At 44.1% G+C, this 243,793-nt stretch overlaps 5 protein-coding genes and 1 long non-coding RNA gene across 19 annotated transcripts in view; 4 read left to right on the forward strand and 2 right to left on the reverse strand.

Moving 5' to 3' along the window:
• Positions 1–70,414, forward strand: part of LOC138738562 (neural cell adhesion molecule 2-like) — a 1,138,397-nt gene extending 1,067,983 nt beyond the window's left edge. Inside the window, exons 14-18 of the mRNA XM_069889008.1 lie at positions 27,174–27,295; positions 38,266–38,446; positions 65,426–65,630; positions 66,334–66,450; positions 67,077–70,414. Of these exons, the coding sequence (XP_069745109.1) occupies positions 27,174–27,295; positions 38,266–38,446; positions 65,426–65,630; positions 66,334–66,450; positions 67,077–67,188 (737 nt within the window). The 3' untranslated portion in view covers positions 67,189–70,414. The remainder of the gene's footprint in view (positions 1–27,173; positions 27,296–38,265; positions 38,447–65,425; positions 65,631–66,333; positions 66,451–67,076) is intronic.
• Positions 70,415–79,563: 9,149 nt separating this feature from the next.
• On the reverse strand, positions 79,564–104,027 carry mrpl39 (mitochondrial ribosomal protein L39). 2 transcript variants are annotated; one of them, XM_069889009.1, is made up of 10 exons: positions 103,759–104,025; positions 99,522–99,728; positions 94,744–94,883; positions 92,016–92,115; positions 88,944–89,011; positions 86,424–86,536; positions 84,897–84,962; positions 82,323–82,476; positions 80,126–80,173; positions 79,564–80,023 (listed from the first exon to the last, which is right to left on the reverse strand). In XM_069889009.1, the coding sequence occupies exons 1-10, from the start codon at positions 103,799–103,801 to the stop codon at positions 79,925–79,927; spliced, it is 1,038 nt and encodes a 345-aa protein (XP_069745110.1). In that variant the 5' UTR covers positions 103,802–104,025; the 3' UTR covers positions 79,564–79,924. The 2 variants fall into 2 exon arrangements, with proteins under 2 accessions (XP_069745110.1, XP_069745111.1); XM_069889010.1 differs by lacking the exons at positions 88,944–89,011; positions 92,016–92,115 and having other exon boundaries at positions 103,759–104,027.
• On the forward strand, positions 103,748–108,638 carry LOC138738564 (uncharacterized). Of its 3 annotated transcripts, none has more exons than XR_011341600.1 (3): positions 103,748–103,812; positions 106,898–107,066; positions 108,511–108,638. It is a non-coding gene; the product is annotated as an uncharacterized lncRNA (long non-coding RNA). The 3 variants fall into 3 exon arrangements; XR_011341601.1 differs by having other exon boundaries at positions 103,772–104,026; XR_011341602.1 differs by having other exon boundaries at positions 103,772–103,904.
• Positions 108,639–120,626: 11,988 nt separating this feature from the next.
• LOC138738569 (junctional adhesion molecule B-like) lies at positions 120,627–175,223 on the forward strand. Of its 2 annotated transcripts, XM_069889027.1 has the most exons (10): positions 120,629–121,033; positions 148,744–148,809; positions 150,365–150,478; positions 150,979–151,128; positions 158,270–158,472; positions 161,739–161,841; positions 164,802–164,909; positions 168,922–168,937; positions 169,527–169,569; positions 171,247–175,223. In XM_069889027.1, the coding sequence occupies exons 1-10, from the start codon at positions 120,985–120,987 to the stop codon at positions 171,277–171,279; spliced, it is 885 nt and encodes a 294-aa protein (XP_069745128.1). In that variant the 5' UTR covers positions 120,629–120,984; the 3' UTR covers positions 171,280–175,223. The 2 variants fall into 2 exon arrangements, with proteins under 2 accessions (XP_069745129.1, XP_069745128.1); XM_069889028.1 differs by lacking the exon at positions 164,802–164,909 and having other exon boundaries at positions 120,627–121,033.
• Positions 175,224–177,696: 2,473 nt separating this feature from the next.
• atp5pf (ATP synthase peripheral stalk subunit F6) lies at positions 177,697–188,000 on the reverse strand. The gene is made up of 4 exons (XM_069889029.1): positions 187,896–188,000; positions 183,354–183,554; positions 178,092–178,216; positions 177,697–177,813 (listed from the first exon to the last, which is right to left on the reverse strand). Exons 1-4 carry the CDS (start codon positions 187,955–187,957, stop codon positions 177,785–177,787), a joined length of 417 nt encoding a protein of 138 aa, XP_069745130.1. The 5' UTR covers positions 187,958–188,000; the 3' UTR covers positions 177,697–177,784.
• Positions 188,001–188,156: 156 nt separating this feature from the next.
• On the forward strand, positions 188,157–243,538 carry gabpa (GA binding protein transcription factor subunit alpha). 10 transcript variants are annotated; one of them, XM_069889017.1, is made up of 13 exons: positions 188,157–188,243; positions 198,955–199,075; positions 199,268–199,331; positions 213,198–213,293; positions 214,275–214,422; positions 219,672–219,756; positions 222,404–222,655; positions 225,498–225,692; positions 229,421–229,477; positions 231,036–231,086; positions 234,586–234,726; positions 237,006–237,198; positions 242,932–243,538. In XM_069889017.1, the coding sequence occupies exons 4-13, from the start codon at positions 213,223–213,225 to the stop codon at positions 243,161–243,163; spliced, it is 1,425 nt and encodes a 474-aa protein (XP_069745118.1). In that variant the 5' UTR covers positions 188,157–188,243; positions 198,955–199,075; positions 199,268–199,331; positions 213,198–213,222; the 3' UTR covers positions 243,164–243,538. The 10 variants fall into 10 exon arrangements, with proteins under 10 accessions (XP_069745118.1, XP_069745119.1, XP_069745117.1 ...); XM_069889018.1 differs by having other exon boundaries at positions 188,243–188,328; positions 198,955–199,119; XM_069889016.1 differs by having other exon boundaries at positions 188,243–188,328.
• The last annotated feature ends 255 nt before the right edge of the window (positions 243,539–243,793 follow it).

Consider the following 243,793-nt stretch of genomic DNA (forward strand, 5'->3'; position numbering starts at 1 on the left):
ATTAGGGTAGTTAGGGGAGCTTCAAAAGCCTGATCAAAGACTGCTCTTTGTCAAGTCACCTTTATTTGTCATTCATACCGTAGCTGCTAATGCATGCACAGTAAAGATGAAAGTGTTTCTCCAAGACCATGGAGCAAATTTACGTAAATAAGAGTTGAATATTAAAACATAATACAATAAAAATCCATGATATACTAGTACACATATGTTCTAGGAATTGAGGAGCCTGATGGCTTTGGGGGAAAAAAACTGTAGCACAATCTGGACATGTGGGCCTGGATGCTATGGTACCTCCTTCCAGATGGCAGAAGTGAGAAAAGATTACAAGAGGAGTGTGAAAAGACCTTAACAATATTATTTGCCTTCTGCGTGCATCAAGTGTGGTAGATGTCCATCATGGTAGGAGGGATACCCCAATAATCTTCTCTGCTGACTTCACTATCCTCTGCAGAGTCTTACGGTCCGAGGTGGTACAGCTACCAAACCAAGCGGTGATACAGTTGCACAGGATGTTCTCAATACATCTTCTAGAATGTAGTGAGGATGGAGGGTGGGAGATGAACTTTCCTCAGCCTTTGCAGGAAGTAGAGGCGCTGCTGGGCTTTCTTGGCTATGGAGCTGGTGAACTTCTCCACCAAGTGCACACCAAGAAACTTGGTACTCTTGACGACCTCAACAATAGAGCCGTCAATGATCTCCCCCACCCCCAGGCCCTCCTGAAGTCGACAACCATATCTTTTGTTTTATTGACGTTCAGATGCAGGTTGATGACTGTGCACCAGTCCGTTAGCGACTGCACCTCATCTCTGTATGCTGACTCATCGTTCTTGCTGATAAATCTCACCACTGTCGTGTCATCAGTGAACTTAATGATGAGGTTTGAGCTGTGTTTAGCTGCACAGTCGTGGGTCAACAAAGTGAACAGCAGTGGACTCACCACTGGGGGGCCCCCGTGCTCAGTGTGATGGCCATGGAGATGTTATTACTCATCCGGACGGCCTGAGGTCTCCCTGACAGGAAGTCAAGAATCCAATTGCAGAGGTAAGTGTTTAGACCCAGCAGGCTCAACTTCCTTATCAGGTACTGTGGTATGATTGTGTTGAACACCGAACTGAAATCAATAAACAGCATTCGAACATATGTGTCCTTATTTTCCAAGCGGGTGAAGGCTAGATGGAGGGCCATGACGATGGCTCCGTCCATAGAGTGTTTGGATCTATATGCAAACTGCAGGGGGAGGTCCAGTGAGGGGAGCAGCAGAAGCTCGATGTGCCCCATGACAAGACTACTGAAGTACTTCATGATGGTAGACATGAGTGTGACAGGGCAGTAGTCATTGAGGCAGGACACTGACAACTTCTTCAGCACGGGACGATAGTGGTGGCTTTGAAGCACGATGGAACAGCAGCGCTACTCGGGGAGATGTTAAAGATGTCGGTGAGAACATCTGCCAGCTGAGTCACCCATCCCCTGAGAACTCTACCAGGAATGTTATCTGGACCAACTTTCTGCAGGTTGACCTTGCCTAACACTCTCTTCACATCGGCCACTGTAAGACACAGGACCTGATCAATAGGAGGAGAAGTGGTCTTCGCCGCCACATCATTTTTGCCTCAAATGCATCTCAGTGCATCTGAGATGGAGACATCACCAGCACAGGCAGATGGTGTCGTCTTGTGGTTTTTGATATCTTGGATCCCTTCCACATGCGTCGCGTCTCCTTGCCACCCTAAAAATCACTATGCATTCGCTGGGCACGTGCACGCTTTGCCTCCCTGATGACCTTAGACAGCTTGGCTGTCTTGAACCTTGAGATGATTGACTTCAGGCTTCTTTCCCTACTACCTGAAGTGAGCAGTGAAAAGAGGTTGTGCCCAGGGTGATGAGGGTCTTTAATAATGTTGGCAGCATGTTACATAGATCCATTGATCACAGTGCCTGTGATGGGCTTGGCTGCGTTTGCCATTTTCTGCTACTTTCTGCATTCCTGGGCTCTCAAGTTTCCAAACTAGTGTGAAGGGGTCAGTATTTCCATGTCTCTGTGATGTTGTCACAGCTTTGTAACTTGCTGTTGCTTTGACTAGTCTCAATTGAATGTGAATGAGCTCCTCACACACGATCAGTCTACACCGGCATCCTCCACACCCAGAGTGCAGTGAATTACACTAGCTCGCTGAGCCATGGCACCCACCTTGCATAGCCTTCCCCGCACCACTGAATATGATCCGTTCACACCGGTTTGAAGGACCAAACAAGAGCAGCAGCTGATAGAAACTGATGAGATATGACAGAGAGTTAACAAGTGACGAGGTGATTCTCGAGGATTGGAAGACTCAGGGCTGGGAGAGAAAGCGGGAGATTGACAAGGTGATGGAGCAGGGAGATGTGAGAGTGTAGAAGGTTGATGAAGGCTGACAGCAAGGAACCAGGGACTGATTCCGACAGGCAGACATCATTAATGAGAGTTGTTGTCCTGACATTATCGAACAAGCGCAGAGCCCAGTACTGATCTGCTTGTGGCTCCCAAGACCCACTTAAATAACAGTCGCAATCAACTGGCAATTAGGACGGAGGGAGCCACATATTAAATAGACCACAGCCCAGAGGAATGACTGCATGAATGCTGGGTTGACTAATTAGGGGAGTGAACAACTGAAACCCATCAACGAAACCAGGCATTGTGTTATTCATTCAGGATGAAGGCAACAGGTGGCTGTGCAACAGGGCTTAATACCTGACAGTTCAAGTTCACGCTTATTGTCATCTAACTATACATATACAACCAGATGAAACAGCATTTCTCCAAACCACGGTGCACACACGTATATACACAATACACAGCACATGTATACATGAAAATATAATTTCAAATGGTGGGAGGAAACCAGAGCCCCCAGGGAAAACCCACGCAGACATGGTGAGAATGTACAGTCTCCTTACAAATGACGTGGGATTTGAACCCCGGTCCCAATCACTGTAGCAGCATTGTACTAACTGGTGCGCGAACCATGCCATCCATTATATAAAATACATAAATATTTTGGAATGATCATTGCAGGATACTGTTCATCGATCACACAGCCTGCAGGAAGAAGCTATTTCCCAGCCTGGCAGTCCTGATTTTGATACTCCTGGACCTCCTTCCTGATTGTAGTAGGTCAAAGTCATTGTGTGCTGGATGGAAAGGGTCCTCAATAATACTTTGAGCCCTATATAAGCAACCCTGCTAATAAATCTTGTCAATAGACAAAAGGGAGACCCCCCAGTGATCTTCTCAGCCATTTTGATGATCCTCTATGTTAACTTCCGGTCCAGTGTTTCATCAGGCTCTGTTTTCTGCAAACTCATTGAGTACACTGCAAGTGTGTGGGACAGGCTGGCAGGGCCAAAACATTGTAGCATGAGTGGAGGTGACATCTTCTCAGGTGAGATGCACACCCAAGGCCCCCGCCTACCAAATGTTGTACATCCCATGGCAAAGAACCACAGGGGTGCCCTGGAGCTCAGTGTATTAGCCACTTGAATCCCTCCCCGCCTCCCCCCCCCCACACCCACCACCCTGAGATGAGGACCGAAGCTACTGAGCCAACACCTAATGGGTGGGTGATAGTGAAGTCTGGCCTTCACTTGGTAACCTCCTCGAAAAACTCCACAAGATTCGTTAAACATGACCACACAAAGCATGCTGACTGTCCTTAATCAGCCCATGGCTGTCAAAATACCTCTATATCCTATCTCTTAGAACTCCTTCCAATAGTTTACCTACTACTGACATCAGGCTCACCAGCCTACAGTTACCTGGTTTATTTTTGAAGCCTTTTTTTAACAAAAGGACAACATGAGCTACCCTCCAATCCTCTGGCATCTCACCTGTGGCTAAAGACATTTTGAATATATCAGCCAGAGCCCCTGAAATTTTTACACTAGTCTTTCTCAGGGTCTGTGGGAATATCATATCTGGCCCGGGGGATTTATCTACCTTTATTCTCTCTAAGGCAGCAAGCACTTCCACCTCCTCAATCTCTGTATGTTCCATGACACTTCTGTTTGTTTCCTTTCCTTCCTTATGCACTATGCCATTTCCAAAGGGGATTTTTTCTGTCTGATGTTGATGGAGTTTGCAGAGTTTTTGAGTAAAATTATATGCTTATGCCCATTTGGATATGGTGATGAGGACTATGGCTTTGAGAAGATCTGAAACTTCCTATGGGACGTTAGACATTGAAAGACACATCTTGAGAAATCCAAAGTCAATCTGTAAAGTATCTATAAAATGTAAACTCTATTGTCCTCAGAGAAATATGGTAGCCAAATTGCTCAGGGCTTCCAAGGGCAATGTACAGTAGATACTGGGATGGAGAGTGTTGTACCAGGACCATTGGTCTCAAAATAAGTGGTGGGCCATTCAAGGCAGAGATGACAAATTTCTTCTCGCAAAACAAAATCTCTGGCCAAGAGAGCAGAAGTTGGCCTGGACATTGAGGACATCAAGGGCTGGAGAGAAAAATGGTGCTAAAGTAAAATACCATTGCAAGCACCTAATGAATGATGAGTGGATGTATGATTCCAAATCGCCTGCTCTTGCTTCTATTTCTTATGTTCTACTGTTCTCTCGTTACCTCAATGTGACAATGACTGGATAATCTGAAAGTGCCTGTTGGTTCAGGCACAAATTTTAATGAGGAGATTGAGAGGTTTATCTCTCACTCTTCTCCAAAGTAATATTTTGGCATGCTTCATATCACCAGAGGCTTGGTTTGATATCTCAATCAAAGGAGCAGCCCCAACAGTGCAATGATCTCTCAAGGCATCACAGGGAGTGTCAGCCAAGATGTTTCAGAGTGAGACAGCCCCATGATCTTCAGTGACAGAGGTTTGGATGTGTTTGACCTCACACAACCAGATAAGAAAGTCAAATTCCCAAGATCCAAATGTTAAGAATTCAGGAGTAAGAGAAAACAAAGCAGATCCACATTGTAGCTTGCAGAGCAGCTGCTTCACAACTCCACACTAGTCTACACATTAGGTTTGATTCTGACAGGCACTGTCTGTCTTTGCACATTCTCCCTACGACTGCGGGAACTTCCTCCAGGGGTTCTGGTTTCCTTCCCACATCCCATGACTATCTCACTTGATAGGCTGATTGTCCACTGTATGTTGTCCCTAGTGTGCAGGCTCTCTCTTGGTCGCTTGAACGCACAGACGAAGTGCCTCTACACATTCGTTCAAGAAACACTTTTTGCTGATGACTGTGCGCTCATGGCGCACAAAGATAGTGAAATACAGTTAATGCCAAACAAATTCTCAGACGCTGCTCTGCTCTTTGGCCTGACCATCAACCTGAACAAGACTGAAGTACTCCATCAATCCATGCCAAACACCAACACCATAGAGCCAAAAATCACACCCAGCTGATAAATGGAAACAGCTTCAAATATTGGGGAGCATTATCTCAAGAGATGGGTCTTTGGACAAAGAAATTAATTCCAGGATTAGCAAGGCCAACCAGGTTCTGGGAGGATGTGTACCAGAGAGCTCCATCAACACAACGACCACATCTCCACAAAGCTGAAAATCTACAGAGCTGTGGTCATCCCTTCTCTTTTATATGGATGTGAGACCTGGACTCTGTACTGATGTCACATCAAACAACTGGAGAAATTCCACATGCGCGCCCTCTATTCCATTCTTGGCATCCATTGGCAAGACCGTGTCTCCAACCTGGAGGTCGTGGGTCACGCGAAGTCCACCAGCACTGAGTGCCTGATCATCAGAGCCCAGATGCGGTGGGTGGGACACGTCATCAGAATGGACGACCACCGTATGCCTCGCCAGCTGCTCTACAGTGAACTGAAGACTGGAAGGAGACCTCAAGGTCGTCCACACCAGCGCTATAAAGATGCCGTGAAGGAAACACTATGCTACTGTGACATCCTGCCAAAAAGACTAGAAGCTGTGGCCGCTGGTGGATCCCGTTGGTGAGCCCTGTGCGATGAAGCCTACACCAGTTTTGAAGATGGGCACTGCCAAAAACTGATGGAGAACTGCGAACTGCAACACAAAGCTGCATCTACAGTTTTACAAAAATGGACTTCCAGTGCCCCCATTGTGCTAGTCTCTGCACTTCAGACTGGGAATATAAAGTCACCTTCGTGTCCACAGATGCACTATACAAAAATGTGTCTTCTTTGAACCAAAGGATGATCAAATATAATATGAATATAGAATTAGCTGCCAGGGTCCAGCAGACAACTGTTATTGTTACATTGTTATCAGATCTAAAAATACCAAAATGCTGGAGGAACTCAGCTGGTCTATTCAGCATCTCTAGAAGACAAAGGTATATATTGCCGACGTTTCGGGCCTGAACCCTTTTTCGAGGGAAAATCAGAAAAGACAGAAGCAGGAATGTATCAGAAAGTCTTGGAATTCAAACAATGGGGGAATCCAGACCAACAGAAGGTGTTAAATGGATGTGATAAGGGAATAGACAGAATTTATAACGTGCGTGCGAAAGGAGACAGGGAATGGAGAGATGACGGGAGAAGCAAGGGGGTGGGGTTTTAGTAAAAGCCAATTTAATGATGAGTTTAATGAAAACTCATCGAGGGCTCAGTAGCGGAGAGGGTTAACAACTTCAAATTCCTGGGTGTCAACATCTCCAAGGATCTGTCCTGGAGCCTCCATGTTGATGTAATCATAAAGAAGGCTCGCCGGCGGCTATACTTTGTGAGGAGCTTAAAGAGAGCCAAAGACTCTCCAAACCTTCTACAGGTGTACCATGGAGAGCATTCTGGCTGGTTGCATCACTGTCTAGTATGAGGCACCAAATGTCAGGAAAAGAAAAATACTCCAGAGGGTTATTAACTCGGCCTGCAATATCATAAGCATTAGACTTCACTCCATCGAGGTCATCTACATGAGGCGGTGTCTTAAAAAAGCAGCCTCTATCCTCAAAGACTCCCTCCACCTAGGCCTTGCCTTCTTCACTCTGCTGCCATTGGGAAGGAGATACAGGAGACTAAAGACGAGCACAAGGACAGCTTCTTCCCCGCTGCCATCAGGTTCCTGAGTAATCAATGAACCAAAGACACGGCCTTACTTTTCATGCACTACTTTTTTTTATATATATATTAGTGTTGTGAGATAGTTCATAATATGAATGTCTGCACTGTGTTGCTGCACCGAAGCACCAAATTTCGTGACAATAAATTCTAATTCTGAGAAGTCGATATTAATGCCATCCGGTTAGAGATGCCCAGTTGGAATGTGAGCTGCTATTTGTCCAATTTACAGATGATCTCATTCTGGCAGTACACGAGACCATGGTAGACATGTCGGCAAGGGAAAGGGATGGAGAAATGAGGGAGATCCATGCTATTGCAGCGGACAGAGCCAAGGTGCTTTTGTCCTTTGCCCTTATTGCAAACAAAACAGGCACTTTTGTCCAGGTAAGCCGACCAAAGCCCACCTGACACCATGAGGACGCTCGTGGGTGATCAGTGTACCTGGTGTGGTTTGAAAAGGTTTGTCTGATGAGATAAAGTTGAGCCCTAATGAGCTTTGCAGAATGAGGGATATGAGCATAAAACCATTATGTCTGAGAGAGTCCGCATTTGAGGGTGGGGAATTTTTAAGGAGATGGCAAACTGCTTCTCGCTGCTACCTTCAGGAAGAAGGTGCAGAAGCCTCTTACCCTAATCAGGCCCTGCTCCAAAACCACAAAAGGACGGCTTGAACTTATGCAAAGTAACCTTTTTGTCACTGGGATAGCTGTGAAGAATTATTATCTTTGTTTCTTTTGTATTTTTTCCTCTCTTTTTCATTCATTTATGTGTACTCTTGTTGTTCGAATGTGGTACCCCTATGACTGCACCAGTAAGAATTTTGGCAGACATGTACATTGTATAAGGACAAACCACAGCTCGCAGGCCACATGCAGCTCTTTGACATGAATGTGCGAATCACCAAAGTACGTTGGCTGCGCAGTGTTGGTGGATGGGGCTTGTGGGCATGTCTGGCTGTGCTGTGGGCAGTGAAATTAGCGGTGTGTCAGTGCAGTCCAGACCAACCGCCCTCCGCAGCTCACGAGCTCTCACCTAGCCCCGGCCGTCCGAGCACCCGATGTGCCGGCCGCCACCCCATCCGAGCTCCCGATGCCTCGACCGTGGACTCTCACCTAGGCTCAGCCACCCCTCCCCCATCCAAGCGCCCAACACCCCAAACGACACAGGTGCTTACCATAGGCAAAAAAATAGTCGACCCACAAATTTTTACCCCAAAATATTGGTCCACAAAATTCCACTATTACATGAACTTTTGATTATTGAAACTAATGCAAATTAGCAGTTTAAAAACTACATACATTAACAAATATTTTAATATTCATGATTTATTTTTGTAACAAAATGTGCATGTAACAATAAAAACTTACATGTAATATATTTTTTCATGCCTTGCAACTCTCAAACATCTTGTTTATCATATGTGGCTCTTACATTAATCAAATTTTGTCACCCATGGTATATGACAAAATAAATATTATTATCATTATTTAAGAGACTTCTATATAGACACATGAATGTGTGGGGAATCGAAGGATACAGATCGTGTACAAGCAACAGAGATTTAATTTAATTTGGCATCGTGATCAGTGCAAGACATGGTGGCTGAAGGGCCAGTACCTTCCCAATGTCAAACCTCTCAATAGTCTTATTGAAATGTACGAGAGAGAGGTTTGAGAGTGGGTATGCTGAGAAGATGCTTTCTCCAGTCTGAGATGGTATCTAAAATTAAGACGGAGAAGAGGAGGAATTTCTTCTCTCAGAGGATCCTTCCAGTTCTCCCCCGTGGGGAGATTTGAAGGTGGAATCATTGAATATATCAAAGTCTGTGTGACAGAGATTTCTAGGGAATCAAAGGGATGGAGAACAGAATGGTAGGACACACGCAAGTGTGCAGATGGCGTGATTGTAGTAAAAACACAGAAATGCTGGAGGAACTCAGTCGGGCTCGCAGCGTCCAAAGGAGGTAAAAGATTTATTGCCAACGTTTCGAGCCTGAGCCCTTCCTCAAGGTATGAATGAGAAAGCAGGCAACTGAATTAAAGGCTGGGGAAAGAAAGGGGAAGAATGGGAGGGGGAGGAGTCCAGAACAACAGACTAAAGGTGTTAATTGGATATGATAGGAGGAAAGGTGAGAATTGACTTTGGCTCTGTGAATGGAGACAGAGGGAAAAGGGGGGGGAAAGAGAGAGAGAGAGAGAGAAACAGGAAAGAAGACAGGGGGAAGAAAATGGGCAGAAGGTGTTTGTGATGGAAAGCAGAGAAGTCAGTGTTAATGCCATCCGGTTGGAGGGTGGCCAGACAGAGGATGAGCTGTTGTTCCTCCAATTTATGGGTGGTCTCAGTCTGGAAATGCATATGACCATGGACGGACATGTCAGCAAGGGAATGGGATGGGGTATTGAAATGAGTGGCTCTACTCTTGGAATACTGTGTAAAATTCTGATCTCTTACACTCTTTTCTCTACCACCAGGCTATCCAAAAGTCTACAACAATTTATATTTGAAAGTCACCTTTAATTTCAAAAAAATGTAGCCAGAGCCTGAGGCCCAGATTCAATCTTGACCTTAGTGCTGTCAGTGTGGAGTTTGCATGTTCTCCCTGTCACTGCGTGCTCTTTACCAAAGACATAAGCTGACCCTGGCATGTGAGTGAAAAGTAGTATCGGGGGTGGGGGGTTGGGGAAGGGGGGAAGGGGCGAGGGAAAATATGGGCGGATAAAATATGATTTATTTGGAAGAGTTCAAGTATGTGAGCAGTACGGACCTTATTTCCAATCAGCATCGTACCCATATCGATTCACTTGGAGGGGCTGATGGACGAATTTCCATGCTGCACAATTCTTTTGACGAGGCCTTTAATGGAAATGCACTTTTAAACTCTTTTGCTAATCAATCATGCAATATTCCTGTGTTTACACTGATGTAGATCATGTTGGGACATGACATTTTGTGTCAAGTGCTGTTGAAATACCTCCTTTCCGATATGTGATGTCTTGCTGGGTTTTGCTCACTGGTGTGCTGCAGTGACACCTGTTGACAGGGGGTGAGTTTGCAGCTACTTTCACTTTAAATAAGGTGACACCTATGTCCAACTCAGACATTGTCGCCCACTGGACAACCTCTTACCTATTCGCCTGTGCTCTTCCCCTTGCCTCTTCCTCACTCCTCTTCTCGACCCCACCTTTTTAACTCGAGCGCCTGCCTACTTTTTTGCTCACACATTGACGACAGGTTCAGGCCTGAAACGTTGATCACCCTCTACTTCCTATGGACTCTGAGTGATCTGCTGACTTTGTGATTTCTACCCATGCAGTTCCCTTGTCAGAGCTCTAACTTTAAGTATTACACCCACATTGGTAACATGCTTTGTCCCTCGTCCGTTAGCCAGATGCTATCTCTAACTCCAAAAATCATTCCGTGCGATACAGTTCTAGTTACACCTGCAAATTGTTACCATTTTTCATGTACTTTACATATTTAAATTATTAAAAATTTAGACAGGAGAAGGTGCTTGATTTATTTAATTTATACGTAGAGCACGGTAACAGGCCCATTCGGCCCACATGCCCGTTCTGCCCAATGGTGGGAGGAATCGGAGCACCAGGAGGAAACCCACGCAGTCATGGAAGAACATACAAAATCCTTACAGTCAGCACCAGGTTTGAACCCCAATCACTGGCGCTGTTTCAGCATTGTGCTAATCTCTACGGTAACCGTGCCACCTTATTGCAATCGAATAAAAAATCTACCCTTACCAATTTAACTGATGCAGCCTTCCCTTTCACCTTCATCTTCAACCCTTCCTTTCCATGAGACCATCTTCACCTGGCCTCCTACAATAGGTGGCACAGCCGGCAAAACCACTGCCTCAAAGCTCATCCAACCCAGGTTCAATCCTGGAGGGACTTTGTGTGTTGCCCCTGTGACCGTGTGGGTTTCCTCCATGTGCTCCACTTTCCTCCCACATCCCAAAGAATCGGTAGGTGATTCACTTACTCTTTCTTGCCCCTGGTGTGTAAGGGGGAGGTAAAATTTGTGGGGGGGAGGAAGGGGGAAGAATGTGGGGAGAATAAAATGGGGATGATGTAACTGAGTACGATGATTGGTGTAGAAACTGTGAACTAAAGTGTGCTTTTCAAGTTCAAGTTCAAGTTCAATTTTACAACCCTGAGATTCTTTTCCCTGCAAGCCAGGCAGAATTTCTACTTAACTGTACTCAAAGAAAAAATACATATACAAAGGAGGGAAATATAAGCAAAGAAAGAAATGTAAACAAACTAAGTATACAATAAAGACAAAATTAATATTTCATAATAAATAACGTGCAATGTAAGAGTCCTTAAATGAGAGTCTGAATGAGTTTGCTGTTTCAGAGTCTGATGGTGGAGGGGTAGCAGATTCAGGTTCAGGTTTAATGTCAGAGTACATACATACATGACATCACATACAACCATGAGATTCCTTTTTCCTGCAGGTAACTGTTCCTGAACCTGGTGATACAAGTCTTTCCTGATGGCAGCAGCAAGAACGGAGCACGTCCTGGGTGTTGTGATTGGTTGATGATTACTGCTGCTCTCCGACAGCAGTGTTCCACGTACACTTTCTCAATAGTGGGGAGAGTTTTGGCTGTGATGTGATGTGATGTAGTGGGCTATGTTCAGTACAGTTTTGCACTCAGAGGTATAGTGCCCCCAAGATGCATGCTTTTCCACTAAACATCTAAAGATTTCCAGTGTCATACCAAACCCCACAAGCTCCTGAGGAAGTATAGACACCGATGTGCTTTCTTCTCAATGACATTAATGTGTTGACTCCCAAGAACTTAAATCTGCTCACCCTCTCCACCTTTCACTTCCCCAGTGATCACTGGATCCTACATCTCTGGGTTCTTCTCCTGAAGTCCACAATCAGCTCCTTGGTTTTGGTGACATTGAGTGCCAGGCTGCCAATAGTAACCCATTCAGTCAAGTTTTCAATCTCCCTCCTGTATCCTGACTCATCGCTCCTTTTTCTTACAGCCCACTACTGTGGTATCGTCAGCGAATTTGTAGATGGTGCTGTTGTCGTACCGAGCCACATAGTAGAGGAAGTCGAGGTGCTGATGTGCTTTCTTCACGATGACATTATTGTGTTGGGTCCTCCACGATTGAGACCTCCAGGAATTTTAATTTGCTCACCCTCTCCACCTCTGATCCCCTAGTGATCAGTATGCATTTTCCATGCTATATGCTTCTTTGACTCTCTTACCCTGTATATGTGTCTGGTAGAGAGTGTCTGATGTTTAAATATTGACACAACGAGAATGATAGGAAGAAGAAGTGTTATCTTCGTCATTCAGTCAGATCACTGAGTGGGTTTCAATTCAGTGCTAATTCTGGGCTTTGCCACTTTCAAAGACAGAGCTTGACACATTGACACCATTTTATTGGCATTTCCACAGTGCAGGGTTCCAGAGAGAAACTCATGCTTGTGCAGGTAGCTTCCGTTGTGACTCCCTCTCAGCTTGCAGCCTGCTTGAATAGTTCAGTGCTGACATGCTTGGCTCTGACGTAAGTACAGATAGCATAGGGGCTAGCCTAAAGCTATTACACCGCCAGCAACCCAGGTTCACATCCAGCGCTGTCTATAAGGAGTTTACATATTCTTGCTGTGATCTGTGTGGATGCTCCAGTTTCCTCCCACCATCCAAAAATGTACCGGGATCATAGGTTAATTGGTATATTTAGGTGGCCAGAAGGGCCTGTTACTGTGGTGTATGTCTAAATTAAATAAATTAAGCACCTTCACCTGTGTGTCAGGTCCCACTATTTAAGTTCAAGTTCATCATCATCCAATTGTACAAGTACAAGCTGACAAAACAATATTCTCTGGTCCTCAGTGCAAAAGCATGCGGACACTTAACCAGACATAACACATATATACAGACAACTGATACATATCCAGTACATAAATACATGTATATAAATAAATATTGTTCAATAAATAGTAGAGTCTCAGATGGTAAATGTAAGCTGTTCATTCAGCAGTATCCCGGCCAGTGGGAAGAAGCTATTCCTCCGCCTAGTGGTTCTGGCTCTAATACTCCTGTATCTCTTTCTCGATGGCTAAAAGGTGCTGTATGTTGGGTGGAAGGGATCTTCCCTGATTTTGCACGCCCTCTTCAAATAACAATCCCGAAAGACCACGTTGATGGGGTGGGGAGGGGGGAAGGAGACCTCAGTGATCCTCTCTGCCACTCTTCTAGTCCTGTAGATTGACCTCTGATCCAATTATCTACAGGAACTATACCACACTGTGATGCAGCCAGCCAGTACATTCTCCTGTAGAAGGTTGACGTGATGGTGGCCAGTAGCCTTGCCTGCCTCATTCATCTCAGGAAGTGCATTCGTTGTTGCGCCTTCCTGACAAGTGAGGAGATAGTTGTGTGTCCGTGATGGGTTAAATGGACTCCAAGCAACTTGGTGCTCTCCACTCCCTCCTCTACAGAGTTATTAATGTGGAGAGGCAAATAATCGTCCATGGTCCTCCTGAAGTCCATGATCATTTCCTTTGTTCTGTTCACATTGACAAGACTGAGCACATAGTACACTCAGCATCCCGCTGTCTAGGAACACTCTTGTAACCAACCTTTACTCTTCCTTCAATTCTCTTGAATTATTATGTTGTCTGCTGATTGTTTTATCACCTCCCATTGTGTGCAGCTATGCGTAGACAACTCTTCCTGTGATATTCATACAACAACAGTCGCTCCATGACAGCAATATGCTGTTTGTTTAGAACATCCTGAAGATATGAATGGCCATTTAAATACAAATCCTTTCACTCTGTGTTTACACAGCAAGATCCCACCAGTAAATCAATGGTGAGTGAGTCTGTACCTCATTGAGACAATTGAATCATCCCCAAGTCTCTCCTTACACTAGTGTTCTTGGAATGTTTGAATTTTATTTATTTCTCTGGAGTTTGATTTTTGTGTTTTCACATTTTCTTTTATACTGATTTCAAAGGTTTTTGATTGCAAAATGTGATGTATGTTAAATGTTGGAAAGCTTTGGAGAGGATTAAGAAGCCACTCAGCTTTAACCGAAACCAAAGTTACGTGCCCATCTCCTCTCCGGCCCCATCAGGGGCATCCCTGGCTGGTCTCTCTGGGTACGCTGCTTGAGTCCAGAGCATGTCTGAAAGATTTCCACCCAGCTCATGGGTACAGAGGACCCAGCAAGTGGGTGGTGGCTGTGGGAAGTAACAAGGCCTTGACACCATTTACTAGAAGTTCTTCCATGGTCTTGGTGGTTAGAGAAGGACATTTTTGCAAAACTACACATCATTGAAAAGTATGCAAATATATTGTACAATTATGATCAAGTTCAAATTTACAGTTGTTACCCACACTAAGGTGCAATACTAAAGCTTGTTTAATGAGTAGTCCAGCTAGATAATCCTTGCATAATAAAGTAAGTAAAACACAGTTACAGAGAGGGATCAGCTGTTACAGAACAAAGACAACAAAATTTTACTTGTTAAACAATAAAATGTGTAGCTCCTATATGAAAACCGTACCTCTTTCATCCCCCTGTATATTCTTAAGCATCTTAAAACTATGTTCTCACGTTAGCTATTTCAGCCCTGGGGGGAAAAAAACCTCTGGCCTCACATCATCTTTTACATTTCTACCAGGTCACCCCCTCATCCTCTGTGGTTCCAAAGAGAAAAGACCAACTTCATTCAACCTACCCTCATGAGGCACGCTCTCCAATCTGGGCAACGTCCTTGTAAATCTCCTCTGCATGTTCCCTATAGCATCCCATACTTCCTATAGTGAGGTGACCAAATCTGAACACAATATGTGACCTTAACTTGCTTTCCTGGGCAGGAGGGCCTTAAATTGTGGTCTTTCGCCACAGAATCTTTACAGTGGCTGTATGTGGTTGTTTGTCAGATCCCTGCACCAGGAGGCCAGCAAGTTGTGGGAAGGCACAAGTGCTTTCTTTCAATTTTTTTAAAATGTTGACAGCACGGTAACAGGCCCCTTCAAGTCTGTGCCGTCCAATTATATCCAATTGACCTACAATGCCTGGTGCATTTTGAACAGTGGGAGGAAACTGGACCCCCTAGGGAAAACCCATGCAAACATGGGGAGGACATAGAAACTCCTTCCAGACAGCGTGGGATTCGAAACCCGGTCCCGGTCGCTGGTTCTGTAACAGTATTGCGCTAACTGCTACGCTAACCGTGCTGTTTCCTTCACCAAGTTTCTGCATTCCCTCCCCTAATCAATTCTCACATTCCTCTCCTGTCCTCCTACCCATGTCCAATTATCACTTTTTGTCTGTTGGTCCGTGGTCCTCCCCTGCCCTTTCTTTCCTTCTTCCCAGCCTTTTCATTCAGATGGCTGCCTGCTTTTTTAACTTGAAGAAGGGTTCAGGCCTGAAATATCACCTATATATCTTTGCCTCCTGTGGATGCTGCAAGACCTGCTAAGTTCCTCCAGCATTCTGTGTTTTTACCAGCTGTCTTGGTACGCTTCGGATGAATCCACTGGTCAGGATGTACCTTGACATAAACCATTCTTTTCCCAACCTTGTCAGAGAACTCTTGTTCCAGAAGGAGATGGGTGGTGTTATTCTCAGTACAGCTCCTTGAGGTCAGGGTGTGGCAAGTGATTGCAGCATGCCACCGTGCAGAAAGATTTGAGAGTGTTTGTACATGATTCGCAAAAGGTCGGCTTGCAGGTGTGACAGGCAATCAAGAAGGCAAATGGAATGTTGGTCTTCATTGCCAGAGCGATTAAATTTAGGAGCAGGGATACTAGGAGGTTATGCTACAATTGTACAACGTGCTGGTGAGGCCACATCTGGAGTAATACATGCAGTCCTGATCTCCTTACTCAAGGAAGGCTTTGGAAGAGGTTTAGAAGTTCACCAGGTTGATTCCAGAGATGAGGGCATTACCCTATGAGAAGAGCTTGAGTCATCTGGGACTGTGCTCGCTGGAATTTAGAAAAATGAGAGGGGATTTTATAGAAATATATAAAATTATGAAAGGCATAAGATGGAGGTAGATAAGTTGTTTCCATTGGTGGGGGAGACTAGAACTAGGGGACGTAGCCTCAGATTCAGGGTAGTAGATTTAGGACGGAGATGAGGAGGAACTGCTTTTCCCAGAGGGTGGTGAATCTATGGAATTTGCTGTCCATTGAAGCAGTGGAGGTGACTTCAGTAAATGTATTTAAGACAAGGTTGGATAGATTTCTACATAGAAGGGGAATTAAGGGATATGGGGAAAAGGCAGGGAGATTAACCTATCATCAGATAAACCATGATCTCATTGAATGGCAGAGCAAGCTCGACGGGCCGAGAGGCCAACTCCTGTTTGTTATGTTCGTAATTTAATTTAGACATCTATCATGCTAACAGGCCCTTTTAACCCATGAGTCCATGACACTCAATTTACACCCAATTAACCTACAATCCTCAGTACGTTTCAAACAGTGGGAGGAAACCAGAGACCCTGGGGAAAACCCACGCAGACACAGGGAGAATGTACAAACTCCTTACAGACAGTGCGTGATTCGAAACCCGGTCCCAGTCACTGGCGCTGTAAAGGCACTGCACTAACCGCTACGCCAACGAGTACCACTCAGTCTACCTGTATTTAAAGAACTTGATAGGATGGACCTTCCATCTCAAAAGCTGCCAAGCAAGGTCCTGTGTTTTTGGGCAAGATCTGTCGAGCAAGGTGTCCCGTCAAATGGACTTTGACAGACCGCTTGGGGAAACTACCCAATTTTTAGCAGCCAGCACCACTTTTGCCTGCAGGTCATCAAGGATAGCCCATTGAGACTCTGCCTGATTTGTTCGCTCTGTAGCAAAAAAAAGCAGAGAGATTTCAACACTTCATGCATCATTGAGACAACAACTTATCAGAAGCTGTTTGTTTCACAATGGAGATATTGCAGAGTAATTCATTTGGAGAGGAGTGCAGGATTTATCATTCCTGCTACAAGTCTTGAGAAGGAGGACAGAGTCAATGGGAAATATAACCCTGGAGCTCAAAGCAGATGATCCTAAGGCTTTACTTTCAGAAAATTAGGGAACAAAATTGATTTATGAAACTGGGCAGAAGATTTCTGGAGTTGAAAGAAACAGTCTCCCTTCAAAGTAGATTGTCTTGAGAAAAATCATACAGAGCTTGTTCCAATCCCTAATTAAAACTCTCCAATTATGAGAGTGAGGTCGTCATGGCAACAGTTCATTGATCAATCTATTACCCAGAGGCAGTATCATGCATTTGAAGAATCATTGCTACAATCCTTACGTCCTTGGATGTGTTTGAGCTGAATTGTATTATTGTTGCATGGATCGAGATTTCAGATTTATTGCAGAGTACATCCATGACATCACATACCACCCTGAGATTCTTTTTCTGCGGGTGAGGCAGAATTACCACTTATTGACAGTGCATCTGGGTAGGAACAAAATGCAGCCAGGCGCCTGAATAAAGTGATAGTGGAGTGGCAGGAGGAGGAGCACAGGCAAGGTCATGAGTGGATATGGGTGGGATCACAGAAGAGAAAAAAAAGTTGAGGAGAAGGGGAGGCTGTAGCTCCCTGAATGGAGAGAGAAGGGAGTGGGGAGCTGGTAGAAACGAGGCAGTGGGATGGGGAAAGATAGACAGGGGAGGTGAAGTCGATATAACTGCCATATGGTTGGAGAGTGCCCAGATGGTGTTGATCTTCTAATTTGAGGGTGGCCTTAGTTTGGCAGTGTATGAAGTCATGGGCAGACATGTCAGCATGGAGTGGGGCATGGAATTGAAATGGTTGACCACTGGGAGGTCCATGCTATTGCAGAGGATGGAGTGAAAGTGCTTGCTGAAACAATCTCACAGTCTATGTCCAATCTCTCCAACGTAGAGAAGGCCACAATGGGAGTGCCAGATGCAGTAGATGACCCCTGAAGATTCACAAGTGAAGTGTTGCTTCATTTGAACATAGAACATTAAACACTACAGCACAGTACAAGCCCTTCAGCCCTTGATGTTGTGCCCACCTACACAATCCTTAAAAAAAGTACTAAACCCTCCTTACCCTGTAACCCTCTATTTTTCTTCCATCCATGTCCATCCAGGTGTAGCATTTCCTGCCGTCTCAGGGGAAGGTGCCAAGGGGGCTTGAGAGTGAGTGAGAAACGATAGGCTTTAATACACTTTAGACTGGAGCTGGCCCAATTCTATGTGCTCCAATGAAGGACAGGCGGAGGAAGTTTGACCCTTAAGGCCGGGTCACAAGGGGAAGAGTGACCACAGGGCAAGTCATCAGTGGGCCGGCCAGCTATCCATACACAGTCATCCATACATATTCACCACAGGGCTATTAGTGGGAAGGGAAGAGTGGATGAGGGAATCACAGAGAGTGAAGTCCATACATATTCACCGCAGGGCTATTAGTGGGAAGGGAAGAGTGGATGAGGGAATCACAGAGAGTGAAGTCCATACATATTCACCGCAGGGCTATTAGTGGGAAGGGAAGAGTGGATGAGGGAATCACAGAGAGTGAAGTCCATACATATTCACCGCAGGGCTATTAGTGGGAAGGGATGAGGGAATCACAGAGAGTGAAGTCCATACATATTCACCGCAGGGCTATTAGTGGGAAGGGAAGAGTAGATGAGGGAATCACAGAGAGTGAAGTCCATACATATTCACCGCAGGGCTATTAGTGGGAAGGGAAGAGTGGATGAGGGAATCACAGAGAGTGAAGTCCATACATATTCACCGCAGGGCTATTAGTGGGAAGGGAAGAGTGGATGAGGGAATCACAGAGAGTGAAGTCCATACATATTCACCGCAGGGCTATTAGTGGGAAGGGAAGAGTGGATGAGGGAATCACAGAGAGTGAAATCCATACATATTCACCGCAGGGCTATTAGTGGGAAGGGAAGAGTGGATGAGGGCATCATAGAGAGTGAAGTCCATGAAGCTGGAAGAAGCACAAAGGAATCACTGGCTTCACCTGGCCAAAAAAATGAAACGTGTTTTGGGCTGGAAAATAAGAGGTTAAAAAGGTAGGCTTAAGCACAATCTGCTGGAGAAATTCAGCAGGATAATGTTTCCGGCTCAAGGGCTCCTGCACCTTTTCTCCCGCTAATCCTGCTCGGCCTGCCGGGTTCCTCCAGCATCTGCAGTCTCCTGAGTGCCTGCAGCTGAAATGGTAAAATAGGTGAGCTGCTTTAACTGGATCATGTAAGTGAAAGAAGCAAACGGGGGAAGAGAGGGGAGAAAAATAAGAATAAAGCACATTGGCATTTAAATTAAATAGATTTCTTAAACTTTATCTTCTATCATTGCAAATTAAAACTGTAGTATCAGATGCTGCCTACAGACTCCACACTGAAATTCGCCATCAGTGAATGGAACATTAATGAATTGTCTTAAACAATTAAACTCTCCAAATGCCTTCTAATTTGGGGAAATCAAATCTCGACATCTTGCAGACGTACCTTTGTTCACACAAATGTCTTCAGGAGACGGGTTGGGTGCAGTCATTTTTAATCTTCACACTTCTCTATCTCTGCTGAGTAATTACATCAACCGGTCATGTGTAAACGGCAAATCAGAACTCTGCAGCTAGAACTGCAGGAGCTCCTGAATAATCAGTAAAATGGAGTATGCAAACAGGAAGAGCTGAAGATTCTCCGCAGGTCAGGCAGCATCTGTGGAGAGAGGAAACGGTTGAAGATCTGTGTTCAAATCCAAGGCTGTTCCTGTAAAATGTTAACTCTGTTCCTTTGCCTGGCTACATTGTTGAACTCACTTCTTGTCCAAGATGCTTTCCAAAGAAGATTTAGGCCAGTGGTTCTCAACCACTTTTTTTTTCACTCACATACCACCTTAAGTAATCCCTTACTAACCACAGAGTATCAATGGCATCCTATGTCATAAGTGCTACGTGGTTAGTAAGGGATTACTTAAGGTGGTATGTGATTGGAAACATAAAAGGTTGAGAACAACTGATTTAGGATGTATTCTCCCTCCACCTCAAGTTCAAATTCATGTTTATTATCATCCAATTGTACAAGTACAAGGTGATGAAACAAAGTTCTCCAGTCCTCAGTGCAAAAACATACAAACACACTACCATAGTGGTCTTCACTCACATACCTTAAGAAACATGCCAATGAAAGTCTACAGACAAAAGTAAAAACACAATACTGGAGAAGCTCAACAGGTCCAAAAGTGTACTTCATACATCAAAGATAACAATACATAACTAACGTTTCGGGTCTGATCCCTTCATCAAGATATGACAAAATATTGGCAGGTGCCCAAACAAAATGATGGGGAGGAGCACAGGCCCACAGGCAGGTGGATAAGGGAGGATGGGCACACCAACAAGCAGGGGGAGGGGGGTAGCTCTGTGAATGGATAGGGAAGGGGGTGGAGAGCTGGAGGAAAGAAAACAGAAGGGATGGAGTACTGGGAGAAGACCAGCAGAAACCAGAGAAGTTGATGTTAATGACATCCGGTTGGAGAGTGCCCAGATGCAAAATTAGGTGTTGCTCCTCCAATTTACAGGTGGCCTTGGTGGGACAGTACATGAGGCCATGGATAGACGTGTCAGCAAAGGAGTGGGGTGCAGAATTGAAATGGTTGGCCACCGGGAGATCCCTGTCACTGAGGCGGATGGAGGGAAGGTGCTCAGTGAACCGATCTCCCAGTTTGCGGCCATTCTCTCTGATGAAGAGAAGGTCACAAGGGAGAACTAGATTCAGTACAAGACTCCTTCAGATACACATCCTGCAGATGTTTCTAGAATTTTGGTTTATGTAATGATCGTGAGTTTATGTCATAATGTACCTTTCCATCATTAAGCTAAAGCTAATGGACCCATGATCACTGGATCCGAAGTTCTCTCCAATGCTTACCTCCATCACCTACCCCAATGCATTCCCAAACAACAGATCTAACACCGCTCTCCCTCTAGTTGGCGTCTCAACATATTGCTGCAAAAAGTAATCCTGAACACAATGCATAAATACGAAGCCATCCTACCCTTTTACTGACTGCATTTCCCAATCTATGTTTGGAAAATTGAAATCCCCAACCAACACCACCCTATTTCTCCTGTACATCTCACCTACTTCCTTGCACATTTGCTCTTCTAGTTCCCTTTCCCCATTTGGAGGACTATAATATACCCCCATAATAGTAACCTCGCCCTTCTTATTTTTCAGCTCTACCCACACTGCCACCCTCGACAAACCCTCCAGTCTATCTTGCCTCAGCACTGCTGTAATATCCTCCCTGACAAGTAATGCCACACCTCCCCCTCTTAATCCACCAACTCTGTCACATCTAAAGCAGCGGAATCCTGGAACATTCAACTGCCAGTCACAACCTTCCTTCAACCACATCTCGCTAATGGCCACCACATCATAATGCCACATGTCAATTCTCACCTTTAGCTCATCCAGCTTTCTTACTACGCTCCTTGCATTAAAATAAATACATCTCAGGGATCTCCTATATCCTACCTTCTGCATATCCTCCTCTCTTCCATTCTCACAATTTTCACTGCAACATCTTTTTACTATTTCCTGCTTTTCCTCCCTCAAATTATTCAAACTTGTCTCTTTCCTTAGTCTACAAACCCTTACCCTGCTCTCCTGCCTAACTTGAAACCCTATCCCCAACCATACTAGTTTAAACCACCCCCCCTGACAGCCATAGCAAATCCCCCCACCAGGAGACTGGTCTCTCTGGGATTAAGATGTAACCCATCATTGCGGTATAGGTCCCATCTTCCCCAAAAAAAGTCCCAGTGGTCCAAGAACTTGAAACCCTCTCTCTTATTCCACCCCTTTAGCCACGCGTTTAATCTCCACCTAATTCTATTTCTGCCCTCACTGTCACGTGGCACAATAAACAATCCAGAGATTACCCCCTTAGTGGTCCTCCTTTCATGCTCACTACCCAACTCCCTATACTCATTCTGCAGGACCACTTCCTCCCTCCTTCCTTCCAACATCATTGGTACCAACATGTACCACAACCTCAGGCTCCTCACCTTCCCCTTTTAGGATGTTCTGAATGCGCATAGTCACATCCCGGACCCTGGCACCAGGGAGGCAAACCATCATCCGGTTTTCCTTATCGCTTCCACAAGAACCTCTGTCTGTCCTCCTAACCATTGAATACCCTATAACTATCGCCCTTTTCCTTTTATCCTTACCTTTCTGGGTCACAGAGGTTGACACCACACCTCTGCCCACCATAGTCTGACTATCCCCCTCCTCAGTACTCAAAGTGGAGTACAGATTTCTGAAGATTACAGACTCGGGTGCTTGCACATGAACCTGACCCCTCCCTTTCCTCCTCCTAACAGTAACCCACTGCCCCTCCTCCTGTGGCCCCTGTGCGACCACCTGCCTGTAGCTCTTGTCTACGATAGCCTCACTCTCCCTAACCAGAGAGAGGTCATCGAGCTGCAGCTCAAGTTCCCTGACTCGGTCCCTTAGATGCTGCTGCTCAGCCCATTTTGTGCACACGTGGATGTCCGGGAGACATGAAGACTCCATGACTTCCTACATGTGACACTGAGAGCAGAAAACTGCCATCACACTCATCTTTCCTCCTTCTCCTCATACCTTACAAAGTAAAAAATAAACAGATACATATTAAATTAACTGTGAATGTCTTACCTTTCGTCCAGCATGCTCATCCTCAGCATCTACTTGCCGAAGCCTCTCGAGCCAAAGCCTCAAAGACCCACTCCTTCACTGTGCCACTCACTCACTGGGCCGCTCCTCGCTGTCCACTCCCCTATACTTACCCTCCCTTTATTGGCCCCTTGACCAATTAACCCCCTCACTCTCTCCAAGCTCCTCCTCCTCCAGAGAGCCGCCCAAACTCCAGTCACTGCCTCCTCCAACTCACAGACCAAACCAAGTAGGCCCTTTAAAATCTTTCCTATGGCTTTCGAATGTCATCATTATATCTGCTTTATGGCTTCATCTGGCAGTTTGTTCCACATACAGACCACCTTCGGAATGGAAAAGTTCCCTTTTAAATCTCTTCCCTCTCACTTTAAAACTATGTCCTCTACTTCTCGAATTGCTTATCACTTTATCCATGACCTGGTGATTTCTTAAACCCCGATAAGGTCACCCCTCAGCCTCCCAAAGCATAAAGAACCAGCCGACCCAATCTCTCATAATTCAAGCTATCCAAACCTAGTGACATCCTGGTCAATCCCTTCTGCACCCTTTCCAACCCAGTGTCGCTAGTTGACCAGAAATCCACATAGGACATCCATGTATGATCTTGCATGCTGTATCATAATGTCCCAACGACTATATTCAAGACCAATGCAGTGTAGGCAATGGGCCAGACATCTTCTTCATCACCCTGTTCACTTTCAGAGAACTGTGTACCTGTACCCCTCAGTCTCTGTGTTTTGCTTTGATATATTGAGTTCGTTCACAGCTAAGAGAGAGTTTTGGTCCATGGGAAGTTTTAGTTCTTGGAGACAGCCAGGAATGCGGTTGAGGCCAAAATCTAATTGTATTGAATGTCAGAGCAGGTTTAAGGAGCTATGTGGCCTTGTCCTGATGTTGAGGGCTGCACAGTTATTGCAATCCTATTCCAGCAATAGTGATCTGGTTTCAAGTCCAGTGCAGTCTGTAAGGAGATGGTACGTTCTCCCCATGCCTGAGTGGGTTTTTCCTGCCAAAAAGGTTAATTGGATGTAATAGAGCGGCACAGGTTCCTTAATGGGCTTCTATCATGTTGCATTGTTTTAGACATAATTAAAATAAATAAAATCAAAATGTCTGTGGCATTTAATGGAGCTGGAATTAGGTACAGTGAAAAACAAACGATTTGGACTTTTGCAACCATAATTTTTTATTCCCCACACAACCCCAGGCTTGTTTAATTATCTGAAATAATATTTACAAAATGTCCTGGTTGCATTTGAACCCACACCCCTGAATAATGGTTTGTTGATGCAGTAACCTCATCACTGTACCTGCATTAGCTCAGGATTAAGCTGAGATCTGGTGAGACAAAAGACTAATTAACTTGCATTACTGTGTTGAACATGCCCGGCCTTTCCGCTGTTCCAACTGTAATTATGGCCCGTTACTTGTGTCATAATTGAACATAACCATTCTGGTTTTGTGCTTTGCTACACATTTGATTAAATTATACAGGTCCACCAACTTTGAAGTAAAGTTGAATGTTAATAAGCTGATTGTCAAAAATAACCATCTGTTGGGATCACATCTTTCAACTCTAGAAAATTTGTAAAGCAGCCTTGAAATTGCCCATTGTTCAGAGTTTCAGGGTATAAACAAATATTGAGCAAAGCATCAGATAACACAGTAATGTTGTGTCATCACTACCTTCACAGCGTCTACAGACTTGCGTGTCTTCACATCATGGGGAAAACACACTTTGCTTAAATCCGGTTAGTTGGCTGAACAGCCTGCCCTGGCGGAGTACCTCAAAGAAGGGCTCAGGCCCAAAACATCAGCTATGTATCTTTACCTCCAATGGACACTGTGAGACCGGCTACGTTCCTCCAGCATTTCTGTGTTGTTACTGGAGTACAAAGCACAGTCATCGAGCTCAGCATTCTCCTCACAGGACTTAAATCTAGTTGGGCAACACACCTTCAAATTTGTGGCAAGGGTGGTGCAGCAGTTAGCGCCACAGCCTCGTAGTTCCAAAGGCCCATGTTCAATCCTGACCTCAGGAGCTTTCTTTGTTCATTCTCCTCAAGACTGTGTGGTGGTTTCCTCTTGTTGTCCTGGGGTCCACTAACATCCCAAAGATGTGCTGATCAGTTAACCTTCCTGTAGGCCAAAATAAGAATCACAGTGCAGTTCATGGGCATGTGCGAGAAGACCGCCAATATTGGCCTCCTTCATTGTTGTGATATGTACCTTGAGATCTCTCCCTCTTCCTCTCTTACAGCTAGGTATCAGTCATAGAGTTGTAACCATGGAAACAGGCCAGTCAGCCCACTACACCCATGCTCACCAGTGGATATCCAGCATATTAATCCAACTTTCCGACATGGACCATAGCCTTCTAGGACTAAATGATTCAAATAGTTGTCCAGACACTTCTTAAGAGCTGTCAGTGACTCTGCTTTATGCCTCTCACTCAGACCATGTCTTCCTCATACACACAGGGCGAGAAAGGTCGTCCTCAAAACCCCTCTAAATCTCAGGCCCTTTATTGTAATCCTATACACTAAGGTTAAAACTGTGTTTGGAAGAGAGAACAAAGGCCACATTCATGTGCATTAGTGTGTAGTACTTTATATCAAAAACTCTTTGGTAACTTTATATTATTTTTGATTCAGAGAAAACAGGCCCTTCAAGCCCATACTGTCCAAATTCAGCCTTTGATCAATTAACCTGCAATCCCCATACATTTTAGAGGGTGGGAGGAAAGCAGAGCACCTGGAGGAAACCCACACAGGTTTCGGGTAGAGCGTACAAACTTCTGATTTTGAACCCGGGTCGCTGGTATTGTAATCGCATTGCAGTGTTTGCCTCGCCAAGTGTGCTGCCTGAAAATATCTTGTGTTGTATTATTTGTATCATTTGGACAATTTTAATAAGTGTTGACAAGTTTGGCGTTGCATTGATCTTGGACCCCCATTGTGATAGGTTCACACCAAACACAGGTGAGAGATGGAAGAGACAACTGCCTTAGAGCAGTGAGGGATCAGATGTAAGCACATCTGTGGTGAAACGCTCATCTACATCAGGAGGTACAGATATAACAAGTCTTCCCTTGCTCGGTGCAAGCAAGAGAGGATCTTGAATGAGGGTTTTCCAGGTTATCAGAATATACTGATCCTTCTACACTTTAGAGGTGTTTAAATGAGTATCCATTGGTGGATACAAGACCAAATCAGCTCACCCCACTCACCCCCCATTCAATCATGTATGAAGGCCAAGACAGGAGGTTTTTGTTCTCTTAACCAGAGCCTCATATCTGAGGTATCATGTAACTTATGGCTACCATCAGTTGTCAACTTCTTCAAACTTGTCTTGATTTACTAGGCTAATAAACAACTATCCAGCAATTAACTGTTGACCCTCCCGATCTTTGTATTCCAAATTTTCATCTGGCATCCCATGATTTGTCATCTTCCATTCCCAGCCATGTTATCGTGCTGGGTACACATTTACGATTGCAGCTTTGCACAACAGGACATATCACACCCTCCATCATCCAACAAAAATGTGACAAACTTGGAATTGGAGACACTTTGCACCGTGGACCAGAGAACACTGTTTCATCAGATTGTACTTGTACAATCAGGACAATAAATTTGACTTGACTAATTCATCTGGGGAAGATATGGTCCACAGGATTCCGGATGAAGAGTTCCAACCTGAAACGTTGACCATTCAAGAAAGCAGCCAACATCATAAAGGATCCCCCATTATCCTGGTCATAACTTTGTAGTGCGCATCAAAAGAACCAAAGACTTGTTGATCCAAACCAAGGCTTTTATCAACTAAAAGACTGGAGCATATCACGTGTAGGTCGACCAGTCCAGAATGACCTGGTCTGGCTAGGAGCAATCCCTTAAGGTGTGGCTACACTCTCAGCCAATCACAGTCATCCTACACTAACCATCTGTACATATGCATATTGGTGGATAGACTCTGTACTATCGCAAACCTCTTCTCCCTGCTACCTCTGGGCAGAAGGCCAGAAGCCTGAAGACCTGCATTGCAAGGTTCAAGGACAGTTTCTTTCCAACAGCTATCTGTGTCTTCAACCTGCCCATGTTACACTAATCATGGCACCACAAAAAGATTGTCTGCACTATTGCAAAGTTACTTTTTTCTGCCCTGTGAATATTTATTACTTTTTGTATTTATTGTCTCTTTTTACTTCATTTAAGTATACTGTTGTAATTGGTACTTTAACAAAGTACCTGCTTGGCTGCAGCTGATAAGAATTTCCATGCATATGTTCACTGTGCCATGTGTATGACAATGAATTCGCTGACATCATAAGTTCCTTGGGGTTTTCTCTGTATTGGTGCTAACTGCAAACCTTGGTTCTTTACAGAGGAGCCTGGACCTCCTGCCGTGCAGGGATACAAAGGCAGCGGCAAGAACTTCAAGCTGGTGGTGACAAAGCAGGACGATGGAGGGTCCCCCATCCTGAAATATGTGCTCAAGTACTGGACTGTGAGTATGCACACACAACACCACTGAATAATGATGGGGATGGTCGGTTCCTCGCACAGAGCTCAGAACATTAACTCACTGGTGGACGCCAAATGGTTGGGTGTATTTAGGGCAAAGATCAATAGGTACCTGAATAGTCAGGGCATCAAAGGTTATCAGGCGAAGGCAGGGGAGTGGGGCTGAGTGGATCAGCTCATGATGGAAGGGCAGAATCACAGAGTAGGGGAGTCTGAAACAGGACAGAGATTTAAAGTAAAAGCACAAAAATGATACAGGTCTTGCAGCATCATAGGGGGTAAAGATATAAGATAAAGGAGCAGTTATCCATTTAGCCCATCGAGTCCTCTCCGCCATTCCATCACGAGTTGATCCATCCTCCCACTCAGCTCACTTCCCTGCTTTCTCCACAGAAACTTGGATACCCTCATTATTCAGATACCTATCAATTTCTGCCTTAAATACACCCGATGACCTGGCCTCCACGGCTACCTGTGATGACAAACTCCAAAGGTTCACCGTTCTCTGGCTAAAGAAATTTCTCTGCATGCATCTCTGTTTTAAATGAGCGCCCTTCCATTCTGAGGCTGTGTCCTCTTGTCCTTTATTCCTCTCATTTAATCAATGTTTTGGGCCTGAGCCTTCAAACTTTGAGAAAAATGTAGTAGGCAGGCACAATGTAGGTTCAGTGGGGGGTGGGGTGGGGGGAAGGGAAGAAAAGGCTGGGGGAGGACACAAGGTTGTGGAAGTGAATCTGGGCGAGTACAGGATTGTAGAGCTTGAGAGCAGCAGGGAGCGCAAAAGGGGAGCAGGGAGAGAGACTCTCACGCAACTGCCTTCAAAGAGACCAGTGGAACTTCTACACGATAGGCACCCCTCAAAGAGATTTTGCAATGGGTGAAACCCAAAAGTCAACAGGCACTGCTTTTGTCATGAAATGCTAGAAGAAGAGAGAGCTGAGGGGTAGGTGCTTCACACGGTGTTCAATAAGTTAGCAGAGCAAGTGGTATTTTGAAGAGACACTTAGACAGATATATGATTAAGAACAGTTTAGAAGGATATGCACCAAGTCCAGGCAAATGGAACCAGCTCAGGGTAGGCGAGAAAGTCTGCAGATCCTGGGGTCAAGTGCAAATACTCTAATGAGCTGGAAGAACTCAGCCAAAGGGAAGCCAATACTTTGGGCCTGAGTCGTCTGGCGAAGAGCTCGGGCCCAAAACACTAGTTACACATGACCAGCTGAGTTCCTCCAGCACAATTGAGCCTTGCAACTCAGATAGACAACTGGGTTGGCATAGATCATTCGGGCAGAAGGGTCTGTTTCCATGCTATAAAGCACTATGGTAGATGTGGGGAAAAGTTTCCACCAGCGGGAGAGATTTGGTTGCGGGAACACAGTTACTTGAATCTGGACTCAGTCATTTAAAACAGAGGTGGTTAGGAAGTTCTTCTCATGGAATTCTCTACGCCAGAGGAATGTGGAGGTTAGATTACTGGTCTTATATGTAGAGGTAGATAGGTAATGTTTTGTATGATTGTGGACTTGAGGAATATAGAATAAACGCAGGCAAATAGGATTCGCTGAGGTAGACAGCTCGATAGTGTGGAAGTTGGGCTGAATGGCCTGTTTCCATGCTGTAAAACTCTATGATTCTATAATCAAAGGGCAAACTGAACATTGGACCACTATAGTGGGGTGGTGGTTTGAAGGATGAAAGCGCGGCACAACAGGGAGAGCCGCTGCTTCACAGCGCCAGAGACCAGGGTTCAATCCTGACCTCAGGTGCTGTCTGTGTGGTGTTTGCATGATCTCCCTGTGACCAGGTGGGCATCCTCCAGATGCTCTGGTTTCCTCCCACACCCCAAAGAAGTGAAGGTTGACAGGCATATGGCCACTGTTAGTCGCCCCTAGCATGCAGGGGTGTGGTGGAATCTGGGAGGAGTCGATGGGAATGTGGGAAGAAGAAAAGATGCAGAATGGGTAAATAAAGGTGGTTGGGAGTCAGAACAGATTCAATGAGCTGAAAAGACTTCCCTGGTGTATCTTTCTATGGCACGAATGCTTTAAACAGGAAATTCTTGCCTTAACTGTACATGTTCAAGAGCTCACACTGGGGGGAATGAGTACGAGAAAGAACTAGTGCAGAGAGAGTTAATTTAATTCATTCCTCAGAAGAAAGAGTAGTCTATTTTGGGAAGATTAAACAGATTGTTCCAGTTTCAATATTTTAAAAAACTGCAGAGAAATCTAAAGTGAAAACAGAAAGAGGTGGCAACACTCAGCAGGTCAAGTAACATCCATGGAGAGAGAAAGAGAGCTAATCTTTCTGGGCAGAGATCCTCACTGGAGGTGGAAAATATAGGTGAAAATTGGGCATTTAAGTTCTCTGTCAGGTAGGGACAGGGTTGAATAGGACAAGGGAAGTATCTGTCGAAGGGTAAGACCATGTCAGCCTTAATGGGGGCAGTGCAAGGGTGGTTTTGTCTCTCTGTGTTATGTGTCACTAATAGCAAAGTTGTAGGACAGCATTCTGTCTGGAGCTGAGAGGAACAAGAGGTGATCTCGTTGAAACACATTATTCTACAGAGCCTTCCCAGAATTTACGCACATATTGAACCAGGGAATATTGTTTCAGAATAAGAATAATTTCTGCCCATTTTAGATGGAGGTGGGAAGGATTTCTGCTCCCAGAGGGCTATGAATCTCCAAAACTCTCTACGGCAGAGAGCGGGATCATTAAATATATATATTCAAGGCTGACAGGCAGACATTTTAGCTGCAGACAAATCAGGGGTTATTGGGATGAGAGGGGAGAATGGATCAAGATCAGATCAAGCACTTTCTTAGTGCATGGCAAAGCAGGCTGGAAGGGCATTTTGCATGTGTTCATGATCTTGTGGAGAGTTCACTGAGAGATATAGTCAGAGCTAATAATGGTATTTGATTCTGCCATCCAGAGATGATTGTGATGACTTGAATTAATTAATCACAGCAGATAGATCAACTTTACCGCCTGAAACCTTTCTTTGGTCAATAATAAACATTGCATCCTAGTTTCTAAGAAGGAGCGGTTGGGCCAGGGTACGTGGGGGTGGGGTGGGTGGAATGGGTAGGGGTTCAGCAATTTCCTAATTCCGGCTGTGTACATTCAGGGTCTCAACATGGAATGGAAATTCTCATCCCATATTCAGACCCCTCAAGAACAAACTCCATCAGAGACTCATTTAAGGACTCTTACACTGTATTGATTTTTTTCTCTCTCTCTGAATTGCACAGCCATGTGCGTATCTTCTTGCGTTCGTTTTTTTTTTGTTTACGCTACCAATAAATGATGGTTCTGCCTGGCCAGCAGGAAAAAGCATCTTAGGGTTTTAATGTTATGTCATGCATGTACTCTGACAATAAATCTTAACTTTAACTTTAAATTCCTAATTTTTGAGATTATGAGAGTTTCTTGTCATATACATAAGTACAATGTACAGGTGCACAACAATTCTTTCTTGTCAAACCTCCGCAGGTATGGAAGACGACAAGGTAGAAATTAAATTGTCATGGTGTGCCATGAGACAGAAAAGGAAATAATAGATCAAGTTTAAGTTCATCATCCTCTGACTGTGCATTACAGCCAAACAAAACAGATAAGGTTGGTTTGCAGGTGCAGCAGGTTATCAAGAAGGCAAATGGAATGTTGGCCTTCATTGTTCGAGCAATTGGATTTGAGAGCAGGGAGGTTCAGATGCAACCGTACAGGCTACTAGTGAGGCTGTACCTGGAATACTGTGTGCAATTCTAGTCTCCTTACTTGAAGAAGGATGCACTGGCTTTGGGAGCGGTGCAGAGGAGGTTCACTGGGGATAAAGGGGTTGGCCTATGAGGAGCGAAGGAGTCGTCTGGGACTGTACTTGCCTGTACTTCAAAGAATGAGAGGGGATCTTATAGGAACATATAAAATTATAAAAGGCATAGATAAGATTGAGGTAGGTAAGTTGTTTCCATTGGGAGGGGGGAGACCAGAACTAGGGAATGTAGCCTCAAGATCCCAGGTAATAGATTTAAGGCAAAGATGAGGAGGAACTGCTTTTCCCAGAGAGTGGTTAATCTATGGAATTTTCTGCCTATTGAAGGGGGGGAGGCGACGAGAGTAAATATATTTAAGACAAGGTTGGATAGAATTAAGGGATATGGGGAAAATGCAGGTAGTTAGTAATGAGTTTATCATCAGATCAATCATGATCTCATACAATATTGGAATAGGCTTGATGGACTGAATGGCCTACTTCTGCTCCTATTTCTCATGTTCTTATGTAATATTCACAGTTGTAGTTTGTGCAAAGATGAAAGTGAGGTCTCAGTAGTTCAGACAGATCTTTTTGTGGTCCAAGGGTAGCTTATGACTGTTAGCATGGAGAGGTTCAAGTGCCTGATAGCTGCTGGGAAACAACTGTTTGAAGAGGTTTACCAACCCCGTGGGATAATAAACCTGCTCGTGTGTGATGCTTTTTCCCTGGGGTAAAGATTCTGACTGTCCGCCCTCTCATGATTTTATACACCTCTATCAGGTCTCCCCAACTCTACATGTAAAACAACCCAAGTTTGTCCTTGGCTTGTTTTTCGCTGGAGCCTAGGAGGCTGAGAGAAGGCGTGATAGAGATGTATAAAACCATGAGAGGCATTAGTTGATAGGGTAAACAGTCAGAATCTTTTAAATTTTAATTTAATTTTAGAGTTACAGCAAGGTAACGGGTCCACAAGCCCATGCTGCCCAGATGCACCAATTGACCTACAAATCCTCGACATTTTTGGATGGTGGGAGGAAACTCTCAGGATAAAAACATCACGTAGTAGCAGATTTTTTTTTATCCCTCCTTGGATTGCTAAATTTATTTCAGCAGTTGTTTCCCAACAGCTATCAGAGTCTTGAAACTCCCCAAACTATTCGAAGACCATGGACCACCAAAGATCTGTCCATACCAGGCAATGTCCGGGCAGACCTCCTCTGCGACATTTCCAAAGCCTCCACATCCTTCTTGCACATCCTTCCTGCACTCGTGGATTTACAAGGAGAATTTTGATTGGCAGAGTTAATTTTCTGTTCCCATGTTGACCTCATCTGTGACAGCAAGAGGCTGCAGAGAGCTGTGAACGCAGCTCAGACTGTCACACACCCCCTCTCCTCCGTTGACTCCTTGTTCCTCCCACAATCTCGGGAAAGCTGGCAACGTATAAAAGGAGTCATCCAACCCCTACCAGATGGTCCCCCACCCTGCTGCAGAAAGTAATATCACAAGACATCAGACATCGTATCTGCCCCACCATTCAATCATGAGCTGATCTATTTTCCCACAGCCCCACGGCCCGGCCTTCTCCCCATAACCTTTAATGCCTTGGTTAATCAGGAACCTACCAATCTCTGCCTTAAATACACCCAGTGACTTGGCCTCCACAACTGCTTGTGGACAGAAATTCGACAGATTTACCACCCTCTAACTGAAGAAATTCCTCCACATTTCTGTTGTGCCCTCTTGCCCTACACTTTCCCACCATGGGAAACAACCTTTCTACATCAACTCTGTAGATACATGAGCTTGAAAACGTGGGCCTTTAGTTTCTAGGTCAGTTTATTTTCTGCTGTTATCAATGGATGTCTCACTGGCAAAAATAATACCCATGCACAGATTTTTAACTGCATTTTTCTCTTTATCTTGCACTATTTGATGGTGTAACATTGTTGCCTGTACTGTTTTCTTATTTATTTGCTGTTTCTTGGTATTATTGAGTTACCTGGATAGCACACAAGAAAAAGCTTCTGACTGTATTTCTGTACATGTGACAACGAAGCAACTCAATTCAATTCAATTCACCCTAGAATGCACAGAACTGGAGTGGAACCAAGTCATTGCGATTCACCCCAGTGCAGGAAAAACTCCCCAGTCCTGCACGTTCCCAAGGAATGGCCCTAACAAGAGAAGAAATGAAAGTGAAACACGAAAGTCTGCAGGCACTGTAATTATAGCAAAAGCGCAGAAGTGCTGGGGGATCTCAGCCGGTCTCGCAGGAGGTGAAAATAATTTAAGCACCTGCCTGCTGTTTAATCATATCTCGAACAAGAGCTCAAGCCCGAAATGTCGGTTATATATCTTTACCTCCTATGGACGCTGTGAGACTGGCTGAGCTCCTCCAGCATTTCTGTGTTTTTGCAAAGAGAAGAAATGAATTCTACTGTATTGCCGTCTCCATTAGTCCCACCTCCAAACCATTGTTGTCAATAATCACTCAGCTTACTGAAAAGGATTTCATCCAAACTCCACGCCAATTAACTCCCTTCAATACGTTCAGCCTTCCAGCACTACTTTGAAGAGTTTCCATTGTTTTTCGTCTTGTTACTGTGAGGGTAATGAGCTGGGAGACATCTATACAGCCATTAATGAATCAAAAAAAAAATCAGGTTAATTACATAATTCAGTCACATCTGAACTCAACACAGATGGCATTGTTTGCAATTGTTTCCCGCTGATAAGATTATTGCACAAAGGATTTGCCCACAAAACAAGTTATTTACATGTTATTACAGAAAAAAATCACGACACAGACTCAGTCCATTGGAATTGAATGACTGTGAGCTGTTTTTATGTCTTGCTTGAGTCTCTCTCCAATAATCCATTTTGCTTCTAGCACCATATGGTTCCGATAATTATACATTCTTGCCACGATGACACGGTTAGCGTAACGGGCCCCTATTACAGCGCCAGTGACCCCGGGTTTGAATCCAGCACTGTCTGTAAAGAGTTTATATGTTCTCCCCGTGTCTGTGTGGGTTTCCTCCGAGTGTTCCCGTTTCCTCCTACCGTCCAAAACAGACGAGGTTGTAGGTTATTTTGGGTGCAATTGGGCAGCATGGGTTTAAATGGCCAGAATTGGCTTTTACCATGCTGTAAATAAATTTACTGCTACTTAGTAATGGGGCATTGTTGCTTATGGAATTACTTACACTGCCTTTCAGTCATGGTGTTCTGTGGCTAGTTTATTTCACAAGTTTGCAGAGAGCCTCCTTCTTCAGAGCACAGAATGGTTTTTTGCTTAAACCTAACGAAGGGGCCCAGGCCTGAAACGTTGGTTACCTTTTGCTTCCTATGGATGCTGTGTGACCTGCAGTTTCTCCAACATGTTGGTGTACTGCACTCTAAACCAGCATCCACACAGTCAGCACAGCGGTTAGCACAATGCTGTTACAACGCCAACGACCAGGGCTGGGTTTACAATCCGGCGCTGTCCGTAAGGAGTTTCTGCGTTCTCCCCGTGTCTTTGTGGGTTTCCTCTGGGTGATCCGGTTTCCTCCCACTGTTAAAAAAACATAGCAAGCGTTGTAGGTCGTTTGGGTGTAATTGGGCGGCACGGGCTCATGGGCCAAACGGGCCTGTTACTGTGCTGAACGCATAAATTTAAAATTTAAATTTAAATCTGCAGACTTAACTACTTATTCCAAAGGGTGTCTGGGGTATTTTCATCTGCAGCAAGGACATATAGCACATCCTGTTAAGTGCAGGTATGTATGCATAAAAGTGACAGAGTGGGGCGCAGAATTAAAATGGTTGGCCCAATGAAAAGTCTGCAGGGGCTGAGATCGAGTGCCACGCACAAACGTGCTGGAGAAACTCAACAGGTCATGCAGCGTTCACAGGAAGTAAAGGGCAACCAATATTTTGGACCTGGACCTTGCGCCAGAGATTTCCCTTCCCTCAGCCCCTGCTTCACCTTGTGGCTCGCTGAAGTCATCCCGTTGACCTCGATGCCTCGTGTCCCCTGAGATTGGAGCGAGCGGGCATTTCTGAATGAACTGTTGCCAAGGAACATCTTGCCACCAGCATGGTTATGCACCTTTCACACAAATATACTGCTTAGCATTCAAAAAATGTCTTGAAAAGAAGCTTCAAATCTGTCTGCAAGCAAAACAAACAGCTAGGTAGCTAATGCAAATCTACCGGGGGATTTAAATATTAGATCTTCATAAATAATATGGAAATCTTCTCAGATATGTCATTCCACATTGCAGGGTCCAAAGATGCTTTTGGCTTCTTCAGCCTTCTCCACACCCAGCAGTTAATTATATTGCTGCAATATTACTAGTCCTCCCTTAAGGCCATATTAGTCCGCCTTTGTTCAAACTAGAAACAGAAAAAGGCAGTAGTTTAGGTGGCATCTGTGGAGAGAGAAAAATGGAGTTAACATTTCAGGTGGAAGGCCTGTTGTCAAAACTGCATCGAAGGTTCTTCTCTCACAAGGCAGTGAATCTCTGGAATTGTCTGCCCACGAGGGAGGAAGATGCCAGGTCATCAGATGGATTTAAGGTGGAGATAGGATTTCAGCATCAAACAACATGGCCTTTGGCCCAACTTGCCTCCCAAAATGTTCCACCCACATTAGTCCCACCCGCCTGAATTTGGCTCATATCCCTCCAACCCATCTATGTATCTATGAGTCTTTCCCCCCACCCCCAACATGATCTACCAAGGTCGTTGTCTGAACAAAGCGTGCAAAATCATTGAGGACCCTTTCTACCCCACACTCAGCGTCTTTCAGATGCTCCCATTGGGAAAGAGATACAGGAGTATCAGAGCCAGGACCACCAGGCTGAGGTACAGCTTCTTCCCACGGGAAGTGAGAATGCTGAATGACCAAAGGAACTGCTCACACTAACCATCTGAGACTCTCATATTTTCAAAACAATATTTATTTATCTATATACACAAATATGTATTGTTGGTCTATATCTGTGTTATATCTGATTGTATCTCTATGTTTTGCACCAAGAACTAGAGAATGCTTTGTTATGGGGTTGTACTTGTGAATTCGCTGTCTATCCAATTTTATCATAAATCTTCCAATACTATCTCTTTTAACCTCCTCTTCCAGCAGCCCATTCCATACACCCACCACCTGTGTAAAACATTTTCCCTTCAGGTTCCTGTTAAATCTCCACCCCCCCCCGCCCCCCCCAGGCCCCTCCCCCCCCCCCCCCCCCCCCACCTTTCAAGCTATGACCTCTGGTTACTCTAGGCAAAAGTCTCCATATGTTCTCTATTCATCTCATGATTTTGTGCTCCTGCACGAGATCATCCTTCATCTTCCTGCGTCCAAGGAATAAGACCCAAGCCTGCTCCACCTCTCCCTATAGCTGAGCCCCTCGGGTCCTGGCAACATCCTTGGCACTCTTCGCTTCAGCTTGACGCTATATTGCTTTGAATATGGTGACCAAAATGGAACACAAGCCTCCAAATGGGGCCTCACAGCATCTCATTCAACTCCAACATGAACTCCCAACTTCTGTACTCACTACTCTAACTGATGAGGGCCAATGTGGCTGAGATTGATAAATATTTGAAAGATCGAGGAATTTTCCATCCTCTGCATTTAAGAGCTATGAGGAATTAGCACAGAAGAGGGTTTTTTTTGTTATAACTGCAACCGTGAATATTTATCTACCATATTATTTTATTGTTTTTCTCGTGTTTGGTCATTTACTGTGTATCAGTATATTTTACGCACCTCTGGAAGTATCGCAAGTAAGAATTTAAGTGAATTTGTACATTGTACTTAAGCATTCAGATTTATTGTTAAGAGGGCATACATGACAAAACATACAACCCTGAGATTCTTTTACCTGTGGCCGAAGCAGAATTTCCACTTAATGGTAGTGCCAAAAAAAACAGACTCTATGTACAAATTTTTAAAATGTAAACAACCTGTGTGCAATACAGGGATTTTTTTAACTCTATAAAGTGCAAAAGTAAGAGTCCTTAAATGAGTCTTTGATTGAGATTCTTGTTGAGGAGTCCGATGGTGGAGGGGTAGCAGCTGTTTCTGAACCTGGTGGTGCGAGTCTTGTGGCGCCTGTACCTCTTTCCTGATGGGAGCAGCTCACCAGGAGATGAGATCTAAATAATGAGAGCAAAAGAAGAGAAGGAGTGAGGTAATGCCTGTGATTCATTGTCCATTCAGAGATCTGATGGAAGAAGCTGTTGGATGTTTGTCTTCGGGCTCCTGTGCCCCCTTCCTGATGGCTAGCAGTGAGAAGAGGGCATGGCCTGGGTGGTCAGGGTTCTTGATGATAGAGACTGCTTTCTTAAAAAACCTTTTATACATTGACACCATTTCATCCTCTGTATAAAAACTTGGAGCTCCATCGGTCAACAGTTTGAGTTTTGCAGGTTTTCGCTTGCAACTGCTCCTCAGTTTCATCTCCCCTTAACGCAGCGTCATTCTCCGCGATATCTCATCTGAGAACAAAAGGGCGTCAATTCAGGATAAAAGGGCATCAATTTAAAATGGAGATGCAGAAAAATCTCTTCAGACAGAGAGTCGTGAGTCTGTGGAACTTTTTGCCACAGGTGGCTGTGGAAGCGAGGAGATTGGGTGTATTTAAGGCAGAGATTGACAGGCATTTGATAAGTCAAGGTATCAAAGGTTACGGGGAAAAAGTCAGGGAGTGGGTGTGAGTGGGAGGATGGATCATTGAGTCTGTACTGCCCACAATGAGTGAGAGGATTGGCCCATTGAGTCGGCTCTGCCATTCTGATTAGAATGGCAGAGCCGACTCAATGGGCCAAAGGGCCTTCTTCTGCTCCTCCATCTGTGACCTTGTGAAAAATAATATCACAGGCTGTCAATACCAGGTGTGCATGTCTGTGTTTTGTTTCTGTTTCACTTGTCTATGTCTCTATGTGTTTTGCGTTTGTGTCTGTCTGTGTCTATATGTGTTCCTGTATCTGTGTATGCGTGTGCGCGCGCGCGCGTGTGTGTGTGTGTGTGTGTGTGTGTGTGTGTGTGTGTGTGTATGTGTGTCTGTGTTTCTGTGTGTATGCCCATCTATGTGTTGTCTGTTCATGCCAGAATGTTCCAACAGAGAACTCCACTGAAGGAGAGCGTATGAGTGATTTGCTTACAGTTGTGTGTCGCCCCCCCCCCTCCCCCACAGAAAGACAAGGAAGAGGAATGGGTGCAGATGGTGACACAGGGAGGCCAGGACTCCATCGTCCTGGAGCAGCTCCAGTGGGACATGCAGTACCAGGTCCAGATCACCGCCGTCAATAAGCTGGGATCCTCCGAGCCGACCTTCTATGAGTTCACCATGCCGCCAAAACCCAACACCATAGCCAGTAAGTTCCACGTCATGGTCAAATATGCATGGGTTCAATGTAGATGGGATTTATGACAGGGTCGGCAATTGTAGGAGCAAGACTGGGTGAGTTTTGGGTGACGAGATTAATTATTTCTTCGCCAAAACCTGTAACTCCTTCCTCCTCCTCCTCCCTTCCCCTCTCTCTCTGCCTCCTCTCCCTGTTCTCCCCTGCTCCCCTGCCTCTCTTATTGCCTGTCCCTTCTTCCCTTCTCTGTCCTTCCCTTTCTCCTGACTTCCTTCTCTCTCCCTTTCTCCCTCCTTCTTCAGTCCTGTCCTCAACATGTCCTATATTTACCTGTCTCCATTCTATTTCTCCCCTACTCTTTTCCCTGCACCCTCTCCTTCTCAAATGCAAGTGTAGTATCATCTGACTGTACATATACAACCAGATGAAACAGTGTTTCCCAGGACCACTGTGCACACACATAAACAGCACATAAAAATACTATATACAGTATGCATACAGTTATAATTTAAAATATATATATATATATATATATAGGGATAATTTACTCAGTTATAGGATACTCTTTATCAATCTCACAGCCTGTACAAGAAGCTATTTCCCAGCCTGATAGTCCTGATTTTTATGCTCCTTCTCTTGACAGTAGTTGGTCAAAGAAATTGTGTGCTGGATAAAAAGGATCCTCAACAATTATTTGAGCTGTATTTAAGAATATTGTCAATAGAGGAAAGGAAGACTCCAGTGACCTTCACAGCCATTTTGATGATCCTCTGTATTGACTTCTCCCTGCCCCCTATGATGTGTCTCTCTCCCTGTCCCACCCTCTCCTGGTCCCATCCTCTAGCGCAGTCTCTCTCACCTTTCCTTCTCTCTTCGTACACCCAGCCCCATCTTCCTGCCCGATGTTGTCCCTCACATTGTACCCACAACCCTCCCTCTCATCCGCATGCCTTGCACCCCTCTGCCAATCTACCTCTCGTTCAGGCACCAAATTTCTTAGCACCACAGCCATATGAATGTGGAACCTGGTCTGTGGATGAACCATTACTGAGACATACACTGAAAAGCAAACTTTCCAGTTTTAATAGCTTTTATTTTACCAATACTATCCCGTAGTTTTTCTTTTCAAAAAGAAACCAGCTGTGAAGATGATGGAACGACAGCAAATACAATGTTTTAAATTAGCTTTGAAACGGCTTCTTTGAAAGAAAAGATTTAGGAAAGCAAAACCCTGATTAATATAGCTTCACCATCAAATTCCAAGCCCTTGACCCATGACAAATACCCTGGGGTGCAGCAGTTTAAAGTTAAATGTGAGAAAGCAATTTTTTTTTTTCAGTATTTTTCTTCCCTAATGCTTTTAAGCTTGTTCAATATAGACACAAGTGCATGACTCTGCAAGCGATCTGGCTAACATCTCACATTCACTTGCTGAGGAAGATCACCGACTGGTTATATCCATAATGCATTTAGCTGAGTGAATACACAATGTAACGGGCGCAAACTATGCTTTCCAAGGTATCACACTCTGACTGCGCTGTGTCACAGATTTCATTAATGCAATATCTGCTCCCTCAGTTCTCTAATCTTCCTTTAAAATCCGGTCTCCTTTTCTTCTGAGACCATTCATACAGTAAAGGATTTGAGAGACACAAAACCTGCAGGTGTTGGAGTCCCGAGTGAACAAAGAGAAGCTTGGCGGGGGAGCTCAAAGCATCAGACAGCATCCGTGGAGAGTAATGGCCAGTCAGCGCTTTAGATCAGGGATCGTTTGTGGAGGCTGACCATTTCTCCCCATGGATGCCGCCCAACTCCTTGAGTCCTTCCAGCCTCACTTTGTTCAGTGAAGGATTTGCATTTCATAACAGCAGTGAAGGTTCGTGCAGCGCGATTACCGCGCTGGCAACCCAGTTCGAATCTGGCGCTGTCCGTGAGGAGTTTGTACATTCTCCCCATGACCTGCGTGGGTTTCCCCTGGGTGCCTCGATTCCCTCCCATGCTCGAAAATGTACACTGATTTAGTAGGTTAATTGGTCAGATGGGTGTATTTTCGTGGCACAGGCTCATAAGCCAGAAGAGCCTTTTTCTGTACTGTATCTCTAAATTCAATTAAATTATGTTAAGACTGACTCTTGGTTCCAGACACCCCAGCCAGGGGAAATATTATCTCCCATCAGATCCCTGTAAGGATTCTGTATGTTTCAACAAAACATCTTCTTCTTTGGCTTGGCTTCGCGGACGAAGGTTTATGGAGGGGTATGTCCACGTCTGCTGCAGGCTCGTTGGTGACTGACAAGTCCGATGCGGACAGGCAGACACGGTTGCAGCGGTTGCAAGGGAAAATTGGTTGATTGGGGTTGGGGTTGGGTTTTTCCTCCTTTGTCTTTTGTCAGTGAGGTGGGCTCTGCGGTCTTCTTCAAAGGAGGTTGCTGCAAAACAAAACATAAGGCGGCATGAAAGAACATAGAGGACAGTGCGGTTAAGTTAGTGGTTAGCACAATGCTGTTACAGCACTCGCGACCGGGTTTCGAATCCAGCACTGTTGTACGTTCAGTCCATGTCTGCGTGGATTTCCTCTGGGTGCTCCAGTTTCCACCCATCATTCAAAAACATACCAGGGTTATAGGTCAATTGAGTGTAATTGGGTTGCATGGGCTTGTGGGCCGCAAGGGCCTGTTACCATGCTGTATGTCTGAATTTATATTTAAACAAGATCACTTGTAAACTCATGAGATTGAAGAAACACTCTGGATATTTGTCATCACAAATCAGATTTGGTACCCCAGCATTCAACGTCCTTCCGTAGGTATGGAGACCTGACCCCTGCACAATGTTCCTGATGTAGTCTCCGTCGGCCCCTATATAATTGCAATAAGACATATCCACTATGTCATGTAAACTGATCATCTTGTGATAAAGGCTGGTGGGCCTTCTGCATTTCTGATTGCTTACTGTCTCTGAGTATTAATGGTCAAGCACACCTGAATCTGTCCAAAATCATCACATTTCAATCTTTTGTCATTTAAAGTTTAATCTTTATTTTTCCACCAAATTGGATGACTGCAGATTTTTCCACATTCCACTCTGTGACTAAGCAATCACAGCACTGTGAGGTGTACACCCCTCGGCATCGAGACTTCTTCACACCTCAGTCCTACCTGAACAATCCTGAGATCACCTGAAACTTGGAGCATGGAAACAGGCCCTTTGGCCCACCTTTCCCATGACGACCAAAAAGCCTCACCCACCTGCACTACTCCTACCTGCCTGCATTAGGCCCATATGCTGTCCATATAATCCATCCAAAAGTTGCTCATACATTGCAATAGCACCTGCCTCAACCACCTCTTCTAGCAGCCTGTTCCATCCCACCCACCCTCTGTGTGAAAAGTTACCCCTCAGGTTCCTATTAAATCCCTCCCCCCTCACTTTGAACCTATGTCCTCTGGTTCTCAGTTCTCTTGGTCTGGGCAAAAGACTCGGTAAGTTCACACAATCTATTATGATTTTGTACATCTCTGTGAGATCGCTCATCCTCCCAGGGATAAACCCCCAGTCTGCACATCCTCTCCCTATAGCTCAGGCCTCCAAGTCCTGGCAATATCCTCGTAAATTTTCTCTGCATCCTTCGCTGGCTTGATAACATCTTTCCCCTTAGCATGGTGAGCAAAGCTGAACACAAAACTCCAAATGGAACTTCATCCGCATCTTATACAATTCCAACATGACCTCCCAACTTCTACTGTCAGCATTCGGATGATAAAGCCTTTCTGACCACCTGTGACACTGTGTACCTGTTGTCGTGCATCGCTCTGCTCCACAACACTCCTCAAATCCAGACCATTTGCTCTATGAGTCCCTGCCCTCTCATAGCTATCCCCCTCTGATCCATTCTCATCTTTTCTCTCCCACCTTCCATGGACACTCGTTTGTTGGTCTGTGCTCCTCCCCTGCTCCTTCTTCCCTTCTCCACCCTAGCTTTTTATTCAGGCGCCTGCCTGCTATTTGATTAAGGCCTCATTCCTGAAACATCGGTGATATATCTTCACCTCCTCTCAATGCCACAGACCCTTCTGAGTTTTTCCAGCACTCTCGTTTATTTATTACATTCTCGGTGTCTGAAGGCATTCTTGTTCCGTTAGCACTCTCTCTCTCTCTCTCTCTCTCTCTCTCTCTCTCTCTCTCTCACTCTCACTCTCACTCTCTCTCCCTCTCTCTCTCTCTCTCTCACCCTTCTCTCTCCATTCAGAGAGCTACCACCACTCCCCATCACCTCAGCTTTTCTTCTCTTCTACCCTCCCGCCTGTGACGGTTTGCCTGTTCACCTGTGCACCTCCCCGTCCCTTCCTACCCCCCGGGCCTCTCCGTATACCATATTTTTATTCAGGTACCTGCCTGCTTTTTGCTCATATCTTGATAAAGGCCCAAAACATTAGTTATCCTTTGCTTGCGTATGCTTGCACAACCTGCTGAGTTTCCCCAAAACTTTTGTGTTCTTGCGCTACAATCACAGCAACTGCAGACTTTCCTGTTTAACCTCCTGAACCATGTGCTGTTGGCCTGGACACAAGAACAAAAGGAGGTGATGTAGTCCATTTGGTTCCTTGAACCTGCTCAGCCAATCCATAACGGAACATTACAGCACAGTACAGATTCTTTGGCCTACGATGTTGAGCCAAATTATGGAAGCCTACTGCACAACAATTTAATCTTTTCTTACCTCACACCCTCTATTTATCTTACATCCATGAACCTATCTAGAAGTCGGTTAACTGTCCTATTGTCAAAGCCTTTACCTCCACCCCCGGCAATGCGTTCCAGGCACCCACCACTCTCTGTGTTTAATAACTTACCTCTGACATCTCCCCTAAACGTTCCTCCACTCACCTTAAACAGATACCCTCTGATATTTGCTGTTGCTGCCCTGGGAAAAATGTGCTGGCTGTCCATCCTATCCATACCCCCTCATAATCTTATTTACCTCTATTAAGTCACTCCTCATTCTTCATCCCTCAAGAAGGAATGTCATGACTTCACCGCCATTTCAGTGCCCTGTCTCCACATCCCTTGCTTCCTCTAATCCAGCCATTCTCAATGGGGACTGGAGACCACAGAACACTTAAGGGAGAGGGGCTATGGACTGAAATCATACATTATTTTTAATGTAGTCAGTAGGAGAGAAATACAGAAGAATCCAACAAAACTTGACTGCTTCACAGGGATTGGGGGCCCATAAACTCTGAGCAGAGTCCTAAGGGGGGGCCATAGCCAAAATAAGGTTGAGAATGGCTGGTCTAATCCATTGTAAATGCAAGAAAGACGATCTGTTTAAAGTGCAGTCACCAACTCAGCACATTCTCCCAGGAAGACAATTCCAAAGATCCAACATGACTCTAAGTGAAGACAATCTTCTTTTCATCCCTTCGTGCTTGACCTTTACCTTGAAATGGTGCCCCAAGATGTAGACCCCCCCCCACCCCACCCCATAGTCAGGGGAAAGCCATGAGACAACATCTCATTCTTCCACACTCCAGCTCCTTTAACGGTCTTGGGGAGGAAGGGGAGGATAAAAGGATTGAGAGGAAAAGTACAACAGACATGATAGGCCGAATGGCGAAATTCTGCCTCTACGTCTTGTTGGTTTATGTTCTCTTACCAGAACTAGGGGACACAGCCTCAAGATTCAGGGGAATATATTTAAGACGGAGATGAGGAAACACTGTTTCTCCCAGAGAGTAGTGAATTGGTGGAATTCTCTACCCAGGGAAGCAGTTGAAGCTACTTCATTAAACATATTTAAGGTTCAGTTAGATAGATTTTTACATAAATAAGGAATTAAGGGATATGGGGAAAAAGCAGGTCGGTGGAGTTGAGTCAATGATCAGATCAGATCAGCCGTGATCTTATTGAATGGCGGAGCAGACTCGACGGGCCGGATAGCCGACTCCTCCTCCTATTTCTTATGTTCATAGATAGGAGAGGTTTCAAAGGTTCCGTTTATTGTCACGAAATAATACATTAAATTTGTAAGACAGTAAAACCCCTGTCATCCAGAATTCAAGCAACTGGCAAAATAAATAAATAGAAGCAATAAACAAAATTATAAATTATAAGAGTGAATATTCTCAAAAGAAACACATAAACCTTTGTTGAAGATAGGAGAAAATATTCAGCCAGTGGAGTGCCTTGGACATGTTTTGCTGTAGTTTGAAATGGGGTGACTCTCTGAAAGGTTCTCCTTATCCCTTTTTAGTAAAGAGTTTTTATCTTTATTAGTTTTTTTTTAATTTAGTATATTAGTAAAGCTTTATCTGTAAATTGGGGAGGGGGAATTATGATGTTATTTTTTGTCTTTCGGGCATCTCCATGAAGGGGGAGGAACCTGCAGTTGCAGCGACGGTTAAATGTTTTCAAAGAAGGTGACTGAAAATAAAGTAAAATGCTTTAAGGTTTATATATTCATGCTGGTGAAGTTTGTTCGGTGTAAGTACCATAGAGTTTATTTTGTCCTTTAAATTCTTTATTTTTAACGCAGGTATGTTAGTTAAGGCATTGCCAGAATAAGTCTCAAGCAACTGGAAAACTCACTTATCCAGCATCTACCAATCCCTGTAGGTACTGGATACCAGTAATTTTACTGTATATATCAGATGTGGCCAACCTTTTATTTTTTAATTAAAACATACAGCATGGTAACAGGCCATTTCAGCCCACAAGTCCATGCCACACAATTAACCTACACACCCCCCCACCCCCCACCCCCCGGTACGTACTCGTGGGCTGAAATGGCCTGTTACTGTGCTGCATGTCTAAAATTTAAAAGATTGGCCATCCCAGTATATATGATACTGATGGAATGGTTGTCCCAGTGGTGAGGTAAGAGGAAGAAGATTCAAAAGAAATCTGAGGTGAAAGGTTTTTTTTAAAAACCACAGACAGTGGTTGTTATCTGGAACTCGATGCCAGAAGAAGAGAGTGGAGTCAGATTTAAATCACTGCCTTGAAGAGATATTTAGACAGATGCTCAAATAGGCAAGGAACATAATCCTAATTGGGCAAATGGAGGGAAATGTCCACATGGATGTATTAGGGCAAAGGGGACTTTTCTGACTGTCAAAAAATGAAGCCCCTTTGCATGTCCCTTGCAGGGCCCAGTCAAGGTGGTCTTTCAGCACATTCCCTGCACACCATGTTTATTCGTTTTTACAAGGCACTGCACACTTTCCTTACAAACACTTTGTTTTGTCTTGTGGCTCATGCTTTGATTGAACATATCCAGCTTCTGCACTCCGATATTACAAAAAAAATTCTTATTATCAGTGTAGTTATTTCCCCATTAGGCGACCAATTAAAGGCTTTGTTCAATTCAGAGTATCTGCTAAAATAAGCTCTGTGATTAACCATGCAACACCATGCTTAATACTGAATAATAATGTGTCAGCTGCTATAATTGAGTGTAATATTTTCTCTGGAAAATGTATTAGACATGTTTGTCCAATTGAAACCCAAAATTTTCACAGAATAAGTCAAAATAAGATTGGTGAGTTTTTCTCTCTCCTTCCCTCTTTCGTCCCCTTCTCTCTATTCCCCTCTCTTTCATTTTCTTTCTCTCTTCCCCTCCCCTTTCTCACTCTAGCCCTCTCTCTCCCTCTCCTCCCTCTCAGTGTGCCCCTCTCATTCTTGAACCTTTTTATCCTGTCTCTTTCTCTCTCTATCTCCCTGCATCTCTGTGGTCCAAGCTCTTCTTCGCTCATCTCTCTTTCTCTCACCCTCTCTCTCAGATATAGGGGGTAGGGGAGTTAGAGGGAGACAGTAAGAAAAAGGGTCAGGGCAGTATAGTGAGCATAGTGGTTAGTACAGCACCAAGCAACCCAGGTTCAAATCTGGCGCTGTCTGTGGCGAGTGTGTACGATCTCCCTGTACACACCTGTGAGTGTTTCCTCTGTGTGGTGATATGTAATTACACCACTAGGTCACCAGGGGTCAGCCCAATTACCTTGTACATAAAGCAGTCCTGAGCTACAGTCTAGCCTTCCTGGTTTGTCTTCCAAGACTTCTTAGTATACATAGTAGTTTATTAAAGCTGTCTTATACTCGCACTGCTGGTGTGGTTATTGTCAGTACACTTTGGATGCTCCGGTTTCCTCCCACTTTCCAAAGACATATGCGATTTGTTGGTTAATTGGTACATTTGGGCGGCATGAGCTTTTGGGCTAGAAGGCCTGTTATGATTGCTGAATCTCAATATTTAAAAATTTTAACCCATAAACCCACTCTTTACATCCCTTTCTTTCCCACTCTTTTCTTTCTTTCACACTCTTCCTTCCCTATCTTCTCGTGTCTGGTTTGACTGGTAATTCACCCGGTTTCCCTCACCATAAGTATTCTGCTTCGCTGCCCACTGGTTGAGTTCCCTGATGACCGATCGGTGACCTGGACAGCTCGTTCCAGCTAGTTCTGAGGCAAGCCATGGCTCAACGTGGAAGGTTCACAGCACTCACCATGATGTCTTCCATCCCACTGTCACCCCAATGCAGGGCAGTGGCAGCTGAAAAAACTTAGCCTGAGACATTTCCCTGGTTCAGATAGTTACTAAGGATCCACACACTCACACACATGTGTTGCTGTATCATCCAATGCTTTCCGTAGCGGTTAGTGCAATACCTTTACAGCACCAGCGATCGGGACTGGACTTGGGTTCGTATTCTGCACTCTCTGTACAGAGTTTGTACGTTCTCCCCGTATCTGCAAGGATTTTCTCCAGGGCTCCGGTTTCCTCTCACCCTTCAAAAACGGGTGAAGGTTAATGGGGTATAATGGGATGCACGGACTCGAGGGGCCGAATTAGCCTATTACAATGCTGTATGTCTAAATTTTTTTAATTACATGTTTTTTATATTTCCAGTAAAAAAGACTTTAACTGCATTTTGTGAAATCCAACTGCATGAAAACATACCCACCCACCCACCCACCCCCCCCCACACACACACACACACACACACACACACATACACACACACACACCTATCCGTCCATCCTTTGACCATTACAATTGTCGCCACCTCTACCGCGTCCTTTGACAGCTCCTTCCATATGCACACCACCCTCTTGTGTGGAAAAGGTGCCCCTCGGGTCCCTTTTAAATCTTTCCTCTCTCACCTCAGCCACTATAAAGTGCCCTAGTGTGTGGGTGAGAGGTTGAATCTGGAAGGAGTTGCCAGGAAAGTGAGGAGAAAGCTCACACATAAAAATCAGTGGTGGGGGGGGGGGGGGGGGGGAATTTCATTAGCTAGGATAGACTTGATGGGTCAAATACATCCCATGCCGAAAAGGAAATGTGGAAATTAAGGTTCTGCCAGAACAAGATACTGACACTTGCATTCCTTGCTAAACAATCTCGGGAAGAACTAATGCAGCAATGAAATATTTATTTGAACTCGTTTGTTTATGCTTTCATAATTCATACACATATGTTGTGTGTTAACACAGCACTTTGTAATCAATCATTTAGGGATTATGGTTTTTGATGAGTACAGATGACGTGTCATAAAGTGTTTAAATTTACTTAGCTAACCATCCAGAACATGTATTCATTTTGTATGTCCCCCAACTTATACAGACACAGAAGTCTAATATGTTTTTCCAGTCTGTGTCAGAATAGAAGTGATTTGAAAGGAATTACTGAGGTAGAGATTACAGAGAGAGTGTAATTATTGGACTGTAAGCTTGATAATTACTTCAACCTGCTGCATCATTCATCGCTGTGCACTGTTGCTGTCGGCGCTTCTCAGATCAAAACAGATTTGTGAGCAGGGGCTGCAGAAATAAACACCTCGAAGTGCTGTGGCCCAGCATCATTCTCACATGATAGAAGAACTCACAGCTCCAAGTCTAAATACAATAAAACCGACCTCTGGCTTGCAGCATCTATGGAGATTGGTAGATACCGTATAAATGGATTTTCCAGTTGCTTGAGACTTACTCAAATACTCTAATGCCTAACTAATACACCATGCAATAAAAATAAGTTTAAAAGGCAAAAATATTTTACTATATTTACACTGTACAAACATCGCTTGCATGAATGGGTGGCATAGTTGGCATAGCAGTCAGTCCAACACACTTACAGCGCCAGCGATCGGGACCGGGGTTCGTATCCCGCAATGTCTGTAAGGAACTTGTATGTTCTCCCCGTGCCTGTGTGGGTTTTCTCCGGGGGCTCCAGTTTCCTCCCACTGTTCAAAATGTACCGGGGGGTGTGGGTTAATTGGATGAAAATTGGACGGCACAGACTTGTGGGCAAAATGGCCTGTTACCGTGCAATATGTCTAAATTTTTAAATTTTTAATTTAATGAATATATAAACCCTGAAGCATTTTACTTTATTTCCAGTCGCATTCTTTGAAAACATTTAACTGTGGCTGCAAGTCACTCCCCTGCCCCCAAATCTTCAGATAAAGCCTCTGACCAGAGTGGCTCTTACTGAGCAGGGATAAGGAGACACTTTAAGAGAGATACCCCAATGGTGAGCGGCATCAACCAGTTCTTCATTCTAGGCAAAACCATTTTATTTAAACACAAATTGATTTAAACACAACTTTATACAAACAGCTGCTACGAGCAAAGCACGACCAAGGCCCTCCGCTGGCTGAATATTTGCTCCCATCTTCACCAGAGGTTTACATGTTACTTTAGAGAACATTTACTTTTACCATTTTAAATTTACATATTTTTTACCTATTTTAATAATTTTATTTATTTTCCTTGATTTTTGGCCAGTTGCTTAAGGCTGCCAGTTGCTTGAATTGCAGATGCCAGGGGCTTTACTGTATGTAGATATTAAACAAGAGCAGCAGTGAAACTGATCAGGGTTCTACTGCAGTGTGAAAAGGCATGTGCTAGATCAGCCATTCTCAACCTTTTCTTTGGTTATGCCCCCCTTAGGATTCTCCCTTCCCAGTGGAGCAGTCAAGTTTAGTTGGTTCCTTCCATACTTCTTCTGAATGACTGCAGTCCATGCCCCTCCCCCCTAAAATGTTGAGAATTGGCTGTGCTAGAGGGTAAACAAGGAGTCAGAAGATGCTGACGAACTAGAACAATATACAAAAATGCTGGAGGAACTCAGCAGGTCAGGCAGCGTCCGTGGATGTGGGCAGGCAGTCATTGTTTCAGCCCTGAGCCCTTCATCCGTGATGCCAAAGATAGGGAAAATAATTGAAAAAGAAACTGAGGAGAACCATAGAACTCTACAGCACAGAATCATCTAGTCCGCGCTAAACTAGTATTCTGCCTCGTCCCATTGAGCTGCACTCAGGCCATATCCCTCCATACCTCTCCCATCCCTATACCTGTCCAATTTCTTCTTTAATTTCGGAATTGAGCACTTCAGCTGGCATCTCATTCCACATTCTTACCACTCTCTGCGTGGGAACTCAGTGGGTTATGCAGCATCCGTGGAATGTAATAGGCGGTTGACGTTTCGGGCCTGAGCCCTTTGTCAGGGATGCCAAAGATCAGGCAAATGCCTGAAGATGGTGGGGGGGGAGGGGAGGTAGGGGGAAGGGGGGAGGAGCACAGGGTCGCAGTGAATCCCAGTGGAAAGGGGAAGAAAGGAGCTAGGAGATGATAGGGAGAGGGAGCATATAAAGAAGCTCTTTGATAGGAGGACAGAAGGGAAGGGGCTGGGATGATGGAGGGAGGAAGGAAGGAGAGGCTGACGCAAGGGAAAGAGAAGGAAAGGAAAGGAGCCAGAGGACGGTTGAATCTGGGAGATGGAAAACATGACACAATTTAATAGGATCTGAACTCATGGCTTTGAGCTACCAGTTCAGCCACCAAATCATTTGTCCTGTATCACAATGCTACTGTACCCCAGTGTTTAATTCATAGATTAAAAGATTGATAGAATTAGGAAGCCATCACAATCCTGAAACCCAAGAGGCTGTCAATAACAGGCCTCAGTGACTACCACCACGTGGCACTGACCTCCATCATTAGGAAATGCTTCAAGCATCTGGTGATGGAACGCATTGAAGAACGCCTCCCAGAGATGTTGGTTCCAATTCAATTTGCTCATAGAATAAACTATTCCACTGACGGTTGGGCGGCATAGTTGGCATAGCAGTTAGCGCAAAGCCTTTACGATGCCAGCGATTGGGACCGGGCCTGGCTTCATAGCCCATGCTGTCTGTAAGGAGTTTGTACATTCTCCCCGTGTCTGCGTGGAATTTTTCTGGGGGCTCCAGTTTCCTCCCACCCTTCCAAAGCGTACCGGGGTGAAAGTTAATGGGGTGTAAATTGGGCGGCATGGACCCAGAGGGCCAAATTGGCCTGTTACAGTGCTGTATGCCTAATTTTTTTTAAAGACAACGCTATAGACGTTCTTTGGAGTTCAGTTAATTAGTGACCATTGTGGACACACATCTCCTCATTTGTCAAGAAGGCACAACAATGCCTGCACTTCCTGAGAAGAGTGAAGCGGGCTGCCTTCATGTCAACCTTCAAAGGAGCTCTATCCTGGCCAGCTGTATCACATTGACTTGGCCTCTACAGCCGTGTGTGCCAACAATTCCACAGATTCACCACCCTCTAGCTGAAAAAACTTCTCCTCATCTTCGTTCTCAATGGTTGGTCTTTTACTCTGAGGCTGTGGCCTCTGGTCCTGGTTTCTTCCACTGCTAGAAACCTCTCCATATCCACTCTATCCAGCCCTATCAATATTCGGTAAGTTTCGATGAGATTCCCCCTCATTCTTCTAAACTCCAGCAAGTGCAGGCCCCCCCAAGATCATTCCTGTAAACCTACTCTGCACCCCATCCCATGCTAGCACATCTCCTTAACCAGGTCAATTATGTACCAGGTAAACAAGAAGGCCTGCGGATCCTGGGGTACTAGAGCGGTACACGAACCTGCTGGAGAAACTCAGCAGTTCACGCAGCATCAAAAAGAAGTTAAAGGCAGCAAAGATTTTGGGCCTGAGCCCTTCGTCGGGAATGTGGAAATCCAGGTAGATGCCTGAATAAAAAAGGTGAAGTGGGGAGGAGGGGAGGAAAGGGGAGAGAAGGGGGAAGAAGACAGACTAAAAGGTAATGGTAATTGGTGGATACTTGTGGGATGGCTCAGGCCCAAATCATCGAATGCCTTTTACTTTCTTTGGATGCTCTGTGACCTGTTGAATTTCTCCAGCGCTTTTATGCCATCTTTTCAGCTATGGCATCAAGAAAGTTTGGCTGGAGAATATTTTACTCATTTCCTGGGGATGAATACAAAGCCCTGCCACCATTTGAGTTCAAGTTTATTATCATCCGATTGTACAAGTACAACCCGACGAAACAGCATTCTCCAGTCCTCAGTGCAAAACATGCAGACCCACAACCAGACATGACACACATATGGACAAACGATTCATAATCAGTACAGAAATACATATATCCATGGATCAGATGACTTCAGCACAGAGTATTATTTCCCTTCAATTTTTCCAATATCTTCTTCCTTCTTCACACTTACTGTGGTCCAATTCATCTTACGCAGGACAGGTACGTGCTTTCTCCTACTGGGCAAGATAAGTGCGCCCTTGCTTACCTTAACTCGAGGAATGGCATTCACATGCTGTTTCATTAGGAAACAATTTAACCCTTTCATGAGCTCTGCCGACTGTGCAAAAAGTCACCATGCACAGACCCAAAATTAATATTCTTCATCTGACAAATTATTCTTGCTTAATAAATGTACAGCCTAATCGATTTACTGGTCAATGACTAAGATCGACTCTCTGATTTACCCAATTTTCTCAGTGCAATTATTACAGGGTTGAAGGCACGATGTAAGTGAATTATCCTCATTGTGAAACATTGCTTGGCTGCTTGTATTAATGCGACAGAGGGTTTGGGCAAACGACTTTAGTCTCAGTTACAGATCCATTTATCCGTCGTGGCTGATGTTATCCTTTGGGTGGAGGGAAACATTTGACATTTGAGTAGAATAAAGTCAGGACAAGTTTATTGTCATCTGATTGCACAAGTACAACCCGACGAATCAACGCTCTTCGGTCCTCAGTGCAAAACAAGAAGACACACAACCAGAAATAACATGCATACAGACAAACAATACATATGCAGGATAAGTATTTATATAATATAAATAAATAAATGAATTTTTAATTGTGTATATGAGAGTATCAGATGGTTAGTGTGAGCAGTTTCTTTGGTCATTCAACATTCTCACTGCCCGTGGGAAGAAGCTGTTCCTCAGCCTGGTGGTGCTGGTTCTGATCCTCCTGTATCTCTTTCCCAATGCGAGCAGCTGAAAGATGCTGAGTGTGGGGTGGAACAATTTTGCGCACCCTCTTCAGACATCTCGCCTGCTGGAGGATAGAGCTTTTGAGGGACCTGTGAAGGTGAGGTGGCCAGGACAAAGATACCAGGTGTAACAGAAGTAAGGGGGAAGGTACTGGACCAGAGAATAAAGGATGGAGCCAAGACAGGAAGAAATAAGTTGTGTTGGGCAAGACCAAGCTAAATCAATGGGTGCTTTTGCTTGGGGACTGAGGGGAGAGGGTAGAGGAGGGCTTTGTGGAATCGGGGAATAAGACCAGTGCCTGTAGCAAGACAGTCTCCTGAGGAAGTGAAGTCCAGGGGATGATGTCTGATGTTTAGCCATGAGGTCCTGGGGTATGAGGAGGTGCCTGAGCACCTCCGGGAGGTAGAGGTGAATTTGACAAATCACAATATCACCACCTATTCTGTACATCAAAACCATTACTCACTCATATCCATGTACCTCAGCAACTAAATCAATGAGGGTCATTGTCTTAAAATTAGAAGTTATCCAATTAAAACAGAGAGGAGGAAGAACTTCTTTAGTCAGAGGGCCGTGGATTGGAGGAACTCACTGCCGCACAAAGCAGTGGAGGCCAGATCACTGGGAGTATTTAAACAGGAAATGGATAAGTATTTCTTTAGTAAATGTATCAAGGGATATGGGGAAAAGGCTGGAAATTAGAACTAGATGCAAGCATAATTCAACTTAGTGTAGAGTCATGGAACATACTCGATGGGCCTAATGGCCTCCTTCTGCTCCTTTAACTTTAACTTGTTAATGACAGCTGTTCAACTGCCTCACACTCTCCCCTCTCTTTACAACTCCTTCAGACAGATCACCAAGCACTCACTGCCCTCTCTTAGATGACATCAGAAGCTCTTGTTTCACCAGCTTGGCTCCACCCTATCAGATATACTCTCTGCCAATTCTTTTACCTCCTTAGAACAGAAAACACATTTGTCCCTTCAGCCATCTGGTTCTGACAAAAGATCAGCGACTTTGTTCCTCTCTCCGCAGATGCTGCCTGGCTTGCTGAACATTTCCAGCATTTTCGATTTAAATTTTGAGGTCAGGTCATCACATTTCCCACTGTGTATTGCTACTCAATCCAGTGGCCAGTTGCCTGTGCCTTGTGCCAGTTTTACACTGAATTGTTCATTGTAATGTGTAGCAAGATACAGTGAAAGGTTTTGTTTATCCATGCTATCCAGGCAAGTCCACCCATAGTCATGTACAATAGGCCGTATAAAATAAAATGTTTCACCTTAAAGCATGGGTGTCAGAGTGGCATGTACAGTGGAGCTTCTCCCTCACAGTGTCAGAGGTTCAATCCAGATCTCCATCGCTTCTCTGGGTGGAGATAGCACCAAATGGGTTTCCTCCAGGTGCTCCTGTTTCCTGGCAGCGGAGCAGCCATGTCAAGATGGCACCGCCAGGGTCATCTTTTCCGCCGGCCGGGTCGGGCCCACATGCGTGCGGGGAAACAGCATGATGTTGTTTCCGGCGCGAGGACGGGACATACCTGTGGCCTTATAAGGTGTAGCATGGGAAGTTTCAATAAACAACTGGAGTGCAAATGAGCCCATCGACTACTGGACTCGCTCTTCCTGACTCCGTTCAGCTGCCGCTACACCCCAATGAGTAAGTGTGTGGTAGAATCAGGCATGGTGGGGGGGGGGGGGGGGGGGGGTGGTGGGTTTGATTGGATTGTTGAACCAGTGCATAATTAATATAAACAGTGGTTGACGATGGGTGTTTCCTTCTGTACCTCTCAAGGCCCCTCTGACTCTGTAGATGGCAGAAGAAGTGGTTAGGAGATACAGTCAATAAAAAAAAATGATTGACCAAATCCTCTTGATCCCCAAGGGTTGTCAGAGCATTTGCCCTGGGTGACTTTTGATCGCCTCACAATCAGAGAAACCAGACTCGAGACGCTGGAATCTGGAGCAAAAACACAATCAAGACCATCGACTCGCGCTCACAGGAGATTTTTTTAAAAAAAGTCGACCTTTCATCAAGACTTCTGATTCAAAACATGGATCTTTCTTTCTCTCCCACTGGTGCTGCTCGACCTGCTGAGTGCTCCAGAAACCAAAGGCTGGGTTTTGCCAACCACCCTTCAAAAACGTACGGTGGTTGTAGGTCAATGTGTTCAATTGGGCGGCACGGGCTCATGGGGTGGAAGGGCCTGTCTCTGTGCTGTATATCTAAATTAATTTAAATTTAATGTCCTTTTTCCCATTTATTCCTTTGTGGAATGTGGTTTCTGTGCAGTAAGGAACTTCCTTTTGCTTCTCTTTCGTTCTTACTGTTAAGGGCACTGGGCAACACTAGTGGCGACTCTTTGTCTGCCTTATGGTAGACAAAGGGCAAATCTGTGCAATATTACATTCTGTACTATAACACAACAATAGAGGAATCTTGTTACCAACCCAAGCTACCCCTGCATTGAGTGGCTCCCAAGACCACGTCTGCTAAGAGTCAGAGAATATGGCTTTGGAACCATGATGTTTTCACCACTTCTAAAGAATTCCAGCTACCCATAAAGGTGTCCTCCTTGTTTATAAAGAGATGATGCATAAAGTTTAGGTAAGACTGGATCGCAACTGTAATTAGAGCAATGAAACTGAGACTATTATTGTAATGTTGCCATCTGTGCAGTAATTTATATATGAAAGCATTTATTTCTCTCGCATGTGAGGATTAACACAACCATGTTCATTATTTTTGAATAAAATAAAGATCTATGATCTATCACTTTACTTTGACAGATACTCACATGAACAACTTTTAAACCAATGGAATTTTTATTAATGGGAATGCAATCCCATGTCTTATTAAAATCTCAATTTCCCATCACGTGACAATAATAAACTGGAAAAGATGTGCAAATGGGAGGGCCTTGTGCATCGTGATGTAGAACACTCTGCTCCAACCTAAGCTCTGGGTGATGCCAAGTTGTGTCAATGTGCTAAAAAACAATTGCATGGACCGATGAAAGAAGAGAGTGCGATGGGATGGAACCACGCCTCTGCACCTGGCATTACCTCAGGGTCATTACACCAAAAGACCCATTCTGCCCCATCCCCTCTCCCCCCTCCCCCCTACTGTTAAGCTTGAAAACATAAACCTCCTTAATCAAGGACAGTTTGTTTCTGCTAAGAGTCTCTGCACCAGTGACAGGGATCTCCCAGTGCCCAGCCACTTCAATTCTTGCTGGCATGCGTGTGCACGGCCCCATGTACTGTCCCATCAAGACCATCCGTGAATTGGAGGAGCAACACTTAATCTTTCGTCTCGGCACTCTCCAACCGGATGCCATTAACCTCGACTTGCTAGCCTACTCTCTGTTCCCCCTCTCTTCTCCATCTCTCTGTCTCCTTTCCAACAGATCTCCTCCCCTTCCCTCTCCCCTTATTTTCTGGTGTGCCCTCCCTCCTGTTTCCGCCTATTACCTCCTGTCTTTGGAACTGTGCTCCACCCCCTGCTGCTTGCCCAAACCCTCACCATTTTGTTCAGGCACCTCCTTACATTTTGCTTATATCTTGATGAAGAGTTCAAGCCCAAAACATTGGTTATGTATCTTTATCCTTGCAAGAGAACTTGCACTTTCTGATCTGATGAGATTCTCCACATTGTGTTTTTACTTCAACCACAGTATCCGCAGACTTTCTTGCTTTATGTTCATTTTCTGCTGTTATCAGACCCTTGGATGAACCTCATACTGGTAAAAGACCCTGCAATTTTTGACTTATTGTAACACGACAATCTTGCAAGTTATGATAGTGGCATACAAGAGGATTACAGAGCAAGACATGTAAAAGCAGGGGATGGAGGGAATGTATTGCATGCAATCAGCATAGTTTTAATTAGGCTGCATATTTGGTGCAAGCATTGTGGGCCGAAAAGTCTGTACCTGTGCTGTACTGTTCTGTGTTCCATGTACACCCTGCATTTTGTTTCATTATTCATTACCTGCTGCACTTAGGTATGGGCTGACTTGCCTGGACAGCACACAAAATAAAGCTTTACACAGAATCTCAGTGCACATGACAATACGTCAAGTTTATTGTCCTCGGGTTGCACAAGAACAAACTGACAAAAGAGTTTTCTCCGGTTCTTGATGCAAAACATGCAGAGACATAACCAGATAGAACACACATACAGACAAACACTACATATGCAGGGGACAAGTATTCATATATAAAATAAATAAATAAATATTGCTTCGTGAATATGAGAGTCTCGGATGGTCTTATGGTCCTGTGGATTGACCTCCAATGCATTTCTCTGCAGCAACTGTACCGCACCCTGTGATGCAGCCAGCCAGGATAGGTTGAAGGTTGACATGATGGTGACAATTAGCCTCGTCTGCTTCAGTCTTCTCAGGAAGTATAGTCGCTGTTGCACCATCCAGACAAGTGAGGAGATGTTGTGTGTCCATGATAGGTCACTAGTTAAGTGAACTGCAAGGAAATTGGCTGTCTTCATTCTCTCCACTACAGAGTTGTTGATGTATCGTGGAGGGTGAATAAATTAAGGAGCAATTCATTCGTCCATTCATGCCCTATCCTTGAGACATATCATCTGCCTCAATCTCCAAGAGGCTGACATCTTCTCCCAGGATGTCTCGCCCAGAATGGCCATTGCACCTTGCACAGGTTCTCAGCAGCCAACACACCAGATCTCTCAATAGAATGAAGAGAGAGGGAGAGAGAGAGACGCTTCATATTGTTATTCACCACCACACTGTCTCACAGCTGGAGCTCCCTTTGTCAATAATAATTAATATTTTATGAGTTTAAAGTGTTGGAAGTACTTTGTTTCTGACAAAATCAATGTCAATTAATTTTATAAACATGTACGTTGCTATTTGTCTTCAGCTGCATTGAGTTTTCTTTTGGAGTGATGAAAATATAATTAGTTGGCTTTTTAAATGTATTTAATACCCAGAGGATCTGATGTTATAAATTGAATAGATATTATTCTGATGAATAAGGATTCAAATTTCATCATTTTCATTTTTATTTTTCCCTCTCCATCAAGCATGTAAATGAGAAACAAATGCGGTGAGAAGGAACTGTGATCAGACTCACAATGCTTGTGAATAACAAGCCGCGGATATTTTATTTCAATTACAAGAATTACATTGATTTTAACCTTAAAATTATCATTTTTTTTTAAATAATAGCAAACCCTTCATCTGGAATGAGTGTGATTTAATTTTAATGAATACATGAAGTTTAATGTTAAATGATTTTTTTTAAAAATAACAAGCCCTTTATGTGGAATGTGTTAGATATTTTTATTTTTAAGTTACGTTAATTTTAACTTTAAAATTAAAAAAAAAACAGAAAGAAATAAAACAGGAAAATCTGTAGACACCATGGTTGAAGTAAAAACATAATGCTGGAGGGAAAAAAAAACAATTACTTCATCTAGAATGTGTTGGGTTTTCTTTTTAACAATTACGGTAATTTTAACATTAAAAGTAAAAGCCCTTCACCTGGAAGGTGAGTTTTCATTTTGAGTAGATTCTGTTCGGCTCCGAATCATGGGTCCTCTACCGGCATCACCTACGGCTCCTAGAACGCTTCCACCAGCGTTGTCTCTGCTCCATCCTCAACATTCATTGGAGCGCTTTCATCCCTAACGTCGAAGTACTCGAGATGGCAGAGGTCGACAGCATCGAGTCCACGCTGCTGAAGATCCAGCTGCACTGGGTGGGTCACGTCTCCAGAATGGAGGACCACCGCCTTTCCAAGATCATGTTATATGGCGAGCTCTCCACTGGCCACCGTGACAGAGGTGCACCAAAGAAGAGGTACAAGGACTGCTTAAAGAAATCTCTTGGTGTCTGCCACATTGACCACCGCCAGTGGGCTGATATCGCCTCAAACCGTGCATCTTGGCGCCTCACAGTTTGGCGGGCAGCAACCTCCTTTGAAGAAGACCGCAGAGCCCACCTCACTGATAAAAGGCAAAGGAGGAAAAACCCAACACCCAACCCCAACCAACCAATTTTCCCCTGCAACCGCTGCAACCGTGTCTGCCTGTCCCGCATCGGACTTGTCAGCCACAAATGAGCCTGCAGCTGACGTGGACATTTACCCCCTCCATAAATCTTCGTCCGCGAAGCCAAGCCAAAGAGATTGCGGCAATGCCTCAAACTTACTGGGGTTTTTGTCCCTATCTGTCAAACCGAGGGGTGGAGTTGCTGAAAACCTTGTGGTTAGCCCCAGGGTAATTATGCAGAACCTCATCTGGTGATATGAAAACAAATCCCATCCTGATGCCCTGGGAATTTAAATTAAATTTTAATCCTGGAAGTGAAAAATCGGGCAGAAGTAATGGGGCCGTGAAATTACTGAGCTGTTGGTTAAAAAATCTACTCCCAGAAGGCAATTTACCAACTTTCCCTCTTCAGACCTGATGGGGGAGGGCAGGGGCTCGATTCAGCAGTATAAGGGTTACATGGCGAGCTGTGTGATCTCAGAGCTCCAATGATCATGGTTCAATCCTGACCTCCATGCTGTCTGCAAGGAGTTTGCACATTCTCTGTCGTGTGAAGGGTTCCCTCTGAATACTCCAGTGTCCTTCCACATCCCAAAGGTGTGAGGATTGGGAAATTAATTGGCCGCTGTATATGGGGCCTGGTGTGTAAGCGAGTGGTGAATCTAAGGCAGTGGGGAGTGGTGGCTGATTGGGGTCGTGGAGTGAATGGGATTTCCGTGTGCAATGGAGTCGAAGTGGCAATACACAAATGTGCGGGAGAAACTCAGCAGGTCACAAGGCATCTATAGGAAGTAAAGGGTAGCCAAATGTTTCTTTAAATTCATGGAGTTCTTGCAGCACAAAAGATGTGTCCTTTAGTCCAAAGGACCAAGTGAGTTCCATTTGCCTGCATTCAGCCCTCATCCCTCTAAACCAAGGGTGGGAAACCTCTTTTTAAAAAAAAACACATTCCACCTTATCTATTCCCTACGCCATAGCGCTCTATGGTTAGTAAAGGATTGCTTAAGGTGGTATATGAGTGTGAGAATCACAGCTCTGGACCCAATTGTTGTGAACTATTTTACTTGAGACAAATTGTCATTGGCCCATTTACTTTGGAGTCCTGAAACTGTGCACATGACGAGTCAATTAGGTACCATTAAAACGATGGTTTTCAAACTTTTTTCTTTCCACCCACATACCACCTTAAGCAATCCCTTACAGAGCACTTATGGCATAGGGAATACTTAAGGTGGAATGTGAGTTTTAAAAAAAAGGTCACCCACCCCTGCTCTAAACCTTCCTATCTGTGTACCCATCTAAATCTCTTTTCATTGTTACAAATTGTCCCCACCTCTACCACTTCCTCTGGCAGTTCGTTCCACTTACCTACCACCCTCTCTGTGTACCCCTCAGGTCCCTTTCAAATCTTCCTCTCTCACCTTAAATCTATGTCCTCCAGTTTGAGACTCCCCTACTGTGACTATTTACATTATCCATGCCCCTTGTGATTTTATCAACCTCTATTAGGTCCCATCTCAGTCTTCCTGCGCTCCAGGGAGATAAGTCCCAGCCTATCCACCAGTTCCTTATAATTCAATCATACCAGACTTATTATGTGGCGTAAAGATTTCTTTTAATGTAACTACAGAATGTTGTCACTGGCAAGGCCAACATTTGAGCATGGGTGAGTTGGGCTAAAGGGCCTGTTCAATTCTATGACTTTTTTCTCACTGCTGCCATCAGGGCGCAGGTACAGGAGCCTGAAGGGACACACTCAACGTTACAAAAACAGCTTCTTTCCCACCGCCATCAGATTTCTGAACAGACAATGAACCACAGACATCACCTCAATTTATCTCTTTTATTGCTCGAGTTATTTTTTTTTGTTTAAATATTGTATTTACAAAATTGTAATTTATAGTAATTTTACACCCTGTTCTGTACAACACCGCTGCGGAAAAAGAATATATTTTATGACACATTTTCATTTAAATTTTTTAATTTAGACTTACAGCACCTTATCAGGCCATTTCAACCCACGAGCCCATGGTGCCCAATTTACACCCAGTTAACCTACACCTCCCAGTATTTTATGAATGGTGGGTGGAAACCGGAGCCTCTGGGGAAAATCCACACAGACATGGGGAGAATCATATAAACTCCTTCCAGACAGCATGGGATCCTTACAGACAGCGCTATAAAGGCAGAACCGCTATGCCGACCGTGCCGCTCCAAATGACAAACACCCAACTCCTGATCTCGTTCCTTGCAGAGACGCTCCCAATTCAAGTTCTCCATCATCCCAGCCCCTTTAGACTTCTCCTCGAACTTCAAGCACATTGGGATCTCAACTTGATTTCTACTATCTCCAATTGTGACATATCTGATCATGAATGAACATCCTTAACTGATAATTAATAAATCTACAAGTCATTTTTGACATAACCACTTGCAAATTTATCATCACCTCCTCAATCATTAGATTAAAAAGTCATTATTCATGAAATACATGTTACATTTTCTACGTGATGCAAATGAGCAGCACTGAGAAATCTGCCTGGCACGTCATTGTTTGGATGTCAGTGCATTATGGAGTGTGCCACTGACAGCAAGTCATCACTAGACAATGGGAGAAATGAGGCAGATCAGCTCAGACTAGAATTTGGCAGTTTGCTTTGGAAGCAGAAGGAACAAGATCAAGATTCAAATTTATTATCATAATAATAAAACAGTTGTCATATTACATGAAATTTCTTTTTGCCTGCTGCAAGGCAGACAAATTCGCTACCGGCAGGAATTGCCTAAGTGCCTCTTACAGTCAGAGAAAGAGAGAAGCAAAAGAGAGTCCGTTTCCCCCCCCCCACCACAACCCCCGAGTTAACGGGTGTCCGCAGATTCACCTCCAGCACAATAATCAGAAAACAGAAACATTCACCATACGGCTTTTACACAAGTACATGAACCAAGGAGGAGGTAGGCTGGCCATTTGGCCCAACATCTGCCTCTCAAAAAAACCTTCTTCAACCCCTTTTACCCTTTGGACTCTGAGTCCCTGTCTTCAGGTACCAATAAATGCATATACTCTGTGTTCCTGGTTTCTAGGACTTTTTTTTTTAATACCCAAACCACCAGCTGGTTCGTACTGGTGTTTGTACTGTAGTTTACCCATGGATCCAGTCCAAAGTATATATTATGAAAGGTTAAAAATGGCCAAAGTCCAAAGGGTTAATTTTTCCCAGGTTTTGGAATTTCACATGAATCCTGCAAACTACGTGCAAAGACTATGGCTGAAGTCTAAAAACTGATCCATGCCTTGCAAGAGATGCAAAGATTTTGTGGCAAGTAAATGAATCCTTTGGCCATGGGAAGTTCCATCCTTGCACCACACCTTGCTCCATCACCACCATATGGAAGCCCAAACACCCCTTCCAAGTGAAGCAACTATGGAGTTCATTTACTGTATCCAGTGCTCCCGACGTAGCCTCCTCCATATCAGAGAGATTGGACGGAGATTGTTTAGTTGAGCACATTAGCTCTGTCTTCTGCAACAGCAAGAAACCTCTTTATGACCAACATTTCAAATGCACACACCAACATGTCCATGCCATCATGCACTGGCAATCCTCAGCTATCGGAAAAACACCTAATATTCCGTTTTGGCACACTGCAACCAGATGGCAATAACATTGACCTCCAATTTCCATTAACCCACCCCTCCCCCAGTCTCTCTCTGTCCCTATCCATTTGTCTCCTTCACCCCTCCTTCCCTCTCTATTCAGAGATTCCCCCTTCCCCATCACTTCTCAGTTTTTTTTTCCCTTCTACCTTCCCAGTTATATCCACCTATGACCTCTCACCTGTCAGCCTGTGCTCCTCCTACTGCCCCTTCCACCCTCGTCTCCTCTCTCCAACCCTCCCCCCCCCCCCCCACCACCGTCCCCCACATTTTTATTCTGGTGCCTGCCTACATCTGATCATATATTGACGAAGGGACCAGGTCCAAAATGTTGGTTACCCTTTACTTCCTGTGGAATTTCACCAGCACGTTTGTGTACAGCATTCGATACCAGCCCCCACCCTCAACCCGCCCCCAACCCCATCCCCACTGAGGTTGTCTCATAAAGAGATCAGTCCATTCTGGAGGTCATGAAAGTGAAATTGGGAAATATCCCAGCAATCAGGCTTCAGTGGAGAAATTAGAGGGAGATAAAAAATCTTTTAATTCTGCCTTCTCTTTTATGATGACATTTTACTATATACAAAATGATTGAATACTAATGATAAGCAGTGTCATTATTTTATTATTTGACATCTTGAGCATTGTGGTGCACTGAGGTACCAGCAAGCAAGCACAAACTCGAAAGACTGTACAACAGGCTTAATTCAGGTAAAAGTCTGAACACCAGTTCATGCTTCGGTGGCTCCCATGTGACTGGCTCAGGAGGGGCTGGCTCAGGTCTATATTCAGGTTGGCTGATTGACAGCCAGCCAGGTGGAGTCAGCCCACTAAGGGGTCTATTCAGGTTGGCTGATTGTCAGCCCTTAGGTGGTCTTCCTGCAGGTACAGGATCACCCCCTGCAGTAGGCTAGTGGTCATATCACCACAAGCATTAAGTGCGTCAATGTTAGTGGCCACCCAGTCTCAGAGGGGATGTAGCTGAGCTCCAAAGCATGTGTGATGACGGAGGATATTCCTAGAAGGTTAATCCAAGGTCATCACTTTATTTAATACATGGAACATAGAAAAGGCCTTTTGGCTTGTCATGTCTGTGCTGACCGTACTGCCAAATTGAACTAATCCTATCAGCATGAACGTGACTGAGATCCTTCCATCCTCTGCCTTTTTGTCGGCCTGTCTAAAGGCCTCTTAAAGGTAGCTGATGTATCGGCTTCTATTGCCTCCCCTGGAAATGCTTTTCAGAAATCTACTGCCCTCTGTGTATTTGTCTCATATATCTCCTTTCATCTTCCTCTCTCTCACCTCAAAGCTATGCCTTCTCATATTTGGCATTTCCACCCTGGGAAAAACAATCTGACTCCTCATCCTATCTACTTCTTGCATAGTATTATAGACCTATCCAGTCACTTCTCAGCCTCCAAAAGCCCATTTTATAGAATCATTTCAGTGACCATTCTGCCCATTGAGTCCATATTAGCTTCTGGTAGATAAATCCTATGAATCCCCAAGTCAAGCTCCTGAGGGCTCTCGACGGGGTGAATGTGGAGAGGGTATTTCCTCCAGTTGAAGAATCCCAAATTACTGTTTAGCTTCAAGATTCCAGAAATAAATATTTCCAGTGACCTGTCCTGAGCCAAGCACTTTGACGCGATGGTCACAAAAGCGAACCAACGCCTCTACTTCGAAGACAAAGGAAGTTTGGCATGTCCCCCCTTGTCCCTCAACAACTTCTACAGCAGACTTACCGGATGTGTCACAGCATGGGAAGGGAGCTGCTCAAGAACGGCTGAAGCTACAGAAGGTGGTGAATGCAGCTCAGTGCATTCCCTCCCCTCTGTGGACTCCAGCTACATCTCCCCCTCTCTAGGAAAGGCAGATAACTTACTGAAGAACCCATCACACCCCAGACACACTCTCCGCACTTGCTTAAGACAGTGAAAGCACACGCCAACAGGCTTAAAGACAGTTTCTTCCCTGCAACCATCAGGCTTAAAGTGCTGTTACGCTGCTCTTGCTTGGTGCTAATTGATCTTTCTTTTCATTTGTAATCGTATACTCTGTAAACTGTGCTCTTTATATGGTTGCATAAAGGTTAGAGATTAGCCTGCTTAGAGAGGAACCCTTCTCGCTGTACAAGAAGAGTTCCTCTGTGAGCTGTATAGAGTTTGTGACAAATAAACAGAATGAGGTGAAACATTTTCTCCTGGAGGGTTGAGAATGTTTGGAAATATTTTTCAGGGACAGTGAAAGCACAGTTCTTGAGTATGTTTAAGGAAGAGGTAAGGGAGTGAAAGGTAGACTTACATAAATGAGATTCCAATCAGATGGCCCATGCTAGGATCAATAGGAAGAGAAGGAGTGACCTACTCCTGCACCTGATTTATGTTTGAATATCCAATTCCCAACACTGCCTCTGGCCCTGGAAATTATTCTCTATCATTCCCGGTGAAAGGCCTGTCTGATGGTGTTCCAGTCATCCCTAAAAGCAGAGAGTTCCACTGTAACTGGTCACCACTTTACAGGATATTCCTCACGATCAATTCCCTCTTCTCCCCAAACCACCCCCCCTCCCCCTACCAATTGGGTATATTTGGATGCCACAGTCCTATATCGTTAAAATGCCTTTCAATTTAAAATGCAGGAAAATTGAGCCCATGTTCACCACTTCATCTGGGAATGTTCCACACTCTCACCTCTCACTGCGTGCAGAAGTTCCCCTAATGTTCCTTCAACACTTTACCTTTCATCCTTATCCTATGACCACTAGTTCTTGTCTCACCCAACCTCAGTGGAAAAAAGCCTGATTGCATCACCTATAACCCTCTTAAACCTCTATCAAATATCACCCTCATTCTCCTATGCTCCAGGGAATAAAGTGTGTAACCTTTCCATGTAACTCAGCTCCTCAATTCCCCGTAACAACCTTGTAAATCTTCTCTGGACAGAAGGTGAGTCACTGGACATTATTAGATTGCTATCCCTTTGCCTCTTAGACACACTGTTCCGGAGCCTGAGTCTAGGGGCTGTGGTTGGTCTCGCTGTCGTGGCCCTCTTGCTGATCCTGGTCATCGCAGACATCAGCTGCTTCTTCACAAAACAGTGCGGAGTCCTGATGTGCATCGCCACACGGATCTGTGGGAAAAAGAATGGCTCCAGCACCAAAGCCAAGGAGGCAGAAGAAGGCAAAGCAGCCTACTTGTAAGTGAGACTTGGCGGGCTGTGTGGTGGAGAGGAATCGTCGGTGTCCAGATAGAGAGGGAGGATCACCATCAGGAATCCTATTAGTGAGCGTCAGACTGTCAGGGTCCCAAGTGAAGATGGAGTCCATCCACCATGTTCCAGAGGGATGGTGGTCCCATCGGACAAGGGGGTTCTCAGCTCTAGGCCCCCAGGCGAACAGAAAATCTCAACGTGATGACCCTGAGGGAAGGGAGTTTGCCAAAGCAGGGAAATAAAATCTGCTCAATAGATTCCCGAAAAACTATGGTGTAGCATGACACAGTTAATGTAGCAGATAGCAAAATGTTGTTACAGCACCAGCGACCTGGGTTCAAATCCGGCACTGTCTGTAAGGAGTTTGTATGTCCTCCCTGTATCTGCATGGGTTTTCTCCAGGTGCTCCGGTGTCCTTCCACCCTCCCAAAAATTACAGGGGCTGTAGGTTAGTTGGAATATTTGTGCAGCACAGGTGGCTCATGGACCAAAAGGGCCTGTTACCCTGCTCTATGTCAAAATTAAAAAGACATTTCAACAGGTACAGGGTGAAGAAATATTTTTGGGGATATGAGCCAAATGCAGCCACATGGGGACTGGCTCACTGGCCAGCATAGAAGAGTTGGGCCGAAGGGCCTGTTTTCACAGCTGTACGGCTCTGTGACTGCTCTCTGTTCCACTTCCGCAGGAAGGACGGATCAAAGGAGCCTATTGTGGAGATGAGGACAGAGGATGAACCAATCACCAACCACGATGGGAGCTCGGCAAATGAACCCAATGAAACCACACCCCTCACAGAGCCTGAGTAAGTCTGATCAAGTCCCTGGTTTCTGAGGCAACTGCAAGAGGAGATGGGCTGCGGAACAGGCCAATGCCGTCGCTCCCAGTGTCTCGGCCAATGCCAATCCCTCACACTGGCTTCTGGAATCGGTTAATGACCTTTGAAGAGTTAACAGGATGAGCATGTACTCTTCACTTTAAATCATCTCCTTCAATTATTTATAACTCTTAACAAGGCGTGTGGGGTCATTGCTCAGTCTGGAGAGTCTGGAACTAATCATGGGATGAAGGTTTTTTTGTTAGTGCAAAGGTGAGAACAACACCAAGGGCGAGAACAAAAGAGTCTGCAGGTGCCGCATTTGAAGTAAAATCACAATGCTGGAGAAACCCAGCAGGTCAAACAGTTACTGTAAATAGTAAAGATAAAGATACCTAACCAATGTTTCGGGCTTGAGCCCTTCATCAAGGTATAAGCGAAATGTAGGCAGGCGCCAGAACAAAATGGTGGAGTACGGTCTCACAGGTGGGAGGTATTACGTGGATAAGGGAGGGAGGGTGCACCAGAAAGTAGAGGGAGGAGGGATGGCTCCGTGAATGGAGAGGTGCCTGATAAATTAATGCCATTATTCTCACGGCCTCTCCTCCTCGCAGAAAGTTACCATCGAAGGAAGGAAACGGCAAGGAATCTTTGAGTCCGGAAAACATGGAGGAGGGAGTGCCTAATGATATCATCCAGCCAAAAGAAGACAGCACCAAAGCATGATGGGAAGAACTCTGTCCAAGATGCAGGCAACATACAGTCACTCTTGCAAACACCATTTGTAGGAAGGGGAATCCACATTTGTGAGGTCAAGGAATTAGAATGGCTTTGGAAATTTTCCTAAGTTGCATTATCAGTAATACAAGGAATCAAAATTTGTCCTCGTTTTTTCTGGAAGGATTTTTGGAAAAAAAATTTCTGTCTTAATTTTTCCCCTTTTGCTGTTAAGAAAATAAAAAAAGTGTAACATGTAAATGATATTGTGGAGTTAAAGTTAAAAATAATCTTTATATTGCTCTCTATGTAAATATATATACATATATTATATAGCAGACAAGACACTCAATCTGTTGTTTCCCAGTCAGTGGAGTATTATCTATTCTTGTAACACAGGAGAATGCCACTCTGTTCTTTGTGCCACACTTTTTGTTTCAATGGTCTGAGGATGTTGTCATCAGATAGTTAACGGGTTTTGGACAATCCCAGGCAGAGAGGGTCTTCTCCTTAGATCACAATTTTCACTCACCTGCGCCTTGACACTCCGTCCTTTGGAGATTCTGAGATCCTGTTGGCCAACCCACTGCGGGCCTGTCTCCTTCCCTGCTAAATTTCCCCCATATCGATTGATCTCTGTCTGTGTAGCTGACTCTCTCTTTCACAGGACAGAAAGAGCTGGTTTCAATGTTCTCACGCATAAGGATCACGGTGGACTTACAGCTCCATCTATGAGATGAAACTTCTGTACAATATGTAAAAAATACACACTCTTGCTCCATTGTCCCAACCACACAGAGGGGGGGAATGTCCTTGACTTAACCAACAGAGGCAACCATTGGCCCAGTCACACAGAGGGAAGGGGTTATTGGCTTAACCAACAGAAGCAACCATTGGCCCAATCACACAGACTGAACTATCAAAGACAACTATTGGCCCAATCATGCAGGGGGAAAGGGTTATTGGCTTAAGGAACAGAGGCAATCATTGACCCAGATATGCAAAGGAAAAGAATCAGTGACTTAACTAATAGAGCTATCCATTGGCCCAAACACACCAATGAGAGAAATTAGAAAACAAAAATGTTCTGGAATTTCAGTGGATAGGAGACACTGTGTCTGCTATAAAATTTTGCATTCTTGCAAAGCTCTGTATTATCATTCATGTCAACAGAGGGGGATAAAGATGGTACTTTTTAAATTTTGAATTGAATTGAAGCTGGATGTTTGGAGATGGAGGGCAGGGTTGACAGAACACAAGAACCATAACCAGCATGCAACGCAGCATTCAAAGAGTTCGGTGGTTCCTCTTCCCTGGAACATCCCTACTCCACGAAAGATAAACTCCCCCCTCCCCACTCAAATCTTTGTTAATTCTGTCCCTGCCCAGATAATCCTCTGCCTTGCTAATTGGTACTTGAAGATCAGCTGGCCACCATTTTGTGACTAACCCCTGGCCTTCACCTGCTGACTCAATCAATTCCACATGGTCAGGTGACTTTCAACTGTACTTCAATAAGGCTTTGTGATTTACTTCTTCAAATGTTTGCAATTCTTTTGCGGTATAAAAAGTGTTTTTTTTTAAAAAACAATCAGTTTGTGACAGAGGTACAAAGTCGCCCTCTCGACTGGGTGTACCTTTTTGACCATGGTCTGTACTCTTGCTGTTTGATTTTTGTGTATTTTGTTCTTTGATTTCTGTTGGGAAGGACCAATCTGGGTTTTCAGGGGAGGAATCCCAACTGCCACAGCATTTTCATGCTTGGGGCAGGGGTCAGGGTGACCCTTGATTGGAGGGGCTCCAGAGTAAAACGCGTTGGGAAAATTCCACACATAACCTGTGAAACCGGCACCTTCATGAATCACCTTGAAAAAAGGGACACAAAAAACCGTTCGAGGAAATCTCCTTCTAAAATGCTGACTGGCTGTTTGCTTCCAGTTGCCAATGCATCTCAGGGCATCTCCATTTGAGGCAGAAAGGATGAGACAAAATTCCAGGGGGAACAATTTTTAGGGGGAAAAGGGAACATTTTAAGGGTTGCTGCCTGCCTCACTGAGGGTCATGGGAAAACTCTAGAGTCATCCAAGGGAAAGTAAGACAGGGGATGAGTTTCCTGGTGGGATGAGTCCAATAGAGATACAGGAACAATGTGGCCTCTTTCTGTGCCATTTCCACAATGGTACGAGGTTGGAATTTGATCTCAGTTGGGTGTACTCTTCTCTGGCCCAGGCTGAAATTGCATCACCCTCTCCTTCCAAAATGCAGCTGCACCAAGTTGCATTTTACCCTGATCGACTTTCCCAAATCTCAACACATATGAGACTCTTCCTGTCCTTGATTCTATTCCTGGGAGGCAAGCCTTCTCTCCTCCACTCAGTTGGAACCTCATGCTTGTCTCCATGGAGCCAGAATGCCTCTTGGCAGCTCTACACAATTTCCCCCATCTCTCTGCGCTCTCTGAAGGAGGTGCCACCCCACCATTTCCCCTCACCAGGGTAGACCTCGGGGAAGAGAGCAGGGAGGCGAGTGGCAGGCTGGCAGCCAGGACTGGCCATTCAAGTGCACCCTCACTCCTCCTGGCCTCCCCATTCGATCTAAGTGATGGAGAGATGTCAAGAAGAGAGGAAAGGGGGATAGGAAACCACCCGGGAGCCCAATTGTTAAAAGTGACCATCTGTTCATTGGGTTGGATGAAGGGAGTTACATCACTGAGGAAGGAAAGCTTAAGAGATGATATCCACAAGCTGGTACTGTTCCCCCCCCCCCCACCTTTAAAACTCCATTCTTTTGGACAATCTAGCCACCAATAGAAAGTTCTGATCCTTGATCCCCCTCGGTGAAATGTGAATGATATATTAGAGCCCTCACTTGCCGACACTTTAGCAAGACTCTTGACTTTGGGCTCGGGATCATCACGGCACAGATGTTTGAAATTGTGAACCCGCTGTACATTTTGCAATTGGTACTTTTGATGGGATTAGTTTCCTGTCTGTGTCTGTACTCCAAGCTACTGTTGTGTATGTGTCAGAGGTAGCCAGACTGCAGATGTTACACCGTGTACAGATGTGCAAGTATCACCTCTCACCCCCCCGTGTCTTTTCTAATTAAATGCCATGTGCACAGCTCATCCTGCATGTTGGGAAAATAAAAGTTGAACTTTCCTTTTTTAATTGTGTAAACTAACGCAAGACATGGTGCCCCATGGCATGGATTCACGAGCTGAATAAATGCAGTTGTCTACCACCCAGAGTCCCCACTTGAATCACTCTTCAATTACACTGGACAACAATATTTTTCAAAAGTTTTGCTTCATGGGGATTATGATAGAAAACTTCAAGCTGAACACAAAGATCATTTCAGATTTGCTATATTAAGTAGGAAGTTGGAGAAACATTAAATTAACTTTTATTAAATTTAACATGTTTAATTGGAAAATGATGCTGACACATTGAGTTAGTTAAACTGGCCTGAAAATGTTTTGCCGCTGATTTTTGTTTGTACTCAACATCTTGTCAGTGTCCAACAATAGTCAGGCGGCATTAACGGATTCCAGTCGTCTTGATACCGCCTTTTCCGTGGTTGCAACGTCCTGGTGAAACCTTTCACCACGTCCGTCACTGACTGCACCAAGATCGGCGGGGAAGACGTCCAAGGGCAAATGCAGGAAAGGAATTTTCAATGACGTGCGGCACTTTATGGCTTTATCTGCTTAAAGTCGACTTAAAATAGGACAGGAAATCACAAAAATAGGTTATATGTAAAATAAAAACATGATAGGAAAATTCTAAGGTGATGTTTCTGATCAGCAGAAAATGCACACAAAAGTGTTCAGAAAGCGAAATCTTCGTTGTCCAGTGTTATCCACTCAGACAGGAACAGAGCAAGTGGTCCTGTCCTCTCCACCCATCCTTGGTCAGAAAGGCACATTAATGCGTCTGACTTTCCAACCAATGGTTCTTTGTTGGAGTCAATCACTGCTCAGCTAAAAACAATGCTTCAAAGATCCTGCAACAACATAATATGCAACCTTAGCTCTTTGGACTCCAGCGATTTTTAACCTTCCATAATATATACTCCAGACTGGGTCCATGGGTAAATTACAGTATGAAAGATTAAAATTCAATATGAACCAGCTGGTGATTGGGTATAAAACCAGTCATGGAAACAAGGATATGGAGTATACATGCTTATTGGCAGTCCCTGAAAACTGGAACACAGAGGCTAAAGCGTTAATACACCAGCCCCGGAGATAGATGTTGTAAGTTTATCTTGAATGCATTTTAAGTCCAGATCTGAGTTCCCTGTATTTAAATCATTCTTTCCGGAGTTTTAACCACAAAAGGAAATTGCTGAAATGCAAACTCAGAAACATCAACATTGTCCAGAGTGGGAGCGGGTGCTGAGGGAAGGGGTGTCTCTGGCATCCATTTGGACGGCAACAGGAAGGCTGGAGAATGAGGACATTGAGAAGAGTCCTTGTTCCAGTTTTCTCCCCATTGTTGAAAGAATCGCCTGGAGGCAGGGGAACAGTGAGAGGAGTGGTGGGGTGGGGGGGCGCCTGGTCTCATTGCAGCACTGATTCCCGGTCTCCACCCTCTGTTGATGGGTGCCGTCGGGAATGTCCACAGGGATGGGTCATTCCGGGCGGGAATGGTTGGGTCCGTGGGAAAGGCTTCAAGAATAGTTGCAAATTAAATGGCTTTCCATTGATAGGAGCCAAACATGGAGGTTGATCCCATCAGGATTAAAACTGCCCTCCAATCCCCAGTGGTTTCAAATTTTAAATGTGGACACACTGCACAGTAACTGGCCCCTTCCAGCCCACGAACCCGTGCCGCCCAATTACACCCAATTGACCTACAACCCCCCCATACATTTTGAAGGGTGGAGGAAACTGGAGCCCCCGGGGAAAACCCACACAGACACAGGGAGAACATGCAAACTCCTTACAGCACTGGATTCGAACCCCGAACACTGGCACTGGAAGAGCCTTGCACTAACTGCTACGCTAATCATGCCACCCATTTCCTTAATGAAGACTGCAGTGTTGGAAACAACATCAATAACGTTGATTCAGAAGTCCACCAAACGAAGGGGTCAAGCCTTTCTGTCCATGGATGCTGAGTTCCTCCAGCTCTTTGTGTATTATATGAGCTCATCAGCATCTGTAGACTTCTTGTTTACCTCGATTAGAGGAAGGGTCCTTACTCTTAAATCCCATGACCTGACCACCACTGGTGCTTCCAATCAAAGGTCCTCGGTAGACTCTTGTTCACTGTCTATTCAAACACTTTCTGAACCTCCCTTAGAAATAATAATCCTTCAAATTCCATTCCCCCAGCTTGGGATACTAGCAGGACTCCTGTCTAGCCAGTTTATCTGAAAGAGAAGAAAAATTTCTAAGAAGCACTGTTACCGTAGCAGTTAGCGTGACGCTATTACAGCAACCCCCCGCTGTCTGTAAGGGGTTTGTACATTCTCCCCGAGTCTGCATGGGCTTTCCCCATCTGCTCCGAATTCCTCCCACTCTTGCAAAAATGTAGAGAGGTATAGTTCTCCATACCTCTCCTGTCCATGTGCCTGTCCAAATTCTTCTTAAATGTTAAAACTAAACTGGCATTCACCACCTCAGCTGGCAGCTCATTCCACACTCCCACCACTCTCTCTGTGAAGAAGTTCCCCCTTATTTTCCCCCTAAACTTCTCCCCTTTCACTCTTAACTCATGTTCTCTAGTTTGTACCTCACCTACCCTCAATGCAAAAAAAGGCTATCTATACTTATTCTGTCTCCCCCCCCCCCCTCATAATTTTAAATGTCTCTATCAAATGTCCCCTCAATCTTCTACACTCCAGGAAATAAAGTCCTAACCTGTTTATCCTTTCCCTGTAACTCAGTTTCTGAAGTCTGGGCAACATCCTAGTTAATCTTCTCTTCATTCTTTCAATCTTATTGGTATCTTTCCTGTAGTTTGGTGAACAAAACTGCACTCAATACTCCAGATCTGACCTCACCAATGTCTCATAAAACTTTACTATAACATCCCAACTCCTCGACTCAACACTTTGATGTATGAAGGCCAATATGCCAAAAGCTCTCTTTACAACCTTATCCACCTGTGGCATAACTTTCAGGGAATTATGTATCTGTATTCCCAGGTCCCTCTGTTCAACTGCACTCCTCAATGCCCTACAATTCACCATGTATGTCCTTTCTTGGTTTGTCCTTCCAAAATGAAATATCTCATATTTGTCTGCATTAAATTCCATCTGCCATTTTTCAGCCCATTTTTCCAGCTGGTCCAGATCCCTCTGCAAGCTTTGAAAACCTTCTTCACTGACCACAACCCCTCCAATCTTGGTGTCATCTGCAAACTTGCTGATCCAATTTACCACATTATCATCCAGATCATTCATATAGACAACAAACAACAATGGTCCCAGTACGAATCCCTGAGGCACCAGTCACAGGCCTACAGTCTGAGAAGCAATAATCCACCACTATTCTCTGGCTTCTCCCATCAAGTCATTGCCGAAACCAGTTCACTACTTCACCTTGAATATCTAGACTTTGAGCCTTCCTGACTAACCTCCCAAGGTAGACTTTGTCAAAGTCCATCCTCAGCCTTTCCTTCATCAACCTTCCTGGTAACCTCCTCAAAAAACTCTACAAGATTGGTTAAACACAATCTACCACACACAAAGCCATGTTGACTAGCCCTAATCAATTTCTGGCTATTTAAGTAATTGTGTATCCAATCTCTCAGGGGAGATTATTGCCAGAGGGATGGGCTGAATTTGAGGTCAGGGTGAAAGTTGGCAGCAAAATAAAGTCCTTAAGCTCATCATGGGTTCATGAGGGCAGCACCAATGCAGTCATCAATGTAGTGGAGGAAGAATTGAGGAACCTTGCTTGAGCAGGCCTGTCGCATGGATTTCTCCACAATGCAAATAAAAAGGCAGGCACACCTGGGACCCATGAGGGTCCCCCTTCTGTCTGGAGGGAAGGCGGAACTGACTGAAGCAAAGCCTTTCAGAGCAGATAAACAGTTGAGAGAGAGAGCTGGGCAATGAGTAAAGGGCAGAAAATGGGACTGACAGCACTGCTTCAACAGAAACCGTCTGACTCATTATGTCATGGGGTCACGTGGGGCGGGAACAGGCCTCAGTCCATTCCAACCATCGGTACTCATGTACATGTGCTCCAATTTTTCAAAAGTAATTTTTAATCTCAAGGCTTTTCATTCAACACTTTCTTCCTTGGTTAATCCAGTTTCCCAGCGTCTGAAGATTTCTTGATTACCTGCAATCATTGCTTTAAACAAGAAACCTGAGGATGGTTCCAGGTCGAAATGTTTGGTTACTATTTCTGGATGTTGCTTGACCTGCTAAGAGAATTTTTGTATTGGACCTGTATTCATTCTCAGGAGCTCCTGGAATTAAAGCTGCTGCTGCTGTTTCCAATTGGAAGCACTAGAGGGTGTAGTGAGCCAGTATCAGTGTGGTTAAAATACAGAAACACTGGAGGAACTCAGGTCCAGAGGAGATAAAAATATATTACCAGTTTAGGGCCAGAGCTCTCCTTTAAGGTATGAGCAAGACGCAGGCAGGCACCAGAATGAAAAGGCTGGCCTCTTATTTAAGAAAGAATGTGCTGGAATTGGAGAGGGTTTAAAGAAGATTCACAAGAATGATTCCTGGAATGAAGGGATTAGAACGTGAGGAATGTTTGACAGCTCTTGAACTGTACTGCTCGGTTCAGGAGGATGAGGGGAGACTTCAGAGAAGCATTTCAAATGTTGAAAGATTTCGACAGAGTCGACATGCCGAAGTTTTTACCCATGATAGGGGAGTCAAGGACAGGAGGGCACAACTTCAAGATTGAAAGGTGCCCATCTTAAACAGAGATGAAGAATTTCTTTAGCCTGAGAGTGGTGAACCTCTGTAATTTGCTGCCATAGGCGGTTGTGGTGGCCAAGCCGTTGGGTGTATTTAAGGGAGAAATTGATATGAATAGTCAGGGTATCAAAGGTTATGGGGAGAAGGCAGGGAAGTGGGGGTGAGTGGGAGAATGGATCAGATCATGATGCAATAGCAGAGCAGTTTAGACATTTGCACCCAATTAACCTTCACCCCTTCTACGTTAAAACAGTGGGAGGAAACCAGAGCCCTTGGGAAAAACAGGAAGAACATACAAACTCCTTACAGTCAGAGTGGGATTCAAACCCCAGTCTCGATCACTGTCACTGTAAAGGTGACATGCCACCCCAGTTGATAAGCCAAGTGGCATACTTCTGCTCCTGTATCATATGGAATGGGGAGGGGAAGGAGCACGGACCAACATGAAAAAGGTGATAATTGGGCAGGAATAGGACAGGAAAGGTAAGAATTGATTGAGGGAGGGGATGTCCCGAATACAGAGCTGGAGGAAATGAGATAGAGGGAAAGGGAGAGAGAAATGGAGGTTGAGGAAGGAGATATTGGGATAGGGGGACGGGGTAGACCAGGGGGTGGCGCTAATGAAAACTGGAGAAGTCAATGTGAATGCTATCTGGTTACAGGGCGCCCAGATGGAATATGAGGTGTTCCTCTAATTTGCGGGCGGTCTCAGATTAGCAGTGCACGAGACCGTGGACAGGCACGTTGGCATGGGGATGGGGCAGAGAAATTATATAGGTGGCCATGTTAGGTCCTATTTAAGCTTGGAGAAAATTAGAGACTTTAAAAATTGCAAGTTTGAATTTGTAAAGACCTGGGGCCCATTCATGGAAAACGATCATGGTTTAGAAGAATTTTGAATGTTCCAGAGATTCTCTGTCCAATGTCTGGAGGTCGCTAACTGACCCACAATTTCCCTTTTCTTTTGCAAAGTTAATCTTGACTAGAGGGAGAAGGTTAGATTAGATTTAGTTTTTTAAATCAATTTTTATTTGGATTAGTTTGGAAAATATGGGTTTCAATATGGTTATCAGATTAATTCAATAACTTGTTTCTCATATGGATTAAGGAACTGTCTAATTTAATTCCATCCATTTGTTATATTTGTATGTATATGAAGTGACTTGCCATGTGTTTTCCTTAAAATTTTGTAAGTTTATATGTTAAATTTGATAAAAATATTTAAAAGAGAAATAGGTAGCCCCTGGGAGATCCTCGCTATTTCAGTGGACAGAGCCAAGGAACTTAACGGGGTGACCTTCCAGCCTATGCCCAGTCTCTCTGACGTAGAGGAGACAGCAGCACAGGATGCAGTAGACGGCCCCCAACAGATTCACAAGTGAATGGCGGTGAGGATGTGTGGGCTCAAATAGAGGACTTCCTGCAGTCACAGGGGTACGTACCAAAGGGGCAACTGCTGGGGAGGAGTGGGTGAGGGTTAGGAGGATGCAGTCCCTGAGGAAGGGGGAGAAGGGAAGATGTATCTGGAGAGGAGATCACGTACTAGGTGGCAGAAATAGCACATGATATGTTGGATGCTGAGGCTGGTGGGGTAGTAGGTGAGGACAAGGGGAATCCTGTCCTTGCTGCGTGCGGGGGTCAGAAGGGTCCAGGACAATTGTGCAGTTAAGGGAGGGGATGCGGGTGAGGACTTGTGTGATACATATCCATCTACTCTCTGTATGTTAATTTGTCCATCTAGAAACCTCTAATGCTGCCATTGTGTCTACTTCCATCACCACTCGTGTTTGCCCATTGAGGGGATCTACCACTCTCAAGCTTTTGCCAAAATTGAATTTAATATATCTGCCTCAGGCAGTCATCAGGGCATTACAGAATTATTCCAAACATGTGCACTGTCGACTAAATCCTGTTTGTATGGCTTTCTGCTCATGCTTTATTCTAAATGGCAACTTGGGTGATTGTGTTCTAACAATGATCACGGTTGAAATTGATGCCCTGGAATGGCTCCTTTGGGGACTGAAACAAAAGGGCCTGGCATTTGGTCAGCAACCTGTCACTCCATATCAGACTCTTGTATGATTGGGGTTCCATCATCTGGACGTCTGATAAGGTCAAGTCTCACACTGTATCTGCATTGCATTAAAGGCAAAGTCTCTGCTCCCCTAAAAGGGAAGGGACTTTGGGGAAATCATTAAAAAAATAAAGATTGTTGATTCATTAAATGTCAGCAAAGACTCTGTGCATTCCAGGGTGAAGGAGTTAAGACAAGAATGGGATTTGAAGACCAAATTGATCAGAAAAAAGGATGGCGTTAATGCTGCTTCTTCCACACAGTTGGTGGTGTGCCTGTCAACCACTCACTGTCTCTGAAGAGACCCTTTTCTTCTTTTTCTTGATCCTGGGGTCCAGGTCCATCTATCCCTCAAGGTCGCCGTGCAAATTGATAGGGTGGTTAGCAAGATGTATGGTGTGTTGTTCCCCCATTATTGGGGGACTGAGTTCAAGAGGCATGAGGTGATGTTCCAGCTCTATAAAGCTCTGGTTGGACCACACAGAGTGTTGCCCTCAGTTCTGGCCGCGACGTTTTAGGAAGGGTGCAAACATTTGCCAGGATGTTAACTGGATTGGAGAACATGTCATTATGAAGCAAGATTGACAAAAGTTAGGGTTTTTCTCCAGAGCAATGAAGGATGAGAGGTGAATAATAGATATGCAAGATTATGAGGGGCTTCAATAGGGTGGACAACCAGTACCTTTCTCCTGGGGTGGCAATAGTAAATACCATTGGTCATGTTTCAGGTGAATGGAGGAACATTTTTGCTTTGTTGGTTGAGTGGTAAGGGTGGAGGTTGGTACAAAAGGGACATTCAAAAGATAGGCGCATGGATAGATGAAAAATATTGGAATTATGGGTGCGAGGAAGGTGCGTTATAGTGAGGTGAAGTACGTTCATGCAGGTTGCACAACAGCTTGGGATGAAGTGCCTGTAAATTTCTATATTTTACAAGATGGTGCTAGTCTGTGGCAACTCTGAACAGCACACAAAAGAAAGCTTTTCACTGTATTTTGTTACATATGGCAATAATAAATCCAAATCCATCATCAGTTCCTGTGGCCCAGGTTCACGTCCAACCCAAGGTAGCACCTGCAGACAGAAGATAAAAAGGCAGAAACAGGGCCCTCAGCCCCACACACCTCCCCTGGCATTTAATATAATCAAAGGCCAATCCCCCCCCCCCGGCCTCTCCTTAGCCTGTCTCACCCAGCACTTATTTCTCGGACTTTCAAGCGCGGAATTTCAATGCTCTTCCAGTGATCACGTTTCCCATGGTTGCTCCAGTTATCTTCCACATCCAAAAGCTACACTGGTCAGCTAATTAATTGTGGTAAATTACTCTTAAGTATTTTGTGAGAGAAACAAATAAGTGGGCAATGCGACCAACACAAGTGCTCTGAGAACCAGCATAGACCTGATGAGCCAACTGGCCTCCTTCTATGTCGTTAGAAAATACAGAAGATATTTGTGGAGTGAGCTCAAAACTAGGAGTCAGAAATATGAGCCGGTCACTGATACCTACAACAGGGAATTTTGTAAGAAGCATGGGCTGGCAGATGATAGATGAATATAAACAGGAGGGGGAAGAAATGAGGGGAGGAAGGGAACTGAGTGGTGATCGGAGGAAGGGGTTGAGAATCAAGGACACAGGACCAATTGGGAACATTCACATTGAATAGGGGACAGGCGTAAGGGGCTGGGTGGAACTGAATTTTTAAATTTCGACTTACAGCATGGTAACAGGCCCTTTCGACCCTCAAGCCCGTGCCACCCAATGCACCTATAACCTCCATACATTTTTGAAGGATGGGGAGAGTCATGGGGAGAATGTACAAACTCCTTACAGAGCACGGGATTTGAACCCTAAGTCACAGCGCTGCGACAGTGTTGCGCTAGCCACCACGCGAACGGTGCAGCCCGTGATGCACTGCATACTTCTGTTGATTCAGGTGGTGATTAATGATACTGTAACACTGTTTGTAAAAGAGCTCCAATGATCAGGGCAACATTTTTTTCTTCAATCTATATGACCATGTCTCTGATGGAAAGCATTGGAATCTGCAGCTCATAAATCAGTCAGCTGGCATTTCCTTGAGTGTATTTGCCACAGGACCTTTCTTCCATCCTCCTCTCCCCACAATCATATTGATGTTGGGCCATTTCAGAACTAAATCAAACACTGCTGAAGCTTTGCTGAGGGTATTGATGGGCAGAGAGGCAATGCTGAGTAGACCTTTGAGCAGAGTTCAGCCACAATTACTCAACAGCTGATTGGCACAGAAACAGGTCCTTTTGGGCCTAATTATGTTGCCCCTCATGATTTTATAAACCTCTCAGCCTCCTATGCTCCAGAGAAAAATTCCCAGCTTGATAACCCATCCCTGCAACCACATAGAATAAGCTTCTGGCAGCTTCCCAGGATACAGTGAGAAATTTTAAGAATGTTTTAATCAAAACACGGGAAGGAGTCAACTTCTGACAAGCTCCCGAAAATTGCAGAAAGATGGACATTTGAAGCAGATGCCGAATAAAATCCAATTGCCGTCGCCTGCCTCATCCTGGGCACAGGGCCAAACACAGATGAAGTCAAGGGTCAGGCCTGAATGTGTCACTCTCCCAGGTTCACAGCTGTCTGTCTCTCTCGCTCGAGCATTCCTGTTCATTGCTTCTGGAGACGTGGGCCAGAAGATTACCCACTGCCTGCGGTTGTACAGGGCTACGCTGCTGAGGATTCAATGCAGAAAATATTTTGCTGTGAATAATTTGTCCATTTATTGATTGGGTTGTTGATTAAAGCAGTCCAGGTGACCTTTCTTGTTCCGTCTGTCCAATCTCTTTGCACTCTGTAATCTGATTTTTGCTTTCTGTAGGATTTCTGTCCGCCATAACCTGCAGATCCAAATTCAGAAATTTTACTTTGAGCAAAGAGCAAAGTAACCCTTTCTCCCAAATAATCCCATAATGGAGTGAAAGAGAAGTTTTCCAACTCACCAGCTTTTGGGATCTCTGCCTTAATCTTCCCCACACAGAGAACAAGGTCTGTGGAATTGGATGGGAAAAGAGAGGTCTGAAATAGGGCAAGAATCTGAACAGAACAAAGGGCCCTCGAAATGAAGGTTCCAATTACAAACAGAATGCACTGAGGTCATGAACAAAAAAAAAACAAGTCAACTTGCACCTACAGTATCTCTTCCAAATACAGGACAAGTCAAAGCAATTAACAGCACACATTCCAATTGCTACAATGCCCTGGTCCCCGAGTTAAATGCATCAGACAGGTGTTTTCTGTCAATCGCACCATGGAACTTTACAGCACATAAAACAGGTCCTTGGGCTCTTCTAGTCTACACTGAACTATTATTCTGTCTAGTTTCCACTGACCTGCACCCAGTCCATAGCCATCCATACCTCTCCCATGCATGTACATGTCCATTTTTTTTTAAAAAAGGGATTCCCCTTGTATGAAGACGATTCCCCCTAATGTTCCCACTAAACCTTTCCCTTTTCACCCTTAACCCATGTCCTCTGGTTTGTATCTCACTTAACCTCAGTGGAAAAAGCCTACTTGCATTTATTCTATCTATACCCCTCATAATTTTAAATACCTCTATCAAATCTCCCCTCATTCATCTGCACTCTAGGGAATAAAATCCTAACCTGTTTAACCTTTCCCTGTAACTCAGTTCCTGAAGTCCCGGCAACATCCTAGTAAATCTCTGCAGTCTTTCAATCTTATTGATATCTTTCCTGTAGTTAAGTGACCAAAACTGCACACAATGTTCCAAATTTAACCTCACCGATGTCTTCTACAACTTTACCATAACATCCCAACTCCTATACTCAATACTTTGATTTATGAAGGCCAAGATGCCAAAAGCTCTCTTTACAACCCTATCCACCTGTGATGCCACTTTGCAATTTTACAAACTCATTATTAAACCATTATGTTTGTCTCAGAGATCAGCTTTACACATACTTAGTAATAATGTTTTCTAAAAGCTGATTTTCTTCGTTGTGACCAGAATGCCCAAGTTCAAAGGTTACAATGAAGGACTAAATCAGCATCTAAATAATTCATGCAGTCTCTCTGGGCTGGACCCACAGCAGCAAGTTGCTTCCTGGAGGTGACCCGACTACAGATGTAACCTCACTTGTTTAATGCCTACATTTTGCCATACCTCCTCACTGCTGGGAGCTACCTGCTCCTTGAGCATGCCAATGAGCAGAACACACATGCAGCTCTTGACAAAGTGCATGGCCTTTGCTCTAAACAAGTGTGACGGCATGCAGCTAACACCGGGAAAAATCCTGAGCCACTGACCTACCACCACCCGACAATTTAGTCCCCTTCCTACCTTCAAACAGTGCTTAACTGCTGCCAGGATAAGGTCACATGAACCAGCAGAGACCAGAACAATGATTATTAAATCAGTGTCATTCCAACAGAGAAAGAATAAAATCGAGGGTTCTTGTTTGTATTGGGGGGAGTTAAGGGTCAATGTAGGAAGTGACCATTTTCCCCCTCATAACTGAACAAAGAACAGTAGAGAACAGGCCCTTTGACCCATCATGTATGTGCTGACCATAATGTCTAATCTAAATGACACATCTGTCTAAGGCCTCTTAAATGCTACCATTGATCTGCTTCCTCTACTACTCCTGGCAGCCAATTCCGGGCATCCTCCACTCTTGTGTGAAAAACTTGCCCTGCACATCTTTAAACCTTCCCCCTCTCACCTTAAATGGATGTCCTTTAGTAGTTGGCATTTTTATCTTCGGGTGGGGCGAGGGGTGAAAAGATTTGGACTGTCCTCCCTGTCTGATTTGATAAACCGGGTCACCCCTCAGCCTCTGATGCTCCAGAGAAAATAAACCAAGTTTGTCCGACCTCTCCTTTTGGCTCATACCCTCCAATCCAGGCAGCATCCTGGTAAATCTCTTCTGTGCTCTTTCCAAGTCCTCCACATCATTTTTGCAATGGGGTGACCAGAAACCAGAATTGCACAAAAACTCCAGGTGCAGCCTAACCACAGTTTTATATTGCTGCAACATGAAAGTTCCATTCCTTACAATTTTTAACACTCCAATTTTCTTTTAGAATTTATTATTGAACAATATTATGTTGCGTAATCTCTCACAACATTGGTTTTGATGTTGAGCATGCATGTCTACATTGGTGCCATCTCACCTTCAGGTGAAGAGGTAGCGAGATCCCCTGGAATCTCCGCCGCAGGCCAGGCTGACTGGTGCCGAGGAGGTGTGCAGCAGTGATCTCATACTGTGAGCAGACTGCAGTCCGGGGGATGTGTGGCCCGGGGCTGACATCGACAAAATCGCCACACCTGTGAGAGACAGAGATGGTGACCAAGAGGCTTGTGCTGTGAGTAGCCTCGATGCAGCTCATGGTGCTGGGGAACAGTGTGTGAGGTTCACACTGCTGTAGGTGCATTACACATCCTTTGGAAGGCAGTCAGAGAGAGTACAGAAGGACATGGACCAAGTGCTGGTAGTGAAGTACAGAAGGGCATAGACTGGTGAATGGGATTCTTATCAACGGGAGCAATGGTCAGCATGGACATAGGGGGCTGAAGAGCTACCTTTGTTCTGTATGACTCTCTGACAAAGTTCCCCAGGCCTGTTTTCCAACTACACACAGTTATCTTTGGCCATGTCTTTATACGCATCAATCATGATGGCCAAAATGTTCTTGGAAGATGGAGTCTGTTATTGTTGGGTGACACTATTAATTTAGTGGCTCGAGTAAGAGCTTAGCTACCCTCAGTCAGGGACAGGACTGGGGTTGGGTCAGGATTGGAAACCTCAAGGCTCCTCACACCCAGTTGGAAGCCTTCAGCTCACTGTTCTGCGGAAAGATTAGCGAGCAAGGCTGGCTCGACTATACCAATTGAGGGTGAGAGATTACAGAAAAATTGTTGCTTCCTTATCCATGGGTGAGGTTTCAATTTAGACCTTGAGTTCACCTCTGCCTCAGGTCAATCCTCCTGTGTCGCCCTCATGTGATGAGCTCAGATCAGCCATTAGTTGAATATTGAACGTCAACAGGATATTCATTAGCTCAGGTAAAGGTAAGATGAGCACAGCTCTGTGAAACCCCAATGATCGTACAGGTACGATCTACTTTGACTTAATGAAGCAATGAGCCAGAAACCCTTAACCCATAAATATCCCCCCTGACTTTAGGGATTTGTTCCAGCCAGACAATTATTAATCATCTTCTGTTCTCCCAATACCTCTGCTTCATCTTAATCTAGCACTGCTCCAAATGTCCTCGAGCTACATTCTCCAAAGGATAGGTCTGTTTATTTAGAGTCATAGACCTTTACCACAAGGACCAGCCTGACTGATCCAGGCCAATCTAGTCATCTACCTGAGCTAGACCCATTTAGCCCATATCCCTCTGAACCTTTCCTATCCATGTACCTGTCTAAATGCCTTTTAAACATTGTAAAAGGATCTGTTTCTACATCTTCCTCTTCCATACACCCACCGTCCAGTGTGAAAAACTTGCCCCATTGAAATCTTTCCCTTTTTATTCTAAACAACACCATATAGGAGCTGGAGTACGCCATTTGGCCTATTGAGTCCGCTTCACCATTCCATTCTCCTAATTAGCCCCATTTCCCTGCCTTCTCTCCGTAACCCTATTAAGATACCTATCAATCTCTGCCTTAAATACACCCAACAACCAACCTCCACAGCCACCTGTGGCAGCAAATTCCAGAGTTCACCACCCTAAGCCCAAAGAAATTCCTCTGCATCTTTGTTTTAAATGGGTGCCCTCTTGACTTAAGACTCCCCTACCATAGGAAACAACTTTGCCACATCTACACTGTTCAGGTCTTTCAATATTCAACATGCTTTTATGAGGTTCCCCCACCACCACCACCCCCCCCTCCTCATTATTTTCAGCTCCAAGGAGTACAGTCCAAGAGCCATCAAATGTTCATCTTGTGCTAATCCTTTCACTCCAGGAATCATTCTTATAAATCCTCTCTGAACCCTCTTTAATGCCACATCCTTTCTTAAATAAGGAACCCAAAACCGTACTCCAAGTGAGGCCTCACCAGGGCTTTATAAAGCCTCAACATCACATTCCTGCTCTTTTATCCTAAATCTCTGTGTTCTACTTTGAGCTTCCCTTACCCTGGGAAAATGACATGGACCATTTTCCTTATCCGTGCCCCACAATTTTATAAACCCCTGTGGTCTGCCCCCACCCACCCCCCTCTGCTTCCCATCTTCCAGGGTAAACATCCAAGCCTTATTCAGACTCCCATGGCCTAAGCCCTCTAGCCCCAGTAACATCCTCGTGAATCTTTTCTGTGCCCTCTCCAGCTTAGTGGCATATTCTTATTCTGTGGGCATACTGGGACCACCAATAATCCAGAGCAAACACGGGATGGAGTAAGTGAGGAAAGCCAAGCAAAGTGAAACATAAGCAGTGGCTTTGTAGTGACTGACCGTTGCTGTGAAATCGACTCCAGATTTATTAAATGGTCTGAATTTAAATATTCCACAGCTACAGTGGGATTCATGGTATCTCAGGATCAGTGGCCACTGAATGCCAATTGCTTCCCTGCCCCTGAATTTTTACAAGAACCTACATTGGGTGCTCTTCAGTTCTGGAGGGCTGTTACTAAATCCATCTCATGCTAGGGGTTTTGACTGAGACTGGGTAGATACCCCTGTAGGACATTGGACCCTCTCTCTGAACACTCTGCCTGAATGTAACAGCTCTCACCTGTACAACTTTACCAGTTTCCTGGGGTGGCAGGAAGTTTGCTCCTCAATGGCAGTCAGCTTGTGTCTGCAGAGAGAAGCATATGGATGAAGTACACAATGCAGCGGTTGACAACCTGCTTGGCACTCGCACACGAATGTCACAACCGTGGACACTGACAAATGCACTCCATCACAGCCATACAGACATCTCCAGCATCCACTGCACATTGTTTGCCACTCGAACCTGCCCCTACCATCCTAACCACAGCACTACTCCCTGATCGCCAAATATCTGTCCATACTATTGAAACAGCACTTCTTTTCGCAGCACTGCATCTGCAAACATTTACCGATTTATTCTTTTATATTTCTTCACACACACACAATATTTATTGTTGTTTGTGTCTTTTATGCACCTGTGTAACCGCAGGAAGCAAGATTTCTATTGCATATGTATATTGTATTTATGTGTATACCAATATTGATTGAGGCTATCACTGTACATACATTCACCAGTCATCCAATAGCAGGGGCAGACATAGACACATACACACACACAAACAGGCTAAGACAGATACAGAGACACATGCAGGCAAACAGGAAAACACGGACACATGTTTTTGTGGGAAGAGGCTGAATTGGGGATAGAGGGAACGCAGGGTGTTTTTACATGAACCTACATTGGGGGTTTTCTCCAAACCTTTACCCACCTGCCCTCGTGCATACAGTTAGAACTATGGTCAATAGCTGGTTAATACACTAAACTCTCGATGGAAGCTTGATTCTTCCTCTATGAGGTGAGGTACAACTCCCAAACTGATTATTCAGTGGGGTTTGAGTTCCTGGGGCAAGGAAGGGGGGGGGGGGGGGGGGGGGAGTGGGGGGGGAGGGGAAGTACCCATGTTAATCAAATATTCTGAACCTTGAGGAACTAAGTTACAGGGTAAGGTTAAACAGGTTAGGACTTTATTCCCTGGAGTGTAGATGAATGAGGAAAGATTTGATATAGGTATACAAAATTAGGAGGGGTATAGATAATTGCAAGTGGGCTTTTTCCAATGAGGTTTGGTGAGATACCTGGGTTAGGGTGAAAGGGGAAAGTTTAAGTAAAATATTAGTGGGAACTTCACACAGTGGTAGGAGTGTGGAACAAGCTGCCAGCTGAAATGGTGAATAAGGGTTCAATTTTAACATTTAAGACAATTTGGATAGGTACATGGATGGGAGGGGTATGGAGGGAAATGGACTGGCTACACGTCAGTGGGACGAGGCAGAATAATAACTCAACACACTAGAAGGGCCAAAGGACCGGTTTCTGTGTTTTAATATTCTACGGAACCCACTGTGGAGTCAGCACGAGGTCCAAGCACACACCTCAGGGCAAGGTCAGACTTGCTCCACATCCAAGGATCACCAGTGACATCAGTGGCAGGGTGGGGGTGGAGGGGGAGGTGTAGAGAAGGGAGGAAAATGCGAGCCAGATACAACAGTTTTGAGTAAAACAGTGACTGACTGCATCTCCAATGCTCGGACTCGTCTCACTTACTTGTTCTCCTCGAAGATCTCTGCGGCCACTCTGGGTGACACCTCCAGTGACTCGAAGGCTAGGTCTTTGTGGATAAGCTGGTGAGCTTCTCGAGTCAGTGACTGGAAGTTCTCCTGCAACACAAGCAGAGACACAGGGATCAGAACACAAGCCCCTTTTCTATTGGTATCCAGTTAATTGGCTCTGCAGTGTCCCAGGATAGGAAGCCCTTTGTGCCATTTCTAATGGGCCACCCTTAACTGGGATACTAATTGGTTTTTCACTGAACACAACACATCCCCAGGGATCAGAGTGTTCTACCTTCAACTGGACACAGGTGACTTTCTGCTGTCCCTTTTCCACTAGTTTTATTAGCACGCCAGCTTCAGCACATGCCGGGGATATGAGTTTGGGTGGAGGCAGTTAATCCCCAGCGAGAAAAGACGTCATTTGACACCGGCATTCAGACAGTGTTCCATTTCCACTGGACCGTATCCCTGTAAATTCCTAGGACAGGGTGCCAGTGGAAGAGGGATGCAGTTTCTTCATGTCAGTAAATCCCACCCTTACTCACCTGTTAATGAGAGGTGGGCAACCAGCAGTATCCAACAAACAGGCAGCAAAACAAGTTCGGGGGTGGGGGGCATGTATCTTGCAGAACCGCTCTTCACTATAGCCATCCTAGATCAATCTCTGACTCCTAATCTTTCCAAGGAGTTCTCCTTAAAAGACTCCATAAATCTAAACATTTCCCAAAACTTTCCTCCACTCACCTTAAACAGATGTCCTCTGGTATTTGCTACTGTCAACTCAGGAAAAAGGTGCTGGCTTGTTACCCTATCCATAAATCTATTGAGTCACCCCTCTTCCTTCATCACTCCAAAGAGATAAGGCCTGCTCTGTCAACCTTACTTCATGAGACATCTCCAATAATTGAGGGGGACATGAGGGGGAACTTCTGGTAACATGAGGGGGAACTTCTTTACTCAGAGAGTGGTAGACGTGTGGAATGAGCTTCCGGGAGAAATAGTGGCGGCGGAGTCAATTGTATTATTTAAGAAAAGGTTGGACAGGTATATGGATGAGAAGAAGATGGAGGGTTATGGGCATTGTGCAGGGAGGTGGGACTAGAGAGGGGTGTTTGGTTCGGTGCGGACTAGAAGGGCCTAATGGCCTGTTTCCGTGCTGTAAATTGTTATGTTATGTTATAATTGAGGGCCAGTAGGTTGCAAATTTCCCCCAGTGCATAGGCAGGTGGAAGAATTCTGAGTGCATCAATGAGAAAATGGGATGTCTAAATGAGTGATGGATTTTCAGTGCAGAGCTAGTGAGCTCAAGGGCCTGTTTCCATGCTGTAGGGTTCATTCAGGCGTCCGAAGGCTTCACAGCTGTATCTATGACCAATTTGGTTCAGCCATATTCTGTGGCCATTTGTGTCACATCCTTAGATCATCATAGAGAATGTTTGTTGCATACAAGTAAGAGGAGAAACTCTGGTATTCAACTGCAGGTACAGCCATCCTTGATTGGTAACCAACCTCCTCAAAACAAACCATGTCTCAAATAGTCTGACTCCAAAGACTCTGCAGATCAACTTGCAGCTAGAATCCCTTGTCCATAGAAGCATTTCCATAGAAGTTATCCATATAAAAGAGAGTTTAGGAAGAACTTCTTTCGCCAGAGGGTCGTGGATCTGTGGAACTCATTGCCGCATACAGCGGTGGAAGCCAGATCATTGGAAGTATTTAAACAAGAAATAGACAAAGAATCTCTTTAGTGAGGACATCAAGGGATATGGGAAAAAGGCCAGGAATTGAAACTAGTGCAGTGTAGATTTATGGAACAGACTCGATAGGCCTAGTGGCCTGGTTCTATTCCTTTGTCTTGTGATCTTGTGATTTCCAGGAAATCTCTCCTGTGTTCTCCCAAGAAACTACAGACCCTTCCAAGAGTGGGGTGATGGAATTGGGGGGAGGGGGGGGGGGGGAAATAGTCCCATTGCACCAGGGCTGTGCAACATTTCAACCATCTCTATGTTTCTGCAAAGCCATCAGCTCAAGTGCAACATGACCTGGACGGAGGGAGCTCAGAGGGTCCACTCTCAACTACATTCCTGCCATGAAATACTGACTGGGAAGATCCCAGATCAATGCTCAGATGGACAGAAGTTCTCTGGTCTGATCAAAGTTCTTCACACGAGTTGGCCTCTCTTCTACCTCCTCCCATCAGGGAGAAGGCTCACACGTGGGAAATCACGCACCAACAACATTAAAGACGGTTTCTTCTGTGAAGCCTTCGGACGCCTGAATGAACCCTACAGCAGTTCATGCCCTACTTACAGACCAATTGATCTTTCTCACTGGCACTGTCACTCTCTGCTCTAGAATTATCCTTATGCCCTGCTGCTTTAAGTGGCTGTATGAAAGTTCAAAGTGACTTGCTAAACCGCTCTTGGAAGAATCTTTCTCACAGTACCATAAGCTTGAACTTATACCGCACGAGTTATGTTTGAGAATCTCTGAGCATGAAGGTGTGACTCACCACTGAAGGTGTCCAATCATCCAATCGGCCATCCAATATCACATCGTAACAGAAAGCTCCACCGATCACTACAAAGAGAGATGTAGTCATAAAGTTGTGCATCACAGAGACAGGCTCTACAGCCCAACACGACCATGCCAACACTTCTGTCCATCTATACATAATTGCCCACAGGAGAACTGAGTCCTACTTTGCTTTTCCTGTTTGTCTAAATGTCCCTTAGACGTAGTGATTAGATCTGATTTCACCACCTCTTCTGCACTGAGTTCCAGATCTCAACCACCTGTTTCCCAGTGGTGAGGACGAGATGAGTGCTTTCCTCTATTCTGCTTGCAACAGGCTCCAGTGTGCCATATTTCCTTGACAATGATAGGCATTTGGCTGATTAAATCACTGCAAGCTCACAGAGCTCACCTCATTCTTCCCTCTATTTGTTTCCTGCAACCTGTACACCTCATTCCCATCAACTACTCATCTGATGCCATTGGAAATGGGATCCTTGCTCCAGCTCCACAGTATCTATTGGGCCAGTGATCAAAACTGACTTTCCACCACAGGAACCCAAGGACCACAAGACTCCTTCAGTCCTCTCCCAGGCATCTCTTCTGAAATCAAGCACCTTATAACCTGTAGTTCCAAACACCATCAGGGTGCACGGCTTCCTATTTTTTGAACACTCAGCCCAAGTGGACCCCACTGGCCTCCCTCAACCTCCACTCATTTCATCCCATCAGCACCTCTATCCCTTTCAGGGTCGTTGCCAGAACAAGAGTTAGAGGGGGATATTAGGGTAACTGGGGTGTGCACAGACCAACATTTGTAAACTCGCTCAGATGGGGTGGGGTTGGGGGTTGGTGCTGTACCTACCTACCAAACGAGCGTTGACGTCTTCTATCTCTCCAACATAGCAGACAAAAGCACTGCTTTTATTGCGTGAAGCGTCACTAGCGTGCGTCAAATAGATGCCGACAACGCTTGACGCACATTCATGAAGCGAGCGGGGGCGGGTCTGATGGTAATGGCCATGAGTGTATGGGGGGCACAGCACCTTGCTTGGGGGTGCAATGCCCATGAATGCCCTCGCCTTGGCGCTGACCCTGATGCCTTTCCCTCTCCTATCCACCTCCTTGGGCCAGATCATCTCAAGCTCACAGATGCAAAGGATTTCATTCCCCTTTCCCACTGCTGTCCTCAGTTTCCTCCTCTGCCAGGGCAAAGCCCAATTCAGTCTAGAGGAGCAACCCCCAACAGCTCTCAGAATTTATATCCACTCTCTCCGCACCAATCCCAATTTCGTTCTAAAACAAGCAGACAAGTGTGGTGCTGCTATCACCTGGCGCACTGGGCTCTAACCTCTACCTTGCTGAAGCCAGACGAGAGCTCTCAGAATTTATTCCAAGTGAAACAACACTTCACTTGTGAATCTGTAGGGGTCACCTACTTCATCTGGAATTCATGCTGTGGCCTCCTCTACATCAGACAGAATGGACGCAGACTGGGAGATCGCACTGTTCAGAACCTTTGCTCTGTCCGCTGTAAAAGTAGGGATCTCCCAGTGACAACTCATTTCAATTCCCCTCCCCATTCCGATGCCAAAACGTCTGCCCATGATCTCATGTACAGCCAGACTGAGACTACTTGCAAACTGGAGGAAAAACACCACATATTCCATCTGGGGACTCTCCAACCAGGTGGCATTAAATCTGACCTCCAGATAGCACCCCCCTCCCCCATCCCCTTCCTCCCATCTCTCTCTTTCCCTTTGTTTCCTTTCTTTCAGCTCCTCAACTATTGTCTCCTTCTCTCTCACTTTCCCAGTCCTCTCTCCTTCCAGCTCTGCATTCACAGCTATCCCCTTCCCCTAATCAAGTCTCACATTTTCTCTCCTGCCCTATGGCTTTGTGGCTGTTGGCCTGTACTTCTCCCCCGCTCCTTCATCCCTCCTCACCCTTCCTGCCTGCCTGCTTTTTGCTCATACCTTCATGAAGGGTTCAGGCCTAAAACAGTGGATATATATATTTTGCCTCCTACGGATACTGCAAGACCTGCTGAGCTTCTCCACCACTTTTATGCATTTATGGCATGAACATTGATTTCTCCAGTTTCAGATAACACACTCCCAGTTCAGGCCTTTTTTCTCTCTCCTCCTGATCCAACAAGGTCTTCTCACACACCCCATTCTTTCCAAGCCCCACCCCAAGTACCCAAAAATCTAGTTTCCTTCACTGGCCCCATCTACTCCATCCATCACCTATACACTCCTCCCTTTTGATCTCCTCTCCTCTCTGTTCCCAGCTGCCCATGACCCTTCTCTCATTTTGTTCCACTTATAATCTTCCTTTAAGAAAAAGAGGGTTATGGGGGTGAGGTTCAACATTATAGCAATTTCCCCCTGACACAATCTGTCCCATCAACCCTACCTCACCTGGATCCAGGTTCGCCACCAGAACAGGTCTTAGCAGGGGGCATTAGGGTAAACAGTGGTTCAAAAACTCACTCAGTTGGACGGAGGGGGGAGAAGGGTGGCATTTACCATGTCAGCTCTCCTTCCTACCCATGGAAGTGACGCTAGGCCCAGAACTCCAATCTACTGTGTATGCACCAGCTGGCACTATTATGTGCGTGCAAGATGCCTATAGACATCAAAATGCCATAAATGGAACAGCCAAACTGACCCGCCTAAAACTGTATGTCTGGCCACCCTAGCGTGGATGGAGAGTTCATAATACCTAGTTTGGGGGAGCAATTCCCACGAATGCCCCTTCTTAGCACTGACACTGCCTGAATCCACCTATCATTTGCCAGATTTTATCTTACCTCCCCTCCCTGCACCCACCCCCCCCCCCCACACCCAACATCTCTTTATGCTAGCAAACTCCCCTCTACTTTGCCAGATCAGACAAAGGGTCTCGGCACAAAACGTCGACTGTTTATTTTCCTCCGCAGATGTGCCTGACCCACTGAGTTCCTCCAACATTTTGTTTTAAATTCCCTATGGGTGTGTTGCCCCTTCCACAAACAACACCCTTTACACATCGGTTGCACTTCCATCAAGGGAAAAGATAAGCAGACCTGGCACTTCTGGTGCTTGGATGAGTTCGACAGTGTATTCATCTTTAAACGCTGTTTCAAGGACATATCCCATCATCATGGCACATGATCGCCAATATGCCTGCGTTAAAACAGTGCACCGTGACCAAAAGGTTAACAGAGACGAGAGAAGCGCAGATGCTTGAATTAAGAGCAAAGGGAGTTGTTGGAGAAATAACAGGTCAGGCAGCATCTGTGGAGGGCTGGCATTTGGAGTGAGGCCCTACATCAAGAGTTGCAACCTGAAATGTCTCTTTCCCTTCACAGATGCTGTCTAGCCCAGAGTTCCTCTAGCAGTTTGTTGTTGAGTAAAAGATTATCCCTTAATTAGCACAGGGGTTGGTGCCACACGATTTCAGTGGCAGAAATCCAGGTTTGAATCTGGCACTGTCTATAAGGAATTTGTACAATCTGTGTGGGCTTCCTCTGGGTACTCCTGTTTCCTCCCACCTTCCAAAGGCATACGAATTAAAAGGTTAATTGGGTGTATTTAGGTGGCAAGGGCTCATGGGCTAGAAAGGTCCGTTATTATGCGGCATCTCTAAAGAAAAATTATAAAAAGTTAGAGGGGAATGTGAAAGAAACCCATTTCAAATCATTCACTTTCTCCTCTTTGTAAATCAAATATAAAAATAATGAGAGGAATAGATCAGGTGAACCCAGAGAGTCTTGCCCAGAGTAAGGGAGTGGGTAACCAGAGGATGCAGGTTTAAGATGGAGGTGGGGGGGGGGAAAGGAGAGAGATTTAACAGAAACCTGAGGGATAGCTTTTTTTAAAAAAAAAGCAGAGAGGGTTGTGAGTATAAGGAGTGGGCTGCTGGAGGTGGTTGAGGCACATGCTATTGCAATGTTTGAGAGAAAAAACTGGACGGATACATGAATAGAATAGGAGGAATATAGACCAAACGCAGGCAGGAATAGTAGGAGTTGGACATTTGATTGGCATGGGCCGAAAGGCCTGTTTCCACACTGTACTCTACTGTCAGTTCACAATGTTCATTCCGTTTTGTCAAGTCCCTCAGGAAGTTGCAAGTCATAATTGTTTGGTAATGAGAAGAAATTATCATTTTAACTGAGCAAGCACCTCACCCTCTCTTCTGGGAGTTGAACACACCAGGCTTACAACCTCTTTAGGCACAGGTCTCCTTCACTAATTAGGAAATCACTTGCTGCAGAGGGAAAGCATCAAAGCTTCAGCAGGCTGGAACCATAGAATGGCAGCTCAATCACACATGAGGATAGGCATCCTGAGCCTGTATTCTCCAGAAGGAAAGATTACCTCATTGAAATACACATTCCGAGAGCGAGCGAGCGAGCAAGCGAGAGAGCGAGGGAGGGAGGGAGGGAGGGAGGGAGGGAGGGAGGGAGAGAGAGAGAGAGAGAGAGAGAGAGAGAGAGAGAGAGAGAGAGAGAGAGAGAGAGAGAGAGAGAGAGAGAGAGAGAGAGAGAGAGAGAGAGAGAGAGAGAGAGAGATTCCTCCCCATCCTCTCCCTTGGGAGCCTTAAAAAAAAATGGAGGACACAGATTCAAAAAATGAAATAGAAGGATGGTGAATCTTTGAAATTCTCTAGCCCAGAGGGATGTGGAGGCTTGGTCAATGATTGCATTCAAAACAGAGGTGAATAAATTTCCAGATATTAGAGGAATTATGGGATAGGGCAGGGATGGCCAAACTTGCTTAACACAAGAACAACATACAATAAACTTCAGATGTTTGAGAGTCGTGAAAAAAATTACATACATGTTTTTACTCTCACGTGTACATTTTGTTTTAAAAAATGTATATATTTATACATATATGAATAAATATTATTATGTATATGTAGTTTTTAAACTGCTAATCTATATTTGTTTCAATAATGATAAAGTACATATACCGTATATATTCCTTTAATAGTCAAATTTTGTGGACCAATTTTTAGGGTAAAATTTAGGGGGTTGACTATTACATGCATTCTACTTTTGACCGTGGTAAGTACTTGTGTCGTACGGGGCATTGGGAGTTCAGATGGGATGGCGGCCAGAATCAAAAATGGGGTGGGTGGGGGGGGGCGGTCAACTTTCACACAGTATCAACTATTATCAGTACATATTATACATACCAAATATTTTCCATTAAAACTACCATAGTGAGCACCGGCTCGTACAATTCCTGTCTCAGGCAACAAAGTTCCATGAGCCACACATTATATGTCAAAGAGCCACATGTGGCTTGAGAGCCACAGCTGTGCCATCCCTGGGATAGAGAGAGATAATGCAGGAAAGTGGCATAGAGGTACAAGATCATTATTGAACAGTAGAGTTGGGTCAGAGCTGAATGACTCCTGCTCCTATTTCTTTGGTTCCAGGTTCAATCCTGTTCCCACACAATTGCCTGAATACACCTGGGATCTCAGAAAGTAACCAGACACAGGACTGGTCTAGGAACACCAGGTACTGTAGGTTTCTGTGAGGGGTGCTGGACAAAAGTTAAAGAATTTCATGTATGTAACATTTCAATTGAATTATCTTTTACCTTTACCATAATCCCAGCAATCAGACATTTGCAGGAGACACAATGACCTTCTAATCTGCCCCCCCACCCCCCACACCCCATTTCTCCCTTGGACTCCTTTCCAACACTACCCCCTCCAACTGCTCCCCTAATTGCCATCTAATAGAGTACGTCTCTCACCCTCGGCTCCTAAATGGAATATCAGAGGGCCTTTACCTGGTTCACATCTTCTGGGTTCTCATCTGTGAAGGTGAGGAACTGAATGTCACAGGATTTTTCCAGGGGTTTATACATGTCCCAGATCTCTCCATCAACAAGTGCAAGTATGGATCGCCTGACACACCAGTTGCTGATATCTGCAGACAGGAGCAAAAATCAGATAGATACAGAATTAGAACACAGAACGTCATGTTCACAATACAATCAGGCTCATGAAGTCATAGAGCTACACAGCATGGAACAGTGACACAGTTATCGCAATGCTGTAACGCCAGCAACTCGAGTTCAAATCTAGCACTTTCTGTTAAAGGAGTTCTCCCTTTGTCTGCGTGGGTTTCCTCTGGGTGCTCCGGTTTCCTCCCACTCTCCAAAATGTATGAGGTTACAAAGTTAAAAATAGGTGTAATTGGGTGACACAGGTGTAAATGGCCAGAATAAGCTTCTTTCATGCTGTGAAAACAAAAATTAAATTTAACTTGCCATCTAAGTTGGCAACCTGGGCTAGTTTCATTTGCCTCCATTTCCTTCAAAATCCTCTCTATCTGTCCAAATGTATTTTCAACATTGTAAATCGATCCAATTCTTCTGCCAGCTTGTTCCAGATATGGACTGCCCTCTGAGTGACTAAGGTGCTCCTCAACTCTCTCATAAATCTTATCCCTCTCACCTTAAACTTACACCCTCTACTTCTCGAAGTTTTTTATTAAAATCAATAAAAGTATTTTAAAAAGAAAGACAAGGGACCCCCCCCCACCCACCTCCAGAAATAAAATATGAAAGTCTGCAGTCACGGTGCTTGAAGTATAAACACAATGCTGGAGAAACTTAGCAGGTCAAACAGTGTGCTCTACAAAGTGAAGATAAAGATACAATAACAATGATTCAGGTCTGAGCCCCTCAGTCAAGGTATGACAAAAATGTAGGCAGGTACTCAAACAAAATGGTGTGTGGGGTGGGGGGGGGGAGGAGGATGGGGAGGAACACAGTCCCAAAGGAAGGAGCACAGACTCCACAGCCTGTGGAACAGTGCTCCTCCCCCTGCCCCTCCCGCTCACCATTTTGTTTGGGAATCTGCTGACATTTTTTCATACCTTGATGAAAGGCTCTAGCCTGAAACATTGGTTTTGTATCTTTATCTTTGCAATAAAAAGTACACCATTCAACCTGGTGAGTTTCTCCAGCATTGTGTTTTTACAACAGCCTATTCAGCCTCCAGGGAGCAAAGACCCAGCCTGTCCAAGTCCCTATAAATCAAACCCTCTAGCCCAGCCACATCCTGGTAGCCCCTTTTACAGAGCTCAAAAGCTGGATTTTATCCACCTTTCCAGCACTGTGTGAAAGAATCGCAAGGTGGATGTTGTGTGGGGGGGGGGGGGGGGGGGGGGGCGGGGAAGGGGGAAAGACGTATCCATCTTCAATTCACCTAGGTAGGTAGTCTCAGCAGTGGAGCACATTTGACTCATTGGGCCAGCTTTTTTTTGTTGGTTCTGTGTGAACAAGCAAGCTGGCTTCTAGAGACCGTTTGTGTCTATGACAACAGCACGGCTTTTCAGAGCCAAAAGGGCTGGTGAATCCTCTCTACACCTTTTCCAGCTTGGTGACTAGATATGACAAGTCAGAAAGATCTATGAACAAGAAGCTTCACTGGAGTGATGACAAAAACAAAATGCTGTGCCACATTCCAGGCAAGCTGCTAGAACATAACAAAGGGCAATTATCAAGTCTTTGTCTTCCACACTCATTGATTGAAACCTCAAACCTCCTGATACACTTCACTTTCAATTTGACAGCACGTAGCCTGTGTTTAACGACCTGACGTTCAGACAATCCAATCTTCTTCACCATATGCTTAGAACCATAGGACACTACAACAAATACGTCCTTCTCATCTGTGCCAAACTATTATTCTGCCTTGTCCCACTAATCTGCACCAGGACCATATCCCTCCATACCCCTCCCATATCCCTCCATACCCCTCCCATTGATGTACTGTCCAAATTTTTCTTAAATGTCAAAATCGAGTTCCAATTCAGCTGCTAGCTTGATCCACACACTCTGCTTGAAGAGGTTCCCACCAATATTTCCTTTAAACTTTACCCCTTTCACCCTTAACCCACATCCTCTAGTTTTTTTAATCTCACCTACTCTTCAGTGGAAAAGTAGGAAATCTTCTCAACAGAGGGAAACAAATCTCTCAGATTATTTACAATGGAGGTTTATACAGGATACTTTAGTATACAAGTTTTTTTTTAAAGATATATGAATTGAGGGAAATGTTGAACTGCACAGAATTGTGTGCAGTTCTAGTTGCCAAACTATAGGAAGGATGTCACAAACCTGGAAAGGGGGGCAGAAAAGATTCACCAGGATTTTACCAGGACAGGAGGCCTTGGTTATAAAGAGAACTGGATAGGCTGGGACTTTTACCCTCAGAAAGTAGGAAGCCTTCAAAGATTTGTAAAATCATGAGGTGGGCATACAAAAGAAAATAGTCAGCCTTTTCCCTAGACAGAGGAGCCAAAAACAAGAGGGAATAGAAGTGAGAAAGGAAGGGTTTTTCTACACTGAGGATAGTTTGGTATATAGAGCAACCAGTCATAGGAAGTGGTAGATGTGGGTACCATTACAATGTTTGCAAGACATTTGGATAGGTATGTGGATTGGAAAGCGTTAGGAGGATATGGGCTAGAGCAGGCAATGCAGTGGGCGACTCTGTCAACACTGATGAGTTGGCCTGAAGGGCCTGTTATCATGCCATGATAGGAGTGGATCAGCTGAGATCACGTTGAATGGCAAGGCAAGCTTGTGGGGTCAGGTAGCCCACCCCAACCATTCTCCTATTTTTACTCCAGGCTTCTTTCTCCCATCACAGCTCAACTTCATGCCTCACTATTCCAAAGCAATGGGAGTTCCAGTGGGACCACTCAGTACACTTACCCTCCATTCACCAGATGACCCACACACTGCTGCTCACCGTTGCTCTAAGCTTTCCCCACTTAAGGTAGCCTTTCATTTCCACTAAAGCTCTGTCGGTCTTTTCAAAAGCAGAGCCCATGCCATTGCTCCAAAGGACCAGCCATCTTATCTCCCTCTCTTTACTACCAATTCAGATTGTTTGCTCACTACCAGGTTGATTCCTGAGATGAGGGGGTTGGCTCATAAGGAGAGATTGAGGCAACTGGGACTGTACATGCAGGAATTTAGAAGAGTGAGAAGGGATCTTATAGAAACATAAAATTAAGAAAGGCAGAGATACAATAGACTATTGGTGGGGAAGACTAGAACTAGGGGATAAAGCCTCAAGATTCAGGGGAATAGATTTAGTACAGAGATGAAGAACTGGTTTTTCCAGAGGGTGATGAATCTATGGAATTTACTGCTCATCAAAGCAATGGAAGCGACCTCAGTATATACAGTGGCCGCTATAATGTTTGGGACAAAGGTCCCTTTTTCCTTTATTTGCCCCTGTGCTCCACAGATTTACATTTGTAATCAAACTATTCACATGTCATTAAAGTGCACATTTCAAATTTTATTCAAGGTTATTTATATACATTTTGGTTTGACCAAGTAGAAATTACAGCACTTTTTATACATAGTTCATCCATTTCAGGGCACCATAATGTTTGGGACATTTGGCTTCATAGGTGTTTGTGAGTACTCAGGTATGTTTAATTGCTTCATTGGTGCAGGTATAAGGAAGCTAGGCTTGCTGCTTAGCTGTTGATCACCTATGGAATCTGTAGGTGACATTTTTTGAACGTGAGGATGATTTTGGGGCCAATGAAAGTCAAAGAACCCCTTATGATGCTAAAAATTCAAAAATGAAACAAGAGGCATTGCCCAAACCTTAGGATTACCAAAATCAACAGGTTGAAACATCGTTAAGAAGGAGCACACTGGTGAGTTCAGCAATTGCAAAGGGACCGGTATTCCAAGGAAGGCCACAACTGCTCATGACAGAAGAATTCTCATCATAATGAAGGAAAATCCCTAAACATATGTCCGACATATCAGAAACTCTCTTAAGGAGGCAGTTGTGGAAATGTCATTGGCTACTGTCCACCTTCATGAACAGAAATACAGAGGCTACACTGCAAGATACAAACCGTAGCAAAGGAGGTATGCTTAGGACCTTGGGCAGTTCCTTTACACCTCCATATTTTGCTCTTGCCATCACTGTGATACAGGTTAATCTTGGTCTCATCTGTCCACAAGACTGTAATCTGACCATCCCTTTCTGTGGATAGATTTTACATAGTTGGGGAATTCAGGGATATGGGGAATTCAAGGATCTGGGGAATTCAGGATCTGGGGAATTCAGGATCTGGGGAATTCAGGATCTGGGGAATTCAGGATCTGGGGAATTCAGGATCTGGGGAATTCAGGATCTGGGGAATTCAGGATCTGGAGAATAGGCAGGTATGTGGAGATGAGCCGATCATCAGTTCAGCCATGATCTAATTGAATGGTGGAGCAAGCTCGACAGGTCAGATGGCCTACTCCTGCCCTTGTTCTTATGCACCACTTTTAAGAATTACTGATAACATCACAAGGTGGAGATCAGCAAGATTTTAGGTCATACACCTTCTGACACATGGATGCAAGAAAAATAAGAATTATGGGTGTGAGGTAGGGAAGGTTTAGATTGTTGAGTAGGTTTATATAGGTTGGCACAACATTGTGGGCTGTACTATGCTGTAATGTTCTATGTTCAGGGTGACCAAGGCAACTTCTTATCTCAATAACAGATGCAAGATCAACTAGCTACTTACGCATGGCACAGTTATAGGGGGTTGACAGGCCCTTGTTCATGATTAACACCGCTCCCGGTTCAGGCACCCCCACATGTCTAACTTCGATCTTCTCGATCCGTGGCACCAAGGCTTGCTGCCTGGCCTTCTCCTGATCAAAGAGCTTGCTGCGCTTCTGAAGCAGCTCTGCGTTGGAGAGGCGGGAGGCTGCAGACATCGAGAGAAAGCCTGAAAGGAAGCAATCAATATCGTATGATGAAGCACTGAAACAGGGCCTCGGCCGGCTGAGTCCGTGCCGGCCACCATGTATTCATTTAGACTCATCCCAGTTTATTCTCCACCAGATTCTACTGTTTGCTGACAAACAAGGGGCAAATAAATGATTGACCTGCACTAATGTGGGAAGGGAAAGCCACATAGTTACAAGGAGAATATGCAAACTACACTGACAACATTGGAAGTCACAGTGAACTTGGGTCATTGCTCCATTAGCAGCAGCGATCATCAAGGATCCACATCACACAACACACGCTTTGTTCTTGCTGCAACCATCAGGAAAGAGGTAGAGCTGCTACAAAATTCGCACCATCATGTTCAAGAACAGCTGCTACCCCTCCACCACTAGACTCCTCGACAACAAACTCAATCACAGAGCCATTCACTTACTTGTGCATTTTATTGATTTTTATTTCCTCTCTGTATTTCACAGTTAGTTGACATTTATTTAATAGTTTACATGTGTATGCTGTGTGGTTTTTGTTTTGCAGTACCAATAAGTGGTCATTTTGCCTCATCTGCAAGTAAAGGTTCCATTATTGTCATTTAGAATGAAATGTATGTACTCTAACAAGAAATCTGAAATTAGTTTTGCTGGCTTGCATAGCTTCATGAACGCATCACATGCTCCTAAAGAGATGCCTGCATTTCCTCACTCCTTTCCCATACAAATTGCCTCAACGTTTTTGCCTAATTCTCTTTTGGAGGCCCAATTCTTGGGAGTATTTGAGCAATTCTGATGACCCCTATGACTGCAAGTATGTGGAGGCTTTGTAAAAAGGTACAGAAAAGATTATCAAGGTGCCGCCTGGATTAGAAACTACAAGCCATGAGGAAAATGTTTGGCACACTTCGGCCATTTTCTCCAGATCGCTGGTGGCAGAAAGAAGATCTGATAGAAATTTATAGTTACAAGAGGCATTGATGAGGTAGAATCTTTTCCCAGGATAAAATATCAAAAACTAGAGAGCATGCATTTCAGGTGAGATGAGGGTGGGGAGAGTTTAAACATAGAACACTACAGCAAAGTACAGGCCCTTAGACCCTCAGTATTGTACTGACCTACATATTCCTACCAAAAAAAAATAAACCCCCAAAACCTCTATTTTTCTTTCATCCAAGTACCTGTCTAAGAGTCTCTTAGATGACCTTAATTTTTCAGCCTCTACCACCACCCCTGGCAATTCATTCCAGGCACCCTCAAGTCCCTGTGTAAAATTCTTACCCCTGACATCTCCCATAAACTTTCCTCCCTTCACTTTATACAGATGTCCTCTGGTGCTTCTTATTCCTGCCCCCGGGAAAAGGTATTGGCTGTCCACCTTATCTATGCCTCTCAGAATCTTGTAAAGGAGAAATGCAGGGTTTTATTTTACATAGGGAAAGGTAGATACCTAGAACAGGTGACCAGAAGTAAAAGTGGAAGCAGATATAATAGTAGAGGTTTGTGAATTCATTACAGACAAATTTTAGTCCGTCTGCCGAGACGGATTACAGGTGAGGGTACTGACGGGTCTTCTACCCCAGCTTGTAAAGCTTGACCCTGGTGGATTGAGCGGAGGAGACCAATTAATGGTCCAACAGTCAAGAAGGTAGGCCCAGCAGGCATTGTGGAGCACAAAGAGCATGACAAGACACTTAGACATCCACTGCAGCAAAAGAGGTCTCCAGCCATACCAGTTGGATCAAGGTCTCTTTGGCCGAAAGAGTAGAATCGCCCCTGTGTAACGGCTGTTCCATTTAAAACTCCATTACACACGGGTTTCTGTTGTTCGATCTATCCCAGTTAACCAAACTCATTCAGTCCTGTGGCGATGGGGGAGTGGCGAAGCATTAGGTGGGGATGGCCACTGGCAGTTGTAGCCACAAACCTGCACATAGGCAGCCTTTGGACCAGCGGTTGTTCATCTCCGTACCCAGGGCAGCAGAGATGTCCAGCAGCATTCAGTGTGACTGGGCAGTCCTTTTTTTAGGACAGCACAGCCCACCTTCACATGAGGGAGGGGGTAGGAACAGGTACCCAAACATTACCTGCCCCACAACCGCATCTGGCTAGCTAACTGCAGCTGACAGATCATCTCTTTAGCGGTCGACATACAAGAAAAATAAATCAAAGAAAACTCATTTTTGGAGCATGGAACTTGATGGATAGAGTCAAGGTGGCAAGGCCTGAAAGATGAGCAGCATTCATGCAGCTGAACTTTGCTATTAGCACATTGACAAAGCTGCACTCAGTGAGACCAAGCTTGCAGATGAGGGTTCATTACAGGAAGCAGCAAGTGGATACCTGTTCTTTTGGAAAGGAAAGCTGACAACTGGATCCACGGAGTCAATTTTGCAATCAAAACTGCCCTGCTGAAGAACATTCTTACCCTACCCACTGGAATCAATGAGGTTCTACTTTCCTCTCATTAAGTCCCGGCGTATCACCATCGTCAGTGTCTATGCACCAACTCTCATGAGTTCAGACAAAGACCCGGAAAGTTTCTATGAGGATCTGGACCAGACTATTTGAACAACCCCCGCCAGCGACAAACTCGCCACCTTGGGCGGCTTCAACACTAGGGTGGGGATAGATAGCGACAAATGGGACAGAATCCTTGGGAGACACGGAGTGGGAAAACCAAAATGTAATGGCCTGCTGCTTCTAAGTAAGTGTACCTGTGCATCACTAACACGATCTTCAGTCATGCAGACACTGCAATATTCATTGGCCTGACCCATCAACCTAAACAAGACTGAAGTACTCCATCAGTCCATGCCAAACACCAACACCACAGAGCCAAAAATCATTGATGCTAACACCCAGCTGACAAATGTAAACAGCTTCAAATATTTGAGGATCATCATCTCGAGCGATGGGTCTTTGGACAAAGAAATTGACTCCAGGATCAGCAAGGCAGGGGAGGCAGCATACCAGAGCGCTCAATCAACACAACATCAACCAAGCTGTGGTCATCCATTCTCTCCTATATGGATGTGAGACCTGGACTCTGTTCCGATGTCACATCAAACAACTGTCCTCTCTGTTCCATCCTGAGCATCTGTTGGGAAGACTGTGTCTCCAGCCGGGAGGTTTTGGGTCGCGTTAAGTCCACCAGCATTGAGTCCCTGATCATCAGAGCCCAGATGCGGTGGGTGGGACACGTCATCAGAATGGACAACCTCCATCTGCCTCGCCAGCTGCTCTACAGTGAATTGAAGACCAAAAGGAGACCTCAAGGTCGTCCACGCCAGCGCTATAAAGATGCTGTGAAGGAAGCCCTACGTTACTGTGACATCCTACCAAAAGGACTAGAAGCTGCAGCTGCTGACAGATCCCACTGGCGAGCCCTGTGCTATGAAGCCTACACCAGGCGCTGCCAAAGACTGATGGGAAACTGTGAACGGTGTCACAAAGCAGAAGCTAGAGTTATTACACAAACAGGCTTCCAGTGCCCCCCACTGTGCTCGACTCTGCGCTTCCAGACTGGGACTGCATATTCACTAATAGTGTCCACAGATGAACTGCATAACAACGTGTCTTCTTCGAACCAAAGGACCACCAATACACAGGCAAATTTTTAAATGGTTGTAGTGCAGAGGTCGTCTGTACCAAGTACAAAGACAAACTGAGTTCAGATTCATGTACAAAGAAACATTGGAATGGTTCATTCTGCTTATTAGTCAGCGAGTGGGCCCATTCATAAGTACAGCAGAATAAATCACATTGCAGAGGGCAAAGATCCAAAGAGAGATCCGCCAGTAAGGAACAAGGACAATATTAATTTATGAATTGCAGCAGGAAAAAAAATGTCCTCAAGTCTGGAATACAAAGCCAAAGATTGAGCTTCGTTACTGCAGTTAATATATAATGCACAGGAAAGATTATTTATTTCACTGTGGAATCACTGACAAGGCAACATAAATTGCCCATTGCAGGGTTCTATGGAAGCAGAGGGTGGGAACGTTTGTCCGGCGGAACCGGAAATCGGATACTCACGGGAACATCGGACCGATAGCCGGGGGACGCAGCTCGCTGCCATGAGCGATGCGGGCAAGTGGGTTGGCGGGCAGCCACTGCTTTTCCTTTCCCCGTTCCCGGAGAATCGGATAGAACTAAACGGGCTTTCAGTCGGTGATCGAACGGTGACTTCCCTTCCGCAACAATGGCTCACACTCCCTCCCCCCCAACCAGCAGCTCCGCACTCTGCTCTCCACGTTCAACCGCGCAACTCCGGCGGCGTTCACCAGCGCGTGACGTCATGGGCGTGCGTATTCCGTCAGAGCCGCGGCGTGCGCGCCTCGGGCCGGCGCTGCCTGGGGCTGCTCCCTCTGCCGGCGATTCGTGATAAGGGCTGCTGTCAAGGAGGGTGGCACAGCAAGATCCCATTTTTAGTAGGACTCAGGCTTAAACTCTGTCTTTTATTCTCCATGGCTGTTGCTGGGGTTTCTGCAGCACTTCTGTATTTTGCACAAGATCCCCCATCCAAAAGGTACAGGAGCCTGAAGACGAGCACTCAGCGGCACAAGGACGGCTTCTTCCCCTCTGCCATCAAGATTCCTGAATGATCAATGAACCATGGACCCTGCCTTACTTTTGGTGCACTATTATTTTTTTTTTTTAATTTTATTTATAGGAATGTTGTAAGATGAATGTTTGCCCCATGATGCTGCCATAAAACACCAAATTTCATGACTTGTCCATGACAATTGATTCTGATCTTTATATCCCCCCCCCCCCCCCACCCCATGTCCTCTCTAATAGTAAAACTCAAAAGTCTGCAGACACCGTGTTTGAAGTTAAAACAATGCTGGAGTAACTCAGCAGGTTAAACAGTGTTCTTTTTATACCAAAGATACTTGTCATATTGCAAAGATACTTTATCTTTGATTTAGATTTTTTTTAGAAGTACACCATGGTAATAGGCCCTTTCGCCCCATAAATCCGTGCTGCCCGATTACACCCAAATGACCTACAACCCCGGAACATTTCGAATGGTGGGAGGAAATCGGAGCACCCAAAGGTAACCCATGATGACATAGTGAGAACTCATTACTCACGGTGTGGGACCTGCTGAGTTTCTCAAGCTTTATGTTTTTACTCTTTCCTTCCCTTATTTCTGTCTCTCACTCTCTTTCCTTTTCTCTTTGTCTCCTTTCACAGAGCCAAAATCAATTCTTTCCTTTCTTCATATCCAATTAACACCTTTTGTCTGTTGGTCTGGATTCCTCCCCCTCCCATTCTTTCCCCCCCTCTCTCTAATTTGTCCTTAATTAAGACACATGCCAACTTTTTGCTTATACCTTGAAGAAGGGCTCAGGCCCAAAATGTCAATAATCTATCTTTACCTCCTATGGATGTTGCAAGACCGGCTGAGTTACTGAAATATTTGTATGTGTTTTTCACACACACCGCAGACAACTTTCATGATCCAAGATGCGGTAACAGTGCAAAGGCCCGGAGTCCTATTTCTTGGTGGATGACTTTTTAATCAGAATTGGGAAATTGAAAGGGGAAACTTTTTTAAGAGGTTATGAATGTCATCTGTTGCAAATTTCAGCACCAGAATTTATTGCCATGAACATGTCATGAAATTTGTTGTTTTGCAGCAGCATTTATATAAATTACAAAAATAAATAAAAATAGTGCAAGTAAAAGACAAAGTAAGGCAGTGTCTGTAGTTCATTGTTCATTAAGGAGTCTGATGGCAGAGGGGGAAGAAGCTGTCCTTGTGCTGCTGAGGGCTCGTCTTTAGGCTCCTGTACCTTTTTCTCCAATGGTAGCAGAGTGAAGAGGACCTGGCCTGGGTGGAAGGGGTCCTTGAGGATAGGGCAATTGAGGATAGGGTGATTGAGGAGAGTTTAATGGATGGGGAGGTTGAGAGAGGTACGACAGACGAGGAGATTGGAGAGTGGTTTAATGGATGGGAGATTGAGTAGGGTTTAATGGACAGGGAGATTAAGGAAGTCTAATGAAGAGATTGAGGAGTGATTGATAGTTGGGAAGATTGAGGAAGGATGACCCAAATGTCTTTTCCAGCAGTGAACCCTGTGGTTAAGTACGAATGTGCAGATCCACATTGGTTAGTAACTTTCCCATCCATCTATCCTCCCAGCTGTTTAACAGGTCCGCACAGTGAAGGGACAGGAAGGGGACTGGAAAAAAGCTTTGAAAAATGTAAGAATACTAAAGTGAGGTATATTGCTCATCAATATCCTCTGTGTACACAGGAAGGAGATGTACAGAACAATACTGTGGTCTAATCCTCCAGTGGTTAGAGGGTGCATGACAGAAACAGCCATCCCTCTCTCTGAGTTTGTCCCATCAAATAAAAGAATTTGGGCTGCATTTTGCATTTTAAAAATCAGTGGCAAGGACTGATGATATTCTGACTTCAAACCAGCCACACATTTCTCTATTGTTCTAATCACAGACAGTGTGTTGATAGCTTAATATACTGGGGATGGGAGAGACTGGTATCACCCAATCAGGGTAAACATTGAGAGAGTTACAGAATACTTCTGTTCTTCTCTCTGATGTTATGATGCCCCCCCCCCCACCACCGTGCTCCCCATTCTTCCTTGCTGACCTCTTCGATATGTTAGAGTCAAGACTAGATTTTCATTGTCCTGCCTTCTGACATTTCTCCTCTGAAACCCAACACATCCCTTCCAATATCCTGCTTCCCTTGGCATTTAAAACCTGAAGAATCATAAAATGATAAGGAGACTAAACTGTGCTCATTTATAGATGGGTGTATTCCAATGCAGCAGGTCAGGGGTCACAGGGGAGTCTTTGGATATCAAGAGGTGGTTTCTTTTCTCAGAGAATGGTGGACCTCTGTCACCCTCCCCACCATCAAGAACATCTCCAGGGAACACTGCCATCAGAGAGCAGCAGCAATCATCAAGGATCCCTATCACCCAGCTCAAGCTCTGTTCTCGCTGCTGCCATCTGGGAAGAGACATAGGTGCCACAAGACTCGCGCCACCAGGTTCAGGATCAGCTGCTTCCCCTCCACCATCAGACTCCTCAACGGCAAACTCAGTCAGGGACTCATTTGAGGGTTTACTTCTGCAATTTTTATTTGATTGTGATTTACCACAATCAGTTTGTTCACATTGCTTTACATGTGTAGGTTGAGTGCAGTTTTATTTGCACTACCAATTCACCTGGAGGAAGAAAGAATCTCCAGATTGTGAGTGATGCACTCTGACAATAAATCAAGAGCTCTGTGGATGCCGAGTCATGGGACTCCCTCAAGCAAGCACTGGATGGAGCAAAGGGCGCCATGTTTGTTTGGCAGGGTAGGTACTACTGGTATTATCAACTTCAGTTGTTGTGCATGGAGGGGTGTCCCAGCTCCTGCAATGGTTTAGATAAAAATATTGGCGTCGCTCAACTTCAATCTCCTTCCTTTTCAAATCTCAGGATATTGCTAACCTTGTAGTCTGACCATCTCTTCTTGATCAATGTGTCAAGGGCGTCATAGTTAGCGTAGCTGTTACAACTTCAAATCTGGTGCTGTCTGTATGGAGTTTGTATGTTCACCCTGTGTCTGCGTGGGTTTCCTCTGGGCCCTCTGGTTTTCCTCCCACCCTTCAAAACGTACGGTGGTTGTAGGTTAATTGAGTGTAATTGGACAGCACTGGCTCGTGAGCTGAAAGGGCCAGTTACTGGGTTATATGTCTAAATTTTTCAATCGTTTTAAAACAGTAGGGCACATGACCCACAAAAAAAAAATCCATGGCACAGAAAATCATGTCATGTTCAAGAGAAGAAATGACAACTTCAGTAACTTCTACCAGTAAAAGCAGGCTAATTTGGTTAGGATTAAAATCCCGTGAGTGGAGAATTGCATATGTTTTTATTCATATACTGTAATCTGAGCATTACACAGCATAGGCCAGTGTTCATTACTTATTCCCAATTATCCTGAGATAATTGACCCATCTTTTCAGGTTCACATTTATCAATCGTCTGACTATACATGTACAACCGGACCAAAAAGCATTTTTCCAAACCACATTTAATATGGAAGGTCATCTGATCTCTCCAGCAGGGACAGTTCAGAAGTCACCTCATCTGCCAATGAAGGTTAGATCCACCCACAGGTGAGGCTGCCACACAATTGGTTCTCCGCTACACCTTAGGTCACGTGGGCACACCTGAGCCCCTCACCTTCACCCCCAGCCAACTTCAATATAAATTTAAACATGAGGACCAAATCAATTTTATTTCCCCTTGAGGTAATCCCTGAGCCCCACTCCACTCCAGGTTACGAGCCGTGAGCAATGCTGGAGAAGTAAATCTAAGGTGTATCCTGATAAAGGGTTGGGGCTATTGTATATACCCAGGAGAGACTGTCATGTCTCATCAATTGTAAATTGTTCCTTTGCTATTCTGTGTGTCATCCCTACTTGTTGTAGAGGGGGGTGGCAGGTATCATTTGTTTAGCCCTTGCATCACAATTAGGAGTTGCCATGATGGAACAGAGAACACTACAGCACAGTACAGGCACTTCGGCCCTTGATGTTGTGCTGACTTATATATTCCTACCAAAAAAACTAAACCCTTCCTCACTTGTAACCCTCTATTTTCCTTTCATCCATGTGCCTGTCTATGAGTCTCTATTGTTCCAACCTCCACCACCATCCCTACCAAGGCATTCCTGGCACCCACAACTCTCTGTGTAAAAAAAAACCTACCCCTAATGTCTCCCCTAAACCTTCTTCCCTCTACTTTGTACAGGTGTCCTCTGCTACTTGCTTCTCCTGCCCTGGAAAAAAGACAATGGCTGTTTACCTTACCTATGCCTCGCAGAATCCTTTGTGTTGTGCATTCCCCCAGATGTAAATAAAAGCTGTAGTTCACTTGTGTGCAGGGCTTGTTGCTTCTTGAACTCTTTGAACATGTTCTCACCGCAGACACACTCAATACACAGCAGATAATAGTTACATACACACGTAAATATATAAAATAATACATCTAAATATTTTGGAATAATTTATTGTTCCATTTATTAGAACCAAAGTTTCAGGATATCATTCATCAATCTCACAGCCACACGAAGGAGTCATTTCCCAACCTGGCCATCCTGATTTTAGCGCTTCTGCACCTTCTTCCTGATGGTAGTGGGTCAAAGATACTGTTGGTTGGACGCTAGAGGTTCTCAATAGCTCTTTAAGCCCTATTTAAGCCACGGTCCTGGTGAATGTCATCAAAAGAAGGAAGGGAGGACCCCCCCCCTCCAATGATCTCAGCTGTTTGTATCATTGTGCATATTGACTTCCTGTCTGATGCATTGTAGCTGGCATACCACACAATGATGCAGCCAGACAGGATGCCCTCAATTATGCTCCTGTAAAACGTTATCAAGATGGGGATTTGCCCTCCTCAGCCTCTGTAGGAAGTGTAGACACAGCTGCACCTTCCTGACGGATGAGGAGGTATCTCCTGGAGCTCGAGTGATGAATGCTGTTTTGCAGGAAGCCCAGATGTTTAACTCGTGACATTAGAAGTAAAATGAAACATTTCCAAATTGCGTTATGATCCAATCTGGTAAAGGGCCTGAAGCTCTTCTAGTTCCTGTATGCTGGCCTTCTCTTTAATGATCAACATCGCGAGTATGGGAGGTGTAGCAACTGTACATACAAGTAGTACAAAGTTAAATCACTGAAGGATGGTACAGAGAACAGAAATGGAAACGATGGCAACTTCTACCAGTAAAAGCAGGATAATTTCCCTGGTGCATGCTGTCTGAGAAGACAATGGAGACACATACTCTCACAATGGTTACCGGTTAGCGTGACGCTATTACAACACAAGCAACCTGGGTTCGAATTCTGTAAGGAGTTCTCCCCGTGTCTGCATGGATTTCTCCCACCCTCCAAAACATATAGGGTTCTAGGTTAATTGATATATTTGGGCATCACAGGCTCATGGGCTAGAAGGTTCCGTTACCATGCTGAATGTCTAAATTAAAACTAAATTAGGTTTAAATGGCTGGAATCAGCTTCTATCCTGCGGTAGGTAAAATTATTAAAATTTAATTTTAAAACTCTTTTAACACTATGGATGAGCACTTGGGAAATTGTACGCTGAAGACCAAATACCTGTAAATGGAAGTAGTGCAGATATAGTGCGCTGAATGACCTGTTGGCATCCTAATAGTTCAAAAGTGCTGTATGAGAATTTATATGGTTCTTCCTAATAATTCAGTGAACAAACAAGGCAGAGTTATGTCCATCAAAAGTCTGAGCACGTTAAGATCAAGTTTATTGTTACATGCATTGAAAATGCAGCAAGAGGGGGCGTGGCAAGATGGTGTAAAAGAAAGACGTGTATTCCACCTTTCCCCAGCTGGATTACTAAATACCCGGTATTTAAAAAGCATAAAAGTGGTTAAAAACAATATTTACAGTTGTTTAAATAATAGCGATTTATTATGGCAACTAATGATAAAAAATCTAAACCTCAACTTCAAAAAAAATTACCATACAAAAGTGTGGAAGAACTGAGGCCTACCTGCATAGCTGAATCATTGTTGGGAGCCTCCAAGCCTCAGAGGACTCCAGCCCATTCGAGTTTGACCTCGGCGCCGATCCTGCCTCTGCAAGATGGCGCCGACACTTTGGTGAGTTCGGCCATTGCCGACCCGCGTTTCCAAGAAGCCGTGTGTGCGGGTACCACGGCCGACAAGGGGACCCACGAAGCCATGATCTTGTTGGGCGGCCCAGGGACGCGCAGTGTAGCATCGGAGGACACTCCTGCACATCCAGCGGCTTTGCCTGGCTTGCGTAGGGCATCCCGGGTCCAAGAATTGCTGGACAAAGTATAGGCTGTGGGGGAGCCCGATTGCCGATGTCCCGAAGAGGTCGGGTACTGGTGTCGGGTGTCCAGACCCGCAGCCGTTCAACTAAAGGATTTACGATGACTGAGGAAGAAGAGGAACTTACCTTATTGGAATTTGTCCAGGAGGAGGAGCCTGTAGAGGTAGACCTCAAAAAGTGGAGGTGGAATCTGGAATGGATTCAGTGTTCACTGTTTTGGAAGGGATTGCTTGTCAAATGGACATTATGTCAAAACAAATATCAACTCAGAAAGTATGGAAAGAAAGATGAGTTGACACAAAGGCTTCTGATGTTGAAGATCCAGAGCAGAATCATTGGGTTGAATATATGGTCTATATTTGATTGTGTTTAATTAAATAATAAATATGTATCTGGCTGGGTGGCGGGGGTGGATGACACTGAAAACTTTCATAGTCATCTGCCACGCGTTGGTTTAATCACACCCAGATTTTTAGGGTATTACTACCTTAGGGTGGTTTTTTTTATTTGTTTTTGTGGTTTTTTTTATTAGTTTTTTTTTTCTTTGCCCTTTTTTTTGAAGAATTATGGAGGGGAGCATTATTTTATAGTGTGCAAATATATTAGTAGTTAAAAAGATGTCTAAATTGAATTTTGTTCAGGGATTAAATAATCCAATTAAGAGAAAGAGACTATTGGCTTATATATATAAAAAAATGAAAATTGACAATGCTTTTTTTACAAGAAACTCATCTGACTGAAAAAGAAGGTTTGAAATTGAAAAGAGGTTGGGTTGGTCATGCTTTTTCTTCTTTTAATTCAAGAGGAGTAGCGATTTTGAATCATAAAAATTTACCATTTGAATTGGAATCTTCAGAGGGGTATGGTGGCAGAGTATTAAAAGTGAACTTTAAAATTTTTGCTGAATCTTGAACTTTGCTGAATCTTTATGCCCTTAATATAGACGGTGAGTGGTTTATTTCAGAAGCTTTTTTACTGTTAACTCAAGCTAATGAAAATGTCTTAGGTTGGTGGTGATTTTAATTGTGTTCTGGACCCTTTATTGGACAGAAATCCAAAAAGTATAAGGAAATCAAAGATAGTAAAAAATTAATGCATTAATGAAAGAATTAAATTTGGTGGATATTTGGAGAAAAGTTAATCCTACAGAGAAAGATTTTTATTTTTACTCTTCACGACATGATTTGTTTTCTATAATTGATTTATTTTTGGTATCAGCACATTTACAAGGTAGAGTATTATGAGCTGAATATAAAAATAGAGTTATATCAGATCATTCATTATTACTTTTTTCTTGTGAAAGTTCAGAGGTAGTATGTCCATCGTTTAGATGGAGGTTTAATGCAATGTTATTGAAAAAAAACAGAGTTTGTTACTTTTGTTAAAGAGCATATCTCTTTATTTTTGACCGAGAATGTTAATTCTGTGGATAGTCATTTTGTAATATGGGATGCTTTAAAAGCTTATTTGAGGGGGCAGATTATTAGTTATTCTATGAAAGTTAAGAAACAATATATGGCAGAAAGTTTAGAGTTAGAAAATCAGATTGCTGAGTTAGAGAAAACTTTTCAGAAAGGTGTAACAGAAGATTTTTTAAAAACTGCATTAGCGAGGTTGAAATTATCTTATAATACTTTACAAATTTATCAGTTTGAGCGCTTAATTAATCGATCTAAACAACGTTATTATGAGTTGGGGAAAGAGCTCATAAGGTACTTGCTTGGCAATTGAAAGCTGAACAGGCATCTCGGACTATTAATGCTGTTAAGAAGAATTCAAAAGTTACTTATAAACCTCAGGAAATTAATGACCAGTTTTATTCATTTTATCTAAAATTATATACTTCTGAGGGGTAACAGGATAATGGTTCTATTGACTCTTACTTATCTAAATTAAAGTTACCGGTATTAGATGGGAATGATGTTGAGGAATTGGAATCTTCATTTATGGATTTTGAAATTAAGGAAGCTATTCAGGAAATGCCTAATGGAAAGTTCCCAGGGGATGATGGATTCCCTGTAGAATTTTATAAACTTTTTTTTATGATGATTTCTTTAATGTATTTGGAGAAGTGTTGAATCAAGTTACTGAAGATTAGAAGTTACCAGAATCATGTTCAAGTGCTTTAATAACTTATTCCAAAAAAAATAGAGATCCATTAAAAGTATCTTCATATAGACCTATTTCTTTATTAAATGTAGGTTAACAAAATTATAGCAAAAGTATTAGCTAATAGACTTGTTAAATATTTACCAAAATTGGTACATATTGATCAAACAGATTTTATTAAGAAAGGAAACACATCAGACAATATATTTTGATTAATTACTTTGGTCAACGCATATCGAAACCAACCTATGATGGTTGCATTAGATGCAGTAAAAGCTTTTGATAGGGTTGAGTGGGATTTTTTATTTAAAGTGTTAGAGTATTTTAAATTCAGCACTTTTTTATTGGTTGGGTTAAGGCTTTATATACGAACCCGATTGCTAGAGTGGTGACAAATGGACAGATTTCTTTACCATTTATATTGACTCGTTCAACTCAACAGGCCTGCCCATTGTCACCAGCCTTATTTGTGTTGGCTATTGAACCATTAGCTTAGGCTATTAGACAAAATGAAGAAATTAGATGGATGAGGGATAAGAATGAAGAATATAAAATTAACTTATTTGCAGATGATGTGTTGGTATACTTGACAGAACCAGCATGATTGTTGAAACAGTTGCAAGAGTGTTTGTCGAAATTTGGAGAATTATCTGGATATAAAGTTAATTGGGATAAAAGTGAAATTTTACCAGTTGGAGTGGGAGATTATTCTGAATTTAAAACTATTACAAAATTAAAGTGGACAAATAAAATTAAATATTTAAGTGTGTTTATGGATTCTAATTATCAATCATTATATCAATTAAATTATGTGCTTATATTAAGATGAATTAAAGCAGATTTGATTAAGTGGAAAGATCTTCCATTAACTTTGATTGGTTGGGTTAATTGTATTAAAATGAATATTTTTCCTCGAATTCAATATTTATTTCAGTCAATACCTTGTTTACTTCCAAAGTGTTTTTTTCAAGATTTGAATAAAGCAGTGTGAGAGTTTTTATGAAAAGGTAAATTAGCTCGAGTGGCATTGCATAGACTTACATGGAAGTATGCACTGGGCAGACTACAGTTACCACATTTTTAAAATTATTATGAAGCGGCCCAGTTGAAGTTTGTTAGTAGATTGATGGATTTAGATCAGCCTCCTAGCTGGGGTAAAGTGGAGATGGTGTGTATTTCTAGGATTGAGATATATGAATTTATATTTCATTGGAATTTGATTTTATTACAGCAATATGATATGCCAATATTGAAACATTTGTCAAAGATTGGGATTAAAAAAACAGGGTGTTAGGGTCGAAAGATAAATTATCAATTCTAACTATTGTATAATAATGAGCTTATTCCTTTTTCAATGTTTAATAATCATTTAAAGATTTGGAACTCTAAAGGTATAAAGACAATCAAAGATTGTTTTGAAGAGCGGCAATTTCTTTCTTTTAATCAATTGAGAGAAAGATTTGATATACCTGTAAATTCTTTGTTTGTGTATTATCATTTTAGAGCTTTGATGGTAGAGAGATGATTTTACCTAATTATGGTAGAGAGATGATTTTACCTTCTTTGTCGAGATTTGAATCTTTGATTTCCTCTTTACCGAAAAAGGGTTATATTTCAGTTACGTATAATTTGTTACAAGATAGTATAGATAAGTCAGATTGGGAGAAATCTAAACTTAAATGGGAGAGTGATTTAGTATTTATTTTTCCCGAAGATGATTGGGCGACTATATGTCAGGACAATGTAATTAAATTGACTAATGTAAGGTATGGAATGGTTAATTATAATTTTTACATCAATTATATTTGACCCCGGAAAAGCTAAAAAAAAGCATGGGTTTAGTAATTTAAATTCTTGTTTTAGATGTGGCTCATGTATTGGAACTTTTCTACATGCCGTTTGGACTTGTGTTAAACTTCAATCATTTTGGCAAGGAATTAAAATAGTTTTGCAAAAATTATATAATTTTATATTACCATTAGATCCAATGATTTTTTTGTTGGGAAATTTGTATTCGTTAAGGGGAATGGGATTGGACAAAATACAAATTGCTTTTGTACGTTTGGTGTTATCAGTAGCGCGTAAATGTGTTGCTAGTACTTGGAAAGATGATACTGAGATTAATATATTACACTGGTAAAATGAATTAAAAGTATGTACTGTCATGGAAAAAATTATTTATAATTTACATGATAATTCTTCTTTTGATAGTAAGTGGTCTCCATATTTGAAATATATGCATTTAGATATACTTTGAAATGTTATTAACATTTATAATATTTTCTGTTTATGTATATTTATATATATATATATATATATATATATATATAAATATATATAATCTTTTTTTGTTGCTCCCCTTAAGGGAGCTGGATGAAGGGGTGGGAGGGTGGGGTGGGTGTTTTTTTGGGGGGTGTTTTTTAATTATTTTTTTGTTATTTGTTTTGTTTTGTTTTTTCGTTTTTTGATTATTTCTATACCGTATGTCATGTTTTTTTCTATCTTTTAAATAAAGTTTGAAAAAAAAGAAAATGCAGCAAGAGAGATTGTTTTGCAAGCACACCAGTGGACATCTCATACATTGCATGACAAGTAAGACACAGTCTGCTACGACAGTGCTACGGAATAAAGAGATGTCCACATGGTGTGAGGGTGAACCATTAACTCTATTATCTGAATTTCTCGCGCTGCATGCAAGGGAACACCCGCTTCTGATGATTTGTGCGCCGGCTTCCAGTGGTGACATCAGCAGGTCACTGCGTCACTCCCTGGCCGGTGGTGCACCACCCAGAAGCAGGGAGTTCCCCTGGGAAACACGTGATGTCACCCATGGGTTTCTCCCTGGGTGTGAAGGGGGACCCACGCCATTTTGAGTCGGATGACTGGGGTGGCAATTTGCCCCGTCTAACCACGTGGTTGCTCGGCTCGCTACAACGGCATGAAAATACAGAAATGCCGAGTTACAGATAGAGATCAGTTGGTGCAGAGTAAAGGCAACATAATTTTGTTATTTTGGGATCCATTCAGGAGACTGATAACAGCAGGAAAGAAACTGTTCTTAATATGGTGTTCCTAAATCACCAAGGCATAGGAAATGAGGGATCAAATGCAGAGCCAGATTCAGAATTTATTGTCATGAACATGTTATGAAAATTGTTGTTTTGCAGCATCATCACAGACAAATAAATTACATTTTTAAAAATAAATACATTCGTGCAAAGAAGAGAAAGTGAATGGGATTAGAATACATGGGTACTTGATTGTATTGACAGCAAGATGTGTGACTCCATGGCCCAACTCAGAATATGGCAAAATAACAGAAATTGGTGCATTGTGTTCAGTTCTGGTCACCCCATTTCCAGAAGGAGGCTTTGGAAAGGATGCAGAAGAAATTTGCCAGGAGGTAAAAACACAGAATTGCTGGAGTAACTCAGCTGGTCTCGTAATATCAATTGGACATAAGGTTATATTACTGATGTTTTGAGCTTGAGCCTTTCCTCAAGGTGTAAGTGAAAAAAGACAGGTGTCTGAATGAAAGGCTTGAGAAATACCACCGCAGGGACCGCTCTCTCCATGACTCCCTTGCCCACTCCTCTCTCCCCACCAGTCATCCCCTTGGCACCTACCCCTGTGGCTGCATGACCACTTGCGCCCAGACCTCATCCCTCACCACCATTTAGGGCCCAAAACAATCCTTCCAAATGAAGCAACACTTTATGTGAATCTGCAGGGGTCATCTACTGCATTGGGTTCTCCCAATACATCGTAGAATCTGGACGCAGACTGGGAGATCACTTTGTCAAGCATCCCCTGCTGTGTCTGTCGCAATAGCATGGATTTCCCAGTGGCCACCCACTTCAATTCCCTGCCTGATTCTGATGCTGATATGTCTGTCCATGGTCTCAGGCACTGCCAAATTGAGACCACCTGCCAATTGGAGGAGCAATCCCTGCGGAAGATGGAGAGGGGATTGGATTTACATCAACTTCTCTGGTTTCTGTTGAAAATCCTACCCCCCCCCCACAACTTCTTCCCCCTATTTTCTTTCCTCTAGCTCTCTCTCTCTCTCTCTCTCTCTCTCTCTTCCCTTTTTCCTTTGTCTCCTTTCTCAGAGCCAAAATTAATTCTCATCTTTCCACATATCTATTTAACACCTTTTGCCTGTTGGTCTACTCTCCTCTCCCGTCCCATTCTTCCCCTTCTTTCCCCAGCCTTTAATTCAGACGCCTGCCTATCTATTTTTCACTCGTACCTTGAAGAAGGACTCCGGTCCATAAGTCAGTAATATATCATTACTTCCTATGGACACTGGAAGCCCAGCTACGTTCCTCCAGCATCTCTGTGTTTTGACTACAATCACAGAATCTGCAGACTTTCATCTTTCACCCCCTTTGCCAGGAGGTTGTCTGGATTAGAAGGTATGAACTATATTGAGAGGTTGGACAAACTTGAGGTTGTTTTCTCTGGATCGTTAGAGGCTGAGGGGAGACCAGATAGATGTTTATAAAATCATGAGAGGTGTTGATAGGGTAGGCACTAAGAATCTTTTTACCCCAGAGTAAAAATGTCAAATAGAGCATTTAAGATGGGGCAATTTAAAAGAGATGCACAATTTTTTTTTACAGTTTTACAGTGTATTTACACAGAGAGTGGTGGGTGGGGAATGGGCTGCCAGGAATAGTGGTGGAAGTATTGTATAGTATTGTCACATCACATTGTTGTTTTGCACTATAGTAAGATCATAAGACTTAGAAGCAGAATGAGGCCATTTGGCCCATCAAGAGTGCTCCACCATTCAAGTCAAGTCGCATTTATTTGTTGTTCATACCATACACCTTGTAGTGTACAGAGAAAATGAGATATCATTTCTCAGGACTGTGGAGCTGGTTATTTACAAGGATAAATTACTCAGAAACTTTTTAATAAATAACATGATAAATAACATATCACATTAAATATCATATTACATATGCTAGCCCTGGGTCCCCAGAGTTCAGAAGCCTCATGTCTTGGGAGAAAAAGCTGTCTCATAATCTGGTTGTGAGGATCCGAACACCTTGGTACCTCTTCCCGGAAGGCAGGAAGGAGAATGTTGGAGGGATGTTATGACTTTCCACAAACAACGGCCGCTTTACCTTCTGCTGCAGGGACTGCTGTTCTGAGATGGTACAGTTCCTGAACCAGGCAGTGATGCAGTTATGTAGGATGCTCTCAATGCACCCCCTGTAGAATGTTGTGAGGGTGGAGGGTGGAAGCTGGACTTTCCTCAACCTCCGCAAAAAGCAAAGGCGTTGATGGGCCTTCTTGGCAATGGATCTGGTGTTGGGGGACCAGGTGCACACTAAGGAATTTGGTGCTCTTGACTACCTTGATGGAGCCATCGATGGTCAGCAGAGAGTGGTTCCCTGGGCTCTCCTGAGGTTAACCACCATCTCGTTTGACTTGTTGACGTTCAGGTGTAGGTTGTTGTCTCTCCGCTAGTGAGGGCACCTCCTTTCTGTAAGCTGACTCATCGATCTTACTGTATTTTCCCTTTTAACCCCATTCTCTCTAAATGATTATTTATTATCAGGCCATATATATTATATATAATAGCGTCTACAGCAGGTAAAGGTATATAACCAATGTTGTACACCAACAATACCAACAAAGGTATTGAAGAAGAGCTCAGGCCCGAAACATCAGTATATGTCTTTACTTCCTACAGACACTGTGTGACCTGCTGAGTTCCTCCAGCTTTTCTGTGTTTTTACTACAAACACAGTGTTCACAAATTTTTGTATAACTGCTGACCATCGATGGCTCCACCATCGAGGTAGTCAAGAGCACCAACTGGTCCCCCAACACCAGATCCATTGCCAAGAAGGCCCATCAACACCTTTGCTTCCAATGTAAATCATCGATTTTACAGCCTGTGGGAAGAAGCTATTTGCCAGCCTGGCCATCCTGTCTTTGATGATCCTGTACCTCCTCCCTGATGACTTTCACATTTGTTTATTTGCTTACATGTGTACGTTGAGTACAGCTTTTTTTTGCACTACCAATAAGTGGTAATTCTGCCTGGACTACAGCAAAAAGAATCTCAGGGTTGTATGTACTCTGACAATAAATCTGGAATCCGATGGTAGTGAGTCATAACTTAACTTTGGCTTGGCTTTGCGGACGAAGATTTATGGAGGGGGTAAAATGTCCACGTCAGCTGCAGGCTCGTTTGTGGCTGACAAGTCCGATGCGGGGCAGGCAGACACGGTTGCAGCGGTTGCAGGGGAAAATTGGTTGGTTGGGGTTGGGTGTTGGGTTTTTCCTCCTTTGTCTTTTGTCAGTGAGGTGGGCTCTGTAGTCTTCTTCAAAGGAGGTTGCTGCCCACCGAACTGTGAGGCGCCAAGATGCATGGTTTGAGGCGATATCAGCCCACTGGCGGTGGTCAATGTGGCAGGCATAGGAAATAGGAGCAGGAGTAGGCCATCCGGCCCATCAAGCCTTCTCCACTATTATTGGTGATGATTCACTTTGTTGTCATTGTACCAGTAAAACCAGCCAATGAAGTACAATCAACATCGACTGGAAGTTAAATACTGCTATATACATTACAATAAAACTTCTGCAATTAAAACCAACAACAGCACCATTCTACAACAACCTGTTAAAAAGTACTGCCTTTACACTATGAGCGCAGGACCATTCAGCAACGTGATTCAGTGTTCAACATAGTTGCAGCTTCATTAAAGAAAGCTCTTCTTGAAGTTACTGGTGTGCTATTGAAGGCTCCAGTAGCGTCTGCCCAATGGGAGAAGACTGAATAGTCTGTGGATCAGGCATGTTGCATCTTTAATAATGTTTCTTGCCCCGCCCAGACTTCTTTCCCAATGGATGTTTTCGATGGTAAACAATTGGATGCCAATAATCTATTGGGCAGTTTTCACTACCTGCTGAAGTGCCTTGCGATCTTGTGCAAGACAATTCCCACACCACACCGAAATACCCTAAATTAGCACGCTCTCAATTGTCCTCTTGCTCTTCAAAACATAAAGATGCTGTTGTGCCTTTTTAATCAAGGTGATCATGGCTGATCTGATGACAGGCTCATCTCCACCTACCTGCCTTTTCCACATATCCCTTAATTCCCCTTCTCTATAGAAATCTCTCTAACCTTTTTATTCTATTTGTCATATGCATTGTGCAATGTACAGATGCATAGAAATTCTTGCCTGCTGCAGCCAAAGAGGTACTTCATAAAGTGAGAAATAAATAGAGTCATGTAGCGGGCTGACGCAGCAAACGGCTGTCGAACATGGCGGTCGGATAGACAGCATGCGGGGTGAGACGCCCATAGGGCGCAGGAATAGCGGTCGAATTGACCAATCACCGCCAGCGGGTCACGCGGGGATCAATCCGGGCCAGCCTAGGCCTCGCTCAAGCCACACCCGGCTGCCTATAAAATCAGAGCTGCAGCCCAATGAAGCTGGTATCGATTCCACTCACTTGAGGTGCCAGTCTTCTTCTTTCACCCATTACACCTCGAGCTACAATGGTAGCGACCCCGCTAAGGTCACATCTAGTCAATTAAAAACAGTAAACACACACACAGAGAGAAAAGGGATCAAGGATACTGGGTGCTGGATGGAAAGGGTCCTCAATCCTTCTTTTGAGCCCTATCTAAGCAGGGGCTCAAGGGATGAATGAGGACCCTTTCCACCCAACGCCCAGTGTCTTTGACCTTCTGCCATCAGGAAGGAGGTACAGCCAGGGAGGGGAGGATCAAAATCAGGACTGACAGCGTGAGTATACCCGTGAGATTCATGAACTGTATCCTCCAACCAAGTAAATCATCGCAAATATTTATATTTGGATTAATTATCTAATCCTCGTGTATTGTGTGTGTGTGTCCATGATGCGGAGAATTGTTTCATCGGGTTGCACATGGACAGTCAGATGATAATCAAGTTGAACACCATCCTGTTGGACGAACGTGGAAGCGGGGACACGCATCCACTTTCATTCAGCCCTGACACTGGGAGCGGAGTTGGCGGCGGGCGCTAGGACCCGGGGAGAGCTCGGTTAATTTCAGGAGCACGGGAACGCGAGGGCTTGGAATGGTCGTCGGGAGGCACTAGCACCGAGTCGGTGATCCTTCAGCGGGACCCTTCCATCCCCTTGGCAGCAGCGGCCGGCCGGCCGGCTCGGGAAGGCAGCCAAGGCGCCGCGCTGTGTGGGGGTGGAGGGGGAGAGGGAAAGAAAGAAAAGTTGTGGGGCAACTTTGGTTTGAAGTTTGGGGAGTGAAGGAATGGCGAGTCTCGGCATCTTTCTCCTGTCCTTCGGCTTCCTGGAGACGGGTGAGTAGTTGGCAAAGTCTGTGTAACGCGGCCCCCTCCCTGCGTTAACTTCTTTGGTTCCGAGCTGCAGGCTCCAGCCAACTCCATTCTGCCCCGTTACCCGGTGGGTAAAGTCGGACTTGGCCCGTTACTTCCGACACTTCATCTGTGCGAAGTCGGGGGAGAACCTCCACCAGGCTTGTCTGTTTAAATCACCCCCCCCCACCAGGCTTGTCTGTTTAAATCACCCCCCCCCCCCCACCAGGCTTGTCTGTTTAAATCACCCCCCCCACCAGGCTTGTCTGTTTAAATCACCCCCCCCCCCACCAGGCTTGTCTGTTTAAATCACCCCCCCCCCACCAGGCTTGTCTGTTTAAATCACCCCCCCCACCAGGCTTGTCTGTTTAAATCACCCCCCCCCCACCAGGCTTGTCTGTTTAAATCACCCCCCCCACCAGGCGTGTCTGTTTAAATCACCCCCCCCCACCAGGCTTGTCTGTTTAAATCACCCCCCCCCACCAGGCTTGTCTGTTTAAATCATCCCCCCCCCCACCAGGCTTGTCTGTTTAAATCATCCCCCCCCCTCCACCAGGCTTGTCTGTTTAAATCATCCCCCCCCCTCCACCAGGCTTGTCTGTTTAAATCACCCCTCCCCCCCACCAGGCTTGTCTGTTTAAATCACCCCCCCCCCCACCAGGCTTGTCTGTTTAAATCACCCCCCCCCCACCAGGCTTGTCTGTTTAAATCACCCCCCCCCCACCAGGCTTGTCTGTTTAAATCACCCCCCCACCAGGCTTGTCTGTTTAAATCACCCCCCCCCACCACCAGGCTTGTCTGTTTAAATCACACCCCCCCCTCCACCAGGCTTGTCTGTTTAAATCACACCACCCCCCCCTACAACAGGCTTGTCTGTTTAAATCACACCCCCCCCCTCCACCAGGCTTGTCTGTTTAAATCACCCCCCCCCCACCACCAGGCTTATCTGTTTAAATCACCCCACCACCAGGCTTATCTGTTTAAATCACCCCCCCCCTCCACCAGGCTTGTCTGTTTAAATCCCCCCCCCCCCCAGGCTTGTCTGTTTAAATCACCCCTCCACCTCCCCCCCCAGGCTTGTCTGTTTAAATCAACCCCCCCCCCCCAACCAGGCTTGTCTGTTTAAATCACCTCCCCCCAAGGCTTGTCTGTTTAAATCACCCCTAGACCTGGAGAGGCCTCTCCCAAGTTTGGGAGGGCAGAGAAGTTTTCAGCAGGACTTAAGTTTTTTTTTAAAAGCTTAAAGATTACTTTCCAAAATTGCTGGGAATGGAGTGTGTGGGGTGAGGTTCAAAATGGGAATTGTGAATGCCTGGAAAGTTCTTGAAGCCAATTGCTGTGCGTCTTGCCAGTGGTGGGACCCTCCCTTTTATTTTTGCTAGGATGGAGACTCTCCTCAGTCCCTGGGGAGGGGGAAGATCTCTGAGCATTTTTCGCAGGGAGCTAAACATGGTGACGGTGCTGACCAAGCACATCCAAGGTCTTTGTCCCGTTCATCAGCAGGGTGTGTGGTGGAGAGTGTTCCAACCTGCTTCCAAAAAAAAATGCTGATGAATTTGGCCATTGTTTCCACTTCAAAACCAGCTTGCCTGAATAAAGGAGATTCCTTAATTTTTTTTTCCCCTCCCGCTTCATGTGAAGCAGATTTGTTCTGTGTTGTCTGAATTTGTTCCAGGCCCTTTAGCCCAGAATTCTTTGGGTTCAATGGACCAACATCCACGTGCAGTCCACAAAAGTGCTGGAGAAACTCAGGGGGTCAGGCAGCATCGAGAGGAAACAGAGTTTCCAGATTGCGCATGAGCAAAAAGCAGGCAGGTGTCTGAATTAAAATGGGGGTGGGGGGGAGGGGGTGTGAATGGAGGAAGAAGAAAAAGTGCCCACATACTTTAACCTCGCATCTTGATGAAGGGCCCAAGCCCAAAACGTCAGTTATAAAAAGGTAAACGTTTCATTATTGTCACCTAATACTACATTTAGAATGTAACATACATGAAATTCTTTGAATTTTGTCTACCGTTATTGTCTTCTTTGGCTTGGCTTCGCGGACGAAGATTTATGGAGGGGGTAAAAGTCCACGTCAGCTGCAGGCTCGTTTGTGGCTGACAAGTCCGATGCGGGACAGGCAGACACGGTTGCAGCGGCTGCAGGGGAAAACTGGTTGGTTGGGGTTGGGTGTTGGGTTTTTCCTCCTTTGCCTTTTGTCAGTGAGGTGGGCTCTGTGGTCTTCTTCAAAGGAGGTTGCTGCCCGCCAAACTGTGAGGCGCCAAGATGCACGGTTTGAGGCGATATCAGCCCACTGACGGTGGTATTGTATGAGAAACAGAAAGTTGCAACTTTGTCCAGCGCCCCTCACAGAAACCTACAGCACATGGTGTTCCTACACGGTCTCCCCTCCAAGTACTGACCAGTCCTGTGCTTGCTTAGTTTCCGAGATCAGACAATCCGAGGTGCATTCAGGCCATTAGTTATATCCCTTTGCTTCCTATGGATACTGCATGACCTGTTGAGTTTCTCCAGCCACTTTTTGTGTACTGCGCAGCAATCACAGTGTAGACTTTACAGTTTAAACCCATGTGCCGTCCTTGGGAATTCCAGATTAATAATGATATTATTATTGTTATGAAATGAAACAAATGTAATATTGCCTTTAGTTTGTCATAAGACAGACAAAGATTTGCCATTAGCATTGTCTGGCATCCCTTGCAATGAGGGAAAGAGAAGCAAAAGAGAGTGTTTTTTTAAGCCAGGCCTCTGTTTTGACCAACCACGGAGAAAAATTTGAACTTGCCTTTTTATGGAGCATCCCTAAAAGGTTAAGTGGTGCCTCATAGCATCCTCTGGAGGTTATGGAGGTGGGACAAGTGGTGCTGCAGTGTCACTGAGCAATGGCTGTCTTCATTACCCATAATCCCCCATGCAGCTGGAACCGCTCTGGAAAACGCTGAGCAATTTTAACTGCGTCAGAGATTATGGGTAACAAAAAGGGCCATTGATCATCCTTCTGCCTGGTGCTGCCCCTCCGGATCTTCACTCCCCTCTGGCATCCATTGGACTTCCTGGCTCTGCTTCTCAGTCTCCACTCCTCAGCCTCTGTCCTCCTTCCTCTCCAGACCATGGAGCTTAGCACCCAGGTCCCTCTGGCCCTGGCGACTCAATGGGCTGTGACTCTCCTTCCCCCCCCCCCCCCCACTGGGTCTCTGACTCTCTCCAGCTCCTTGGTGCCCTCTGCTCCTCGGTCAATAGACAATAGGAGCTGGAGTAGGCCCTCCGGCCCGTCGAGCCAGCACCACCATTTTACAGATCATGGCTGATTACTACTATCAGTACCCCTTTCCAGCCTTATCCCCATAACCCTTAACTCCTTTGCCCATTAGAGTCTTATCTAACTCTCTTTTGAACATAATCAGCGAATCTGCCTCTACCACCCTCTGTGGCAGAACATTCCACAGATTCACACTTCTCTGGGTAAAAAAATTTTTTCTCATCTCCGTCCTAAAGGGTCTACCCTGTATTCTTAAACTATGCCCTCTAGTCCTCGTCTCCTCCATCATTGGGAACAAGTAATCCGACTTCACCCTGTCTATCCCCCTGATGATTTTGTATACCTCAATCATGTCCCCCCTCATCCTTCTAAACTCATCGGATACAAGTCCAGTTTTTCTAGCCTTTCAGCATATGTCAACCCCGCCATCCCTGGAACTAACCTTGTAAATCTGCGCTGCACACCCTCTATAGCTAGTATGTCCTTCCTCAAAATTGGAGACCAGAACTGGACGCAATACTCCAAGTGGGGTCTCACATGAATGGCCAGCAGCAACCTGAGCCCAGATCCAAACCTCAGATATGATGAGGAAACCTTCAGCACTCAGGGCCCTTCGGGAGCTCTTCTTGCCCTTGGCATCCTCTCGAATCCTGGTTGCAATACTTAGTTCTCGTGAGCCAGTCTCCAGCAGCCCGCAGCCTGGTGTGAGGTAATGAGTTTATTGTCGGACACTCTGTACAATGTAATTATGCAATAAAATTCTTACTTGCTGCAGCTGAGCAGGTACTTGTAAAAAAATTAATAATATTAAACTTAATTGAATTAAAAGAAACAATAAATAGATTGTGGTCGCACTAGGCATGCAACTAGCGAAAGAACCACGCTAAGTCGAAAGTGAGTTGATTCAACTGACTTTAATAGAACTCTCACACGCGCTTCAATCCCCCGGAACCCGGTGACACATGTGACTCCCGGGGCCTTTATGAGGTCTGCTGCCAGGCTATGGGGCTGCTCTGCACCCGGAGCTCTCACAGTCAGATCTGCCGCGGACTTGCCCGCGACTCCATGAGCTGGTTCGCCTGTTGCGTGGGCGAGTCGCCACAAGCTAAGATAAATAGATAATAAGCATTCACTGTAATCCCAGTGCCAATAAAAGTGACCTGATGTGTGGATTCAAGCAAGGACGAAGAGTTAGTTTTCCAGCACCACAGATTAGTGGAAGCCTGGGGGAGAGGGAAGTGTAACTCCTTCACATCTCGACATTTCTTTCACAAGTCAACTAAAGTAAAACCTGCAGATGCAGGAAATCCAAAATAAAATCAGAAACTGCTCAAAACACTCATCAGGTCGAACAGCATCTGTGGGAAGCGAAAGGGCATTAATTCCATTTTCCCCTGATGCTCAAGTCAAGTTTATTATCATCATCTGATTGTACAAGTACAACCCAACAGTGTTCTCCGGTCCTCAGTGCAAAACAGACATAACACACTTGCAATCAAACAATACATATTCAGGACAAGTATTCATAAATACAAATAAATAAATATTGTTTCGTGTCTATGAGAGTCTTAGATGGTTAGTGTGAACAGTTCCCTTGGTCATTCAGCATCCTCACTGCCCGTGGGAAGAAGCTGTGGTGCTGGCTCTGATCCTCCTGTATCATTTTCCTGATGGGAGCAGCTGAAAGATGCTGTGTGTGGGGTCCTCAACGATTTCGCACACCCTCTTCAGGCCACTATCCCAGTAGATCATGCTGATATGGTGGGGGGCTGGTGGAGAGTCTCAACGTTACGGCTCTGTACATGTAGGCTATACTGTACTTAACATGCCAGCATTTGCTGCCCATCCGCAATTGCCCCCTAGTTAAGAGTCACCCATGTTGGTGGGATGGGTGTCATGGATAAACCAGATGGATGAAGGTGGCAGATTCCCTTCCTTGATGCTTGTAAGTGAACCATTTGAGTTCTTAGCAACAATCCAGCAATACCTAGGTCACCCGTACTGAAGCTAACTTTTGAATTCCAGTAAAACCCCGGGCAACCAGCACCTCTGGGGATTGATGGATGCAGGATAAGTGAATTTTCTGGTTGCTTGAATCTGCATGTTTGATTGGTGAACTACGGCGAGTTGTGTCTATTTTAAATGTCCGTGTTTATTTATTTATTTATTTCCCCTATTTATTTTCTGCTTTTTCCCCCCCAATTACTTGAGATTGCTGGTTGTTTGAATTCCAGATAACGGTGGTTTTTACTGCATTTGAATTTAAATTGGCCTGTGAAGGGTTTTGAACTCGTCTCTGGAGCAGTGGTGCATGGTGGTCTAACCACCTCCGTGTGCAGGGGGTCCTCTTACTCAATCCTCAAATTGCAGAGTCAACTGGAAGGGTTTTCCTGAGAGGTCAGGTAGGATTTGAGGGCCATTTGGCCTCTTTCCCCCTCCCTCAGCAACTCATTCTCACCGTCCTGTGGCCATTTTCTGGGAAGGGGAAGCTGATTGTTGGAGGGAGGAGGCAAGAGGCAGCAGCAGTGGTGGTCAGCACGGATTGTCCTTGGGTAATAAATAACAGAGCATTAAACAAGGGGCTGTTGAAATGCCTTCAGCCCATGTTCTACACGTCCAATGGAAACAGTCTGATGGAGGATCATGGCAGGTTGAGTGGCAACTGTGGGAGACGAGGGAATTGTGAACGTTTTGGGTCAAGACCCTTCATTGTGACTCCATCTCATTCCTTCGAACCGCTCTTCCCCTCATAGGTTGGGTTTTGTTTTGCTGCAGATTTATATGAGCAGAAGTAGGCCATTCAGCGCATCAATTCCACTCCCCCCCCAACCCCCACCCAGCCCCACTCCCGTGCCTTCTCCCTATATCCTTTGACACCCTAACTATTCAAATACTTATCGATCTCTGCCTTAAATACACCCAACAACCTGCCCTCCACACCTGCCTGTGGCAGCAAGTTCCTCACTCTTGTGCTAAAGAAGTTCCTCCTCATCTCTGTTTGAAATGAGTGCCCTTCAAGCCTTGTCCTTGACTTCCCTACCACGGAAAACAACTTTGCCACATCTACTCTGACTCTATGAGGTTCCTATTCTCCTGAACTCCGAGGAGCTGTCAAATGTTCCTTGTATGCTAATCCCTTCATTCCAGGAATCATTCTTGTAAATATTCCCTGAACTCTCTCCGAAGCCAGCACATTCTTTCTTAAATGGATTGGAGGTCAATCTGTAGGACTATAAGAGTGGATCACTACATTCTCCCCCCCAATCCTCCCCCCAACCATTCATGTGATCTACCAGGATTGTTCTCTGAAGAGGGTGCACAAAATCATTGAGGATACCCCCCCCCCCCCACACTCTGCATCTTTCAGCTACAGGCATAGCAGAGCCAGCAATCCCATGGGCAGTGGGAACACTGAACGATCAAAGGAGCTGCTCACACTAACCATCCAAGACTCTCATATTCATGAAGCACTATTTATTTAATTATTTGTACAGATGAAATACTTGTCCTACATGTGATTTGTTTGTGTGTTATGTCTGGTTATGCGTCTGCATGTTTTGCGCCGAGGACCGGAGGACGCTCTTTCGTTGGGTTGTACTTGTACCTCACTGACAAAAGGCAAAGGAGGAAAAACCCAACACCCAACCCCAACCCACCAATTTTCCCCTGCAGCCGCTGTAACCGTGTCTGCCTGTCCCGCATCGGACTTGTCAGCCACAAACGAGCCTGCAGCTGACGTGGACTTTTTACCCCCTCCATAAATCTTCGTCCGCGAAGCCAAGCCAAAGGGAAAAGACTTGTACAATCAGATGACAATAACTTTGACTTGTACATAAGGAGACCAAAACTGTACCCTGTGCTCCAAGTAAGGCCCGAACCATGCCTGAAAAGGCTTCAACATCGCATCCCTGCTCTTGATCCTATACTAGTCCAATATTGTCCACTCACAGTAAAGGATTCGTATCAAACAAAAGAATGCTTTCCAGCGATTCTGTGAATGAGTTTGTAAATGTGAAGAGTTTCCGCCCAAGTTTAACCGCTGGCGCCCCTCTTTCTCCGCTAATGTTTGTTTCCTTAGCCGTTGATTACTCACGCAGGTTTGGTCATGTGACATTTGCGTCCCTGGTCATGACCGTGTTTATTAACCATTGTGAATTATCCCTGACTAGTTGGTGGTGCCATTTTGATCTGTCAATGACAAAATGTTGCTGCCCTGTTGCTTGAAAATGTAACCTTTAGTTAAAATCTAAAATGCTAGAAATGCCCTTAATGCTTATTTTTCTGTAAAGTTCACAGTGTTCTCTTTCCTCCACCCCCCCCCCCCCCCCCCCACCCAACCATATCCTTGTTATCTTGGCCTTGGCAAACTGTCAGTGCAGCAATAATGACATTAGTCCCACTGAGTGGAGAGTAACGTGTTCAGTGTGTATTCTCATTTCATTGGTTCCTCTCCACATTCTTCTCACAGTCTAGATGATCTTTGCTTTTTTTGGAGGAAAAAGAAATAGAAGGCAAAAATGCTTTGGATTTCTATAAATTTATTTATAGATTTTGGACAGTAATATAAACCGAAGATACAACTTTTACTGGGGTACATTTCAAGGGAACTTGAAAAGTTGAGGCTGTCCAGATTGAAAAGCCAAACAGGCTGTGCTGAACTGGAACAGCCTTGTTTGGAAGCACTTTGTACAGTTCCAAGCACAACACTTCCAGAAGAATGTCAAACTTTCTGTACAAGTTCAACAGGAGCCCAACGTGATTTACAGATGAGCTATGCCGTGTGTCTGGAAAAGACCACTTGTTGCTTCTAGGTTTAAAATCTGAGTAGTTTTACTCGGAAGAGCTTCAAATGTAAAAAAAAATCATCTTGCCTTCAGCAGGCGAGATTGTCAGAGTGATACAGGGGCTTGGGGTGTTTGGGGAGCCTGGAGCAAAGATAACGAAGGAAAGATAGGATACACAAGCTTGAAAACAAACCTCCAGCTTGAAGGACAGTTTCTTTCCCGCTGTAATCAGAATCTTTAATGGACCCCATGCTGCCAAAAGATGATGCCCTTCCACCTTGTGTTTAATTGTGAACTCTGCGCTATTGCAAAGTCGCTTTTTTTTCTTGCACTGAAATAACTATGAATAGTTCTTGTCCACATATATAGAATTTATTGTCTCTCTCTCTAATTTATGCATACGGTCGTTTTTTTAAAAAAGGAAATGCCTGTTCGGCTGCAGCAAGTAAGAATTTCAGTGCATATGCATGTTGTACACTGCATATGACAATAAACTCTTTATCGTTAACCTGTGCTTTGATTAGTGTATCACAAACAAATTTGCAGATACAAAGAGTGTGGACAGTGAATAAGGTTTTCAAAGTTTGCAGAGGGATCTGGATCAGCTGGATAAATGGGCTGAAAAATATCAGATGGAATTTAATACAGACAAGCATGAGGTGTGGCATTTTGGAAGGACAAAATAAGAAAGGACATACGTGGTAAATAGTCAGGCACTGAGGAGTGCGGTAGAAAAGAGGGATCTGGGAATACAGATACTTCATTCCCTGAAAGTGGCGTCACAGGTAGATGGGGTTGTAAAGAGAGCTTTTGGCATATTGGCCTTCATAAATCATTGAGTATAGGAGTTGGGATGTTATAGTAAAATTGTACAAGCCATTGATGAGGCCAAATTCCGAGTACTTGTGTGCAATTTTGGTCGCATACTACAGGAAAAATATCAATAAGATTGAAAGAGTGCAGAGAAGATTTACTAGGACTTCAGGAATTGAGTTACAGGGAAAGGTTAAACAGTTAGGACTTTATTCCTTGGAATATTGAAGAATGAGGGGAGATTTGATAGAGCTATTTAGAATTATGAGGGGGCCAGATAGAGTAGATGTAGGTAGGCTTTTTTCATTGAGGGTAGGTGAGATACAAACCAGAGGACGTGGGTTAAGAGAGAAAGGGGAAAGGTTTAGAGGAATCATCAGGGGGAACTTCACACAGAGAGTGGTAGGAACGTGGAACAAGCTGCCTGCTGGAGTGGTGAATGCAGGCTCAATTTTAAATCTTAAAAAGATGGAAGGGGTATGGAGGATTATGGTTGGGGTGCAGGTCAGTGAGACTGGGAAGAATAATAGTTTGGCAGGGACTAGGAGGGCCCAAGGGGCCTGTTTTCTGTGCTGTATTGTTCTATGGTTCTATTCCCTACTCTGCTACTTGTTTATTTGTTATAATGGCACTACCTGCTGTACGTGTTATTGTGCCTGGACAACATGCGAAACAAAACTTTTTTTTACTCTATTTCAGCACATGCCAAAATAAAGTGATTCACAGGAGAAACTGTTTCCATTGGTTTTAGGTTTTCTTTTGTTTTTTAAAAAAAAAACTACAAATGTGGGGATTTTGTCAGGGAAACCAGCAGGAGACAAGGAGAAGGATTGCTTAGCAACGGCTTGTGCTGACCTGGAATTCAACAGTGAAAGGATGGCTAAACAGTTCCAACAGCAACCTTCAAAGGAAAGGATGTGGGAGGGGGACCAATTGGACGACTCTCTCAGAGTTGGCAGAGGGAAGATCGGCCATTCTCTGTGATTATCTTGTCACATCCTCAGCAAGCATTGCAGAGCTCTTGGGAATAACAAACACCAGTGGTGCTGTGAGCTGAACTGGGGATTAAGATTTTCAACTCGTGCCTGGTTGCATGAGAGCATTTGTGCTTTAGTTGGTTTTGCAACATCGGGTGCTTTTGATTATTTGTAATAAACTCCAGACAAGCACAGCCACTTTATCACTTGCACAATGAACTTCAACTCTATTAGCAATGGTTTGAAAAGTTCGAGTTATCTGGTTTCCTCCTCCTCTTCTCCTTTTCCTTCCTCCACAGAGCATGCGTTACTGCAATACCCTAATTTTGAAGGCAACTTTCTTATAGCAAAAAGGGACAAACCTCCATGATAATTTTCTTTGTGATGCACGCAAAAGGTTGAGCAGTACCTGGTGGCTACAAATTTGTTGATATACCATGGTAGGGGGTTGTGTAAAAGAAGGCAATGAGTCAGCATACAGGAGGGAGACTGAAAGCTTGGCTGAATGGTGTATTAACAACAACCTTGCACTCGATGTCCTCAAAACCAAATAACTGATTGTGGATTTTAGGACTGGAAAACCAGAGGTGTATGATCCAGTGATCGTTAGGGGATCGGGGGAGAGAGAGTGAGCAAATTTAAATAAAAGCATACAGAAATGCTGGAGGAACTCGGCCAGTCTCGCAGCACCTATTGGGGGTAAAGATACACTACCGACGTTTTGTTCAAGGTACAAGCAAAGAACAGGAAAAAGAATAAAGACTGGCAGGGAGAGCAGTCCAGACCAACAATTGTTGTTAATTGGATATGATTTTTGGTTCTGTGAAAGGAGATAGGTGGAAAAGGGAAGAGAAAGAGACAGACAGACTGAGTTGGGGAAAAGGTGTCAGAAGAAGGGGGGGCGGTGTTTAACAGAAACCAGAGAAGTCAATGTCATCCTGATGGAGGGTTTCCAGGTGAAAGATGAGGTGTTGTTCCTCCAATTTGCGGGTAGTCTCTATTTAAATCTCAAATTTAAATTGCTGGGACTCACTATCCCTGAGGATCTTCCTTGGATCCAACACATGAATGACATCATGAAGAAACCCCATCAGAACTCTACTTTCTCAGGAGTTTGCTAAAGTTTGGTGTGACGTCTATGCAGGCAAAACTCTCCCCACCATTGAGAAAATCTACATGGAACATTGCCATCAGAGAGCAGCAGCGATCATCAAGGATCCACACTACCCAGCAGAAGCTGCTGCCATCAGGAAAGAGGTGTAGGTGCCACAAGACTCGCACCCCCAGCTCTGGAACAGTTCCTACCCCTCCACCATCAGACTCCTCAACAACAAACTAAAATCAGAGAATCATTTAAGGACTCTTAGTTTGCTCTGGTTCACCGTTGGAAAGGACAGGTGGCCGTGCAGCTACGGGCACACGGGAGACGGCGAGATTGGAGGAGGCAGTGGGATCCTCAGACACTCAGGGGCTCCGAAGGGACATTTGCTTCTCTTTCTCATCTTGCCTCCTGATGTGAGTTTACAGGGGCAAGAACAAAAATAATTTGAATACTTGACAACACATGAAATCGCGAATGAACCTGCTGACTTTTGGAGAGCTCTCTTGCTCCTTTTAAGACCATAAGACATAGGATCAAAAATGTTCTATTCAGGCCATCGAGTCTGCCTCACCATTTAATCATGATCCGATCCATTTTCCCACTCAGCCCCACCGTTTGGCCTTCTCTCCAAAACCTTTGATGGGGAGGCTAATCTGTCTTGAATACACTCAAACACCTGGCATCCACAACCACCTGTAGTAATAAATTCCAAAGATTTACCACCCTCTGGCTGACAAAATTCCTACGCATTTCTGTCCTAAACAAATGCCCTTCAATCCTGAAGCTGCGCCCTCTTGTCCTAGACTCTCCCACCATGGGAAACAACCTTTCCACATCTACTCTGTCCACTCCTTTCAATATTTGAAAAGTTTCAATGAGATTCCACCCCCCACCCCCATTCTCCTAAATTCCAATGAATACAGGGCAAGAGCTGTCAAATGCTTCTCATAGGATAACCCTCTCATCCTAGTGAACCTCCTTTGAATCCTCTCCAACATCAGCAACTCTTCTTAAATGAGGAGCCCAAAACTGCTCACAATACTCCGTGAGGACTCACCAGGTCTTTATAAAGACGCAACATCACATCCCTGCTTGTGTATTCTATTCCTCTTGAAAAGAATGACAGCATTGCATTTGCCTTCTTCACCACCCACACAACCTGCAAGCTTATTTTGCGTCCCTTTGCACCTGGGTATTTTCAATTTTCTCCCCATTTAGAAAATAGTGTGCCTGTTTATTTTTTTTCCTACTAATTGTCCTATTGATGTCCTGGGATCATTAACATCAAAGTCAAGTTTATTGTTGTTGTACAAGTACAACCCAGCGAAACAGTATTCTCCGGTCCTCGGTGCAATACACACAGACACATACATAGACAAACAATACATATGGATGCCAAGTATTTCATGTGCACAAATAAATAAATATGGCTAATTGAATAAGAGATTCTCGGATGGTTAGGTTGAGCAGTTCATTTAGTCGTTCATCATTCTCACTATCTGTGGGAAGAAACTGTTCCTCAGCCTGGTGGTGCTGGCTCTGATCCTCCTGTATCTCTTCCCCAACAGAAGCAGCTAAAAGATGCTGTGTGCAGGGTGGAAGGGGTCCTCAGTGATTTTTGCAAGTCCTCTTCAGGCAAAAATCCTGGTCAATCACATCGATGGGGTGAGGGAGACTCCAGTGAACCTCTCTGCTACTTTTATGGTCCTGTGATTGACTTCTGGTCCATTTCTCTGCAGCAGCCTTTCCACACTCTGATGCATCTGGCCAGGACGCTCTCAGTAGAGCTCCTATTAGAAGGATGACCTAATGGTGGCCAGTAGCTTTGGCTGCTTTGGTCTTCTCAGGAAGTGCAGTCGCTGTTGCTCCTTCCTGACAAGTGAGGAGATGTTGAGTGTCCATGATAGGTCACTAGTTAAGTGAACTCCAAGGAATTTGGTGCTCTCCACTACAGATTTGTTGGTGTGTAGTGGAGCGTGGTCATTCCTGGTCCTCCTGAAGTCCACGTTGAGACTCAGGTTGATACTCTCACACCATATCATGAGATTTTCCACCTCTTCCCTGTAGTGCGACTCGTCGTTGTTGCTGATGAGGCCGACGACTGTTGTGTCATCTGCAAAGTTTATGATGCTGTTGGAGGTGGATCTGGCGATGCAGCCGTGGGTCAGTAACGTGAACAGGAGTGGACTGGGACATCCAGATACAGTATCACCAAAGTCTTGTACAGCTAGTCCGATGTTGTCTGATACCTGTTGCTTTGCTCACAGGAATGAATAGAGGGAGACTGGGGTTTCCATCTTTGATATAGCCTGTTTCTGGTCCAGGAATGCTAAACCAACCACAGTGAATCTTCCCATCCCCCTGACCTCGACCAGAGTTCACAAACTCGGTGATGCCACATCCACGTGCAGTTCTGGTCACCTGCCAAGAGGAAGGAAGTCATTAAACTAGAAAAGATTCCTGAGGATGTTGCCTGGCCTGGAGGCCAAGAGTTGTATCGGCTGGGGATTTTCTCCCTGCAGTGTAGGAAACTGAGAGGTGACCCTATGGGGGTTGATAAAATCACAAGGGGTCAAAGATTTGGTCACAGGATAGTGGAGTCTAAAACCAAAGGGTGCGGATTGAAGACTCTGGGGGGGGGGGGAAGCTTTAAAATGGACCTGAGGGGCATCTTTTACACGCAGAGTGGTGGTGGTGGGTGTGTGGAACAAGGTTCCAGAGGATTAAAGGCGGGAACAGTTACAGCATTTAAAAGATTTTTGGACAATTTCACAGATGGAAAAAGTTTGGAGAGACATGGGCCAAGTGCAGACAAATAGGACGAGGTCAAAATGACATGAAAGGTTCCCTTAATTGTCAGGTAATAAATTTCAAACGTTCAGATTTACATACATGACGTCACATACAACCCTGAGATGTTTTTTCACTGCGGGCCAGGCAGAATCTCTACTTATCGGCCCTGCAAAAAAAAACTACTCAAGAAAAGATACGTATAGAAAAGAGAGAAATGTAAACAGAAAGGCAGTACAAACATACTGTGTAATACAGAAAATAAATACTCATTAATAAATAACGTGCAAAGCAGGAGTCCTTAAATGAATCGAGTTTGTCATTGAGGAGTCTGAAGGTGGAGGAGTAGCAGCTGTTCCTCAACCTGGTGGTGTGAGTTTTGGAGTATCATTAAAGATGTAATATAAATGGTATTCTTCAATCTTTGTCTGCTGTAAGGCAACCAAAGATTCATGAGCATTTTCCCTAACAATAAGAGATGAGAAGCAAAAGGGGGTCCCTTCAGAGATGCTGTGGGCCCATGGACTCGCCCCCCCCACCTTGCAACCGCACAGATGTCCTGGTTAGCGTGGATGTGTTGGGACAAAGGGCCTGTTTCTGTGCTGTGCAATGCTGCAATCTCTGTCCCGATGGGAGAGGGACCTGTGGATTTGCAGCCAGCCCTGAAAAACTCATTTCACTGCCACGGGGCAGACGGAGCCTGTGGACTCCTGTGGAATTTCACTCAGCTGCTGGGCGCAAGAGGCACCTGTCTTTGGGAATGCCACACACTCCTTCCCAGTTCTCCCACAGTGGGAATGTTTTGGATTCCATTGCACAAGTGAATTTGTGCCCATCCTTGTTGTTCAGTCGTTTTCTTCCTCCATGTGTGCAGTTCGCACTCATTCAGCCGTCCGGACAGAAGGCTTTGGAGATGGTCAGTGACCGACCGAGCTGGCTTCATATTTTGTGCCCAGCGAGGTACAGAACAAAGGGAGCCCATGCGCTTGAGGCAGGGACTCCGGGCTACCGAATGCATTGCCGGGTTTGGTTATTTCCTTTGGCCTTCATTCTTTGCAGGCTCCAAAGAAAAGCTCCACAATAATTCACAAGTGCTCTTGCTAAATGATATCACACTGTCCAAGGTTACAGTTCACTCCCTGCCCCTCCCCCCCACCCACACAGCCCATGCTTGATGGGTGTATGGTTGATTTCACGCAAGACTGGCGATGATGTGCAGTTCCGTGGTGGTGCCTGTAATCTCTGCATCTCTTGACAAAAGAAACAAGCTGGGAACTTCCTTTCTCTAACAATGGGTTTAATCTTTCCCAGACACGATCTCAGATCTTCTAGTTGCAAGATTAATAATTCAATTGTTTTTGTCAAAAAAACCTTTTAACATACTGACTGTACATGTATAACTTGACTAAACAGCATTTCTCTGGACCATGGGACACACAATGCACAATACATAAAGACCACATAAATAATCAAAATGTATATATAAATAATCAGGATGATTTCCAGGGTTACATGATGCTGCTTAATCAGCCTGTGGGAAGAAGCTATTCATCAGCCTGACAGACCTAATGTTCCTGAACCTCCTTCCTGATGGTAGTGGGTCATAGATCCTGTGTGTGGAAAAAGTCATCTATAATTCCTTGAACCCTGTTTAGACAACTGTTAGTTAACTCTGATTTATCAACTCTCCAATTGTTTCGAAATACAGATGGTTCAGCATCTGGGTCAGAGGATGTTGGTTTCCGCACTTCTTTCACACTCCAGAACCGCAGTGCACGTGGCTCTCTTTACACCCACCGGGGTTCCCAGTTTCAATGTGCTGTATGAGGACTATATGTCATGATCTGCCTTGAGATGCATTATGGGATGAAAGGCTCATAAAATGGTGTGAGAACAACCTGTCTTGGACAAAACAATGGAGATGATGGTGGACTTCAGGAGGACGAAGGTTGATCACTCTTCATTAGACATCAATGGTTCCGTCGTGGAGAGCACCTTGGCATGCTTTTAAAGAATGACCTATCTTGGACCCACAACACCTCTTCATTAGTCGAGAAGACACAGCAGTGCCTACATTTCCCAAGCAGGTTGAGGAGGGCAAGGCTACCATTCCCCGCCCCCCCAGGAGCATAACTGAGAGCATCCTGAGTGGCTGCATCATTGTGTGGTACGGTAGCTGCAATGCATCAGACGGTAACTGTATACAGAGGATCATAAAACAGCTGGGGTCTCCCTTTGCTGGGAGCATTGGATATACAGGGTTCAAGGAATTTTCCACTCCACAGATTCTTCAGTCCCCTACCATCAAGAGTAACGGACGGCAGCATCAAAATCAGGACTGCCAGGCTAAGGAGTATCTTCTTCCCACAGGCTGTGAGACTGATGAACAGTATCCTGTAACCAAGTAAATTATCCCAAATATTTAAATATATTTATTTTGATTATGTGATCTTTTTGTGCTGTGTATTGTGTGTGCACCGCAGAGAGTGGAGAGATACTTTCATTGGGTTGTATTTGTACAATCAAATGATAATGAACTTGAGAAAAAGTGACTTTTGAATGTTCTGCCAACTCTGTATGAACTTTGTGCCAATGTAGTAAAAACACAGAAATGCTGGAGGAACTCAGCAGGTCTCGCAGCGTCCACAAGAGGTAAAAATATATAACCGTCATTTTGGGCCTGAGGCCTTCCTTGGGTATGAGGAAAAAGTAAGGAAGTTCCAGAATTCAAGGAATAGCATAGGGACAGATGGGGATAAATGGATAAGGAGAGAGGAGGCCAGGAGAGAGGAAAGGTGAGAATTGATTGGGGGAGGGTGGGTTTGGCTTTGTGAATACAGGGCTGAGGTAGAGGGAAAATAGAGATTTTTGTTACATAGATTCTGAAGTGTCTCCCTACCCTCTGGGAGTGGCTGCTCACACAGGAACAACCAAAACTCCAAATGTCCGTATCACACCGCGTATTTAGACAGAATGGCGCAAGTGTGGTAATTAAGGATGCAGGACTTGTAATGCCGCTGCAGCAATGTCAACCTTAACATCTGACGCATGTGGGATGCACAGCTCTACTGCAGTGATGTCAAGTGTGACGTGAATCACGTGTCATTGATGCGTGCTATTCATTGGCCCGTTGTTCGCGGAATGCCCGCAGTTAACTTTAGACTGCAAGCGTTCCGGGAAATGTATTAGGGGTCGATGGCAGAGTTCCTTGGTTCTTTTATTACAATCACAGCGTCTGTAGACTTTTGTGTTTTACACCACTTTGTTCTGATGTAAATCAGTGTTAGTTGGAAGACAACCAGAGGCTTCATCCCCAGGGCTCTGAGCATTGTTTATTCCCCAAATAGGCATCACTAAGTTATCTTGAATTATCAGGACATTATTACATTACAATTTGTATGGTTTCTGTAAACAAAGTAACAGGAGGTCTAGAAGCAGTAGGATTCACGTTGGCATCTGCGCCATTCGGTAAGATCACGGCTTGTCTTTATTTTCCAAAGATAAACTTTATTCACAATAAAAATGTATACAAAGGAAAACAGCACACTTTTTATATATTATACACACTCTTAATTATACTTGTTCTGTACTAATACCATTAATGTGGCTCCCTGCAGTTACTCCCCCTCCATTGTTTCAGGGACTTCCCTTCGGTCTCAGCTGTTCCGGTAGCGGAAGGACTCTAGACTGTGTGGAACATGAAAGTCTGCAGATGCAGTGATTGTAGTAGAAATACACTTCAACACTGGAGGAACTCAGACGGTCTTTTCAGTGTCCAAAAAAGCAAAGATATATTGCTGATGTTTTGGGCCTGATTCCTTCAGGGAATAAGCAGAATGAGTTAAGAGCAGGAAATCTCAGAGAACCCAGACAGTGCTGGCTGGGGTAGGAATCCAGACCAACAAAAGATGTTAAATGGATATGATAAGGAGAGAGGTGAGAATTTATTATGTCTGTGCGAAAGGAGACAGGGAAAAGGGAGAGACAGAGCTGGAGTAAAGTGACCGGGAGAGAGGGTTTTAACAAAAGCCAGAGAAGTTGATGTTAACACCATGCAGTTGGTGGGTCCCCAGTAGGAAGATGAGATGTTGTTCCTCCAATTTGCGGGTGGACTCAGTCTGGCAGTGCACGAGACCATGTACAGACATGTCAGCAAGGGAACGGGACAGGGAATTGAATATGTGCTCCCTCTGGGTTTCCAACACCTGCCTTGTGGGCATTCTAAAATGCAAACAAGTTTGCATAACATTAAATTCAAAATTCCCAACGAATATTTGTTCTACAAACTGACAGAATTATTTTCCCTCCTGTCTACTTTTAGAAATAATTCTTTTTAGCAACCCTGTGCACTACTAACACCGTTCATTGCAATACCCTGGAGGGACAGTTTATTGCCACAGGCATCGAGATGGAGTGAACCACTTTATTTTGCATGCTATCCAGGCAGACCACCTTGTGTTTAAATACAGCAGGTAATGCTGTAATAAAATAAAATGCAGGGTACAGTGTTAATAAGTATAGAGAAATTAAATTTTAAAAATTTAGAGATATAGCAAGGTAACAGGCTATTTCGACCCATGAGCCTGGCTACCCAATTTACACCCTATTAACCTACAACCCCTGGTATGATTTTGTAGAGTAGGAAAAAAATCTGGAGCACCTGGAGGAAACCCACGCAGACATGGGGAGAATAAACTCCTTATAGACAGTGTGGGATTCGAACCCTATTCCCGATCACTGGTGCTGTGTAGTGTTGCACTAACTGTGCCACCACTAGTAATGTTAAAACAGTACAGTCTTCTTATTTTACCAGCGTGGTCCATTTAAGTGTTCAACAGGAAGGTCTGCAGATGCTGTGATTGTAGTTAATACATAAAAGTGCTGGAGAACCTCAGCAGGTCACGCAGCACATCCGTGGGAAGGAAAGGGATATAACCGACATTTTGGGCCTGGGCCCCTTTGTCGAGATGTGAGCAAAAAGCAGGCAGGTATTTGAATTTTTTTTCAAAAAAAGGTAGGGGGAGGAGGAAAAAGAGGCATGGGGAGGAGCACAGGTCCAAAGGCAAGAGGTCAAAGGTGGATTTAAATGGGAAGGCAAAAGAGAAAAAGGCTGAGGTGATAATGGCAGGGGGTAGCTCTCAAATGGAGCTGGAGGAAAGGAGGCAGAGGGATGGGAGAGAAAGGAGTTTAACTGAAGGTGGAGAGGTCACTGTTAATGCCATCTGGTTGGAGAGTTCCCAGACGGAATATTAGGTGTTGTTTGCAGGTAGCCTCGGTTTGGCAGTGCATGAGGCCATGGACCACCCAGTGGCCAATCATTTCCATTCCGCACCCCACTCCCACACCAACATGCACTACCAAACCAAGGCCAGCCATAAATTGGAGGAGCAACACCCATCTCTGTCCAACCAGATGGCATTAACATAGATTTCTTCAGCTTCCATTAGGCCCCACCCTTGTATCCCTGTCTTCCCCATCTCTCTGTCTCCTTTAATCCGGCACTCTGCCCCTCCCCTCTCCATTCAGAGTGCCACCCCCTCCCTCGATCACTTCTCCTGCCCCCCCCCCACCTATATCCACCTAGGTATGACCTTGCCTGTTGCTCTGTGCTCGTCCCCCACCACTTTATTCAGGCACCTAACTGCTCCTGGTTATATCCCTTTACTTCTTATGGATGCTGCGTTAACCTGCTGAATTCCTCCATCACTTTAAGATTTATTGAAGAGCCTGATAAGAGCAGGAAAGGAATCTGGAGTTTTGTACTTCTCAGCTGCATGTACTGCCAATCAGAAGGGGTGAGAAGGGAGTGGGCCTCGCATGGGATGGCCCTTTTAATACAGTGGCAGCTTTCCCAAGACTGTGGGGAGGTGGAGATGGAGTCCATGGAGGGGAGATCAGCTTGCCTAATGGTTTGAGCTGCATTCAGAACTCTCACCAGTTTCTTGCAGTCTTGGCAGAGTTGATCCCTTCCCAAACTGAGACGCACTCCTTTCTATTGATGGACTGGGACACGAAACCTTCTGTGGTGTATCAATAGAAATTAGTAAGAGATGTTGGAGGCGTGCTGAATTTCCTTAGGTATCCGAGAAAGCAGGGTCACCAGTGTGTGCTCTAGGTTGTAGTACCGATGTGGTTGGACCAGAACATGTCAGTGCCATCTTCTGAGAATTTGAAGCTCTCTGCCTCAGGACCATTGACCTAACCAGGGACATGTTCTCTCGTCCATTTCCTTGTCAGTGACCAGATCCTTTGCCTTGCTGGCATTGAGCGAGAGTTTGTATCATGTCACGTGTTTCCTGGCACGGAGAAAATGGGCTTGTGGAGGCCTGTGAATACGGAACCTGTTTGTTACCAGGAATGGCTTATACTGTGAAACAGTGGGCCACAGGACTGACAGGGGTGGGTGGAGGTTGCTCAACAAAGCATCAGTTCAGTCTTGATGGGCTGAAGGACCTGCTGCTGACTTGGTCAGAGACCGTGGAGTTGAGGCAGCATGACTACGTGATTCTGCACACGTCCCCTTGTATCTGCGGAAGGGTTTTGATTGCAGCGGATTGGAAAGGAGATAGTGATGGAACTTCCCAGACAGAGTCGCCCCATGCCAGAATTAGGCTTGCTCAGCAGCCAAGGAAGCTGACCATCTCCTCCTGCAGAGTATGGTGGTGTTGTCTTTAATTGACAGGCTGTGGAAGGATCTGAGGATGTGGTTTTCTTTTTCCTTATTACTTAAGCCACACAGTGCAGTAACCGGGCCTTTCCACCCAATTAACCTACAACCCCCAATTCACTTTTGAAGGGTGGGAGGAAACCAGAGCCCCCTAAGAAAATCCACGTAGACATGGGGAGAACATACAAACTCCTTACAGACAGCGGGAGGTTCGAACCCTGGTCCCGACCTCTGGTGCTACAACAGCGTTGAGCTAATTGTACCGCCCTTTATTCTCCACTAGCTCCCTACAAATCCACTCTAAGTGACATTGATTCCAATAAAAGCACACAAGTCCTGGAGTAACTCAGCAGGTCATGCAGCGTCCATATGAGGTAAAGGGAATATAACCAACGTTTTGGCCCTGAGCCCTTCTTTGAGATATGAGCAAAAATCAGGCTAAGTAAAAAGGCTGTGGAAAAGGGAAGAAAGGGCAGGGGGAGGGAGCACATACAAACAGACAAAGGGTGGACATGGGGAGGAGGACAGGAGAGGAGGACAGGAGAGGAAAGGTGAGAGTTGATCGGAGGAGGGTGGCTCTGTGAATGAAGAGATGGAGGAAAGGAGACAGAAAGAGGGAAAGAGGGGGGAGCTAATGGAAACTGGAGAAGTTGATGTTAAAATGTTGGGGAAGAGATACAAAAGTATCAGTGACCAAATCGGCACAGTTGGTGCAGCAGTTAGCGCAACGCCTTTACAGCGCCAGTGATCAGGACCGGAGTTCAAATCCTGCGCTGTCTTTAAGGAGTTTGTACGCTCTCCCAGGGTCTGCGTGGGTTTTCCCCAGGGGTTCTGGTTTCCTCCCATCTTTCAAAATGTACCAGGGGCTGTAGATTAATTGGGCGGCACAGACCCGTGGCGGAAATGGCCTGTTACCATGCTGTATGTCTAAATTTTAATTTATAGAAGCACCATGCTGAGGAATATCTTCTTCCCATGGGCAGTGAGAAGGCTGAACAACTCTCCGTAACTCTTCTTAAGAATATTTATTTTTACATATGTAATCTGCATATCATGTTCCTTTATTGACATGTAATAGTACAGAACATAATATTACAGGAAATTGCCTTCTGCCAGCCGTAAGGCAGACAAAGTGTTATCACTGGTGTGGCCTTGTGTCCCTTGTGTAACATTTGTTTGTACGTGTGATTGCACCGTTTTCCACTGTGGACCAGAGAACATTGTTTCCAGGGGTTGTAGAGGTACAATCAGATGACAAATAAACTTATTGAGGGTGCCCAGATGGAAGACGAGGTGTTGTTCTATCAATTTTGCAGGTGGCCTCAGTCTGGCAGTGCATGAGACCATGGGCAGAAATGTCGGCAAGAGAATCTGCTCAGAGACCGCTCCCATACTGTATCCAGTCTGCTTATGAAACTTGCGCTGAAAATCTACAGCCTTTAAACGGCCTGTTGAAGGAGCTGACTGTGGTCTGTTTTAAAATTCTGCCCCCTGGGCCAAAATGGCAGCAGCCACGAGGGATTGCAGGCTCTGGGGAAGTGGAGGACTGATGCAGGGTACCCAAAAATGGGGGGGGGGGAACCACCTTTTGTTTGAGAAGGAGAAGTAGAAGAGACAACCCACGGGACAGGGGTTCTGAGGTCGATGAACCCATGGGCAGCGGGCTGCTGGTGACTCGAGGCGAGGAACCCATGCAGGCTGCGGGCGACTGCGGTTCAAGGGACTTGCACCAGACTGCTGGAGACTGGTTGTGGGGGTGGGAACCAGGTATCAGATTTGGAGGTCAGGTTTGGACTGAAGGCTGTGTGATTGCAGGAGAACTGGAGGCGAATCCATGGATACTCTGTGTGAACTCTCTTCTACTTTTCTTACTCCGACTGTAAGAGGGCACTGGTCATTTTCTGCTAATGGAGAAACTTTGTCTTACAGTAGACGAACTGAAATGTCATATAATATCACATTTTCTGTTTTATTACGTGACAATAAAATAATTTTGAAAGAACCTGCTCTGCTGGAGTAAGTAAGAATTTCAGTGTATATGTATTATTACGAGCTCAGAGGACCCCAAAACCCACCAGCAATAGAAATTCACCAAGACAATTAGTTACTTTAACAAAAGTCACTTTTAATTATCTTTAAACATGAAAACAGGATCAAACTTTAACTTGTTATATTAACTTAACCCCCTTCTAATTCTAAACACGTGTATGTAATGTGCATAAGTTCAGGGAAGTTCTTTGTTTTATTCATAGTCCAATCATTCACTTCTCACTTCTCAGTGTCAGGCAATTCTTAAACTGTGCACAGAATTCAACATTTATGAATCTCCACCAGGCTCTGCTGCTTAAAGTTAAATGGTTACCATTCAGAAAGGTCCTTGTTGGTTTCAGAGAGAGATTTGTTGCTCACTGGACACACACAAACTGGTTTCCTCCAGTCACTTCAGTGTCTTGCCGAAGAAACTTGCCCTATCATGGGTTTTCCAAATGATAACCTCTTCTTCCAGGTCACCACAGAGTTCCTCTTGTAAGGACCACAAGGGGTTTGAACAGGCTGAACTCAGAACTCACAACCCATCTTCAAAATTGGGTTTTTCAAATAGCTTGCCATTTTGCAGCCTTAACTTTAAGAGAAATCCTGTTGGTTCTTTCATCTCTCTCTGCTTGTAAAAACCATATGACTTCTTGCAGGGCTCCATACCCAATCCTTGAAAGATCTTATCAGCCTCTGCCTGCACCTTGTTCCATTTGCACCTACTTCTGAAGTTCCTTCCAAAGCTGTTCCATTGTCTCTGCAAACTCATGGAGCCTGAATGTCTGGGTTCAGCAAAGCTCTTGCGTTTTAAATGAGATGTGAAGTGTAAGTATCTGTTTGTGAAGTACCTACACCAAACTTCCCACAATCTATCTCTTTTAAAAACATATTTATATATAATATATTACCCATAACATTATATTGATTTTGGGTGGATGATCTTAAACATTAAAATTATAATTTGGCCCTGTCTGTAAGGAGTTTGTACATTCTCACTGTGTCTGAGTGGCTTTCCCCAGGTGCTCTGGTTTCCTCCCAACTTTAAAATAAAATTACGGGGTTTGTAGGTTAATTGGGACATTTGGGCGGCCAGGCTCGTGGATTAGAAAGGCCCGAAACCATGCTGTACGTATAATTTTTTTTTAATTGCACGCTCCCCACAGCTTCCTCTAGAAGTTTGTTCCATATGCATACTATGTGGAAAAATGCCCATCGGGACCCTTTTTTAAAAAAAAAATCATTCTCCTCTCATCTTAAACCTATAATTGATTATTGGGACATAGTTATCCACCATTGCAATAGGGATCACATGGCAAAAGGACTGGCAGTTTTGTATTCATGAACAGAGTGGTATAAACAAGCCAGCCTTGTTCTGGATGAATGCCATTCCCACTGCGTGTCCCTCCTTACAGACTGTGCCAAATTTGAACCAAGTCACTGGTGTTATAATAGCAACATGCTACCAGTACACTAACTGTGACTTCAACAAGTCGTTTCTTTCCTTCCCTGAATCCTTGGTTTATTTTAGTGACCATTCACCACAGTAAGAAGTGAGAAGCAGAAACTAGTTCAGGACATTCAGCCCATTAGGGTTGCAAATTCAGGCTGGTTACCCAGTCCTGCTGTTGTGAAGAGTGAAGGTGGTAAAGATAATAAATAAAAACACCAAAATGCTGGAGGGACTCAGCTGGTCTTTTCAGCATCTATAGGAGACAAAGATACATTGCTGACATTTTGGGCCTGAGCCCTCCCTCAAAGAAAAGGCAGAAGCAGGATATCTCAGAAAGTCTCAGAATTCAAACAATGGGAGAAGAATCTAGACAACAAAAGGTGTCGGTTGGATACGATAATGGACTAGGTAGAAGTTATCATGTCCTTGTGAAAAGAGACAGGGAATGGGGAGAAGATGGGAGAAGCGAATGGGGGGGGTGAGGGGGGTGGTTAACAAAAGCCAGAGAAGTTGATCCTAATGCCTTTGGTTGGAGGGCACCCAGTTAGAAGATGAGGTGCTATTCCTCCAATTTATGGGTGGTCTCAGTCTGGCAGTACATGAGACCATGGACAGACATGTCGGCAAGGGAATGGGATGGAGAACTAAAATGGGTGGCCACTGGGAGACAGAGCCGAGGTGCTCAACAAAGCGATCTCCCAGTCTGCGTGCAGTCTCTCCAATGTAGAGGAGACCACAATGGGAGCACCGGATGCAGCAGACGACCCCTGCAGATTCACAAGTGAAATGTTGCTTCACTTGGAAGGACTGTTTGGGGCCCCGAATGGTGCTGAGGGAGGTGGTGTGGGCGCAAATGGAGGATCTCCTGTGGTCACGGGAGTAGGTGCCATGGGGGGTGATTGCTGGGTGCACTCCATGAAGATCATTGCTGACTTCTGTCTCTGCACCATTTTCAGAGGGAATTTGTGTTTTACCACCATGAAGGAGGTACAGGAACCTGAAGATGAACACCCAATGGTACAAAAACAGTTTCTTCCCCTCCGCCATCAGATTTCCAAATGGCCAATGAACCACAGAAACAACCTCACTTTAAAAAAAAACCTGTAATTTATATCAATATTTTGCGCTTGTAACGCTGCAGCAAAACAACATATTTTGTGACACGTTCATTTCACGACAATAAGTTCTGATTCTTGATTCTCCAGCACGCTTGTGTACTGCAGCCAATTGATATGGTGCCATTGTTTTGGATTAAGAGTCTCCCTCCCCTGCTTTGGGTCAACGGTGTGTGTTTTGCAGACAAAACTGTTTGTTACAAATCAGCCATATTAATTTTGAAACTGATTACTGGTTTCAACACGTTAGAACATTAGGTTGCCTGAATTCTTTGTATATCAGCATAATTCCATAACTCCTATATCGTCTCTAACACTGCCATGGGAATCCTCTTCATCTGCTGAGCTAAGAGAGGTGCAGCAGGGAAACAGGCCATTCAGCCCTCTAGGTTTATACTGACCAAAGTTCAAAGTCCAGATTTGTTGACAGATACACACATGACTTCACATGCAACCTTGAGATTATTTTTCCTGCAGGCAAGGCAGAATTGTCACTTATTGGTAGTCCAAAAAAACTGTAATCAACATACACATGTAAAAAAATGTAAATAAAACACTTTGAAATACAGAGTGCACAAGTAAGAGTCCTTAAATGAGTCCCTGATTGAGTTTGTCATTGAGGAATCTGATGGTGGAGGGGCAACAGCTGTTCCTGAACCTAGTGGTATGGATCTTGTGGCACCTAGACCTCTTTCCTGATGGCAACAGCGAGAACAGAACTTGTGCTGGGTGGTGTGGGTCCTTGATGATTGCTGTAGCTCTCCCATGACAGCATACCCTGGAGATGTACTCGATGGTGGGGAGAGTTTTGCCTACGATATCTCAGACTGTGTCCACTATCTTTTGCAGGGCTTACACTCAGTGGTATTGGTGTCTCCATACCCCAGACTGTGATGCAGCTGGTCAGCACACTTTTCACCATACATCTGTAGAAATTTGCCAGGGTTTCCAATGTCATACCCAACCACCAAGTACAGGTGCTGATGTGCTTTCTTCACAATGCCATTAGTGTGTAGGGTTCATGAATGATTCCCCCGAGATAGTGACTCCCAAGAACTTAAATTTGCTCACCCTCTCCATCCATTAACCTTCATGTTATGTTTGTCCCATTTATTCTGAGACCCTTCACTTTGAAGCCTGAGCAAACACGCTGGAGAGACTCATGGGGTCAAGCAGAGAGAAGAGGGCAGTCAGCTTTTCAGATTGGGATGAGGGTGGGAGGGAGAACTAGCAAGTATCAGGTGGAAGGGCTATGGTGGGAGGACTCCAGATGCAATGCAACATTGGACAGGTGAAGGTGGGAGAGATGGAGCAGGGAGATTAACCAGGCATGGGGGCGTAACTGGAATGGGCAAGGAAAACGGAAACTGGTAAAAGAGAGATGGAAACAGTGGAACCCAATTTCTCCAAAATTGGTTAAAAATAAACCAACGTTCACACCCTGGTTTCTGGGCTCCCCTGATATGGACATTGTTCTTTGAACCTTTGCCACATGAAGGACACTGTTTGACCAGCTGACCTTCTCCAGCATTTTGAGTTTTTACATCAACCAGAGTCCACAGATTTTTGTGATTTACTAGTGTCTGTGGTTCATTGACGGTTCAGAAATTTGATGGCAGAGGGGAAGAATCTGCTTTGGTGCCACTGGGTGTTTGTCTTCAGGCTCCCGTACCTCCTTCCTGATGGTAGCAGAGAGAAGAGAGAGTGGCCTGGGTTAGTGGGGATCCTTCAGGTTTGAAGGTGCTTTCTTGAAACTCCGCCTCTCGTCAATGTCCTTAATGGAGTGAAGACTGATGCCCTTGATGGCGCTGGCTGAGTTCACAACTTTCTGCCTGATCCTGTCCTGTGCCCCTTAATTCTTGGTCCATTGCCAACAATTTGCCCATCTGAGTAAGTCCATCCATGTCCATCCATGTACCTGTCCAAATGTTTTTTTAAATGTTACAATTGTCTCTGCCTCTGGCCATTCTTGTTACACACACCCACCTATTCTGTGGTGGTGGGGGGAGGGGGGTGAAATCTGGACCTCATTTCCACTTTAAATCTTTCCCCTCTCATCTTCCACCAACATCTCCAAGTTTTTGACTCCCCTATTGGTGACTACTTGCATGGTCTGCGTCCCAAATGGTCAAAAGCAATTCCCTTAAAGTGCTCCTCGGAGAGCATGCAATGGTTCTGAAAGGAGGTAAATCCTGTGACAACTCTAAACGAAGAGCTGGGGAAAAGGGCTCGGTGAGTGTATCAGAGGTGTGATAATCAGTGGAACGACCAAGGGGGGAGGGGGGATCGGTGTTTGTAACAGCCCATCGAGCCTGCCCCGCCATTCATTCATGAGCTGATCCCTTTTCCCACTGAGCGCCACTGCCCAGCCTTCTCCCCATAACCTTTGATGCCCTGGATAATCAAGAACCTGTCAATCTCTGCCTTAAATACACCCAATGCCATGGCAGCCATAAGGCCTGTGGCAACATAGTCCACAAATTTGCCACTCAAGCTGAAAAAATTCCTCCACATCTCTGTTTTAAGTGGATACCCTTTAATCCTGAAGTAATTCCCCCTTGTCCTCAACTCTCCCACCATGAGAAACAACTTTCTACATCTACTCATTTTGTGCCCTTTCAACATTTGATATGCTTTAATGAGATTCCTACTTACTGCACCTTCGTTGCCCTTCTTTATCCCTCTTTCTGATTGTCCACAGTCCACCGAACCAGCGGAGTCCATATCGAGCCTATAAATGGTGATGTGGAGGTCAATGAAAATGAAGGTGAGTAGTGACTGGCTGATCCTCGTGGGTTTGGTTCTGCTTCCTAACTTGTTGCGAGACATCACCATTTGCTCCTCCTCCCCCACCAAGAGGGTCTCGAACAATGGCATCCCCTCCCTGCCTCACCTTTGGCCTTTTCAATTAACTGCCCCAATCACACCTCATTTCAATGGATGAGGAGGCCATTGTCTTCCAGGGAACCAACCATGCCCTCTTCACCCCATTTCCTGTTTCTTTTCAGGACTCCACTTTATTCTCTTTTCATTGTCCAGCAGTGCTAATTTGAATTTTTTTATAATCCATTCTGGATCCAAGGAGTCCGATCAGATCCATCCCCACCCCGTCCCCAACACTCCTTACAAACAACCACCCCCCATCCCCTTCCCCAATACTTTTTTCAAACAATCCTACCCCCCCCCCGGCCCCCCTCCTCCTGTCTCCAAATACTCCTTCCAAACAACCTATCCAGCCACTGGAGTGAAACAAGAAAGACTACAGATGTTGTGAATGTTATTAACACACAAAGGTGCTGGGGGGAACTCAGCAGGTCACAGCGTCCATAGGAGGCAAAAATACATAAACAAGTTTCCGGCCTTCATTAATGTATAAACAAAAATCAGGCAGATGCCTGAATAAATAAGGCTGAGAGAGGAAAGAGGAAGGGGCAAGGGTGGGGGGGGGGGGGGGGGGGTGGGGGGGTGGATGAGTCAACAGCCAAGAAGCCATGGTGCACATGCATTGGAGGATAGGGGAGGAAAGGTGAGAATTGTTCGGTGGAGAGGGTGGCACTCTGAATGCTGTTCTAGAGGAAAGGAGGCAAACAGCTAGGGAGAGAGACCAAGCAAAAGGAAAAAAGAGATAGAGGAAGGGGAGAATTGGGGAGGGGGGATTAATGGAAAACAGTGAACTCAACATCAATGCCATCTCATTGGAGGGTGAGCAGATGCAATATTTGGTGTTGTTCCTCCAATTTGCAGGTGGTCTCAGTCTGGAAGTGCACAAGGCCATGGATAGAATGTCAGCAAGGGAATGGGGTGGGGAATTGAAATGGGTGGCCACAGGGAGATCCCCGTTATGGCAGTGGACAGAGCAAAGGTGGTCAACAAAGCAATCTCCCAGTCTGCGTCCAGTCTCTCCGACATAGAGGAGACCACAACGGGAGAACCTGATGCAGTAGGTGACCCACGCAGATACACAAGTGAAATGTTGCTTCACTTTGGAAGATTTGGTTTGGGGCCCCGAATGGTGCTGAGGGAGGAGGTGTAGGTGCAAGTGGATCATCTCCTGAGGTCTCCGGGGTAGGTGCCAAGGGAAGGATTAGTGGGATGGAATGAGTGGACAAAGGAGTCACGGCAGGGGGTTCCCGGCAGAAGGAGGAGAAGGGAAGGTGTGTCTGGTGATGACAGAAATTGCAGAGGATGATATGTTGGATGCAGAGGCTGGTGGGTGATAGGTGAGGACAAGGGGAATCCTGTCCTTGCCAAAGGGCCTGTGCTGTGCTGTAATATTCTGTGTGCAGTGTTTTTAACCCTTTGTGTTTTGCGTTGGTTCACAGCGGCTACTCTGCCCTGCAAGTACAGAGTGGATAGGGATATGAATCCACGCCTGGAGTGGAAGAAAAAGAGAAATAACCACATCTCCTTTGTCTACTTTGATGGATCCCTCGTGGGTAGGCGCAATGCTCCCCCCCTCACTCCGAGGGGCTCCATCGGGAGGTGCTGGCTGAGGGGGTGGGTCGATTAGGAATAGGGAGAGTGATGGGGGGGCTGAAGGGAGATGGGGTGGGGTGGTGAAGCCAGGCAATGGGAATGGTGGGGGGTTACAGCCCTGGTGGGAGGAGGTGTGGGACTGACACAGCGGGGAGGGTCACAGGATGGTGGTGGAGGGTTATGGAGGTGGTGATGGTTTACAAAGTTGGCAGGAGTTATGAGGAGGAGGTGGGTGGGGGTTCTGTAGGGGATAAGGGAGACACTGGCATGATTAGTAAGGAAGTTCGATGATCATTGAGACACACTCTCTGCCCCCTCTCCTTGCCCCCCTCTCCCACACATCCTCTTTCTCTCTCCTACTCTATTCTTTCATTCGTTCACCTTTCTCCCTCTCTCTCTCTCTCTCTCTCTCTTCCCCCCCCCCCCATTCTCCCTTTCCTCCCACACCCCCTCCCCATAGACAAGTACAAGGACAGGGCCACCATGAGTGGTTCAAGTATCATCCTGCACAGGGTGACCCGGGAAGATTCTGCCACCTACCGTTGCGAAGTGATGGCCAAGCAAGACCCAGTCATCTTCTCCGAGATCTCCTTCAACCTCATCGTCCTGGGTGAGTAAGTTCAAAGTTAGCTGCAGCAATCGCTGTGGGATGGAGGTGGGGCAAGGGGTCAGTCCTTTGATGCGGACGATGGAGGGCGTTATTTTTTTTTTAAATTCCTTTCCAAGTGGGAAAGTGTGCCAAGGACTGGCAGCCAGAGTTTAACTCGAACAAAGGCAAGGTGATGCACCAGGGCAGGACTCGCTCGATGGATCATGGGACATGGGCATATTGTAGAACAGAGAAACTGGGTTTGCAGGTACATCTTCCCCTGAGAGTGATGACACTGGTAGAAGCCATTTGGCATGCTTGCCTTCATCAGTCAGGGCAGTGAGTACAACCGACAAGACATTGGTTGGTGAGACCACATTTGGAGTATTGTGCATGGTTTTAATCACCTAGCTGAAGGAATAGTGTAACTGATCTGGAAATGGTGCAGAAAAGCTTCTCAAAATTGTTACCAGGACTGCAAACTTGAACTATAAGGAGAATATTACAGCACAGGCCCTTCGGGTACCAACCTATATATTTTGACCTATCTATTTCCTATCTTGTTACCATCAATTTTTCTTTCATCCATATGCCTGTCTCTTAAATGCCTCCTAATGATCCACCCTCCACCACCACTTCTGGCAATACATTCCAGGCACCCACTACTCTATGCGTAGGAAAAACTTTCCCCTGATGACTCCCCTGAACATTCCTCCCTTCACTTTGTGCAATCTCTTCTGGGTTTGCCATTCCTGCTCTGGGGTAAAAGGCACTGGCTGCCCACCTATGCCTCTCAGAATCTTACAGACCTCTGTTAAGTCACCTTTCATCCTTCTTCACTCCAGAGGAAAAAAGTCCTGTTTAACTGCTATCCTCGCCTCATAAGTCCTATTTTCCAATCCAGGCAACTTCCTGGTAAATCTCCTCTGCACCCTCTCCATGGCTTCCACATCCTTCGTATAATGAGGTGACCAGAACTGAAACAAACAGAGGCTGGATAGTCTGGGACCTTTCACCCTGGAATGTTGCAGGCTGAGAAGGGACTTCATAGACATTTATAAAACCATGAAGGAAGGGTATGGACAAGGTGGATGGTCACGGTTTCTTTTCCCCTGATTGGGGGTATCTGAAATTTGAAACCATTAATTTACAGTGAGAAGGGAAATATTTAAAAGGGACCTGAGGGACACCTTTTTCACACAGAGGGTAGTGGGTGTGAGGAATGAACTGCCTAAATACAATGTGCAGATGCACCAAAATTCCAGGAATACTGGAATGAAAGACAATTTAAAAAAAAAATATTTAGACATACAGCACAGTAACAGGCCATTTCGGCCCTCAAATCTCATTACATTTTGATGGGTGGGAGGAAACCGGAGCCCTCGGGTAAAATCCACGCAGATATGGGGAGAAAGTACAAACTCCTTACTGACAGCGCTGGATTCGAACCTCAATCCCAATCGTGACCTTGCATGCAAGATCGAAAATGAAATAATCGATATCGAAGGACAAATAAATAAATACTCACAGCTGCAGTTCGTGCAAGAAAAAGCGATGTTTCAGTCGTGCAGGCGGATTGTTTGGTGATCGCAGGTAGATTAGGGTTGGGGTAGTACAAGAGCCTGAATGTTGGAGAAAAATTGTTCTTGACCTTTGAGGTACTGGAACTCCATTAGTGGAGGTTGAGACAGTTACAACATTTAAAAGACATTCAGACAGGTACAGTAGAACCTCTGTTATCCAGAATTCAAACAACTGGCAAAAAATAATCGCAGAATATAAATGGGTTAAATGGTATAGGCAGTCAACAACAATGTCACTGGGAAGTGGTCCTGCACTACCATCTGCTGGTGATGGAATGGTAGTGCAGGAAATTATTTTAAGCCAGAATAAAGCTTGTCAAGTTTTATTAAGGTGTTATTTTCAGTCTCATGACAAACCAGTCAATAGTTACACATTACCCACTGATCTACTGACTTCTTCCAACTTAGGGAAAAGTGCAAAGATGATTTACTAGGATGTTGCCAGGACTTGAGGGACCAAGTTACAGGGAAAGGTTAAACAGTTTAGGACTTTATTCCCTGGAGTGTAGAAGACTGAGTGGGATTTGGTAGAGGTGTACAAAATTATGAGGGTTAGAGATATAATAAATGCAAGGTTAGTATAATGGTTAGCGCGATACTATTACAGCGTCAGCGAAACGTATTCAGATCTGACGCTGTATGTCAGGAGCTTGTACGCTCTCCCTGCCCTGCGTGGGTTTCCTCTAGTGCTCCGGTTTCCTCCCACCCTACAAAATGTATGGGGTTGTAGATTAATTTGGGGAGGTGTAATTGAGCAGAACAGGTCGTATGTAAATAAAACTTAAAGTAGGCTTTTTCCATCGAGTTTTGGCGAGATACAAACCAGAAGCCATGGATTAAAGAGGAAAAGTTTAGGAAGAAGATGAAGTGGAACCATCTGACAGCTGAGGTGGTGAATGCGGGAAATTCGGACAGGTCCAGGGATGGGAGGGACATGGAAGGATAAGGACTGGGTGCAGATCAGTGAGACAAGGCAAAATAAGAGTTTGGCACCGACTAGAAGGGCTTGTTTTCTGTTCTATGGTTCTAGCTTGTTGCTCAAATTGAGGGAGACTTGTTTGGTGGGGAGAGATTTGAGAATAAGCTTGTTCTCCTGAGAGAGAAGGAGGCTAAGGGATGACCTGCTAGATGTATATCAGATTGTGAGAGTCCCAGAGAGTGTAGATAATCAATGGTGCAAATACAGCTATTTAAATAGATATGGCACAGAAGGATCGGGTTCTCAAGTTCAAGTTTATTATTATCCAGTGGTACTAGTACCACCCAATGAAACAGTGTTCTCCAGTCCTCAATGCAAAACATGCAGTCATAACACACAACCAGTCATAACACACATACAGACAAATGGGATTGGTGTAAATGGGTAAAAAGGTCCCTTTGAATTGACCTTCCATAGTAAAATGATTCTGACCTTGCCCTGTTTTAATTGAACCTTTTCTATGCAACATTATACTCTGCACTTTTGATACCTTCAAGTCAATTCAAGCTTATTGTCATCTGATTGTACAAGTACAACCCGATAAAAGTGTTTTCTGCAAAACATGCAGACACACAACCAGACATAACACGCATGCAGACAAATAATACCATATGCAGGACAAGTATTTGATCTATATGAATTTTAAAAATATTGTTTCATGAGTATGAGAATCTTGGATGGTTGGGGCGAGCAGTTCCTTTGGTTGTTCAGCATTTTCTCTGCCCATGGGAAGGAGCTGTTCCTCAGTCTGGTGGTGCTTGATCTGATAGTCCTGGATCTCTTCCCCAGTGGGAGCAGCTGAAATATTCTGTGTGCAGGGTGGAAGGGGTCCTCAAGCATTTTGTGTGGCCTCTTCTAGGATAGGTTGAGTTGACTGGATAATGTGCAAAACTAGGTTTTTCACTGTGTCTTTGTTCACATCCAAACGTCATCTTAATGTTATTGTGGTACCCACCTTTACCACTTCCTCTGACAGCTCATTCCCCGTACTCACCACCAATGTCAGTGTGGAAAATGTGTCCCTTGCATCTCTTTTTAAAGTACCCCACTCACCTTAAACCTCTGCCCTTGAGTTTTAGACTCTCCTGCTCTGAGAGTAAGACCTTGTATACACCCGATGTAATTATACAGTAAAACCGCTGGGACCTGGCACCTATGGGGATTGGTAAATGCCAGATAAGCAAGTTTTCCGGTTGCTTGAGATTCACTCTTACGATGCCTAACTAATACACCTGTGTTAAGAATAAACAGTTTAAAAGGCAAAAAGTACTATTCTGTACTTACACGGAACAAACTTCATTTGCATAAATATATAAACCTTAAAGCATTTTCCTTTCTTTTCAGTCTTATTCTTAGAAAACATTTAACCATCACAGCATCTACAGGTTCCTTCCCCTCCACAGAGCTGCCTAAAAGGCAAACAGTAACATTATTAATAATTATCCCCCCCTCCCCCCACAGATTTACAGATAAAGCCTCTGACCGGGGTGCCTCTTACTAAGCAGGGATAAGGAGACACTTTAAGAGAGTCGAGCGGCATCAACCAGTTCTTCATCCTGGGCGACGCCATTGCTGTTTCACACAACTTTATTCAAACAGCTGCTATGAGCAAAGCCCGACCAAGGCCGAATATTTGCTCCTAGCTTCTCCAAAGGTTTATGTGTTACTTCAGAGAACATTTACTTTTATAATTTTAAACTTTTATTTAATTTTTTAATTCTCATTTATTTTCCTCTTTTTCTTTTGCCGGTTTCTTGAATTCCAGATAAGAGAGTTTTTACTGTATAAAGTTTTCCCTCAGCCTCCTATACTTCACAGATAAAGCCCCAGTCTCCTTGCAACATAAGCCCTCCAGTCCCAGTAACTTGCAAATCATTTCTGCATCCTTCAGCTTAAAATATCTTTCCTATAGCTGGGTGACCTGAACTGTGCTCAATACTCCAAGTACAGTTTCATCAGGGTCTTGTCAAGTTGCAACACAATGTCCCTGCTTCTGAACTCAATGTCCCGTCCAAGGATGTCGAGGGTGCAAACACTTGACCAAGGATGTCGAGGGTGCAAACACTTGACCAAGGATGTCGAGGGTGCAAACGCTTGACCAAGGATGTCGAGGGTGCAAACGCTTGACCAAGGATGTCGAGGGTGCAAACGCTTAACCAAGGATGTCGAGGGTGCAAACGCTTGACCAAGGATGTCGAGGGTGCAAACGCTTGACCAAGGATGTCGAGGGTGCAAGCGCTTGACCAAGGATGTCGAGGGTGCAAGCGCTTGACCAAGGATGTCGAGGGTGCAAACGCTTGACCAAGGATGTCGAGGGTGCAAACGCTTGACCAAGGATGTCGAGGGTGCAAACGCTTGACCAAGGATGTCGAGGGTGCAAACGCTTGACCAAGGATGTCGAGGGTGCAAACGCTTGACCAAGGATGTCGAGGGTGCAAACGCTTGACCAAGGATGTCGAGGGTGCAAACGCTTGACCAAGGATGTCGAGTGTGCAAACGCTTGACCAAGGATGTCGAGTGTGCAAACGCTTGACCAAGGATGTCGAGTGTGCAAACGCCATTGCCCGAGGATGTCGTGTGTGCAGACGCCGTTGCCCGAGGATGTCGTGTGTGCAGACGCCGTTGCCCGAGGATGTCGTGTGTGCAGACGCCGTTGCCCGAGGATGTCGTGTGTGCAGACGCCGTTGCCCGAGGATGTCGTGTGTGCAGACGCCGTTGCCCGAGGATGTCGTGTGTGCAGACGCCGTTGCCCGAGGATGTCGTGTGTGCAGACGCCGTTGCCCGAGGATGTCGTGTGTGCAGACGCCGTTGCCCGAGGATGTCGTGTGTGCAGACGCCGTTGCCCGAGGATGTCGTGTGTGCAGACGCCGTTGCCCGAGGATGTCGTGTGTGCAGACGCCGTTGCCCGAGGATGTCGTGTGTGCAGACGCCGTTGCCCGAGGATGTCGTGTGTGCAGACGCCGTTGCCCGAGGATGTCGTGTGTGCAGACGCCGTTGCCCGAGGATGTCGAATGTCCAGACGCCGTTGCCCGAGGGAAGTGAATGCGCACGTGCAGTTGCCTAAGGAAGCCTATGAAAGCAAGTGTGCAAATACTTGCACAATGAAGGCAAGCGTGCAAATGCTTTCTGCGCCACCCGGTCCACCATGTCATCACTTGTGTCTGTCATTTGGTGTCATCCAACATGAATCCTGATGTGGTCACTGAATACTGAAACCTCCTCCAGCCCCAACCAGGTTCCAGGGCTCCTCCTCCTTCCCAAGGGTAGTGAGACTGATAAACTGACTGCTATTTATCAATAATATTTATTCTAAATATATGCACTATTTATGTGATTCATTTGTCTGTCTGTGTGTTTCCACTGTGTGGACCAGAGAACGCTGTTTTGTCGGGTTGTACTGGTACAATTGGCTGACAAATAAACTTGGAAAAACCCTCATCATTATTGTTGGCCATTCCTTCAGTTGCTCAGGTGACAAGCTTAGGGATTCTCCTACCCGACCCCTCTAGCTCCCTAACTTTCCATCTCTCTTTAAGACATTACGTAAAACATTGAACATTCCAGTTCAGTACAGGCCCTTTGGCCATGATGTTGTGCCATCCTATGTAAACCTACTCCTCAATGATCTGCATTTTCCCCTTCCTCACACCATAGGCCTCTATTTTTTCTTGCATCTGTGTGCCTGTTGAAGAGTCTCTTGAGTGTCTCCATTGTATCAGCCTCCACCACCACTTGGAGTAGTACCTTCCACATCTCCCCTAAACTTTCCTCACTTTAAGCAGATGTCCTCTGGTATTTGCTACTGTCGCCCAGGGATAAAGGCCACCGGCTGTCCACCCTATCCATGCCTCTCAATATTTTGTCGACCTCTATTAAATCTTTGCTCATCCTTCTCTGCTCCAAAGAGATAAGCCTTGCCTCTGTAAAAATTGCCTCATGAGACATATTTTTCATTCCAGGCAACATCTTGGTAAATTTCCTCTGCACCCTCTCCAAACCTTCCATATCCATTCTGTAATGAGGCGACCAGAACTGAACCCAATACTCACTGTGGTCTAACCAGAGTTTTACCTCACGGCTCTTGAACTTTGCTGAGAACTTGTCATGGGCCAAGAAACCAGGGCCTCTTGTTTCACCAGAGTGAAATTTGTCTGTTAGCTCTCCAGCAAAGCATCAGAGAGAGCTACAGTGCAGTAACAGATCATTTGGCCCATCAAGTCCCTGCTGACCATCAACCATCAATTTCCATTGATCCCACTTTAATCCCTTTCTTTCTTCTCCCTGCTTTCTCCTCATCTCTTCCCAGGTTCTAGCTCACCCGTGCACTGAGGACAGTTTACAGCAATCAATTAACTGACCAATCCACCTGTCTTTGGGATGTGGTGGGGGTGGGAGGGTGGGTGGGGGTGGGAGGGTGGGTGGGGGAGCCTATGGAGTTACAGGGAGAGAGTGCAAACTCCACGCAGACACCGCCGGAGGTCAGGATTCAACCCATGCCTCCAGCGTTGTAAGGCACTGGCTCTCCCCTGGATGTTTAGTTTGAAGGTCCCACCTGCCACTCTTTGGGTGAACTGACGGCCTGCCTCTCCATGCCTCTCAGTACCTCCAGCGGTTCCCATCTGCATCGTTCCGAGCTCGGCCATGTCTGGCTCCACTGTGGAGCTGGTCTGCAAGGAGTCTGAGGGGTCCCCACCCTCCGAGTACACCTGGTACAAAGACAACAGGCCTCTCCTGGAAGCTCCGGGTAGGGATCCGACGGCCAACAACGTATCCTACACTGTGAACCGAAAGACAGGGTTATTGGTGAGTGTCTCAAAGTTGCATTGCTTCCCTCTTGCTTTCTTCCTCTGAGCCTATAATACAAAGTTTCTTCCTTGCACAGGGACTGGGCAAGGTAGAACTTCTCAACTCTGCATCAACAGGCAGCCAGGTTCTCCACAGAGTTAAAAAGTGTATCTTTGCATATCTTGACGCTGAAAAAATGTGGGGAATCAACCGGTGGTCACGCACACTTTACAATGACACCCAGAGACCAAGGGCGTAACAGGTTCAATGTATTCTCATGTCACAAGATCACACAATATTAGGACCAGAAGTAGGCCAATCGGCCCGTTGAGTCTGCTCCGCCATTCTATCAGAGTTGCTTCATTCTCCCACTCAGCCCCACTCTCCAGCCTTCTCCCTTTTACCCTTGATGCTCTGATTAATCAAATCTCTGTCTTAAATACACCCAATGACATCACTTCCACAGCCATCTGTGGTAACAAGTTCCACAGACTCGCGACCTCTGATTGATAACTGACAAGGCCAGAATGTGTTGTTCATCCATTGCTTTTTTTTAAATTTAATTTGGACGCACAGCACAGTAACGGGCCCTTCTGGCCCATGAGCCCATGCTACCCAATTACACCCATGTGACCAACCTACTAACCCCATACGCTATTGAAGGGTGTGAGGAAACCAGATCACCCGGAGGAAACCCATGCAGACTCTGGGAGAACATACAAACTCCTTACAGACAGTGCGGGATTCCAAACTGGGTCACTGGGGCTGTAATAGCATCGCGTTAATTACTCTGCCCTGTTAAGATGTTAGTGGTGACCTTCCTCCTTGAAGGGTTGCTAGTGAAGGGATCGTCACATGGCTGTCAGGCGGGTGGACAGTTGGAAAATCTAAACCAATGCTGATGCGATGGTGATGAATCTCCCAGTCAGAGAGCGTGCCATGTGCAGGGGAACCTCTGATTGGCGGGGTGGCTGTGCACTTACTGCCTCAGTCCTGGTGGTCACGGTTTGGGGAGATGCTTTCAGAGCAGGCTGCTGTCCTGGAGGCACGCAGCACACAGTCCCTTCAGCTTAACTTGCCCATGCCAGCCAATTTGGCATTTCTGGGCTGTCATTTCCCTGCATGGGACCGACCCACATTACTGTAATTTATAAACACACACACACAGAGCTACATAAAGAGAGAGGGATTTACAGAGAGATACAGAGTGAGTAGGAAGAGATGGGGGAGAGATAGATCTATCAAGATGTATACTAATTTATGTGTGAAACATGGCATATACTGTTCAATATTTTGTAAGTTTATTTGTCACATTACACTTACTACAGTGAGAAGGATTCTTCTGCGAGCAGTCCAACAGGTTATCTCTAACATTCATACAGCCGTGTAAAGCGCACAATTTACAGAGTTACAATGAAAAGGAAGATCAATTAGCACCAAGCAAGGGCAGCGTGAGAGCACTGTGGTGGGGATCATTCAGGAACCCGATGCCCGCAGGGAAGAAACTCTTTTGAATCTTGGAGTGTATTTTCGCACTCTCGAGCCTTCTTCCCAATGGGAGGAGGGAGAAGAGAGAGTGTTCAGAGTGGGAGAGGCTCTTCAGTGTGTTGGATACCCATCCTGGGCAATGAGAGGCATGAATGGAGTCCATGGAGAGGAGAGAAGCTTGTGTTGTATTGAGTTGGATTAGTTCCCCTTTGGAGATTGTGAACATTATAGCTGTTGTCAGTGGCTTGGAACCAGTGTAGCATTTGGGGGCTCTAAGGTCGAATCTTCCAGCAGAAGATTCATTGAAGAAGTAGAGGGGAGATTTGTTTGAGGTATACAAACGTGGACATTTACCCCCTCCATAAATCTTCATCCGCGAAGCCAAGCCAAAGAAAGAAAGAACAGATATAGTAACTGCAAGCAGGCTCTTCCCACTGAGGTTGAGCAGGACAAGAGCTGGAAGGCATGGGTGAATGGTGAAATGTTGATGGGGAATTTCTGCCTGCAAAAAAAATGATGGGAGTGTGGAACCTTCTGCCAGCTGAAGTGGTGAATATGGGCTCCATTCTTTTTGAAATTGGGTAGGTACAAGGCAGAGAATGACAGGTATATGATTAGTCAGGGCATCAAGGGTTACAGGGAGAAAGTCAGAAAATGGGGTGGGTGGGTGAATGGATCAACGCATGATTAGAATGGCGGAGCAGACTCGATGGGCCAGTGGGCCAACTCCTGCTCCTATATCTTGTGATCTTGTACATAGATATGCGGGGATATGGTCTGGATGCAAGTCAATGGGACCAGGCAGAATATTAGTTTGGCCCAGACGAGATGGTCCAAAGGGTTTGTTTTGGTTCTGTGGTGTTCCATCACTTGCTAAACGTAACTTTCTCGAAGCATACTTCCATAATATAATTAAGAAGGTTGGCGTAGCAGTTAGCACAATGCCTTGACAGTGCCAACGATCGAGACTGTGGTTCAAATCCATCATTGTCTGTAAGAAGTTTGTACGTCTTCCTGTGTCTGCTTGGGTTTTTTCTGGGGGCTCCGGTTTCTTCCCACTGTTCGAAATGTACTGGGGGTGTAGGCTAATAGGATGTAAATTGGGTGTGGCTGACTCGTCGGCCGAAATGGCATGTTACTGTGATGTGTGTCTAAACTTTCTAAATTTAATTTAAAATTTAAGGTTTTCTGGGATTGAATGGGGGTCGGTTTTAATCATGGGACCTTAAGTGTCAGTAACACACATTACTACACCTAATATTCCGGTCTGCCCCTCTCCTGTCGGTCTGTCTGTCCCTTTTTCTCTCTCTCTTTCCCTACCCCTCTGTTTCCTTTCCTCTAGCTTCCCACCCTTCCCCTCCCCATTCAGAGATCTATCTCATCCCTGAGACTTCCCAGCTTGTTTTCTTTTCTGCCCTCCCACCCATATCCACTTGTGACCTCTTTCCTGTTTTCCTCCCCTCACCTTTTTATTTGGATGCTTGCCTGCTCTTTGCTCAAACCTCAAAGAAGGGCTCTGGCCCATAATGTCGGTCATACATCTTTGCCTCCTATGGACGCTGTGAGACCTGCCAAGTTCCTCCAGTACTCTTGTGATTGAAACTACAACCACAGGGTCTACAGACTTTCTTGTTTTAACCACACATGTATGTTTCAGGTGTAAATATCACCAACTATCTGACCTGGTCCAGCCAGGTAGTGAACTCCTGCGTTTAAAATAGCCAAAATTCCTATTGCTAGCTGATCGATAACACCTTCTCTTTGACTCTTATTTTTCTTCCTTTCCATTTTGTCAGACATTTAACCCTGTCAGAAAGACCAACAGCGGTTCGTACTTCTGCAAGGCCCATAACAAGGTCGGCCAGTCGCAGGGATGCTCCGTCAAGTTCATGCAGATTAGTAAGTGTCGTTGCTTTGTCCGGGGTCTCCAGTGCTAGGAGTGGCAGGGAAGTGGGGGAGGGGGGTAGATTTCCAATCAGCAATGGTTTTGTGCATTGGACAAGGCATTGAAATGTGACCCAGTGTTCCTGCAGTAGGCAGATTATCCGCAGTATGCTATCCAATGTTTGTCCAGCAGCCAACAAGGGAAAGAAGAAGGGGAAGGGGGTGGTGGTTCTTTCCCCAGCGTGTGCACTCGCATGCGCATTCTTCCGCCCTCTCTCCCCTTTTACATAGCACTTGAAAAACCGGGTTTTAGGGGGACAGTCTAGACCTGCCCATCTTCGATCCGCCAAGGTAGGTACTCTCAGCGGTGGAGAGTATTTGACTCACCATGCTGGCTTTTATCTTTTCTGTGTGAACAAGCAAGCCAGGTTCCAGAATCGGGAATGGTCAAGTCACCTTCATTTATCATTCATACCATGCTTGCACGGTAAAGATTAGATAGCATTTCTCCAGGACCACAGAGCATATTTACATAAATATACGTTAGAATAGAAGTTAAACACATTGAAATATTTAAAATATTAAGACATATACAGTAAAAGTCCATAGTCCACTATCTACACGTGTTCTGGGAATTCAGGAGCTGATCGCTTGGTGGGGAAATACTGTTGCCCAATCTGGACATAGGAGCCTTAATGCTTTTCAGTGTAAGAAGGGCTTCTCTCTCTCTCTCTCTCTCTCTCTCTCTCTCTCTCTGTCTCTCTCTCTCTCCTTTCCCAGAGCCAAAAGTCGATTCTCACCTTTCCTCTTATCATATCCAATTAACATCATTTGTTTGTTAATCTGGATTCCTCCCCCTCCCATTCTTCCCCTTTTCCCTCTCAGTCTTTATTGAGACACCTGCCTGCTTTTTGCTTATACCTTGAGGAAGGGCTCAGGCCCGAAACATCGTTAATATATCTTTACCTCCTATGGATGGTGAGTTCCTCCTGCATTTACTGTGTGTTTTTACTACAGTCACGTTGTCTGCAGACTTTCCTGTTTCAGTTAGTCGACAGGTTTTCAACCAGCGCAAATGGTCTCCCTCTCTTCAGCTAATTAAAGCGTTGCTCCCTTCTTGTGTGAATGACTTTGTACTTTTGAATAAAGTTAGTTTATTTTTAAAAGACCACATTCAGAATGTTGAGGGGCTGTCCAAAACCCGCCAAGCCGCGATTCAAGTAAAATGTTGCGGGCCCTCTGAATGGGCAAAGGGAGCTGTGTCCCTCAATCAAGCTCTGGCTGTGAGGGACCGAGGTTCCAGCAAACCTCCTGAAACACAGTAAAAATCTCCATTATTCAGCACCTACGGGGATCGCGGATGCCAGAAGTGCGAATTTTTTGGTTAACTGAGACTCACTCTTCCAATACCTACCTAATACACCTGCATTAAGAATACACCATTTAAAATACAAAAAGACAGAGCAAAATGAAAAGTAATTTGGAAATAAAAACAGTATTGTAGTCTTTTAATTATGTAAATTTCAGTTTAATCAAGTATTCCTGTAGTTTACAAAACTCAAATTCAGTCCCCGGGCTCTGGCGCTGTAAGAGCATTGCGCTAGCTGCTGCACTAACCACGCCGCCATCTTAATTAACCCCCTCCCCCATGTTTATAATAAATCATTATTAATATACTTAATACTAATAAAGATAAAGACTTTTACCAGACAGGGATAGGGAGACACTTTGGGAGAGTCGTCCCAGAGGCAAGCGGCATCGACCGGTTCTTCATCCTGGGCACCGCCATTTTATTCAAACACAGCTTTATTCAAACAGCTGCTGTGAGCAGGGAGCTCCGCTGGCTGAATGTTTGCTCCCATCTTCACCAAGGGGCTGTGCGTTGCTTTGGAGAACATTTACAATTTTAAACTTTTATTTAAAACTTTATTCATTTTTAAGTTTTTTTTTAATTTATGTCCTCCAAATATTTTTTTTATTTTTTAGCCAGTTGTTTGAGTTTACAGTTGATTAAATGCTGAATAATGGGGATTTTACTGGACTTCCAAGGAGGACCAATTGGAGGCACAGGTTTTGAGCGGAGAAGCTGAGATTCCTTTTAAAACAAAGATGCGAGGGAGGTGGTTTGGTAGATGACTTAGGGTAACTAAAGATAAGCTGTTCCTATATTTGTGGTTGAAGGGTCAGATTAAGTGTGGGACAAAGGACACTGGAGGATGGAAAGAAATGCAGTGTTGTGGTGAGGGTGGAAAATGACTGCCTGTAGAGGTAGATAGAAATGAAGCAACAATTCTTTGGTACATAGTCTGATGGATCTCTGCAAGAGTAGATGAAGTTCAGGGCTATTAGGGAAGATCTGGGAACGCGACTTGTGTCATTGTTTTTCTAGCCACCAGGTGGGTTCGATGGGCTGAGTGCAGATTAGTAAGTGTCCTTGCTTTGTCCTGGGTCTCCAGTGCTAGGAGTGGCAGGGAAGTGGGGGAGGGGGGTAGATTTCCAATCAGCAATGGTTTTGTGCATTGCACAAGGCATTGAAATGTGACCCAGTGTTCCTGCAGTAGGCAGATTATCCGCAGTATGCTATCCAATGTTTGTCCAGCAGCCAACAAGGGAAAGAAGAAGGGGAAGGGGGGGGGGTGGTTCTTTCCCCAGCGTGTGCGCTCACATGCGCATTCTTCCGCCCTCTCTCCCCTTTTACATAGCACTTGAAAAACCAGGTTTTAGGGGGACAGTCTAGACTTGCCCACAGTACAGCATATAATAATCACATGTATACATAAGGATATAATATAAATATTTTGGGATGATTTGCTCAATGAGTTGGAAGGGGTCCAGACGAGACTGGAGGGCTTGAGTTATAAGGAAGGGTTGGAGAGGCCAAGTCTTTGTTCTCTACAGCAGCCATTCTCAATGGGGTCTGTGATGCAGCAGTTCTGTCTGCTCTGATTGTACAATGATGTTTGCCTCACTGACAGATGACCTGGACGTCAGCGCGATTGTCATATCCGTGGTAATCATCACCCTGGTGCTGTTTCTGTGTGGTATCGTACTGTACTACGCTTACAGGAGGGGCTACCTGGGGAGTGAGTACCATTCATTTGTTCTGTCCGTGCAGGGAGAGAGGTGCTGGGGCCTCATTTATCCCTGAGGCCAAGGCACTACCTTGAGCGAGTCCTGTGTCGCGTCAGTGTGGCTATCGCTGGGAAGGCCAGCATTTATCCCCCATCCCTAATCACCGTCAAGCAGCTGGTGATGAGCTGCCTTCATCAGCCACTGCCACATGAAGGATATCAAGTTCGTGTATTTGTTTTTATTTAGTTTTAATTTAGACAATACAGCACAGTAACAGACCCTTCCAGCCTACAAGCCTGTGGCGCCCAAATACACAAATTAACACAACCTCCGTACACTTTGAAGGATGCAAGGAAACTGAGCAGCCGAAGGAAACCCACACAGACACGGGGAGAACGTACAAACTCCTTACAGGCAGCATTGGATTTGAACCCCAGTTGGTGGCGCTGTAATAGAATTGTGCTAACCAGCAACTGACTACATTTCCACCAAAGCATTTCCCCGAACCACAGTGCACAGACATGCACACAATACACAGTACAGCATATAATAATCACATGTATACATAAGGATATAATATAAATATTTTGGGATGATTTGGTCAATGAGTTGGAAGGGGTCCAGACGAGACTGGAGGGCTTGAGTTATAAGGAGGGGTTGGCGAGGCAGCATTCTCAATGGGGTCTGACAGCTACCCTGGGGCCCACAGCACATTTAAGTAAAAGCCTTGTTTTCTTTTCACTTCACATAACCTATGTTTTTATGTAATGAGGGGAGAGAAGTACGGAAGAAACCCAAACTTGGCTATTTCACAGGGAAGGCGACCCATGAACATTTGAGCAGAGTCTTAGTTGGGCCAAGAATCAGAATTTATTGTCATCAACATGTCATGAAATTTGTTGTTCTACGCCAGTGTTACACAAGCAAATATTGGTATAAATTACATTTTTTTAAAATAAATTAATTAATGCAAAGAAAGGAAAGTGAGGTAGTGTCTGTTGTTCATTGTCCATTCATAAATCTGGTGGCGGAGGGGAAGAAGCTGTTTTTGAACCGTTGGGTGTTCGTCTTCGGGCTCCTGTCCCTCCTCCCTGATGGTAGCAGTGAAAAGAGGGCATGGCCTGGGTGGTGAAGGTCCTTGAGGTTAGAAGCTGCTGTCTTAAGCCACCGCCTCCAGTTGATGTCCTCAGTGGAGTGAAGGCTGATGCCCGTGATGGTGCTGGCCGAGTTCACCACTCTCTGTAGCCTTTTCTCGTCCTGTGGTTTGGCACTTCCAGAGCAGACGGTGATGCAACCAGTCAGAATGCTCGCCACGGTACACCGATGGAAATTAGCAAGATTCTTTGGTGACACCCCACATCTCAAACTCCTAATGAAGTACAGTCACTGGTGAGCCTTCTTCGTGATTGCTTCAACATGGAGGCTCCGGGTTAGATATTTCAGAGATGTTGACACTTGGGAATTTGAAGTTTTAAGAACTTCACGTGCAGGCCCCAAATATTTGCACTGTCTAGTGACCTGACAACGTATAAAGTCGTAGCCTTGATTCACCAGATATCTAAACATCCCTTGCTTCTACCACTGTGGCTGCAGTGTGTACATTGTACAGGGTGCACTAGACCATACTCCTGAAGTAAGTCCCAAACCTGCAAGGCCTGCTGCCAAGAGCAAAGCCAGCAGATGCACCACTGACCCCTCAATGAGGACTGGTTTGTATTTTCCTGATTTTTCCCCTTCCTGAAGTGCATGATCAGTTTCTTAGATTTGCTAATGTTGGGTGCAAGGATGTTGTTATGACACCAGTCAACTAGCTGATCTATCTCACTCCTGTATGAGAAAAAGTTTGAGCATGGCTGCTCTAAAGTGCAGGAGGCTGAAGGGGAAGAGTTCAGAGGGATATGGACCAAATGATAAATGGGATGAGGTCAGAATTCCAACCTGGATGAGTTGGGATGAAAGGCCTGTTCCAAGCTGCGTGGCCCAACCACTCTTTGATAGTTACCTCAACTGGGCTGTTAGTTAGGGAGAGCATTCCTGAACACAGACCTAATGATGATGAAGTAGTAGCAATTATAGTCCACAGTCAGGATGGTAGGCAATATTATGGTGACTCCAGGAGGGGTGGTGATGTCCCCATGCATCTGCTGCCTTTGCTCTTGGCAGTAGGGTTTGCAGGTTTGGGACTTAGTTCAGGAGTATGGTGTAGTGCACCCTGTACATTGCACACACTGCAGCCACAGTGGTAAAAGAAAGGGATGTTTACATATCTGGTGAATCAGGACTACGACTCCATACGATGTCAGGTCGCTAGATAGTGCAAATATCAAACAAGGGTGATTTTATTGGCGTTTTGCAGCCAATCAGAGTTTGTGCCTTCAAAAGGGATAGCGGGGAGTCCGAGATGGGGTGAGAGAAGAAGATTTTAAACATTAAGACCATAAAACACAGGAACAGGAGTAGGCTATTCAGCCCATCGAGTCTATCCCAGCATTAATTTCCATTTTCGTATTCAGCCCCACTGCACAACCTTCTCTCCTTAACCTTTAATAACCTGGCTAATCAAGTCCTCACTAATTTCTGCCTTAAATACACCCAATAGTCTGGCCTCTACAACGCCCCCACCACCGTGGCTTCCACAGAGTTACCACCCTCTTGCTAAAGAAATTCCTCTGCATCTCTGTTCTATGTGGACGCCTTTCAATCCTGAAGTTGTGTCCTCGTGTCCTTGACCCTCCCACCACAGGAAACAAGTTTTTTTTATATCTAATCTATTCATGCCTTTCAACATTTGAAACGTTTGAATGAGATCCATGCCCCTCATTCTATGAAATTCTAATGAGTACAGGCCAAGAGCTGTCATAAACTATGAGCAGAAGAGCTTGAGCTTCAATCCACCGTCCCTGGCTGCAAAGAAAGGAGGAGCGAAGGACTCGGAGACCTATATAAACAGGTTAAGTGAGTGGGCGAGAGTCTAGCAGATGGAGTACATGGTAAATGTGAGGTTATCCACTTTGGAAGGTAGAATGGAAGATCAGAATATTATTTAAATAGAAAGTGATTGCAGAAGGACTTGGGAGCGCTCGTACATGAATTGCAAAAGGGTGGTTTGCAGTTGCAGTAAGCTATCAAGAAGGCAAGTAGAATGTTGGACCATTGCTAGAGGGATTTAAGAATGGGGAGGTTATGATGCAACCAGTACAAAGGACTGGTGAGACATCTGGAGTACTGCATGCAGTTCTGGTCTCCTTACTTAAGGAAGGATGTACTGGCTTTGGAGGTGGAGCAGAGGAGGTTCAGCAGGATGATTCCAGGGATAAAGGGGTTGGCCTACTCAGAGAGATTGAGTCGACTGGGACAGTATTCACTGGAGAAATATAAGAGGGGATTTTACAGAAACATAAAATTATGAAAGGTGTAGATAAAATAGAGGTAGGTAAGTTGTTTCTATTGGAGGAGGAGACCAGAACTAGGGGACATAGCCTCAAAATTTAAGGTAGTAGATTTAGGACATAGGTGAGGAGGAACTGCTTTTCCCGGAGGGTGGCAAATCTGTGAAATTTACTGCCCATTGAAGCAGGGGAGGTGACCTCAATAAATATATTGAAGACAAGGTTGGAGAGATTTTTACATAGTAGGGGAATTGAGGGATATAGGGGAAAGGCAGGTAGGTGGGGATGAGCCTCTCATCAGTACGGACATGATCATATTGAATGGTGGAGCAAGCTGAACGGGCCGGAAGGCCAACTCCTGCTCCTATTTTTCATCTTATGAGAGCTCTTTTGTCTACTTCCCCTCCACTCCTCCTGGTTCCAGAGCCTGGGTCCCACCATCAGGAGCCTTGAAAGGTGTCGCTCAAGGATTGTTTTGTCCTGAGTGTATTCTCATCAAATGATGAGTGTCAGCTTCCTCAACTTGTATTTCTTCCTAGATTTCTTTCAGTTGTTGCATTGTTTTGTAACTGTGATTTTCCTTCCGAAGAAGTTGTGTCGAGTATTAATTCTCTTTCTCTCTTTCTCTCCACAGAGAGGCGATTAGCTAAGTAAGTATATAACAGAGAGCAGAAGGAGTCTAATCCGCTGATAGACCAATAAAGAGAAAGTTTGGTTATTTGGGAGGTGAGGAGTGGAGAGTGGTGGAAAGAAATAAAGGCAGAGAGAACTGGGGACAGTCAGCGTGGAAAGCAGTAGCCCCAGTGAGAGGAATCCAGTTAAAGCTTCATGTTCAAGATCCTTTAGAACTCAGTGGGGGTGGGAGGTAGAGAAAGTACCTGGACCTGTAAGGCTGCAGGTCACGATGTGGGCTGCTCAATGGGATTAAGAGTTTGGGCTTCAACCCACCTCCCACCCTATATCTGGGACAGACTAGAACCCCCACAGTCCATGCCCAAGGACACTCTGATCTACCCAGCCACCTCCTGGTTCCAGAGCTGACCCCTTTCCCCCTCACAGCCAGGAGCTTGAGTCTAGTTCCTTCCCCTGCCCTAGCTTCCTTCACATTCACACCTGTGTTCACTTTTGGACGTGGTTGTCATGAGCGAGGCCAGAGTTTATTAGCCCTCCCCAACTATCTGGTTTTTTTCTCCCCCCTCCCCCCCCCCACATCTCACTCTCCTGCTCTTGCCTCCACAGGTCAAATGGGGCCAACCGCACCAACGTGCCTCCTGCTAGTGAAGTAAGTGGGAACGAATCTGACTCTGAGCGTGCGCTGTAATAAGGACATGTTAACGACCCAGTCAGTTACAGAATGGTGGTTCTTGAACGTGGGGTCCCACTGGTTCATCCTCCCTAAAACGCTCTCTTCTTGCCCATCACTATCCGACAATGCCAAATAATGTTTGGGCCACTCCCACAGTTGGAACAGTAGTCCCATAGCTGGGACATTAGCCTTGTGGCTGAAATGGCACTCCTGTGACTTGGTTAGAAGCCCCATGGCTGGAATGGTAGCCCTGTGACTGGGGCACTAGCCCTGGGGACTAGAACAGAAGCCCTGAGAGTTATAACAGAAGCCCTGTAGGTTATAACAGTAGCCCTGTGGGATGGGCACTAGCCCTGCAGATGGAACAGTAGCCCCGTGACTTGGGGACATCATCCTGAGCATGTCTTTAACTGTGAATTTTCTAACTAAACTACCTTCATGGTATTGCACTTCATGGATGCCCTTGAGGCATGGAAGCTTTGAGACAAGCCCTTGAATTGTCAACACGTGACCAATGGGATTCTTGAAGGTTGTTGCTCACTGATCAGCATAGACACGCTATGCCAAAGGGTCTTTTTTATGAAAAAGATGTCCAGCAGTTTGCCAGATCAGCATGTTGTCTGGATTCTGTTGTGCCCTCGAGCACTCCACTGCCAAACTCCAGAGGCTGCAGCTGACCCAGAACCAGGGGAGCCTCAGGGACGAGAAGGATCACTCTGCAGACCTCTACCACTTGATCCCAGCCACAATCTCCGTCCCTTTGTCTCCACCACTGCACATGAGCACGGTCGAGAGGTCAGTCTGAGGAACAGGAGCTTGGGATCAGACACCGTCCCTGCTCAGTTGCAGAGTCAAGGTTGCAGGCTGGAAACAGACCCTTCAGCCCAACTATTCCATGCTAAACAAATTGCCTCCTTAAGCCAGTCCCACTTGCCTGTCTTTTGGCTCATCTTCTCTTGAAACATTTCCTGCACTTACAGGGATTGATATATGCTGGATAAGTGAATTTTCCGGTTGTTTAAAATTGTGTGTTGCGTGATTGGCAAACTAAATGCTGGGGACACCAATTTTAAACTTTCATATTTTTTACCTGTTTATTTTCTGCAATTTTTTTGCCCGTTGCTTGAGGCTTCTGGTTCCTTGAATTCCGGATAATGGGGATTTTACTGTACTCGAAAGAGTGGGGGATTGATGGCTACAGCGACCCAATACAACAGAGGTGAGGCCTGAGGCAAATCAGCCAAGTGGCCTATTTCTGCTCCTACCTTCTCATGCCCAAGTTTTCCCTGTCGAATCATACACACTTTTTGGCCCAAGATGTCTCCCCAAGCTCATCCCATTTGCCTACATGCGCACCATATCCCATCCTTGGACGTCAAAATGTCTTTTAAACATTGTAATTGTACCTGCCTCTACCACTTGATCTTTATACCCACCATATTCTGTGTGGAAATTGAAGCCCCTCACATCCCCTTTAAATCTTTCCCCTCGCACCTCAAATATATGCCGTCTAGTTTTAGATTCCCCTACCCTGAGGAAAGACCATGACTGTTCACCTTATCTATGATCCTCAACATGTTATAAGCCTCTACCCTCTAAGACATAATAATTGATTTAAACAAGAGGTTCTCCTTTGTTTCTTTCTGGACACAGGACTTCAAACATACCAAGTCTTTCATCATCTGACAGCGAATGGAGAATCGTGTGTCCGAGAACAATTCCAAACCACTTCTTGAAACTGTAAAGAATGTTGCGTTTAGGTTAATGGGGTAAATGTTGACTTTGTTCCTTAAATTCTGGTTTCCAAACCACTACCTGAATTCCTTTCCCACCTTTAGTGGCTGTGCCGGGAATCAGAGGGTGGGGATTTACTTCCCTAAACCACTCTACACCAATGGAAGCTTGGATAACAACTTTCTTGGTTCATTGTCAATTCCTCGCCGCATCCATAGGAGGTAAAGATATATCGCCAACATTTTGGCCCAGAGCCCTACTTCAAGTGAAAACATGGTGCTGGAGAAACTCAGCTTGTGAAACCGTGTATTTTATGTAGCAAATATAAAGATACATAAGCAACGTTTAGGGCTTGAGCTCTTGAAGAAGGGCTCCCACTCCAAACATCGGTTATAGGCCTGCTTTTTAAACTCCTACCTTGAAGGGCTCGGTCCTTTTTATTCATATCTTGAAGAAGGCCTCAGGCCTGAAACATTGGTTCTATATCTTCACCTTCAATGGACTGCAAGGCCAGCTGAGTTCCTACAGATTTTTTGTGTTTTTACTACAATCACAGCATCTGCATACTTTCGTGTTTCACTCCGTCATTTCCTGCCAGATCATACTCGCTTGTTTTACTCTAAAATGTATGATTGTTTACAATATTAGTAGCCAATCAGAAGCTTATTTAGACACCTGCCGTTGGCAGGAATCAACTATACGAGAGATGTAACACTGGCAAGCCAACTGGCCTTCCCTTCGTTGGCCACTTGCACAGGTAAGCTTTGGCCCAGTGATGTACTCATGAGGAGCTTTCCATCAACTGAGCAGGACACTGTGAGTAAAAACGCGATGCTGGAGAAACTCCACAGGTCAAACAGCGTAATTTATATCGAGCCAAAGATAAAGATGCACAACCAACATTTCAGGCTTGAGCCCTTCATCAAGGTAAGCCATTGATGAAGGGCTCAAGCCCGAAACAATGGTTATGATTCTTTATCTTTGCAATATAGTGTAACGCTGTGTGACCTGCTGAGTTACCAGCATTGTTCTTACTTCAATCAGTGTCTGCAAACGTTTGTGTTTTACTGCACTGTGAGCGACTGATTCATATCCTTGCTTTCTAAACCACTGCCACTTAATTAACAGAAACTCCCATAAAGCCACATTCTGCTAATGTCCTGGCACACAGACAGGGAATTTTATTATACAGTGGATATGTTGCAAATCTGTTCTGAAGTGCTATGATTTGCTATTTACCATTTCCCTGCCAACATTTATCTCCCAACTTCATCACCTGGAGATCATAATATTGCAGTTTGTGAGATTTGTGCATTGGCTTCTTTATTTCCTACATTTGCAGTGAAGTATTTCAGGGGTGTCCTGAGCACAAGAAAGATGCTATATCAATGCCGGTTGTCTCTTCCTTTAGCCACACTGCACTTGAATCAGTCCCATTGATCCATTATAAACTGGCCTTTGAAACCCAGAGAACATGTCTTATTTGGGGTTTTTTTTTTAAATCTGTGGCCTCCTACTTTTCAGAAGTGGCTGATCACTGACTAACAGGCGAGGTTTGGACATCAGGTTTGTCGACCTGACAAAATGTTTCAACTTCACTCCCAGTTTATTGTAAAGGCTCCCATGTGAGTGCAGGGTGCAACATTGATGAGATGGATTGTCTCTGCTGCAGTTTGAAAGGGAAGACTGGACCAGATCCATCAGAGGGTGTTGGGATCCCCAGTCTATCATCTCATCCACTCAAGAGTCAGAATTGTGTGTGTCTGTCTGGCAAGAGGTTCAAAGTTCCATTTATTGATGCGTACTAATGCCTAAAAATATACATGATATACTTTAACTTTTGTCTGCTGTGAGGCAAACGAAAAGCCACCATGAGCATTGCCGGAACCCAAAAGAGGAGAAAGAGAAGCAAAAGAGTGTCCCTTCAGAGATGCTGAATGTCCATTGATTTGCCCCCAGCCTCGACACCTGTACGCCCTACCTCAAACCATTGGCAACCCAAGCTCCAGATCCTAACTTCAAATATAATCATGAAGCCTTTAAATTCCGGTTCGATACCTGGTTCCCATAATCCAGTTGTCAGCAGCTCACAGCACGTGTGGGTCATTCAGCCGCTGAGCCCTTCACTGGTCCACTGCCTTAGAACATTGGAACATTACAGCACAGAAATAGGCCATTTCAGCACTTCTAATCTGTGCCAATTTTTTTTGGCTAGTCCCAATGACCTGCACCAGTTCATAGCCCTCCATACCTCTCCCATTCATGTACTGTACCTGTCCAAATCTGTTGAATGTTAAAATTGAGCCCACATTCACCACTTCAGCTAGTAGCTCATTCTACACCCCCTCCACTCTCTGTGAAGTTCCCCCTAAACTTTTCCCCTTAACCCATGTCCTCTGGTTTGTATCTCACCTACCCTCAATGGAAAAAGCCTACCTACATTTACTCTGTTATACCCCTCATAAATACCACTAGCAAATCTCCCATCATTCTTCTACGCTCCAGAGGATAAAGTCCTAATCTGTTTAACCTTTCTTTGTAACTCAGTTCCTGAAGTTCGGGCAACACCCTGCTGAAGCTTATCTGCCCTCTTTTAATTTTATTGTAGTTAGGTGACCAAAACTGCACACAATACTCCAAATTTCACCTCACCAATATCTTGTACAACTTTATAATAACATCTCAATGCCTACATTCAATATTTTGATTTATGGAGGCCAAAATCTCTTCACAACCCTATCTATCTGCGACACCACTTTCAGGAAATTTGTATCTGTATTCCCAGATCCCTCTGTTCTACTGCACTCCTCAGTGCCCTACCATTTACTGTGTTCGCCTTACCTTGGTACATCCTTCCAAAAGTGCAACTCTTCACACTTTTCTGCGTTAAATTCCATCTGTCATTTTTCAGCCCATTTTTTTTCTAGCTGGTCCAGATCCCTCTGCAAGCTTTGATAGCATTCCTCACTGGCCATGCCTCCGATCTCTGAGTCATCTGCAAACTTGCTGATCCAAATCACCACATTATCAAACCATGGTCCCAGCACCGATCCCTGAAGCACATCACTGGTCACAAGCCTCCAGTCTGAGAAGTCTGATCATAACCTCGGAGGGAAATCAAAGCCAGGGATTTCTTGTATGGGTCTGACGCACGGTACCTATTGTGGTCACTGCTTTGTGGTCTTTTAGAATGATAGTGTACCCTGGAACCCCAGATACCCCATTTCTATTTGCAGGACCACAGGAGGTTTCTGCACTTGAGGTGGTCTGACTGAATTAGTATTAGCAATAATTCTGCCGAGAAACAGAATATTCCCAAGAGAAATTTCCACCGCATCAGTATTAGCAGGGATCCTCAAAAATATTTATTGCAGGGAAAACCCCTAGAATGTAACTCTACTTCTAGTGGATCTTGCAGAAGTATCAGTATTTGCATGTGGGTCCCCAGGATTAAGAGAATTTTGTTTATCATGTTCAAGTTAACTCAGACACATCCAAGTTTGTACAGGAGGATTTAATATTTGTAGAGGTGCACATTCAAACATTTGTGCCAACAGGTTTCCCACACTGCCCCTTTCATAAATCACCTGTCTTTTTTTTTAAAATCAAGGCAGGTTGTGTGTTAGTTTGAGCATTTTGGGGTTTTTTTTATAATTATTTGTATGCAAGCACTTTTATGTTTTAGATGTTTTGGTTTATGTAACCAAGCTGAGATAAATTATGTGGCTGTGCATATCTAACATGTTTACAAATATAATTTAGAAGCACATCTTGCAATTTTAACTCGATGCCAATTTGCTAATGAGTTAACTCATTGACTTTCAAACTTACTGTATCATTTGATGACACTTGTTTTTCCTTTTAACCCTAATTAAACTCTGTGTGTGTGTGTGGAACTTCCAGATGTTGATGATTGAGTGAAGACATTGCCTCCAAATAGAGCTACATTTTCAGTCTTGGCACCTACCATGACACAGATCATTCAGCCCATCAAGTTCATACTACTGCCAGCAGGGCAATTTCCATCACTCAATTGTCCCTTGTTTCCCCACTTGTTTTTTTGTTCCTGTGCGCCCATCAACTCTCCTATGACTTTTTGCCTGTTACTTAGCAGGAATGGCAGGCTTAAGTTACAAGAGCAATCTGTTGGAGGTTCTCAGTGGGTCATGCAGCATCAGTGGGAGAGAAAGAATCGTCTCAGGTCAGAGCCCTTCAAGGCAAAATTATTTTTTTCTCCCGCTCGACCTGCTGAGTTGCTCCAGCAGATTGTTTTGCTCCAGATTCCAGTAAAGCGACCCAGGATCTCGTCCCAAAACGTGGACCGATTATTTCTACCCATGGATGGCTGCCTGACCTCATGAGTCTCTCCAGCAGCTCAGTTTTACTGGTTGCAAGATAAATAACGGCAAGTCATGATAAATTCCCTGTATGCCTTTAAATCTTTGGATTTTATATAAATTATTGACACTGCTTCCAGATGATGGGACCTCCAACAATGCTATAGTTCCCAAGTACCATCTACTTGGGCTTTGGAGTCAACTGGAGTTCCAAGCAGCACTCATGCCAAAGGGAAAGGCTCTGTGTCTTGAAGGGGATTCCCATACTATTGACGCTGCCATTGTTGTGTAATGCTGGTCTCGCACAGGGGATGACTTTACAAGTCATTGGTAAAATGAGGAACACTTAATGCTTTCAAAGGATACCATTCTGAAGTGAATGGCAGTTGAATTAACAACCTAACCAATATTTATTCCCCATCACCATTCGCACGAACACCATTTTATTCTTTCCACATTATTATCTCCACCCCTCCTTCTCACATTTCAACCAATTGCTGACAAACAAGAGGGAGTTGATAATGGGCAGTTAACCTATCAATTCACATTTCGAGGCTGCGGGAGGAAACCAAAACACTTAAAAGGAAGCCCTTGCCACGGCACCAGGAAGATGTGCAAACTGCACACAGACACACAGGAGTGTCTGAGTATCCAGAGCTTTATCACTGCACTTTTTTTTTCTTTTTTTTTCACACCATAAATCACATTAGCCATGATATACACTTTTTCTTTTTCACACATATACAGTATCACTGCACTTCTTAATCATAGAATTTATTACATCATTTGCCGGAGTGCAGCTTGCCTGTCACCTTTGCTACAAAATTGACCTCATTTTAAAAATTAACAAGTACTAGCACTGCACTGAGAAGAACACGAAAGCATCTCAAAGCACAGCTGGTAGAGATTCTGCCTCATAAGTCCACTGACCTTAGAATCAAAATTTGCTATAAAAATGTCACGAAATTCATTTTGTGGCAGCATCACAGTGAAAATGTATATAAACCACCTTACAAAATAAATAAAAATATTGCAAAAATAAAAAGTCAATATAAGGCAGTGTCTGTGATTCATTGATTATTCAGGTATCTGATGGCAGTGGGGAGGAAGAAGTCCTTGTGTCGCCGAGTGCTTGTCTTCAAGCTTCCCATACCTTTTTCCCAAGGGTAGCAGAATGAAGAGAGCATGGCCTGGGTGGTGGGGGGTCCTTGAGAATAGAGACTGTTTTCTTAAGACACGACATCTTATAGATGTCCTCAATGGAGTGAAGACTGGTGTCCGTGATGTTGCGGGCCAAGTTAACAACCCTCTCGAGTTTTTTTACTTATCCTGACCATTAGCACCTCCACACCAGACAGTGATGCAACCAGCCAGAATGCACTCCACCTGTAGATGTTTTCGAGAGTCTTCGGTGACGTACCGATTCTCCTCAAACTCCTCACAAAGTATAGCCACTAGTGAGCCTTCATGATTGTATCGACATGGAGGCTCTTGGACAGATCCTCAGAGATGTTGACGCTCAGGAATTTAAAGAACCTGGGTGCTGTCTATGTGTAGTTTACACACTCCACATAACGTGGGCTTTGCTCTCGTCCTAAAAGTGTGAACTGGCAGCTTAAATGACTGCTGAATTACCCCCTAATGCAGGTGAGTGGTAGAATCTCAGGTTATGAGAATGTGGGGAAAATTACTTGAAACGTGCTTCAATATCAGCCCAGACACGAAGGGCTTGTTTCCATCCTGTGTAACTTTAGGGCATTTAATATCACTCAGCCAGCAAGGTATTGACCAGGAGTGAGAATCTGTTCTCACAGTGGATCATTTTGTCTATTTCCACTGACCCAGGGGACAGAAGCAAAATACACAATAATCTATACAGTTGGTATATGGACATTATTCCAAACAAAGCCAGGGTATTGGGCCCAGGAAAAAAGCCAAACAGTGACATGCTCACAAGCCTCATCATGGTCCACACTTACAGAATAACCATTTTAAGAGGGATAAATTGTATAATTAACATGCTACAGCCAGATCTTTTCCCAAAGAATTTATTAAATTACAACTTTACAATCTCTGGAAGCATCAATGACGAACAGATAATTCCTTTTTCTGGAAGCTAATCACTTGCTGACTTCATCAAATTTTGGCTCTAAATGGAGGAAAAAAGATAAATTGAAAACTGTCAGAAATTAAACTATATACATTCTTATTACTTTACATGAGTATCTCACTCCCTCACTGGAGTCTACCAGACCCTCTGCCTGTAACTGGTTGTATGACTCGGAACTATAGATAAAGAAATTTTCACTGCTTCAACATAAGCCACTCAAGTTACATTTTCAGTACCAGAGATGTCACTTGAATGTACAGAAACTGGTGTACACCTGACGACAATGCAGAAAGCCTGAGCAACCCAGAACATCTTACCTTCAAATTTAAAATCTGGGAATTTTTCAAGGTCTCCTCCTCCATAGAGTCGCTGCAACTTGGTTATCTCTTGCTCCAAGTTCTTCTGGTACTCAGGACCAGCATCAACAACACCACCCGTTTTCCTGTATTTATAAAGGGATGATGTACATCAATTATATTTTATTTACTTACAACACAGTAGAAGCCAATTCTAGCCCGTTGATGCCTGTGCCAACCAATTACACCCCATTAACCACCCAACCTCGAACATTTCTGGAGGATGGGAGGAAACCAGAGCACCCAGGGAAAACCCATGTAGGTCATAGAGAGAACATGCAAACTCCTTACAAACTGGATCCAAACCTGGGTTGCTGGTACTAATGCTAACTGTGCCCTCCAATTATCTCGGTATTGTGCCTCAGTGTAACCAACCTGATTGTCATCAGTACTTTGTCAACCCTTGTGTTGCAACTGGTCTACAGCTGAATTTTTCAATTTAAAACACAGAGCTCCATGGAGCTGGAGCAAAGAAACAGGCCCTTTGGCCCACAATGTCTGTGCCAGTCATCAAGCACCCAATGCTAATCCTATTTTCCCACCTTTGGCCCACAATCTTCTATGCCATGGCTTGGCTCATATAAATAACTCATGAATAAATTAACGTCCATCTCCACCACCTCCTCACCCAGCCACTTCAGGGTTTCAACCACCTCTGGGTGGAAAACAATTCTGCTCATATTCTCCACCCATCATCTTAAATCTATGACTGATGATCATAGATATTTCTGAAATTTTCACCATCAACTCCATTATTTTGTGAACCTCGAGCACGTTACTCCTCAGCTATCTCTGCTCCAAAGAAAACAAAGTCACCTTCCCCACAGAGCTGAGCATGTCCATCCTAGACAACATCCTGATAAAGCTCCTCTACAACCCACCCACCCATCCCCCATCTGTTATTATCCTCTGATCCATTTTATGAGGGAGTGATTAAAAAGTGCAGTCCGCAACTCTCTTCAAAGCTAAATAATTGAGCATTGGAGTGAGGTGCTTCAGACAGAGGCTAAATTAGAACCCTAATTCTCTCTGCTTGAGGTCACACGGTCAGTTGAAGGTCCTTGTGAATGCACCTTCAAGTGCAATTACAGTATTGTTTTCAGCTGGAATGGCCAGGATGATTAGCCTCGGAGCACTTGAATTTCACATGTAACGGTATAAAGTTCCAATGTGGTATCCAGGTAATCCAATTTAGCATCTTTCTCATAGATGTAGGGGATGTGACAGAGCAAAAAGGCTGAATTTGCATCCCTGATTATCCAAAGTCCTCTAAAACAGAACTGTAATTAAACAGAATCTTTCAGAATTTATGGCCATCTACAGTGTTTACTGACCAACTGAATAATTTTTGAAGCCATGTGCAACACACAAAGAGTGGTACCTGATTTAGTCATCGCTCTCACAAGTAAATATGACAAATCTATTTAAGGACTATTGGATAAACTGGGGCTCAAAAGCAGCAAGGAAATCTCCCCACTGTTCAGTGAAATCAGGAGACTTCTTGGAACATCAGATAGCACTTTCTATTCAGACATTGCCACATTCCACACCAGTGCTTCCCAGACAGAATACCTGAGGATTCCCCACTATCTTAGATGGCAGGGTACTGGACCTCATCAGTACCACTTGCAATTGACTCTCACCCCTTCCCTTCTCTCTCCCAACACCAGAATGATGCTCATTTTACTATCCCACATTTAACGACCATTCTTCCCCACTTCCAACACTCGCAATGAGAAGCTGACATTAAAATCTTCTTTGCTCGACCTGAGAAAGAATCTCTGTTAACATCCCTGCCATTCTCCACAGTACTTTTTTGTGCAAACCCAAGCCTCCACAGTCTCCACAACACTGGGGAACTGCAACTGGCATGGTGTCCATTTAAGGAACAGCTCAAACCTTCTGATCATTTTTCACATAGACCTCTCCATCTTTTGGCTCTATATTAAACCAATAAAATTCAACACAAGCCTGAATAACAGCATCTCATCTTCCAACTAGAATATGACTGCATTCCGGACCCAATGCCAGACAATGAGCATTGCCAATCTTTTGTGATTTTACTTCAAATTTCTAGCATCTACAGTCTAACAATGTTTCTCCTGCTTCTAAATATAACATGTTACACATTATATTGCATGGAGATCCAAGAGTCCACAGATGCTGGAATCTGGAGCAGAAAAAAAATCATCTGCAAAAAAAAAAAAAAATTATCGAAGATCCACACCACTCAGGACGTGCTCTGCTCTCACTGCTGTCATTAAGGAAATACAGGTGCCTCAGGATTCGTCCAGTGTAAAAGACGATGGTGATCGAGTATGCAATATAACAGGAAAAACAATGTGCTGGAGAAATTCAGTGGGTCACACTGCATCACTGGGAGAAAAGGAACCAGAGCTGCTTTATCGAGACTGGCCTAATGAGGGGTTCGGACCCCAAGTGTCGACAGTTCTTTTTCTCCCACTGATGCTGCTTTACCTGCTCAATTGGGTGGCATGGTTGGAGTAACTGTTAGCGCAACGATGTTACAGCGTGAGAGTTCTGGACCAGGGTTTGAATCCTGAGCTGTCTAAGGAGTTTGTACATTTTCACCACGTCTGCGTGGGTTTCCCCCGGGGGCTTGAGTTTCCTCCCACCATTCAAAACATACCGTGCTGTATGTCTAAATTAAAAATTTAATTTAAAATGATCAGATTCTTGAATAATAGGGGATAACAATACTTATTTAGAGACTCGTTTAAAGAGTCATATGTGTCATTATATTGATTATTTATTACTGAATATTATATTTGCATCTGTATTTGCTGTTTGTTTACAGTTCCTGATGAGTACAGTTTAGTTACTGGTGTAGAAATTGCCAAGCCTGGCTCACAGAAAAAAAATCTCAGGGTTGTATGTGATGCCATGACAATAAATTTTTACTTTCATTTAAGTCAACAGGTAAAGCAGCATCAGTAGGAGACAAAAAACTGTCGGCACTTGGGGTCTGAACCCTTCATCAAGCCAGTCTTGATAAAACAGCTATGGATCCTTTTCTCCCAGTGATGCTGTGTGAATTTCTCCAGCACATTGTTTTTCCTGCTATATTGCATTCTTTTGCACTGATCGAGCATTCCTTAAAGATATTTAACATCTTTTGCCTTCAAGTTCATGATCATCCCATTGTACATGTACAACCCAACGAAACAGTCCACGGTGCAAAAAACATGCAGACACACATACAGGCATAACACACATGCAAACCATACGTATGCAGTACTTTTTTGTGCAAACCCAAGCCTCTACAGTCTCCACAACACTGGGGAACTGCAACTGGCATGGTGTTAAAGAAATAGTAGATTCTTGGAAGGTTTGTACTAGCAATTCCAACCCGTTACAGATTTTCCTTTGGTTCTATCCCATTTTTTCTCACTTTCTTCTATTTATATTAACTATTCCCATTTTGATAAACGATTATGAATTCAACATATTAACTGCTTCTCTTTCTCCAAAGACATTGCCTGAGCTGCTATATTTGCAATGCCTCCTGCTCAGGATGGAATTTGAAATCAAAACAGAAAATTCTAGAAATATCCCGCAAATTTTGAAGGGTGGGAGGAAAGCCACGCAGCGGGGAGAACAAACGCCTTACAGACAGTGCCGGATTTGAACCAAGATCGTTAGTGCCATAATAGTGTTGTGCTAACCACTACACTAACTGTGCCGATATTTTCGATTTCCAGCATCTCCAATTTTATTTTGATTTACTTGGGTAATTCAAGTCTGTTTTTTAAATTGACTTTTCAGGATGCAGGTGTTGTTGGCAAGCCAGCATTTATTGCATTTTCATCAATTGAGAATGCTAGTGAGCGCTGTTCCCTCTGAGCTATATGCGCAACCAGCGCACAAAGGAAATTAATGCACACACGATAGGTTAGTTACTTTTTCGTTCAAAGTATAGAATAAAATCCTAAGTAAATATGTTACTTTGTAGAATGCAATCATACTTATATTAAAACATGCCAATACAGTTTCATTAGCCATGAAAGATTGGCTGTGTCAAAATTATGTTGACATTTTCAGTTTTGCATTTGCACAAGCATTCAGTGCACATACTTTGGTCACAGAAAAAAAATTTGCACAACATAATATTTTTGGACACACTGACTACTAAAAATTAGAGGGAACATTGCTGGTGAGCCAACTTCTTGAAGCACTTCTGATAAAGGTGGTCCTACAATGCCTTTGGGTTGGGTGTTCCAAGATTTGGGCCCAAAGACAATGAAAGAACACAGATAAGTTTCCAAATCAGAACAGTGAAATTCAAGAGGGGATCCTGAAAGTGGTGGTATTCCGGCTAATAGTTATCAATCAACCAACCTCATCAAAACAGATTACCCTGTCGTTTTCTTTTGTTGCCATTTCTGGGATCTATTCTGCATGCAAATTAGGCACAAGACTTTCCACATTTTTAAAAGGCAGCAGCTTTTAAAAAAGAATTATTGCCCATTTTGGGACAGTGTAAAAATGCAGAGAGCATTTTTTGAGAGTTATTTTCAGTAGCCCCTTTCACATTGGTGAACCAGCGGTTCAACAAACTGTTTTAAAAAAACCAGTAGAGCCGTTCACACTGGACCCAATGATAACTGGTTCTTTGCACCCTTCTACAAATCACCACCCAGCACTGCAGAGCAATGGGATGCCTATCCTCCAGCAGTGACATACTGCATACCCCCTGTCCCATTCACACTGGGCAAACCAGTACACTGATTCAAAATGAATCGCTGATGATACTACCTTCCTTGGCGGTTCATCTCCAGGGCGATTTGATCCCTGCGTGTTGGTTCGCAAGTATTCACACTGTCATGTTCACTGGTAGAATGGCGGTTAATTACTAGGTTAAAGTGTCAATGTGAAAAGGGTTAGTGACTCATTTAGTCAGAAAATCCAAAAGGATGGAACAGGCCGTGCCAACCAAGTTGACATTCTGGACTAGTCCCATTTGCCTGCATTTGATGCATCTCGTTTAAAGGCTTCCTATTAATATATCAAATGTCTTGAATTTTGTAATCACACCCAGTTCTAAAGATTCCTCTGGCAGCTCAATCCAGATATGATTTATCCTCCAAGTAATAGATCCCTCTATATCTCATCCCTCTCACAAGCCTCTGCCCTCTAGTTCAACAGTTGTCTGTCTTGGGAAGAAGACGGTGAACATTCACTTTCTCCATGCCTTTTACTTACTTGCTCTTGGTGTCATAGTCACGAATTTTATCTAAGAAGAGCTTTTGGATCGGGTCGAGATTCTTGGTCTTGTTGAACACGACGGCCGTGAACCCGATGTTGCGCTGCAACTGAAGGGAAAGGGTAGATCGCAGGGCTGTGGAAAACTGGAAAAGGCGCTGCAGAATCATGGCGGCGTGGTTGTGCAGCTTGGTCTTCACACTGTCACAAGTAACAAAAGACGCCTCGTGGGACAAGCCAAGACAACACATCATGACCCTCAGCCTCAAACCTTTCCACTCCCAATACCATTTGCCACAAAGCTTGTGCATCCCCCTTTGCAGAATGAATTATACATCCAAGGCCAGATATGATTTAAAATTGTCACCAAAAAAATGCAACTTTGGATGAATTAACAAAGCAGTTGGGATGCTGGGCTTCAATAATAGGGGGATTGAGCTCAAGGATCGTGAGGTCATGTTGCAACACTACAAATCTCTGGTGAGGCCAGACTTGGAGTATTGCATTCAGTTCTGGTCACCTCATTATAGGAAGAATGTGGAAGATTTACCAGGATGTTGCCTGGATTGGAAAACAAGTCTTATGAGGCAAGGTTAGCAGAGTCAGGACTTTTCTCTTTGAAGCTTAGAAGGATGAGAGGATACTTAAGAGGTCTACAAGATTCTGAGAGGCATAGATAAGGTGGACAGCCAGCATCTCATTCCCAGGACAGGAAGAGCAAACACCAAGGGAGATGTGTACAAAGTGAAGGGAGGAAAGGTTAAGGGAGACATCAGGGTTTATTTTTAATACACCAAGACTTGTAGGTGCATGGATTGCCTTGAAATATCCAAATTCTGTTATGAAAATATTTAGCATTTTCCTTTCAACTGCTTCATGTGCAAGAGAATTTCAGATTCCTCTCTGCAGAAGAAACGGTGGTACAGGCTGAAACATTAGTGACATTTATGAAACTCTTAGGCATATGGATGAAAGAAAAATAGAGGTTACAAGGTATGAAAGGTTTTATACTTTTTTTTAGTAGGAATATATAGGTTGGTACAACATCAAGGGCCAAAGAGTCTGTACTGTGCTGTAGAGTTCTATGATCAAAACTATAGTTGTAATTAACAGCTTAAAGGGTGGGTTTTTCTTCAGTCTAGGTCTGGCTGACTGAAGGCAATCAAAGTTTACATTTTCAACAGTCAGATTACTGTTCCAGAACATAAAATTGCATTCAAATACAAGACTTAACTGTCAAACATTTCAATACATTCTCAAGGGTATCACCAGAACATAGGCAATGGGACTGAGCAATTCAAAACTGCACTACTGTTAAATACATCATGACTCATCATACAAGTCTTGATTCAAATGTCAAAAGCCTTGATTAAAAAGCTTCAGCTCAAAGTATCAAACATTCTTTTTCTCTTACTGATGCTGCTTGACCCCAAGTTCCTCCAGCAGAGGCTATTTGAATCCATATATGGCAATTTGTCCCAATCTTCTCTGAATATCACTTGATCCCACTCACCCTTAGAGAAATATCCAAATTATTTCATGAAACTATTTAACAATTTGCCTTCAACTGCTTTCTGTGCAAGATAATTTCTGATTAATCTCTCTCTGCAGAAGAAATTTCTCATCAATTTTAAATGACCCGCCCTTTATCCTTGGAGTGTGACCCATGGCCATGAACTCCAGATTCTTTGACTGTCATGTATAAAACAGAAAATGTAATATTATAAGAAATTTCCTTTAGTCTGCCATAAAGCAGACAAAGAGTTGCCATTAGTACAACTTCCCAGCCATCTGATAAAAGAGTAAAGATACAATATACTAAAAATGATTAACCGGGCAGACTGCATGCATGTAGTGAGAAACAATATTCCAAACTCAAAACTCTGTAGGTCAAACAACATTTTTGTGGGGGGTGGTGGGGGAGGATTTTTCACTTTTCCTGTCAGCTCATACACATACTCATCACCCTCTATGAGGGAAAACTCAGGCCCCTTTTAAGTCTTTCCCCACAAATCTGAAATAATTTACTTTAACTATGCCACCTGGATTTTATATAACCCCGTTTCCCCTCAGCCTCCAATCCACCAGAAAACATCCTAGTCCATGCAGCCCCTCCTTATAACTCAAGCCAATAACATCCCTGTGGGTCTTTTATGTACCAGTTGCAGCTTAACAACATCTTTCCTATAGTCGTGTGAACTGCACACAATATTCGCGAGTTCATTCCTTGCTGGGGCCTCATTTCTGCGAAGGGCACTGGACAAAATGGCAACTCTCTGTCTTCTTTATGGTAGACAAAAAGTTAAAGAATTTCCGTGCTCAAGGCAAAAAAACAACATTGCAGTGAAGAAAACCCCCATCCTATTTGCTCAAATAGGCTTGTCCCATTTGCCTTTGCTTGGCTAAATGTAGTATTACGTGACAATTGATCATTTATCTTTACAGGATAAACAGGAAAGTTTTCAGACAAAATAATTGGAGCGCAATATGCTGAAATGCTGGAGAAACTCAGCAGGTCACACAGCAACTATGGGAAGCAAAGGAAAACCAACTTTTCAGGTCTGAATCCTTCATAAAGGTACGAGTATGCAAGCCCCGGAGTAAAAAGGTGGGGGGGGGAGGAAGGATATAGAGTTTGAGAGCAGCATAGATTGTAAAGGGGGTGGAGTGAGAGAGATGCAGAACTCCTTCCTCATCTTTTTATTCAGGCATCTGCCTGCTGGTTGTTCATACTTCGATAAAGGGCACAGGCCCAAGACATTGATTACCCTTTGCTTCCTAAAGAGGTTGCGTGATCTTGATCATCACACCTTGAAGAAAGCCTGAAGCCCAAAATATTGGTTATGATTCTTTATCTTTGCTATATAAAGATCACACTGTTTGACCTGCTGAGTTTCTCCAGCATTGTGTTTTTACTTCAGTCACTGCGTCTGCAGACTCTTGTGTTTTACTAATGTAGTATGACCACCTGAGTTTCTCCAGCACTTTTGTGCCGTCATTAAAGTGTGGCCTCACCAACACCTTACACAGTTGTTTCCTGACGCCCCTTCTCCTGAAATCAATACACTGACAGGCAAAGACAAGTATGCCAAATACCTTCTTCACCGCCCTATCTACCTGCATCAATAGATTCAGCTCTCTCTGCAGAAGAATTTTCTCATCCATTTTAAATAACCCACCCTTTATCCTTGAGTGTGACTCATGATGAATGATGATTCTTTGACTGTCATGTAATAAAACAGAAAGTGTAATATTGCAAGAATTTTCCTTTAGTCTGCTGTGAAGGAGACAAAGAGTACAACTTCCCAGCCATCTGATAAAAGTGAAGATGGAATATCCTAAAAGTGATCAGCAGGCAAACTGCATGCATGGAGTGGGAAACAGTTAATATTCCAAACTAAAAACAAAGTGCTGGGGAAACTCAGAACACTGTAGATAAAGCAATATTCTTGAAGTTTCTCTGCAGAAAGCATTGTGCCGAGTTTCTCCAGCATTGGGTTTTTTTCACCTTAACTATGCCAGCTTGATTTCATACAACCCCCAAGGTCAAGATTGCTCTGCTACCAGAGCTGCTGCAGTCAGCAGAGCTGTTGCTGGTGTGGACCCACAGAGTGGGGAGAGGAAACGGCGCTCATGCGGGGTCATCCACCCAGTCTGAGCCATCCATCCAGGCTTTAAATGGCCTGCAATTGGAGCCCACGGAGGTTTTATTGAAAAATATATTTTGACTGTGGGGTCTGAACCCAACATGTCGGCACCTATGATCAGCAGCAGCCGCCACGAGGGATTTGCAGGCTCTGGGAAAGTGGACCAGCGCAGAGCACCAGAAAAATGGGAAAACAACTGCACCCTCCCACCCCCACCACCACCACCACCACCACAGTTTTGAGGAGAAGCAGAGGCGATGGCCCACAGGACAGTGGCCATGGTGGCAGACCATGTTTGCCTACATCAGGTGGCAAGCAGGCTGTTTTAGACCTGAGGCGAGGAACCCACGCAGGCTGTGCGTTGCCGGCGACTGCAGCCAAGGCGGACTGCTGGAGACTGGCTCAAGACTTGCTGAAGGGGCACCGGGTGTCGGGACTGGGACGGGGGCCCTGAAGGCTTCCTGATCGAGTCGGAGGTTCACGTCTGGAGATCGGGCAGCTGATGGTCTGGACTGGTCTGTGGGTGGCTGCGGACACCACAGAATCCACGTAACTCCGAGGGAACTCTCTCTTGCTTCCGGCAACGTCTGTCAATGACGAATCCGTCTGCCTTGCAGCAGGCAAAAGAAAATTTCGTGTGATACTGCAATATTTCTAGGACACGGCCACAAATTGAATCTGGAGGCCTCTCCTCTGCACCCAGGAAAAGTCCGCCCCTTAACTTCAGCCCCTCACAAGCCAGGGAGGAGAGACCCCACCTCTCCCTGGAACTTGTGCTCCCCAGTCTCAGGAACGTCCTCCTGAATCTTCTCCCCGTCTCCAAATAGCAAGAAAAACCTGAACTAAAGACCCTATAATAAAGTGACACGGCCGGATCATCTCCCCTCACACTCACCTTGTCCCACAGCGCGCACAGCCCCAAGGCATCATGGGAGGAGGAGCAACGAATAAAAACATGCAATCCTCCAAAACGTTCAGAAAAAACTACACGCGCTCTCAAGGTAACGACCAAACAAATTAAAAGTGCCGTCTCTAAATTAATTTAAAAAAAAATAAAGTTATGGCTTGGCTGCGCGAGGCGGTAAAACCGGAAGTGGTTTTGCACGGTATTAAATCGCCGCTGGGCTTTTTAGTCCTTTAAATTTTGGGCCGGTTGAGCGGTCAGAAATCAGACAACGGGAGGCAACCGGAGGGTGAATCAATAGGTTAAAATGTGAAATAAAGGTTTAATCGTTGGCCTCTGGTAAGTACGTCACTGTTCCGGAAATGGAGGCGGGGGCTTCCGGTTGTCGGCGGCGAGTGGCTGAGCGGATTGTGGCGTTAAAACGGTAAAAAAAATATAACACAACACTCTGTGGGGAGTCGGGTCGCGGATTGGAGGGGTTGGGGGGGGCTGGCAGTGGGGGGAGTGGGGTCGGGGTGTGCTGGGGGGAGGAGGAGGAGGGAGGGGTCCCTGGGATTGTGTCTCTGGGATTGTGTCTCTGTTTCCTTCCCCCCCCCCCCTGGTTTCCCCGGGGAGAGGTCCCTTTCCTATCTCCACCAGCGGTGGTTGAATAACGTTTTCCCCATTTCTCCCCCCGCGGTGGGGTGGGGTCGGGGGGGTAACGTCCGTCCTGTTCTCCACCCTCTGATGGAGCGGGGAGTGCTCCAATGTCTGTCCCCACACTCGTTCATGGGAAAGGGGGGGGGGGGGGGGGGGGTAATTGAAGTCTATACTATCTCTTTCCATGGGGAGGGGGGGGGGTCAATATCTGGATTTCTTGGGAAGGCCTTGGATGATGTGTGATCTGCTGAGACCTTCCAGGCTTTCATTTTCTTTAACTGTAAAGGTTATGTTCTGTTAACTGTGGTCACTAGCAATTTTGCATAATGTTGCCTGTCATATGTGCAACTGATCTGGAGATTCTTAAAATTAATCTTGAGATTTTAATTGAAAACTTAGTTAAATTTAATTTCTAAGATTTGAAGTAGTATTTGCAAAAGGATGGATCCTGGTGTGAGGACACCTGTCTGTCTGTCTAAGTTTTGGTTGAAAACACAATGGTGGAGAAACTCAGCAGGTCAAACCAGTACTTGAAAGATAAAGAAACATAACCAATGTTTTGGGCTTGCTCCATATCAAGAAATGAAAGTAAACTCAGTCAGCCAAGCTTTATATATTTTATATGCAATACTTTATATTGCAAAGATGAAGATCGTAGCCAATGTTTTGGGCTTGAGCCCCTCATCAAAGTATCTTTTCCTACCTCGATGAAGGGCCCATGCCTGAAACGGTGGTTATTTATCTTTGTGATACAAATTACATCCGTGCGGTACCGGATGTAAACAGCGTCTTGTTGAGGTCTTTCGTAGCTTGTTTCAGCATCATGCTGAAGAAGATTGAAAAGAGGGTTAGTGCGAGAACGCAGCCTTGCTTCACGCCATTGTTAATGGAGAAGGGTTCAGAGAGCTCATTGCTGTATCTGACCCGACCTTGTTGGTTTTCGTGCAGTTGGATAACCATGTTGAGGAACTTTGGGGGGTATCCGACGCGCTCTAGTATTTGCCAAAGCCCTTTCCTACTCACGGTGTCGAAGGCAGTCTCTTCAATCTGAGGCGCCTTCAAGCTCATACCCACACTCCTGTTCGGCTCCGAATCATGGGTCCTCTACCGGCATCACCTACGGCTCCTAGAATGCTTCCACCAGCGTTGTCTCCACTCCATCCTCAACATTCATTGGAGCGAATTCATCTCCAACATTGAAGTACTCGAGATGGCAGAGGCCGACAGCATCGAATCCATGCTGCTGAAGATTCAACTGCACTGGGTAGGTCACGTCTCCAGAATGGAGGACCATCGCCTTCCCAAGATCGTGTTATATGGCGAGCTCTCCACTGGCCACCGAGACAGAGGTGCACCAAAGAAGAGGTACAAGGACTGCCTAAAGAAATTTCTTGGTGCCTGCCACATTGACCACCGCCAGTGGGCTGATCTCGCCTCAAACCGTGCATCTTGGCGCCTCACAGTTTGGCAGGCAGCAACCTCCTTTGAAGAAGACCGCAGAGCCCACCTCACTGACAAAAGACAAAGGAGGAAAAACCTAACACCCAACCCCAACCAACCAATTTTCCCTTGCAACCGCTGCAACCGTGTCTGCCTGTCCCGCATCGGACTTGTCAGTCACAAACGAGCCTGCAGCTGACGTGGACATTACCCCTCCATAAATCTTCGTCCGCGAAGCCAAGCCAAAGAAGACAAATTACACTGTTTGACCTGCTGAGTTTCTCCAGCGTCGTGATTTTTAGTTCAAAGACGGTGTCTGCAGACTTTTGTGTTTCACATCTTGTCCAAGATTTTGTGCTTGATCCAACAGTAAGCAGGTGATGAATTTTCAGCTGTCAGGTGGTCGATGTGTTTATGTTGTGAACAGGGATCTGTCAGCATTGATATAGTCATTGAATTGTACACAATAGAAGTAGGCCTTTCAGCCAGTTTCTTCATGCCATCCTATTTGCCCAAATAGACTTGTCCCATTGTCCTTTGCTTGGCTCGTACCAGTCCAAATATCTTTTAAATGTTGTAATTGTATCCACTTCTTGCAACTCATTCCGTCTACCCACTATTTTCTGTGTTTGTCTCTTTTAAATCTTCCACACCCCTCCCCCCCCCCAACTTCCTTTAAATTCACGTAGTCCACTCCCCTTGTAAAAGGATGGACTATTCACCTTATTATCTTTCATAGAACATTACAGCACAGAAATGGCCCCTTCAGTCCTTCTAGTCTGTGCTGAACCATTTTTTTGTGCCTAGACCCACTGACCTGCACCTAGTTCATAGCTTGCCATTCCCCTCCCATCCAAATTCTTCTTAACTGTTAAAATTGAGCCCACAATCACCACTTCACCTGGCAGCTCGTTCTACACTCCCACCATTCTCTGCCTGAAGAAGTTCCCCCTCCTGTTTCTCTCTAAACATTTCCCCTTTCACCCTTAACCCATATCCTCTGGTTTGCATCTCACCTATCCTCACGATTGAATGAACCTCTTCTGTGCTCCAAGAGAAAAAGTCCCAGCCCATCCAATTGCTCCCGTAGCTCAAGCCCTCCAGTCCAGATAACATCTTAGCAAATTGTAGATTGCATATGTCCAAGGTTCAAACCAATACCTTTTGCACTTGAAGGAAGAATCCTAACCCCAGACCTATGAACCATACATTTTCTTTACAGAGTCCAGATATCCATTCTGAAATTATCTGTGCACTTATGGTTGTCTGTGTCTGTCCATCATTTGACAGATCATCCTGAGTATCATTTCTGTTTTAAGTGATGAGAGAACCCAGGGGTCAGTAACTCTCCACAAAGCTACCTGATCATTCAGGTTTCATCACATACAACTCTTAGATTTTTTTTTTTAGTGAGGGCAAAGCAGAATTACCACTCATGGGTTGTTCAAAAAAAAGCACACCTGTAAACAAAGAACTGTATACAGATAACAAATGTAAATGAGCTGCACAATACAGAGAGAACTTTTTGAAAATCAACAACGTGCACAAGTAAGAGACCTTAAATGGGTTCCTGTTGGTGGAGGGGTAGCAGCTGTTCCTGAACTTGGTGGTGCAATTCTTGTACCTAGACCTCTTACCTGATGCCAGAAGCAAGGACAGAGTGTCCACTGGGTGGAGTGGATCTTTGATAATTGCTGCTGATCTCTGACAGCAGTGTTCCTGTCCGTGCTCTCAGTAGTGAGGAGGGTTTTGGCTGTGATGTCCTGGGCTGTGTCCTACCTTTTGGAGGGCTTTACACTCTGGTATTGATGTCTCCATACCAGACTGTGATGCAGCCTACCAGCACACTTTCCACCTCACCTCTGTAGAAATTTGCCAGGGTTTCTGATATCATACCAAACCTCCGCAAACTCCTGAGGAAGTAGAGGTGCTGATGTGCTTTCTTCACGATGCCATTGGTGTGTTGGATCCAGAAAAGATCCTCTGAGGTGGTGACTCCCAAGAACTTAAATCAGCTCACTCACTCCACCTCTGATCCCTCAATGATCATTGGATTGTAGACCTCTGGCTATCCTTTCTTGAAGTCAACAATCAGCTTGTTAGTTTTGGTGACATTGAGTGCAAGGTTCTTTTTGGTGCACCATTCAGCCATGCTTTCAATCTACCTCCTGTAGGTTAACTCATCACCTTTCTTTACATAACCCATTACTGTGATATCGTCAGCAAATTTTTAGATGGTGTTATTGCCATACTGAGCCACACAGTCGTGGGTGCAAAGTGAGTTGAGCAGGAGGCTAAGAATGAAGCCCTGTGGTTCTCTGGTTTTAATGGAGATTGTGGGAGGAGATATTCTTACCAATCTTCACTGTGTTCTCGAGGTGATGAAATACATGATCCATTTATGCAGTCGGGTGTTAAGTCCCAGGTCCTGGAGTTTGCTGATCAGTTTTAAGGGGATGATGATTCTCATTGAGAGTTGTTCTCCCAGAACCTGCAGCCATCTTGGTCTAGTGTCAATCAGTAGGGCTACTATCTCGGGCATGGACCTCAGTGGTTGCACATATGCTTTAAATTCCAGCCCCTTTTACAGGCATTTTAAAACCTGTACGAGGCTGTCAGCATCACAGTAGGATGCTGCAGAGGACTGCTGTGCCTCCATCCCCCTCTCTACCAGGTGCATAGCAGCAACAGTACTTGCGTGGCAGCGGCTGCACCACCATTTATTTCTTCATAGAATCATTGCTTATTTCTATGTTATTGCTACTTTCCTGACCAAATCCCATAATTTCTCGAGTGTCAACAAAACATAATCTCCACCTTGGGAATGAACAATTAAAATCTGATAGTCTGGGATAGAGAACTTCAGAAATTGAATAAAACAATTTGATTTCCATTCCTAAAAGACATCCTTTTATTGTGAGACATTCCCAGATCTGGACTCTCCAGCCATGGAAGCAGTTTCTTTCACTTGTCTTCATTCTCCTACCCTCCACATAAACGTAGGCCGCTTGATTTTAATTGCCTTCCTTTTGATGGGGAACCCTCTCCTACCTGAAATGTAACTAGTGTACATGTCTTGCGATTACTTGGAGAAGGTGCGCATCATGCGTACATGGGTGTTGTTGGGAATGGAAAACTAGCTATAAGCCGAGATTGTCTTGGTTGGGATTGTGATGAAACACGAAAGTTGGCAGAGTATGTGATTGAAGTAAGAGGACTCAGAAATGCTGTTGGAACTAAGCCGGTCTTGCAACGTGCACAGGAGGTAAAGATTTATAAACAAATCTTTCGGGCCTGAGCCTTTCTTCAAAGAATAAGCCAGTAGTTCTTCCAGTCACAAACCACTTTAAGTCGTTACTTTTATTTATCGTTCATATCATGCTCACACGGTAAAGATGAGATAGTGTTTCTCCAAGACCACGGAGAATATTTACATAAATACATGTTAGAATAGAAGTTAAACACATTGAAATATTAAGACTTCTACAATAACAGTCCTCGATACTCTATCCACAAATATTCTGAGAGTTCAGGAGTCTGATGGCTTGGGGGAGAAAGCTGTTGCCCAATTTGGACACAAGGGCCTGAGTGCTGCAGTGCCTCCTACCAGATGGCAGAAGGGGGAACAGTTTACATGAGAAGCGTGTGGAGTCCTTCACAATATTTATTGCCTTTCACCTGCATCAAGTATTGTATATGTCCTTCATGGTTGGAAGAGAGCCCCCAATGCTCTTTTCTGCTGACATCACTATCCTCTGCAGGGTCTGGCAGTCCGAGGATGTACAGCTTCCAAACCAGGCGACGATATAGTTGTGCAGTATGCTCTCGATACATCCTCCAGAATGTAGTGAGGATGGAGGGTGGCAGATGAACTTTCCTCAGCCTTCGCAGGAAGTCGGGGTGCTGCTGGGCTTTCTTGGCTATGGAGCTGGTGTTAAGGGACCAGGTGAGATTCTCTGCCAAGTGCACACCAAGGAACTTGATACTTTTGATGACCTCAATGGTGGAGATGTCAATGGTCAGTGAAAAGTGGTCCCCTCTGGGCCCTCTTGAGGTCGACAACCATTTCTTTTGGTTTTTTTTAATGCTCAGATATAGGTTGTTGACTGTGCACCAGTCTGTTAGCGACTGCACCTCATCTCTGTACGCTGACTCATCATTCTTACTGATCATTCCCCCACGGTCATGTCGTCAGCGAACTTGATCATGTGATTCGAGCTGTGTTTAGCTGCACAGTCGTGGGTCAGCAGAGTGAACAGCAGTGGACTCAGCACACAGTCCTGGGGGGGGTGGGGGGGGTGGTTAGGGAGGAAGGTGGTTAGACCCAGCAGGTTTAACTTCCTTATCAGGTACTGTGATATGATTGTGTTGAATGCCAAGCTAAAGTCAATAAACAGCATTCGATCATACGAGTCCTTTTTTCCAGGTAGGTGAGGGCATCATCCGTAGAACGGTTGGGTCTGTATGCAAACTGCAGGGGGTCCATTGAAGGGGTCAGCAGGAGCTTGATGTACCTCATGACGAGCCTCTCGAAGCACGTCATGAAAATGGGCGTGAGTGCAACAGGGCATTAGTCATTGAGGCAGGACACGGACGACTTCTTCACCGTGGGAACGGAGATGGCAGCTTTGAAGAATGTTGGGACCACGGCATTTCTCAGGGAGATGTTAAAGATTTAGCTGTGCTGCACATACCCTGAGCACTTCACTGGGAATGTTATCCTGTCCAGCATCTTTCCGCAGGTTGACCTTGCTTAGTTTTCTCTTTACATCGGCCACTGCAAGACCCAACACCTGGTCATTTGGAGAAGAGGTGGTTTTCTTCACCTTGTTTTTTGCCTTGAAGAGCACAGAAGTTGTTCAGTGCATCTGGGAGGGAAGCATGTCCTTGCTGTCTAGGTGGTAACTGAATGCGCTAGGCATACGCATGCATTGCTTCCTTGATAGCCTGAGACAGCTTGACATTTGCAATAGCTAGGGTTTCCTTGTCGTCTGCTTTGAAGGCAGTGTCTCAGTTCCTGAGCAGCACATTCATGGCTTCTGATTTGGAGCAAGTTATGATGGTCTGGCCACGGTGATGTTGTCAGAAGTCTTTCTGATATAGCTGGTCATTAATGCTGAATACACCTCCAGATTGATGCAGTCGCTGCCGGTTGCTGCTTCGTTGAACATACTCCAGTCAGTACACTCAAAGCAATCTTGAAGTGCATGAATTGCCCTCGCTGGCCAGGTCTTATCCTGCTTCTGAACTGGTATGGAGCATCTGATGAGCGGTCTGTATGCTGGGATCAGCATTACAGAGATGTGGTCTGAGCATCCGAGGTATGGTTGGGGCTCTGCCTGAAACACGTTGGAATTGTTCGGATATACAAGGTCCAATGTTTTCATCCCTCTCATAGCAAAGTCCACATACTGATGGAATTTAGGTAGCCTTGACTTGAGGTTCACCTGGTTGAAATCACCAACGATAATGATCATTTTATTTTTTTTGAAGGGTGGGAGGAAACCGGATTCCCCAGAGAAAACCTACGCAGACACTAGGAGAATGTACAAACTCCTTACAGACTGCATGGAATTCAAACCCAGGTCCATTCTTGCTGGCACTATAAAGGCATTGCACTAGGCTATGCCAACTGTGCAGCCTTTCTATAACATTGTGGTCCAGAAACTACCAGATGAACTTTTCTTTCAAACAACTCTTGCTAATTTGATTTGCTCAACCTATTTGAAGGTTAGCATCACCTCTAAGTGTTTTACTGTAGCTATATGTCCTTGTTTATGTGATTGAAACTCTTTTCATTTATGTATCTTCTATGGTATCATTTTTTGGGAACCTATAATTTGCTCTCAACAATACTTCTAATTCTTTGTTCTCTCCACCAGTTACTGATTCCACTTCCTGTGTTTTGGTCATGATCATTCCTCACTCGACAGGACAATTCACCCCAAACTTGTCCAGTTTGTTATTCATTCTTAGTAAATGTATTTCATTCCCTGCCATGCAGGTATAGATCTGTGATAACTGTTGAATTGTAGCCATTCATCTTTCCTTGTTCTATTAATTAGCCTATCTTGTCACAATTCATTCATTCAAATACAGTTTCTTTAGAGCATAAAACTGTACAATGGGGGAACAGGCCCTTCAGCCCATTATATCTGTGCTGTCCATGATGCCATTTTAAACTAATCGCATATGCCTGCACATGGGTTTTTATCCCTCTGTTCCCTGCCTGTTCAGGTACCTGTCTAAATGCTTCTTTTAATGTCACTGTTGTTCATATCAGTTCTTGATTTGCCCTGGTTCACTAATACATTGTTTTATGTTTCTTGTTATGACTTACTTAACAATGGCCTCCAGAATTTTTCAAAGGGAGATTGTTTGCTAAATTCCCTCCAAGCTCCCAATAGCATTTTGTACATTGTAACCGTAATTGTGCATCAAAAGGACTCTTGTTCACCACAACTCTTCAGGCTATTTCAGACCACAAGTCCATGCCGCCCAATTTACACTCAATTAACTTGCACCCCCAGTATGTTTTGAACAGTGGAAGGAAATCGGAACCCCCGGAGAAACCCACGCAGGCGTGGGGAGAACATATAGACAGCGGTGGCACTATAAAGGTGTTGTGCTAACTGCTATGCCAGCCGTATCTTAAGGTTATGAAAAGCTCAGTGGTGCAAGTCGTCTCCTCCATTTCAAATCAGTCTTGGTGTGTAAAAACAACAAAAAAAAAAACTGCAGATGCTGAAAATCTGCTTTAAACCAATTACCGGAAGAACTCAACAGGTCAAGCAGTTAAAGTTTCATGTCCTGGTCTCTTCATTGGATTTGTTGGCACACTTTGGAATGCCTTAGATATCCTTCCATTTCACACTATCTTGTTCCTTTCCTGTTTGCTCTGTATATGATCTTGCAAAAATTGTTGCCCTTTACAAATTCATCCATCAAAATAAAATAGAAGTGGAAATGAGCTTGTATCTTCCTGTAAAGCCCATTAGACAAGGAAGCTAAGTCAAGCTCTGTGCAAGGATTTTGGACAATTTAAAGCACGGTAACAGGCCCTTCCGGTATTTTCAAAGCTTTCGACTTAATTGAGGAGGAGCAGCAGGTTTGAAATATTGTCTGGACAAGGAGTAGTTGACAAGTGTCACTGTGGCATTGTCACAGAAAGCAGAATGTAGTTTATGCTGAAATTGCTGTATTCGAGCCATATTTGAGCCAATTTGAACACATTTCTTGAGTGTGGTCCTGCAATGTGCATGTGGTGAGGTCAGCAGTACTGAAGACGACTAATCATATCAATTATCTTCAGAGTCAGTGGTTTAAAATGTGTCCATTTCAGTCGCTGTTTACTGTTAAAGTAGAAGTCTCCCCATAAACTAATAAGTATTATTCAGCACTACTATCTGACTGATTTACTTTCGTGAATTAATTCTTTCTTGTTAATGTAAGTTTCATGTCTTCAATCTTATTAAACGATAGCTCCGTGATCATGTTTTTGATGCGATGATTGCCAAGATGTGCTATGCCTCTTCATTTACATAATTATGGTACAGGGATTTGTATCTGATTTGTGTTTTTGTGTGCAGTTGAAAACTGGTTGCATTTATCTATTTTTGATTTTGGGAGGTTCTTTGGCTCAAAGGATATATGGCATTGTGTAACCGCCTACTTCCTTGGTAATCGTGGATAGTGCTCAATCTTGTGCGGTAATTAAAGGAGTAATTAGCTTACGCATTCGTGTGAGGAAGCATTTATATTTTTGTTTATGCTGGAAGAGCTTAGTTCAACATTACAGAAGAGGAATGCTGCCCAAGAAATGTTGTTGGTTGAACGTGTGTTTTCTTTTTCCAAGATCCTGTGAATGAAATGTGGATTTTATGGACCCAATATTTAAAAGTTCTGAGAGTTAAGATAACAAGAGTTCACAGATTTGTTACAATTGTCACTTACGCAAGAACATGAGAAATCGGAGTAGGAGTCGGCCATCCGGCCTGTTGAGACTGCTCCACCATTCAGTGTGATCGTGGCTGCTCTGATGGTAGCCTCATCTCCACCCACCTTCCTGTTCCCCCATATCCCTTAATTCCCCTACTATGCAGAAATCTATCTAAACTTGTCTTAAATATATTTACTGAGGTCACCTCCACTGCTTCAATGGGCAGCAAATTCTACAAATTCATTACTCTTTGGGAAAAGCAGTTCCTCCTCATTTCTGCCCTAAATGTTCTACCCATAATTTTGAGGCTATGTCCCCTAGTTCTGGTGTCCCATACCAATGGAAACAACTTGGCTATCTCATTCTTAACTATGGCTTGTATAACTTTATGGTTCTATAAGATCCCCCCTCTCATTCTTCTAAATTCCAGTAATACGGTCCCTGACGACTTAAATTTTCCTCATAGGCCAACCCTTCATCCCTGGAATCAACCTGGTGAATCTCTTCTGCACAGCCTCCAAAGCCAGTATGTCCTTCCTCAAGTAAAAGTCCAAGAACTGCATGCAGCATAACCTCCATGCTCTTAAATTCAATTCCTCTAGCAATGAAGGCCAGTATTCCTTTTGGATTTAAAAGCCATCTGTATCACTGAATAGCCATTCTTTCTTGGTCTTGCCTCTCCTTATCCACACTAAGCCCAGCAACTTCAAAGGGAATAAAAGGATAGGTGATATTGGGAGGTGTGGCAGTAGGGGGGGCTTGTGGAAAGGGAGAGAGATAAACAAAATATCAGATGTTGAAAGTCAGATATAAAAGGTACAGATCTAAGAATACTCAGCATATCAGACAACATCTATGGAGGAAGAAACAAAGTTTTTCCTTTGAGGCCAAAGATTTTGTCATTGATCTGATGGTGTGTACTCTTGTTCAATCAGACACCCCAGATTTCTGCATGTTCCTTCTTCTGGGACTCCCATCCAACATCTTCACCTTGTTTAAGTTATGCTCATCAGATCATATTTTCTCTTCCAGTTTTCACAGTGCTGTAGTCGGTTACTGAATTTTCCTTTGGCACCATGTCCCGGACTGTTTGGTCTCCTTGAAATAAACAAGAGGAAGAAACAGGCACCCAGCAATTGGAGGCTTCTCACAAGTAACTATTTCACATAAAGTGGCTGGAGTAACAAGGGAAGATCTGTACGAATAAAATTTGAACAATGTTTGGCTATAAATGATTGCAGGCACAATGCCAGTTGATGATTCATTTGCATTTGTCTTGGTTTTGAAACATTTTGCACAAGCTGTTGTCACATGATTTGAATTTGTTTTTTTTATTTCCCTACAGCGTTACTAGGCCCACTTCATAACTTCTTACAGAACTGGAGAGAGTAAAGTTCCATTTTGACATTGTAAGTCTGTTCAGAATTTCCTTGCCCGGTTTTTAATCTGCGCTGCGTGTACTGTACTGAAGCAAGTGGTTTTGTGGAAAATTGTATCAAGAAAATTTCACACACAGGAGTTGTTAGCTCAGAAGATGGATATAATAGAAAACTATAATAGGAGAAACAGTATAAAGATAGTGGGCCTTAAGGAAGATGAAGAAGGCAAAGATATGAAAGAATTTATAAAAGAATGGATCCCCAGGGTCCTAGGAATGCCAGAAATACAGGAAGGAATGGAAATAGAAAGGGCACACAGAACATTAGCCCCAAAACCACAGTCACAACAAAAACCAAGAACCGTTTTAGTAAAATTCCTGAGATACATGACAAGAGAAAATGTATTGGAGAAGGCAATGAATAAAATAAGAGAAGACAAAAAATCACCGGAATACAAAGGTCAAAAAAAAAATTTTTTTTACCCAGACATAAGTTTTGAGCTCCTGAAGAAGAGGAAGGAGTTTAACGCAGCAAAATCGATCTTGTGGAAGAAAGGCTATAAAATTATGTTAAGATATCCAGTGGTGCTTAAAATAGTTATCCCAGGGCAGCAAAACAGACTGTTCTCGGATCCAGAGAAAGCACGAGAATTTGCAGAACGCCTGAAAGACAAAAAGAGAGATGAAGAGATGTAAAAAGAACAAAGAACGACGACGAACTACATATAAAGAAGTAAAAATATGGTATAAGTAAGAACTAAAGGAGGGAAGAAAAGGGAAGTAAAGGAGAAGGGGGGATATAAAAAGAGGAAGGGGTTAAAAAAATTAATAATAAATAAATAAAACATAAAAAGAAAAAGAGAAGAAATGAGGGGGAGCTTTGTTGTAATGTGAAGATAAAAGTCTTTTCTGGAGGGGGTTGGGTGGGAGAGAATAACAGTCACTGCGAAATCAGTTGACACTTGCGAATGGGTTCGCAGTCTGAATAGAGAGGAGAGTTGTGGTTGCCTGGCAAGGGACAAGGGGTGACTCAGAGAGGGGGGAGAGGGACACTTGGGGTTAAGGGAATTTTAGATGTGGGAATGGTTGAAATATTTTATGTTTTAGAAGTGTTGTCATTCAGTGTGTTCAAAAAGGGAAAACAAATGGAAATGGGGGAAAAAGGGAAAGGTGGTGGTGAGGAAGTGGAAATGAGATGTAAACAAAGTATGAAATGGCCATGTTGAACTATATGACTATAAATATTAACGGAATACATAACCAAATCAAAAGGAAGAGGCAATTAAATATACTGAAAATAGAAAAAATTGATAGAGCATTCGTGCAGGAAACGCATCTAACTGAAGTGGAACATAATAAATTAAGGAGAGAGTGGGTAGGGCTCGTAACGGCAGCATCATATAACTCAAAAGCCAGAGGTGTAGCTATATTAATCAATAAAAATGTACCAATCAAAATAGAGGAGGTAATAATAGACCTAGGAGGGATATTCAGAATTTTGGAATTTGCACCAAATGAAGAGGATCAAAAGTTTATGCAAGATATCTTTTTGAAGATTGTAGATACGCAGGAGAATATATTGATAGGAGGGGACTTTAACCTTAATTTGGATTCAAAGATGGATAAAACTGGACAAAAGACTAACAGAAAGAACAAAGTAGCCAAATTTATGGTTAAATCAATGCAGGAAATGCAACTTTTGGATATATGGAGGAGACAACACCCAAAGGAGAAGGAATACTCATATTATTCGAGTAGACATAAAACATCCTCAAAGATTGACCTGTTCCTGTTGTCAGCCCATATCCAAGGGGGAGTTAGGAAAACCGAATATAAAGCTAGATTGTTATCGGATCACTCGCCCCTGTTATTAGCAATAGAGCTGGAAGACATCCCACCAAGAACGTATAGAAGGAGATTAAACTCCATGCTACTTAAAAGACAGGATTTTAGAGAATTAATTGAGCGCCAAATTAAAATCTACTTTGAAATAAATACGGAATCAGTGAAAGATAAATTTATATTATGGGATGCAATGAAAGCCTTCATCAGAGGGCAGATAATAAGTTATTGTACTAAGATGAGGAAGGACTACAATCGGGAAATGGAACAGCTGGAAAGGGAAATAGTAAGTACAGAAAAAGAACTAGCAACAAGGGAAGATACAACAAAAAGAAGAGAATTGGCAGACAAAAAAAAATAAAAAACGAAACACTACAAATGTACAAGGTGGAGTGGAGAAGAACATAATGAAGACAAAGCAAAAATATTATGAGCTAAGAGAAAAAACACATAAAATACTAGCTTGGCTGCTTAAAACAGAACAAGCTAAAAGAACGGTACTGGCATCAAGGAAAAAGGACAAACAAATTACATATAACCCAACAGAGATCAATGAAAACTTCAAGGAATTCTACGAGCAATTATATCGAACTGAGAACGAAGGGAAAGAAGACAAAATAGATGAGTTTCTAGCTAAAATTGAACTACCGAAATTGCAAGAAGAGGAGCAAAACAAATTGATAAAACCATTTGAAATGGAGGAAATACAGGATATATTAAAAAAGCTACTGAGCAATAAAACGCCTGGAGAGGACAGTCTCCCAATAGAATTCTATGAAACATTTAAAGACTTGTTAATTCCTCCTCTCCTGGAAGTAATGAACCGGATTGAAGAAACACAAAACTTGCCAGATTCATGTAAAACAGCAATAATTACAGTAATACCAAATATGGGGAAAGATCTACTAACACCAGCATCGTATAGGCCAATATCTCTACTTAACTCAGATTATAAGATAATAGCAAAACTGTTAGTAAACATATTGGCCAACTGTGTACCAAAAATAGTAAAACTAGATCAAACTGGATTTATTAAGAAAAGACGAACAACGGACAATATCTGTAAGTTCATTAACTTAATCCATGCAGTACAAGGAAATAAGGTGCCAACAGTGGCGGTTGCTTTAGATGCAGAGAAAGACTTTGACAGGGTAGAATAGAATTATTTATTCAAAGTACTACAGAGGTTCAACCTACCAGAGAAATGTATCAATTGGATTAAAGCATTATATAAGGGACCATTGGCGAAGGTGACAGTAAATGGACATGTATATCGAACCAATTTAAATTAAGCAGGTCAACTAGGCAGGGATGTCCACTATTTCCCTCACTGTTCGCTTTAGCTATAGAACCCTTAGCAGAACTGATAAGAACAGAAAATAAAATAAAAGGGATAAAAATAAAAGAGAAGAAATATAAAATCAGTCTATTTGTAGATGACATCATAGTATACTTAACAGAACCAGAATTATCAATAAAATAATTACATAAGAAATTGAAGGAATATGGAGAAATATTGGGGTACAAGATCAACGCAAATAAAAGTGAAGCGATGCCAATGAATAATGCGTACTTCACAAAGTTTAAGAAAGAATCACCATTTAAATGGCAAACACAAGCAATCCGATACCTAGGTATTAGACTAGATAATAATCTAGGCCATCTATACAAATTAAATTATCAGACATTAATGAATAAATTACAAGATGACTTAGAACATTGAAAAGATTTATCACTAACACTGATAGGAAGGATAAATTGCATTAAAATGAACATCTTCCCAAGGATACAATACCTATTTCAATCGTTACCAATTCCCTTAACAGAGAAATTCTTCAATGAGCTAAAGAGAATAATAAGGAAATTCTTATGGAAAGGGGGGAAACCAAGGATAGCGCTAGATAAATTAACAGAATGATACAAACAAGGGGGCTTACAGCTACCAAACTTTAAGAATTATTATAGAGCAGCACAATTAAGATATCTATCAGATTTTTTTCAAACAAGGGAAAAACCAGATTGGACCAGGTTAGAGCTAGATAAAATGGGGGAGAAGGTACCAGAACATATACTTTATAAGTGAGATGAAAAACTGGTGCAACATAGAAGTTCACCAGTACTGCACCATCTGCTCAACATTTGGAAGAAGATTCACGTAGAAAGGAAAAAAACAAATTATCAACTACCAAAATGATTATTGACGCAAAATCAACTAATCCCTTTCACAATAGATAACCTTTCCTTTAGAGAATGGGAGAGAAAAGGATCAAAAGAATAGAAAATTGTTTTTTGGTAAATAATTTATTATCTTTTGAACAAATTAAGTACAAATATGGTATAACTCAAGGTACAATGTTTGGATACCACCAACTGAAAACCTACTTGAAGGACAAATTGGGAAGCAGGCTGAGGTTACCAGAAGGAAGCAGCTTTGAATCTGTGATTACAGACACAATGATAATTAAAAGATTTATAACAAATGTACATCAAGAGAAAGAGAACGATGAAATAAGCTGTAAACCCAAACAAAAGTAGGAAAAGATCTAAACATAAAGATAAAAAATGAAGAATGGGAAAAGCTATGCTCTGGAACTATGAGAAATACAATAAACACGAGGTTACGCATGATACAATATAATTGGTTACACAGGCTATACACCACACCCCAAAAGTTAAATAAATGGGACCCAACAGTATCAGATGTTTTTGTTGTAAGAAGGAAACGGGAACAACAGTACATGTAATTTGGGCATGTGAGAAAGTGGAAAAGTTTTGGGAAGATCTAAATCGGGTATTAAATAAAATCACAAAAAGCAACATACCAAAAAATCCAGAGATCTTCTAAGTAATATAAGAAGTAAAGAACTAAGCCTCACATTGGATGAAGCACAAAAAAGATTTATTATGATAGCCTTAGCTGTAGCAAAAAAATGTATAATGTCAACCTGGAAATCAAAAGAGAGCCTGAGAGTACAGCAAAGGTACATAGAAATGAATAAATGTATTCCATTTGAAAAATTAACATATTATTTAAAAAATAAAGTCATAGTATTCAAACAAATTTGGAACACAACAGAGAGGGCCTACCATGGACCTCCACCCCCCTAAAATGATAGAATGAGAAGAAGACGAACTGACCCAGTGTATAAAAGTAGATGACACAATTTGCTTGTTTATTTTCATTGTGTGATGACATTGTTTAATGGGTTTATTGTATTGTATATGTTGAATGTTTAGTGGGTAAGGAGGGGGAGGGAAGAAGGGAGGGGGAAAAGAGGAGAAAATGACACTTTATATTCAAGAGGGAAATGCTTGTTTGTATTTTGGTTAATATGGTTCATAATGTGAAAAAAAAAAAATTTTTAATAAAAAAAAAGAAAATTTCACAAGTTGTAGAACTCCATTTGTTGCCAAAATCTCAAGCAACAACAATATTCCAATTAAGGTGCATTTTTTTTTAAAGTGTACTAATAAACCATTCATCCATGTTCTTTTATTTCCCTGGTTTCATAACTTAGTCCATTGGTATGGCAGAGTTCCCTGAACTCGAGTCGTTTTTCATTACACTTTCCCTTTCATGTTCAGAGAGGCAAGATTTTGGGTATGAAGTGTCTAGAGAAGTGTAAAGATTCCATGCTGAAGTTGCCCTGTGGGCAGGGGATGCAGCCTATTAAGTTGTCAGCTCGGTGACCCTGCAGCCGCCAGAGGAGCCTCTGGCATTTGTGTGGCAAGGGATGAGTGGCTAGCACCTTGTTTTCATTGCAGAATTGATACCTCTGTCAAATTAGCGGCACGTGTTTATAAAAGTGGTTTAAATACAAGCCACCAGCCCCCCCACATCTCCATCGGGCACACAAAACTCAAAACGGTCAACCAGTTTACCTATCTCGGCTACACCATTTCATCGGATGCAAGGATCAACAACGAGATGGACAACAGACTCGCCAAGGCAAATAGCGCCTTTGGAAGACTACACAAAAGAGTCTGGAAAAACAACCAACTGAAAAACCTCACAAAGATTAGCGTACACAGAGCCGTTGTCATACCCACACTCCTGTTCGGCTCCGAATCATGGGTCCTCTACCGACATCACCTACGGCTCCTAGAACGCTTCCACCAGCGTTGTCTCCGCTCCATCCTCAACATTCATTGGAGCGACTTCATCTCCAACATCAAAGTACTCGAGATGGCAGAGGCCGACAGCATCGAATCCACACTGCTGAAGATCCAACTGCGCTGGGTAGGTCACGTCTCCCGAATGGAGGCCCATCGCCTTCCCAAGATCGTGTTATATGGCGAGCTCTCCACTGGCCACCAAGACAGAGGTGCACCAAAGAAGAGGTACAAGGACTGCCTAAAGAAATCTCTTGGTGCCTGCCACATTGACTACTGCCAGTGGGCTGATCTCGCCTCAAACCGTGCATCTTGGCGCCTCACAGTTCGGCGGGCAGCAACCTCCTTGGAAGATGACCACAGAGCCCACCTCACTGACAAAAGACAAAGGAGGAAACGCCCAACCCCAACCAACCAATTTTCCCTTGCAACCGCTGCAGCTGTGTCTGCCTGTCCCGCATCGGACTTGTCAGCCACAAACGAGCCTGCAGCTGACGTGGACATTTACCCCTCCATAAATCTTCGTCCGCGAAGCCAAGCCAAAGAAGAAGAAGAAATACAAGCCAGCATTTGTTGTAAAAGTTTCATATTGTAATGTCATTAGACAAGTAATCGTACTTAATTATAACCTTGCTTGCAAAAAGGCATGGTTAGTGTAACAGTTAGTACAAACTATTACAGCGCCAGCGACTGGGATTCAAATCCAGCGCTGTCTGAAAGGAATTTGTAAATTCTCCCTGTTTCTGCATGGGTTTCACCTGGGTGCTTTGGATTCCTCCCATCCTTCAAAAATGTATTTGGGATGTAGGTTAATTGGGATATTTGTGCAACATGGACTCATGGGTCTACACTTTTAAAAAATCTAAAATAAAGCATCTTGTATTTGCATTGAACATAGCACAGGATCCGGGCCTTTCTGCTGACCATATCAATGCAAGTTATGGTTTAAACCAGTGATTCTCAAGCTTTCCCCACCCACCCACCCCCCCCACTCCCATACCACCTTTAGTAATCTGATATTAACAGCAGAGCACCTAGGACATCGTATATATTAAAGATTAAAAAAAATATTCTGCACCTTAAACTGGGCTGCAGATCAGATTTCCGGAAATAAAGTTTAATTCTTACCTTGTGTACATGAAAGTTCTGTTAGATTCAAAATGGCACTAACAGTGTACTTGAGTACATGAGAGCTCCATTGGCATGTTAACAGCATGCCAGAACTTGAGCATGGCAAGTATTTTTTTTTAAAAAAAAAAGCAACTTTTTTTCAACTTGTCATGTCATCTCTAATTATTTTCAAGGATAACTGATCATTTTGGTAAAGGGGCTTTTGGATTATCGGAAACGTACTGTGTCTGTATTCCCCAGATCCCTCTGTTCTGCTGCACTCCTTGGTGCCCTGCCATTTGCCTTCCAAAATGTGACACCTCACACTTGTCTGCATTAATTTTCTCTGAAACACAATCATTTTAATCTTTGCCAATCCTTTCCAATGTTTGTTCCGTCAGTCATTCTTGTATTGATAATCAGATGGTCAGTTTAAGCATTAAAGTGGTGTCTATGGGAGAATGCTGTGCATAAATTCATTGCTGTCTTTCCTAGGCTACATTCAAAATGTGCATTGGCGTATCCTGAGGTCCTGAAAGTGGTCTCATCTAGCCTGCGAATGAGGAAACATTGCATTATTAAGAGCACTCAATGGAAATCTTTTAACCTTTATCAGATTCAGGCCAAAATAGTTTGTGCTATTGTTAGCGTAGCGGTTTAACGCAACTCTGTTACAGTGCCAGCAACTCAGGTTAAAATCCTGCGCTGTCTGAATGCTTTCCCTGTGTCTGCATGGGTTTCCTCCCGCCCTTCAAAAAAAAATATACAGGGTTGTAAGTTAATTTGGGTGTAATTGGGCAGCATGGGTTTAAATGGCCAGAATCTGCTGTAAATAAAATTTGAAATTTAATTTAAAACAGTTTCATACAATGAGCATGTTTTTACATTTTTAATATAAATTTAAACATTTAGCACAGTAACAGGCCCTTCTGCCCTACGAGCCCATGCTGCCCAATTACACCCAACTGACCGAAAACCCCTGTACGTTTCAAACACTGGGAGAAAACCGAGGCCCGCCCCCCCAGGGAAAACCCATGTATACACGGGGAGAATATACAAACTTCATAAAGACAGCACAAGATTTGAACGCAGGTTCTGATCGCTGGCACTAACCATTACGCTAACCACGCCTGAGCTTTAACAAAAACTTTTCCAGTTCCTGTCTGGTCATCAAATGTTCTCACAAGATCAGTCTGCTCATTTTAATTGTTTCTGTAAGGTCCAAAAATTCTTTTGTCAGTAAAATGTATTGACGTGAGTTCAATCTTGCATTAGTGTGCAAAGGATTTTGCATCCATAAAAGTAAGATATGGAGTCCCATTAATGTAATTGGATAATAATTTAAAGTATCTTTTTTGGTTGAACAAATCTTGTGGGTCACTTGTTATTAGGATCTGTCACCCAGAGAAATTTAGAATCTGGAACGTAATATTTAGGAGTGGGTGAAGATAGAGGCACGATATTTAAGAAATAGCGAGACAAGCATGTGCATCACCATACCATGGAAGGGTCAAGTGCTGGAAAACGAAATTGGGATAAACAAGTTGGTTTGGAAGCAGAGAGCCAAAGAGCTTGATCTGTGCAGTATGACTGTGACTCTTGCAGAAGACCTTGTCACATGTTTTGAGTGATGGTTGAATTTGTTACTTCCAATAATACATAATATCTTTATAGTCTGTGACAAATGTCTAGCTGTTGCATCGTTCCATGAGATCTCTCCAGGCACAGTCAGACTTGGAGTCAAAAGTTCTGCTGAAGCATCCCCACCTGAATAATTAACCTACTTTACTTTATTTCCAAGACAGATTGACCTAATGCTTCTATTTTTACACTGTTTGTCATTCCCTGCCTTTTGTTTGGTTATGAATTAGGTGCACTTCCCTCCAGTAATTATTGCACCTTGTCATTGCCACTGCCCAAACTAGTGGTGAAGGGTCCTCATTTATTTGTATTAAAATAACTGGTGCCTTTTGCAGTTACTGTGGTCATTGAACAAATGCAGGTAGTTACAGAAGTGAATGTGTTAGTTATTTGATAATGTTCACATCTAGAAAACAGTTGTGAGATGTGCTGCCAGTTTTTCATCTGTTGAAAGATGTTGACCAGGAGCCAGAAGAGCCATATTTTAAAATACCCTGTGAATATAATGGAAGTCAGACAGGCAGATGGTGCCCTGACTGAAGGACAACTCTGGTAATGATGAAGCAGCCACTTCACCCCATCTTCTCCAATATCACCATGATGTCTATCTGATTTCTACCCTTTTCTTGGAATGATGTCAGGCTAACTAGTCCAGAGCTCCCTGGTTTCTTTCTCTTTCATCTCTTAAATAGTGGGAATAATTGCTGCCATCCAACTGTGGGATCCACTGGAGCGATGACACCATTATTCCCCAAGAGAATGTGTAACCGGGTACAGTTTTTTTTTAAACTTCGGATGCTGCAAACCCAAAACAAAAGCACAAAAATGTTTCCATGAGTTCGGCAAGTCAAACAACATTGGAGGGAAGGAGAAATCAAATTTGTGTCAAAGCATTGATTCTTTTTCCCTCCACAGAGTCTGCTTGGCCTGTTGAGGTTTTTCAGCACTTTTTGTTTGATTGAAATGGATTTTTTACCCCATTTAGTTCATGTCTGTGTTTAATGGAAACTTTGCCTCCTCTCTCACTTCTGTCGTTCTCAGCATAGTCTTGTAGTTTGTTTTCTCTGTAGTCTCGCATCTATTATTTTTAGCCAGTGTGGAGTTTAAAAGAAAGTTCACAGTTCAATTCCAAATTCTTATCAGATTTTGAAGCTTTGTGAATGAAAACACACCAGACATGCCTTAGAGCCGCAGCACATGTGGGTGGGGGGGGGGGGGGGGGCACGGATTGAAATCATAACATTTATTTTTCTTTTATGTAGTCAGTAGGAGAGAAGTATGGAAGAAACCAACTAAACTTGACCGTTTCACAGGGAAAGAGGCCCATAAACTGAGCAGAGTTCTGTGGGCCATAGCCAAAAATAAGTTGAAAATGGCTGACCTAAAAGATTCTTTCTGTTTCTCCCTCCATTTGCAGCCTGAGAGCTGAATATTTCCAGCATTTGATTTTATTGCTTTCCTTTTCACCCTTTCTCCCAGAACAAATGGTTTTTACTTTGTTTACAAATGCACTTCAAATATTTCCCATGTTCGGGAGGGAAAAAAAGATTGTGGCTCAAAATTGTCCACAAGTTTTGAAATGTTGTCAGCTAGTATCGTTCAAGTCTTGGCAAGTTTATTGAAGAGAATTTGAATCTGCATGTGGGTAAAAAAAATTTTTAAATAAAAGTTGATTTGGTTTATTCTTCTTAGCCTGGGGAGAAATTTGTCCTGATTTTGCTTCAGTCAGAGTTTGTGACTGCTGCAAGCATAAATGCAGAGTTTTTATACATAGACACGATGTAGCCCTGTTTTCCATTTCCAGATCACCTTGAGTGAATTGTTATATTTCCTCGTGCATGTTGAATGACCACTTTAATACGATGTGACTGGCAGATGTAGATTTATGTGTTAGTGCTGTTAGCGTATTGAGGGAGGGAAATATTAATCATGAGGCACATTACACTAAAACCTAAATGAAGAATGGATTCCCACTGTTCAATGCATAGTACATCATATTGTTTTTCAGGCTTTTTTTGTTATATGAGGCATTTTCAAATATTGGCACATTCTTCAGAAGTTCTCTTACCATAGTTTTGACAAATAGCAGTTTCCTGAAGTAAATCCTGGCTGCCATTGAATGTCTTAAGTAATAAGCTAGAGCAGTCAAATTCTATCTGATCATTGTCTAACTTCTCATCACCCAGGGCCAATGAACGATTACACTGGACAACCATTTCTATTCCCAAAAAGTTTGCTTCCTGAAAAGAAATTGGGTATTATGATAGACAATTTCAAACTGAACACCTAGCTGACTTCTTTAACCTATAGAAGTTGGAAAAATGATAAATTAACTTTTATGCATGGTTAATCAGGTAATGATGTTGACACATTGCATTAGTTCAACTGACCTAAAAATGGTTTGCCACTGATCTTTGTTTGTACTCAGCATCTGATGCCTCTTGTGTCAGTGTCCAGCAATAGTCAGCCAGCATTGATAAATTCCAGTTGCCCTGATACCACTTTTCCATGGTAGCAATGTTCTAGTGACGCCTTTCACCATGTTCAAAATGAATTTCATTGAAATGTTGCACTTCATAGTTTTGTAGGCTTGAAATACACAGACTTAAAATACACAGGAAATCACAAAAATAGGTTGTCAAACAAAAGGTACGTGGAAGGAGGGAAATTTTAAGGTTATATTCATGATCAGCCACCCAAAATCCATAAAATACACCCAAAAGTGTTCAAGAAGCAAAATCTTTGTTATCCAGTGTTATTGACCTGAAATGTTGACTTTATTTTTCTCTCTCCGCTGACTTGACCATTTCTGTTTTTAATCTATGTTCCCACTTTCTGTTGTGGTTCAGTGATGATCAGGAGTGGAAACCTGGACAATCTGCACTAGACCCCTTATGTAATCAACTCCTTCCATCAGCCTAGCTCTGTTGTGGCATGATTATACTAACTCGAGTGTTGTATTATCCAGGATCATTTGGCGTAGCTTCAAGATTGAAGCTGGGCCTTCCAAATCTGTGCGTCACCAATTTTAAAGCACTGGTTTAGTAATTGGTGCTGAATGTTGAACTCTAAAAGTGTTGTTAGTGTTAATCTTCTTGGAAGTGCAAAATATTAAATTGATGATCAATTTTGTGATTCATGTAAAGGTTAATATTGGATTGGTATCAAAGAAACTGATCAATAAAAGATCAAAGTCTTTTCGATCAGCAGTGGAAACGTTCAAAACATGGATGTTTCATCATCTGTTTTTCACATTTTTTAAATAACAAAAGTCGGTTGTATAGTGATGAGTTGATATTTGCATGTTTTAATTTGTCCTTTCTCCCAATTTCTTTGAAAATACTGACCCAAGTGGTTAAGCCTTTACACAGGAGTCATTATGACTCCTGTAATACAGCAAGTTCAATGCCTGGATAGCAAGCCAGACACTGAATTAAATGTGGCCTATTTGCACCTCAAAGTGAAGCTAAATTCAGTAGGTCTGGTCACTTTCAAGCTGATACTTGAAGTTTGGTTTTGGGTGCAGGGTTTATTTTGCTGCTAGATTAGCGAGTCAGTTACCAGTCTGCAGTAGTGTGACTGCACTGCAATGCCCCAGTGCTTTGATGCCCTGAGGAAAATTGAATGAATGATATCAGTGCTGCAGGTTTTTAAAACTATTTTTTAAAAAGGTACCTATTTAACAGTGGGTATGTAGGCATTTTTAAATTTTTGGCTCCTGTAGATGAACCTTGATTAGCAGTAACATCTGTAATAAGAAATCTACCAAGGAATGATTTTGAAGTTGGCTTTTATCCTTACAGCTGCTTAAAATGGCTGTCTGTGAGTACCAAGAAGTGAATTCTGTAATGATGAGACTCGGGTGAATTTCTCTCACCTACTGTTGGAATTTTTTTTTTAAATCCAGGATTTGTATGCAAGTCAAAATCTTTCCTCGGGAAGAAAACTGATATGATGTTGTTTAAAAAGCTCTGAAGCACTTGACAGTGTGGGGAATGATGGGTGGTAGATCACGTGTAAGCAGAGAAGACTTGGTGTAATTTGGCATTGTAGGCTTCAAAACCTGATCTTCTACCGTTCTGTTTTATGTTCTGAGTTCAAGAGTATTGAAACTGATTGATGCCCTGGTTGCTGGTTTGAATATGAATGAATAATTTGTCATGTATGAGGGTGCGTCCCTTTGACTGGATGCCGCAGTAATTTGTACACTTAATCAGAGAAGTGTCTAGGTATAGCTCGGTAACAGGCCATTTCGGCCCATAAATATGTGCCGCCCAATTAATCTACACACCCCCCACCCCCCCCCCCCCCCCCGGTATGTTTCGAGTGAATTCTAAAGATTCAAAAGAATTTTTGAATCCTACGTGGCAAATTATTTGCTGATGACTTTTAAGATTTTTGAGGGGAAACACCAACAGTCTGATGGTGACTTCAGCACACAAAAAAGGCAGGCTGTTCCTCTTGTTTCCTTACAATAGATCAGGATGTAAAGTTCAACAACAATTCATCTAATCCTCTCTGAAAGGGCCTCAAATTCCTAAATCCAGGGTGATGGAAAAAGCAGCACTTGGTTGAAGTTTACAGAAATGTAAAATCGTCTCTTGGTATCGAAATGGCTTTAAACTTCTGTTTCTTTTTCTGTAACCTCCACAATACATTAGCTTTACCCTGACCCCTCCTTTCCACATCCACCCCGCCACCTCACTGGATTAAACTGCTGTCTAAGTTTGTGATTTTTCACCTTGGATTAAAGCAGAATTGAACCCAGCCAATTCAGAATTGTTCAGTCTCAGCCAAGTTTGCAGGGGAACAGCTGCAGTGAGTGTTGGCCTTTGCACCCCTTTCATTGGAAAGATGAAAGTAAGACACTGATTATACTGGAAAGTGCTCACGTGGACCTTGAGGATCGAGCAGAATCACCATTGATTTCTATTTTTTTCTCTGCTCCTCCCTAAGGCTGAATCCTCTTAATGCATTTGCTATTAATGCAAATAGTTAATGCCTACCCAAGAGCATCTTAAAACTTGCACGCCTTCAGTGTGAAGATTACAGAAAAATAGAATGAAAGTGGCAGGCAATGGGGGAGTTGTCGAGTAGGCAGTTATGACTAGTGTTTATGTGTACCACTGCAGCGCCTCTATTTCTTGTGTTTTTATTTTTCTGATTAATACCTATTCTCCTTTCCATGTAGGTTGTGAGTTGCAAATCCCACAGCCATGACAAAAAGATCAGCAGAAATAGAAATAGAAATAGATGGCGAGGAGAAACGGCATTGCACAGAGGAAAGGTAGGCTGCAAACATTGGTCAGAACCTTTACCTTGGCTAGTTTTCAGTTGAGTACTTTGAAAAAATATTTTTTTTACCTTTACATTGTGATTTTGTTTTGTTTAAAATACAGGGAAAAAAAATCCTTACCCCCCCCCCCCCCAACACCCAAAACCATTGATTCAAGAGGGAAAATGGGAATGTGTAGCAGCACAGAACGCTAAAGCACAAAAAATAGGCCATTTGGCCCTTCTAGTCTGTGCTGACATTTTGTTAGTCCCATTGACCTGATTCCATTCCATAACCCTCCAGACCTCTCCCTTCCATGTATCTATCCAATCTGTTCTTAAAACCCAAAATTCACCACATCAAATGGCAGCCCATTCCATACTCCCACCACTCTCTGAATGAAGAATTTTCCCCAGTGTCCCCCTGAACCTTTCTCCTTTCTGCTTAAAATTATCTTTCATATTTATCTCCTTCCCCACCCCCACCATTCTGTCTATACCTCTCATAATCTTGTAAACCTCTATCAAATCTCCCCTCATTCTTCTTTACTCCAAGGAATAAAGTCCTAACCTGTTTAATCTTTTCTGCAACTCAACTCCTGAAGACCCGACAACATCCTAGTAAATCTCTGCGCTCTTTCAATCTTATTGATGTCCTTCCTGTAGTTAGGTGACCAGAACTGCACACAATACTCCAAATGTGACATGAGGAATTTCACTGCGTTAATCCATTGTACTTCACGTTTGTCACAAAACTCTCATCATCCTGTAGAACTGCATTCGAGTATTCCATTGCACTCCTTGGGTGCGCCTGTTATGCAATGGCAAGAACTTTTGGTGAGTGTGTCATTCGCTGCAGCATTTCAACTTTCTAGTTTGCTCTTGCAGAACAAATTCTTCTTCAGAGGAATTAGATTGTCATGAACATGTCTCTGCCACAGGTTGATGATATCACTCGATTGGTTATTCTCATTTCTTTCATTTTTTTCTTCAGCATTGCAGAGCAGACAACTATCGTGACAGCAGAGTTTGTGAGCCAGTCTATTGATATCAATGAACCTGTCGGTAACCTCAAGAAGCTGTTAGAACCACGTCTTCAGTGCTCCTTGGAAGCACACGAAATTTGTCTTCAAGATATTCTGGTAATTAATTAAACGATGCAGGATTATTTGACAAACTGCCAGAATTTGAACTGTTTGAATAGAATTAAAATTTCTGGTTAAAATTGCAACTCTGAAGAAAAAAAAAAAAAAAAAAAAAATTGCAACTCTGGGGGCTCAGAGTTTCCATTTCCCTCAGCGGGCCAGCCGAAGTTCACTGAATAACTCTTCTATATCTCCCTTCAAGTTGTAATGGCTGGAGGTGGAGTGCCACTTGACTTGAAGGCATTTTGATTTAAGTAAATGTGAAATGCAGGTGTTAGAGATTGGACTGGTCTAGGAAAGTAGTGTTTGTTTTCCATCCTTGAAATCTGAATACCGAGCTCCTAATTCTTACTGGCTCCTTTTCCTTCCATCAGCACGACCTCTGAATTGCCTTCACCTCAAAATCTTCTGAGCCTAGAGGGCCGTTAGCCTCAATATAAAGGCTGCTGAGCTGAATTAACTCTGCTGAACAGCAGTGATCAAGGGGAGGAGGGATGTCTAGGTGATGGGAGGGGGAGGGGGGTGCAGAAAAGAGGAGAGCAGGTTGGTAGAAACCAGAAAAGTTAATGTTACTGCCATCTGGTTGGAGAGTGCCCAGATGGAAAATCAGGTGGTGTTCCTCCAATTTGTGGGTGGTCTTGGTGGGATAGTACATAAGGCCAGGGAGAGACTTGAGTGTGGGAACATGACACAAAACTGAAATAGTTGGCTACTTAAGTGCCAACTATTAGATCTCTGTCACTGTAGTGGATGGAGCGAAGTGCTCAGCGAAACAATCTCCAAGATAGACCTACTTTGCCACACGTAATGGGTTCATCCTCTGAGCAGTAGAATATCTGAGGCTATTCAGATCAATCCAAATGTTGTTAGGGCTGTAAACCAAAGTTTAGGTACCTCACTTCTAATCCTATGTGGCCAACCTCCGGGTAGCATTGTACCTTCCACTGTTCTAATTTCAGATCCTGAGGCTTCAGCCTTTGCACTGCCTGTTCTGGAATTCTCTGCCTTCAACCCATCCTCCGTGTCTCATCAAATTTTCAACAACCTCCTTCAAACTGTGCACGTTACTTTTCATATGTGTATACACATATTCCATATCTGCAGATAGATGCACATTTACACACACATCTCTCAGAGGTCCTCTAATCGCCACTTTTTGCATGGAAGTTCAGCTTGTTTTTGATCATTGAGTTTATTTGTTCATGCGAATCTAATATGAATGTCGGTGACTATAGATTTCATTAATCTATTTTTAATAAGACACCATCCAATTACAAGCAAGTACAATCTGATTTTAAATAGAATTTCATCTTTATGGTTTTTCCTGAAAATTATGGCTGTGTTAAATATTGTATTTGTGCATTGTTTTACCATCTCAATGGGTTGGCATAGCAAACTTTTAAGGTTCAGATTAAGGATGCTTTCAGATTGGGATGGCATTCACCTGTCAACGAAAAGAATGCAGCAATTGAGCTTTTTCAAATTTCTGAGGGCTTTTGCAAAGTGAACACTTTTGTGGCTAAATGATAAATGGTCATTCTCTGAAATTGTTACATTGAGGAAAACTTACTCTGGGTCATTGCTTTTCTATTGGAAATGAGGAGGCAGAAACTCTGGTATCTCTTTAAAAGAAACTGGAATGAGTGACTTGAGCTTGGGGATAAAAGTAGTTGTGAGAGTATATGGCAGATTGATGTGTGTTGCTTTGCTTTCACCATGAGCTAGAGCCTTGGGCCAAATCATTTCCCTCATTGCTGTCTATTTGCATGCTGTTAACTCTCTGCAAGCCTGAAAATAAATGTCCTTAGAACATAAAACATGACAGCATAGTACAGGCCCTTTGGCCATCAATGTTGTGCTGACCTATAAATTCCCATTTTTAAAAAAAAAACTAAACTCCTCCTACTTCATTCGCCACTATTTTTCTTTCATTCAATGTGCCTGTCTAAGAATCTCTTAAATGTCCCTAATGTTTTAGCCTCCACCACCACTCCTGGCAAGGCATTCCAGACACCCACAACTTTAAAAAAAAAAAACACCTCTGATGTCTCCCCTAAATTTTCCTCCCTCCTCTTTGTACAGATGTCCTCTAGTGTTTGGTACTCCTGCCCTGGGAAAAAGGTGCCGGCTGTCTACCTTTTCTATTGCCTCTTGGCCTCTAAGTTACCTCTCCTCCTTCTTCGCTCTAAGTCCTTGCTCTGCTACCCTTGCCTCATAAGACTTATTTTTCAATCCGGGCAACATCCTTGTAAATCTCCTCTGCACCTTCTCCATAGCTTTCGTATTCTTTCTATAATGAGGTGACTAATGTGGTCTCACCACAGATTTGTAGTTGTCACATGATCTCTCGACTCTTGAACTCAATCCCCTGACTAACAAAGCCCAGCATCCCATCGCCAAGGTTCCATGAATCCCATGCCTCATGACTTACTAAATGAGTTTCTCATGGAAGACCTTGTCAAATCCCTTAACTAAAATCCATATATACCACATCTACTGCCCTACCTTCATCAATTTCTTTTGTTACCTCCTCAAAAAAAACTCAATTAGTCTTGTGAGGCATGACCTTCCCCTCATAAATGCATGCTGACTATCCCAGAGAAAACTATACTTCTCTAAATGTTTATTAATCCTGTCCAATAGTTTGCACACCATTGACCTAAGACTCACTGGTTTGTTATTCCCAGGATACTCCTTATTACCTCCTTTAAACAAGGAAACCACATGGGAACCTTCATTAAGCTTATCTAATTATTATGGAACAACTTGGCAGCACATGTTACAGTGACGTGCTTTATTTCTGCATGGAAGTTTATTCCCCTTCCAGCAGAAGGGACTCCAGGAGCAATTTATTTTTTGTTTGCACTAACAGTTTTATTTTGCCTTTTGGATTATTACCAATTTGTATATTCTGCTAAATTAGCATTATGGTTTATGGGTAAATACACACAAATGCTAGAGGAATTCTGCAGGTCACGCAGTGTCCATAGGAAAAAAGATATATAACCAATGTTTCAGATCTGAGCCCATAAGGAGCCTTCTTTATCTCCTATGGATGCTGCGTGACCTGCTGAGTTCCTCCAGCTTTTTTGTGTATCTACTACAATCGCAGCATTTTCATTTGGTTTATGAATTTGGTTCCACAAAAGTGCTGGAACAGAGACTGTGGAGGAAGCGTTGAGTATGTTTGCCTTCATCGATCAAGGCATTGTGCCAGGGACAGGGACATCATATTGCAACTGTGCAAGTCATTGAGACCATTCGAAGAGAAATGTGTATAGTTCGATTCATCCAGTTGTAGGAAAAATAATATTGATGGAAACCATGCTGGAGAAGAAAAAAAAATCACAATAAACAAAAATGCTGGAGGAACTCGGCACATCACGCAGCATCCATGGAAAGCAGTAGGCAGTTGCTGTTTTGGGCCTGAGCTCCTGTTCAGGTATGCAGAAAATTAGACAGACACCCGAATAAGAAAGTGGGGAGGGTTGTACGAGGTGGAGCACAGGGTAGCTGGTGATTGATGGATACAGGCGGGAGGGATAAGAAGAAAAAGGAGCTACAAGGTAATTGTGGGAGAGGGCTGAGAAAGATCCTCCCTAGTAGGAGAAAAAAAAGGGTCTGGGGAGCTGGAGGAACGGAGTCAATGAATGGGGGAAAGTGGGTCTGTCTGGTTGGAGATTGCCAAGACTGAATGCTAAGTGTTTCTCCAATTTGCATGTTCTCTCAAGCTGGCAATGCAAGGATAAAAGAACACTGAACACTAAAGGGACTGCTCACACTAACAATCCAAGACTCTCATATTTATGAACAATATTTATTGAATCCTTGTCCTGCATGTTGTTTTTGTATGTGTGTTATGTCTGGTGGTGTGCCTGCTTATTTTGCAACGTGGACTGAAGAACGCTGTTTCGTCGGGTTGTACTTGTGCAATCAGATGACGATAAACTTGACATGACATGGACTGACAAATGGCCACACAGTGTGGAATTTGAGTGGCTGGCCTTTGGCAGGCGTTGCTGTTGAAGCAGATCGAGCAAAGGTGTTCTACCCCCTAGCAAGAATGTTACCAGGACTCAAGGACTTGAATTCTAAGGAGAGGCTGTATAGGCTAGGACTTGGCACTCCAGAGAGTAGGGGGCTGAGGGAGAACCTTGTAGAATTTATAAAATCACGAGAAGCATACAAGAGGTAAATATTCAGTCTTTCCCCCAGAATAGAGGAACCTAAAATTAGAGGGGAGAGATTTAGAAAGGACCTGAGGGGCACCTTTTACCACACACAGAGTGTTGGGTATATGGAAGTAGCTGCCAGACGAAGTTGTGGAGCAGAGTGCAATTACTCTGCAACTACAATTATCTGAAATCGGATTCTCCGAAATCCTCAATTATCTGAATTTTTTCAGAGGAAATCCGATCTCACGGGTTGGGGAAAAAAATTCACTCGACGTGAAATTAGAATGACAATTGTCCTCATTTCAGTTAACTCTCTCCCCTCTCTTTCCATTTCTTCTTTACCTTCCCCTATTGACTTTTTTCTGAAACTCTCCCTCTCAAACTGGATGCCACTGCCTCCCAGCTGCAAGTGGTGGGAAGAATCCTTCATCATCAAGGCGAGCAATCTCCCAGGCAGGAGTGGGACCTATGGCTCAACGGCCCTCCATTTCTCACTCCTTCCCTTCTCTCTGTCCTTCCATCCTTCCCTGCCTCCCTCCTCAGCACAATGGAGCTCCCAATGCCGAACCTGCCTATTACCGCACATGCAAATCAGACTCCCCTGTGTCCATGTGTGGTAGGCTTAGTCAGGAGCTCCAGTGACTGGGGAGGCAGGAGCTCGCCCGTGAGTGTTCCACTGGCCCTGGAAGCCTCGCTGGGGATCCGCAGCAGTTGGGGAGTGTTGGGAATCGGCGGTGGCCAGCTTTTTTGTGAAATAAAACAATGCTTTAATGCTTAAAAAGCCTTCCCTTGTTGCTTGTTGTTGCTACTGAGCTGGTTTTTCTTTTAATTACCAGTTTTCCGGGAGGGGAAAAAAAGTTTATCTGACCATTTTTGGATATTCAGAGTTGTACTGTATAAAACAAATTTAAATTGATTTATGGACAGGCACATGGGTCCAATGCAGGCGTACGTGACCAGCTTGGGTAGACAATGACCAGCACAGACAATTTGGACTGAAGGGCGTATTTCTATACTATAAACCTCTGACTTTGTAAAATGTGCATCATGAGAACTCGTCTCTTTTCATAGCTGGATCCAAATCGAAGTTTATACGATCAAGGAGTTAAAACTGATGGCACTGTCCAACTCAGTGTGGAAGTAATTTCCAGACAAGGTAAGCTTGTTCTAGATTGCATGCTGGGTTCATGCCCAAGTACAGACCTGTAGTTCCCCAAGCAGAAAGCATTAAACCAACCAGGCTGATTCGTCAGTGCCAAACTGGAAATCTATTGACATGATCATAGAATGATTGTTGATTTTTATCTCCTGTCTCAACCTGCCTTTGTCCTGTCTGAATGGGGCACAGGAGCTGCTGTACCAGCCCTTATCCAAACTTGCTTGTCTAGCTTTGGGTAATGGCAGTGAATACTGGAGGTGGGTGGGGCAGGACTCCAATCAAAGACAGCTGCCAACGATCAGATGTGCCAGCTTTCTAACATTCCCTGCACGCCATGAATTTGTTTTCCTTTCATCTTTATTCTCTTTTGCCCATTGCCCAATAAAAATTAGCCAGCTTGGTTTTGAGGAATAGTGTCTGAATCATTCCTTGGTTTTTGCAATTGTTCATTCACCATGAAATGCAAGGAATGGGGATTTGCGCAGGAATGTAAATTTAACACCTTTGTGCATGCACCCCTGCCGCCCAGTGGAATTTGTGAATCTCTGCATCTAAACTCAAGTAATGTGTTATTTTAGTCAACTATTGGACCAAGCCATGCCCTTATTTCCCTCCTGCACATGTCCCAGCACAAAAATAGGTCACACAGCTCCATGTCTGCTATGAGGATGGTTATAGAGGTACCGGCCCGTTGAGTTACCACTGACCATCATCCACCCACTTACACTGATTCTATATTAATCCCATTGTTTTTAAATTCCCTTCACATTCTCTTCAACTCTCCCAGATTCTCCCACCTGCTTCCATGCTAGGTAAATATCAGTGGTTAGTTCACCGACCAACCTGCACATCTTGGGAATGGGGAAGAAACTGCAGTAGCCGGAGGAAATCCACATGGTCATAGAGAGAATGTGCAAAATCCACACAGACTAGGTCGAGGTGCTGTATGGCAGCAGCTCCATCGACCACGTCTCATGCTTCCTTTGTGATCCTCTCTTGCACTAATGAAAATAACTTTGTCAGGTCAGGCAGCAGCTGGAAAGGAAAAGGCTTGTGAAGTCCTTCCAACTTTTTCTTTCTTCATCTATAGCTTTTTTTAATTTCAATACAAATGCCTTTCCATCTCTTTTCAAACTTTCATAATGTTAAAGTTCTCCATCACCCACCCCTTAGCCCATTCTCTCCAAAATTCTGGTGAAACAAGAGGCTGTAGATGCTTAATCTTTCAGCCTGAAGCTTGCAAGTCACCTTTTCCAGGGTTTATAAATCTGTTTCTTAATATAGACATTAGAACATAAGCAACTGACATTTCTAACGAAGACTTGATGCAGATAATCTGAAGTGATTCATTACCCTTGGTCACACTTTCATAGTTGAATCCGCTGTTTCAAAGTGGGTTTCTAAGCCACTTCACAGAGAGCGAAGAAATAGAACATTACAGCACAGTGCAGGCCCTTCAGCCCATAATGTTGGACTGGCCTATGAACATGTAATCCACAGCAATCTGTACCTATCTTGTACCCATTATGCTCTTTTTTTAAATCCAATAAATTTTGTAATTTGTCAATGCTTTTTAGTGATTACTTTTAGCTCTTTTAGCTGATCTCATGTAAAAGTCAAACCCCATCTTTGCTAAAAAATCTGGAACTTTCCATATCTTATTTTTATACAGCTAGTCTCTCACCTCAGCCCTGGCTGTATACAGGCCAAAGCTCCCGACGCCTTGATCATGAACTTTACCTTGGCTCCAGCCAACCACAAACCAGACCTCCCACCCCTTCAGTTGTGAACTTTCACCTTGGCCCAGGCTGGAGCTCCCAACCCCCCCCCCCCCCCATTATGAACTTTCACCTCTGACCCGGTTGCCCGCAGGCTAGATCTCCTGATGCGGATTTCAAACCTGATCCTGGCTGCTCACAGACCAAAGCTCCCGACTCCTCTGATGATGCAGATACTTTACCGCGGTCCCAGCCTCCCTCATGCTAGGATATGTGTTTTGATGTGTAGACTCTGTATAATTACTTTAATTAATTGGTGACTGGGATTCAAGTCTGAATTTCAGCCCCTCAAAAGTAGTATCCATTGTAAGAGTTGACCCCATAAATTTAATATTTAAAAAATGGTCTGAAAAATTCTAATTTAACACGTATATACCTAATATTCATGTGCTTAAATTCCTTGGCCCCTTTTTGTTCTTTAATTTAACAAATATTATTTGGCCTCGTTCTTCCTTCCCATAATGGACCACCTAGTATTTATTTAGACAGCACAGTAACCTGCCCTTTTGACCCACGAGCCCACGCCACCAATTAACCTGCAACCCCTGGTACATTTCGAATGGTGGGAGGAAACCGGAGCACCCCCCTACCCCCTCCCCCCAGGGAAAACCCATGCAGATACGGGGAGAATGTACAAACTCCTTACAGACAGCACAGGATTCGAACCCCAGTCCCGATTGCTGGCGCTGTAACAACATTGCGCTATCTGCTACGCTAACCCTGCCATCCATTGATGTTCATTCATTTTCTTTTGCTAATTGCATGCCATCTTCACAAATTTAACAACACCTCTCTACAGGTTGCCAATAGTTTGTTGGTAGGGAAGAGTGGGCTTTGTTCTTTTATTAAAGTGCCATTACTTTTAGCAGGAGTGGAGCCGAAGCTTAACATCCTAGAGATCGTTAAGCCGGTTGAAACAGTTGAGGTGGTAATTGACCCAGATGCAACAGAGCAGGCCGGTGCCGAAGCCCAGTTGGTGGAAGAAACACAGGTCATCACCTTGGACGGCTCTAAGCAGCTAACAGCGATACCAGACGAGACTTCAGAGCAAGTAACGCGATGGGCTGCTGCCCTCGAGGGCTATCGGAAAGAGCAGGAGCATCTTGGAATACCGTACGGTATGTGAGGACGCCATTCAGCCCCCCCAGTCCATACTACCGACTGCGCACGCTAGCCTGCTCCCATCGTTCTTCATTTCTGCTTAGCCTTCTGTTCTTTGTTTTGTACCAAAGTGGATCCATGCTGTTTTCCGTATACAATTCGGTAACAGGCCCTTTTGGCCCATGTTGTCCAATTACTCAATTGACCTACACCCTCGATACATTTTGAATGGTGGGAGGACCCAGAGCAGCAATATTCTTACTGGCTCCATCCTTGAGGACCCTCATCACCCAGGCCTCTTATCCTCAAGGACCCTCATCACCCAAACCTTTGTACTCCAGGACCTTCACCATACCTTCTTCTCGCTGTTACCATCAGGAAGGAGGTACAGGAAGCTTAAAGACAAACTCCATTGGTACAAAAACAACCTTTTCCCCTCTCTACCATCAGATTTCTGACTGGACAATGAACCACAGACAAAACTTTTCTTTTGCACTTATTTCTTTTTAAATGTTATTTATAGCAATAGATGCACCTATGTGCTACTGCTAAACAAGAATTTAATGACATGCTCAAGATGATAAACTCTGATCCCTTATTTCGGTTTTTTAATATCGTATCCTTCTCAGTGAGGGAATGTGAAGAGTCCCTTGTCAATTTGACCATTTTCAGAACAGCTGTTTGGACAGTGAAGATTCCTTTGTTGCATCCCAAAAATGTGCCTTGTATCACTCCAATGGAAGCCCCTATTAATATATCAGTTACACAATTTTCCATTCCAATGCCAAGTATCCAATGGTTCTTCTAAATGTGAGTGGAAACTTGAAAGTGGTGTCACACTGTTCAGAGTTAATTGAATAGCCTGTTAGTACTCCGTGCTGAGGCAGAAGAAAATAACCATCTGGGTGCACTACCAAATAATCATTCGCATCGGGGAGCTGTAGAGTGGGAATGAATCAGCTCCTTGGCAGGCGAAGAAAGAGGGGAACTAAAAGCCAAAATGTCAAGTGGGAAAAGACTTTATCTGTTTGTCTTTCACAATTGCCTTGTATGTTTAGGAATTTATCTCCAGGATTCTGTATTGATCTTTTTGCTTCCCCCCCCCCTGCCCTCCACAAGTGAATTGAGTCCTAATTCTCCAATTCTGGGCCCATTCAGATCTGTTCTGTGGGGGGGGGGGGGGTTGTAATAAAATTTAGTGGCCCAGTTTTGGCCCCAGTTTCTTCCAACATTTACAACAGCCCATATCCTTTTTTCTTTACTCTTTTAACTTATTCCAGGCAATGAAAGCAGAAGCCAGGATTTTTAATTTGCCATGAAGGATATGGATGTTGCCAGCAAGACAGCATGTGTTGATGCTCATGGATGAAGTTGGGAGGAAGTCTGGGGAAGAGCGTCCACCTAGAACAAAGATGAGGAGGAATTTTTTCAGCAGAAGGCAGTAAACCTGTGCAATTTGTCACCACAGGTGGTTGTGGAGGCCAGATTGACCAGTTCTTGATTAGTCAGGGCATCAAAGGATATGGGGAGAAGGCCGGGGAGTGAGGCTGAGTGGGAAAATGGATCAGCTCGTGGCTTGATGGGCTGAATAGCCTATTTCTACTACAATGTTTTATTATTTGTGGCAGTGGGTAGAACTGTTTGGAAGCCATGTTGTAGCTGCATAAAACTTTGGGGCTGTACTTGGAGTATTGCATGCAATTCTGGTCACCCTATTACAGGAAGGTCATGGGAGCTTCGGAGGGTCTGTGTGATGGGGAGAAGTTTGGTAAACCTGGGTTATTTTCTCTGGAGGCCAAAGGAAGTCCTGATAGTTTATAAAATTAAATGGCGGGGCAGATTAGATGGGCTGAATAGTCCATTTCTGCTCCTATGTCTTGTAGCAGACAAATTTTGGGGCGACAGAGCAGAAAAAAAATCGATGCATCTGATTTTTAATCAAAATTATTTGAGTAGGATCAGCATGCCTTCTCCTTTGATCATCAAATTCTAGCTGGCTAGCGCAAGACTTTCTAACATAAATCTGGCCATGCCCTCTTCATACTGCTACCATCAGGGAGGAGGTGCAAGAACCTGAAAACAAAATCCCGACGGTAAAAAAACAGTGGCTTCCCCTCCGCAATTAGACTTCTGAAGGATCAATGAGCCACAGACACTTGCCTCACATTCTCATTTTGCAGTAATTTATTTTTTTTAATATAATATATGGCAATATTTACACCTGTGGATACTGCAGCAAAATAATGAATTATGTGACTAGTTCATGATAATAAATTCTGATTCTAATTCCTGGTCCAGAGAGACACAATCAAACAGCATGAAAATGACCCATCCATCCACCAAGTCTTTTCTGATCATCGAGCATCCACTTACACTAATCGATTTTATTCTCACCACACGCCCCTCAACTTTGCTCACATGACGTCTCCTCTCTCCAACCCTCTCTGAAGCTTTTGACATTGACACTGGTGTTGGCCGTATTATAATTGTAGACATACAGCATGGTGACAGGCCCTTTCATCCCCCCCAAGCCTGTGCCACCCAAACACCTCAATTAACCTATAATCCCCGTATATTTTGAAGGGAGGGAGGAAAGCAGAGCATCTGGAGGTATCCCGTCCAGTTGCAGGGAAAATGTACAAGTTCCTTACAGCGCCAGTTTAAAACTTGGGTCGCTGGCACTGTACTAGGATTTCGCTAACTGCTGTGCCATCCTTGCCGCCTTTTGCTAACTGTGCCACGTGTTCTAGCTGTGTTTTAATCTTGCAAAGACTGCATTTAAATAAAATTAATTCAGTTACTTTTTTTTACTCTTTAGAGGATGAATTTCATCTCATTTTATTCATTGACCTCCTCTAGATCCAATTCAGTGGTCAGTGGACCAAGTGCTGCACTGGGCTGTGTGGGTGATGAAGGAGTTTGCCATGATTGATGTGGATGTAAAGGAATTGAGCATTTTGGGGAAAGACCTATGTTCCCTTAGTCAGGAAGAATTCTTGCAGAGAGTCCCAAAAGGAGAAATTCTGTGGAGCCACTTGGAATTATTGAGGAAGTGTGAGTATGATCCCAGTGCTACAAGTTAAAGTTTATTTATCATCCGATTGGACGGATGCAGCCCGACGAAGCAGCATTCTCTGGTCCTCAGTGCAAAACATTGTGAACACACAACTAGACATAACCCACATACAGACAAACATTACGCATGCAGGACAAATATACATGTATAAAGATAAATGTTGTTTAGTACAATAAAATACTTGTTATCCAAAATTTAAGTAACCAGCAAAAAAAGGAAAATAAATAGGTTTAAAATTGGTGCACCTTGCCATTTGTTTGTCATTCATGCAACACGCAATCTCAAACAACTGGCACTGGCTTCTACCAATCCCCATATGTGCTGGATACTGGCAGTTAGTGTGAGTATTTCCTTTGGTCATTCAGCATTCTTTCTCACTGCCCAAGGGAAGAAGCTGTGCTCCCAGCCTGTTGGTCCTGGCTCTGATACTCCTGTATCTCTTTCGGATAGCAGAAAGATTCTGTGAATGGTGTAGTAGAGCTCCTCAACGATTTTGCATCCCCTCTTCAGACAATTGGGGGGGGGGGTGTGGGGGGTGGCAGCAGGAGACCCTGGTGATCCTCTCTACCACTCTTGTGGTCCTAAGATTGACTTCCAATCCACTTCTCTACAGTAACAATACCACATTGTGATACATCCTGTAGAAGGTTCACATGATGGTGGCCGGTCGCCTTTCCAGCTTCAGTCTCCTCCGGAAGTGAAGTCGTTGTTGCGTCTTCCTGAGAAGTGAGGAGATGTGTGTCCATGGTAGGTCACTTGTGAAGTGGACTCTGAGGAACTTGGTGCTCTCTACTCTCCACTACTAAATTATTAATGTGTTGTGGAGATGGTCATTTCTGGTTTTCCTTCATTGTGCTCACATTGAGACTGGTTGAAATAAAACATAGAAATGCTGGAATAACTTGGAATGTCAAATAGCATCTGTGTAAAGAGAAACCAGTGAACATTTCAATCAATGACTCCACCCCCCCCCTTTCTCCCCTTCCCCCCACCAGAACTGAGGTACAAAACAAAAGCCAATAAAGAGCATAACTTCTGTCCAGTAGATAGATATTTTGTATAATAGACAAGAAAGGGACTTAAGCATGATACTGAGAAATGATGAGAGAGAAGTTACCTGAAGTTGGAAAATTCAATGTTCACTCCAGAGGGCTCAGTCCAGCGAGATTTCACAACCTTCTCAAAGGAACATTGCATTTTACAACTTGAGGCAAACTGCTCTCCCATCATTTCCCATGCTAACATCCTTTTTCTGTCTTGTTTCTTTGCTCCTTGTCACCTGATCTTTCTTAACCTATCTCTTAGGCTTTTGTCCTGCACTTCACTCTTCTCCCCAGCTCTGCTTTGAAAGCCCTTAACCTCACCATTCTTCCCCCCCCCCACCCCCCCTTCCACCTTCACTCACTCACTCATGCTCTGCCACTGTCCTGAAACAATTTCTTATTTATTTTTCCCCACAGATGCTACCTGACTGGCTGAGTTCTTCCAGCACTTTTGACTTTGTTTCCGGTGTGTAGTAAATGTACTGTTGTGTATTTTCAAGCGTTCTTATCAGATGGCTGACTGGAATTTTATTTATGGAACTTTACCTCCAACTCTGCTGCCTTTCAAAACCTAGTGTTGAGCTTGTTTTATCCATCTCCCCACATCAACTGACCTAGATTGGCTGCTGCTTTGGCAGTTTTAGATCCTTGTTCATCTTTTTTTTTAAAAGAATTCAATGGCTTTGCCCCTTCCTCCCTCATTAATATTCTTCAGCCCTTCCACGCAACAAATTTGATCTTTCTAATTTGAAGAACAACAGCACTCGCATCTTCCATGATCTATTCCCCATATTTAAACTCCAGAACACTTCCCTCTAAACTGCTTAAACGTAGCTCTTTTTTCGAGGTTTTAGTTGCCCATTCAGAGCCAGCTCTTCAGCGCTTGACGTCCTGTTTTGCGGAAACTGCCAAAATGTTGGGCCTGGAAGTCAGCCTGAAGAAAACTGAGGTCCTCCATCAGCCAGCTCCCCACCATGACTACCAGCCCCCCCACATCTCCATCGGGCACACAAAACTCAAAACGGTCAACCATTTTACCTATCTCGGCTGCACCATTTCATCAGATGCAAGGATTGACAACGAGATAGACAACAGACTCGCCAAGGCAAATAGCGCCTTTGGAAGACGACACAAAAGAGTCTGGAAAAACAACCAACTGAAAAACCTCACAAAGATAAGCGTATACAGAGCCGTTGTCATACCCACACTCCTGTTCGACTCCGAATCATGGGTCCTCTACCGGCATCACCTACGGCTCCTAGAACGCTTCCACCAATGTTGTCTCCGCTCCATCTTCAACATTCATTGGAGCGACTTCATCCCTAACATCGAAGTACTCGAGATGGCAGAGGCCGACAGCATCGAATCCACGCTGCTGAAGATCCAACTGCGCTGGGTAGGTCACGTCTCCAGAATGGAGGACCATCGCCTTCCCAAGATCGTGTTATATGGCGAGCTCTCCACTGGCCACCGTGACAGAGGTGCACCGAAGAAGAGGTACAAGGACTGCTTAAAGAAATCTCTTGGTGCCTGCCACATTGACCACCACCAGTGGGCTGATATCGCCTCAAACCGTGCATCTTGACGCCTCACAGTTCGGCGAGCAGCAACCTCCTTTGAAGAAGACCGCAGAGCCCACATCACTGACAAAAGACAAAGGAGGAAAAACCCAACACCCAACCAATCAATTTTCCGCTGCAACCGTGTCTGCCTGTCCCGCATCGGACTTGTCAGCCACAAACGAGCCTGCAGCTGACGTGGACATTTACCCCCCTCCATAAATCTTCATCCGCGAAGCCAAGCCAAAGAAAGAAAAGTTGTCTAGCCCAATATCTCCTTTGATATTAAACTGATAATTCTTAGTGTATTGAGGCATTTAATCCTGACTGAAACCCAAACCCTAATACACTTTGATGCTATTTGCAGAAGGAACTGTATAATTTGTTTTTTGCCAAGTTATCCAGTGCTCAAGAGACGCTTGTTGAAGTCTAACCATCCCATATGTTTAGAACTACCTGCACACTCAGTAGCTGCACTTTGTTCCATTTACAGCAGAGGTGCCCATCGCCCATTTTTATGTGGCTCGTTAGAAAAAGGATGGAGGCACTACTAGAGCTGCTGTAACAGCAGCGCTGCTGCTGGTCTAGACTCGCAGAGAGCAATGTCTCGGTGTTTCCTCTCAGGATCCAGCTGCCCAGACTGCCTGTCGTTATCTTTGTACAGGTTTTAAACAGCCTGTTAAAGGAGCCGTTGGAGGTTGAAAACTTGGGTGCTTAATATTGTTTGGCCCGTGACTCCTTGTATTTTTCTGTATGTGGCCCACAACCCAAACATTTGGCCACCCTTGATCTACAGGATGTACTGCAGCAACTCACCAAGTCCCCTACAGGAGCACCTTTTATGTACTTCTAGGTGTTGGATGTGACTAGTTTGGTATGCATGTTATTAGCAACGCGCTACTGCGGATGGATTACCTCCAGCACCTCTTCTTTGCCCCACAGAAATCAACCCTCCAGTTACCCATGCAGAGCGCCTAACTCAGCACAGACCTATGATTGAAACTAACACTTGTGGACAAATGAAATATGGTTCCCATCGCAGAATTTAATTGCATATTTAGGATGCAGTCAATTAAATTAATTAAGCTTGTTCCTTCTCGACAGATGTATTGGCAAGCCAAGAGCACACGGGTGAAATAGCCACTGTTACTATTGACCAATGTAAGTACTTGAGACAACATAAAGCCTCTCTGGATCTGTCGTGATACTTAACTGATGTTTACTGTCATTGTGGCCATTCCAAATGGCCCAGTTCTACACTGGCTTTAAATTATTTTTTCTGGATACGTCAATGAATCTCCAAAACCTTCAATTTTAGGATCGTACAATGCCACAGCTCAGAAAATAGGCCATTCAGCCCTTCTAGTCTGTGCCAACCATTATTCTGCTAGTCTCATTGACCTACTCCCACTCCATAATCCTCCAAACTTCTACCATCCAAGTATATATCCAATCTATTAAAACTCAAAATCGAGCCCACATTAACCACATCAGATGGCAGCACATTCCACTCCCACCACACTCTGAGTGAAGAAATTTGTCCTAATGTTCTCCCTAAGCCTTTCCCCTTTCAGCTTAAAACTATGACCTCTCGTATTTATCTCCCCTAATCTAAGTGGAAAAGCCTTCTGTCATCTGTCTAAACCTCTCTTAATCTTGTAAACCTCTATCAAATCTCCCCTCATTCTTCTTTGCTCCAAGGAATAAAGTCCTAACCTGTTTAATCTTTCCCTGTGACTCAAGTCCTGAAGACCCGGCAACCTCCCAGTAAATCTCTGCACTTTTTCAATCTTACTGATATCTTTCCTGTAGTTAGGTGACCAGAACTCCAATAAAGAAATTGTGCTTAAAGCACCAGAGCATCACCATGTAATATTGCCATGAAAACATTAAATCAGCTTCAGCTGGTAACAATTGCTCCATTTAGAACTACATCGATGAGCCACATTTTTGTAGTGTCTTTCAACTGAAGATTGTCGAGCCAAGATCAACTCCGGTGAAAATCCAGAAACAAATTTTGCTGAAGTGTGATCACTGATGAGATGATGTTATAATTTGGTGATTGTTTAAGTCTGTTGTTTAACAAGAATTTTACATTTTGGGACTACCTTCTGCACTTCTACTCTTTTCAAAGTTGGGATCATTACAACCAAGAGCAAGTTCTTTTGTGTTTAATTATGGAGATGCTTTAAATTTCTTCAATTTTAATCACAAATCCTGGCTTGGAGTATCCATCAGTTAATAGTTAAACTCAATAGTTTGCACACCAGGTATTATATTTACAATGTGAGAAAAGTCAGCTTCCAAAATATCGTTTGCGAGCTTGTAAGTGCAGCTGTGATCAGGATATGACTCCGGCTGTTTGAGTGAACGTGCACTAGTCTGGAATGTTCCACACAGGTTGGCACAGTCCTGTGAGATATTATATCAAAGAAGCAGCAGCCTCAGGTTGTCCTTTGATGTACCGTTGGCCATGGACCATCCAGAGAACCGTGGTCACTCAGGCAGAGACAGCGACAGAAGGACAAACTGCAGCAGCTGAATGCCTGAGGTGTGCTGAAACTTCCTCGCAACAGCACTCACAAAGAGATGAGGCAGGCATGGCTTTAAAAACTGGCTGGAGTTCAATGCAAGCACTATGGTGACCAAGTGCCTTCCTGTGGGGAATTGGAGGGATAGACTTCCAGGATCTAAACTCACTCTGAATCCAATCTTGCAGGTTCAGAACCATCAAGGCAAAATGGGGAGACTCCATTGGACCCCAAGACTGGTCAGTGGCAAGAGATAGATGTTTAATTTTCCCATTTCCAAAAAGGAACCACATGCTCTAGCAAATGCCAACCTATGACCATTGAAATATGCCTGTAGCTGGAAAGATGTGTGAGGACACAAAGTGAGGACATGGGTGGAGTGTCATGGAACAACAATTTATTGTTTCATAATTAGAATTTTGCCCTCTGAAAGATTTTGGAAGTAATATCTTTACGCTTGGAAACCTGAAACCTGTTATATGCTGGTGACTGAGATCTAAAATTTAGACTTGGATGGTGAGCACTGCAGCCATATTAAATTTTTTTAAAAAGATTAAATTTGGACATACAGTATGGTACAGGTCCTCTGTCTGGCCCATGAGCCTGTGCTGACCAAGTAGTCCAATCTTAACAACAGCCTTTAAGTTTTGGAAGGTGGGAGGCAACTGGAATAGCCAGATGAACAGTAGACTAGGAGAACATTCAAACTCATTATGGGCAGCATTGGATTCGAATCTGAGTCACTGGCATTGCAATAGCATTGTGGTAACCGTGCTGCCCAATTGGGAGACAAAGCTTCAGATGGTGAATGAGGTGCCAACCTAAGTCCTTCTTTGTCCTTTATGGAGTTTAGCTTCTTGTTGGACGTCCTCATCTAAGCAAGTGGAAGATATTCCATTATGCTTCCAACTTTCCTTCCCTGTTCTTGGGGAAGATTCTTTGGGAAGTCAGGATGTAGCTCATTCACTGAAGGGTACTTGGTCTCTGACCCGATCTCTGGTTACACTGTATGTGGTGGTATAGTTGAGACTATAATCAGTGCTGACCCCAGCCCCAAGCCCACTCAAGGTCAAGGTGGGTGGTTAGATTTCTTTTTGGAGATAATCGTTGCTTATTTTACAGCATGGTTATTGCATGTTTGACAGCTACTTGGGTCATGTTGATTACAGGTTGAATTGTTTGTCTTTCTGAGGAGTTATAAAAGGAATTAAATGTTCTGTAATCAGAAACCACTCTGGCTTTATGATGGAAAGGTCATTGATAAAGCAGCTGAAAATATTTGGGCTTTGCGCAGTGTCCTGGGAGACTCTGGGGTTCTAAAGCTGAGATAATTGACCCTCATTTTTTTTTTCATGTGAGCTATGACTGAGTTTCTCCAGAATTGTTTTTAGTGAAAAATAACCATTTTCTTGTCACACAGTCCGAAGCTGTGACAGGTAATCTTGAACACCATGCCTCTACAAACTGCAGAATGCAGGTTTCACATGGGGTGAGGACAGCAGTTTAGAGGAGAAATGCCGTGATTTTTTTTAAAACCTGGAGAGCAACAGATGTCTGGAACAGGGTGTCAGGTGTATTGATGGAAGCAAATGCTATTATCGTATTTCAGGCTTCTAAATAGACACGATTATACCAGAATTGTAATTTCATTTGGGCATCGTGTTCAGCACAGATGTTGTGGACTGTTCTTGTTCTTTCCTATGGAATTCAGCACTTTGGGTGAAGATATTGAATCAGTTTTTCCAAAAACCAACTGGTTGGTGGTGAGTAGTACTGCTTTAATAGTAAAATCAGTGACTCCTTTCATCATTCTACTGATTATTTCAGGGTCAGCTACTGGGCAGAAGTTACCTAGGTTGGATTTGCTTGATGATGAGAGGTCGTATGCATGCATATTGGTAGTTAGGTCCCAATATTGTAACTGGAGGTGAAGTTGGTTATGGAGCGCAGGTCTTCAGCTTGACAACTGGGATACTCTCTCCTCCTTTGCTCTACCTTGGCACCACGTGGGGTGAATCAGCTGTCTTCTTTGACGGGGGGGGGGGGGGGGGTGGGGAGTTGTCCGCGTCTGATCGAACTTGACTGCAAATGCTTCATCTTGTCTTCAGCACTTATTCAAGGCTCTGCTACTGTTGATGACAGAGGCTTTGTTGGAAGCTGCCTTGTGCAAATATACTTGTGCATTTAATAAACACCACGTAAAACAATTTGTAAGTATTTCCTAAAGTTGGTCAAATTTTGAAAGAAAAAAAACAAATAACCAACGACCAAAATTATTATTGACGCAAAATCCACTAATCCCTTTCACAATAGATAACCTTTCCTTTAGAGAATGGGAGAGAAAAGGGATCAAAAGAATAGAAAATTGTTTTTTGGGAAATAATTTATTATCTTTTGAACAAATTAAGTACAAATATGGTATAACTCAAGGTACAATGTTTGCATACCACCAGCTGAAAACCTACTTAAAGGACAAACTGGGAAGCAGGCTGAGGTTACCAGAAGGAAGCAGCTTTGAATCTGTGATTACAGACACAATGATAATTAAAAGATTTATAACAAACGTACATCAAGAGAAAGAGAATGATAAAATAAGCTGTAAACCCAAACAAAAGTGGGAACAAGATCTAAACATAAAGATAAAAAATGAAGAATGGGAAAAGTTATGCTCCGGAACTATGAGAAATACAATAAACACGAGGTTACGCATGATACAATATAATTGGTTACACAGGCTATACACCACATCCCAAAAGTTAAATAAATGGGACCCAACAGTATCAGATAGATATTTTTGCTGTAAGAAGGAAACGGGAACAACAGTACATGCAATTTGGGCATGTGAGAAAGTGGAAAAGTTTTGGGAAGATCTAAATCAGGTATTAAATAAAATCACAAAAAGCAAATACCAAAAAATCCAGAGATCTTTCTTCTAAGTAATATAAGAAGTAAAGAACTAGGCCTCAAATTGGATGAAGCACAAAAAAGATTTATTATGATAGCCTTAGCTGTAGCAAAAAAATATATAATGTCAACCTGGAAATCAGAAGAGAGCCTGAGAGTACAGCAATGGTACATAGAAATGAATTAATGTATTCCATTGGATAAAATAACACATAACTTAAAAAATAAAGTCACATTATTCGAACAAATTTGGGAACCGTACATGGAACACAACAGAGAGGGCCTACCGCGAACCTCCACCCCCTAAAATGATAGAATGAGAAGAAGACAAAATAAACTGACTCAAGTGTGTAAAAGTAGATGACACAATTTTCATATATATTTTCATAGTGTGATGACATTGTTTAATGGGTTTATTGCATTGTATATGTTGATTGTTTAGTGGGTAAGGAGGTGGGTGGGAAGGGGAGAAAATTACACTGTGTATATTCAAGAAGGAAATGTTTGTAAATTTTGGTTAATTATGGTTCATAGTGTGAAAAATAAAAAAAACTTTTAATAAGTTGGTCAGATTTTAATTTTAGTGAAAGGTTGTAAATTTTGGCTCTGAAACTTTGTTTTATCCTTTGATCAACCGTTCAAAGATAGTTTCAGGATTGTGTTGGTGACTGAGATCAAATGGGATTTAACCATTCATAAATTGTCTGGGATACTTAAAAGGAACAAATGCTATTGATAAAATCTGAACTGAACATTGCCAGACAAGGTATGAGCATGGTTTTTTGCACCTGCTGTTTAACTGATCTATTTTGAGCTTTTTTTTTTTATTTTCAGCTGTCCAAATAATTCCTGCCACAGTCCAGCCAGCAACTCCCACCACCATTAAAGTCTTCACTGGAACACCCAAGCCTGCCAAAGTCCCACGTGCTCCACGGATCTCTGGTGAAGACAGAAGTTCTCCCGGGAACAGAACAGGTAAGAGGAAATTAGGTTTTGAAGGCCTGGATGTTCTTTCCACAGCCTGGGCTTGCTAGCTGCATCTGCCCTGAACCTGCATGTATTTGGAGTGGGTCCCCAGTCACGAACCTCTGCAAGGGAGTTGGCTCCCAGCTGATCAGTGTGGCCCAGCAGAGCGTGGGATTTTCCCCAATGCAAATTGCAAACTCGGCACAAGAGATACTCTAGCTGCCAATGTAGCCAAGATTTTTGCTTTCAAATATTCAACAACTAATTAGACTTGCTACAAAAATTTTAACTCTTTAAATTGTTAAAAATCTAAAACATTAACAGTTAAATAAATGAAATAAGCTAGTACTTGCCCTTCGGGCTTTTAGTTCTCCGTCCAAATAGTTTTACAGAATGGAAACAGGCCCTTCAGCCCAACACATCCATGCCGACCCATAACGGTAGCAGCACTTCAAGTGTAAAGAAAGCAGTTAAAAAAAACACGTTATAACACCCAAGCAGTGAAACACGGACGTCTATAGACACTGATGGTAGAAAAAACACACAGAAATGCTGGAGGAACTCAGCCGGTCTCGCAGTATCCATAGGAGGATAAGATGTATTTTGGAAGTTTCAGACCTGAGCCCTTCAAGGTACAAGCAAAAGGCAGGCAGTGCCTGAATAATGACTAAGAGAGAAAGAGGGAAGAATGGGAGGGTGAGGAGTCCAGACCAACAGATAATGTGATAATTGGATATGATGAGAATTGATTTTGGCTCTGGAAGGAAAAGGAGAGAGAGAGAGAAAAGGGGGGGTGGGGAAGGGAGGCAAAAGAACGAAGATGGGGGAGGGTTGGGGTTTAACATAAACCAGATAAGTTGATGTTAATGCCATGCGAACCACTTGTCCAACTGAGTCAACATCAGCTCTAGGTGCAATCCCATCCATCTTATTCACTGTAATCTTTTCTACGTAACATACCCATCAACTCCACACTGTCCTTCAGACAAATTGCACTCACACCAGGTCCACACTTGCAGCAGACCACTAACCCGCCAAGTTGTAGGCCCGTGGAATGTGGGAGGGAAGTGGAGCCCCTGGAGGAGGCCAGCGAGATCACGAGGAGAACTTGCAAAGGCAGCACCGGAGACTGAACAGGGTGGGTCAGTTTTTTAGATAAGAGAGGTGACGTGATGGAAGAGTATAAAATTAATTAAACGGGCCTTTCCAACCCGTGCTGCCCAAATACCTTAATTAGCCTTCAACCTCTGTACGTTTTGAAAGGAGGAAGGAAACACATGCAGACATTGGGCGAATGTACAAACTCCTAACAAACAAAGAAAGATTCAAAACCCAGTCACTGGCGCTGTAATAACGTTGCGCTAAACGTGAGTGTGCAGATAGGGTAGATAACCAAACTCCGTTTCCCATGGTAGGAGTGTCTAAAAATAGAGGGCATAGGTGAGAGGAAGGAGGTTGAAAGTGAACCTGATGGATAAATTCTTCCACATAAAGAATACATAGTACCTGGAATGATCTGCCAGAGGAGGTGGTGGAGGCAGGAACAGTAACATTAAAAATGGACAGGTACTTGAATGAGCAGGGTAGAAATGGGTATAGGTAGGTGCAATTAGTACAGATAGATGTGATGGTTGGCATGAGGTGCTTCAGGCAATTTTTGCTATGGTCAATCCATCTGCTTTGCAGCAGGCAAAAGCAATTTCATGTAATATGACACTGTTTTATTACAATGACAATAAACTGAAACTTGAATCAATCTGGTGAACCTCCTCTGCACCACCTACAAGGCCATTGCATCTCTCCTCAAGTAAGGAGACCAAAACTGCATGCAGTACTCCAGATGTAGCCTCGCCAGTGCCTTGTGCAATTGAAGCATAACCTCCCTGCTCCTAAATTCAATCTCTCTAGCAATGAAAGCCAACATCCTATTTGCCTTCTTGATAGCCTGCTGCACCTGCAAACCACTTTTGACCACTCTTCCTTCAAGTCCGTGACTGAACTGAACATACCATTTTCCTACCCTATCCCTTGATCTGAACACACCATTTTCTTGCCCCATCGCTTTTTTATCCAGAAAACTGCCTTGAATGGAATTAAATAACTTGGTAAGAAAATCTAATGATACACCACCCTCTGAATAAGCAGTCCCCATTGCTCAGCTGGTTCCTAACACCCTCAGTTTGTTAATTATTCATGTTAAAAGCTTCAAAATGCATCTAAAAATACAAAGTTGATTTGTACTGCTTGGCATTGAAGCAGAGACTGATACAGCAATGTGTGCTATCTAGGCAACAACGGGCAGATCCAACTCTGGCAGTTCCTCCTGGAGCTTCTGACAGATAAAGATGCAAGGGACTGCATTTCGTGGGTCGGCGATGAAGGGGAGTTCAAGCTGAACCAGCCAGAGTTGGTGGCTCAAAAGTGGGGTCAGCGAAAGAACAAGCCTACCATGAACTATGAGAAGTTGAGCCGAGCGCTCAGGTGAGTAAACTGAGCCATGTTGCCTGACCATTTTATTGTAACTGAGCAAAGTATAGGCATGCACCCAAAAAATAAAATGGTGGGGAGAGGCAGGGAAGGAACACAGTCCCAAAGGCAGGAGATGATAGGTGGATAAGGGAGGAAGGGTACACCAGCAAACAGGGGTTTGGGGCAGATGGCTCTGTGGTTGGAGAGGAAAGGTGGTGGAGAGCTGAAGGAAAGAGGACAAAGGAAATGAGAATGGGGAATAAGCTAGCAGAAACTGGTTGGACCATCTGTAAATTGGAGGAGCCCCACTTAATTTCCTCTCTGAGCACTCTCCAACTGGATGGCATTAACATCAACTTCCCCAGTTTCTGCTTGCCTACTCCCTGTTCTCCCCCTCTTCCCTATCCCTCTTCTTCCCTCCACTGCATTCCCTCTCCATTCACAGAGCCATTCTCCCTCCCTTAGCTATCTATTACTTTATGCCTTGGAACGGTACTCTTTCCCCACCCCCACCACCATTTTGTTCAGGCACCTTGCCTACATTTTGCTCAAGCCCGAAACATTGGTTTTGTATCTTTATCTTTATCTTTTCTACATAATGTAAACTGTTTGGCCTGCTGAGTTTCTCCAGGATTGTGCTTTCACTTGGAGTACAGCTTTTCTCTGGTTGTGTCTGGTGAATCAGACCTAATGAAACAGTGAATTAAACCACTCGCCTACTCCACATCCTTTCACATCCCTTCGACCCACTAGCCTCCCTTCCTGGACATCCCTCACTGTACTTAAATTATAGTTCCTCGCAGAATCCTTTCCTGCTCAGGTAGGAGTCTAATACTGGAGGGAATACACTTAAGGTGAGAAGGGACAGAGTTAAAAGGGACCGGAGGGGCAACTTTGTTTTTACTCAAATGGCGTTATGTGAGATGAACTGCCAGATGAAAGGGTAGAGGCAGATACCATGGAGGTCTATTTTTGCTCATGTTGCAATGGCTTCTACATCAGTGAGACTAGGCATCGTTGAGCACTTTTACTCTGACCGTCTCAACACCAAGATCTTCTGATGGCCAGCCGTTTTAATTCCACTTCCCATTCTAGTCCATGGCCTACTTTACTGCCAAGTTGAGGCCACACACAAATTAGAAGCCCTTGATTTCTATTTTGGCAGTCTCAAACCAGATGTCAAATCAACCTCTATTTTTCCTTCCAACCACCCCCAACCCCCACCCTCCCACATTTGTTTTCCCTGATCCCTCTAGCCTTTTCCTTCTCTTTTCCTTCCCCTGGTTCACCCACACCTTCTTTCCTCTGGCTGCCCACCCCCTCTTTGCATGATCTAGTGTCCTGTCCTATCAGAGCACCTCTTCCTTAGCCCTTTGCCTTTTTATCCTATCACCGAGCTTCTTGCATTATTTACATTCCCTCTGCACTCCTATTCACTATAATCTGCCAGCTCCTGCCGCTCTTCACCCCCCCCCCCCCCCCCCCAATATTATTTTATTCTTTTCTCTTTATTCCCAGTTCTGTTGAAGGGTTTCGGCCCAAAGCATCAACTCTCTATCCCCTTCCATGGATACTGCCTGACTGGTCTTCCAGCATTTTGTGTGTTAATCCTTTAGGTGTGCTTTTTATTTTCCCCCTCTGTAGTTCACACAAAAATATTTTCACACCCCATTGAAGCTTTAACTGTTCTCTGTGATTGAAGCTATAATTTTAATTGGGCCTAGTTGCTCTTTGAATGTTGAGTCAGTGAATGAGCCATGAACTGGATGTGAAGCCATCCTTTTGAGCAGAGAGATCTCCCACTAGCTTCTAAATTTACTACACACTGGTAAAATGGCCTTCATTTTGTAGATTTTAGAAAGGTCTGTGTTGGGCCGTGTCTGATTCCTGTCATATTCTCTACGCCATAAGTGCCCTGTGGTTATTAAGGCATTTTGGATTGCTATATAAATGTCATTTGTGTGGAAGGTGTACTCTGTGTGTACTATGGTCTGGGGATGCACTGTTTTGTCAGATTGCATATGTATATGTACAATCAAATGACAATAAACCACTTGAACTTGAGAAATAGGATTTGTCTCCTCAGAAGGCTGGATATTTTTATAACTAAAATAAGTGACAAGGGGAAAAAAAGTGCTTGCAGTACAGGGGCGAGAGATGAGCAAGGATTTCCCTGGATTAACACGTGGAGGGCAGTTGGTCTTGAGGGGAGAGAGTAAGGAGCTAGTTTAACATTATTTGAACTGAATTTCATTGGAGGTTTTGGGGGGGGAATACAATTCATTTTCTGGTAAGCTTATGTGAAGGTTGTGTTTTCAGGAAGAAGAGGTGAAATTCTTAAGTGAATCATTTATTGAACACCACCTGTTCCTGTGAAGTTCTGTCTTTCACCTCATCCAGTCACCACAGCTTCCCTTAACGCTAAGAGTGACTCACGCCTGTGATTTTTTTTCTCTGTGAGATCGTAACCATTTACTATCCACCTCCTTTGGTGTTCAGCTCACTTGAGGAGAGGAGGGGGAGAGGCGACAAAGGAATCGATTTTCTTTGAAGCTCCAAGGTGTGAAAACATTTATTGTAGTGGGGTAGAAAATTGGCAATTGCTTTTTACAGCCAATAATATGCTGGGTTTATTAAAGCAGAGGAGCATTAAAAATGCAGGAAATTTGTTTGTGGTCTGTCAAGTCTGTTCCATGAGAGCCGGACTGATCTACAGCCTCGTCCATTCTTCTATTGGGCCCACGTGTTCCTCGATTCGTTGAATCACAAACCTCTATCAGTTCATTTTAATAAGCTCATTGATGTAAGTGAGAGGTAGAATCTGTGAAAGCAAGAGGAAGAATTGATGGGAGTGTGGCGAGAAGAAAATAGGTTATTGTAAGGTTAATGTAATTAAAATAATTAGGGATTGGTCGTGCGATGTGAAACATGAAAGTCTGCAGATGCTGTGATTGCAGTACAGGAGAGAGCAAAGGTGACAATTGATAGGGAAAGGGGTAGGGGGTTGCTCTGTGAATGCAGATCTGGGGAAACCGGGACAAGGAAGAGAGAAACAGCTGGAGGAAAGAGATGGGGGGGCGGGGGTTCAGGGGCTAACAGAAACCAGAAAAATAGAGGGTGCCCAGTCGAAACATGACTGTCGAAAATTTCCCTCAAATTTGCAGGTGGTCTCAGTTTGGCAGTATGTAAACTCGATGGGCTGAAGGGGCTGTTTCTATGCTCTGACTCTGTGGCGGAAGGTCTGCAGTTGTCCCTTGAATTGAAATATTTCACAGTTTAAAAATATAAGGGCATCTCCTTTTGCCTGGACAGCAGACATTCTTGATCTGAGACCACCCTTTCTTCCTTATTCTGGATAATTTAGAACTAACTTGTCTGTATGTGTGCCTCTCTTCCCCCACTTCCACCTCCCCTGCCCCCCACCCCCACCCCCACCCCCGCTTCTCAGCATAAAGTATGTTGCAGTGGGATCCTCTTGTTTATCTAAACTAGGTCAATTTTGATGTATCCCGATGAGACAACCCCCCTCGCTCCAGGAATTTGCTAAATTCACGCTACACTGTCTCAAAGGTACAAGTGTGATCTCACCAGTATTCTTTACAAGTGCAGTCACACTTCACCTCAGTGGTCTAAACCAGCCATTCTTAACCTTTTTTGGCTATGGTTGCCCCTAGGACACTGCTCAAAGTTTATGGACCCCCTTCCCTGTAAAGAAGTCCAGTTTTGGTTTCCTCCATACTTCTCCCCTACCAACTATATTTTTAAAAAAAGCAATAAGTATTTGTAAGGTGAAAAGAAAACCAGGCTTTTACCTAAATGTGAGAATGGCTGCTCTAAACCCATTGCAGAGGGCATCACTGTTCAATTTGCCTTTCTAATGTCTTGCTGTTGAGTGTTTTGTCAACTTTGATTTCCCCGTGAACTTGTATTTATAAGTTTCACCACACAAAAATATTTTCTACTTCTTAGAACAAATAATCTCATTTACTGGCATTGCACTCCATCTGCTTCCTTCATTGCTACTCACCTCATTTGTGCATCTTGTTGCATGTTCCTTGTGCTCTATTTTCTCACCTAGTTCTGTATCATTGTCAAGTCTGGTAACATTGCACACTAGCTTCATTCAAGTAAACAGCTGGTAGCCCTGCCAATCTTGCAGTAACCTGCCAACAAAAAGGCCTTTTTTGTTTTGGGTCTGTAACCCTGTAAGAGAAATGAATGGTGCACTTTGTAAAACACATTGCCACGTGACGTGGGTTCAGTCCCGACTTCCGGTGCTGTCTGTGTAGAGTGTGCACGTTAGAACGTAGAACATTGCCTGGCCCTTTGATCCTCAAAGTTATTCCTACAAAAAAACTACCTTGTAACCCTCTGTTTTTATTTAATTTGTGTGCCTGTCTAAGAGTCTCTGAAGTGCCCTTAATGTTTCAGCCTCCACCACCACCCTGGCAAAGCCTTCTGGGATCCACAACTTTTTTTAACCTTGCCCATTATGCCTCCCCTAAACTTTCCTCCCTTCACTTTGTACAGATCCCCTCTGGTGTTTGCTGCTCCCGCCCTGAGGAAAGATGCTGGCTATCTACCTTATCTACGCCTCTCAGAATCTTTTAGTCCTCTGTTACATCTCATCCTTCTCACCTCCAAAGAGAAAAGTCCTGGCTCTGCTAGCCTTGCCTCACATGACTTATTTTCCAACCCTGGCAACATCCTGGTCAATCTCTGCACCCCCTCCATAGCTTCCCCATTCTTCCTATAATGAGGTGACCAGAACTGAACTCAAAATTCTAAATGTGGTCTCACCAGAGATTTGTAGAGTTGCAACATGACCCCTCAACTCCTGAACTAAATCCCCCGATTTATGAAGCCCAGCATCTTATGGGCCGCCTCAACTATCCTATCTATCTGTGTGGCAACCTTGCGAGATGTGTGGATTTGGAGCTCCTGTTCTCCCTGTGATTTCCTCCTCCTATGTTCCATATAGTTTGTAGGTTCATTGGCCCTTGCATGTTGTGGAGGGGTAGAAATTAGCGAAGAGCTGGCCGGTGAAATGATGGAAATACAGGGGAGAATAATGTCTAAATTGGTGCTTCTTTTTTTTCCCACATACAGGCTACCTTTAAGTATTCCTTTACTTGGACTCTTGACCAGTAGTGGTTGGGGGGAGTGTTGCTGGCAAGTTTGAGGCCCTTCCCAGATCAACGACAGGAATTTCATTTGGTGGGAAAATGTTTTAATGTTGTCTAATTTTCAACCTTGTATTTGCTGCCTCTCTATGCAGTCACAGACTACAGGTTGAGAAGTACTGGTTTAAGTGGTTGCTGGACAGTTGAAGGGGTTGATGGGCCAAAAGGTCTGTTTCCATGCTGTAGGATTCCATGCAATACACAAAAGTGCTGGAGAAGCTCTGCAGATCATGAAGCACCCACGTTAACCAGCATTTCAGGCCTGAGCCTCTGGAATTCCCAATGAAGAGCTCAAACCTGAAACTTTGGTTACTCTTCACAGCGTGTGGATGATGTTTGACCTGCTGAGTTTCTCCAGCACATTTGTTTAATGCACTCAACCCCAGCCTCTTTCAGATTTTCCTGTTTAACTGTACGGTTCTATGACAGTGAAAATCAAAAGAAGGTGTACCCTTGAAGTGCAGGGGTAGAGAGGGGCAAGTTTGTAAGTGGTCAAAAGGAGGGAAAACTAAGTGGCATAGTTTTAATTGGTGTCTGACTGCTGGCCCTCTTTTGTGCTCAGATATTACTACGACGGAGACATGATCTGCAAGGTCCAGGGGAAGCGATTCGTCTACAAGTTTGTGTGCGACTTGAAGACGCTCATCGGCTACAGCGCAGCAGAGCTGAACCGCCTGGTCACAGAGTGTGAACAGAAGAAACTGGCCAAGATGCAGATCCACAGCATGGCCGGGCAGCCGGTCACCACGGTAACGCTGGCTGCGGCCTCGCTGCAAACTGACAAGGACAGTTGAAGGATCTTGCCCGAGGCCCGTCACTTGGTGTTGGGGGTGGGGGGGGAAGGGTTTGGTGGGGGTGGTGTGTGCCCTTCTTTTGAGTGGCACCCACCCTCCAATGACCTGATTGGGGTCGACCGTTGGCTCTTCTTCCTGTTTCTGGGACTGTACAGTGAACACTTTGCCTTGGCTAAAGGCTGAGGCAGCGACTCCGTGTCCCGCTGTCTAATTGTACACTGCCTCAGCAGTGCAAAATGGGGCAGCCTTCAGCAGACTTTATGGTATGTTTTAAAAAAAGTGTACCTGCTTCACCTTATTCTATCAAATTTTTTGAGTTATTTTTGCAGATATTTTTACCCTTGTGTGAATTTTGAATAAAAAAGGTATACTCCATTCTGCCTCTTGTGATACCTGTCCCTGCAGTTATAAAAAGTGATTTCCTGAACCTTCACTGCTCTTCCTCTCTCAGTTCAAGTTTATTGTCATGCATACTGAGAAAGCTTATTTTGTGAGCTGACCAGCTAGTTAACCCATACATAATACAGCAAGTAAAAAATGTAATACAAAGTGCAGAGTTACAGCAATTAGTTCAAACAGAGTGCAGGCAACTTTATGTGCTTGTGTGGAGTTCATTCAGGAGTCTGATAA

This window comes from Narcine bancroftii, chromosome 7 (assembly GCF_036971445.1).
Source record: "Narcine bancroftii isolate sNarBan1 chromosome 7, sNarBan1.hap1, whole genome shotgun sequence".
NCBI classification, from domain to species: domain Eukaryota; kingdom Metazoa; phylum Chordata; class Chondrichthyes; order Torpediniformes; family Narcinidae; genus Narcine; species Narcine bancroftii.

Excerpts from the sequence above, each read along its gene's own strand:
- mrpl39 (XM_069889009.1), bottom strand. The coding sequence starts at position 103,801 with ATGGCAGCGAGCTGCGTCCCCCGGCTATCGGTCCGATGTTCCC. Across the intron at positions 94,884-99,521 it reads CCCCTATAACTGTGCCATGC|ATATCAGCAACTGGTGTGTC; the intron begins GTAAGTAGCTAG and ends TCCTGTCTGCAG. Across the intron at positions 80,024-80,125 it reads GGCAGAGATCCCAAAAGCTG|GTTATGGCGGACAGAAATCC; the intron begins GTGAGTTGGAAA and ends TTGGATCTGCAG.
- LOC138738569 (XM_069889027.1), top strand. The coding sequence starts at position 120,985 with ATGGCGAGTCTCGGCATCTTTCTCCTGTCCTTCGGCTTCCTGGAGACG. Across the intron at positions 121,034-148,743 it reads CTTCGGCTTCCTGGAGACGG|TCCACCGAACCAGCGGAGTC; the intron begins GTGAGTAGTTGG and ends GATTGTCCACAG. Across the intron at positions 150,479-150,978 it reads CTTTGATGGATCCCTCGTGG|ACAAGTACAAGGACAGGGCC; the intron begins GTAGGCGCAATG and ends CCCTCCCCATAG.
- atp5pf (XM_069889029.1), bottom strand. The coding sequence starts at position 187,957 with ATGTTTTTATTCGTTGCTCCTCCTCCCATGATGCCTTGGGGCTGTGCG. Across the intron at positions 183,555-187,895 it reads TGTGCGCGCTGTGGGACAAG|TGTGAAGACCAAGCTGCACA; the intron begins GTGAGTGTGAGG and ends TACTTGTGACAG. Across the intron at positions 178,217-183,353 it reads GACTATGACACCAAGAGCAA|GAAAACGGGTGGTGTTGTTG; the intron begins GTAAGTAAAAGG and ends TTATAAATACAG.
- gabpa (XM_069889017.1), top strand. The coding sequence starts at position 213,223 with ATGACAAAAAGATCAGCAGAAATAGAAATAGAAATAGATGGCGAGGAG. Across the intron at positions 213,294-214,274 it reads CGGCATTGCACAGAGGAAAG|CATTGCAGAGCAGACAACTA; the intron begins GTAGGCTGCAAA and ends TTTTTTCTTCAG. Across the intron at positions 219,757-222,403 it reads GGAAGTAATTTCCAGACAAG|CAGGAGTGGAGCCGAAGCTT; the intron begins GTAAGCTTGTTC and ends CATTACTTTTAG.